Source organism: Acomys minous, assembly GCF_964271855.1.
Source record: "Acomys minous genome assembly, chromosome: 2".
NCBI lineage: Eukaryota > Metazoa > Chordata > Mammalia > Rodentia > Muridae > Acomys > Acomys minous.
In genome coordinates this window covers 22721907-23010264 of record NC_140484.1, presented here as the reverse complement: position 1 = coordinate 23010264, position 288358 = coordinate 22721907, and the positions used below count along the sequence as shown (strand labels likewise).

Here is a 288358-nt window from a genome sequence, read left to right as displayed (position 1 = left end):
GATGCGGGTTCTTTCATGTTGCAACTGTATAGTACATTTATTTGTGTCATCCGTCGATGCATGTTTTGCAAAGTACTGTAAATACACTGTAGTGCCGTGGCCTCCTTGTTTGTTGCCAGCATCTAGCGCTGCATTTGGTTGGCAGTAAGCTTTTAGTAAATACACAACAGAATGAAAGTGAAAGCTATATGTCTTCCCTAAAAGATAAGAAAGAGGCATTTTCCTCCCTCCCAAGCCTGGCATCAACGTTGCATTTCCCATTCCTTGGCCACAGGAAACACACTTCTCCTAAAGGGCTCCAGAAGCACAGCCGTTACTCATGGTCTTAATGCTGGAGAGTCCCAGGCTCTCGACAGGGTGGAGAGAGGACACAGGCAGTCTGCAGAAGCCTAGATAAGCTCTCTTCCCCATTTTTACGGCATGGGTTTTTAAGAGGAACTGCTTCTGTGGTTTTAATTGGCCGTCTTTCTTTTCCAACGTGGCCATTTCATTCAGGGTCTGATCCACACTTCTCAATTTCAAACTAGAGTTTTGTTGAAAGGTGTCAGTTTACAGAGAGAGAGAGAGAGAGAGAGAGAGAGAGAGAGAGAGAGAGAGAGGGAGAGGGAGAGAGAAAAGAGATACCCTTTGGGGGTGGCCCATTGCTACAATTTTACCATTTGGTAAGTGGAAGCAGGAAACCCAAATGTTTTTCAACAATTTCCGAAAGTAATTCACGAATTGCAGGGAATAGAGAGTGTGTTGGTGTAAAGTTTTAATTTTGCTTAGCCTCCAGGGGAAATCCACATTATGACACACTTTCCATTAATTGTAAATTAGACCAGGCTAATTCAATTAATGTTTAAAAATGTCCCCTGAGTATAGGTTCAGCTGTCCGGAGGAAGTGGTTTCTTAGACACCTGCCTCCCATAAAGGCTTATGGTACCGGGTGGAGGGGAATGAGGCAGCTATGACGCTGTGTGGTGGTGCTGAGTTAAACGAAGGTGAAATTGTTAGCCTCACCGAGCAATTACTTGATCTCATTAAGGCCTTTAAAGCTACTGGAACACCATGCTGCTGGAAGCAGCTGCTTGTTGTTTAAAATGTGATTTCAGGCATTAAGAAATAAACAATGTTAAAAAAGACACAAAGGAAAAAGAAAAAGGTAAGCCTACAATTCTTGGTATACACATTATATATTATTAACTATCCTATATGAACGTAGAGTACTAAAATACATTTTTATTCCCACAGTATTTTATTTTTTCAAGAAAATTTCTATTTGAAATACCACATTAACAAGTTATAGTTATGTATTCCCCCACCCCCACCCCATGTAGCCTTAGTTGTCCTGGACTCACTATGTAGACCAGGTTGGCCTCCACCTGCCTCTGCCTCCTGAGTGCTGGGATTAAAGGTGTGCGCCGCCACTGCCCAGCTGCTCACTAACGTCTTATGTAGCCGAGGATGAATTTTTTTCCCTCTACTTCCCAGTGCTGGGACGACACATGTGCAACGCCTCACTGGGCTCTTGTATTGGGGACTGAACCTTGGGCCACCTGCATTGTAGGCAGGTGTCTATCACCGAGCGACAGCCCATCCCTCATGCTACTTGAAGATTTATTTATGTATTATTATGTATACAGTGCTCTGCCTGCATATACACCTGCAGGTCAGAAGAGGGCATCAGATCACACTATAGATGGTTGTGAGCTACCATGTGGCTGCCGGGAATTGAACTTAGGACCTCTGGAAGAGCAGTCAGTGCTCTTAACCTCTGAGCCATCTCTCTAGCTCCCCTCATGCTACTTGAAAGAGTTTATCTAAGCAAAAAAACTGTACCCCAGAATTCATAAATCACACTTTTCACATTTTCTAACGAGACTCAATTTTTATTTAATGCTTTTATGAGCATATATTAATTATACATAATAATGGTTTCATGTTGACATACTTGTGCATAATGTATCTAATCATATTGAACTCCCATTCTGCTCTCTTCATTCCCTCGCATTCTCATCATCCACTTCTTTTGCCTCACTAGCCCCTCTTCTACTTTCATGCCCCCTCCCCCCACCCCCTCACCCCCCTACCCCACCCCCACCCCCACCCCTGGCCCCAAGGACCAATGAGTTTCATTTGGGTTACTTACAGAAGCACGTACTGCCAGGTGGTGGCGCGCACCTTTAATCCCAGCACTTGGGAGGCAGAGGCAAGAAGATCGCTGTGAGTTCGAAGCCAGCCTGGTCTACAAATGGAGTATAGGACAGCCAATGCTACACAGAGAAACCCTGTCTCGAAACCCCACCACCACCACCACCACACACACACACACAAGCACAGGTACCTTACCACAGGCTGCACTCATAAAAGCGTCATTCCCTTTCCCACCAATAACAAACTGGTACTAAGCCTCAGGGAAAAGTGAAGTCCCTCAAACCCTTACCCCTTCCATAACAGGATGCTGATAGGCTCAACCTGGAGAGGCCTTTGTGCAGGCAATCACAGCTGCAAAATGCAGTGTTCCCTGCAGCCCCTGGTGCATCCCGCTTCCCCACAACTCATACAGGTCTTGGAGGCTGAATCAGCTACATCCCCATTTCTACATCCTGGCAATGCTTGCTGCAGGGCTGTAGCACTGGGGGAAGAATGTCTCAGCTGTACCATTCACTTGCATCTTTCTCATGGGCTCCAAGGGGAGCCAATGCTGCTTTGAGCAAGATGTCCCCTCTGAGTCTCCAGCATTTAGATACTTAGTCAGTACCCAGTTGGTGAGTACTTGGAAAGCATTAGGAGGTATGGCCTTGTTCAAGGAGGTGTGTCACTAGGGACAGGATGGGCTTCGAGGTTCCAAAAGCCTCCTGCCAGCCCCAGTGTGTTCGCTGTCTGTCTCCTGCTTGTAGAGCAAGATTTGAGGTCTCAGCTGTTTCTTCTGCCAAAACTTTGCTCCTTCATGTGGGAAGCTAACTCTGTGAAATGTTCATTTTCTTTTGCTTTGTTGTTGTTGTTTTTGTAACTCTGGGTGTTCTGAAACTCACTATGTAGACCAAGCTGGTCTGGAACTCCTCACAGAGATGCATCTGCCACTGGGATCAAAGGTGGGTAGGCTCTACTACACTCTGAAATCTTTTTTTTTTTTTTTTGAGGGGGTCCCTCAAGACAGGGTTTCTCTGTGTAGCCCTGGCTGTCCTGGAACTCTCTTTGTAGACCAAGCTGGTCTCGAACTCACAGAGATCTGCCTGCCTCTGCCTCTGCCTCTGCCTCTGCCTCTGCCTCTGCCTTCCAAGCACTGGGATTAAAGGTGTGTGCCACCACATCCAGCTCCCCTCTGAAATCTTAAGCCTTTGTCAGGGTGTTTTTTACCACAGGAACGGAGAAGTAACTAGGAGGCAAGGTGTAGTGGCACACATGTTCGATCCCAGCACTAGGGAGGCAGAGGCAGAGGCAGAGGCAGAGGCAGAGGCAGACCTCTGCGATGAGTTGGAGGTCCGATTGGTATTCATAGAGAGTTCCAGAACAGCCAGAGCAACTGAAAGGCAAAAACAAAACAAGACGACTGCCCGCCCCCCACCTTAAAAAAATGAAAGGGAGAAAAAATGAAAAGAAAAGAAAAGAAAAGTAACTAAGACAGAGGCCAACAGGAAGAGATGGCAAACAGATGGGATTTCCTCTTGGCTCTCAATGGCTATAAAAACTGTGTATTTCTTTTTGTTGTTTTTGGGTTTCTTGAAACAAGGTTTCTCTTAGTAGTCCAGGCGGTGAAATATGTATTCTTTCTCTGTGTATGTGTCTTTAAAAAAAAGTGTGTGTGTGTGTGTGTGTGTGTGTGTGTGTGTGTGTGTGTGTTTAGTGAATAACTTGTAGGAATTTTCTCCCTCTACCATGAGTTCCAGGAATCAATCAACTTAGCCATATCAACAAAACAGGTCAAGTGACGGTAGAGGAGGCTGGCTGGTTGGGAGACTCAGGAAAATATCCCAGGTTGTCAAGCTTTCTAGAACCATTTGACAGGTTCCAAGACTCTGTCTCTTAAAAATAACAAAATAGACTAGATTCAGAGAGTGTGGAGTATGGAAAAGAAAGGATTGAGAGGTGAACTAAACATGAGAAATTTGGTCTATCTTCTCTTTGGGATAGCTACCTAGTACATTACCACCTTAAAGGCTTTCTACATCTTTAGAAGAGAGAGATACATTTAATCTCATCTAGCACAATATCTCTAAAGTTCGTTTAGTTATAGAAGTCTTTGCTTATGTACTATTTCTTTTAGAATTAATTTCCTCTGAAGACAGTTTGGGGAATAGAGGTATAGAATTATGGTGTTTTGTGTTCCCTGGGACTCTCCAGGCCTGTTGGGTCATAAGGCATTGCTCTAGGAAAACATTTTTTTTTCAGACAAGGTTTCTCTGTGTAGCCTTAGCTGTCCTGGACTCACTTTGTAGAGCAGGCTGGCATCGAACTCACAGTGATCCACCTGCCTCTGCCTCCCGAGTGCTGGGATTAAAGGCGTGTGCCACCACTGCCCAGCTGGAAAACATAATCTTTGGGGATAATATGAGAATCCCTGGAGATATTCCAAAGCCAAGGACCACCCTGGAGCCTGGCTGCTGGGTGACACTGATGGCCTTAGTCAGTAATCAGTGACTCTTCTTTTGTGCAGTGACTCTGAGGTGTAGACCCAAGCTGGTCCTGGAAGCACAAGCCTGACATGCCAACTGTTCGGAGGGCAGAGACAAGAGAATTAAAAACCCGAGGTCTGCCTGGACTGCAGAGTGAGTTCGATGTCAGCATGAATAACTCAGTAAAAGTCTATCTCAGAATTAAAAAACACACATGATGTTTTTGGATGTCCACTAACAGCAGGCGACAGTCTGACCCTTCATGATCTCAACATCTTTGGTCCCCAATAAAGACACTAAGGCCTGTGTGCTGCTGCTGCTGAGGACTTTGGGCACACACACACACACACACACACACACACACACACACACACACACACACACACACACCTGGGTCTTAGCAGGAGTGAGGGGAGGAGGGAGAGGCCCTTTAGATTAGTAAAATGCAATTATGAAACATTATGTCAAATTAAAATGTCTGTTAGTCTCTAGAACACCTCACTGGCTCTTCACTCTGATATGCCCTCCTGACTTGGTAACAAATCTCTTCCTGGTCACTAGTTACAAATGGCTTTGATGCTGTGGGTAGTGCTGACACTATAGGTGATGCTGCTATTAAGCAGCAGGGCTAGATGGGACCTTTTTTTTTTTTTTTAATGACCTCCTTTGTGGTTGGTAGTTATTCCTAAGCCTCTTATTAAAAACCTTTAACTTCTTGGACCTGGTCTGTGGGACTTTGGATGCCTGCCCGCCTTGCCCCAGTGGCATTGTCACCCCTTCAAACAGCCTTCCCTTCACATCTGTTGTTCCGGTTAGTTATCCAGAACAGGGACCAGAACAGCTTCCTGAGATTAGAGAGCTAGCTCTCCGAGCAGGGAAAATCTTCCTGAGATTAGGGAGCTAGCTCTCCGAGCAGGGAAAATCTCTGGTACACACTGACTGAACAGGTTTGCTAAATGTACTGCTTGTGCTGGTGAGTGTGTCATCTTTTGAGATGTCATCTGCAGAGACGGGATTCATGGGTGAGGGGTGTAGCCAGTTGGCAGCGCACCTGAAGCCCAGGTTCAGTCCCCAGCAGTGCATATCCATCCGTACCTGTAATTCTAGCAGTTGGGAAGTGCAAGCAAGATGATCAGAAGAAAAGGCAGAATTTGTTTGTTTGGTTTGGTTTTTTTCAACACAGGGTTTCTCTGTGTAGTCTTGGCTGTCCTAGACTCTCTCTGTAGACCAGGCTGGCCTCCAACTCACAGAGATCCACCTGCTTCTGCCTCCTGAGTGCTGGGATTACAGGTGTGTGCCACCGCACCCAGCAAAAACATAGGATTTTATTTTTAAAGATTTATTTGTATATTATTACGTACACAGTGCTCTGCCTGCATGTACACCTGCACATCAAAAGAGGGCATCAGATCACATTATAGATGGTTGTGAGCCACCATATGGTTGCTGGGAATTGAACTCAGGACCTCTGGAACTGAGGACTATGGACTCCAGCCATGTGCTAAGCCCAGGGCTTGCCAATACCTGGTCCTGGCCTGTCTCAAGTCACTTCCCTTCCAATGATCTTACATAACAGGTTGTCAGTAAATGGTCCCTGAACCTTGTCAGCTCAGCTGTCACTCAGATGAACTAAATGTCCCACTTTTCTTTTCCAATTTTTGGAATGCAGGCAATCAGCCAGGAGCGATAGCTTGTACTTGGGAAATGGAGGCAGGAAGGTCAGGAATTCGAGGGCACTCCTGGCTCCATAAGTGAGTTGAAGGCCAGGCTGAGGTTGTAGGAGACCCTATCTCAGACACGAACAAGTAAGCAACAAACAAAAGTTGCCAACAGCCAAGTGTGACAGTTTCTTGCCTAGGCTGCAAAATTACAAACTTTTCTGGAAAATAATAGCCAGTGTTCATCAGGCATTGTCTGCACACTAGGCACTGGCCCAAGCCTGTGAGTGTCACTGCCACTGAACTTTTAAGATATTCTATTTTATTTTATAGGTGTGAGTGTTTTGCCTAGTATCTGTTACCTGTGTACCACATGAGTGCAGTGCCAGCGGAGGCCGGAAGAGGGCACTGTATCCCTTATGACTAGAATTACAGATGGTGCTGGGAATCGAACTCACGTCTTCTAGAAGGACAGCCAGTGCTCTTAACAGCCGAGTCCTCTCTCCAGCTCCTCTGCCACTGAGCTTTGCAACAACCTTTAGAAGTAGTTACTTTATACAGTGAGAGATCTGAATCCCAGAGATGCTTTGTTGCTCTGCTGACATCACCCAGTGAGACCTTAACCCAGATAGCTCCCTGTAAGACGTGATGCCTCGATTGCTATAGATGTTATCCTTCTGTCAGCAGGGTTGGTGACGCTGAAAAGTGTTTGCTTTATAAAGATACCAATGAGGACTTCTTAATGCATCTGGCAGGAGAATCCTCCTTTGGATTAAGGGTGTTTAAGGGGCAGCTCTTTCTCTTATGGAGACTTAGCTACACTTAGGACTTAGGCATACACTGCCATAAAAACACATGAGCAAAGCTGGGCGGTGGTGGCGCACACCTTTAATCTCAGCACTTGGGAGGCAGAGGCAGGTGGATCTCTGTGAGTTCCAGGCCAGCCTGCTCTATACAGTGAGTTCCAGGACAGTGAGAGCTGTTACACAGAGAAACCCCATCTTGAAAAAAAAAAAATCAAGCACCAACCAACTAAGCAACCAAAGCAAGCAAACAAAAAACCCACATGAGCAGGACAGTCAATGCAGGCTATAAGAAGTGACTCACTAATCGGGCGTGCTCGTTCACGCTTTTAATCCCAGCACTCGGGAGGCAGAGGCAGGAGGATTGATGTGAGTTCGAGACCAGCTTGGTCTATAAAGCCAGTCCAGGGCAGCCAAGGCTACACAGAGAAACCCTGTCTCAAAAAACCAAAAAAAAAGAAAAGAAAAAAAGAGTGACTTCCTGGAAGAGGTGGCGTTTACAATCCCCTTGAATGTCAGATACTGTGCTCTGAGGAAAGATGAGAAAGGCAGTCCCCAGGTGCCAATGGAAATATGAGTGTTTTAAAACCTGAGGTCTCTCCCCTGCGGGCAATACAGCTTCATCTTTGGGTCCCAGTTCCCAAGCTGGGAGTCCTTACATGGGTCTGCCAAGGCAATGATGAGGGTAATGCTTTACTATTATTATTATTGTTGTTTTATTTTTTTTGGAGACAGTGTTCTGCTATGTTGCTGGCCCAGACCTCTTTATGTAGTCCAGGCTGGCTTCCAGCCCACAGGGGCTAATGCATCTGAAGAGCATGGCTGGGGGTGCGGTGGGGGGCTGCTGGCTGGTACACCACTCACTCGTGGGCTTCCAGAGTCACTTCTGGGGCCGCCATCCAGCACTTGTCTGGGGCGTCTGAGAAAGCAGCCTTGCCAGGGCTGCACTTCAGTCAAATGATTAAAAGGGGCTGAGCCACTTCAGCTCCCAGGACAGTTTGTAAAGGAAATGAGTTCTGAGGACGAACCTCAGCAGTGTGACAAGGGGCTACTGTAATTGAACAAATGGGTTGTTTATCAGCTTTCTATCTGGCCCTAACAAAACCATGTGAAATGAGGCATTAAACCTCTGGTGTTTTTTTAAAAAAAGATGACAAACACTAGCTAATTTACTGGAGTAGAACATACTGAGCCAAATGTTTAGTTTTGCATTAAATCTATATCTGGCATTTTCATTAAAAGGGGCAAAATGTAGACTTTATTGATGTTCCAGTGCCCATTTCAGATTAATGCCTAACGTTGAAAACGGGGCATGAAATCGCAAATGTATCTGCAAACACATCCAAAGGGGCAGCTAAGTGCTGTGTGCTTCCTCCCAGCCAACCTTGCTGAGGCTGTGGAGTGTTATTACCCGGCTTATTTGGCCGCACTTGCATCAGCCGGGCTAGGCAATATCCCTGATTGCTTAGTTAAATATCCTTCTAGATAAAGGGAAAACATGCAACAAACGATGAGTCCGTGTCACTTTTGTGTAACGAACAATTAAGTCATAATATACTTCTTGATTCATAATTGATATTTTCAGGACAATTAGGTCAGTACCCTCTTGAGGGACAGAACCTGAAACTAAAATGAAGCTCGTCCCATTACGAGATAAGAACTTTCATTTTTCATAACCTTAAATCTCAATTAACGTGTTCTTTGTCTTTGTTTTTTTTTTTAATTTTTTTAAAATTTAGTCTTGTTACATCTCAATGGTGTTCTTTGTCTTTGGATATTCAAATGGCTAAGAAGCTCTATTGTGTATCTTGCTGTTTAGAATTATGACGCTTGAATGACGTGTAAATGAAAAACGCTGCATCTGGGCATTAGGAAGCAGGCCAGGGCCATTTCTAGGGAAATGAGTTCTTGAGTCAGGTTCCTTGGGCTCAGACCCGAGCTCTGGTGAGTACTAGTAATTTCTGACCAGCAGATGTACATGAAATTGGAGCCCAAAAAGAGCTAGTTCTTCAGAAGAAGAAAGGTAGAGTCCCAAAAGAAAACAAGCAAAGGGATGGCAGGAGCAGGGAACGTTATACTTACAAGCCAACAGTTTGACTAAGCTAAGCTCCTCAGTGGTTCTTTAAACCTAAGCCGCCTTATTGATAAACATAGGTCAAAATATGCTCTTCTCCAAAACGTCAGCATTAATCTCACTTGCCGACCTCCCTCATTTCTCCACTGATAAGAAAAGCAAGTTGCCCCTCTCTGCCTTCTCTGACCAGCCTGCTGTGCTCCGCATCTCCTAGGATGCAGAGAGGTCTGTTCAGTAGGACTGCTCAAGTTGTACTTGCACTGGTTCTCAAACCTTCCCAATGCTGTGATGCTTTAATACAGTTCCTCGTGTTGTGGCGACCCCAACCATAAAATATGTCCTTTATAACTGTAATTTTGCTACTGTTATGAGTCGTAATGTAAATGCCTCTGTTTTCAGATGCTTTCTAGGAGACCCACAGGCTGAGAACCTCTGTGTTACTGACTTCCTGACCCAGAGCCCAATTGACACCAGCCAGGGAGAAAACTTGATGGGCATGAAAACTGTCTGACCTCAGGGAAAGTGGGATGGCTGGCAGTGGCTGTTTCCCTTGGCTAGAGGCCACCTGGCTTCTGCTTGCTTGCCCTCCCTCTGAAAAAGATAGGTGGCAGGACGGTACCAAAGCCTGGGTTTTTCCCCTCCTCCTCTTTGTGTGTGTGTGTGTGTGTGTGTGTGTGTGTGTGTGTATGTTTTGGTTGTTGTTGTTGTTTTCTTGTTTTGGTTTTTCAAGACAGGGTTTTTCTATGTAGCCTTAGCTTTCCTGGACTCACTTTGTAGACCAGGCTGGCCTCGAGCTCACAGCGATCCACCTGCCTCTGCCTCCTGAGTGCTGTAGGGCATTTTCTCTATTAGTGATCAGATTGGGGGGGGGGGGGAGGGAAGGTCCAGGATGTAGTGAATGGTACTATCCCTGGGCTGATAGTCCTGGGTTCTATAAGAAAGCAGGCTGAGCAAGCCATGTGAAGCAAGCCTCTTGAAGCAAGCCAGTAAGCAGCACTCCTTCATGGCCTCTGCCTCAGCACCTGCCTCCAGGACCCTGCCCTGTTTGAGTTCCTGCCCTGACTCCCTTTGGTGATGAACAAGAACATAAAAGTGTAACCTGAGTAAACCCTTTCCTCCCCAATTTGCTTTATGGTCATGGTGTTTTGTCATAGCAATAGAAACCCTAACTACCACAGATACTGCCTTAAAAAAACAAAACACAGAAAAACACCTGACACCTGACACTGACCTCTGGCTTCCATGGCTAAGTACATATAGGCGGGCTAATATCACAAATACACTCATCTCCAAACAAAACAAAATCTCAGTTTCCACCCTCCCCACAAAACAGAGTCGGACCATGAAATTAAGTTCAAAATGTTAATAGTAGTCAGTTTGGACTGAAGAGATGGCTCAGTTCATAAAGCGCTTACTTCACAATTCAGGTCAGGCCCTTGATTTTGATCCTCAGCACCCCCATAAAAGAATGTTCGTGAAGATCTGCACTTGTAATCCCACTGTTGGGGAGGTGGAGACAGCAGATCTCTGGGGTTTCTGGCCAGCCAGCCTAGCCTAACTGATGAGCTCTAGGAAAATGAGAGACTGATTCAAAGGAGGTTAATTGTGTTCCTGAAGATAACACTCAAAACTGCCTGTTGGCCTCCAGACACAGGCACATACATGCATTTGCACATACACGAACATGACACATGTAACAAAACAGTCAGTCTAGAAGCTGGCCGTGGTGATGCACGCCTTTAATCCCAGCGCTCAGGAGACAGATGCAGGTGGATCTCTGTGAGTTCAAGACCAGCCTGGCCTACAAAGCTAGATCCAGGACAGCCAGGGCTACACAGAGAAACCCTGTCTTGAAAAACAAAAGCAAAACACCCAAAACACAACTGGCAGTAAGAAAAGTCCTCTGATGCCCAGTATGTTTCAAACTTAACAAAGCTAAATGTTATTATTTTCAAACACTGGTTGGTCTGTTCATGTTAATCCTAATAGGAGTGATTTGGATCAAGATGGGAAAGCTTCTTTTTTATTCTTTCTTTCTTTCTTTCTTTCTTTCTTTCTTTCTTTCTTTCTTTTTCAAGACAGAGTTTCTCTGTGTAGCCTTGGCTGTCCTGGACTCACTTTGTAGACCAGGCTGGCCTTGAACTCACAGTGATCCGCCTGCCTCTACCTCCTGAGTGCTGGGATTAAAGGCATGCACCACCGTGGCCGGCTTAACCAGTTTTCTTAATAAGTTCATCTTTAAAGAGAACTTTACACAGTTACTACAAGTGAGAAACCAGTATGACTCATCATAAGTGAAAAATGAAACAGCATTCCTACACTTTAGCGGGATTCTTTGTGAAAATCTGTGTGGGCTGGGAGTAAGGGCATGTGCCTGGGGTCCTGGCTAATAGGGAGGCTGAGGTGGGAGAATTACATATTTTGTTTCCAGGAGTTTGAGATAAGTCTGGGTGGGTCTAGTGGAAGAACCATTGGGAGAGAGAAATGTTTCCTCTTTGTTTTATGCAGGTTGTAATGGGGTGCCAGATCAGCAGCACATACATAAACATCTGAACAATAAAAGTTGAGCACAGCCCTGCGCAAGAACGGCACGCCAATTTATCACATGGTCTCTCCTCTTTCTCTCTCTCTCTCTCTCTCTCTCTCTCTCTCTCTCTCTCTCTCTCTCTCTCTCTCTCTCTCCTCCCTCTCTATTTTTTGGGGTGGGGGCGGGGCGGTGGGTTTCGAGACAGGTCCTCTCTATATTTTTGATACGGGCTCTGGCCTTGAATCCCATATGTAGCTGCAGAGTACCTTTCATTCCTGATCTTTCTGCTTCTACATCATCTACTTGAGATTACAAGTGTGAGCCGCCATAATATCAACATTTGTTTTATTTATTTATTTGTGTGTGTGTGGGGGGGTTGTTTTTTGTTTTTTTTTGTTTTGAGAAAGAGTTTCTATGTGAAGCCTTGGCTGGCCTGGACCCCTTTTGTATACCAGGCTGTCCTTGAACTCACAGAGACCCACTTGCCTCTTCCTCCCAGGGATTAAAAGTGTGTGTCTCCACCTCCCTGCTTAATATCAAACATTTTAAAGTTGATCTAAAAATTTATGAGCACCAAACTCAGGTATTTTTCCATGACTTAACACAAAGGGACCAGAGCCCATGAGATAGCAAGCCCTTAATTGTATTTACTTATTTATTTATTTTTATTTTCTGGGCACTGGTGTTTTGCCTGCATGCATGCCTATGTGAGGGTGTTGGATTTCTTAGAACTGGAGTTACAGGCAGCCATGTGGGTGCTGGGAATTGAACCCGACTCCTCTGGAAGAACAGCCAGTGCTCTTCACCGCTGAGCCATCTCTCTAGCCCCAGAGATTTTTTTCCTTCTGTTTTTTTTTGGGAACAGGGTTTCTCTGTGTAGCCTTGGGTGTCCTGGAATCACACTGTAGACCATGCTGGCCTTGAACTCACAGCGATCCGACTGCCTCTGCCTCCTTGAGTGCTAGGATTAGAGGCTTATGCCACCACCTGCTGCTCCTTTAAAACATTTTTATTACATTATTGTGTGTGTGTGTGTGTGTGTGTGTGTGTGTGTGTGTGTGTGTGTATGAACAGGCACTCATATGTGAGCATGTGCATGCCACAGTTCATTGGGGAGGATAACCTTTGTGAGTGAGGTTTCCCCTTTCACCATCATGTGGGTTCCCAGGATTGAACTCAGTGGTCAGGCTTGATGTCAATTGCTTTTTACCAGCTAAGCCATCTCACTGATCCTGGAATTCTTGAGAAAGGCTCTCAACTATGCGGCCCAACTGGCCTGGAACTCATTATGTGAACCAGGCTGGCCTCGGACACACAAAGGTCTGCTGGTTTCTGCCTTGGGAGTGCTGAGACTAAAGGTCTGCACCACCATGCCGGGCATCTGTTCCGTTCTTAAGCCACCCTTCTCCCCCTTGCTGCACATCTTCAATGGTTCCTACAGATGTTGCCAAGCTGTCGCTCTCCTGAAACTCCTGATTAGGGGGTAGGCTTTATGCAATGCCATTGTGTTTGCTTGGGTCGTCTCAGCCCTGCATTAGCTACCAAAGTCAAGTAGTTTTGAGAGGGAATGTATTTGGAGAACACATCCTAGTGCCCCCCCCCTCCCCCAGCCTCCCTCCAATGCTCTCAGCTTCATGGAAAGTCCTTTTGATTTCCTCTCTTAGTTGACGTGAGTAGAGAGGCAGCTTCTAAGAAGGGCCATGACTTTACATCCTCCAGGGGCCTGAGTCCAGGACTATACACTCACATGGGAGAGTCAGTTCCTCTGCTCTGTGCCAGCCTTCCTTGCCTTGCACCCTAGATTCTTAGAAGCCAGGTTCCTCCTCTTAGAAAAGAGACACCTGGGAGAGTCATACAGTAAAGGGAGGCAAACATTCTTTTAAACAAATTTATCAGTGTAACACAGCGGCGTGGTGTTGAGTTACCAGAGACAACAGGCGGCAGCCGCATTCCTCTGTTGTTTGGTTGGTAAGATGTATTAACTGAGCCAAGAAAACCCTCTCTGCTTAATATCTTGATAAACTTTTTGTTATTGTTTTGGTGGGTTCTTTCTTCTTTCTTTCTTTCTGGTCTTTCTTTCTGCAGGGTTGGGGGCACCTCCAAAGCTCTTTTCATTTCATCTTCCTGGATGGCTGCTTGTTGGAGTGAAAGTGGGGACTTATCTAAAGGAACGTTAACTGGGAGGCTTCTGGACCTGGACTTTTATTGTGATGCCACACAGCCATCAGCTCACATAGCCACCGCTGTCCTTGGGTTTGCTTCCTTTCCCCGAGTGGAAGACACGAGGACATTGCCTATTACCAGGAACAGAAGAACCTACCACCACTGAAAACCCCTCCAGTGGGCAGTCAGCACCTTGGGATTTCCCACACCAGTGGCATTTGGGGCTGGACAGTGCTGTGGTAGGGAGCTGTCCTGTACAGGTAAGATGTCGGTTCTCTGCCCAGTGATGCCAGGAGCCTTTTCCCCACCTCCAAGCACAATTAGAGAAGACCTTGTAACTCGTTCTCTGGGGGGGCAAAGCCACCTCTAGTTGAGAACCGTATTCTAGAGGTACAATTGTGAATCTCAAATAACCAAGCATGGCCTTCGCTCTAGCTTTGTCCACGACGTCATTTAAGAGGACCGAGCACTGACGTCCTTCAGGGTCCCGTCCTCATGGATAGCTTTGCAATAAGATCTTTTGTTTGCACTGTCCCATCCTTAGCTTCTCTTTTCTCTTGCTTCTCCTCTTTTGTATTCAATTCACAGAACACTGTTCTGAGCAACCATTCAAGGGTAGCTTAACAATTAACCAGGGAATTATTTTTTCCCTGATGTCTGTGACACCTTGGACAAAATCCAGACAAAACTCTTCTAAATCACCCCAAAACAAACAAAATGAGTGCTTTGTTTGTTATCTGGGGTCCTACTGTACTGCCTAGGCTGGCCTTGAACTCCTGGCCTCAAGTCATCCTCATGCCTCAAACTCTAGAGTACTGGGACTGAAAACATGTGCTGTTACACCCACAGATGTAGTTTTTAATAGAAGCAAATCTAAGTGTGAGAAACTTATATGAGTGCTGAGAGACCCCATGAAGGAATGGCAGGGTCACTGAGGTCAGCCATAGCTCAGGTTACAGAGTGCATGGTACACTCCATCAGTGCCAGGGCACACTCTCATTCAGTTTGTGTTGTCTGTCACCTCTTTGTACATGAGGGCACAAAGCTTTAGGGAAGTGATTCGTTCAGGCCTCTAGACCCAAAGAGGCAGCAGGAACATTTAAGCTGAAAGCAGCAGCGTAACCCTTGGGTGGGCTTCGCCCCTGTTCGTTTCACTGTAGTTCTTAAAGGTCCTGAGACCCGAGACCAAGGGGAGGGGTGGCTTTTCAGGACTTGTAGGAACGCATTGGCTGAGCTCTGAGATCTCAGCTTTCAGGGTCTGGCTCTATGCAAATCACCAGGTGAATGTGGTCCCGTTCTGTTTCCATCTGTCTTAGTGAAACTGCGTCTGCTTAGCGGTGTGGAGTATTGCTTTCCCAGTATAGAAAGTTAATTTACTGAGGGCAGCTGAAGTGAAGAATATGGTTCAAGAGGGTGACCCGGCTAGCAGGTGTTGGAGGCAGAAGCGGGGGTAGAAAATGGGGGGTCACAGAACTGAGGAAAAGTTGAAACTTTGAGTACTCTTAGGAATATTGAGAAGGGGGAAAAAAAAGAGATGAGCAGGGAGTGGTCAGGGAACAATCCACAGCTTTGGTGGTACCCACACCTTAACTTTTCTAAATTCTGTTTAAGGCTCATTTTGTATTTTTCAATATAAAACCAGAAAATCACACACACACACACACACACACACACACACACACACACACACACACACACACAAACAAACCACACAGACTTGAAAGGGACCGTGCACCCTTTACCACTGCAAAAGTAAAGTGTGTGTCAGAAAAACAGAGAAATGAGGAAGAACCAAAATATAACCCGCAGTCCCACCACCAGCAAATCTGTTCAGTTACTGTGAACCTTACTCTTGCGGGCCACAGAGACAATCTTCACATAAGCTGCCACCCAATAATGAGTTTGAATACGACGAGAAAGAGGAAGGAGAAAAGTCATAGAACGAGTCACAAAGAACAGATTAACCTCGGTGCCGGATGCTGTCTAGGGCGTTCACGAAGCGGAATGCTACTTCCTAAAGATGGGGCTCTCACGAGGTCACTTCTTCACCACTGAGCAGAGGTTGTATCCACTCCCAAGCCCGGAGCAACCCCTCCAAAACCCCTGGAAAGCCCTGCATCCACCCTTGAGCTCCCTCCAGGAAGCGGTCACCTATGCAGGCCTGAACGCATTCCTAGACATTTGGTCATGGGCAGTGCCTCAAGAGCCGTGGTCTTCACAGACTCTCAAGACGCCAGCATTCTCTGGAATGCAACCTTCTTGGGCTTGTGAAGACAGAAGCAGGTTGAAGCCCAGCGATCCATAGGGAATATTGGTTTAGGCTGAAATATGTCAATGTGTCTACCTTCTATTTGACTGCTGTATAATGCAATGGTGTGTGTGTGCGTGTGCACACACACTATGAGAGAAGGAATTGTTTTTCTCTTACAATGATTTAAAAAAAAAAGTTTTTGCCGGGCGTGGTGGCGCACGCCTTTAATTCTAGCACTCGGGAGGCAGAGGCAGGCGGATCACTGTGAGTTCGAGGCCAGCCTGGTCTACAAAGCGAGTCCAGGACAGCCAGGGATACACAAAGAAACCCTGTCTCAAAAAACCAAAAAACCAAACCCCCCCCCAAAAAGTTTTTTATTTCAATAGAAAAATTCAACAACAGAACCCAAAATGCCTAAGGAAAAGACTGCAGTAGGGGAGAAAGTGGCCCTGGGTCATCCTAAGTGAAGGGCAAGTGGAGGCAGACTTCCTGCTTGAGAAAAAGCCCAAGAATGTGGCATCCAACGGGACATTAGTCCCCAAAGGAGCCACTTGCTGTGTCAAGTGGCTCACTCCATCTGGCTCTCCTCCCTGGCTGGCTGAGAGAGCCTCCTTGAGAGTCAGCAGTTATCCCTGGCTCGGGGCCACCAGGCAGCTATTCAGCCTCCCAAGCTGGCCCAGGAACTCAAGAGGCCAGAAGAGAAGCGACCCCAGTGAGAAGTCACCTGTGCTGCCACCAGGGTGTAGTACTGTCTCCACCTGGGAGGCCTGGAGGCTGGCACCTGCGCGAGGTGTGCCTCCCACCTGCCTGGCAGTGCTCTTCTGCCTACTGAGCCTGAAGCTGGGTTTCCCACTCCACCCTCAAGGGAAGGCCAGAGGTTAAAAACCCGGTTCACCGGGAGCCGAGCTCCACCGCTGCCTTCCCACTGGTTAGCTTGGAAGATGGAGGCACCCTGGCTAAGCTGGTGGAAGCTCTTTGAACCAGTACAACAGATGTGGTGTGGTGGCTCAGGCCTGTAACCCCAGCATTGGAGAAGCTGAGGCAGGAAAATTGTCATGAGCCCAAGGCCGGTCTGGGGGATGGAATGAAGACCCTGTGAAACGAACCAACAAACACCAAAGAATAAATTTAATACCAGATACAGTAAACTCTGCTGCCCCTGGGGAGGTGGAATGTGTCTAAAATCTGTGCCTTGTACTGCCTGGTGGGAAGGAGGTCAGGCTAAAGAGTATGCCACAGCTGAGTTATCTGGGCGCAAAAATAATCAAAATGATCCTTGACGACAAAGCACACACCGTGAAAATTAAGCCTCTCTCTAATCTTATCTAGTTTTCCAGTTCCCACACCCAGAGGCAGCTACTATATTGATTTCTTGTGTATCCTTGTAAAGAAATCCATTCCTAAGCAAACATGCCCCCTCAGGCTGTTCCCTGTGAGCAAAGAGCACTCTCTAATGGACGGCTGGGCCTGCCATTGCCCTGTGAGGCTTTTCAGCAGACTTGAGAACAAATGGAGTCCCCAAAGTGCTCCCCCCTTTCTCTCTGTGTGTTGGGTGGAGGCAAGTTGTTCCCCCATCCCCATACACACACTGTGCCATGGGCATGCCCCTCCCCAAACAGATACACAGGTAGAGAAATAAATGTAATAATTTAAAAATCGATTCAGCAATAATTATTAAGAACTTTATTTATCGGGCTTCAGTGAGAACTGGGAAATAACTCTGCGCCAAATCCATACCGCCCTGACCTTGTGATTCAAAGCCGAGCCTTGTGGAAGCCATTTTGTTTAAATATACTTTTGCCCCTTCAGCTGAAGTTGTGGATTTAGAATGCGAGAATACAGAGCGCTAATGCGGAGGACTCGCCTGAGCTGAAACCCAGCCGACTCCTTACTCACTACACTGTGGACACCAGAGCCTGGAGGAATGGGCTCCTGCCCTCTTCCCAGCTCCCCCTGCCATCCTGCCACACCCCAGGTGGGTGGGCGATGAAGGAGAAGCTCCTGGGGCCTTGAGGTTTTGATGCCGCTGAGAATGGAGAGACTGGTGCAGCGTAGGAAACATGCTTGACGGTTCAAGGCACAAGCTTTACAACGGTGCAGAGCGAGACTCGAGAGACTTCCTGCCCGTGCCTAACTGAAAACAATGGGAATTGGTGACCATTTCCAGCTGGCTCGTTTCTTAGACTTCATTTCTAGGGTTACGTTTAGTCAACTTACAGTGATGAAGAAAACACCACCACCTGTGTGGCCCTCAAAGAATAAACCCTGAAGATTTCCATATGAAACACACTCACTGTTTTCACTTTTGCATACAGAGTATTAATAGCTTCCCCCTGGTGAGTACGCATATGTGCAGGCGTTGTCCTGAGCCCTTCGCACAGATCGCTTTGTTCTGTTCCCTTCATAGCTCTATAAAGCAGGCACGTTTATTTCACTTTTATGCCGAGGGACACTGGCAGTTGGGTTACCCAAGGTCTTATAACAAGTGGTAAAAGTGGGCCTTGAACACTTGCCCGTTCATAGAACCATCATGTTTATGCATGTCTGGTTTGGATGGAAAGATGTGTTCAGCCAGGTATGTCTCCTGGCCCACAGCATAACTGTCAGGCTACTATTAAAACATCTCCACGCCGGGTGTGGTTAGAACATACTTGTAATTCTCAATACTAGACGTCGAGACAGGAGACTCACGGGTTTGAATTCAAGGTGAGTCTGTAGCACATAGTGAGACCTTGTCTCAAAGGGAGCAAAGGGGCGGGGCTGGGGATGTGACGTAGGTGGACCGCCTGTCTAGCTCTTTGGTTTGATCCTAGCACCAAGAAAACCTCGTTTTTAGTCTCCTCTAAGTTGGAATTGTTCTGTTTTCTTAAATGTCAGCTGCTCACATTATGTGCGATTGACAATCTTCCTTTTTTTTTTCTTACTAAGTAACCCATGACTCACAGTCATGTCACAAGCCCCAAACCAGTCATGGACTTTTATCTGTCAACCTTACTGGTCGGCAGAAATGCTAGCAGAAGAATATATTTTTTAAAAAATCTTAGAGGGCTGGTTGGTGTTGGCGCACACCTTTAGTCCCAGCTCTTGGGAGGCAGAGGCAGGCACACCTTTGTGAGTTCAAGGCCAGCCTGGTCTACAGAAAGAGTCCATGACAGTCAAGGGTACACACACAGAGAAACCCTGTCTCGGAAAAAAAAAGAAAAAAAAAGAAAATCTCAGAATGATTTTTCTATTTGCTCATCTCCTCACAGCTGTCCATAAGAAAGGGCAGTAATCAGAACAGACAAAAAGTGGATGTCATCGAATTTTGGAGGATCAAAGATACTCATTTTAGTAAGGAAGAGAGTAACACTCTGTAGAAAGTGGAGGCAGGAGTGTGGGCTTGGGGTTAAGGTTTGGATCTTATGTGTCCCCCAAAGGCCCATACACTAATGACGTGACTGCCTGTGGCATCACTGGGAAGTGGTGGGACCTTTAGGATGTGGGGCCTCATTGCAGGAAGGAAGGTAATTAGGGGTGCACCTCTTGGAGGCGCTGTTGGAATCCCAGTCCCTCCTTTTCTTTCCTTTATGGCCAATATGAAGTGAACAAATTTCCCCTGCCATATGCTTCTGGCCTCAGCATAACCCTGAAAGCTCTGAAACTATGAATCAAAATAATCTTTTTCTCCTTGTCATTTCTTTACTTCTGGTATCTTTGTTATAGTGACGGAAAACCAACAGAACACATTCTAATAGGCAATGGCTGCAGTCCAAAGATCACAAGTATAGCCAGGACCTCTTTTTCAATTTGGATTCAAGTAAAATAATGGTTTTGTAAAAAAAAAAAAAAAAAAAAAAAAAAAAAAAAAAAAAAAAAGTTTATAACTCTTAGCTAGCATTGTATTATTTTACCTTTTAATCTGAGGAGCCCGTGTTACCCCCCCCCCATTGCTTTTTATAAGACAAAATCACTGAACTCATAGCAATAAAACTCATATTTGTTTTGGACTTACCATGTACTATTTTAAGCATTTTATAGATGTTCTTTCATTTAATTTCACAGTCAGCCTGTGATGGAGGTCCTGCCATTACTGGCATTTTACAGGTAACAAGGTAGAGGCTCGCAAAGGGTACAAAGTTACAGTTACACTCTAGAGAGCTAAGGCAGGGCATGAGAATTAGAGTTAGCAGTGCCCTATTGCATGCTGGGATTTTTCCCAAGGAGTAGATTTTCTTATTTATTTTTGACTCACAAACATATAATTTTAAATTGATACCTCATACAGGCAAATCAACAATAACAAATCAAAGAACAAGAGATTGGCATATCCTAACTGATTAAAAAAGAGTTTAACAAAAAACCCAATTAGTATAAAATGGAAGTTAAATTAAGATCATGTTAAGTGTGCACATGATGTATATTCTGCATTCTTGGAAACCAAATGAAAGTTAAATTTCTTATTAACTTATTCAGATTATACATCTCAACACGCACACACAGACAGCAACTATGAAACAATAGATACATTGATTTGTTTGACTGTAGTCATCATTTCATTAAGTACATTAAGAGACATATATCAAGACATCTCTCTGTGCACCTTAAAGAAAGGAAACAAGAGGGAGACAGGTAGGCTAATGGCAGACCTTCACCTCTCTCTCTCTCTCTCTCTCTCTCTCTCTCTCTCTCTCTCTCTCTCTCTGCTCCTCCAAATCCAGTCCCTCCATCTTATCCCTACTCTGTACCAGGCCACCCGCTGCAGCCTACGCCCCTCCCCTGCCGCCCACCCATCTCCAATGCATCACACAGATCTTCCCCTCCCAACTTCACTCCCCCCCCCCCCCCCCCCCCCCCCCCCCCCGCTTGTTGTTTTATCCCAGCCCGCAACTGTTGCAGGGGTTTCCTGGGACCACAAGCCGCTCAGGTCAGGGAAGCAGCTAGGCTAACTGTAGATCCTCACCTCTCCCTTGCTCTCCTCCAAATTCAATCTCCCGTCTACACCCTAGCTCTATCTACACCCTAGCTCTATAGCCGACCATCTGCTGCAGCTTTGCCTCCCTGCGGCCTCCATACCCAGCAGCGGAACACACAGTAGTTCTTCCCCTCGATCCTTGCTTGATCCCAGTCCCCCAGCTCCTGCAGGCGTTCCCTGGGAACTCCAGCCAGGAGGCAGGTAACCTTAGTGCACCTCCTCCCCTCCTCCTCCTCCTCTCCTCCCAATCCAGTTCCCCAGTCTCACCCCCATCTCTGTAGCTTCACCTCCTCTTTGCACCTATTTCCAGCTAGTCTCACAGATCCAACCACCCCCCTGGCCCCCCCCCCCCCCCCCCCCCGCCCCACTCGTCCTGTTATCCCAGCTGCCAACTCCAGTAGGCTATCTCTGGGAACCCACCGGCCAAGCCTGACAGAGAAGCAAGTAGGGCCAGGGAAGCAGGCAGGTGAGCTTCACTTTCTCTCTGCCCCTCTCTATTTCCAATGCCCTGGCTCATCCTCAGCTCTGTAGCAGACTCCCTGTTGTGGCCTCTGTCCCAGGGAGCTAAGGAGATGCTGATGGATCACCCTGCTTTCCTCCCTCCTGTGGGTGTCTCCAGCTTCCCCCAGCCCATCTCCATTCGGAAGTGTCAGCCCCTAATACTTAGAAACACATTTTACCTGGACCCCCCAGTGGCCACACCTATCAGGGTCTCAGAAGAATTTCTCACCAGGCAACACGCAGCCACCACACTCTCCTAAGAATCAGAGAGGGCAACAGAAACCAAGAAACAAAACCCACCCAACAAAGACAAGGCCAGAAATCAGCACCTAGAATTCCGGTCTTCCCAAACCTGGAAGCCTATACACCATAGTGAAAACACAACCAGTAACAGCTAGAACAGAATGTCTCAAACAGAACCCAGCTACCTTACCAACAGGCCCTGAGAACTGCAACACAGCTGAAACACAAGACAAAGACCTTAAGATATGATGGAGGTCCTTAGAAAGGAAAATAGTAAATCCCTTAAAGAAATCTATGAACACACACACACACACACACACACACACACACACACACTCTTAAACATGAAATGAATAAAACAATTCCAGATCTGAAAGTGGAAATAGAGTCAATAAAGAAAACCCAAACTGAGTAAAATCTGGAAATGAAAAATTAAGGAATTGAACAGGGACTCAGAGACAATCTTCACCAACAGAATGTGAAATGGAAGACAGAATCTTAGGCATTAAATGTAGGATATAAGAAAGAAATACCCCCATCAAAAATGTTATATCTAAAAAAAAATTTCTCTATAAACACCCAGGAAATCTGGGGCACTATGAAAAGGTCAAATCAGATAATAATAGGTATACAGGAAGGAGAAGAAACCCAGGTCAAAGGCACAGAAAACATTTTCAGCAAAATTACAGAAGAAAATTTCCCTAATCTAAAGAAGGAGGTGCCTATTAAAGTACAAGAAACATACAGAACACCAAATACACTGGACCAGAAAATAATTCCCCCCAGAATATAATAATCAAAATACTGAATGCACACAACAACAACAACAACAACAACAACAAAACATTAAAATCTTCAAGGGAAAAAAGACCAAGCAATATATAAAGGCAGACCTATTAGAATTACACCTGTCTTCTCAGTGAAGACTCTAAAAGCCAGAAGGGCCTGGAAAGATACTCTATAGACTCTAAGAGACCACAGGTGCCAGCCTGGGTTTCAGTCACAATAGATGGAGAAAATAAAATATTCATGATAAAACCAACATTTAGCAATATATATCTACAAATCCAGCCCTACAGAAGGCACTAGAAAAAAGAACCTTCCAATTTAAAAAGGTTAATCATCCCCAAGGAACAAATAATCCCAGACCGGTAAATCAAAAGAGGGGACCACCACAACCACCACCATCACAATCACCACCACCACCACCATCACCACCACCATCACCACCACCACCACCATCACCACCACCACAACCACCACCATCACAATCACCACCACCACCACCATCACCACCACCACCACCATCACCATCATCACAATCACCATCATCATCATCATCACCACCACCACCACCATCACCACCATCACAATCACCATCATCATCATCACCATCACCACCACCACCATCACCACCATCACAATCACCATCATCATTATCATCACCACCACCACCACCATCACCACCATCACAATCACCATCATCATCATCATCACCACCACCACCACCACCATCACCACCATCACAATCACAATCATCACCACCATCACCACCACCACAGCAACAACAACAACAACAAAATAAGGAATCAACAAACAATGCCCATTGACCTCTCTCAACATCTGTAGTATCAAATCTCCAATAAAAAGATAACGGACTAACAGAATGGTTGTGAAAACGGGATCCATCCTGCTGGCTGCAGCCAAGAAATGTTGGAGCTAACTGACTTTAAAAATCAAATGGACCTAACAAATATTTACAGAATATTTTACCCAAACACAAAAGATATACCTTCTCTGCACTTCATGCAGCTTTCTTCAAAATTTGCCACATACTTGAACATAAAGCAAATTCAGGCAGGTGTTGGTGGTGCATACCTTTAACCCCAGCACTCAGGAGGCAGAGGCAGGCAGATATCTGAGTTTGAGGCCAGCCTGCTACAGAGCGAGTTCCAGGACAGCCATGGGTGCATGGAGAAACTCTGTCTCAAAAAACAAACAAACAAACAAACAAACAAAAAAGCAAATCTCAACAGATACAAGAACATTGAAAAAATCTGACCACCACAGATTATAACAGGATTTCAACAACAACAGAAATCTTACAAACTCGTGGCAAGTGAACAATTCACTACTGAATGAAAAATGGGTCAAGACAGAAATTAAGAATTAAGAAAGAAATGAAAGATCTTTTATAATTGGATGGATATGAATACCCACCAGCAACATGTTTTCTTTCTACAGCATAGACTTTTTTCTGTTTTTGTTTTGTTTTGTTTTTTGAGATAGGGTTTCTCTGTGTAGTCTTGGCTGTCCTGGACTCACTTTGTAGACCAGGCTGGCCTTGAACTCACAGAGATCTGCCTGCCTCTGCCTCCCTAGTGCTGGGATTAAAGATGTGTGCCACCACGCCCAGCCAATAGAGAGTGGTTGAGTTTTCCACCCTGAGAATGGATTTTCACCAACCTTACATCTGGAAAAGGGCGGATATTCAAATTACATAAAGAACTCAGGAAATCAAACACCACCAAAACAAATAATCCAATTTTAAAAATAGGGTCAAAGCTGGGCACGGTGTTGGTGGTGCATACCTTTAATCCCAGCACTGAGGAGGCAGAGGCAGGCAGATTGATGTGAGTTCAAGGGCAGCCAAAGCTAACAGAGAAAACCTGTCTAAAAAAAAAGGGGTGGGGTGGGGTGGGGTCCAGAGCTAAACAGAATTCTCAACAGAGGAATATCAAATGGACTTAAAGAAATGTTCAACATTCTTAGTCATCATGCAAATGCAAATCAAAACCACTCTGAGATTCCACCTTACACTTATTAGAATGGCTAAGATAAAAAATTCAAGTGACAGCACATGCTGGTGGGGATGTGGAGAAGGGGGAACGCTCCTCCATTGCTAGTGGTAGTGCAAACTTGTACAACACTTTGGAAATCAATCTAGTGCTATCTCAGAAAATTGGGACTAGTACTACCTTAGGACCTGGCTATATACTATTCCTGGGCATATACCTGAAAGATGCTCCCTCATACAACAAGGACATTTGCTCAACTATGTTCATAGCAGCTTTATTCATAATATCCAGAATCTATAAACAACCTAGATGTCCCTCAACCAAAGAATGGATAAAGAAGCTGTGGTACATTTACACAATGGAATACTATTCAGCTATCAAAAACAAGGAAATCTTGACATTTGCAGGTAAATGGATGGAACTAGAAAAGATCATCCTGAGTGAGGTAACCCAGACCCAGAAAGATACACATGGCATATATTTACTTATAAGTGGATATTAGCCCAAAACAGAGGTCATCTGAGAAACTCCACCCAGTGAGGGATTGCGACAGATATTGGGGCTTGTAGCTGGACTATGGGCAGAGAACTAAGTTGTTTGGAAGAGTTGAGGGGGGGAATGGAAGAACCCAGAGGGGTCAGGAGCTCCACAGGGAGACTACCAAAGCCAGCGGATCTAGACCCGGGGGGACCTACACAAACTGATGCACCAATCAAGGACAATGCATGCAGCGTATCTAGACCCCCTGTTCAGATGTAGGTGATGGACAGCTCATCTGAGGAGGGGGCAGAGAGGGGACTGCCTCTGACATGAACTCTGCTGTCTGTGATTTGATCACTGCCCCTTGGCTAGGCGGCCTTGAGGGCACACAGAGGAAGAGGATGTAGGCTACCCAGATGTGAGACCTGATAGAATGTGATCAGACAGTGGGGGAGGAGGCCCCTCCCCACCAATCAGAAGTCTAGGGGAGGGGAATAGTGTGGAAGAGGGAGGGACGGTGGGACCAGGAAGATAAATGCAAGGGGATAACAACCAGGGTGTAATGTGAATAAATTATGATAAATAAGTTAATAAAAAACAAAATGCTTATGTGTTCTACAAAGCTTTGTCTGGCAAAATTATCCACCCTATCCTCTTCCCCGGCAAGACAGAGAATAGAGCTGGCCCCCACTGGAATTCCTGGCACGTAGGAGTTGGCTAATATATGTTTGATAACCGAGTTAATCAAGGCAATGACACCAGTTGAAAACCAGTTCCTCTCATGAAGGCATGTCCTGTTTTCTATCGTCTTTGCTTCATCCTTCATCAGCGCTTGTGTATGTTAACAAATGTATCATTTCCTTGCTGAGAAAAATCTCTCTCCTCATAAATTATTGCACCTCTCTTTTTAGAGGGTGTGGCTCTTGGAACTCAACCAAGAACTTTTCATACAACTAAGGAAGAACCCTACCACTGGGCTTTGCCCAGGGCCATTCCTTGTACACTTAACTAAAAATAATAATTACTATCATTATTATGGGAGGGAGGGAGAGAGAGAGAGAGAGAGAGAGAGAGAGAGAGAGGGAGGGAGAGCATCAGAGGATAAGTTTGTGAAGTCAGCTCTCTCCTTGCACCTTTAGGTGAGTTCTAGGCACAGAACTCAGGTCATGAGGTTTGCATGACAAGGGCTTTACTGAACATCTCGCTGGCCCTATTCTCTTGCATTCTGAATTCTTGTTATATTGCTCTCTGACTTCCTAGCTCACAGCATCATTGACTGATGGAGAGTCTCACGTGTTCTCTTCCTAGCTGAACAAATACCTGCATGCAGGATGGGAAGGAAATCACACAATCAAAGAGAAACATCTCCTGGCAGCATGTCTCCCCCCCCCCCCCCCCCCCCCCGCAGAGACAGGGTTTCCCTGTGTAGCCTTGGCTGTCCTGGACTCACTTTGTAGACCTCGAACTCACATTGATCTGCCTGCCTCTGCCTCCCGAGTGCTGGGATTAAAGGCGTGTGCCACCACGCCCGGCCTGGCAGCATGTCTTAAACACACTAGCAAGCCTCCTGGTGAATGACTTTCCTGAAAGGGGATCCTTAAGACAAACTGTGAACAGGAACAGGAACAATATTTCAAGGCGCTTGTGCACACACACAGAGTCTGTATCTTTGTACTCAAAAAAATCCAAGTTTGAGAAATGATCATTTCCTTGTAGGCTTCTGAGATGAACCAGAGTTTGGAATTGAGTTGGTCTATTTGCCTGAGGCAGCAATACAGTAGACACTCACAACTGGCCCGCTTTGCTCACAGACAGAGATCCGGTTGCACTCACTGCTGTACACACCCTTTTAAGAACAAGCGTCTCACTGAACCTCTTAAATCTGGAATGTTCACAGTCCAGGCCTGGTCAGTGAGAGATAAGTGTAAGTTTCCTGAGTGGGAAGCTTCCAGGAAAGCCATTGTTTTCTTAACAAAAGGACGAGTGCAATTGGCACATGCGTCCTGTCCTTTACACTTCCGCTTCTTCCTGCCTGGAAACGTGGGCCCCGTGAGGGGGGGGGGGCGGCACCCAGCTGTTGAGGAAGAAGGTCAGGCACCAAGAGTGACAGGGAAAGACGCTTCAGGGGAGGATGAGGCCTCTTCCTTAGACAGCCCCTTGAGTCGGATCTCAAGACTTTAGTCACAAGAGAAAAACTAAAGTACCTCTCAATGAAGTCTGGACCAGTCACTTGCAGTTCAGTGGAATCCTAGCTCACAAAAGCAGAAGAGACAGGAGGCTACGAAAACTTTGGGCTTCAAGAAAAACTTAACACATCTTGAAGCTGTTGGGAATCAACTGCGCATGTCACAAATACCACGAAGCTTTGGACTGTCTAGATTCTTTCAGCGGCTATTTAATTATTTTCCACTTTCCCTGCTATTCTTTTTCTCTCTTCTCCTTGCCTGCTCTCTCCTTCCTTCCTTCCAAATTTTGTTAAGCAGCTCCTGTGATATCCATATGCCATAAGCACACAGCCATTCTTTCTGCCATCAAATAATTATATATATTCCTTATTGTCCTGGATAGTTTTATGTCAACTTGACACAAGCTAGGGTCATCAGAGAGGAGGGAGCCTCAATTAAGAAAATGTCTTCATAAGATCAAGTTGTAAGCAACCCTGTTGGGCTTTTCTGAATTAGTGACTGATGGGGGAGGGGCCATTCCTGAGCTGGCAGTCCTGGGTCCCGGGATGTATAAAAGCAAGCAGGCTGAGCAAGCCATGTGGAGCAAGGCGGTAGGTACCGCTCCTCCGTGTCCTCTGCATCAACTCTTGCCTCCAGGTTCCTGTCCTGTTTGAGTTCCTATCATCCTGACTTCCTCTGATGATGAACAGCAATGTGGAAGTGTAACCCAAATAAACCCTTTCTTCCTCAAGTTGCTTTGGTCATGCAGTTTCACCACAACAATGATAACCCTAATTAAGACACTTACGTATACTTATGAAATCAGGCCAATGGAAGGAAGTGGAGAGGGCCGTAAGAGAACGAGCGAGCCTGGCAGGCAAGGCCTGGTCTGGGGAGGTTGTTGTTTCATATTTGGAGCTGAGGTTTGAGCTGAGACTCAAGAAGGATGCGCAGGAGTTTGTCTTGGCAGAGGCAGGAGATTGAGGGAGAGGCGGGAATGGCAAGTGTGGGGCCTCGTGGCTATAAAGCACAGTGCTTTTAGGGAACCGAAAACTGTCCCCTGTGACTGAGACACTGAGAGCAAAGAAGTAGCCCAGAATAGGTCTGCTGAGGCAAACGGGGTCAGCTTGTATTAACTATTTGTGCCTCTATCCCAAGAGATAGTGGGGAGCACCTCAAGATTGTAACCCTCTAGAGGTGATCCGACTATAGTTGAGTTAAAGGATGAACCCAAGGGCCATTCTAACTACACAGTCATGTTAGTTGAAGGACATGTAAGTAACATACGGAAACACACGTAAGACGGTCTTTATTGTGGATGAGTGGAGGATGGGCTTTGAGGTGGACAGACCGACTGGGACAAAGGGTTTTGAAGGCTGAAAACCAAGTTACATAAGGGGACTTCAGGATTTTGAGGCCACATGGATCTAAGGAGGGCAGTGATGAAAAGGTGAGTGCAGTTTGACTGAGGAGGGTTCCCAGAGGGAACGAGGAAAGGCAGTAAATGGGGTGAGGGGACTGCAGAGAAGACTATTGTGGTTTCACAAGTGGGGTGCACAGGACAGGGCACATGCTGCAGGCAGGAGACCAAACAGGGGCCTGCGATGGCTTAGTCAAGATTAGCTGAGCTTCAGTGACGAGCCACTCAGCTAATTAGTGTAAGTGAAGAGGAGGCATATTCGGCCTTATGGTATGCAACCCTCCAGTCCACTTGGTCCACACGAGACACGGCTATGAGGCTGTCTCTGCTCTTCTCTTCCGGGAGGCCCACACACAGTTTCTTGCTTTTCTTCTTCCAGCATATCGGCTTGCTCCGTGAGGCCTCTGCTTGTGGTTTCTGCTTGCTATTCATCAAGGTTTGTGGGAGGTTTGGGGAATGAGAATGACCCTCACAGGCTCATATGTTAGGATATTTGCTCTCTCAGTTGGTGGAACTATTTGGGAAGGACTAGGGGGTGTGGTCTTCTTGGAGGAGGTGGGTCACTGGGGGTGGATGCGTGCCATTCCTGTGCCTCTGCCTCCTATTTGTGGACCAAGATGTAAGTTCTCAGGTGTTCCTGCCACCTTTGCTCTGCCAATATGGGGCTCTAATCCTTTAAACTAGACGCCCCAAATTAAACACTTTCTTTTTTATAAATTGTCTTGGTCATGATGTTTTATCACAGCAGCAGAAAAATAACTAAGACACCATGGTACCCACTGACCTGAATACATGGCCGTTGCAGCTCCAGAGCCCATCACCACGGGCAGTTACTTTGCTTATCATAACAAAAAGTCACCCTGCTTTTTGGTGACAAAGTAACCCGATATCATTTTTTCTAGTCACAACTAATAACAGTGACACAACACATCTCACCCTCTATCTGTTGGGGGGAAGTCCTAACATTTTGCGTTGTGATACTAAGATCAAATATAGCAGGTCATAAATCCTGCTAAGCCTTAAACCACAGAGATTTTTGTTAGCGTTTATTTAATTATTTTCGTTGTCTTGCCATTTCCCTTTTTCCCCCTCAATTTCTTCCCTCCCTGCTTTCTTCTTCCTTTCAAAATTGGTTTCATGTTATGTCTACATTTGTTCAGTAACAGGTTATTATCTGTCGCTGAAACAAGAACAAGGACCGTGTCTATCTCTCACCGTGTCTATTCCTGTATAATAAATGACCTCGGAATTTGGTGGCTTAAAACAACACCAGACGACTCCAGCCAAAGAAGCAGACCTGTGCCTTCATCACAGAAGCTTCCTCCTGCAGCAGCTACAGATACAGAGACCCACGGTCAGACTTATGTAGAGAGTGAGAGACTTTGGAACACTCAGCTCTAAATGGTGTATCTCAAAACACAAATCAAAACAAACAAAACCCTTCCCTCAGGGAATCCCTTGAAGAGGGGAAAGAGGCCATAGAGGGTACCAAGCGAACGGCTCTCTAAATCAACATGAGAAAAGCCCATATGAACTCACAGAGACTGACTCATCATGCACAGGCTGGGATGACAGGCATGCGCCACCATGCCTGGCTGTTACGTTTTTTAAAACATATTTTTATTACTATTCATTTACACGTACATGTTTACATATATGGATATGTGCATGTCTCTGAGGTTAGGAGCATCCCTTGGAGTTGGAGTTATAGGCAGTTGTAAGGTGCCTGATATAGGTGCTGGGAGTTGAACTTGTGTCCTCTGTAAGAACCAGCTTCAGCTTAGTGGGTTTTTTTTGTTTTTTTTTTAAGGAATTCCTGACTGTGAGATTGAGTGGGTCTGATTCTTGGGCCTTCTCTTGGGCTCTTTTCATTCTGGTTCTTTTTTTTTTTTTTTTTTGTCCAACTCTAATGTGTTAGGGTTTTGTTTTTTTTTTTCCGAGACAGGGTCTCTCTGTATAGCCTTGGCTGTCCTGGAGTCACTTTGTATACCAGGTTGGCCTCGAATTCACAGTGATCTGCCTACCTCTATCTCCCAAGTGCTGGGATTAAAGGCATGCACCACCATGCCCGGCTAAATGTGTTAGTTTGCTTTTTAAAAAGGTTTTTTATTTATTTTAATGTATACAGTGCTCTGCCTGCATGTATGCTGACATGCCAGAAGAGGGCATTAGAGCACATTGTAGATGGTTGTGAGCCACCATGTGGTTGCTGGGACTTGAACTCTGAACCTCTGGAAGAGTAGTTAGTCAGTGCTCTTAACCTCTGAGCCAACTCTCCAGCCCCAATGTGTTAGTTTTTATGTTATTATATTTTATTAAGAAAACAACAGATACTTAGTAATCTCTATGGCCTGGGAATTCGGTAGTTGGCCTGAGTGGCTGTGGCTTTGGGGTCTGTCATGAAGGCAGTCAAGATGTTGACTGAGACTGCAGGCATCTGAAGGGTTTCCAAGATGGCGTACTCTTAAGCTGTTGTATTACCACATGTGCGTGAAAACAAGGCTGCTTGAGTATCCTCACAATATGGCAGCTGGTTTCCTTAGAGCAAGTGCTCCATCAATGAGAAAGGAGGGAAATGGATGCCTTGCCTTTTATGATCTATTCTCAGAAGTCAAACATGGCTCTTGCTACATCTACTTGTCATGGGTGAGTCATTAAGTTTGGCCACATTGAAAGGAAGGGCAATTAGGCTCAGTTATTTGAAGAAATGATTGTAAAATCATCTGTAGATGTTTTTAGAAACTGTTACAATTGTTCTGATCTCAGCACCAGGTACAGCACCTGCCAGCTACTGGGCGTTTTGCTTGTAAAATAATATTATTCTCTCTCTCTTAGATTTGAGCACTAGTAATAAATAAATACATCTTTAAAAAAAAAGTTGCTTGGCACAGCCAGGCGTGGTGGCGCACGCCTTTAATCCCAGCACTCGGGATGCAGAGGCAGGCAGATATCTGTGAGTTCGAGGCCAGCCTGGTCTACAAAATGAGTCCAGGACAGCCAAGGCTACACAGAGAAACCCCATTTCGAAAAACTGAAAGAAGAAGGAGAAGGAGGAGGAGGAGGAGGAGGAGGAGGAGAAGGAGAAGAAGTTTCTTGGTTGGCCAGGCACAAATGTGAACTTGATATAAACCTGATATAAGACCTTGGGAGGACTCACAGGGTCTTAAGAATCGAAAAACTAGCAAGTCAGAATTCCACCTCCATATTTACAACATGCATATCTAATTATTATTTTGAGGCACATATGTTACATATCTACTTTACATATCTCTGGAGGCTTACGATCTTTTGATCAAACAGATCCAGGTTACTGCTGATGTCATGGCAGGCATGCTGTAGCAAGGAGATGGAAGAACAGGATGCCCGAGATAACCCTCCCCTCTCTTTTCCTTCTTTTTAATTCTAACATCTCCCGCAGCTTGTTTTCCGACTGGTGGTGGTGGTCCACAGCTGTAAGCCAAGAACTTGGGTGGAAGAGGCAGAAGAAGCACCAGCAGTTCAAGGCCACTCACAGCCACATGAAACCCTTTCTCAGAACACAAGCAACCTTACTCTTTCAGTAGCCATGTGCCCTCACCAAGTAGTTGCATAGGGCTAACATGATGACATTCGCCCATATCCCCTGCTACTCAGGAGGCTTGAATCAGGAGTTCAAGGTCGGCTTGGGTAGCCTAGGGAGACTATGCCAAGGAAGAAGGGAGGGAGGGAAAGGACATATCACAGCATTCCAATTTTAACTTAACTCTCCTTACCTTCCACGAAGTTTTTGCAAAAACTTCGTCTTTCTTCCTCCTATCCACCTGGCTTCCACTTCTCCTCTATTACAGAGTCTTCTTCTCAAGGCCACCAATGACCCCATTGCTTGACCAGAGCCATTTTTTTTCTTGGTCTCAAAGCATCTGACATATCAGCTATGACCTTTGAAGCTTTTGTTTCTGACTTAGTGTCATCATATTTTTTTCTGACTTAAAAAAAAAATACTTATTTATTTATTAACTATAACAGTGTTTTGCCTGCATGTGCACCTGCATGCCAGAAGAAGGCACCAGACTGATGTCAGTATAGATGGCTGTGAGCCACCATGTGGTTGCTGGGCACTCAAGACCTTTAGAAGAACAGGCTGTGTTCTTAACCTCTGAGCCATCTCTCCAGCCCTTTTCTGGCTTTCTTGAGATGACATAACTGAAGGTCAGAATAGGGAGACCAATGGGACAGCGCTGTGGGTTCTGTGGCTTGTAAAAGCATCACGCTGACCTCTGACCTCCAAAGATGTTCTCCCCGAGTGCTTGCCTCTGGTCCAGTTTTCTCCTTATAAGGATACCAGTCAGAGAAGATTAACCCTTTCCTGTGAGCTTTATCTTAGCTGATTGATTTCCAAGTAAATTCATGTTCTGACGTTCTGAACCATTATCTACCAACTCTCTAGACTTTGCTCTCCCTCAGTCCTGTCTTTGGCCTCTGTTGAGAAAACGTAACCTTCATATCACCTTACAACTGAGGATACCCAAAGGCCTTTGCTGTGAAATTTGGATCCAGCAACCCAGTTGATAATGTTTAGATGTTTAGAGGTCCCTTTAAATTTATAATGTCTAAACAGGATATTTCTTTTCCTCAGAACTGCTGTTCCTCATGGGTTTTTCAGTCTTAAGCTGGCTCCATGGTCCATTTGGTTAATAGCGGGTTTAGCTCACTAGCACCACCTCCTCCTCTTCCTCTTCCTCTTCCTCTTCCTTCTCACCAAATTCGACTAATTACACTGGTTCAATAGCCACCACTTAGCTCTCTTTTTCTTTTTTCTCTGCTGTTACTTTGTACATTTATTTTGCATCTCTTTTAGCTCGAATGTATTTATTGTTGTTGTTGTTGTTGTTGTTGTTGTTGTTGTTCTTGATTTTATACAGCATTTTACGATGTAGCCTGAGCTGGACTCAGACTCACAACCTCCCTGTCTTAGCCTCCTGTGTTTCACCATACCTTGAATTACTATGACCAACATGATAATAACAGCCAGTCTTTATTGGGAACCTAGTGAGCAACGTGTCTTTACACGAGATGCTTTTTGCTTCTGCCCTCTTCCGTACATCTTGCTTGTATGGACAACACAGGCCTCTTGTCCTACTTTGATTGTGATAGAACACTGACCAAAAACGACTTGGGGAGGAAAGGGTTAGTTTGGTTTACAGGTTGCACACGGTCCATTATGAAGGGAAGCTAGGACAGGGACTCAAGGGAGGGACTGATGCAGACCATGGAAGAACACTGCTCACCAGCTTGCTTCACCTGCTTGTGTTTATCCAGCTCTCTTACCCAGGTCCACCCAGGACCACCTGCCCAGGGGTGGCACTGCCCATTGTCAGCTGGGCCTTTCTTCATCAATTAGCAATCAAGGAAATGCCCTGCAGGCCAACCTGGTGGTGACAGTTCTTCAACTGCTGACCCCTATTGCCAGGTGTGTCAAGTTGACAACCAGTATCAGCCATCGCATCCCCCAAATTCAGTTGATCAAGAAAAATATAAATCTCTAATTTTCTCTATTATTAAATTAATGATTGGTTAAAACGTTTATTTCATCTGATGACAGAAAATGTAACTTTATATAATTTTGAGTAAACAAATTCTGGCCTGAGATTTTTAATTTATTAAGATAAATTATACATCTATAACTTTTTGTGTTATAATAATTGCAACTGTCAGTATTTTTGTGGCAGTACAGTATTGCAATATATGAACTTTTGGCCAATTCATTATTTATGAATTCTTAAAACAGCTTTTTTCATCCAGCCTGTGTGAGAGATTCTTGCATGAATGTGTCAAACCATACATCCCCACACAGAAATCATGAACAGCAAGTACTTTATAAAGTTTGATAGAAGAGGCTGATGAGATGGTTAGGAGTGAAGACTACAGGGTCCTCTTACTGAAGGACCAGGGCTGGGTTCTCAGCACCCACAAGACAGCTCACAACTGCCTGTGACTCCAGGATCTAATGCCCTCTTCTGCCCTCCATGGGCACTGCACACGTGTGGTGCACAGACATACATGCAGGCAAAATTACCCCTATACATTAAAAAAAAGAAACCCTCAAACAACTTTAAAGTTTGATGGTTACCAGTCAAGTTGTCTTTTAAAGAGTTTGTGCCAATGTGTGCTCTCACAAGTGGCATTCTAAAATGCCTATTCCCCCACATCAGCACCAACAGGGATGACATCAAACTTAATGTTTCCTCTATCTTGTCTCTGCTGCACTTCTTTAGGTATGGATAAGAAGATCCTTCTAAAATTATATTAGGTTGTATTATAATAGTATCTTGACTTTTATTCTCACCTATTCAATTTAATGGGAATATTTTCCTTTTCTTTCTTTCTTTCTTTTTTTTTTTTTTGAGACAGGGTTTTCTTTGTGTAGCAGAGCCCTGGCTGTCTTGGCTGTCCTTGAACTCATAAGGACCCACCTGCCTTTGCCTCTAGCATGCTGGGATTAAAAACAAACAAACAAACAACTCTTAACATTAAGTCAAGCATGGTGGCGCAGGCCTTTAATTCCAGCACTCGGGAGGCAGAGGCAGGTGGATCAATGTGAGTTCAAGGCTGTCCTGGACTCACTTTGTAGACCAGGTTGGCCTTGAATTTACATTGATCCACCTGCCTCTGCCTCAAGAGTGCTGGGATTAAAGGTGTGTGCCACCATGCCTGGCCTTTCTTTCTACGTTTTGGCATGTTTGTGTGTGTGGTGTGTGCATGTGAGTGTGCAGGTACAGACACCCCTGTGAGAGTGCTGAAAACAGAGAACAATGTCAGGTGCCTCCCGCCATCACTCTCCACCTTGCTGTTTTGAGACGAGGTCTTGTATTGAGCCAGAGGCTCAGTGTTTTAGCTTTATCCAGAACAGCCACTGAGGCCCTGGGATCTGCCCATCTTGCCCCGCCCCTCCACCCTCCTCCCACACCTCCAATTCTGGGCTTATAGGCACCCGCAGAGCCACAAACCTCCTCTGTTCTTTATGTGAGCACCAAGGATTCAAACTCAGGTCCTGTGCTTTCATAGTAAGAGTTCCCACCCACGGAGGTAACTCCCCAGCTCCTCCCCTTCTTTTCAACCTTCCGTCCCTATTTTGAGACAGGATCTTCTAACTTGGATGACCTTGAATTTTTGATCCTCCTGAGTGCACGCTGGCTTGTACGATGTGCTAAGGAACAAACCAGGACTTCTTTCTGCATGCTAAGCAAGCACTCTAACCACGGAACCACACCCCCAGCCAATTATTTCTTTTCTTTTGAGTTTTCTTAAGCCAGTGAGCATGTAACACCATCACATCTCAAATGCTCAACAGCCACATGTGGCAAAAGATGAGAAGTGGCAAAGACACTTGCTGTTGTTAAGACCCGGATAGATTAGCCTGGCACATAACAACTTGTGCATTTATTTTTTTTAAGGCAAAGTTCAGTGCCTTTGGAGAGAAGGTACTTAACCAAGGTTTGTTTTTCTAATGGAGTTATTTTCATTTTTTTTCCAGTTGAATGTTTCAGTACTTGTTCTGTGTAGATATGGCCAAAGTGCCTCCCTGTAGCCATGAATCACTTTGTTAGTCATGAAACAGAAAACAATTCATACAGTTTGCTTTGTTTTTCCAAAGGGAGAGATGTTTTAAGAATGTGTTTTTATAAGATTTGCCAAAATTTTTACGTTGCACAATGGGTTCGCCCTCCCCCCTCTCCTTCCTTTTGGAGAGTTGATGGGCGGATGAAGCTTGGAACAGAAGTGTTGACAGCGGTTGGGACAGCACAGCAAAATGATCTGAAGGAAAGCTTCAGGGAAGCGACGCTGCGGAATGCTTGGGGTCTAGCTGTAGGAAGTGTCTCGTCTTCAGAGGATGCTGTGATTTCTGTTAAGAGTGGGTGGAGTCTGGGGAGACTAACAGTCCTGCAGATGGTCATAGGCCATTTTATAACTATTCAAGGTCACATTTCCTAGGATCTGCTGCTCAAGGTTTGCCCCCAGAAATCATCTCTTAGGCAAATGTTAACCCCCCCACTTACCTTTCTCTGATTTTAATGCTCCCAAACTCATTAATTTAGGAAAGAAAAGGCATGTAAAGTATGTCATGTGTTTATTTATTTAGACTTTTCCCCCCCTCTTTTAGACAGAGTCTCACTATGTAGCTGTCTGTAGCTATCCTGGAACTCACTATATGTAGAACCGGCTGGCCTCGAACTCACAGAAATCTGCCTGCCTCTGCCTCCTAAGTGCAGGCATTTAAGGCATGTGACACCATGCCTGACTTCATTAAGGTTTTTTTGAGTTTTGCTAAGTAGCCTAGGTTGGCCTTGAACTTTCGATGGTGAAGATAAGCCCATATTCAGTCTGTAAGTGACTCATAACAAGATATAAAAGACTCCTTCCACAAAAATAATTCAGTTTGAACATGAAGGTGAAAATGTATTAGAAATATCTACAGAATGCCAGCTGGGAAAGCCCTTCAGACTGTCTGTCTCAACTGACTTTGCTCATCTTACACAAACAGGCAACAAGGTTGTTTACCATGACCACAGAAAGATCTAGAATTCAAACTTCCAATGGCTGTGTCAAGAATTCTCTTTTGTTAGAAGCAGGATCAGCATTTATCAAATTCTTGCTAAAGGTTACTGAATGTTAGGCATCAGGTTATAAACACTTTTCACAAATTTCAACAACCTAAAAAAAAAAATCCTCATAATAGAAAGTGTTTTAGGCTGAAAGGAAAAAGGATCACTCTTATGCATTTTCTCTCGACATTTCCTTTACTTTCTCAAACAGAAGTGGCTAACACACAAAACATTTTCCCATTTCAAAGTGTGCAAAGGGCTCTTTGAGGTCTTTGCTGGGCTGTGTTTTGAAAGCTAAATAAATATCAACTCACAACAAAAACTTGAGGGATTGTAGTTAAGGTTTGGAAAGCCCAGCTTCCCTAGCCTTCTCTTCTTAGTTTTTGTTCATTATTTTTCTTTTCTATTTTATCCCCTGTCTCTTTCCCTCTCTCATTCTCATCTCATTTCTTTTCTTTTTTCCCTGAACTCCTGCCTTGCCCTTTTGTCTTTAGAAAGTGTGGTATTAAAAGGAATTTCTTTTAGCTGGGTGTGGTGGGCACACCTGTAATCCCAGCACTCGGGAGGCAGAGGCAGGAGGATCTCTGTGAGTTCAAAGCCAGCCTGGTCTACAAAGTGAGTACAGAACAGCCAAAGCTACCCAGAATAACCCCGTCTCAAAAAACAAACAAATAAACAAGCAAACAAAAAAGAAAAGAAAAAAAGAAAAAAGAAAGAACGAACGAACTTGTATTGCGACTCCAAATGTTTTGATTTGTGGGCACTGGCCATGTAACGTCTGGCCAGCATCTAAAGCAGTCGTCCTCAATCTGTGGGTCACGACCTCTGGGGGGGTTGAATGTCTCTTTCACAGGGGTCACATATGAAATATCCTGCATATCATATGTTTACATCACGATTCATAGCAGTAGCAATAAAAATAATTTTGTGTTTTGGGGGTCACCGTAACATGAGGAACCGTTTTGAAGAGTGGCAGCGTCAGGAAGATTGAGAACCACGGCTCTGAAAGGAAGCAGAGGCCCAGACGGGTAAATGACTATGCCTAACGTCAACTGAATAAACTTCTGAGGTCAGAGAGCTGCTACAGGGGTCTGTGGAGATGGCTCAGTTGGTCAAGGGTTTGCCATGCAGGTGAGCGGATCTGAGGTCAATTCCCAGAAACAAGTGACAAGGCTGGGTATGGTAGTGCATGCAGGGAAGCAGAGACGGGAGTGTCTCCAGAACTTGGTCACCAGCCAGACTAATTATCAAGTTCTAGGCCAAGTGAAACAAACAAACAAACAAACAAACAAAACAGGATGAGCCGGGCAGTGGCACAAACCTGTAATCCCAGCACTCTGGGAAGCAGAGGCAGGCGAATCTCTGTGAGTTCGAGGCCAGCCTGGTCTTCAAAGCAAGTCCAGGACAGCCAAGGCTCTATAGAGAAACCTTGTCTCGAAAAACAAAAACATAAACAAAAACAAACAAACAACCAAAAACAAAAAACAAAAAAACAAAGAGATGGACAGTACTAAGGAATGACATGTATGTGCACACTTCCCAACACACACACACACACACACACACACACACACACAGGCGAAGCAACTGGAACACTGGAGCAGCAGTGTTAATGCCTGATGGCTTCTGTAGGTGTGAGGCCTTTGGGTTATTTTGTTTAGCCACAAATTCTTTAACCTCCCTTGAAGGTGTCCAGGGGCCCTTGGCAGGGTCTCAGAACAAGAAGAAAACCTCTATTCATGCCCAGCATTTCAGAATCCTTGAGGTGAGAGCCAGGTTGCCTAAGGGTCTCATGCAGAATAGGTTCTCAGGGGTGCAGGAGTCTTTTTTTCTTTTCTTTTCTTTTTCCTTCTGGCCTTCCATTATTTCCCTTGTAAAACGAGAGAGAATGAACTCATGTGACTACTAAAGTCCTATCTAGATGCAAGTACCCTGTGACTCTAGAATCACATTAAAATAATAAAATGACATGCCATCCAATTGCATAGTTTTTTTTTTCTTCCCTAGCCCTAATTTTATTCCCACTCTATTTAGAGGTTTAGCCAAAGAGACTGAACTTAGCGGAAAACTCTGGTGCCCTGGATTCCTGGAGGAATTTGATGTTAAAGGACATTAAAGCTCCTGCATGATTTTGGAGACTCAGCATCAGAAAGCTTAAAGAGCAGAACGCTGTGAGAGGTTAGCAGACTTAGATGTATCCAGGAAGGTGGCTCAACGGTAAAAGCCTTTGCCATGCAGGGTGAAGGCTGGAGTTTGGGTCCCCAGCACACATGCAAATGCTGCCAGTGAGATGGCCTGTCTGTCATCCTAGCACACAGGAGGCAGAGACAGGGGGGGTAAGGTGGCTAGCCACATGGGCTGAATTGGCAAGCTCCAGATTCAAGTGAGAACCCAGACTTCAGTGTACAACACGGAGAATGACCATGATTAAGGATGACACCCTATGTTGATTTCTGACCTCCACACACATGTGCCTGCATTTGTGTAAGGACATCAGAACACACACACACACACACACACACACACACACACACACACACACACACACACAACCAAGCATACATACACACCCCACACACATTGATCCCTCAAAGGAGTAGACTCTTTCCTGACTCAGAGCCTGCCTGCCATAGTTTTTCCCCCGGAGCTCTTTTTAATTTGCTCAGATGATTTGGGCCTCAGCATTGCATCATAGGCTAGGTGTTCGCTGACTCCCCAATCACAAGCAGGCTATTCCACCCTTTTCTCTTCAGGGCACCAAATAGTGTTTGGGTTATACATTTACTTGTGAATTCACTGTAATGTTTGTCTCCCTAGGTATGCTAGAAAATGAAAAGTTACGGGATTTTATTTTTTTTCTGTGTTTGCTAGTATTTCCTGGGGATTGCTGCATAGGGTCAGAGGAAAGCACTTAGTTAGTAAGCTGAATTTGATCTCCAGCACCCAAATCAAAGCACCAGATGTAGTGGCCTGTTCATACCAGCAATGGGGAGAGCCTTGGATTCCCCCTGGGCCTTATTGGACAGCTACTGGTGAGCCCCAGGCCACTGTGAGCCAAACCTTGTTTCCAAAAACAAGGTAGATGACATCTAAACAACACCTGAGGTTGACCTCTGGTGTTCATAGTCATGTACAAACATGTGTATGTACAGTTGTACACACATGTGCCCATGAACATGGATACACACATACACGTATGTACTGCACACATGAAAAAAGTACCACTACGGAAATAAAATTAAGTGAAAAAAACTGTTACATTCATGAGTGAGGGAATGAATGGATGTGTTATTCAGACAAGTCCCAACACACTCTACACTTACCGGTCGTTTTGTTGTTTTTGAGGCATGGTCTTGCCATGTGTCCTGGGCTGGCCTTGAACTTAGATCCTCCTGCTTTAGCCTGCAGAGACCTGGGAGTCTAGATGTGTGCCACCACACCTGGCCTGGTTGTTTATATATGACACAACCTACAAAATATTCAGTGAAACCGCCCCCTTTGACCCTATTTTGGCAGTGTGGAAACAGCTTAGACTCTAAGCAAGTTGGCATTTATTCCAACATGTGTTTGTTCAGACCGAATGGGCCTCTTTAGTGGCTCAGTTAAGAACACCACCTTGCCAGTTACTGCGGCCTCAGTTCTTCCTATCTGAATTCTTGTTATATCGCAGCGATATTTATTGGCCCAGCAAGTTACCTGAGACTCGGGGTTTTGATATCATTAAGAGAGAAATCTTGAGTGACTCTGCCTATAAATAAGCAAATCAAGTCACTCGGCTGTAAGCAGTTTTGTTTAGGTGTTGCCGGGACCACACTAAAAAAAGAAGTTATTTATTAAAGACAGAAAAGTTCCTTTTAAATTCTGGGGTGATCATGCCCCCTCCCTCCCGCTGTCCCTCCCTCCCTTTCTCTCTCTTTTTTCCCCTTCCAGTCCATGGAAAGTGTTATCTCAGGCAGCTCTGTGCAGGAAGTTGATTTATCACTTCCCCACAGTTGTAGTTTGTCCAGGACCTTAACTACACGCTATCAGATTACATCAAAATGTAGACCTTTGTGTGTTTAACTCATCAAAGGAGCTGTGGACCCTCAGGACTTGCTATCACGTCGCTGCATATGCAGCCATGTAGCAAAACAAAGCCCTATCTAAACAGGACATAACTCTGCTGTGCGGTGGCTTTGCAGGCTCTCTGCTTGCAGCAATGCTTGGGGCTCAGGTGTCTGCAGTGTTTCACTTCTTGTTTTTATATTTATCTCCTTTGAGAATTGCTGTCATTTGCCTGGCTGTGTTCAAGGAAGGAAAACCCAAAATATTAACTTACCAGGGAGGAGGCGCGATCGCTGCAATCCACAGCATCAGTTGGGGGTGGCGCAGCCTTTCCTTATGGGTAGGGTTCTTGGTTTTTCATTTGGGAGAATCAAATCTGTGAGTGCTATCAAGGCCTGTGGAGCCTGTCATCCTGGCTTTGAATCCTGGCTCCTCTATGTCAGTGGCCCACTTCTCGGGTCTTTTGTTTTCCCAATAATAACACCTGTGTCATAACTTATTTATGTGTTTGTGTGTGTGTGTGTGCATGCACGTGCACACGTGTGTGTTTAGCTAGGGTCTTATGTAGCTGAGACTGGACTGGAAAGCAGTATGTAGGTGAGGATGGCCTTGAATTTTTGATCCTCCCATCTCTGCTTTTTGAGTACTAGTGTTAGTTATGTTGCTTTTGGTTAAGCTCAGGCTGCCTTAAAACTGAGCATGCGTGTTCAAGTCCAGGCCTGCTGTCAGGATTACAGGGTGTGGCCAACATATCCAGCTCCCTAGCTCTCTGATACAGAATAAATCATACATGTCAATGAATATGTGAAAAGTACCCATGGAAAGTGCTCCCTCAGACGTGCTCTCACTGAGCATTCTAAAGCCTGAGGGTGCAGAACTCTGGTCCCAGGCTGGTTACACTCTCACCTTTGAGGATTCATTGCTATTTTCTTCTTTTATTTTTTGCTTTCTTGAGACAAGGTCTCACTCTGTAGCCAGCTGGCCTGGAACTTGTTATGTAGACCAAGCTGCTGGTGGAGAACTTGCAAAAATCCTCCCGCCTCAGCCTCCGTCATTAGAAGTGTGAGCCACCATGCTCAGGGTTATTTTCTTCCTTAGAGTTCCCTGTTCCTTGCCTTGGTGGCTGCCAGATGCTGTCTCTATTGGTAGCCACAGGAAGCTAATGCAACTGTGGAGTAATACTTCTGCCCCAGGCTGGCTCCACCCTGTTGACCAAGTTTTTTTTTTTTTTTAAGCTCTGCTCAGCCAACTCCTTTAATGCTTTGCCTAAAAAGGAGTTCTCACCCAGCCCTGCTGCAATGGGAAATGGCTGCCTGCCCTAGAGGTTCCGGACACAGGGCTTTCGGGGGACGGAAATGGTGGCACAAACTTTACACTTCAGGGGTTTGAGGGTTCCAAGTAGTAGCAACTGTCCAACATGCAGCTCATTTCCAAAAAGAAGATGTCAGAGGAAGAGCTTGCTTCTATAACAGATCCTCTAGCTGGCGTGATGAGGTGAGACAGTCTTAACAAGTATTTGCATGGAGGAAGTATGACAATTTTCATAGCCCTATGACCGGAAAGAAATTAAAGTTACACCTAAAAAACTGTATGCTTTAGGAAGGTAAAAAAATTTTTTTCTTTCAAAAACCTGAACCGTGCCAGGAGGTGGTGGCACACACCTTTAATCCCAGCACTCGGGAAGCAGAGGCAGGCATATGAGCCTAGGACAGCCAAAGCTACATAGAGAAACCCTGTCTCGAAAAAACAAAACAATAAAACAAAACAACAAAACAAAACCCCACCATCACCACCACCACCACCACCACCAACCAAACCTGAACCTATCTAAAATAGGATATTTAAACAAGCCCCATGCTTTGTTTCTTCTTCTTCTTCTTCTTCTTCTTCTTCTTCTTCTTCTTCTTCTTCTTCTTCTTCTTCTTCTTCTTCTTCTTCCTCTTCTTCTTTCAGTTGTTTTGGTTTGTGTTTGTTTATTTCTTGGGTCTTGTCCTAGAGCACAGGCTGGCTTAGAACTCGCTGTGTTGCCCAAACTGGACTTAAACTCTTGATAGTTTTCCTTCCTCAGCCTCCTGAGCAGTCAGATTACAGGCTGAAGCCAACACATCTGGTTTACTTTTGTTTTGTGAGTGTACAGCACATCTATGTACACAAGTTCAAATGCACGTAGGCATAGGTGTGTGTGTGTGTGTGTGTGTGTGTGTGTGTGTGTGTGTGTGCATTTGTCCATTTGTGCACATGCACGTGCATACACATGTGGAGGCCAGCACTGAACTGAAGCTTGTCATTTTGCCTAATTTGTTTATATTTTTTTAAACATGATTTTTTTTTTCCTATTAAAAAGCCAGTAGAGGGGCTGGAGAGATGGCTCAGAGGTTAAGAACATTGTCCTGCTCTTCCAAAGGACCTGGGTTCAATTCCGAGCACCCACATGGAAGCTCACAACTGTCTGTAATCCAGTTCCAAGGGATTTGATATCTTCATACCAACGCACATAAAATAAAAATGCAAAAAGCCAGTGGAGCCAGGCGTGGTGGTGCACGCCTTTAATCCCAGCACTTAGGGAGGCAGAGGCAGGTAAATTGCTGTGAGTTCGAGGCCAGGCTGGTCTACAAAGCAAGTCCAGGACAGCCAAGGCTACACAGAGAAACCCTGTCTCAAAAAAAAAAAAACCAAAACAACAACAACAACAAGCCAGTGGACTTCATTAGAATTTATAGTGACACCATCAAACCTGTGCTTTTCTTTTTTTCTTTTTTTTTAAATTTTTTTATTTATGTGCATAGGTGTGAGGGTGTTGGATTCTCTGAAACCAGAATTACAGACAGTTGTGAGCTGCCATGTGGTTGCTGGGAATTGAGCCCATGTCCCCTGGAAGAACAGCCCGTGCTCTTAACCGCTGAGCCACCTCTTCAGTCCCCGTGTTTTTCTTTTCTTTTTTTATTATTAAATTTTATTATTCAGATTACATTCCAATTGTTATCTAAACAGGATCTTTAATTCCTTTCTTTAAAAAGATTGCCTTTTTGGGGGTGGGGGAAGATTGTTTTTGCCAGGCGCATGCCTGTAATCCCAGCATTCTAGGAGGCAGAGGCAGGCAGATCTCTGAGTTCGAGGCCAGCCTGGTCTACAGAGTGAATTCCAGGACAGGCAGAGCTACTCAGAGAAACCCTGTCTCAAAAAGCCAAAAAAAAAAAGTTTTTATATTACAAATATGAGTATTTTGTGTGCACATATACATGTATATATTTATGTACGTATATGCACCACAGGTGTGTAGTGTGACCTTGGAGCCCAGCACTGGATCCGCTGGAGCTGGAGTGAAAAGCCGACTGTGAGCCACCCTGTGGGTGCTGGCGATGAACTCTGATCCTCATCCTTCACCGGAGGGCTCTGTCCAGTGAACCACCTCCCCAGCCCTACTTCCTACTTCCGCTGCTTCTTCATGCTACGGTTACTCACTGCAGGTTTACAATCTTCATGGCTTTCTGTCGGGATGTGGGGATATCTCCTCTGTTGAGAGGACCACCTCCAAACCGCCGATCGCCGCCGCCTAGCGCCAGCTGGCTCTGTGTGCCTGGTCCCCTCCGTTAGCTTTTGCATCTCTGCCTGGATCCTTGCGGTGAGCTCAGCTTTGGCCCTGCACGCTGATGCTCAGCGTCTCTAGGATGGCTACAGGGTGGGTCTCATCCTAATCTCAGACACCGCAGAGGATGGATTCCCATTGTCGGTGCAGAATCTGGTGCTCCTTTGTCTGGAAAGAGACTTGGGGCATTCGCCTGGCGCCTTCTTAGAGGAGTTGTAAATGCTGCTGCGTGCTGAGATCAGCACTTCCTGAAGACTGATACTCAAAGTCGACTTTTCTAAGTACAAAAGCAATAAATGTGTTTTATTAACACAGACACCTACCTAAGCACAGACATGTATAAATTCTAAAATTTATGTTGCAGTAGTGGTTCAACGGTAGAGAGCGTGCCCAGCATGCACAAGACCCTGGGTTTGGTTCTCAGCACAAGAAAAAAAAGGAAGGAGAGAGGGAGGGAAAGAGGGAGGAAGAAAAAAAAATAAAGTTCAAGGCTTTTATAGTGACATCAAACAACAGTTACTACATACTGTTCAAATACACATCAAAACCTTGTATTGATGCCGGGTGTGGTGGTGCATGCGTTTAATCCTAGCACTCGGGAAGCAGGGGCAGTTGGACATCTCTGAGTTCGAGCCCAGCCTGCTCTACAAAGCAAGTCCAGGACAGCCAAGGCTACACAGAGAAACCCTGTCTCAGAAAGCAAAACATAAAAACAAAAACAAAACAAAACAAAACAAAAACCAAGAACAAAAACTAAAGCAAAACAAAAAAAACCCAAACCATTGTACTGTTTTTAAAGAGCTAAAATAAAGGTAGGAAATGGTAGCACATGCCTTTAATTCCGGCACTCAGGAGGCAGAGGCAGAGGCAGAGGCAGGTGAATATCTGTGATTTCCAGGCCAGCTTGATTTACAGAGCAAGTTCCAGAACATCCATGGCTACAGAGAAATCCTGCTTGAAAAACAGACTAACAAACAAACAAGCAACAAGCTAAAATTGGGGTTAGAGAGATGGCTCAGTGGTTAAGAGCACTGACTGCTCTACCAGAGGACCAGGGTTCCCAGCACCCACATGGCAGCTCACAACTGTCTGTAACTCCAAGATCTGACACCTTCACACAGACACACATGCAGGCAAAACACCATGCACATGAAACGAAAATAGACAAATTATTTTTTAAAAAGCTAAAATGAATGACACATAGACTCTTCTGAAACATGCATGCCTTCCTTAGTGGTTATATCTTGGATAGATTAAGATGTCAGTATGGACATATTTATCCCACTATTTTGTGTTGCTCTAGCTTACAGAAGTTTCAAGGTATAATGTGCTATAAATTATTTACTTAGTTTTCTGTGTTAGACTTCAGACTGTCTCAGTTTCGGGTTTTCTCTGGGGGGATGTTGTTTTTGCCTTAACAAACAGTGCAGTATTGGACATCCCTGCGCAAACATCATTTTGCTCACGTGTCAGTATTTCTGTGGAATTGCCACTGTTGTTCCAGGTCGGCCAGGCCTACATACACTGAAAAACTCTGTCTCCAACAACAACAACAACAACAACAACAACAACAACAACAAAAATCAATCAATCAAAACCAAAAGAAAGCGTGTATATTTTAAATTTTAAGAAGCATTGCTAAGTTGGGTACCTATGTACCTTTTTATAATCCACCCAAAAGTACAAGAGCTCTTGTTTCCCCCAGACCCCTATCGACACTGATATTGTTAAATTTTATGGAGTTTAATTCATCTGTTTTTCTTTTGATGTTGGTGAAGTTGAGTGTCTTTAAAACCCATCTGAGGGCCAGGGAGATAGCTGGTTCAGAGGGTAAAGACGCCTGCTGTGAAGTCTGAGCGCCTGAGTTCAGTTCTTGGAAAACATGTTAGAAGCGGGATGCTGTCCTTCCCAGCGGCAGAAGCAAGAGAGACCTCACTCAAAAACACCGTGGAGGGAAGAGAAGCAACTTGGAAACAATTGTTCTGTAACCTTTACACACGCACCATGCACGACACACACATGCTTGTGCCCTTCACCCCCAACACACACTAAACAAACAACTACATCTTAGAAAAATGTTTTTTGTTACGCTGGGACAGGTGTAGCTGTCACCTCTGATCAAAGAAACTCCCGTTTGCAAGAAACCGGCCTCTACAGAAAGCCACAACTGGCTAAAACACAGAAACAAAACAAAACAAAACAAAACAAAACAAAACAAAACAAAAGCTTGGTCATGGGGTGCCCAGCCCCAGTGGATTGATCTCCAACACCACCTGGAGTTTAGGGAACATTACAGGCATGACAGGAGAGGCAACAGCAACATTGTAAAGGCCAAAGGGCCAGGCAACATTCTGTGAGATCTCACTCTCTTAGAAATGACAGGGCTACTTTAGCCGTGATAATACAGCAAATATGGGTGCTTAGGCCTGACCTGAACAAGGACACCACCAATAGAGTTAATTTGGAAGGAGGAAATTTCACCATGCCCCACCCTTAGACAAAGAACTACAGGCCGCTAAGGACTGTGGAAAGTGGGAGAAGTGGGTTTTCCCAGGGATGAACCCCTAATTGGCTATCCAATACCAAGTGGCCAGTACTTGAAATCGGGACTTTTCTACAGTCTCTTTGAATATAGATAGTTTATTATTAGTCTTCACTTACCTTAATGGAATGGCAACCTTCCAAGAGGACACAGCTGTGCAAGCAGCCAGCTTTATCAGGTTCAGCTTTTAGAATCTGCTCACCTCTGGGCGGGCCTTCTCAGATGGTGAAAAGCTGAGGTCATCGTACGTATGCATTTTCTCGTCCTTTATCTGCTGGACTCGCTGTTTGCTCTCATTCTTATCCTAGTTGACAGCTGAGACTCAGAGCATAGGCCTGGGATTGCAGCTACTACAGATGCTGAGGCAGGAGGATACACAAGCTCAAAGCCAGCCTGGGAAACTTCCTGAGACTGCGTCAAAATAAAAAGTAAAATGTGGCATGGGATGTACCTCAGTGTCGGAGCACTGGAGCGCTTGTTTAGGATGTGTGTTGCCTTGTATTATAGGCAGGGAGGGAGAGAGGGAGGGAGGAAGAGAGAGAGGGAGGGAGGGAGGGAGGGAAGGAAGGAGGGAGAGAGACAAGTAGACCAAACCAAAGAAACCTATGATGTTCTCTGGTGATCTAGTGGTGGGATTTGGTGCTTTCACCAGTGTAGCCTGTGGTCAAGCCTTTTTCTCCTCGGACAGCTGGAGATGTAGCTCAGTGTCTGACATGTACAAAACCCTGGGTTAAAGCCCAGCACTGAGGGAGGAGGGAGAGCAGGGGGGAGGGACAGAGAGAGAGAGAGAGGGAGAGAGACACACAGAGAGAGACATAGACAGAGAGACAGAGAGACAAAGAGACAGAGAGACAGACAGAGACAGACAGAGAGAGAGAGAGAGCTAATTGAAGTCCAGGCTTTCTTTCTTTATTCTGAGATTACCTGAAAACTGATTATTTTAAGAGTTTTAATCTTTTAATCAGTGTCTCCCTAATTTCCAAAGTATTTCTCTTCCAGGTTCAGGGTAAATCTGTCCTTCTTGGGGCTCTGACCACTGTAACTTTATTCCATTTCAGACTCACCCTTCAGACCCTGAGACTCGCCGGTGGACTATCTGTAAGCTGGTCCCTGACTTCTGCCAAGTGACTGTTCGCACCAGCTAGTGAGCTGCTGTCCTTTCTCATTTGCTTCTCCACTTCCTGCAACTTTGCATGTCCCTTATCTAGAAGCTTCTTCAGGGAGGATCACAGTTGTTTTCTGCTTCTGCCTCTCAGCTTTGTGCTCACCTTTGATTCTTTTTCTCAGTCGCGTGTACACTGGCTTTGCCTAAATATTTTATCCATAGCTCACTTATTCTTTGCAATTAACCTTTATTTCTCATGTATCTATTTTCAGGGTTACTTCCTTTTTCAGTCTAGCTCCTTTGCCACAGCAAAAAAGAGCTGCTATGCAATAACTTTTTAACTTTTATATTTCCTTTATGGAAATGGGCTTCTGAGATCCTTTAAATGCACTAGGATTTTGTTTATCGCATAAGGAATGCAGTTTTCACAGCTATTATGGAGGGAAGGCAGGGGCCTGGGACGGGACCTGGCATAGGAGGGCCACTCTCAAGGGCTGGGGTTAGCTGGTTATATATTGTTGCTTTCACTTTCCAGCTTGCTTTTGTAATTTTTTTCATATATTTTTAGATTTTTTTTTTTTTTTGAAGCAGGAACTTGCTTTACAGCTCAGGCTGGCCTGAAAAGCGTGAGTTTGCTATCGCAGCCCCACGCTGGGGTTCTGGGAGTGTTTGTATGAGCCACCCAACCCGTCTTTGCTTTTGCTATTTAGTTCTTTATAGCTTCTACATCTCATTCACTTTCCTTAAATCCTGTTTTGTTTTATTTTTTGATAGGTGGCAGGAGCATGGACTTGGGACTATCAGTAGAGTCAAGTTCCCACACCTACCTTCCCAGGTACTGGGCACGAGCTCTTAGGCAAGTCACATTTTTCAATCTCTCCTCCCAACAACTGAGCTTTAAAATAGAAACCATATTTACACTGCACAGTGCTTTCTAGAGACACCCAAGAAGTTTCTTTATTTTTTCCTTTACACCTGTGCCTCCCTCACGTTCTTTCTCCCGTCACTGCCCACTTGCAATTGGGTTTGGATGAACGGATCCGCTTAGGATTTTTGAAAGCTGCAGTTTCTTAGTTTCTTCCTTCTGTCTTCCCCATGTAAGGTCGTTGGTGTGCTGCATCTGTCCAAAACAATTCGTTTTTGAAATCTTAGAGTAAACGTTAATTCACCGGAGGGAATAACCATGTCTAGAAGCACAGTGTTAGAACCTGGAGGTATAGTTGAGGTCAGCTGCACACGAACTAATACTGCAAAGATAAGCGGTTTGGTCAGCCCCACGCTGGAGAGTGTGTAACCCCTAAGGGGTTTCCACGTTGCATGAAAATACTCTATATTTGTGTTCTTCCCTCCCTCCCTCCCTCCCTCCCTGTCTGTCTCTGTCTCTGTCTCTGTGTGTGTGTGTGTGTGTGTGTGTAGAGGTCGACATTGGGTGTTTCCCTTGACTGTTTCTCCACCTTACTTTTTGAGGCAGGGGTCTTTCACTGAACTGGAACTCACTGGTACAGCTAGACATAAGTCACCCCAGGGATCTTCCCAACCGGTTTCCAGAGTGCTGGCTTTACAGGCATGAGCCTGTGGGCCAGGCTTTTTATATGGTTACTGGTTACTGATGACCTAAATGCGTGTCCTCAAGAGTGGGCAGCAAATATTTTGTTGACTGAGCCATCTCTTCACGCCCAGGCAGTTCTGAATCGAGGCACAACTCATAACATAAAATGAACTACTTTTAACTGTACGGTATGTGGGGCGTCCTCATTGGCCTCGATCGCTCCGTGTGCGTGAAGCGTTCGCTTCCAGTCTCCCCTCACACCAGCTCCGGCTAGTCACTGGTCTACTTCCTGTCTTGATGGGTTTGCTTTCCTGGATAGCTCACGTCGAAGGAGTCATGCAACGTGTGTTCCTTTTCATTTAGCTCCTTCCTCTTAGCACAATGTTTTTGGTACTCAATAAAAATTAGTAATAAAGTGCAAGTATTACAGGAAAACAAAACGAAGAAAACAAAGCCTTCTGTGGTCCCACTCAGCCCCAGCGTGGCAGGTGTTGCTAACGCTGTTCATCTTAGTGTTCCATTTAATACTGCGTGGGCAACTTGCTTTGTTGATGCATCTCGGTGGCTTCCGTCTCTTCTGTGGAAATGTAGCCCAGGTGGTTTTGTTAAGCCTGTAGATGGGTGCCCTTTTCTATCTTCTCTCGCACGTGTTTGCTGAGAGATCCTGCTATTGGAGAAATAAATGGGAAAGGTTTGTGTTTCTAGAGCGTAGTGTTGTGTGGCAAGACTTTCCCCAGGGACACACACACACACACACACACACACACACACACACACACACACACACACACTACCTACTTACCTCAGGTAGATAACCTGCAACAGATCAAGTCACTGGTTCACAAGTTGGACTGCGGTGGTATCTGTATTTTGGTTTGCTCTACTATGTGACAGTGGTAGAGAGATGTGTATGCATGTGTCTCCCCAGGAAAAAGCCGGTCACTCCAGTTAAGGCTCAGTAAACCTTGAGGCTGTTTCTAGTTTGAGATTCATTTGTTATTGGAATCAAAACCAAAATCAAGGCCGTCTCAATTTTCTCCTCTTTCATCCAAGGCTGGATCTTGGGTGATCACATCCTGTTGGGATGTGATTTGCTTAGGGACCTGAATTTCTTCATCTTTGAAATAAGGGCGACGAGCTGGGTGGTCAGGGTGATGCTGAGCTTCAGTTGACAGCATCACTCATGTAACCATGATTTGATACTCTGTTTCACAGGGACTGGGTCTCTTGGAGTCTACTGTGGTCCAGCCCCTTCCTCTCTCAGTTATATCTGATTGACGCAGTAGTAGCCACTTGTGACAAGTCAAGTCTGTCAAAATCTTTCTCTAGGACTTTTGAATGTGAACCACAGAATGTAGGAACAGTTCCTCTCTTGTGGTGGGAGACTGTGAGAAGTGAAACTCGGTAGCCATTGGTAACCATATTATCAGTGTAGTGAGGTGTTAATGTGGATAGGACGAAGGCTGGGTTCCCTGCCCGATGGGGGAAGTAGTCACATAAATAGAGCAACCTTAAATACGATATTTGGATTGTATCCTGAAACAGAATCCAACATATCAGAGAAAAAAAAAAGAAGCTTGGGGCATTTCATGTGTCAACTTGACTACACTCAGGATACCAGGATGTTTGGCTAAGGATGTCTGTGAAGGTATTTCTGAATTAGACTAACACTTGAGTGGATACATAAGCAAAGCAGTTGGCCCTCCCCAGTGGGAGTTGAAGGCTCAGAGAGAACCAAAGGGACAGTTTTCTCTTGTTGCCACTTTAGAACTACAATGCTGGTCTCTCCATCCCTTCAGACTTGTTCACAGACCAGGAAGGCTCCCACTGGTCCTGCTGGGTCTCCAGGTGGCCCACTTTTCCAGACCCCGTAAGCATGACATTGCTTCTGCAATCCCATGTCTCTAAGTCCAGAACTCAAAGGCAGAGACGGGAGGATCACATGTTTGAGGTTGACCTGAGCTGTATAATGAGAGCCTGGCTCAGAGCCAAGGGCCTATAGCTCAGTAGTAGCACTTGCTCAGCATGCGTACAGTCTCAGGTTCTGTCCCCAAGACTTCCGGTCAAAGATGAAGGGCTATTGATGACTTTTGAGTCTTTGACACATGTTCTTCCTAGGTTTAACTTTTCCCCCTCTGTGCCACACCTTTAGTATAAGGAACAGTTTGGTTGTAATGTGTCACCAAATTAAAAAAATATGCAAAAAAAAATATGCAGTTTAAGCCAGGCAGTGGTGGCATACACTTTTAATCCCACCATTCAGGGAAGTAGAGGCAAGTGGAACTCTGTGAGTTTGAGGCCAGCCTGGTCTACAGAGTGAGCCCTGGACAACCAGGACAACGGAGAAGCCCTGTCTCAAAAAACAAAACAAAGCAAACAAACAAGCAACCAAACAAACTATATATATATATAGAGAGAGAGACTATAAAGAAGTTCATAAAGAAGACTGTACACCCTGAAGAACAGGCCTTCTCCTTCCTCCCCCCCCCTCCTCCTAGAACATTCTTTCATCTTTGAATGAGTATAGTGGACTTCCATTGACATAGTTGTGATAGGCAGTCTTGGTTGTCAACCTGACATACTTGCAAAGAGCGAACCTCATTTGAAGAACTGACCCCATCAGCTTGGCCTGGGAGGATTGTCTGTGGACCACTTTCTTGACTGACGGCTGATGTGGGAGGTTCCGGCTCATTGCGGGTGGTAGCAGCAATGGGCAGGCAGTCTGGGCACTATGGGGAGGCAGGCTGAGTATGTGCAGGGGGAGCAAGTCAGCGTTCCTTTATGGTTTCTGTTTCAGTTCCTGCCTTGAGCTCCTGCCTTGCCTTCTCTCAGTGATGGAGTGCGACCTGGAACACCCTTGCCCCTCTAGGCTGCTTTGAATCATGATGCTTGAGACAGCAACAGAGAAACAAACTAGGACAGACATTGGGACCTGGGATGTGAAGAACCTGACCATGGTGAGTTTTAGAGGATGGTGGATGGATTTCTGGGCTTTGGATTGGAAAAGTCATTGAGCTCTTAAGAGTCTAATTATTGTTTGGTAGAGCCTTGGCAGATGAAAGTGTTGACGGAGGCCTGACTTGTGACATTTCAGATGGAAGCAAAGGCTATCAGGGCCATTTGTATACTATTGAGTTGAGACTCTTTAGAAGTGAAACCTTTGCTTTGCTGAGACACTTGACGCTGGTTAGCTGGAGCTGAAAATTCAGTGACTAATGAGAGATCAGCATCACTGAGGTAAAACCTTCCAGGAAGTTACTTCCTCAAGATCAGCACACGGAAGCTGTGGTCCAGGGAGGCTAAGCCTACTATGTCCTATTTATGACATCTTGAGGATTGGACCAAGGTTCAGTGCATGGTCCTCATGCTTGTTAGGCAAGCACTCTTCCAATCAACCTACATCCTCAGCCCTCCAGTGGGTTTTCATAAGACTTTAAGAGATTTTGTATATGTGTGTTTATAAAACCAATTGCCACTCCAAACTTTATAACAAAGATTTCCATGTTTAAAAGATAACTCTTGGCTGGGCGTGGTGGCAGATTCCTTTAATCCCAGCACTCAAGAGACAGAGGCAGGTGGATCTCTATGAGTTCCAGGCCAGCCTGATCTACAAAGTGAGTTCCAGGGCAGCCAGTGATACACACAGAGAAACCTTGTCTTGAAAAACAAAACAAAAAACAAACAACCCCCCTAAAGCCCCCCAAAACAAAACCTACTGCCCCCAAACAGACAACCAAACCAAACCAAACAAACAAACAAAAAAAACCCCAACCCTCTTTTTTTTGTGGCTTTGTTTGTTTGTTTTTAGTTTTTAGTTGTTTCTGATCAGGGTTTTTCTGTGTAGCCTTGGCTGTCCTGGACTCCCTTTGTAGACCAGGCTGGCCTCGAACTCACAGAAACCCACCTGCCTCTGCCTCCTGAGTGCTGAGATTACAGGCATGTGCCACTGCTCCTGGCTCATTTTTGTGGCTTTGTAGGGGGAACAAAAACACTATTTAAAAATAAAAACTGGGCCAGTGAGATGGATCAGTGGGTAAGGGGACCTGTCTCCAAGTCTGATGATCTGAGTTCAGTCCCTAGAATACACATGATAAAAGGAGAGAGCTGGCTCCCACAAGGTTGTCCTCTGACCTCCACAAGAATACCATGGCACAATACTTCTCCTAAATAAATAAATGCATAAAATAAAAATAAAAGTTAAGCTGTGTGTGTGCGTGCCGTATTTGTGTGATCCCAGCACTTGGGAGGTAAAGGCAGGAGGATTAGGAATTTAAGGTCATCCTTGGCTACATAGTGAGTTAGAGGCTAGCTGGGACTATGTTAAACCTGTCTCAATACTCCAAACGAGCTGGGTGTGGTGGCCTATGCCTTTAATATTGGCACGTAGAGTCAGAGGCAGGTGGATCTCTGTGACTTCCAAGTTAGCAAGTTCCAGGCCTGCCAGGGCTAAATATTAAGACCTTGTCTCAAACGAACAAACAAAACCTCTAAACAATATAAACATATATGTACACTTTCCTTTAGTACACTAAACCTGGTGTGTCTTCTGAGCTTTGGCTCCTATTGGTTGCTCTGTTTGCAGCTGTCCTATGACACAGACCTATGGCTTGTTCCTCCATTTAGGTAAGCCTAGCACAGACCCTAGCCTCTGACAAGGACGAAGGTAACTGGGTAATCTGTGAGAGCGAGGGCAGAAGTACATTCGGGCCTTCATTTCTGCTGTTTCGCCTCATGTTTCTGTAAGGCTGGAGCACTGCAAACGAACAGTCCTCTGGCTGGCGGAGGGAGAGGGTTCCCAAAAGGACTTCTGTTGGGACCTGGGTCAAGTGGGGTACCTGCTAGCATGACCGCTTCCCTCTGGCTCTTTTCCTCTGACCTCTCCGCAGCCTTGGCGGCTCCCTTCTTTCCTCCTGATTCCTCCCCCACAGGACCCTTTAAGTGCTGCTGAACCTGCAACTGACCTCGCCACGCTTTCCTCAGTTCCTTGATTTAACGAGAACCTTTAAATGGAGGAACGGAGCCAAGAACAAAGGCACGAAGCACCTGTTTCCTGACCTTTCAGAAAGCTCAAGGAGGTGGCCTAAGAAGTTTCCCTACAATTAGCGAGGTCGGTCGAGGTCCGCTCTGGTCTGCAGTTGTGTGCTGTGGGATCCACCTCCTCAGCCTGCCGGCGTTCTTCCCCCATGAGATCGTGGACTCTCTTCTCACAGGATTTGAAATTTGGTCGCACTAATTTCTTCCCATGATATTTTATCTAGAAAAAAAAATTAAGCTTATATGAATTTTCTTTTGTGCCAGGATTACCAGATGGCTTTTAAATAATATTTGCCTTGAATTTGAAGGCATTTTTGGAGAATATGTAGTATATAATTATGATGTTTATTGATTTAAAGATTATATAAAATTTTATAATGTTGATACTGCCATTTATTCAGCAGTAGTAGGTGTTATGTCAAGAGTTTTTACATTATTCATGCCATAATCCTGTTACACAAACCATATTATTGATTAGCTCTTATTGTGTGACTGTTAACCTTCTAAACACTCCCCTTACACACACACACACACCCCACACACGATTTTATGTAATTTTCTCAATTACACACTCCTTTTTAAAGAAATCTTTCTCTCTGTCTGCCTCAGCTCTCCAGAAAGCTTCCTCTTGCTCTCAGGGTGTCACAAGTTAAAAGCAGGAGCAAGTGGCGCTGACTTTGCCCCTATAGACCTGCTCCCTGCTCCCTGCCTTCTATACCTGGTCAGGGTCCCCGGGAAGCTTGTGCACATGCGCCTTCCAAGGTCTCACTCTTGGCGGACCTCAAAATCTGTGTTTTAATAAGCGCTCTCCATTGCTAGTAATCATATTTGGTATCTCAGGGGACTGTTCACTGGTCTCGGTCCACCTGGTCTAGAAATATAAAGGAAAAGTTAGTCCTCTTTCACGTGGGGGTGCCTGCTAAGGGCCAGCCACTTGGGAAGAGCGAATCTAAAGCAGTGGTCCTCAGTCTTGCTAATGCTGCGACCCTTTAATTCAGCTCCTCATGTTGTGGTGACTCCCAACCATAAAACTATTTTGTTGCTACTTCATTAATTGTAATTTTGCTACTGTTATAAATCACAGCGCAAACGTCTGTGCTTTCTGATGGTCTTAAGGGACTTCTGTTTGGCTCACAGATTGAGAACCGCTGTTCTAGGCTGCATTCAAGGCAAACCCACACCTCACTTTGCATTAGGAAGGGCCACTGCAGGGGCCAACTTAGTTCGTTCACTAGTTCAGACACACTCGTGGTCAAGGAGAAAACTGGTTACAAGGAGCTGGTGGTGATCTCACACTGCTCCGCAGAGCACTGGCAGCAGCTGTTCTGGAGGCTTTAGAGAAAGCTCCAGCTCTCACACTAGGGCGGTTGAGCACAAGAACGCCTTAAACCTAGCACATTTACTGTCTTGGCTTTTTCAGACCCGGAATCCACTCTTCCTGAATGGAACTGCCAAGGGCGCCCTCTAGAGGTCTGTTTACTGGTTTTTTTTTTTTTTTTTTTTGGCTCTGCTTTTAGCAGGGACAACCTGCTCAATGGAGTCTACTGTATGTTGTGGGTGCAGCCTGGGCTTGCAATACTAAATTTTAACCGCGTCACAAGATTTGAAGTAGGCCTTTCCTGAGCCGGTGGTGTGCAAGGGAAATTAATGCCTTGTAGATACTGCTCACAATAGCGACATCCTCTCTGAAATACCCTGATTGGGAAGGCAGCACTTAGGAAAGGGCAGAGTTCGAGGCATCGTAAAAGAGAGATTAACACTTATTGTAGAGGTGCTAATCGCCGAGTGAAATAATCAAAGGCCAAACTACAAGGTGCTAACAAAAAAGATTAGAGAATTGGAGTGTGAATATTCAAAACTAGGGCTGGGGGACCTGGGAACACAAGCCAAGGCAGGAGAAGAGGACAAACAGAGGCGCTAGTTTCCCCGAAGCAGGGCTCAGGAGCCATCACTAAAACTGTTAAATGCCAAATGCTGGCCCAGCGCTTAGTTTGTATGTGGAACACAGTAAATATTAGATGCGGTCACCTCTTGTGTTCATTAAAGTTCTCTGTTTGGGATATTAAGAGGAAGAGAGAGAGAGAGAGAGAGAGAGAGAGAGAGAGAGAGAGAGAGAGAGAGAGAGAGAGAAGTGTCTTGTTTGTTTTTTAAGAAAGTAGAGGAGAGTCAGGGTATTTATTTATTTATTTATCTATCTATTTATATTTAAACATTGAGGAACAGTTTGCCTGAAGTTTTTGATCACTCTTGAGCCAGTAGTTTCCAGAACTTCTGCAATCAAGGACTGGGGTTTCTCAGGTTATTTTCGTTTTCTTTTTGGAACAAGTCAGAGAACCTAATAACCAAGGGCCCAGAACTTGAAAATGAAATTAGAGCACAGGAGGAAATGGTTTGATGTCCGAGTCACCAGGGCTTTATGAGGTGGGGTTTTCTAGGAAGCTGGTGTTTGCAGGAACACAAGAGGGTGGGGAGGAGGCTTCTCAGAGCACGGTGAGCTCTGGGAATGAAGTGTTACTCATCACCACCCTCCCGGGCCCCCCCTGTCCCCTACCCCCCCACTCCCCCCCTCATGCAGCACTGACTCCCTTTGTAGACCAGGCTGGCCTTGAACTCACAGAGATCCACCTGCCTCTGCCTCCTGAGTGTGGGATTAAAAGCGTGTGCCACCACCGCCTGGCCCAAAACAGAGGTTTTTAAAAAAGAAATGACTACTGTATTCAGCATAGTTAACACGGGGGAAAAGTCATTTAAATTGGCTAGAGCAGTTGACTGCTGATTGCTTGTCTTCCTTGGTGTTGAATTGAGGAAGAGGGCAGGGACTTTTGCTGGCCTCTTCCCTAGGGCTATTGAAGGGCAGGAGGGTAATTGCTGAAGACTGTAGGAGACACTTGTCTGGTCAAGGCTGAGAGAGCACTAATTTATGGGAATAAACCTAAACAGTTAGGAAACAGTTTAATAACATGTCCGCTTTGTAAGACAAGAGGAGAAGGTTCCCTCTAGGGCCTATGACCTTCCTAGACGTGGCTTTTGGTTGGGTTTATAGACCAAGCACGAATTCCCTCAGTAGAGCAGGCCTCAAATGCAATCCTAACCTCCATACCACTATTTTACCAGTGGCTACATTCTGCCTGGAAGGTCTGTGCTGTAGCTTTCAGGATTTGCTGTTAGACAGCACTGAGAGCGTCTCCCCAGCTGTCCATATAGTCTGTGAACACTAGCCAGCAGGGAGGTAGTTAGAAGGCATTTTGACCAGCTGGGTGGTGGTGGCGGTGCTCGCCTTTAATCCCAGCACTTGGGAGGCAGAGGCAGGTAGATCACTGTGAGTTCAAGCCCTGTGTGGTCTACAAAGTGAGTCCTGAACAGTCAAGGCTACACGGACCTCTTTGTCTTTACTCTCCTCCTTAGAAGTGGCTACTGCTATCACTGTAGTGTTCCTAGATTTGGTTGCCTGTTTTGTTTTTTGAGACAGGGTTTCTCTGTGTAGCCTTGGCTGTCCTGGACTCAATATATATATATATATATATGAATGATTATGGATATCCAGAAAGATAACTTTGATATTTCAAAACCAGTAAAGTCAGAGCTGGGGATGTAGCTCAGTGGGAGAGAGTTCACCTTGCATACTTAGGGTCTTAGGTTTCATTCCCAGTACCGCAGAGCAACAACAACAACAACAACAACAACAACAACAACAAGTCAGTGACATTTTTTTTAATCTGCCAAATTATGACTTTGTGGACAGATTTATCAGCCTCATTTTAAAAAACTGTCCTTAGCCTATTTAACCATTTCCCTATTGATGAAGATTTAGGATTTTTTTGTTTGTTTGTTTGTTTCATTTTGGTTTTTTGAGACAGGGTTTCTCTGTGTAGCCTTGGCTGTCCTGGAACTCACTCTGTAGACCAGGTTGGCCTCGAACTCAGAGATCCACCTGCCCCTGTCCCTGATTGCTGAGATAAAAGGTGTGCGCCATCATAGCCTGGCTGGGTGTTTTTTAATTTAGTGCCATTATTGTGAAAAAAACAAAAAAAGACTAAGAAAGTCTTTTTAAAAAAAATAGATTTTTTTGAGACAGGGTTTCTCTGTTGGCTGTCCTAGACTCACTTTGTAGACCAGGTGTTGAACTCACAGCAATCTGCCAGCCTCTGCCTCCTAGAGTGCTGGGATTAAAGGCGTGCACCACCACCGCCCGGCTCAGAAATTCTTTTTCTAATTATGAAAATCACAGTATTTTTAGAAAGGAGATGGCATACCTGTCAAAGTTCGGAAAAGTAAACAAGTGGTTCAAACCGCAGGATGAAGGACCAGCGCTGCCACCTCTTTGACGTCCTCTTATCTACACCAGGTCCGTAGGGGTCTCAAAGCAAGTCATTACAGGTTATTCTTTACTAGGGGGCATGCTAGCTTTTCGTGGACACAAAACTAGGGGAGACTGAATAGAAAAAAGACAGTTTTCTGTGGCTCAGGAAAGAGATAACAGAACGAGTGATGCTGACATGGGGGTGGAGCTTGGAGCTCTCTTGGTAGAATGCTTGCTGTTTGCCCAGCATGCTTGGAGCCTGAGTTCAGTCTCTGCGCTGATAAGCTGGGTAGAGTAGCCCATGCCAGTCATCTCAGTCCTCGGGGGAGGGGGTGGGGGTGGGGGTGGGGGTGGGGCGGTCGAAGCAGGATAATCACAAGTGCAACATCTGGCTACAGAGTGAGTTCGAGGCCAGCCTGGGCTACATGAGAATATGATGAGAAAGGGAGGAGAGAGAGGGAGAGGGAGAGAGAGAGGGAGAGGGAGAAAGAGAGAGAGAGAGAGAGAGAGAGAGAGAGAGAGAAATAATAATAATTAATAATACTTATTATAGCTATAGCTACTACTACTACTATGACTACTATACTACTACTACTACTACTACTACTACTACTACTACTACTACTACTACTACTATTATTATTATTATTATTATTATTATTATGGCTGTGCTTCATGCTGCAGACTTGCTCAGCACTTCAGTCCTCCTGGGGGAAAGCTATCTGATAGCTCCTATCCACCATATTAGTTCACTCTGGGTTACCATATTGAAATTATATCATTTTAGCTTAGAACGAGGTTATTTTTATCAGTGGTTCAGAAACCAGATCTCAATTTAGGACTGCCTGTTGCTTATGTGTTATAGTAGAAGTGTATGGTAGGGGGAAAGGAAAAAAATCCTGAAGTTATGAGCAAAGAAGCAAAGAGGAAGAGTGCCCGATTGCCATAACCCCCTGTGGGGGCACGCCCTCTTAGTAGGCCCCGCCTCTTAAAGGGCCGCAGCACGCCCCAGGGGCTATTCCAGTGCTCTAGCTTCACGTCTGTGATAAAGCACTCCAACCAAAACCAACTTGAATAGGAAAGTGTTTATTTGGCTTATGGTTTCTCTGTGTAGCCTTGGCTGTTCTGGAACTCACTCTGTAGACCAGGTTGGCCTCGAACCCAGAGATCCACCTGCCCCTGTCCCTGATTGCTGGGATAAAAGGTGTGCGCCGTCATAGCCTGGCTGGATGTTTTTTAATTTAGTGCCGTTATTGTTAAAAAAAAAAAAAACAGTCTAAGAAAGTCTTTTTTTTTTTTTAAAGATGCCAAGGCAGGAGCAAGAAGTGCTTACTATTTCACACAGCTAAACCCACAATTGGGGAACTCACTCACAACCAAGAAAGTGCAGCAGAAACCATGTAGGAATGCTGCTTGGGGGTCTGCTAGGGCACAGGCTCAGCTAGCTTCCATAAGGAGCCTGGGACCACCTACCTAGGGAATGGTGCCACCTGCAGTGGGCTGGGACTTTCTGTATGAGTTGGCAATCAAGACTACCCCCTCACATACTCAACAGACCAATCTGAGCTGGATAATCCCTTAGCTGAGACTCTCTTCTCAGGTACCACTAGGTTGTATCAAGTTGACAGTTAAAGTTATCTTAAGTACCCAGGGATCAAAGTATTAAGGCATGAACTTTTGGGGAGTCTAATCATATTGAAGCCATTGCAACCATTAATGACCATAGCCAACAGTCCTAATAATTGTAGGGAAGATCTGCACTTTAAAAACATGTTAGATTGATAATTCTCTATTCTCTCTGTCCATGCATTTAAAAACCATTTAATACACCCATTACCTGGGGCATTGAAATAGCTCAGTGAGTAAAAGTGCTTGCTGCACAAGTTTGAAGACCTGAGTTCAATTCCCATATCATGTGGTAGACGAATTAAACTTACTTCTGACTTCCATATGCACACCATGGCACCTGCATATGTACACACACACACACACACACACACACACACACAGAGAGAGAGAGAGAGAGAGAGAGAGAGAGAGAGAGAGACAAATGAGAGAGAGACAAATGAGAGAGAGAGAGCAAGAGAGAGAGAGAGAGAGAGAGAGAGAGAGAGAGAGAGAGAGAGAGAGAGAGGATGCCAAGATGAATTCAAGCTCATGGTGTCTGAGGATTATTCTAGAAGGTTTTACAAAACCCTTCTTTTCAGCTATTGTTCAGGGGTGACAGTAGTCATTGGAGTGCTAATGGCAGAAAACATTGTAAAAGGAGGCATTCCAGGGTCTACTTAATATAGTGCTTAAAGACAGTTCTAAGAAAAGTTTTACCGAAAAGGTGCAAGTCCACTTAAAGGTGATGAGAAATGAAACATATACATTTTCCTAAACCTTATCCCTAAGGTTTTAAAATTAAACAATTAGTATTTATTTATTTTTTTACTTTTTAAGATAAGGATTCATTCTGTTACCCAGGCTGGTCTCAAACTCATGATTCCCCTGCCTCCGCCTCCTGAGTGCCAAGATCACAGGTGTGCGCCACTGGGCCTGGCATTGGCCCTAGAATTAATTTCTTCCTTCTCTGCTGTTTCTGTCCTCTGTGGCCAATCCAGGCCATGGGGATTTTTCTTGTATTACAGCACAACTGCCTTTCATTTCAGCCCAGAAGCGAGCCCTGCACGGCAGAGGGAGGTGGTCCAGGGCATGGAGAACTAAGCCTCGTAGAGTGAGACTGCATCTTCTGTGTGAGGCAGGGCTCAAGCACAGCAGGGTGCCTGCCTGAGGACTAAAACTATGTGCAGGACAGATATAACAAAGTAGGCGGCGTGGGATCATACTACTCTAAGATATCTTGAAATAGATTAACCCATCTTCCTCTCCCATGTTGACCGGACGAGCCCAGCACCTACCCAGAATGCATTTTAAATGAGTGAGTCATTAGGCTGTGTTAAGAGGGCTAATCTTGTGTAAAGCTGCTCCCGCCGAGGAAACAAAAAGGCTTCCATGACCACAACTCATTTCAAGGAAAGAGTAAACATTTTAGTCAAGGCAGTGCCCTAATTCAGCAAATTTTCTTTATGTCCAAATGCAGGGGTATTGGCAATGAAGAGCAATTCAGAAGTCATAACCAAGAAGATCATTGTGCAGGGTCCTTAGAGTCCCCTATAAATTTCTGCTAGTGACCTAAGAGCCACTGCTTGACCACATAGCCAAATATTTGTATTAGGTGTTCCTGCGTTTAACACACTAATTAAAAAGATGGCATTCTTTGACTCCCTCTCAAATCATCTGACTTCTAATCTCTTTCTGGAAAAGGCTGCTGGGTAAGTGGAACGAAGACTGTGCTTTGTAAAGGGAGACTTTACTGTGTTGCAATAAATCCAGGGGCTGAGGACGTTAATGTACCTGAAGTGCTCTTAGGGGGCCCCTGGCAGGCATCATCCTCCAGGCCCCGCTGCCGAGAACTTTACCTTGAGGGTTATAAATCCTCCGATAAACGGACTATAAAGGGAAAAGTGTCACCAAAGGAAACATCAACTTCAAACATAGTTAAATGCCTTGGCCGGAGCGGAGGCTTCAGGACAGGTGGGGAGGCCATGGCACTTCGGGGGACAAACTCACAGCCGTTGTCTCTGCTGAGGTCGTAACGACTGGCTCTGAGATGTACACAGCGGGAAATAAGATACCAGTGGGACCCCCCTAGACACTGCATTTCTCTTTCTCTTTTCTGTTTATAATCCAGCACACGGTAGGGTCTAAGGAATAGAAAGCTCCTGTGCAGAGTGTGAATTCCGAGAGCTGGTGAGGAGTCCAGGCCGCAGAATCACATAAACTGGCCATGGTGACATAAGCCTGTAATCCAAGCCCATGGGGTGTAAAGAGGATCAGGAGTTCAAAATCATCCTTGGCTATGCTGTGAGTTTGAGACCAGCCTGGGCTACATGAGACCCTGGCTGAGGACTCCAAGCATGGTAAAACCAAGAAATCAAAGTAGACACCTGCAGGGCTAAGCTTATTCCTACCAGGATCTTTGGTAGTGGTGATGGGGGCGGGGAAGTTAGTGGGCTCAGAATTTGTATTTTAATTTTTTAAAAAAATTATTTACACTTTAAAACTATTTATTATTATTTGTTTAGCTTTAAAAATATTATGTTTTAAAATAGCAACAGTAAGATTATTACTTGTTAACACAGATATCTTGTGAAAACAGATATATTTTCCAAAATAACAAATAACTTGTGAGAGCAGTGGTGTCATGCATATGTTTTTTTGCAATTATCTTTAGTATCTGTGCTAACAAACAGCGGGTCACCTCTTGTCAGCTCTGCACTGACCTGCTGTGATAGGCTGTTTTGGTTGAAGTCCACTCCCAGACAAGTATGAAGTTAAGAAAAAGAAAATGTTGTTTTAATGGCATGTTTAGGCCATTGTGATTTTTGGGGAGATGTGTTTAATCAAAGCTGGGTAAGTTAGAAGTATTGAACAGGGTCACGACGCCCTGGAATCTGAAACCATACCATGGAGTTTACATACTGACCCATTAAAAGGCAGCCACCTTCCTGGGACCTGCATTTTTAAGGCTGGCTACTTACTGCTGCACTTACATAGAGTGGAGTTGCTTAAACTTTTCCCAACTGTCCAATGGACGGATGGGTCATTTCTCAGTATTGAGGCCACCATGGACTTTCTGGGGGCCTTATCTCAGTTCTCCCTACTGTATACTTTCTTACAGACTATCTTTTTAGTTTTCTTCCACACCTTATCTCTGTCTCAAATATCATTGGCTTTCACAATTAGATGTTATTCTTGTCCAATCACAGCCCCTCGAGTACTTGTTTCTGTCTTCTGTTGCTTCTTATTCCCTCCCCCGCACCCCGCCCCCAACTTTAATTGTGGATATTCCAGGGCATTGGACCTTGGACTAATTTCTTTATTTTCTGCCTGGTTTTACCTGAAACACTGTCACAGTACCAACCTTCACCTTCATGCTGATAACCCCCGGAATCCGTATCTCTAGCCCTGACCTCTCCCCTACGTTCCTGCCTCTTATCTCTGCCTGTCTCCATTGGAGATTTCTGCCTGGATTTCCCACCACCACACACCCAAAGCTGGCTTCCCAGACTCCTGCTTCTGAGGAAGGGGTATGTGTGTGTGTATGTGTGTGCATGTGACTGTGTGCATGTGTGTGTGCATGTGTGTGTGCGTGTGTGTGTGTGTGTGTGTGTGTGTGTGTGTGTGTATGAGACACTTGTTCTTACTTCCACTGAAAACACTACCACACACCCAGAGCTGGCTTCCCAGACCCCTGCCTAAGAGGAAGGTGTGTGTGCATGTGTGCTTGTGGGTGCTTATACAAGCTTGTGTGTGTCTGTGTGTGTGCATGTGTATGCATGCACACATTAGACTTGTTCTTCCATTGAAAACAGCAATGAGGGTGGTAGCTACGACACTGTCACTACCTCTTCCATGTCAGGCACTTGGTTAGAGGTGGAGACGCTAATTGCTATTGGCTGCACAGCTCTTTGTAACCACTGAAGCATGCACTGTAATTGGGTGAAGGACATGGTCTATGAATTACAGCTCAATAAAATGGCTAAGAAATTGTGAATCCCAAACATTCCACTCATCTTTGGCACGTGACTAATTCTTATCGATGACTTCGCCTCTCTTGCCTGGTTTGCTCCAGTGACAAATGGATGTTCTTAGGATGTCCTGGCTGAAGTGCCACCATCGGCCTCTGCCTGACCTTGTTAAACATTTAGTGGGCTTGCGGCCTTCTTTTGAGGTGCTTGAAGATTTGGGGGCTGTCTGCCTGCTGCTCCTTATGGTTTGGCCTCGCTCTTCAAGGGAGTGGTCACATCACCTTCCCTCTCCTCCTAACCCACAGACACTTGTAGGTGACAAGCAGGATGAGAGCATCACTAGGCATTGTGGGTAAAGCAGATTCAGGCCACAGCCTGGGACTCTTTGTGGTTGGGGGACATAGCACATAGATATAAAACCGAAAAAAAGGCATAAGGCAAGTTGGCTAAGTGTTTGAGTGTGCAGTTCTCACTTGGGTACTAACAGAATTTACAAAAGTGGAAGATCATTAGTCCAGATGTCTTCCAAACACAACTGGCCTTTGAGGGTTCTAAGGATTTTCTGTTAATGAGATGTGTAATCAAAGGCTAGAAATGGGCCCTCCTTCCTCCTGAAGCATATATTACATGTGGAGTGTTTTGTTTTGTTTTGTTTAAGCAGTATGATTGAGCCAGGTATGGTGATGTGTGCCTGTAATCCCAGCACTTGGGAAGTAGAGGCAGGTAGGTCTCTGAGTTCAAGGCCAGCCTGGACTATGTATTGAGTTCCAAGACAACCAGGCTTACAAAGTGAGACCCTGCCTAAAAACAAAACCCAGAAGATTACATCCAGCCCCTCAGGAGCTTACAGCTGTGGGAGGCTGGACACACAGAAAGTCCATGAATATTATGAAACTTGGATGAAGGCCTTTGCAAAGGACCACAGAGAGCTGATGTGTGCAGGGGAATTTCCCATCAGGAGGTGAGGCAGCTGGCAGCAGAAGCCAGCCTTGGTGCACACGGTGGGCCAAGGGCAGGTGGTTCTGGGCCCAGGGCAGTGGAGCTGAGAGCAGTGAGGCGAGTAAAGGCTTCATGGCCGTATTTTTGTGTTTCATATTGAGAAATGTGTGCTTTATGTGGGAGCGATCAAAGCTGGGTGTGGCCATCCCTTCCATTTCTCTCAGGCAAAACTGCCTAATTTCGGATCTATCTTGCTGCCTTCTCCAGAACACTAGCCGTCTTCCTGTACTTCCTTCACAAGGCCCCTTCTCGATTTGATGGAACTGTGAGGCTGGGTAAGCCATGTTGCCTTGAATCCTTGCCATGCACGTCCAGAAGGCAGGTAAACTTTCTCCCATGTATCACTCAGAGAAGGAAGCTGAGTGGCAGCTTCCCCTAACAGAGACCACCAAATCACAATCAATACCATTTAAGGCTGATCCCACGGATCAAACACATCGGTTGAATACCTCTCCAAATTTTCCTCTTAACTATAGCATTTTAAGACATGGCCCTATAAGTTGGGATGTAGTGCTTGCCAAGTATGCCGGAGGCTCTTGATTTGATCGTCAGCACCAAAAAACAACAAAGCAAGCAAACAAACAAACAAATAAAAAAATTTCAGATCTGAGTCCCCTAGCAAGTCCTTATAGTGTTTCCAAAGTAGATACACATCCACAGAATTTGTTTGTGTCCTGAAAGATTTAATGTGTCTTCCTGGGAAGGCATAAACCTCTTTGCAGGTCACTGAAAGAGCAGTAGAAATGTGTATGACATATTCAAATAGACTTGCATATTTTAAACTGAGTGCTATTGAGACAATTACTTCCACAATCTACGGGCACAAAACAGATTGTGGCTCCCCAACAAAAGGGCAAGTTCATTGGCCGAATTCATACTCCTTTATCATTCTTTTCTGTACTGTATTAGTATCTTTAACTGGCCAGTCAATCATAAAAAAAAAAAATTCAACTCTCAGCAAATCTTATCAGTACCACACAAATAATGGGATCTCTGTTTGCAAGCTGTCCATTGTAGTCGTCGGTCTTTGATAAAGACTACAGACAGTCAATAAACGCGGAGACATTTACATGGCCGGTAGGAGCCTAACTAAACTATCTAATCTTTGAAAAGACAGTCAACACAATGAACTCCAAACTTAATCCCTTCAAATACTAGAGAGACGGTTTGGTGCTTAAACTCAAACCACCCTGCACCGAAAGGAACCATTAAAGCTTTCCCCTTTAACTCCCAGAACAGAGTAGCGACTGCTGTTTATCCTCTGCAGTCAGGGCCTTTGTCATCCATGTTCAGTGATTTCTAGGAGCTGGCCTTGGGAAGGGTGGGGGATGCTTAAGTATTGCACGACTGTCCTCTACAGTGGTTGACACTTTAAAATTTGACAGGAACTTTGACAGAAATCTTTGATTTCACAAAACCCAAACACGTTACTTTCTGCTTTTAGTCCTCTGAATCAAGCAAGTAAACTTTCATTTGTCAGAATTCCTGTATATTAGTACTTTATTTATTGCTTGGAGATTCTTAAAAAAAAAAAGAGAGAGAGAGGCTGGAAAAAGAGACTATGAATTAACCCAATGGTCCCTATTATCCAACGAAGGAGAAAAGTTTAAAGAATTCTGAGATCCTGGCCAGACACTTTGAAGAAGGCAGGTTGTAAATACCTGGGTACATAGACGTCAATTTAGATACTAAAGAGAGTTTGAGTTTTCTGTGCTGAGAGAGAGACAGAGAAAAACAGAAAGAGAAATGCTCTTTTGGTCCTGCTGAGCTTTGGGGATGTCCATTGCACAATGCTGTTGGCTGGAGAAGGCTTGGCATCTGCTCAGTCCTTAAGCTGAGATGCTTGACTTGAGGCTGCTTTGTTCCTTTGAGTTCTCCCTCCATCCAGGTAAAAAAAAAAAAGGCTGGCTAAGGAGGTTTGGATTATTGCTCCAAACCCCTATCCAGGGTGTAAGGCAATGGCAACGGCTCGGCCTTGCTATCCACTGGACTCCCGAGATGCCAGGCCTGAGAGCAGAGCCACAGGGTGGGAAGCAGAGTGCCGATGTTGCGTTCTCCACAGGTAACGAGGATAATCTGGCAGGCCTGGCACTTAGCCATGCCAGGAAGCCTACAGGACTCTTGACTTTGTGGAGTAAGAAATGGCAGGAAGTTTATCAATGTCCTGAGTCCAGGAATATGACTTTACCCTTCAGGTCAGCAGTGGGAAGTCTTGAATGAAGAAGGCTGATGTGCGTGTTTTTTTAATACACTTTGAACTCACACTTACAGGCTATCGGTAAGGTGTAGATTTGGTATGGGGAAGGACTGCTCAGGGGACACATAACATATTTTAGACACTAACAACCTTTCGCCTTCAGCACCTCACATCCATTGACTCAGCTCTGTGGCCACAGTCACTGTCTGTTACTCTTTCCTTACGTAGCTCACATCGCTCCCTGGCTCTGTGACCCTGCCCACTTAGTTACATGATGCACAGCCTCTGCTCAGGCAGACCTCTCTGCCTGACTCCCAGATGAATAAAGCTGCAGCAGGACACACAGCCAAGCTGGCCTGGCTTTGTTCAAAGTTTTTCCTTTTGTTCTTTCTCTTTCTGTGTCTCTGTCTGTCTCTGCCTCTATCTCGGTCTCTCGTTTCTTCATTGACAGGGTCCCATGTAGGTGAGGCCAGCTTCAAACTCTATGCTTCTCCTGCCTCCATCTCCCACAGGCCAGCCTCACAGGCCCCGCCTCATTCTTCATCACTTATTTCTATGGGCCTTTCTGGTTCCCCACAAGGCATATTCCTCTAGGCCATTTTTTTTTCTTGTTCTCCCGAGAGGGACTTATTTTATATCTTTTTTTTTTTTCTTCCTCTCAAAACTTCACCCTCTTCCCACTTCATAGTCACAGTGACCTTGCTTCCTATGTTCTGAGGAAATAAAGCCAGCAGAAGGAAACTTCTGCAACCTCGTAGATTCACTGACCAGCATTTGGATTCATAGACTGCATGTTCTGTTCCCTCTGTCTCTGTCTCTGTCTGTCTCTGTCTCTCTGTGTCTCTCTGTCTGTCTGTCTGTCCCACTGTCTCTCTGTCTCTCTCTCTCTTGTATCCTCTTTTCCTGAAGTTTTAAACTACATATTTACTGTGCATGTGCGCATGTCTAGGCACACTTAGCCACAGCATAAGTGTGACAATCAGAAGACAACTTGATTCAGGCCCTGCCCCACCTAGCCAACCAAGCATGATGCTGCAGTTCCTCACCACTTTCTTGCATTGGCAGTTGTGGTGGTTTGGCCCCCAAGGATTCATGTGTTTGAATGCTTGGCCATAGGGAGTGGCCATAGGAAGTATGTCACTTTGGGAGGCGGAGACTTTGAGGTTATATATGCTCAAGCTCTGCTCAGTGTGGAACACCGTCTCCTTTTGCTGCTTGCAAATCAAGGTGTAGAACTCTTGGCTCCTTCGGCACCATGTCTGCCTGCGCGTTGCCATGCTTCCCTCCATGAAAATGGACTAAACCTCTGAAACTGTGAGCGAGCCCGATTAAGTGTTTTCCTTTATAAGACTTGCCACGGTCATGGTGCCTCTTGACAGCAATGGAAACCCTAACTAAGACACTAGCTTTTTGCCAATACCACACAAATATCTCTCACCATAAAAAACTGAGCATCACACACAACTCTCTTAACCCACTTTCTCCTCTAGCTTACCTCCCATTTCTCATTTTTTTCAGTAACATTTTTTAAAAGCCCCCCCCCCCTGCTTGTGCCTTGTTTTGTCTACTTTTACCCCCCTCATGTACAGAAAACTGTTCCAGTAAGACAGCCACAACAAAGGCGTTGGCCAACCGGTGGTCCTCAGACCAGAACACTCCCATCAGAATGCCTCAGTCCTTCTGTTTTTATAGCTTCGGCTGCTGCATCCTGAGATTTCCCGCCTACTAATCGCTTCTCATTGTTCTTGTCTGCTTTTCAGATCTCCTCCTTCTCTTCCTCCTCTTCTTCCTCCTTATTCTTGTCTCTCTCTTTTCTTTTTTGCCTTCTCTTTCTTCTTCTTCTTCTTCTTCTTCTTCTTCTTCTTCTTCTTCTTCTTCTTCTTCTTCTTCTTCTTCTTCTTCTGTGTGTGTGTGTGTGTGTGTGTTATTGGAGAAAGCTTCCACATAGTAAACATATGCTCTCCCACTGAGCTGCCCTCCCCTACAGCCTCTGGTCCTTTTTCTCTCCAAGTCACTCTAGGTTGGAGTGAGTGCGCTGAGATTCAGTTCTTTGCGGTTTTCTGCAATCAACCTACAGTCGCTTTGATGCCTCATCCAATCTAGTGTTTTCCACAGTATCTCTACATCGATGGCTTCTAAATATGTTTACTTCCAGCCTGTACCGTGCCTCTGTGTCCTAGACTCTATGTCCACCTTGTGCCCAAGGCCTCCACTTAGGACAATACACATTCCCAACCTGAACTAATTCTTCCCCTACTAATCTCGTCTTACAGAGGGTAGCTCCGGCCTCTCAGTGCTCAAGCAGGTGAACCGACTCCTGGTATCATCCTTGGTCTCCTTTTCTTTTCTATCCCAATCTATTAACAAGTCTGGTTGGCTTGCCCCTCAAAATGGAGTCAGAAAATGATCATTTTCAGCATCTCCATCCCCACCACCCTGGTCCGGTTCACCCTCTTACCTAATCTTCCTGTTTTGCTGCACATGGTAGGTACCAGACCTGGGATTCAAACCTTCCGCTCTTTTGTTTAGGCTTTTCTGTCCCTCCACTCTACTTTTGTCTTTTCAGCTGTATGTGTTGCCCCTGTTCTTTGCATTCTCTTTAGGTCAAATAAAGACACCTTTCCCATTTAGGTGTGATCAGGTGTCTAAGCCTTTCCCAAGGACATATGAGAAGCTACTGGCTGGAAAACTGTTAGCAGAGGCCCATGCAGTTGGTCTACATCCTTTCTGCACTTTCCTACTACCCTTCCTGCTATATGGACCAAAGGTTCCAGCTGGGTTCCAACAGCATATTTTTTTTCATCCTGAGGTAACCCTGAGATTTGAAGCCTCTGTTAGGATAGGAAGTAGAAAGGCAGATACAGCCTGGGTGTCTGATGGCTGGGGCGCCTCCACACAAGCCCTGGCCTGCATTAGCTATGTCTGGAATTGTTTATGTGAGAGTCTCCAACTAACCATATAATTTGTATTGAATAGAAAATTTGGTATAAAGTAACAAGGCTGAACTCATACATGTTCACGAAAGAAAAATGCCATAACATTAAGGTTCTGAGGATGACAACGCTGTTACTATGCTCGGTTTCATTTAATGAGACGACGTCTTCATCACTGTCATCACCATCATCATCATCGGACAAATTTCTGTGCAACACAAACTTCAGATCTCTACAAAGACTTTGTGAACCGTTACCAACTCTACTACTAGGGAAAGAGAATAAGAAGATTTTCCGTGGGCTGGAGAGACGGCTCAGTGGTTAAGAGCACTGTCTGCTCTTCCAGAGGGCCTGAGTTCAATTCCCAGCAACCATATGGTGGCTCACAACCATCTGTAATGTGATCTGATGCCCTCTTCTGGCCTGCAGGTATACATGCAGAAAGAGCACTGTATACATAATAAATAAATAAATCTTTAAAAAAAAAAAAAGAAGAAGAAGATTTTCCGAGGAATAAGAACTTGGCCTATGTAGCTGGGCACAGTGGTGCATGCCTGTAATCCCAGCACTTGGGGAGGCAGAGGCAGGCAGATCTCCGTGAGTTTGAGGGCAGCTGGTCTACAAAGCAAGTCCAGGACTGCCAAGGCTACAGAGAGAAACCCTGTTTTGAGGGGGGGGGGAAAAAAAAAAAGAATGTGACCAATGTGATGTTGACTTCAAAGTAAATGATGTATGTAAAGTCTTAATTTTTCTTATAATTGTATTTTTAGACTTAAAAAAAGATGTATTTATTTACTATGTATACAGTGTTCTGTCTGCATATAATGCCTGTACAGCAGAAGAGGGCACCAGATCTCATTATAGATGGTTGTAAGCCACCATGTGGTTGCTGGGAATTAAATTCAGGACCCCTGGAAAGGCAGCTGGTGCTCTTAACCTCTGAGCCATCTCTTCATCCCCTAGATTTATTTTTTAATTATGTGTAGGCATGCGTGGCTCTGTGGGTGTGCACATGAGTGCAGGTGCTCACAGAAGCCAGCAGAGGGCACTGGATCCCCTGGAGCTGGAATTAGAGGCTGATATGAGCTCCAATACAGGTGTTAAGAACTGAATTCAAAGGTTCTCTGCAAGAGTTGTATGTACTCTTTTTTTTTTTCTTTTTTGGTTTCCCAAGATAGGCTTTCTCTGTGTAGCCTTGGCTGTCCTAGACTCACTTTGTAGACCAGACTGGCCTTGAACTCACAGCAGTCCACCTGCCTCTGCCTCCCAAGTGCTGGGATTGCAGGCATGCACCACCAAGGAGTTGTATGTACTCTTAATGGCTGAGTCATTTCTCAGCCATGAAATACACAGTCTTAAACCTTAAATTTCACTTCCATCTCCAAAGCTATTAATTGTGAGTCTGGTTATGAAGAAAGAATAGTTAGAGGTGTAGAAAGTTGGTTGCATGATACTTGTTCTGTGAAATTCAGGCCATGTGGACGTGGCTCACCTCTAAGATGGCTTCTGATTGGTGGGAAGACCATCTTCCTTCAAGTGTTGCCGCTGATGCTAGTTTGAATAATTTGTATGCTTTTATGAATTATTTGAGAGTTTCATACAATGTATATTGATTATATTTATCCCAGCTTCTTAACTCCTTTCAAATCCCCTTTCTATAATCCCAAACTTTATGTCCTTATGTGTGTGTGTATGTGTGTGTGCGTGTGATTATTTATTTAATAATCCACCAACTCAAACATGTGCTGTTCGTATATCCTTCTGGGTGTGGGGCCGTTCATCGGTGTGTCAAATTTGTTTTTGGAAAGTCATTTTAACCCAGAGTTATTGACAGAAGAGGATACAATGGGCGGTGGGCATCGGGGTTGTTGAGATGAAAGGATAAGGAGTGTGCAACAGGCTTAGCACACATTTCACAAACGTTTTAGCATTTTGAAATGCGTTCACTTGCTGTGAAGATCACTGTCAAAACACCGCACTTCCTCCAGAGCCTCGGGATGCTTGCGCTTTAATTGTTTTAGGATGTGACCAACTTTTGTGGAGTTGAGCTCGTTGGCTTCATTATTCCCCTGCAACATTTCCTCCGCACCGGTCCGTTTCCATGGCTACATGATGATTGCTTCCTGAGAAACAAAGGAACACATGTGCTTTGCAGTACAAAGGAAGCATACAGATCACCTATTGAACTGCAGCCCCTGAAGAGCCCGGAATAAAGAGAAACTTTCCTCCAGTCATCGTGTGTTTGGAATGAAAGACCGTCACATCAGTCATCCTCTTAAGTTTCACTCTCCAGTTGTTGTCCTTGTAAGGGGACAGCCTGTGTTAGGGACTGGAAACCAAACTTACGGCCACAAGTTCTGTAGGACAGGCTGTTTGCAACAGCCACATTGCTGAGTTCTCCGCAATCCAGAGAAAATGACTGTAGCTGATGGGAAATCTGAGGAGACAGTGGGTAGTGAATCCTAGTGTGGCGAGGCATGTCTGTAATCCCAGCGTGCGTAGTGCTGACGCAAAAAGACCATATTCAAAACCAGCCTGAGCTATTGTGAGAGCTCTCAAAAAAGATATCAACCAAACAAGTACCCAGTTACCCAACCAACCAAGCAACTGACCCCAAAGACAAAAGAGTGGGTGCAGGAAGAGATAACTTACCTTTTAGACTGACTCTATTTTACTCTGTTAATTAATTAGTGATATCAACAAACATTCACAAAGACTTCCATGCATGCGTTCCCATACTAAATGCTTTGAGAACAAAGGTGAAAACACCCAGCAGAGAGAAAATTTAGCCAGGCGCAGTGCCACAGGCCTTTAATCCCAGCACTTGGGAGGCAGAGGCAGACAGATCTCTGTGAGTTTGAGGCCAGCCTGTGTGTGTGTGTGTGTGTGTGTGTGTGTGTGTGTGTGTGTGTGTGTGTGTAAAATTCTTAGTTTACTACTCTAGATAGAGCATCTGAGTCTTGTCCAATTTATATGCAGTTAATGGTTCATGGGGGAAGGAGAAACATTTTCTTTGTTTTGTTTTGTTTTGTTTTTGTTTTTCAAGACAGGGTTTCTCTGTGTAACAGCCCTGGGTGTCCTGGAACTCACTTTGTAGACCAGGCTGGACTTGAACTCACAGAGATTCACCTGCCTCTGCCTCCTGAGTGCTGGGATTAAATGCGTGCACCACCATGCCTGGCTGAGAAACATTTTCTAAAGTGCTGTAGCCACTCATAAGGGGTCCATGCTCCTGCAAGCAAATCCTTATCCACACTTCTATAAATAGTCCTAATGAAACAGATTGGGAGTGCCTGCGCGCACGCGCACACACACACACACACACACACACACACACACACACACACAGAGAGAGAGAGAGAGAGAGAGAGAGAGAGAGAGAGAGAGAGAGAGAGAGAGAGAGAGACATGAAAGTAGGAAGGGGCATAGCTGGTTGAGAAGAAAGATTGGATTAGTAAGAGTGGGAAAGGGACAACAGTGAGTAACGGAGAGGCGAACACAATCAAATATACACAGGTGTGAAGATGACAAAATGGAACCCACTATTATGTACAATGGCTGCGTGGTAATAAAAGCAGTTTTTGAAAGGATGCTTCCGAGCTGTAACCATCCCATGAGCCAGGGAAGCAGATCTTGTTACAGTAGTGACGGGCGGAGTCTCAGGCAGATCTGTGTTCAGATTCGGCTTCTGGGGTTTAGAGATGGATCCTTCAGCTAGTGTGAGTGTGTGGAGCCCTGATGTGGACTGCAGCCAAACCTCATCCTCTCCATCAATCTGAAACAAAGGAGACCTTTCTCTATTGACCTCTGGGCTTGTCAAGGGCTCGAAACACAGTGGAGTTTTCAATTATTTCTTATATTTTATTTTATTTTATTTTTTAAATATAGAGTCTTGCTGTGTAGTTACGGCTAGTCTTGAACTTGTGGTGATCCTTTCACCTTGGCCCTTGGAATTCTGGGAATAGAGGCATATACCACTCTACCTCTAAAGTCTTAAGTGTGTAGTTTTACTTCTAAAGATGAACGATTAAATGCACAAACTAGAGAACAGCACACAGGAAATAATTTTGTAAGCAGCCGAGTTTTGTAGTCTCCTAGTGTTTTTATGGGCAACTGTTTTTTAAAAAAATTCTAGCCATGAGGCTTTAAAGAAAGGCCCACGGTACTCATTTGAGAAAAAGCAAAGGAATGCTTCTATTCACCAGAACACACAAAAAAAATGCTCCTGGGTAAAGGGCTTGCCACTCGAACATGCACCCATGCACCCATGTAAAAAATGGGCTCAAGGATGTGCATCTAAAACCTCAGCGCTGGGAGTGAGTGTGTGTGTGTGTGCATGTGTATATGTGTGTATGTGTGTGTATGTGCATATGTGTGTGTATATATGTGTGTGTCTGGGTGTGTATGTGCGTGTAGGTATGTGTATGTGTGTATGTGTGTGTGTGTGTGTGTGTGTGTGTATGTGTGTGTAGGCAGGAGGGTCCCTGGAACTCATTGGCCAACCAGTCTAACTGAATTGATGAACTCCAGGTTCAGTGAGAGACTTTGTTTCAACAACTAGGGTGAAGGGCTCCGCAGGCAAACCTGCTTAAATCCAATTCTGGCAACTCATGTGGTAGAAGGGGAGAGCTTATTCCTGCAACTGTTGCTCTTTGATCTACACACACACAGCTCTCTTGATAAAGCTGTCTTCAGCCGGGTGTTGTGGCGTGCCCCTTTAATCCCAGCACTTGGGAGGCAGAGGCAGGTGGATAGCTGTGAGTTCGAGGCCAGCCTGGTCTACAAAGTAAGTCCAGGACAGCCAAGGCTACACAGAGAAACCCTGTCTCAAAAAAAAAAAAAAAGCTGTCTTTAATGGTGCATAGTGTTTGTTCATTAAACAAATGGTGCAAAACTAACATTTCTATGGTGTATTGCTTTTCCTGGTACTGATCTGAAGACTCTAGTTTTATTAGTTTGCTGAATCTCCCAAAAGACTTATGGTTTTGGAGCTTGTCTGGAATGTAGAAAAGGAAACTCCAAGTATAGATATATATACTTAAGCTGGGTGTGGTGGCACATGACTTTAATCCCAGTGCTTGGGAGGCAGAGGCAGGTGGATCGCTGTGAGTTCGAGGCCAGCCTGATCTACAAAGTCCAGGACAGCCAAGGCTACACAGAGAAACCCTGTCTCAGAAAACCAAAACCAAAACCAAACCAAACCAAACCAAAAAAACAAAAAAAACAAAATAAAAACCAATCTATCTATATATATATATGCTTAAATCCACATAGCCAATAAGTAGCAGAGGCAGGATTTGAACCTAGGCACTTCAACACCAAACAGTCATGATACACAGACTCTCTTGTTTGGGTGTGTTTACACTCACACATGCGTGCATATGCCTGTGTGTGTGTGGCCCAAACTGGCCTCAGACTTTCAGTTCTCCACCCTCTCCTCTTGGATGCTGAGACTGCAGGTGTGTGCCACCATGTCTGGCTGAGACGTCTACTCTGAGGCCGGTGCGGGCTGGCACACAGCTTCGCATCTGTACACTTTGCTTAGTGCCTAGGAGGAAGCCTGCGTTGTGCCTGTGAGATGAAACTTTCTCGGTGTGTATCTCCCAGGTGGGTGATAGACTTAGCTGTGTTTGCACTAAATCAGACAACAAGTCTGATACTTATTACGTAAGTCGAGCTCAGAGCCATACAAGGATCAGATGCACAGTCCTACTTCCTCAGCCCCCTGGACAGGTAACTACGTGTTCTTGTCACAGCCCCTCATTCAGAAGCTGGAAGAGCTCAGAGCCTGTGGGCCAGGCCCAAAGGGGAGCATTCAGGAACTCACAGACCCTGTCTGGCCTCTCTTGTCCTGTGGAGTTTTCTGAGGGGCACTTGTGTCGATAGTCTGTACCCTAAGAGGTCACACCAACTGTTTCTTCCTTCAGAGGTAATTGAGAAACAGCTAACGTGATTTGAAACCCTGGCGTGGTGGCTCACGCTTGTGTTCGCCGCACTTGGGAGGTGGAGGCAGGGGGACCAGGTGTCCAATATAAGCCTCAGTTATACAGTGGGCTTGAGGTCATCATGGATTATCAGAAGCTCTGATATATATATATATATATATATATATATATATATATATATATATATATATATATATATATATCTCAAAACTAAAATCTCCACAAATAAAAAATGATGGGAATTAAGCAGAGGGGCTATAGAAAAAGACTGGAAACATGGCTGCTATTTTGGTTGTGAGCCTAGCCTTTAATGGCTGAGCCATCTCTCCAGCCCTTGGCTGCTATTTTGAAGGAAACAAATTCAAAATGATAGTTTATAGTCAGTTATAGAATGTGATAATATACACAACATCTATCAGTCTATCTACATACCTATAGGACATAGGACATAGGAATAGATACATGGTATATTTAAAGTTCAGGGTGAGGTTGTAGTTGAATGGTAGCAAAAAGAAAAAAAAAAATCCTAAAAGAGTACTTCCTGATGTTATGCTCTCTGAATAAGGATATCTTATAATTAACTAACTTATTCAGTTATATTCAATATCACTTATGGAAGAAAAGAATTCCAAACACATAAAAATAAACCTGATTAGGCTTTGTCTTTTGATTAATGCTTTTTTCCCCCCACCCAACAGGAAAACATTTATTAACAAAAGTTTTGAGAACAATAAGGCAACTGGAGGTTATTAATATGAAAATGGTGTTGATTGTTTCTCCTGTTGAAATCTCCCTGGGCAGCCCATTTCCTGAAAAATGACTCAGCAAAACTGCCAAGAGTAGCGTTCAATACAATTGCTAGGCCAGGGCTTATTTCTTATCATAAAGTTGCCTTTTGATTGATGACTGTGCTTCTTTTCAATAAGGGGCTTTGGATGGAAACAGTCTCTATATGTAAACAAATGGCTTTGGTATTAAAAGCAAAACATTTCCGTTTGTTTGGTACAATTTCCTGACCCAATGCTCGAAACTCTATTTTTGATGGAATTGTTTGGTTTCAAAAGATGGGAAAGAAAAGGATTGTTTAGAAGAAAGTGTATAGAGGAGGGGTGCCGTGGCCCTGGGCAAGTGGCCCAAAGAAGCAGGTGTCCTGAGCAGTGGCCTCCACGCACAGGTCCCTCTGATCTTGTGAGAGGAAGGGAGGCTTTGGCACTTTGTGTTGTTATAGGGCTTGTAGCACGTCCTTAAGTTCCCAGCTCTGATGAGGAGATCCAACCTAGGCAAATGAAGGATAAGTGACACAGAGACCCATTGCTTAAGGCCAGGCAGGGGTGGCGCACTCCTTAAATCCCAGCACTCAGGAGGCAGAAGGAGGTGGATCACTGTGAGTTCGAGACTAGCCTGGTCTACAAAGTGAGCCAGGACAAACAAGGCTACACAGAGAAACCTTGTCTCGAAAACAATCACACACACACACACACACACACACACACACACACACACACACAATTAGAAAGGTTTGAAGTGATCTCTAGTGCTACTGCAAATGTAAACAATAAAATGAGTCAGGGCCACGGTGAGACGGTGAGACGTAGCTGTAATCCTAGTTTTGGGAGCCTGGGGAGGAGGAGTCTCCAAAATTCCAGGCTAGTCTCCGCTATATAACAAGTTCTGCCACTCTGTAATATGTGAGACTTGTTCTCAAATATAAATACATGTGGGCCCAGAGGGATGGCTCAGCCCTTGCTGCTCTTGCAGAGGACCCTCGTTTGATTCCCAGCACCCACGAGAGGGTTTATAGCTATACCCGGCTATAAAACTATTCTTGTTGCTACTTCATAACTAATTTTTCTACTGTTAAGAACCATAACCTAAGGGCAGGCATGGTGGCACACGCGTTTAATCCCAGCACTCGAGAGGCAGAGGCAGAGGCAGGTGGATCGCTGTGAGTTCGAGGCCGGCTTGGTCTACAAAGCAAGTCCAGGACAACCAAGGCTACACAGAGAAACCTTGTCTTGAAAAAAACCAAAAAAGAAAGAAAGAAAGAAGAGAGAAAGAGAGAGAGAACCATAACATAAAATCTATGTTTTCCAGTGACCTTAGGCAGAACACTCATAAAATAAACAAGACCATGAGCAAGATGAGCATGAGCTAGTTTTGAGAAGATGCTGATGCTGCTCTGGTTAAGGAACCACTGGAAGTTGATTGGGGTGGGGGTGGGGGAATAGGGGGATGGGGATGGCTGGAGGAGAGTCAGTTTCCTTCAGGGAGGATAGGGGAGGAATTCAAGGGTGGATTTGATAAAAACATATCATCGTTTCTCAACCTGTGGGTCGCTTCCCAAAAAGTAACTTGCAGAAACGTTTTAAAAAGTGCTGAAAGGTGACCACTAGGTGGTGCTGTAATCAAGCGCTGCGACCACAGACTTGTCTGCAGGCATTGGCAAGTTCAAAAGTGCAGGAGACCACCAAGGAGGGCTTGAAACTTTTCGAAAATAAACTGAACTGTATAAAGCTCGAGTATTTATTTGGTGATGCTATTTCTATCTCAAAATTACTTTCACTGAGAACTCAGATTGACGGAAGGATATCGCAAAGAAGATTTGTGCTGTGTTTAAAAAAAAAAAGTTTTATTAGCTGGACACTCTGGCCTATAATCCCAGCACTCAGGGAGGCAGAAGCAGGCAGATCTCTGTGAGTTCAAGGCCAGCCTGGTCTACAAAGTGAGTCCAGGAAAACCAGGGCTACACAGAGAAACCCTGTCTCGGAAAAAGAAGGGGGGGGGGTTGTATGTGTATACATGTCTGTGTGCATACACACACAGAGACACACACACAGAGAAAACACACACACACACAGATACTGTGTGTGCTCATGTGTATGTGTGCCTGTCCACAAAAAGGTTTTAGATCCCCTGGACCTTGGGTTACAAGTGTTTATAAACTATTTGCCATAAGTGCTGAGAACCAAACTCAGTCCTTGTCCTGGGCAACAGCAGTAAGTGCTTTTTCCCCCCACGCTGTGTAACAGCACTGGCTGTCCTGGAACTCACACACTGTAGACCAGACTAGGCTCTAACTCACAGAGATCTGCCTGCCTCTGCCTCCCGAGTGCTGGGTTAAACGTGTGCACCACCACTGCAGGCTGCAGTGAGCACTTTTACCCACCACACCATCTCTCCAGCCTTGAGTCATCTTTTAAAGAAACTCAAGACTTGCATGGAAATAGACAAGAGGAATAATCATAATTGATGTGGGTATTTCAAAATTTCCTGGTCAGATTAGAAAAAAAAATATCCGTTTGATTGAGGAGCAGACGCTACTCTTCTTACTTCTGAGGCGTTGCTGATGGTCATTCCTGCTCAGTCCTCCACCCAACAATTGTTCAGTGTATGGCTGCCGCGCACCCAGCATCACGCATGCGCTGTTCTCCGAACCCGAAGAAGTATTAGAACAGCTGACTAAGGAAGACAGCAACCAATGTCTCTGTGAAACACGAGGCTTTAACTGCCCCTAGAGATGCGTAAGGAGCCGGAGAGAAGAGATGGCTCAGCGCTCAGAGAGCTTTCTGCTACCCTAGAGGATCCAAGCTGTTTCCAGCACCCAGTCCGGCATCTCTAGTTCCAGGGAATACAATGGATGCCCTCTTCTGGCCTCCTCAGGCACTCCATCACACCCAGCACACACTCACACAGACACATAAATAAAAACGCCCCCCCCTTTTTTTTTTTAAAGAAGAGGAGATTAACAGCCGGCATCCGATGCCTACTATTACTCCATTATCTGACCCTGTCCTAGCTGACTCTCTAAATAAGTGTCTAAAAGCTGAGCCATCCTCACAGCTGTGAGGGGAAGGGTCTCTCCTTTTGGGGTACACATGTCCGATAGGAAAAGCTGGCTGGGAAAGGGGGGCTAGACAAAGGAAGCTACGTGTGTAAAGGCTCAGAGACACGCAAAACCATGACGTGCTGGGAGGAGCCGGCGGGCTGACCAGCAAGAACCTGAAACCCTGTGTCTCCCGCGATTTTATGAACAGAACAACCTGTGGGACTATGTCAGAAATTCAGACTAAAACTTTACGAAATTCTTGTTACTTAGACATTTCGTTTATTTTAACTGATATGTAAATTTGTATGCATTTTGGGGCACTATGTGATTATTTTTGAAGTATCTTATTCTTTAAAGAACTGTAGGCGTAAGCCGGGCGTGGTGGCACACGCCTTTAATCCCAGCACTCGGGAGGCAGAGGCAGGCAGATCACTGTGAGTTCGAGGCCAACCTGGTCTACAAAGTGAGTCTAGAACAGCCAAGGCTATACAGAGAAACCCTGTCTCGAAAAACCAAAAAAATAAAAAATTAAAAAAAGAACTGTAGGCATATACTAATTGAAAAAAAAAAAAAGATCTGTTGAACCATCACAAAACTCTTGTAGTGAAATGTTAAATGTTGAATTCTCTGAAGATTATAGACACACATACATATAACACACACACACACATACATATAACACACACACACAAACACACACACACACATACATATAACACACACACACATACATATAACACACACACACACACACACACAAACACACACACACTCTGTGCAAACTCGTATTTTTATGCCATAGCTCTTTGCTTAAAGGACAGACTTCCAAATATAAACCAAATAAAGAATCACATTTCCTAAAAGTAATAATGCTATGTGGGTTTTTTTAAAAACCCAATTAATATCTTGAAAGATCTCCTAATGTTGAAATCGTATCAGTACAATGCAGCTTTTAACTGTTTTATTTTAGATAGCCTCTGTAAGACAAACTGTGATATCACAGTTAAATATTCATTAGTAATCCATTACTTACAAAGCGCTGTGCTTCTATGTCAAGATTATTTATCGAACAAATATTTATTGAACACCTGACTTGTGCTAGTCACTGGGCTGATCGCTGAAACAGCACAACAGCAGGGCCGATCTCCATGGCCACCTGTGTCTCAGGCAAGCATCCCCATGGTTAATCTGAGGCCACATGTCCTCTTTCACTTTAAGGATCCCAGTGTCTGCCAGCTTCTCTGTATGTGACTTGTCTGTAAACCCCTGTAGTAGCCAAAAGAATCTATTCAGTAACTGGCAGGCCTAGCAGCCTGCCTTCTACACACATGCACACTCTCTGTCTCACTTGAACCCTCTGGGCACTAAAAAACCCAACCCCCTAATTAACCAATTCTGGGTGTGCTGTTCAGAGAGTGGACGAGTGCTGTCAAATGTTTTGCAACAGACCTCCAGAAGTTTTTCCTCTAGAAAAATCAAGCTTGTACCTGCATGAAACCCCTTCCTGTACCACCGTTTCCCCTCTTGCCCCGGGCACCTGCGGTCCTGCCTTCTGTTGCTCTGCATTTGCCTTTGGACGCCTCATCTCAGTGGGAAGGCACAGGACTTGCTCTTTTGTGACTACACATCTCACATCTCGTTTAGAATAATAACTCAGGGCTGGAGAGATGGCTCAGCCATGAAAGGCTGGGCTCACAACCAAAAATACAGAATACCACCCCAAAGAGCACTGCTTAGGAGGGATTCCGTCCTTTCTAAGGTTTTATTCCTTGTTTTTTAATGTTCCTTTCTCATCTTCAGTGGAAACCATCTGGATATATACTTTTCCACTTCTCATCTGTATGTCTCCTCGTTTAGCTATCCAACAAATATTTGCTGAAGGTCCCCTGTTTGCCAGGCACATGTGAACGTGGGTAGGTACTACAGGCACATCATCAGTGAATGAAGAAGAAACAACTCGTCGCCTTCATGTATCTGACACTCCGAGAGAGAAGGCAGATGAGATAATTTGGGTAAAGTCACTGTGCCCAAAGCTGAAGAGCTTCCCGTGATGAAGAGAAAGCCAGGGGGAGGAGAGTCACATTGAGGGTGACATGTTTGTGTCCAGGAAAGATGAGCTTGGAAGGAGTGAGCCGAGTGAACATCAGCTAGAAGCTTTGAGAAAGGGAGCAGAAGCCAGAGCCAGGAAGTGGAGCCAATCAGAAGCCAGAGCCAGGAAGTGGAGCCAATCAGAAGCCAGAGCCAGGAAGTGGAGCCAATCAGAAGCCAGAGCCAGGAAGTGGAGCAAGTCAGAGCCACATGAGAGCTAGGAGGCGAGGCAAAGGGGCCAAGGGACTAGAACAGCAGAGAAGAGTAGGCACCAAGGCTGGGGTAGGGGTAGGGGTGAGAGAGGGTAGGGGGTGAAGGTGGGGGTGGAGGCAGAAGATGGATTGGCCTGGGCAAGCAGCAGGGAGGTCTGCAATCATCCTGAAAAATGCCGTAGGCATTTCACCCAGAAATTCCACTTGAAAGAATATTTGAACAAATACTTGTCTCCTTTAATGCATTTGTATGTCATATCTCTCTTAAAGGGTGACACTAAGAAAACCCTGCCACGTTGAATTTTGCCAACCCGAAACATAATGGAGGCTGTGGCCTGACCTCTGAACTGCTTGCTGTTGTGGTTATTTTATTATTACTATTTTTTGAGACTAGGCTTCATGTACCCCAGGCTGTCCTTAAACTCTTTATGTGTGTGGCTCACGAATGAGCTTGACCTCCTGACCCTGCTGCCTCCACTTCCGAGGGCTGCGATGATGGATGTGTGTCACCACACTCAGTTTACCCAGTGCTGAGAATCGAACTCAGGACATGCGCACGCTAGACCCATCTACCAAGTGAGCCATACTCACAGTTGATTGGGTCTCACTCCGTAGGCCAGGCTGCTCTGGAACTCCTGTCAATCCTCCTGCCTCTGTCTCTCCAGAGCCAGGGTTACAGGTGTGAGCCCCACAGGGGTCTCTCTGTTCTATGCTGAATATGACTACAGTAGGGGAGTGGCGTTGCGGGCGTACGAGTTTCTTCCGGAAGCTTCTGGTTATGAGCTTTGCTCTGTGTCTCTCTATGTTCATGCTATTCTTTCTGTCTGTCCCTCTCCCTCCTTTACTCCCTGAGATGTCTGCTCTGCTCTGAGATGTTATTCCCTCTCCTATCTGCTCCCAAGGCCACCTAGGTGCCCCTCCTCTGAACTCCCAGAGAAGCAGCCGGGGAGGTCTCTTCACCACACTGAGCCTGTTCTACAAAACAATGTGGCTTCGGGACTGGATAGAAAGTTCTCAGGGGAAAAAGAGTCTATTAATATGTAACTGTCCCTGAGTAGGTATTTGATAATGGAAATAATGAGTGTTCTCAGGTTTTAGTTAAACTAAGGGACTTTGTATTTCTTCCTTCTAAACATTATTGGGTTAGAGTTTTCTTTTCTTTGTTAGCCATTATCCATGCGTCTGAGAGGTGACTTAAAATAGTGACTAAAACTATTTCTGACCCCATTTCTGCCACCTATAGACTTAGTAACCCAGGGCAAGTTACTCAGTTTCTCCTTGTTCACTATTTTAAATGCTTTAAAATGAAGTTAGTAGCATCTACCTCCTGGGCCTAGAGAGATGGCTCATCAATTAAGAGCACTTGTCGCTTTTGCAGAGAGCAAGGCTGGGTCCCCATTATTCACACGGTGGGTCACAAGCATCTGTAACTCCAGTTCCAGGGGCTCCAATGCCCTCTTTTGACCTCTAGGGGACCCGGTCATAGCACCAGGCACGCACATGGTGCACTTCCGTCCATGCAGAAAAACACTCATGCACACAAAATAAAGACATCTAAAAAATGTGTTTTACAAAGAATGCTCCTCCATTATTCGAAACAAGACAAAGTGGCCACCGCCACACAGCGCAAGAGGAGCAGAGGTCATCCAGAGGTCCAGGTGCCACTAACATGATCAGGTAAGTGGTGGAAAGATGGGAAAGAAAAGGAAACAGAAGAACAAGAAGGGCTAGAGCCTCCAGGATGGTGAGGAACAGCCTGACGTGAGCAGCCTGTGCTGCTACCCAAGGCCATGGTGAAGTCCCGGCCCAGCGCTGTCCCTGAGGACCATGTCCGGGTCAGTGGTATTAGAAGTTCAGATGTAGAGTTTTATGGGAATGAAATGGGGAACAACAGGGCACATGCTGAGCAGAGCTCTGTGTGACAGGGTACAGTGACAGAACAGCGGCTGATAGCCGAAGCATGACCTGACCCTTAAGCCTACACCACTCACCCACATACCAAATAAATCTAGGAAAGCAAGTCACAAGAGCTAAAGGTCATTCTAGAGCCAGGCCTCTAAGACCCTATGTATTCTAGGTTTTCTTGGACTTTTTCTTGCATGACGTGCCCTCACCTCAGTGCTGAAGTCTGCCTAGCTGGACCCAAATCCCTCATAGTGCCTTGTCACTTCTTACGGCTTTAGGATTCTGTGAGCTCTCCCAGTTATGATCCAGTCTTATTCCCAAGTATTTGATGTACTTTAATACTATTGTATATGGTATTGATTTTGTATTTCATCTCTCTTCCTTCCCCCGCCCCCCCCCACCCCCTTCCCTGACAGGTTTCTCTATGTAACAGCCCTGGCTGTCCTGGAACTCCCTATGTAGATGAGGCTGACCTCAAACTCACAGAGATTGGCCTATCTCTGCCTCCTGAGTGCTGAATTTAAAGGTATGAACCACTACCACATGGCTTTGTATTTCATGTCTCAATCATCACTAATATACAAACATATATTTAAAATTTACCTAAAAATCTTCCTGTATTCATTCATTATTTATACATCTGTTTTTTTAAATATAGAGAATGTATATTGTCCATATGCATTTTTTTCCTTACCATTCAACATAATTTGTTTCCTTCTTATATTGCAATGGAACAAACTCGAATAGAACTAGTAATTATTATTTTTGTGAACAGAGAAGCTAATGTTTGACATTTATTTGTTGTTTCAAGAAATGAAAATTGATTTTACCAATGAAAACTCAGGAGCCAAATGCTGGGGTGAAAAACCTGCTCACTCAGAGAGGCAGAGAAAGCACCCAGCTGGCCTTCCTACTCAGCTCACATGCTGAAGGAAAAAGCCAAAAACCAAAAGGCCAAGGCCAAAAGCTTGCTAGCTCAGCTGACAGCCCAGGAGGAAAAAGCCAAAAGCTAAAGGCCAAAAAGCTCCCTTTTCTTCTCCTCCATACTGTCTTAAATATCCTTCTCTCAATGCCCCCTGCCTTTATGTTTAATCCCTGTCGGCTGGTTTCTTGCTCGCCTCTTGCCCTAGGGTTAACTTTATTAAACCCTGTGTGCAGAAACTCTTGGATAAAAGGTGTGTGCTAGGGCGGAAGCACACCAAACAAGAAACCGGTTTTTACAGTTCACAATCTCAGGGTTCACAATGGCATCAAATATCCTGCAACATTTATTCAGTTGACACGTCAGCAGACGGGCTTTTGCATAGACTTTCCTTTGTAAAGTAGCTAAGTTTCTATTGTCTTTTATGACTACATGAAAACACCCAAAGGTCAGAATTACACAGAATGAAACTCAGACTCCACAAGACTGAGTAGAACTGAAATCCAGGTGATAGTTGCTAAAGCTGGGTCACCTTCTTTGAGAACCTTTCTTCTCCCATCTGGGTACACCACCCTTGCTTTGTCCCCAGCTCCTAGATATTCCCTTAAGACATCAAACCGAAGGTGGCAGGCCCCTGTGCCGTGAAACCCTGACAGCAGCTGGAGCCTTGTCCTGATGGGGTCACAGGGCCAGTGGGATTTTATTTGAAGAAGCCTTTTTTTTTTTTAAAGATCCAGAGGGCTGAGGGCTCCTAGCAGACTAACAAGACAGAGGTCTAGTTACAGAGAAGGAAGAAAAATTCCAAAGCAGCTTCAGGAACAGGCATGGGTCCAGAGTCTCCTGCCCTGATCATCAGACCACTTCAGCTTCCATTAGGTACCAGGCTTCCTCCTCAGAAGCCGTGAGTCTGATCTGTAGCTGGGAGAGGAGATCAAAGGTGGAGACAGAGTTTCACTGGGTGTACAAACCACACTTAAAGGCAGGCCCCATGCCCAGAGGTAGATGACCAAGGCAAAACAAGCTCAGTGGTATTTGTCTCATAATGTTTTGTCTGGGCGTTTTTTTTTTTACCCTTATAGACCTTTTACTTATATATTTTAAATGTAGAAACAGAATATTCCAGTCCCATGCCATTATTCTTAATGGATATCTTAGAAAATGGCTGCTGAAAAACTTTTCATTTTCTCCTTTTCTTTATTTGGTGAATTTGCTATCAGGGCATCACGCACATGGGAGGTTGTTTTTCTGGCTGGCTTGTGGGAGGAGAGCCTCTCCTATTGTTTTACACACACACACACACACACACACACACACACACACACACACACACACGCAGGAAGTGAACTCAGAAAGTCCTAAGTAAAAGGAAGATGCTGGCAGAGCTGGTGGAAACAGGAAGTTGTTGCTTGTGTCTTCCATCGAGTAGAGGAAAGTAAGAGGTGCTCCTCCCACTTACTTTATAAAGTGGGAGGAGCAGCCGAGAGTGGAGTGGGAGAGGAGGGATGGGGGGGGGGGAACTCGAGAGCAGAAGGTGGGAGCAAGCCAGCAGCTTACTAGACCTGGACTGTTTGGGTGGAGCTGGCTGTGCTGGAAGCGATCTGCAGCTCTGGGCAGCAGGCCCAGGGCTGCCCACAGTATAATTCAAAGCTGTAGTTGCTACTGTGTAGTGGTTTGCTAAATAATCCTTGACACATTGTTTTCCTAAGCCTCTATTTAAATCAATAGGATTTTGCTTCGAAGACTTAGCCCTGTGTGCTCAAATCCCCTCTAGTAAATGTAGTGACTTGTAGGAACCAACCGATGGACACATGGCTGTTCACGCTTCTTTGTAGGACTCTTCTTTAAATTTTTAGATAATTTTTTTTTTCAGACAAGGTCTTCCTATGTAGCCGAGCTGGCCTCAAACTTCTGCTTCTGCTTGCCAAGTGCTGGGAAAAAGGCCTGACTCATCATGGCTGGGCAAAACAAAAAATCCCGGCTCTGGTTGGAAGAAGCAATTTTTTTTTTTTTTTTAAGAAGAAGCAATTTTAAAACCGTGTGGTGTTTAGGACACAATCTGTCTTCTCAGGTGTATGGTTGTGGCATTATCCATGCATTTGTTCTTTGATTTTGGTGCATTATGTTCATGTATGTTAAGAATAGCTTCTCGTCATATGCATTTTTGGGTTTTAATAACTTTAATTTGAAGTTGTCAGATGCTTTCATCACTTAGACCAATGCTTCCCCACAGGACAAAAGTAACTTCTAGCTGTCACATTCATTTATTCATTGATTCATTCATCCACTCATTAATTCAATAGGCATTAAAAAAAAAGATTTATTTATTTATTATTATGTATATAGTGCTCTGTCTGCATATACACCTGCCTGCCAGAAGAGGGCACCAGATCACATTATAGATGGTTGTGAGTCACCTGTGGTTACTGGGAATTGAACTCAGGACTTGTGGAAGAGCAGTCAGTGCTCTTAACCACTGAACCATCTCTCCAGTCCCATTGATAGGCATTTCTTAAGCATCTATTATATAAAGGGTGTAAATAGCCTATAGGCTAATCTTTTTTTTTCTCCTTTATTAATTTATTCTTGTTACATCTCAATGGTTATCCCATCCCTTGTATCCTCCCATTCTTCCTTCCCTCCCGTTTTCCCCTTATTCCCCTCCCCTATGACTGTTCCTGAGGGGGATTACCTCCCCCTGTATATGTTCATAGGGTATCAAGTCTCTTCTTGGTAACCTGCTGTCCTTCCTCTGAGTGCCACCAGGTCTCCCCCTCCAGGGGACATGGTCAAAGGTGAGGCACCAGAGTATGTGAGAAAGTAATATCCCACTCTCCACTCTACTGTGGAGAGTGTCCTGTCCATTGTCTAGATCTGGGTAGGGGTTTAAGGTTTACCGCCTGTATTGTCCTTGGCTGGTGCTATAGGCTAATCTTAATAAAGGCATTTTCTCAATTGAGAGTCCCTCATTCCAAGTGACTCTAGCTGGTGCCACGTTGACATAAAACTAACCAGGGCTATTATTTTTCATGAGAAAGAACTTCAATTTTTCAGAGCAATTAAAAATATGACAAAACTTAAAACTAATAACTTCATATGAAAGAATGTCACTTTCTAACTCTTTTTATACCTGCCTTCTACAAGCCTGAGGAGAGACCCAGAGTTGGGAAGATCCAGTGGGAAGGCCGAGTTAGCCCTGCAGACCTATATCAGTTACACTTTCCATGGGTATTTTTGAATATCTACTTCCTGTGCTCTTTCATCCTTTCCGTGGCAACCAGCCTTCTAAAATCTTGGCATCTTCGTGTACTTTTTTCCCTCCTTATTAACATTAATTCTGCAAAAAGGATCTGTCCCACTCACCCACAGTGGGGAGTAAGCGTAGGAGGCTTAACATCTAAGCATGTCTAGAAGCATCTGCACTGGAACAGGAGGGGAAGGAACCGATACTTGTGGAAGGGAGACAATTAGCCTGTAGAGAGCAGAAGAGACAAAGACCACGAAACTATCCCAGAGACCTCAAAGTCATATTCTCTAGGTCATCGCGTTCTTCCTAGACAAGTTGCCTCTTGGGGCCCATCAGCAGGGCCAGAGTTCTCATGAATAGCCTAGAACATACGTTAACATAAATATTATTGCAAGTAGGGCCGGAGAGATGACTCAGTGGTTAAGAGCATTGATTGTTCTTCCAGAGGTTCAATCCCCAGCATCCACATGACAGCTCACAACTGTCTGTAACTCCACTTCCAGAGGATCTGACACCCTAACGCCAATACGCATGAAATAAAATTTAAAAATAATATTGCTGCAAACAATGGTCTCTATTAGCATAAATAATATTAAAACAGATGTCACACCAAAAACAGGTGCATCTCATTAATTTTATGGTGTCATGGCTCTGACTCCATCTCAGAGTTGCTGTCTGTGAGAAATAAGGGACTAAAGTGAGCAGGCAGCAGGCAGGAGCTCTCTGAACTGTGTCAAGGTTAATAATAAGTAAAATGTTGTAAGTAGAGACGAGGCAGGAACAGCTGTGCAGCATTCTTGGCAGCAAGGACATTGATAGCATGAGGACAGACCGTGAGCTTGCTTTTTGTTGCTTCTTTGGGTGGCCAGAGAAGAGTTATAACAATTGTAGGGGGAAACACCATTTATTGTATCAACTCTAGTCATTCCACGTAAAAGCAAATGTCTACAGCTGGGAAACCAGGAGCATTCGGTACCATGTTGGAAGAAGACGCGGAGCAAGCCTATGAGAACTTCCTGGCTGAGATACAGTCCTTTGAGCTGCCCATCGAAGCTACTTTAAGGTAGGATGCCTTTATATTTTGCGGTTTATTTATTTTTAGCTTCATTTATCTCCTTTTTGTTTTGCGTGTGTGTGTGTGTGTGTGTGTGTGTGTGTGTGTGTGTGTGTGTGTGTGTGTGTGTTCTGGGACAGTCTCACTCTGTAGCGCAAGCTGGCCTCAAGTTCACAGTTATCCTTCTGCCTCTGCCTCCTGAATGCTAGGATTCCAAACGTGCACAGCTCGGCTTTAAATTCTAGATTTTTCAGTGGCTCTAAGATGATGTGTGTGTATACCTTTCTTGTTTACTTTTTTCTTTCCTTTCTTCCTCTCCCTCTCCTCTCTTTCTCTCTCTTTGTTTGTCTTTCTTTCTTTTTCTTTTTTCTTTTTGGTGTTTGTTTTGTTTTTTTTGAGACAGGGTTTTTCTGTTCAACGGATCTGGCTGGCCTGGAACTCACAGAGATCCACCTGCCTCTGCCTCCCAAATGCTGGGATTAGATTATGTGTTGCTATGCCTGGTTTCTTGTATACCTTTAAAAAAATAACAGAATAGAAATATCTTTGAAAAATAATCATAGTTCTATACCTACTTAGTATTGAATTTTTCTTATCCCTTGAGTTATTCTAAGAATTACTCTACCTTTTTCCTGACCCATGATCACAAAGCTAAAAATGTGAGGCTCTTACGTGATAGTGATCAAAAGTGGCCCCATCTCATCTTTTAATAGATATCCCACTTCCATTGAATTGTTTTCTTTAAAATATCTCAGTGGAAAAAAACCAGAAAAATTAGACATATCATTGGAGCCAGTTCATATTTGGGTGGAATGTGAGTTACAGAGCAGCAAAGCAGCAGCTCATTCTGCATTGCTCCCTGGAGTGTCTGGTAGCCTCTTAGCCACACACTTTTAATTTTTATGTAAGACCTAAAAATAGCTCCTTTGGTAATGTGGGCATTCACTTGCACAGTTCAAACCTGGGGTGTCTCTGTGTTAAAAGGGTGGCTTTAAATGTCTTGTCATCTCTGACCATGCCTGTAGATGACACCAGTGTGGGAACAAGATGCCAGCTGATTCCTGTGATGGTGATAGTCAGTAAATATTTGTTGATTAATGTTTATAGAGCAAGTAGGGGAACATTTTTTGAAATGTCTTTTCTTTATTCTAAAAAAAAAATCTGTTGCTTAAACTTGCATACATTTCTGCTGTATGTTTAAATTATATTTTGTGCCACTCATTTGAAGAGTTCAGGGCAGTGTTGGGGCCAAAGAACGCTGCTGAATTTTACTGCTCAGTCCTTAGATGGGCAATACGAAGTTGCAAAGAACTCTCTGTGTGCGGATCATACTGTGTACTGCACCAGCCAGCGCCTTCCTAAATGCGTGCTTTTCTTCGGTGGATAGTTCAGAAGACATAAGGAGAGAAGTAAAACTATTTTAAAGTTAAAAACTGTAAGGGCTGAGAGGGAGGATTTAAATGGAAATAGATTGCTTGGAAGAGACAAAACGGTCTTGCAGTGAGGTCTTGGGATAGACGGTGAGGGCAGGCTTAGGAAACTGCAGTGATCGATGGTAACACCTCCCTGGGAGAAATCCCTGTGTGTGGGAGTTGAGGCAGGGAGAATATCTGAGCGTTCTCCTGTTCATTTTCCCGATCACAGGGTAGAGAAGGCACCTTCAGCAAACATGCTAACCGCTATCGCCATCTTCTCCCGGCATACCTCATTTTTCAGGCAGGAATTTGAGGCGGCCTATTGCAGAGCGGTGTTAAGGGCGCGGTGGGATTTGACTCTAGCGGGGTGAATTCAGAGATAGCAGCGGCTTGCAGCTCCTGCTTTCTACTAATGCCACTCAGTTGCTCAAACGTTTCTGGCACAGTCGTCTCCTCACCTCTTTGCCCCCACCCCACCCCTACCCCACCCCCCATCCCACCCCTACCCCACCCCCCATCCCACCCCTACCCCACCCCCCATCCCACCCCTACCCCACCCCCCATCCCACCCCTACCCCACCCCCCATCCCACCCCTACCCCACCCCCCATTATATGGCAGAACGAGTGTGGTCTATCTGGGAGGTCATGGGTGGGTCTTTGAGACCAGGAGACGTCACTGATGACCAACTATTCATTGCGCCCTGCCAAGTCTGTATTCGTCCAACTTCTCCTCCCCTGCCTGCTGCCCTCAGGGGACCCTTAGGCCAGCATCACATGATTCTGAGGCCCTAGGTTAAGTTCCATTCTCTGTGTGGAATATAGTACCATTGGCTGCTGTACTGTTTGAAGGAGAGTTGGAGGAGAGACCCGAGACACTGCACTTTGAGTTACCTGAGAAACAGCCACTAAAGTGGTACAGATGAGCTGGAAAGCTGGAAAGCGAAATTGCAGGCCGGGAAAGTAGAATCCAGCGTTAGCCATTGTGGTGGTTAGTTTAATTGTCAACCTGACACAATGGAGTGTCACCTGGGAAGACAGTCTCAGGAAGCGACTATCTAGACCCAGTGTGTGTGTGGGGGGGGGGGGGGGGGGGACGGGTCCTCTCTGTGGCCAAGTATCTTGGTTGCCTTAACTGACGTGGGATGTACCCAGCCTAAAAGTAAAGTATGTGGTTCCATTTCCTGGTTTGGTCCCTGGACTGTATAAGAGATAGCTAGCCGAGCGGGTTAAGCCCACATGCTTTCATTTCTCTTTGCTCTCCACTGTGGGCGTGGCTAGCTGCTTCAAACTCCTAACCCATCCAGTCTGTTAGACCGTAACTTGGAATGGTGAGCTAAAGCCCCTTTTTCCCAGAGTTGATTTTGCTAAGGTATTTTTTTAATCACTGCAACAGAAAAAAAAAACCCGTAAAAAATCAAAAACAGAAACAAAACAAATCAGAAAACAAGCTGGGCACCGTGGCACACGCCATTAATCTCAGCATTCGAGAGGCAGAGGTAGGTGTGGGTCACCTGTGAAGCCAGCCTGGTCTACAAAGCGAGTCCAGGACAGCCAAGGCTACACAGGGAAACCCTGTCTCGAAAAACCAAAATCAAACCAACAACAATCACAACAGCACAACCGTCACAGGGTTGGTGAGAGGTGGGAGGGAAAGCCTGCTGCTGCTCAGGCGTTATTCTAACACACATTAGCTTCCAGCATTGAGCCTCTCCTAGCCCAGAGGAATACTTGCCAGCGCGGTGTGCGGCTCACCACCCCGTGGGACCTCGAATTGGTTTTGCTGTCTGTGTCCTTTTGCTCTGGGCACAGTTTGTACCATGCTACAGCCAGACACTGACTAATTAACACAAGGTATTTTCATTCTCTCAGATTCCTTGATTTTTCACCCCGTCCTTTTATTTGGCTCGAAACCACCTGGTTCCACAACAGCTTCTCCCTCTAGGGGGATATGTCCCCTTGTCCCCAGAAGGCCTCCTGGCTGTCCTTGGGAGGCTTAATGTCTTAGCCATGTTAAGAAAACTTACTGCCTGTTTTTCTAAGCCTTAACAGCCTCCTTGAGGAAAGGACGTCAATAGATTTCAACTACCACATCCTTTGTGCCACCGGCTGCCCGAATCCTCATCTTGAGGATGATCCTCATAAACTAGTGAAGGCGGCTACGGTTTTAGGAGAGGGCAATCCCAGCTCACAGCATCTAGTTACCATCCATAGTCAACCCCAGAACGTCCTGACACTAGGCCTCACCCACTAGGCACCCCCTGCACAGACCAGGATGTTGCTCGGGGTTCCTTAAGCCTCCCACGGCCTTCCAGGTGTGTTCTTAGTTCTCTGGTAGAGGCTTTGGAAAATAGGGTCTGAGGCAACATGGTTCAGAAGTCAACCCGTGTTTTGTTGCTGGAAGAGAGCACCACTGATAAGAAAGTCGGTGGGAGCTGGAAGGGTGGAGGTGCAGGCAGAACCACAAAAGGGGCCTGCAGAAGGCTGGGGGAAAATAGGAGGAAAAGGGAATTGTACGGGATGACGCACCAGAAGAAAATTTTGTAATTGTTTTGTGATAACATAATTGTTTCACACTTGTGTTCACAGACTCCCTTGGGCACGGTTCCAAAAGCTGACCGTGAAGTTTTTTAACCCAGTTTGAGAGCAAACAGGATATCGTATTTCTTTGACTTTAATGTTTTTAGGAATAAAGATAACAAATATGATTTTAGAGAGAGAAAGAAGCTGTTTTTTTTTTAATTTAAAGCTTCAAGGTAAAAATATCCTCAAATCGTAACATAAAAAGTGAACTAAGTTCAACTTCAGAATGGGCTTGTTGTGTGCATTTTCAAAAATGTGAGATTTCTCCTTTATTTCATTCATTTAGTATGTTGACTTAATCTAGGGTTTAATCTGGACCGTATACACTCATTGCTTGTATGATTTTGGCTTTAATTTCTGAAACTGAGATGGGAAGTATTAAGCTACCTGTAGCAAGTGATTATCGACTACGGATCTTAGTGCAATGCCTGTTTGGCACATAGCAAATGCTTATTAAATGCTAGCATTACAATAATAGTGTACATCTAAGACATATATTCCAATATGTATTACATGTATAATATATGTACATGTATCTGTGTTTAACCTATACACCTTATTTTTAATATGTAACTTGGTGTCACAATAAACAAACACAGCATCTTGAAACTGAGTAGTTGGGAATTGAGCTCAGGATCTTTGGAAGAGCAGCCAGTGCTCTTAACCTCTGAGCCATCTCTTCAGCCCAATTTGCTGGGTTTATTTTGTTATCGTTATTGTTTTGGGGTTTCTCTGTGTAACCTTGGCTGTCCTGGACTCATTCTGTAGACCAGGTTGGCCTCGAACTCACAGAGATCCACCTGCTTCTGCCTCCCAGAGTGCTGGGATTACAAGTGTGCGCTACAGCCCCAGGTTGATAATTATTTATTTATGTGTGCACAAGTGTATCAGTGTATACAATGTGAGCAAGGGTACCGACAGGGGGCAAACAAAGCCATCAGGCATTGTAGAGCTGGGGCCACAGGTAGTTTGCGAGCTGCCTGATGTGAGTGTTAAGAACTGGTCTCAGTTCTGGAAGAGAGGCACACACTCTCAACTTCAGAGCCATCTTTTCAGCTTCGGAGTCATTATTTTAAAAGGAATTGTTGGGCTCAGAAGTTAAGAGCACTGGCTATTCTTCCAAAGGACCCAGGTTTAATTCCCAATATCCACACCATCTATGCGTCTAGGCCCACGGGATCCAACGTCTTCTGGCTTCTATGGATATCAAGCATGCACATGCTGCACAGATATACATGGAGACAAAACACTCATGCACATAAAAAAAAAGAAAAGAAAGGAAAAGAAGAAATCATTTCATTTATAGCTGGGCATCCCAGCACTAAGAGGCTTGCAGTTAATGAAAGTTTTATTTTGGGTACATAACATTCAAGGGAGAGAGGTGTCCTTTTTAAAAAATCATATTCACTAGCTGGGTATGGTGGCACATACCTTTAATCCCAGCACTCAGGAGGCAGAGGCAGGCAGATCGCTGTGAGTTCGAGGCCAGCCTGGTCTACAAAGTGAGTCTAGGACAGCCAAGGCTACACAGAGAAACCTTGTCTTGAAAAAAATAATCATATTCACTAATACTTAATATTTAGGACAATATTATCTCATTTATTTTCTAATCAGAGTTGCATATTATACTACATTTTGTGGGTATAAAATGGAATCCAGGAAAACTGGTCAGAAAAAAAAATGCCATAGGTCAGGGATATAGCTGAACAGTAGAGCTTGCTCAGTGTGCCTGAAGCCCTGCACTCTATTCCCAGCACTGAGGAAGGCTGGGGTGTGCTGAGGGATGCCTGACATATAATTGCTTTGCTATGTAATACGTTTGAGGACAATGTGGGGGAAGGTGAGGCTTTCTCTCTAAACAAACAAACAAACAAACAAACCTGAGGTACAGCTCAATGGTTTAGTGCTTGCAAGTATGGCCCTGGGTTCAATAAATAGAACTGTAATAAATAAGTAAGTAAATAAGCAAGCATTAGGAAGGAAGGAAGCCATTGTGACAGGTGTAAGGTGGAATCTCAGAGTCATTTTGATTTGCGTTTCCCTGATGACTAAGGGTGTTCAGCATTTCTTTAAGTGTTTCTCAGCCATTAGAGATTCCTCTGTTGAGAATTCCCTGTTTAGCTCTATACTCCATTTTTTAATTGGACTATTTGGTTTGTTGGTGTTTAATTCCCTGAGTTCTTTATATATTTTGGATAGTATCCCTCTGTAGGGATGTAGAGTTGGTGAAGATCTTCTCCCAGTCTGTAGGCTGCCGTATTGTTCTATTCATAGTGTCCTTTGCTTTGCAGAAGCTCTTCAGGTTCACGAGGTTCCGCTTATTAACTGTTGATCTTAGTGCCTGAGTTGTTGTCTCCTGTGGCAATGAGTTTATGGCTCTTCTTCACTTTAGTGTATTTGGTTTCATGTTGAGGCCTTTGGTCCACTTGGACTTGAGTTTTGTGCAGGGTGATAAATATGAATCTACTTGCATTCTTCTACATGCAGACATCCAGTTAGACCAGCACCATTTGTTGAAGATGCTATCTTTTTTTTTTTTTCCATTGTGTGGTTTTTGCTTCTTTGTCAGAAATCAAGTGTCCATAGGTGTGTGGGTTTATTTCTGGTTCTTCAATCCAGTTCCATTGATGAACTGTTTTTATGCCCAATTCCATGTGGTTTTTACTAATTTTGTAGTGGAAGAGTTGGGGGAAGGATAGAAGGATCCTGGGGGGGATAAGAACTCCACAAGAAGACCGACAGAGCCAACCAAGCTAAGGTCCATCCATGGGGTCTTAGGAAGACCGAAACACCAACCAAAGAGCAGGCATGGACTGAACCTAGCTCCCCCATACACACCCATATGTAACTGATGGGCAGCTTGGCTTCATGTTGGCCCCGCAGTAAGTGGAGCAGGAGCTCTCTCTGACATGGATTCAGTTGCCTGCTTTTAGATCACTTTCCCCTAGCTGACCTGCCTTGTGGAATAGGAAGTACTTAGTCTTGTTACCACTGATTTGCTGGGGTGGGTTGGTAAGGGGATGGAGCTCCCCTTTTCTGAGGAGAAGGGGAGGAGGGAAAGGAGGAAGAGGGCAGGAGGGTGGGACAGGGAGGAGAGGACAGCATAGGTTCGGGATATAAAGTAATAAAACCCAAAATGAACATGTCAATTAAGCATTCTCTCATTTCTTCTCCATTCCTCCTTGGGAGGGAAAAAAAGTGAAATAATGTAGTTTATTGCACTAAAAGAAGAAGGAGGAGGAGGAGGAAGAGGAAGAGGAGGAGGAGGAAGAGGAGGAGGAGGAGGAGGAGGAGGAGGAACAAGAGGCACTGGAAAGACGCTTGTACAGAGGCCCCAGGTTCACTGCCCCGTATTGACAGGGCAGCTCCCAACCGGCTGTAAATTCAGTTTCAGGGGATCTGGTGCCCTCTTCTGGCTGCCTTGGGCACCAGTCACACACGTGGGGAACAGACACTCAGGCAAAACACCTAGACACGTAACATCTTAAAACAATTTTTTAAAAAAGGAAGAGAGAGGGAAGGGAGAGAGAGAGAGAGAGAGAGAGAGAGAGAGAGAGAGAGAGAGAGAGAGAGAGAGAGAGAGAGAGAGAGAGAGATATGACAGTGCTGCATTTATAGTACCTTGGCGCAGTCTGGGGTCCTTGACTGAACTGTGTAGCCAATCATTGCTGTGTAGCTGCGGATGTGGCTCAGTGGTCAAGCACTCGCCCAACACTGCAGAAACCACAACAATAATAACAAAACCAATGCTATGAAAACAGCTGATGAATGAATCAAACTTGGGGCTGATTGCTTTTGAATTCCTTTGAGCACTGGCCCATATTTCACGAAAAACTGATTTTATTTGGCTGCAATACCAAATTTCCTGCTATTGTTCTCCACAGTGGGTTCCTGTGCAAGGGTTTGCCACAGGGATCCACCCTGCCCCCGGGGCTTTGTTTATTCTCCTGCACTTACAAGGCATGGTCACTTGGGGTCACTGCACTAAAAAAAACGTGGAAGCTGGATGCTCACCCTTGGGATGGGCTAACTGGAAGAAGCATCTAGAAGCGGGCTGGGATGTTGTTAGAACCAGTAGGGTTTACATTTTGTTATGGTTCTATTTCACAGCAAATCCCGAGGGCATAAAAGATCATAAACATCACGTGTCTATTAAAGGGCTCGCCATTGCAGGAAGGTTTTTTGGGGGTGGTGGTGTGGGGAGGCAGAAATATACCTACCTTCATAAAACAGGTTTTTACAACATTAAGCTTACTTGGATAGAGTTGCATCACCTACATAACAAATGTTGAGTGCATGCAAGCCCCTCCCTGCCTAGGCAGTGAGGGCTGACCTAGAACCTGATTTAGAAGCGTTGCCTAGAAGTGGAGACAGATGCCTTAATTTGTTGTTTATCACCACAGTATGTGCCTCAAGAGATGGGCACTGATGGAAAGGACAGGAATAGATGTGTGCCTACCTAATACTAGGGTCAGGGTGCCCGCTGAAGTGCTTCTGGAAGCACGAGTTTAAAACAAAGACACTTTCCATTTTCCTCCTCTGTGCTAGCAGAAAACCGATTTCATGTGGTTTCCACCAACTGACCTTTCCGAAATATCAAGGCTTGAGATTCGGGAGCCCTGATGCCTAACCACACTATTGTAGTAGTGGCTAGGAAAAAAAAAAAAAGAACAACTGTGGCTTGATTTTTATTTTATCAAAGAGGAAGTTAAACTGTTGTCCTACACAGTTTACTGAAAAATACCTGGTACGTTTAGTCTCCAGGGTCATTGTTGCTAGAACGCCAAGTGAAACATTGCACAGATTATTCTAATCCACACACGAGTTTGTGAGCTAGGGCTCTTTACTGTGCCCAATCCACACCTGAAGGGACTGGGCCTTGGACAAGTTAGGACCTCTCTGAATGGAACACCTAATAAGAAGTGACTTGGGATTTGACCTCAAGCAGCTAAACAGCCAGACTAGGCCACCTGCTTTCTGCATTCTCCTCCTAAAGGTGATGCTTTCTTAAGCCAGGCTATTAGTGCAGAGACAGGTGGTAACAGTGTAAGTTGTTAATGACAACACGGTTTCCAAGTCAAACGTATACCTTGCTCCTTAGGCAGAGAATGAGACCCCACCCTGACAGTCTTCATGGCTTTTTGATTTTCTCTTCCCTGAGGAGAAATTTTTTTTTGGGCAGGTCTCTGGCAGTTACTATGCATTGCCCAAATAACTCAGTGTGTTTGTAAAATCTGCCTGTGTGCCCTACCTTCCCCATCCCCCTCCACAGAGTAGACTAAAGAAACCAATTAAGTCTTAGGCTCCCCCACCCTTTGTGTGGTGTGTGTGTGTGTGTGTGTGTGTGTGTGTGTGTGTGTGTGTGTGTCTGTTTGTCTTGGTTTTTCGAGACAGGGTTTCTCTGTGTGGCCTTGACTGTCCTGGACTTGCTTTGTAGACCAGGTTGGCCTTAAACTCACAGAGATCTGCCTGCCTCTACCTCCCGAGTGCTGGGATTAAAGGCGTGCGCCACCACAGCCTGGCTCTTTCTTCTTCTTCTTCTTCTTCTTCTTCTTCTTCTTCTTCTTCTTCTTCTTCTTCTTCTTCTGTATTAAAATGTGCAGATAAGATAGCGGGCTGAAGATATAGCTCAGAGGTAGTGTTGCCAGACAATTCAGGTCTATAGATATAACTAGACTCTCAGGTTTATTAGTCATAGAAAAACATAATAGCTGTGTGAGGTCCTAGGTTTGCTCTCCAGAGATGGGAGGAAAAAAAAAAAAAGATCCTGGAGCTGTCTGAGGAGATGGCTAGGGGATAAAGTGTTTACTACACAAGCTTAAGGATCTAAGTTCAGCACCCCCACCCCCAATACAAAGCTGGGCCAAGGAGTGTGGCTCTGTACTCTCAGTGGTGAGATGGAGGTAGGGACAGGAGGAGCCCTGAAAGCTCACAAACCAGCTGACCTGGTGTGCACAGCAGTGAAAGACAAAGAGACAGTCTAAAAACAAGGTGAAAGGTGAGGACCAACACCCCAGGTTGTCCTGTGACTTCCACATGTGTGCAGCTGTGCTCATCTGAACTCACTCTCCCCCTCCCCCCCCCTCTCTCTCACACACACACAGAAGGAACCAGAAGAGACTGCAAATCAGTAAAAAGAAACTGGGTTTATTATAGTTTGGTCAAGCCAGGGAGAAAACAAAACCAAAACTTTCTAATTTCTCTCCAGCTTTCCCAGGCAGTCTTACAACTTACAGAAAAAGCGAAGCAGGGATTAGGAAGTACATAGACAGTCTGCCCGTGAGACGGGTTACTGGTCCCCTCTTGGGGGTTGAAGGGTGGGTGGGAGATGCTGCGCTTTTCCACGACCTCCATTTTCATCATGGAATGTCTGAATACCGACAAGAGTGTGACACTTGCCTAGCATGTTCAACCCCTCATTTAATAAAAACCAACCAATCAACCACCAACCAACCAAGCACAACCAAAACAAAACCAAAGGCAGAAAAGCTTAGTTATGAACACATTCAGTTTTAAATCCCTAGCAAGAAACTCTTTTAGAGCTGGGTGTGGTGGCGCACGCTTTTAATTCCAGCACTCTGGAGGCAGAGGCAGGTGGATTGCCATGAGTTCGAGGCCAGCCTGGTCTACAAAGTGAGTCCAGGACAGCCAAGGCTACACAGAGAAACCCTGTTTTGAAAAACCAAAAAGAAAAAAAAGAAAGAAAGAAAAAGAAACTCTTTTAGGTACTAACAGAAATGTCAGAAAGGAAACAACAAAAGCTGCTTTCGAAGGAGAAGTGGTGAGCCGACTAGCCCAGCACAGACGGACGGGGAGGCAGCCTCTCTAAGCAGGTGGCTGAGAAGGGTCCAGGAAGAGCCATCTTTAAGCAGCCCTAGCTTCTCCAGGGCAGCATTTGGAACTGAGTTCAGACAGATGGTATCAAGACTGTGAAAAGGAGGGAAAGAGTCTGTGTAGCCTGTGCTTAGGGGAAGAATACCCCAGCAAGAGACAGCTGCTAGCTGCACGCTGGCCTGCCCGACAAGCCTACTCTCACAGTCGTAACCTGGCTTTACTCTGCAGACCAATGAACTCAAGTTTCGCTTACTTTCTGAGCCAAAATGTCTGAAATTTACTGTAGAAGAAACTAGATTTTTACTTCTTTGAAGGAGAGAGAAAATTTGTACTCATTCTTTTGTGATTCATTTTTCAGGTTTCTTTTCCTTTCTCAAGAGCTGAACCTGCAAGCAGGGAGTCCTAATACCAGAAAGGGGACCTCAGTAGTCGGGAGAAGCAGTCAGCAGAGGAAAAGTCTAATTTATTTTTAATACAGACACATTTGTGTGAATAGCCATGAGATTTATGCCCTCTGACAGGAGTTCGTAAATACTGTTTCTCACATTGGAGCTCTTGATAGACATGGGCATGAGGGAACTGCAGTCTACACTGTGCCATTTTCTATCAAGGTCACTAAATATGACAGCATTATGGTATATTTAATGTCAACACACAAAGAGCAACTTTGGAAAAACTACTAATAACATCACACCTTACACTGAGTGTGGTGGCACATGGCACTGGACATGGTGGCTCATGCTTTTAATCCCAGCATTTATGGTGGCAGAGATAGTCAGTTATCTGAGAGTTCAAGGCTAGCCTGGTCTACGTAGTGAGTTGCTTGTGGGCTACCAAAGCTTCACAGTGAGAAAGCCACAGGCAAAGGATGTACTGGCACTTAGAAGCTGGAAAAACAAAGGGACACAGGGTGTGGTGGCACATGCCTTTAATTCAGCACTCAGGCTGGGCATGGTGGGGCTTGCCTTTAATCCCAGCACTTGGGAGGCAGAGGCAGGCAGATCACTGTGAGTTTGAGGCCAGCCTGGTCTACAAAGTGAGTCCAGGACAGCCAAGGCTACACAGAGAAACCCTGTCTCACACCCCCCTACCCCCAAAAATCCCAGCACTTGGAAGGCAGAGGGAGGTGGATCTCTGTGAGTTTGAGGACAGCCTGGTCTACAAATAGAGTCCAGGACAGCCAGGGCTACACAGAGAAACCCTGTCTCGAGGAAAAACAAGCAAACAAACACCCCCAAACCAGAAACAAAAACAATAGCAAACCAGAAAAAAGAAAAACAAAGCAACAAATTCTTTCCTAGAGTTTGGAAAGAAATGCAGAAGTCTAGGAGAAAACCCTTGAGTCATTTTAATCTCTAGTGTTTGTTGTAATTTGTTACAGAAATAAAAGAAATTAATAAACCATCAGATAGCAGTGCAAGGCAGATGCTGCAACTATTAGCATCTATAGATAGGGAAACTGAGGCAGAAAAGGATTAGGTTTAGCTTAGCATCACACGGCTGTGAGGTGCTTTCAATCAAGGAATGTGGTTTGGGATGCTTGTCTTTGGAGCTCATGCTCTTACTTGTTACTCAGTCCCATCTCCCAGGATTTCCTATGACCAGGAGGAAGGAGAAAGGCTGGTAGTAGAGGCCCAGGAAGGGAGTGAGTCCGGCAGCTGACTGCCTGACTCTGAGGAAAGTTTAAAGCTCCTGGATTAGTGGAGACCAGAAAATTACCTGTCCTTCAGGGTAGGTTTGAACACCACTGCTTTGATCATGACAAACTGGCTTACATGGTGTCCCAGATACAGGTTGTTGAGCAAGATTCTTTTTCTCAAGCCACCTGGCATTTCTTTCTACCTCTCTGTTTGCCATTCCTTCCCCCTTAAGAGTTCTATTCCCACCCCAGCCCAGGTGTCATTTACTTCCTGGGAACACTCGGGTTCTGTACAAAATCAAACATCGCCCTGGGCCTCTTTTGACAGCGAGTGCCTTAGTCTTGTTCTCATTTTCCCCCTGAGGTTTAATAGTTTATGTTCAATATGACTGACCTCGGTGAACTTGCATCAGGCAGGGGACACGATCTATTCAGAGCAGTCGCGGTACAGAATTTTTGTTTGTTCTTAAAATAAATCGTAAACGACCCACTCAGTTTTGATTTTCGCGAGAGTATTTGCCTTTCCCTGACTCCCCACTATTTAAAGCCCATCAGGTGCGCTGGTAGCTTCCATTTCAGAGTGCGTTTGACTGAGGGTTACCTTCGTCTTTGCTAGGGTACCTGTAGCGCGCAGCTGAGGCTCTAGCACTAGTCACTGTCTCTAGATAAGTAGGGGCCGGTGGCAAGGAAAGATGGAGGCGGTGGCGTGTTTCCCCGCCACCCCTACTCCGCAGACAGCCGGCGATACTCTCTCCCCAGCCCCACCCACTGGGCTCCACCCCGCCAGACCCCGCCCCTTCCCGCAAACCCCCGAGCCGCGCTTGCGCCACCTGCCGCTCGCTCCTGTGGACTGCGCGGCGGCGCGCCCGGCCGGTGCCTCCGCTTCCAGCCAAGAAAGATGGCGGAGGGCGGCGAGGCTCTGGGCACGGTCCCGGAGCATGAGCGGATCTTGCAGGAGATCGAAAGCACCGACACCGCCTGCGTAGGGCCCACCCTCCGGTAAAGCTCTCATAAGCCCAGGCTTTCGGGCCGCCCTGACCAGGGACTCCTTAGAAGCCGGGCGGGGCGTCCGCTGCCGGGTGCGCGCGCGTCGGCCCGACAGGTGGTGCGCGCGGAGGGCGGGCGCCCGTGGGCTGCTGGACCCGGGGGACCGGGGCACCTGTCGCCGCGCCGCCTGTGGGTGTGGCTGCTGGGGTGTCTCTGGCCCCGGGCGCCGCCCCAGCTTGGGCCCTTCAGGTGCCAAGGCCCTGACTGGTAGTGCGTTGTCCGCGGAGGCTGTCAGCTCTGTGGTGGGGACGAAGGTCACTTGCCGGCGGCCGGAGTGACTGACCCGGGTGCCAAGCTGAGCGCTGGTGGAAACCCAGGCACATTGACTGCTCCCGGCGTGGGAGAATTTAAATTGAGCGGGAGACGCCAGCACCCTTCTTCCCGATTGCAGCACCTTTCTCCCTCCTGCGAGACGCGAGCGTGGGCTGCAGGGGAGGGGCCGATGGCTGGGGTTCACGCTGGTGTGGCAATGCTCTTGGGACAGGAAACTGTTTACTTACTTACAGATATTTGGTTTTGCATTAAATTTTTTTTTTAATTTTAAAATAGATCCAAACCCATTCTCTTTAGGAATAATACCAGGTAATGAATACTCCACACCAGATGGAATTCTCGCTGCCTCCATAGCTGGCTGGTACCAGTATAGAATCATTAACACTAGGTTAGACACTCTACAAGGATTAAGATCTCATCTTTTGCTGATAGGATGAATGAACTTGTGGCTCATTTAGGGGTTTTGAGATGGATTGTGCTTTGTCAATCAATAGTCTTTCTACAGCATACACTTTCTGGAAATGGAACTCTTTCTTCTCTCTGCGTAAATGTAGATAAAGTGAAGTCAGTTCAGGGCGCAAATTCACTTTACCCCAGAGAGCCAGTTTATCTGGTGTGTTATTTGGTTTTTTCCCATTGACTTGCCACTGAGGGCTTTAAAAAAAAAAAACTTTAACCCCCTTGGCCTTGTTTTCATATTTCTAGAATGGAGAGGAGTGTTTAGATGCCCAGAAAGCCCAGGATGGTGAGAGGCCTTGCCTCTCTCGGCTCCAAACACTCAATAGGCAGGTTATATGTTTTTATTACATAAAGTTCCTGCTATAGTATGGGAAGGCCTCATTAGGACCTTTTCTTAATTCATTCATATTCTCTCTCTCTGTCTCTCTTTCCCTCTCTCTCTCTCTCTCTCTCTCTCTCTCTCTCTCTAGGGTTTGTCTCTCTCCAGGGTTTCTCTTTGTAGCTCTGTCTGTCCTGGAACTCACTTTGGAGACCATGCCGACCTCAAACTCACAGAGAGTTGTCTGCCTCTGTCTCGCAAGTGCTGGGATTAAAGACGTGTGCCACGAGTGCCTGGCTCCTTAATTTTCTTACATGAATCTTTTCATCAGCTTTTACGTATGTAGTAGTAAAATTGGAATCAGACTCAAAGAAAACTTTGTGACATCACGTTCCACCGAAGGACCTCCTCCAACCTCACCCGACACGCCATTCCTTAACTGGCTCCCGAAGCAGTTGATCTGTGATGTGGTACCACGTTGGTTTGCCACGGATTGGGAAACGCACTTTTGTTTTTGGTAGCTGTCCAGCCAATGAAGGTGAATAGAAAAGGAGTCTTTATGTTTGTATGTTACTTCTGGTCTTCAGGAGGCTGGCTGGAAACCAAGTCCCTTTGTTGGACCCTAGGAATGAGTCAGACGCCAGCTCTGCCCTTCCCCCCATCCCAGCAGCAGGTAGAGGTCAGCAGTTTAAAAAAAGGACATGGTGGCATATGCCTTTAATCCCAGCATTTGGGAGGCAGAGGCAGGCGGATTGCTGTGAGTTCGAGGCCAGCCTGGTCTACCAAGTGAGTCCAGGACAGCCAAGGTTGCACAGAGAAACCCTGTCTTGAAAAACAAAAAACAAAAAACAAAAATTTTTTTTTTTTGAGGCTGTCTGAGTTTATTGCCCTGGCTGGTCTGGAACTCACTGTGTAGACCAGGCTGGCCCAGCTTCTGCCTCAACTTGTTGGGATTAAAGGTCTCTGCCACCATTCCTGGTTAAGTTTTAAATTATATATTGTCTTAAGTGCAATTCATAATTTTTCTTTTTCTTTTTCTGGTTGATTTGAGACAAAGTAACTATGTATGTAACCTGGCTGTATTGAGCTTGCTAAGTAGACCAGGCTGGGCCTGGGTTTGTAGCATCTTTCTGCCTCTGTTTCCCCGGCTGCCTGGATTACAGGGTTGTACCACCATGGCCATTTTAGACTGAACTTAACATTAAAATATTGGCTGAATGTGGTAGCCTGTGGTCCTGACACTTGGGGAGTCTGAGACTCCTTATTTCAAAACAAATGAAAGTTCAGTGTGCTCTCCTCCTTTCCTACATTTCCTTGCGTGGGATGGTTGGGTGAGGTGGTTATACATCCTGATGTCAGTCCACTAGAGTATAATCTAAGGACTGTGCAGGCGTGTAGGTATAGCGTTAGTGGATGCCAGTGAGGAGCTATATTATAGGTAGAGCTGTGATTCCTGCTGTAGCCTTCCTCAGTTCTCTTCGCCTCACCAATATGTGTGCACCTCGTCTAATGATCTGAGCTGGCTTCTCATAGAAGGAAACAGCAAAGGAAAGGCGAATTCTCCTTCTCAGTTATTTTTATTTTATCATATGGGCATGAGTGGTTTTCCAGCATGTATGTCTGGACTATACGTGAGCCTGTTGCTGAGGGGATGGGGTCCTCGGGAGTTGCAGTAAGTGACCATGTGGGTATGGGAATTGAACCCTGGTCTTCTGAAGGGCAGCCAGTGCTCTCAAGTGCCGCGCCCTCTCTAGCCCCCGAGTTCTCTCTTTTTGTGCTGGAACATGCATCTTCTTCTGTCTTTGGATACTGGAACTCGTGGAATCCTTCTGTACTCTGGGACTTATGTGGGAACCCCCATGGTTCCCTGGCCTCTGGCCTTCTGGTTTCTACAGAATTGTATTCCTGGTCCTGGTTCTCCAGCTTGCACAGAGCCTGTCATGGCAGTTCTTACCTTCCAGAATAGAGCAAACGAATTCTACAGTGAGTCCTTTTTCTGTTTCATTTCATTTTATTTCCTTCCCTCCCTCCCTCCCTCCTTCCCTCCCTCCTTGCCTTTCCTCTTTCTTTTTCTTTGAGGATGGGGGTCTCACTGTGTCATGGAGAATGGTCTCCAACTATTGGGGCTCAAGTAATTCTTCTGTTTCAGCCTCCTGAATGCTGGGATTACGTGTGTGTTACCATATCCTGACATGGTTCTAGTGTTTTAAAATTTAAATGTTACTTAGTATGTTTGCATGTGTATGGTGTGCCCTCCCCCCATGTGTGAGTGTCTGAGTGTGTGTGTGTGTATGTGTGTGTGTGTGTGTATGTGTGTATGCACAGGCACGTGGAAGTCATAAAACCTTTTGCATTCCACTTTTATTGGATTCCGGAGATTGTTCTCAGGCTGCCAGGCTTGTGCAGCAAGAACTTTAACCTGCTGAGCTGTCTTGTTGGTCCTCAGTTTAAATTTTAATGCAGAGAGAGAGAGAGAGAGAGAGAGAGAGAGAGAGACACAGACAGACACAAGGAGAGAGCGAGAGAGAGCGTGCTGTAATCCACATAAGCAAAAGCTTTTTGGAATTTTCTGTAAGATATTAGAGTGTGATAGAGAACCAAAAAAAATTGAGAATTACTTTTTAACTTCCTTTTTCTGTCTTTTTTTTTTTTTTTTTTTGTGGGGCTCAAACTTATTATGTAGCCCAGACCAGCCTGGGATTCACTATCGTCTCTTCCATCAGCTTCCTCAGTGCTGAGAAAAGGTTGGCCACCAACTCTGGAAAAACCACTTTAAAAACACATAAAAACAGTTGTGCTCTCTTGTCACTATTTTTCCTACTATGATTTTAACTACTGGTTATAATTTCCACTCTCAGCCAATGGCTATGTTTCACATCAAAACTCCTGGGGCAGTACTAAATCAGACTGTTACAGCTGGCTCACCAGTACACAACCTCCTGTGGTTCCAACACCCTTTGCATAAACTGGAGAAATGAGCACACTTCCGTTAGTTCTCCTAGATATAAACACAGCCTCTGCAGGACGTATAGAAAGGAGAAGCAAAAGTACACAGTTTAGTTGCCCTCGGTGGTCAGTATTCTAGTACGGTTGTACTTAACAGTCGGATGACTGAATGATTATTAATTAACTGCCTGGGTTTTAAAGTTACCTGAAGATCTTGGTAGTTACTTTCAGACAGGTTAAACAGGGTCAGAATAATGATTCAGCTCATTTGAACACAAACTTGCCTTTTCATCATCTTAAATATTATCAAATAATGCTAACTTATTGGTCAGCAAGTACATGGTTAGGAAAATCTTAGTTGAATAAAATAATAAAAAACAAGAAAAAGCTGATTTTATTTTTAAAAAGTTATCAAACTGGGGTTATATGATAAAGTTCTACCTTGAGGAAACATTGCTGAGGTAATTTCTGTAGGAAGGCTTTTTTTTTTTTCCCTAGACAGGGTTTCTCTGTGTAGCCTTGGCTATCCTGAACTCACTTTGTAGACCAGGCTGGCCTCGAACTCACAGTGATCTGCTTGCCTCTGCCTCCCGAGTGCTGGGATTAAAGGCGTGGGCCACCATGCCTGGCCTACAGGAAGCTTTTTTTTTTTCCTTTTTCTTAAAACCAGCACATTTAATGTAGTGAAAGTTCAATTTCCTTATTTTGTGGAATTTTGACTAGTTTGATGTTACTTTTTGTTTGTTTGTTTGTTTGTTTTGAGACTAGTTCGGAATGTGTGCATTACCTCAGCCTCCTGCGTCCTGGGACTAACGGTGTGTACTGCAGCGCTTGTCTTTCCACTCCTTTTAATGCTTATTTATGTCAGTAAGTCAGCTGGGACAGTGCACCTTCAAATATAATATAATATAAGTTATCAGTGCTCTGTAGAGATAAGTAGTTCTATACACACAATGGGAGGTGAAAGCGGCTGATGATGCATTTGTTTTGGTAACTTCAGTCAAGAGATAGAGAGCTCACTGGTCCAGGGGGTGGAGAGACGGATGGCTCAGTGAAGCGCTTGCCCGATTGTTCAGCTTCAGGCTCAGGAGACATAGTCTCAAAAAATGAGGTGGAGACTACTTAAGGGGGACCCCTGATGTTGATGTCTGGCACCGACACAGGTGTATGTACACCTGCACAAGCACAGCAGTGTACATATTACTGCTCCCACCCCCCCCCACCCCCCCAGATGGAGCAAACAACAAAAACAGCTTACTGGTCCAGATACCAGACATAGGTCTTTGGTGAGTGTAACATCTTTAGCCAAATTCCTGAAAACTTTCTGCTCTTTCCTAGAAGGGACGATTGTTCTTTTCCTTTTATTGGCCAACCTATTTTCTTCACTTCTTTTACCTTTTGCGTCTCCTGACTCCAGTACACTGGATTTTCAAGTCTGTTTTCCATCTCCCCCCCCCCCCCCCCGCCCCGCCATCGCTCTCCCGAGGGAGCAACGAGCAATCGGTCCGGGCAGCGGGACTTTCGCTCTTCTGTTTCTGCACCCAGAGGGCGCAGATCTTGATCAAAAAAGGCGATCTCTTGTAGTTCTCGGTTGGTGCAGTTGGTTACCTCCATAACAGTGTGCCGCTGTTGTACCGTTGGGAACCTCTTGCCTGGCAGGCTGGCATTTTAGTTTGTAGAGTTCATACCTGGTAGAGAGCACCGGTGTCTTATCTTCCCCAGCAGTCTGCATAGCGTGTCCTGGCAGTGTAAAGCTAGCTGGCAGGGAGGAAGCGCCCAGCTCAGTTCCAGCTTGTAACTGTAAAGCTTACATCCAAGGCGTCTTCAGTAGCGGCGTCTTCTTGTCTAGTTTGGTGTGTAGTCAAGCGGAATGGCAGCAGACTTTCTTATTTTGGGGCCCTCTGGGACCTCCCTGACCATATAAAGAGGCACCCCGTATCTAGTACTGGAGTTTTTGTTTGATAAGCAGTGGGTTATAGGAACAGTGTTATCTAGCCATGCAGCTATCTCTCTTTAAGTTGTTTTTAAAATTGACCTACAAAGTAATGGGCTCCATGTGGCTTTTTCATGCGTCCTTCAGTTCACCTGAACCTCTCTTTCTGCTCCTTTCTCTCCTGTCTCCCAACCTCCATCCCTGACTGAACTTGTCCACCCTCAGCATTCCTCCTCTCTATTTTCAAATTACCTACGTTCTGCTGGCCACTCCCTCAACTCCTGGCACACACTGTGGGCTCTTTGTAGATGATGATGATGATGATTATTTAGCTTCTATAGGCACTTGAAGCTAAATACATAATACTAAATATTCAGAGCTTGAACCCATTTATCAGAGAGATCTGTGGATGTGTTCTCTTGGACTGGGTTACTTTCCTGGGGGAGCTTCACTGCTGTGGTTTAGCTAAATTGTCACGGCACCAAACTATAGTCCAAATATACTCAGAGACAAATGCTACCCTCATTGCTAACCAGAGAAGCTTCTCTGTGGTGACGGGTGGGGAATGGTGCGTGCTCATGCTGCATAGAATGCCTGATAGGTTAGTGGTCAGCCTTAACTAGGGTATATATCCTACCCTAACTAGGATGGATATATATATATATATATATATCTCATTATAAAGCTCAGGAAACACTGTGGAAGAGGAGTAGAAAGAATCTTAGCGCCTATAGATGAGGAGAACAGATGGGAAAGAGTTGAGGGAATGCCCTAGATACTGTAGACATGGTCTTAAAGCAGGCGTGGCTGCCCCGGACTGGGCCTGCACAGGGTTGGACCTATCAGTAGCCAGGCATGGATTGCGGAGGGCCTAAGGGACTCTGCTTTTCCCTACTGAGCTGTTGGCTACTGACAGAATCTGGGAGGACAGTTATTGCTTTCTGTTGTGTACCAAGTGGTGAGGCCCACCGGACACTCATGGGGAGTTCCAAACCTGTGGCCACAGGGACAGTACTGGGAAAAATCAGAGGGTCACAAAACAAAACAAAAAAGGCATGGGTGTGGGCAAGGGACCTGGAAGAAGGAGGGGCAATAACAGGGAAATAATAATGTATTAAGTACACACATGGGACTGGCAAAGAACAAATCTAAGAAATATAAAAAAGAAAACATAAACAAAACCCAAAAGCTTTTGTGTCATTGGTTGGGAATGTTTTTTGTTTTTTGTTTTGTTTTTGTTTTACTGTTTACCTATAGTTAATTCTTTTTTTCCCTCATGCAAAAGTTTTAGTTTTTTAATTTTCTTTTTTCCCTTCCCCCACCCCAGGTTTTAGTCTTAAATGAAATACAATCACTTTTTTTCTTTTTTCTTCTAGATTTTTGTCATGGTATAAAAGTCTGTGCTCTTGTAAGGGAATTTGCCTGTATTTTCTTTTGGTCTTTATATAGTTTTATTTTTACTTTTACATCTGATTCCTGTTACATATTCCTGAGATATGATGTAAGGAGTGGCTCAAGTTTATCCTTGTTTCTGTGGCAATCCAGATATCTTAATATTATTAAAAAGTAGATTCCCACATTAACTCCAGGTGCTGCCATTATCAGGTACTGATTTTTTGTACACAGTGGAACTGAGTCTGGTTTCTCTATTCTGTTAATGTTTTATGTCAGTTCGCATCTGTAACAAACTCTTTTATTTATGGAGGCTTTGTCATTTGTTTTATCTTATTGGGCTATCTCTACCTTGCTGCTCATTTTTTTAAAAGGGATTTCCTGATAATTCTAGTTTATTCTTCAAGTGAACTTTGTAGTCACTTGTCTAGGTTCTAAAAAAAAAAAAAAAAAAAAGGTAAGAGCCAGGTGGTGGAGGTGGCAGTGGTGCCTTTAATCCCCGCACTTCAGAGGCGGAGGCAGGTGGATCTCTGTGAGTCTGAGGCCAACCTGCTCTACAGAGCAAATTCCAAGACAGCAAAGGCTACACAGAGAAACCCTGTAGAGAAGCCAGAGAAACAAACTAAACCAAACCAAACAAAAGTATTTTATTGAGAGTGAGCTAAATTTATAGATTAGTTTGGGAGAACATACATCTTTGTGATTTATTTTTATTGTTTATTTTTAAATTTAAAACCTACTTAAAAATGAATTTATTTAATTATTGCTCTGTCTGCATGTATACCTGCAGGCCAAAAGAGGGCATCAGACCCCTTTATAGATGATCATGAGCCACCATGTGGTTGCGGAATTGAACTAAGGACCTCTGGAAGAGCAGCCACAGTGTTCTTAGTTTCCGAGCCATCTCACCAGCCACACCTTAGTGATTTTAAGATTGTCTATTCAAGAATATAATACAATTTGAAAGTTTTCTAGGAATAAATATTAGAGTCTTAAGATTGTGTAGTTGTAGTTGTGTGCCCTGTAGAGACATTTTGATCAATGAAAATTTTCATACATGATAGTGGTCCCATAAGGTTGTAATGGAGTTGAAAACTTTCTATTAGTTAGTGAAGGCATAGCACAGTGTATCAATGGCATATTTGTGATGAGGCTGTGGTAAAGAAATCTACTATGCTGCTGGTCTTATAAAAGTAAAGCTTGTACAATTTTCTGTCTTACAAGTGGCTGTTAGAGGTTTATTGTTTACACTTTTGAAACTTATTTTATTTAAAAATTAAGAAAAGTTATGTGGCTGGGCAGTGGTGGTGCACGCCTTTAATTCCAGCACTCGGGAGGCAGAGACAGGTGGGTCTCTGTGAGTTCGAGGCCAGCGTGGTCTACAGAGAGAGTCCAGGACAGCCAAGGTACACAGAGAAACCCTGTCTCGAAATAACAACAACAACAACAACAACACTTAAGTGTATGTGTGTGTGCCTGCCTGAGTTTAGTGTGCCATGTGAATGCAGGTACCTGCAGAAGACAGAAGAGGGTATTGGCTACCCAGGGGCTGGAGTTACACGCAGTGGTGAAACACCATGTGAGTGCTGGGACCTGAACCTGGATCCTCCGGATGAGCAATAAACACTCATAACCCATGATCCGCCTCTCTAGCCTCCAGGTCACCATTTTAGATTCTGCATTTCTATTTCAACTTAGCGGTAAGTCAGCTGTAGGGCCTGCAGGAGGTAAGGGCATTGCTGTCACAGCAGATGACAGCTCTGTGGGCGTTACTGCCCCTAAGGCCTCCAGTGGGACAGCTGTGGAGGCGAGAGACAGTGATACTGATGCTTCTAGGTAGGCCTCGGCTGTGTGCATGCTTTTTCGTTTTTTTCGTGTGTGATAACGGGTATTGAATCAAGGTCTGCTTGCTCAGCATGAGGTCTACCACTGAGTTATATCCTTAGCCCTGTGTCTTAGTTTTCGACCAAAAATTAGAACCATACATTAAAAACGGTGTATACGTATAGCTAGATGTGTAGGAGGCTGAGCCAACCTAGTGTTGTGTAAACGCACCCTGTAGTGTTCACTCAATGACAAACTCATTAACGACTCATTTCTTAGAACGTAGCCTGTGGATTGGGGGATAACTCGGTGATAGAGTGTTTGCTTAATATGCTTTGAAGCTCCGAGTTTGATTCCCTAGTACCATCAAAGAAGAAAAGAAAATGAAAATCAAACAAAAGGCAAGGAATGGAGGGAGGGAGAGAGGGCTAGAGAGATAAAACACAACCCCGTCATTGAGCAGCATTATGACTGTATGTATTTGATTTTCTGTTATTCTAATAGAATCTTTTCTTATGTTTTATAACTGGTTTTATACATACACAAATAAGCATATGTTGAGGTGGTTTAGCTTATTTGTTAAAGGCTTGTTTCCCTAGGGTGGCTCTACTGGAAAGTGGTGAAACCTTTAGGAGGGGGCGTGTTCCTTCTCTAGAAGAACAGAACTTACAGACATGTACATACACACACGCACGCACACACGCACGCACGCATGCACGCACGCACGCACACACACCCACACACCCCTAGTCCAACAGTGGTTCTCGACCGATAGGAGGCTCAAGAATCCAGTAGATTATTCAGTCCACAAGGCTGGACGTCTCCGCTGGTCTTCAGCATACGCTGGAATCCCAAAGAAGTGGGCTCTAATGCCAGTGAAGAACTGGACATGTCAGAGAGAGCAAGCAGGCAGAGACAGAGCTAGCTTCCATGTCCTTTATATAGGCTGCCAGCAGAAGGCGTGACTCCAATTTCAGGTGTGTCTTCCCACCTCAAAGATCTGGATTAGAAGTGGCTCTTCCCATTTTAAGTCATTTAATAATAATAATAAAAAAAGTCCCTCACAGGTGTGCTAGGCATTTGGGTTTTAGTTAATTCTGGATGTATTGTCAAGTTGGCAACCAAGAGTGGCCATCACATGGGAGGGAGTGGGAGGTACTTGGGTCACTGGAGACATGTCCTACAGGGGTGCTGTGGGACCCCACCGCCTCCTCTTTTGCTTTCTTGCCGATGAGGAGAGCAGATTTGCTCTGCCGTGCTTTCCACCACAGTGTGCTGCTTGCCACAAGGCCAAAGCAATGACCTCCCAGACTGACCCAAAATAAACCCTTCTTCTTTATGGTTAATTATTTTAGATACTTTTTATAGTGACAACTAAGTAATACACACATACACTCACACACACTGACATACATTCACACATTCACACTGACACCCACACTGACACACCCACCTACACTGTCTCTCTCTCTCACACACACACACTCATTCACACAACACTCAAAGACTGACACACTCATGCACACACACAACACCCACACACAATTACGTACACACAATTGCACACACACACACTCATTCACACAACACTCACAGACTGACACACTCATGCACACATACAACACCCACACACAATTACATACACACACAGACACACACAGACTGACACACTCATGCATACACAATCACGTACACACAATTGCACACACACACACACACACACACACCCCTCTACAAACACTGGTGGTTCTTGTGCTTTCGCGCCCTCACAGTCCCTGGTGCTGGAGGTTTAACCCAGGGCCTGGTGCAAAGTAGAGAAATACTCTGTCACTGAGCTACATCTCAGCCCCGGATGCCAGCTTTTGGCTATTACCTTATTTAGAGCTTTATCATTTGCACTAATTTTTTTTTCTTTATGTTTTTTGAGACAGGATTTCTCTGTGTAGCCTTGGCTGTCCTGGACTTGCTTTGTAGACCAGGCTGGCCTTGAACTCATAGTGATCCACCTGCCTCTGCCTCCATGAGTGCTGGGATTAAAGGTGTGATCCACCATGCCTGGGAATTGTTGGGTTTTGTATTGGTTTTTGTGTTCCTGTGATAAAATATGACCAAAATCAACGTAAGGAAGGAAGGCTTTATTTTAGCTTATGGTTCCTCATGGCAGGGAAGGATTGCTGCAAGAGCTGGAAGCTGGGTGATCCTATTTTACCCACACATAGAAACAAAATATATAGATTATATTCTATCTATCTATCTGTCATCCATCCATCCACCCATCCATCATCTGTCTATCTCATCTATCATCTATTTATCTATCTACCTACTTATCTATCATCCATCTATTTTATCTTTATCTATCTATCTGTCTATCTATCTATACATACCCCTTAAGTCCACCCCAGGGATGTACTTCCTACTTCCTCTAGCAAGGTAGCACCTCCTAAAGGGGAGGAAGAAAGGGAGGGAGGGGGGAGGGGGGGAGGGAGGGAGGGAGGGAGGGAGAGAGAGAGAGAGAGAGAGAGAGAGAGAGAGAGAGAGAGAGAGAGAGAGAGAGAGATTTGTGATGTTGTAGCCAAAGTAATGGAAACAATTAATGGGAGGAAAGCCTGGTTTTGGCTCATGGCTTATGAGGTTTTAGACCATGTGGCAGGGAACACAAGGCAGGGCTGCAGCAGGAGTGTGTAAAGGCTCCTCCCATCTCACAACACCAGAAAGTGAGGTGGGAACCAGGTGTCATCTTCAGAGACCCACTGCCATGACCTACTAGGTCCCGTCCTTATTAAAAGTCGCGTTTAGGCATTATTGTGTTTATGTGGGAGGTGGGACAGAGGACAACTGTGTGTAGTGGTGCTCTCCTCCCTCCTTTATTTAAATGGGCTCCTGGGATGGAACCCGGGCTGCCAGGCTTGTGTGCAAGTGCCTTACCCCACTAAGCTGGCTCACCAGCCCTCGGTTCCACCTCCAAGCGGTGCCATAGCCCCCAAAGGTGACAGACACTACCAGCTGGGGACCTCTCATCCAAAACATTGGCATGTGGGGGACAGTTCAGATTCAACCCATAATAAATAATAACACATTTAGAAAAACGTCGACTTCTTTTCATTTCTTACATCTTAGATCCCCCCCCCCCCCAATTTCTGGCTTAATACTCTAATGCACAGGTTGAGTACTTCTAACCTGAAAAATCAGATCTCCAAAATGTCCCCAAGTCTGAGACTCTCTGAGCACCGACATAATGCCACATGGGGAAATCCCACACTGTGGTTTATTTTATGTGCAGTTACCAAAAATAGTGCTGAATTATGGTTCAGCTCTGTGTAGGAGGTGTAAAGAAATCTAAATGCACTTCTCGGCCCCTTCTGTTAGATGTGTTGTCTTTTGCATGTGCACATTTCACAAAGTCTGAAGGAAGAAGATAGTGGACTCTTTGGATAACGAGCACTTTGGACTGGAGCTGCCTGATGTGCAGAGTCGGCATCCCTGCCTGACTGTCTTTTGACTGCTAGGGGAGCTTCTTCTGGTTTTTCTCTTGCTTCCACAGTGGCTGAACTGATACTGGATTTCCTGTTACTGAACCACTGCAGAACAGCTGCAGGGCGGTGGCGATCTGCCTGTTAAAAATGGTTTTTAGCAGTTGTTTATTCTAGAGAGCAAATAAATGTACGTGTTGGGTGCTTCCATTTCTCATCCTTTGCATTTTATCAGGTCATCCAAAAGTCAACAGGAAGAGGCACCTCTTTGGTCAGGAATGTAAAAACAGGAAGAAGGAAGTCTATTGCGAGTCTGTGCTGGCTGATTACCCCTTCAGCTCTGGAATAGAGGATGCTCACTACTGGGTGTGCTGCACCAGTAGCCAGCGTTACAGAGTGTGCTGAAGCTCTGGGTACAGGAAGTAATCTTAAGTAGTGGTAACTAACATTTCCTGTGCATGGGGATAGGATACTGTTAGTGAGAACAAATCACAGGAACCCTGCACTGAGGAACACAAGGCAAGTAATTCAAAATCAGAAATTTAGGAAAATACCCCTTCATATTTTGGTCTTTGCTTCTTCAGGGGGCCTAAGCAAGCCAGGTAACCCTTTATAATGTGTTTCCCTGTTCCAGTGTTACAGATGGATAAAACCAAAGGTCCCCAGCACCCCTTACCTTAAAGGGGGTAGATGGGGTATGTTAGCTCTGTTGTAGAAAAAAATTTAAATATTTCAAATTTCAACTGAACTTGCAGAAACAGGTGGCCATTATCTCATACAGCACTAGAATATTTTGTTAGATTTTTGTGTGTTTTGCCTGCCTGTATGTATGTGCACCATGTGCATGCTCCGTGCCACAGAGTTCAGAAAAGGCCCTCAGATTTCCTGGAACTGGAGTTACGGATAGTTTTGAGCCACCATGTGGGTGCTGGGAGCCAAACTTGGGTCCTCTGTAAGAGCAACAAGGCCTCTTAACCTCTGAGCTGTGTCTCTCTAGTCCCCTTACAAAGCATTTTAAGGACACATGAAGCAAACTAGATAAACTCTTTCGTGGGCAAATATACAAAGAATAAGTGTGTTGTAAACAAGAAATCTTTTCCAAGACTAACAAAAGGAATTGAATCTTGTGTTTATATAGCCCCTCCCACACGGTTCTTAGAAACTCCGGATTGTTCTGCAGCCAGAGGATAGCTCACTGGTTTGAATACCCTGCCACCTCTAGGGTACTTTGATCTTTATTACTCTTTTTGTTGCTGCTGTTGTAATAGTTGTTAGCAGTACCCTATGGCGGATGATTGGGAGGAGAAAGCGTGCACCAGCTCCATGGCATCATTGTCAGCACTGCAGTCCTGGGGTGACTAGTATAGTCTCCCCATTTCAGTGTGGCAGTAGAGCCTGACTTCTAGGTTATCATGTGCTGCTTCCTAGAAATTTCTATATAATTGCACAAATTGGCTTAGCTGGTAAAGGCACCTGCTGCCGAACCTGCTGACCTGAGTTCAGTCCCTGGAATCCATACGGTGGAAGGAGAGAACTAAGCCTCTCAAACTGTTCTCTGGCCTCTACGCATGCATCAAGGCACACGGATAAAATAGCTTTAAAGAGAAAAGGCTAGCCAGGGATGGCGCACACCTTTAATCTCAGCGCTTGGGAGGCAGAGGCAAGGCAGATCTATGTGAATTCAAGGTCAGCCTTGTCTGCATAGCGAGTTCTCGGACAGCCAGAATTACGTAGAGAGACTCTGTCTCAACAAAAGAAACAAACAAACCAAAACCAAAAGAAAGATGATATTTTTATCCTGGTTATATACTACTCATATATCAGTTAGACTTGGGTGCTGAGGGTTAACTTGCTGGTGAAGAGTGCCCTCTGGTGACTCATTCTGTTTTTTTTTTTTTTAAACTAAGATTTACTTTTCTTTTTACTTCATGCTTGTGAATTGAACATAAAGATCAAGCCATCATCAGTTCTCAAGAAACCAAGAAGATAAAAGTACACTGAACAAATTTGATGCGGTGTAGGAATAAAAAAAGATAGTATGTGCTTTGTGTGGAAGGCTTGGGAACGTTCTGTGTAATTGGAGGGTTTTCTGGCGTGACTATAAAACCCTGAGGGAGCTGTCTTGAGCTCAACTGGAAAGAAATGTAAGATAGATATTGAGGTGTATGTAGGATAAGGCATCCTTGGAATGGAATTTTTCACCAAAATTAAGTAGTTTCTTGAGCAAATGTCTTGCTCATTTAAGTTATATGGAATTTGATATTTGTTTAAAAGAAAATAATTTTAAGTTGTGTCATTTTAAAAAAATGAATAAAGAGCCTTTCTTCCCCATAGCATCTCTTCACTTTTTTCGACTAATGCTTTATCTCACCGTTTACTACATAGTCCTTCCTGAAAATCCAGAGGCTGAAGTTTATCTGAGAAGACTTGTAGGTTTCAGTTCCACCTCTGGCTCCGGCTACTGGGTCTCGGGTGAATTCTGAGCAGCTTCTGAAGAGGCTGCACACTGAAAGACTGAGTTATTCTCAAGCTATAATGACCGAGGATGCTCAGCTTATGATATTGATAACAGTGATATTCAGAACCTGGGAATTAAATGTAAATTTGAAATTACCTAAAGAGGAATGATAGAGTTATTTCATTAATATGAAATATTAAGTTTATATTAGAAATATGTGAAGAATTGGTAAGCTGGAAATGAGGAATGATTTGGCATCTGGAGAACTTGTGAGAAAGTAGCTAATGTGCCTGTGTTTGAGGGCTGAAGGATGTGAACACCATTTTTATTGCTAGAGATGCAAATTAAAATTAATATGTTACTTGAGGAATTGGCAAAAGTGCCCTTGAGGCTGATAGTCGAAGAGGTAGAAAAGGAAGTCACAGGCCTCAAGGGAGTCAGTGGCTTCTACAGTCTTGTCAGAGACAAAGTAGTGAAATGTTTTCTCAAAAAAGTTTTAGAAAGACTTGACTCCAACAGGTGAAAAGTAGGGTCATTGGTGCCCAGAGGTCCCTGAAAGAATTTCTTCAAGGTTTCTAGCATTTGAAGTCTTTTCCCTTGCTAGGCTCCTTTCTTGAAAGCAATTAAATTGTAATAAAGATGAATCTTTTGAGGTAGCCATCACGGTATCTGGACCAGCTCCCTCTTGGCTGTTCATCTTACATATTCTGTTAGAGAGTGAAGCATTCTGGGATAGAAGGAAGAAATGCTTACTTTTTCTTGTAAAAGAAATTACACTTATTTCAGTAAAAATGGGTAATTTGTGGAATCTAGAAGTAAATGCTTTGAGATTACATCTTTTTTTTTTTTTAAAGCTTAAATGGTGTTTTAGGAAAAATAATTGTTTTGGGAACAAGTATATTTTATTTTCTTCCCAGATACTGTGATGGACCTACTCTTTATAGGGAAGACACATCAAAAGAAAAAAATGTTGAAAGTAGTATAATGATGCATGATTTTTGATTTTAAAAAATCCTATTACTAGAGATGAAAAAGTCCTTTTTTACATTTCTTGTGAAAAAAATTTTTTATCAAACTTTTCTTTACCAAAATAAAACTGTAAATTGTTTGTAACTCATTTCATTTACAGAAGGTAGCATCTATCAGAACACTGAAGTGTCTCAGTTTATTAAGTTACAGTTGATAATAAAAGCATTAATTTTCACTTCACCCGTTTTAACATTTAGATGTTTATTTTCTTATTTTCAACCACTAGGTGGAGTCCTATACAAATAATTAAAAAAGGTGTCTGTGAAAGCTAATTCTCTTGTTTAAAATTCCAAAAGCCTCATAGCATTGAGACGACCAAATATTACAGAAGAGCTTAAATCTTAACACTCGGCTTTGGTGTGTGAGATATGAGAAGATGGAGATGGATTCTGTTTGTACTTAGAAAGTTACACTATGTTAAGAGTCAGTTTTTCTGTATCCCTAGTTGCTAAAATTAAAATATGGGAAAACAATCTTAAGTGTAGTATAAATCATGTTTATTTTCAAATCACAAGAAGTATAAGAATTTGAGTTTTGCCCCTGCATTTTTTTGGTGTGGCATAGAACCTTGCCAGAAGATACTATATTGCGTTAAGCATCTCGAAGGGTGACCGACTGGTATCTTGACATCATTGTTTGTGTATGGAGCGCTGAGGTGCCACCGTAGTGGGCTGGAGACATGGCTCAGAGGTTAAGAGCTCTGGCTGCTCTCCCAGGGACCCGGCTTCGGTTCCTAGCACTCACATGGCAGTCCTGGGGACCCTGACACCCAACGCCATGGACTCTGCATTTACATAGTGCACAAACATAAGTGCAAGCAAAACCCCTGTACACATAAAATTAGAGTAAATTGAAAGTTTTTAAAAGGTGCCGTCCCCTGGCGGATGTGGACTAGCGCGGCGTTCATCAGCATCCTCATGGTTTCTCTGGCTGGGCCTGTCCTATCTGTGACTATGGCTGTGTTTATAGGAGCTTGCTTAGGCTTCCCAGTAGATATTAGAAATCCTAGGCAACAACTTAAAAAAAAATAGTTTCATTAGACTGGTGTGGTGATGTACACCTTTAATCACAGCACTCAGGAGGCAAAGGCAGGCGGATCTTTGTAAGTTCAAGGCCAGCCTAGTCTACAAAGTGAGTTCCAGGGCAGCCAAGGCTGGAAACCCTGTCTGGAAAAACAGAACAAAGAAAGAAAGAAAGAAACACACAACCCCCAAAAAGTTTAATTAAAGCTGTATGCCATGCAGGGTGTAGCACACACCTTTAATCCCAGCACTTGGGAGGCAGAGGTAGGTGGGTCTCTGTGAGTTTGAGGACAGCCTGGTCTACAAAGGAAGTCCAGGACAGCCAAGGCCAAACAGAGAAACCAAAAAACGGGGGGGGGGGGGGGGGGGGGGCAGGGGGGGAAAGCTAGATGTCACTGAAAATTTTTAGAACAGTAGTGTATCTTACATTAACATAGTAAGCCAGTATGGTAATCAACTTTGGGCTAAAGAGTGGATAACACTGAGACTGTCTTTCCTGCACAGTGTTCAAGGACAGAAAGTGAAGTGGGTTTTTCAGAGAATGGGAGAGGAAACACAGTGTTTTCTCCTGGTACCCCGCTCTTCATGCGGTGTGTTTGTAACTTGATGCTGCCTAACAATTAGCCACGCCTCAGTTCCCAATCCTCTTTTCCTGCCCACTAGTTGATTTCACCTGATGGGTGCAGCCGTGCACTTCACAGATTCCCGACTGAGCCTTTCTCAATCTTTGGTCTTCAGAGTTGATCTGTGCGGCTCTGCTGGTGCTCCCTATTCCCCGCGCCATCGCGCTGATCACCATTGCTCTCCGGGAAAAGTCAGATGACGGGATAGACTTGGGATTAAGTCTTGGCTGTGCTTTTTATGTGACTGCATTTGAAAACTGGGCCGCTGGCAGAGTCGCTGCGGTAGAGGTGTAGTGAATATTTAATGAGGCCGTGCATGACAAGCACTGAATATGCGCTAAGTGCTCAGCTGGCTCCTGACTCCTTCCTGCACCAGCCACCCAGTGTTTTCCTTGGGTTCTGGGGACCCAGGCTCCAGCCCTTGTGCTTTCACAGCACGCATGGGCTTTAGCTGCTGAGCGGCTCCCCAGACCGCAGCATCTGAGTTGTGAGCGCTCCTACACGAGGCTGAGTGCAGTCACAGCCCTGGGCACAGATGCATCTCTCACAGCCCACAGACCTTGTGACTGTTTTGATTTGTTTGTACCGAAGGGGTTTCTTAGGATGTAAGATTTTCAGTTAAACCCAGGCCTGCCCTCAATAGACGCTGATGATCTCTCACCACTTCCCATTTCCTGTCCCATGTCCTGCTTTTCCTCTTTCCTCTCAGTTCTTTCCCTCTCTCCTCCAAAAAGAGGATCCAAGACCTGAAGGGGGTGAAGGAGATAGAACATGTGGGAACATAACATTTGCAAAGAATAGGTACATAATATATTAAAGAATTCACAAGGATGGGGCTGGAGAGATGGCTCAGTGGTTGAGAGCACTCTCTGCTCTTCCAGAGGTCCTGAGTTCAATTCCCAGCACCCATGTGGTGCCTCACAACCATCTATAAGGAGATCTAGTGCCCTCTTCTGGCATGTGCATGTATGTGCAGACAGAACACTCATAGGTAAAAAGATACATATGTAAATAATTTTTTGTTTTGTTTTGTTTTTTTCGAGACAGGGTTTCTCCGTATGTATCCCTGGCTGTCCTGGACTCCCTTTGTAGGCCAGGCTGGCCTTGAACTCACAGAGATCTGCCTGTCTTTGCTGGGATTAAAGGCCTGTACCTTTACAGTGTCAGTACATGCAAGTGTTCCCTGGCTGTTTTTTTAAAGGGGGAAAAAAAGAATTCACGATGAGGCCAATGTTGCTGGGACAGAATAAGTAAAATGAAGATCAAACGCAGCAAAATTATATTGGGCTTTGCAAGGCTCTTGCAAGAGAAAAACGATTTGTGAGATCTTTTATTTTAACGTGGTCATCCTCATTATACACTCGTATGGCTGCTGTGTTGAGAAGATACTAGAAGGTAGCAGCAAGGTAAAAATCACAGTTAGGATGCAGTTGGTGAGAATTTAAAGCAGAGCATGTTGCTGGCTTAGACTAAGGTGATGTCAGTGGAGGTGACAGGATTGCTGGGTCAGAGGTGGCTAACTTAAAAAAAAATTATTTACTTATATATGTGTACGTATGCATGCATGCATGCTGTGTGTGTGCATGTGTGTACGGTCAGAGGACATTTGGTGGGAACGGGTTCTAGCCTTGCGCCATTGGTTCTGGGGCTCCGACTCAAGCTGTCAATCTTGGCAGCAGGCGATTTTACCTGCTGAGCGGCTCCCCAGCCCACGGCAGCCTCTTGACACTGTGATAAGGCGGTGTTATTTACGGACGTGTTGGGCTGCATTCGTCACTGTCCTGGGCCGTAGATTGGATGCGCTTGGGCTGGATTGTTTGTGGTTAGAACAGGGAGAGAAATGGTCAGGCATGGCTTCAGGGGGTTTTGTCCGAAAAACTAGTTAAGCGGATGATTATAGATGTGGAAGATTATAGAAAATGCAGGTTTGGGGGAAGCAGGGCTAGGAGTTCACCTTTGAACAAACTGCAGATAAATGCTCATCAGACTTTCAGTTGGGGAGATATGATGGAAGTTTGAGGAGAGGTTAGGGAATGGAAATACAAGTTTGGAAGATGTTTGCATGTTTGTAGAATCAAGCAGAGATCATGATAAAGAAGACGGCCAAGACCAGAGTCTCATTCTAGCCACGCACCAAAGAGCCCAGGTTCTTAATCACCATCCTGTATCGTCTCTGCTGCTGGGAGGACTTAACTCCTTTCAGGCTGAGGCGTGACGCCGTGGTCAGAGGCTTTCATGTGTTTGGGAGACAAAATATACAGCATTTATATACTGACATATGTAAACACGTAAATCACAATACGAAGGAGCATATGGTTACATCTCGGAGTAACTATCAAGGACCACAACTTTATCTGTCCTACGGAGGAAAAGATTATGTCACCTAGGAATGGTTGACAAAGACCTGGTGGCAAAAGCAGAACTTGCACTGAACCTCAAACAAGAGGCAGCGGCCGGGCAGCAGCAGCCACCTTCAGGTTCAGAACTATGTGGGAACGACTGGCATATCCTGTCAGAGGTGCTGTTCACAGTTCTGCTTGGTGCAACAAACCAATACTTACTATAGTTAGCGGTGGGAAAGGCATATAGGGCAGGGTGGAAAAGAGGTCCAGGCATGAGCGTCCACTGTCTTTCCCCAGTGGCACTGTGTGGGCAGCCCTTCGCCATCATCAGTGGGGAAGTTCCCTCAAGCCCAGGGCTTTCTACTAGGGTACGCTCATGTGAATGGGGCTAACTGCCGATGTGGTTCTGGCTCACTGCCCACCTTGCTGGCCTTAGCCTCTAGAGAGCGAAGGCCCCCACTTTTATAAATCTTGCGGTTATGCCCCTCACGTAAACAGACAGGACATTATTATGTGTTCGTTCCCAGAGCCAAGGGCAAGCCTACTGCATAGAAAAGGGGCACATCACGCTTTCTGTGGAGTTAGCACGTGTTGAGCTTTGTACTACTTCCAAATGTGTGGTCGCCACAGTCTGACCCTGAACGTGAGGGTGTAACCTTTGCAACCAGGCCTCTGAGATGCATATCCCAGTCATCAGTCTTGAGTTGTAGAACTTATAGCAGTTACAATAATATTGTATCCAAAATGGTCATAGCGGCATCTATTTTATAGACCTGTTGTGAAGATGAAAGAGTTAATACATAGCTTTTAAAGAATATTCTGACACATATTAAATGCTATAAAAGTCATGCATTTTTTCATATATTTCTTACTGACTCCACTGATTCAGTTTTGAGCATTAATATCTTAAGGATTGACCCACATCTCCCAAGCCTTAGGACTTTTATTTCTGGACACAGAGGAACATATTTATAGGACTTCTGAGTCTTTGAATATTAGCATACTGTTATTAAAAAAGAAGTGAAATATTTTTCCTTAAAATGATTTCTGTGAAGATAATCATTGTCAGTTCATTTACTTGTTCAGGGACTGAATCTGCAGCTGTTAAAGAGATTGAGCTTACTGGGAAAAGCTCTTGGTGAACCGAGAAGTTAATTTTCATTTTCTTCTGCAAACAGGTCTGTGTACGATGATCAGCCAAACGCACACAAGAAGTTTATGGAAAAGCTAGATGCGTGCATCCGCAACCATGACAAGGAAATTGAAAAAATGTGTAACTTTCATCATCAGGGCTTTGTAGATGCCATTACAGAGCTCCTTAAAGTAAGGGCTGACGCAGAAAAACTGAAGGTAGGAGAACGTTCAGCTCCTCCTTAAATCACGTAAGACTACAGTGCGCGAACCACTGAGTGCACTTTCAGGAAGTAAATAGTACATGTTCTTGAGAATGTTCCTTGTGCTCCACCAACACAATTGTCAGCAGCCATGACAGGAATGCGTTTTATCAACAGACTGTCTTCACGTGCGGGAAATGCGCTAAACCATATAGACAATGAAGGGCCTATTTACAGTTTCAGAGATTTTTAAAGATGACAACACAGTGGTGCTAAAAAGCTATCCCAAAATGTCATGAGAATTTACTGTTCATGATTTCATGCTGTCATGTTATTTAATTATATTTGAAAATTTATTAAAGGGAGTTGCTCTACATATTTTGCCACGTCAGAAGCATTATCTATTAAACTAGGCCTGGGTTTATTCAGTCAGAATATTAAATATTTAATTATAGGAATTATCTCGTCCTTTCATTCAAAGTGCTTTTTCAGACAGAACGAGAAGACTGTGATTAGGAAAACCATCATATAAAGGATATTCAGATAACAAGAGACCAGACACGGCGTCATGAGGTCACGGAGCACCTCTGTCCTGCAGCTAATGAGATTTTTAATAAATGAGAATGCGCGTCCTCGTACGATGACCTAATGAGTCACTTAGTATGTGGGAAAATCCAAGTTGAGCTTTGGCTGCACCTGCGGCTTGAACATGTTACTGTGGATTGAGATTTCTGTGTTTGATGTTCATCAACCTCCCAGGGTTTGCATTCAGAAAGTATGAATGTTTAATTACCGTAAAATGCAATCACCGTTTCCTACAGACAATGAATGGCACATAGACCTCATTGAAGTTATCAAAAAGGGACCAGTGGTCAATTGGGTCAGTGATTTGAATTGTTTGACAGACTCAGAAAAGCAAGTAAAGTTCAAAAATCCTGAGTAAATTTGAGAAGTTTGCCACAGAATCTGTTAAAAAGAACTGTCATAACCAATTGAAGTTAACAAAAGCCCTTTTCAATCAAAAGTTCAAGTTCAAGCTGTAGAGTTAATTTGAATTTGCATTTCTTTGTTCTGAGCTTCTCATGAAGCATGATCTGATTACAAGGGTGAACAGCTGCATCAGGGCCGCTTCATGCATGTTTGTCTAACTAAGGTGAAATTATTTCTAAGGTGCAAGTTACTGAGACCAACCGAAGGCTTCAAGAAGCTGGAAAAGAGGTAAGAAAAGGGTGGAGGGAGGGGAGGAGGAAGCGAGAGAACTCAGTAAACATGGATGCCATTTAATGGTTCAAAATTGTCAATGCTTTTATTTTCTAAGGTGATGGTACAAACAGAAGATATTATTCGATGTAGAATTCAGCAGAGAAATATTACAACTGTAGTAGAGAAATTACAGTTATGCCTCCCAGGTGAGCCAGCCCTAGGTATCGTGTGATGCTTGCTGTCGTGAAATTAGGCCTTGCTGTTGCCAATAGTCACCTTTACTGTGGGAATTACAGATTGCTGTAATCGCTTCCCCATCACACCTGTGGTGGCCTTTTGTGTTTGTTCTGTTGTCTGGATTTCCATGAGTTTTAGAAAGTTAAGTGTTCCATGTCACTTCTGTTTCCTCTCTGCCTAGCTTGCCATCTGGGTCACTTCCCACCACAACCCACCTCCATGTTTGTTTGTCTTTTCCTCGGAATGCTTTCCCTCAGGGAGAGTATCTTTAAGTCACGTTTTCTGGCCTTTATCTAATTTCCTTATTTTTTTTTTTTTACCTCTAGTTTCCCCCATTGTCTTCTGTTTGTCACTTAACAGGCTGATTTTGCTTTGTTCACAATCTCATTTTGCCAATAAGGTAGGAAAACGTCAAAAATGCTAGGCCTTCCCCAACCCTTTGCCTGTTCTTCTGTAATTGGAAAGACTGTTTCTGCTCTGGCTCAGATGTTGTTGGGACATCACACACATCCTGAAGAACTAAACAGTGTTTTCTTTACCTGGACTTAATGGTTTAAGTTGGACACTTCCTGTTCAAACAAAACAAAGCAGGTATACGCCATTTCTTCTTCTCTACATTGTCAGTGAAATTCGTCTCACTGTCTAGCTTAACATCCTTTCTCCTTAGGAAGAACTATCCAGGGAAGGAGGGCACCCTGTACACTACTTATGTGATACACATTTATCTTAGAATATAAATGATATTGTCACCATTGTCAGCAGTTTGTATTAGTTAAGATAGATTTGTTATTGTTATGTGAGATTAGCTCTTCTTAGAACTCACAAAATCCCGCTCAGATGAGTATGCAGTGACCAGGGATTTGCATATTAATCCTGAATAAATAAGACACTAGTTTTTTTTTTTAAAAGGTATCAGGGTTGAAAAACACTTTGAGTGGGGTCTAATAGTACCCCCTGCCCCCATTAGTGACATTGGATGAGCCCTGAAAACAGCTTCTTCACTGAAGCCTTTGTCATTAGTCACTTTAGATAATAAGCCTAAAAGTGGGTCCTGGTGGAATGACAGAGAGCTGGATTCAGCACACGCCTTAGTGGGCCATATAACGGAAGTCTGACAGCAGTTCTGCGCACGCGTGAATGCTTCCTCTGCATTGCCACACCCAGAACTTCCTCCTTCCTCGGTCTGCCCCTTTGATGAACAACACAGATTTTCCCATCTGTCAGGCAGGGTGGGAGATACTGGAATTATATAGTTCAAAGTTTATTATCTTATTGAATAATTATATTTCTGGGGCTTTGAAAAGGGTTGAAATAAGTAAAGATTCTTTGCTGGATCTGGGTCTATTTCCCCTGTTGGTCTACTTGACTCTGCAGTTAACATTTGGCAGTTTTCTTTCTCTGTAGATTCAGTGTAAATTTCCTTGTGTAATTAGTTATATTACAGTTGTGCTCTTTATGTTGACTCAAATGAATATCATCACTGTCACTCAGTGTTCTTTCTCTAATTGCACTTCTGGAAAGAGATGCTAGTAGTTTCTGAGTAGAATGCTTTTACTGCTTCCTGTCTCTTGGGTGTCAGTACATGCAAGTGTTCCCGTTTTAATATGTAAGTGCATGAATGTTCACCATGTGCAAATGAAATCCCGCAACACATAGAACATTTTATTTGAAAACCTTAGCTCACCACCTCTTAGTGTAGAGAAGACAAATGAATTTGTCGAGTGTGCTTTTCTTACAAAGCTAAAATGTTGTTTTTAATGCAGTGCTGGAAATGTACAGCAAGCTGAAAGAACAGATGAGCGGGAAAAGGTGAGTTGGTGTCTCTGTTGTCTTAAATAAGAGCCCGTATTAGTAAGCACAGCTTGACTCGGTGCAAGGTACAGCGAATCTGAGTTTCGCTTTCCACCTTAACTCTAACCTTTCTCATGCAGTGTGCGCCCTGTTATCATTCAGTAAAGCAAACAGCAGGCATGCATTTATGAGTCCTTGTCCTTTAAACGTGGTGTAAAAGACCAGTAGTATTGATAGAGGATAAATTGGCCACTTGGAAGCAGTGTTTGTTAACTTCCTGGCATACTGTACTGTAATGAGGGGCTGATGCAGGGTGTGGGCTGAAGGTAGAGCTGACAGCAAAAAACAATCAATCTACCCCCCCCCCCCAACCCCAACTCCCGCCAAGGGTTCATGTTCCCTGCTTTTCATTGGCCAGTTCTCAGTTCTCTTCGAGGAGCAAAAGCTTTTACTCATTATCAGTCATTTTTGCATTTCCACCTTCAGTGTGAAAGTGTGTAAAGTTCTTCAGGTGACTGTTAACTGTTTGCCAGTTTAGGGTTTTGTCTCTTTTTTTTAAATAATATGATCTAATAGTTATAGTCAGATTTTCTCTATTCTGCCCCCCCCATATCATATTTTTTTTTCCTACTTGAAAAATTGGTTCCTCTGTGGTTTTTGGCCATTTTATTTATTAGTAAAAATCCAATAATTATTATTTTAGAGCAGGTCTCCCTTGTGGCTCAGGCTGGCCTGGAACTCACTTTGTAGCTTCAGACTGGCAGAGGTATTCCCCCCCCCCCCCCACCTTACGTCAGTGCGGGATCGCTGCTGTGCAGTTGCACTGACTACAGATTTGCATCTGTGGTATGTGCTATGATAATTGTTTAGAAATAGTTAAAGGTGCGGACCACAGAGATCACACCTCTAAGGACACTGCCCACCAGCTGTTTGTTCTCTGACTGGCATGAAAAGTCCAGGTTCGCTCTCACAGTGGTGCCCGGGGTCTCTGAGTGTCTGGGGTTGTCTCAGGAGTTCAGGAGTGCTATGCCCTTGCTTATACATTATGGCACTGGGGTCATCTTGGGCATGGTCTGCCCTTCTGCAAGGCCTGCATGGCACTGGACTGGTGGTCATCTCAGGCTAGCTTCCTGTCCAGGCCCCGTGGGCTCTGGCTTGCTCCTTGCCTGGCCACCCGATGGCTTGCAAGAGTCATCTGCCTCAGGCTCCCTCCTTCCTGGGGCTCCAGGTCCCAGGCGGGTTCTTCCAGTCTCTGGCTTGCTCCCCATCCTGGGAGCCCATCCAGGCCTGCCTGGCACCACGCTGGTGGTAGACTGGTGGTCGACACAGGCTCCCTTTTTTTAGGGAATGCTAGGCTTCTAATCATTCAGATGTTCACGGGTCAGAATACAGAGCGTAGACATGGCCTCTGTCCTCTCTGTACCTACTGACACACAGGTGACACAGCAGCCACACCTGCAGCGCCTCCAGGGGCAGGGAAAGCATTCATGGAATTGGAAGAACCACTCAAGTGATTTTCATCTGACTTTTGAGGCACTTAGTGATACTTCTAAGTAAATAATAGTATGAATTTTTCTTTTAAAAAAGCTAAATAAATTTTGCGTTTATGCCGGGCGTGGTGGTGCATGCCTTTAATCCCAGCACTCGGGAGGCAAAGGCAGGCGGATCGCTGTGAGTTCGAGGCCTGGTCTACAAAGTGAGTCCAGGACAGCCAAGGCTAACACAGAGAGAGACCCTGTCTCGAAAAACCAAAAAAAGAAAAAAAAAATTTTGCGTTTATGCCAGGCGTGGTGGTGCATACCTTTAATCCCAGCACTCTAGAGGCAGAGGCAGGTGGATTGCTGTGAGTTCAAGGCCAGCCTGGTCTACAAAGTGAGTCCAGGAGAGCCAAGGCTACACAGAGAAATCCTGTCTTGAAAAACAAAAAAACAAAAACAAACAAACAAACAAACAAACAAACCAAAAAACCCCAAAACGTTTATTTAGAATGAAATATGTGCTATACTTTTTTATGGTACCATTGTGTGGATGGATGTTGTGGTAGGAGAGATAGTAAGAAATTACATAGTGGATAATTAAGTATTACATTGTGATTTGGAAGTTTGTTTTCAGCTAAGATATTATAATGACTATGATAATGTTCCTCATGTTATAGATGTAGATGGAATTAAGTAAGCCATGAATATCCAGCTGGCAATGTGTGCATGGTGTATGTAGTGTGTTTAGTGATAGAGATAAGTGCTCATTTTACATCCTCCCAGGTGATGTGTATGGAACCCGGGGTCTGTGCATGCTGGGCGAATATTCCAGCACCAAGAGCCCAGCCCCCATCGCTCCTTTTTGAGGGGAGCGTCAGGCTGATTAATTATTTGGCCTTGTTTGTAAAGTTAATCAATATGAACTTTTTGTTTGTTTTTGTTTTTTGAGACAGGGTTTCTGTGTGTAGCCTTGGCTGTCCTGGACTCGCTTTGTAGACCAGGCTGGCCTCGAACAGAGATCCTCTGCCTCTGCCTCCCTGAGTGCTGGGCATACAGGCATGCACGCCACGCTGATAAGAACTTTTTCAGTTCCCCTTTAACCTCTCACAGGTATTACTCTGCGCTGAAAACAATGGAGCAGTTAGAGAACGTGTACTTTCCCCGAGTGAGCCAGTACCGCTTCTGTCAGCTAATGATAGACACACTGCCCAAACTCCGAGAAGACATCAAAGATATCTCCATGTCTGATCTCAAGGACTTTCTGGAAAGCATTCGAAAGCATTCTGATAGAATAGGTGAAACGGCCATGAAACAGGTGAGTTAATCTAGGATGTAAAATATGTCCAAGGTTTACCTCTTGGGATGCTTGCTTGTGTCTCAGCTTACCGTGTTCTTACCATCCCTGGTCCCCCTTTGAATGAATTCTGCCAGTATTTTCCTTTGGACTTACAGATATTTAAAAAATTTAAGTAAAGTCAGTTTAACTTGAATTCTTTAGTCCCTCGCCAGCTAAGCTCTTAGCAGTCTGCCCTTCCCCTCACACGGTTCTATACTACTGTGTTCTAGGCAAATCTGCCTTAAAATAAGTGTCAGCCACAGTTGGCAAGGGGCTTGCTGCTCAAGCACGAGGACCCGAGTTCGAGCCTCAGAACCCACATAAAAAGCCAGACATGGTGTGTTCTTGGAACCTCAGCCCTGGAGCAGCAGATATGGACAGACTATGGACAGAGCGCACTCAGGGTCACTTGGGTCCCAATGAGAGATTTCATAAAAAAAAAAAAAAAAAAAAATCAGGACTTCTGAGGAGTGGGGCTTGAGTTTGACCACACATGCCTTCTCCACCTCAGACACACATTAAAAAAAAGTTTATATAAGAAGGAATATGTTACAGTTTTTCAAAGCACTGTACATGGTGACACATAACTATAACCCTAGCACTTGGGAGGCTGAAGCGGGAAGATGGCAAGTTAGTGGGCAGCCTGAGATACGTAGTGAATTCCAGTTCCGCCTGGCTGTGTGGCAAGAGCCTGTGTCAATTCTGTAAGTAGGTAGTTAGGCAGGCGGATGAGTGGGTGACGGGTGGAGAGGTGGTACAGGCTGCATCAGTTTTGACTAGATCCAACTGTGAAGTAACATGAACCCTGTTCTCCCCGAAACAGGCGCAGCAGCAGAAAAGCTTCAGTGTTGCTCTGCAGAAGCAAAATAGTATGAGGTTTGGAAAGCACATGCGTGTGAATAATGACAGGGTTCTAGACGAGAAGAATGACATCATTCTGAAACGTTCACTTGAAGAGGAGACTGGGAGTGAAGAGGAGGTACCGGGGTTTTTTATTGCTTCATAAAGTACTACTGTGTTTTCCACGTACACATTGATTTATGTGCATCAGCCCTAGTGGACAGTGGAGGATGTGAAATAGCAGACTACGTAATGGTAGACAGACTGGATATACTACAGCTTATATTTTTACAGATAGGAGAGCCCAGCTGTTTGGTATGATTAGTAGTAAAACTAAATCCTCCCTCCCTCCCTCCCTCCCTCCCTCCCTCCCTCCCTCCCTCCCTCCGTCCTTCCGTTTCTCTCTCTCTGTAGTAACTGTATGTAAACTAGCCAAGACAAATTTATATTTCATAATTTTTTGACTCTAGACAGCCTACCATTTTATTTTCTATCATATTTTATTTCAGTGTATTATGCATGTGTGTAGTGTTGTGTGGTATATGTCTGTGTGAATGTACAGGTAGGTACATATGCATGTGTGTGCATGCTCATGTCGAGGCCAGAGGTGAACATCAGGTGTCTTCTCTAATCACTCTCCATCTTACTATTTTTTTAAAAAATGAAATTGTGTGTGTGTGTGTGTGTGCGTGCGCGTGTGTGCGCGCGCGCGCGTGCACGTCACAGTGAACGTATGGAGGTCAAAGGACAACGTAGTGGGGTCGTCATTCCTCCTCCTCCTCCCATCTCTTGTGTGGGTTCCTGGGACCAAACCCAAGTGGTCAGGCCTGCGTGCCCAGCACTGAGCCATCGCACTGATGCCATCTCAGTTTTTATGAGGCGGGGGTCTCACTGGACCTGGAGCTCTCTGATTGGCTAAACTGACTGGTGCGTGATTTCCAGAGACCCACTGTTTCCTCCACCCTTCAGAGCTGGGATTATAGCTGTATGCTGCCACCCCTCGGGTTTTATGTGGGTTCTGGGCATCCAAACTTAGTTCTTTATTCTTTATGCACTGGGCCATCTCCCCAACCCTCTGCCATTTTGTTTCAGTTTGTGTCAAGATACTACAAAATCATTTTGTGGTAGCTTCTGTTAAGCTTTTAAATTTTTAAAGTTAAATATTTGAGAATTTTATACAACGTGCTTTGAGTGTACCCGCCACCCCACTCCTCCCTTGACTCCCCTTCTAACCCTCCCACCTACCAACTTTGAGGTTACTTTTTCTTTTTTTTCTTTATTCTTCCTCCTCCTCTTCCTCTTCTTACTCCTCTTCTATCTTCTCTTCTTTGTTCTTTCTCCTTCCTCATTGAATTCAGTTTGTTGTCCAGCGGGTCCTGGGGATGGCTGCCCTGGCCTGTGGCTGACCTACCTACCGTCATTAATAAGACATGCAAACTGACTTCCTCCCTCAGCAGATGGATGTCTAGCCGTTAGCTAGTGTGGGCTCCCATGTCCACCTCCCCATTCCGCTGGGATTTTGTCTGGCTGAAGCGTGTGCTGCTGCCGTGCATCTCCCCTGTTACATCTGGAGAACACACTTTCCCTGAACTTACCACCTCTGGCCCTTACAGTCTTTCTGCCCTCTCTCTTCCACCAGGGTCCCTGGGCCTTGGCGTGAGAGGTGTGATATGGACGTCCAACTTAGGCCTGAGCATTCATTCCACAGCCTTCTGCTCTCTGCATGTTGAAAAGCTGGGGGGCTCTGTGATTACCTGTCACCTTAAAAAAATCATTTACAAGGCTGGGCGTGGTTGCGGCACACGCCTTTAATCCCAGCACTCTGGAGGCAGAGACAAGTAGATCTCTCTGAGTTTGAGGATAGCTTGGTCTGCAAAGTGAGTCCAGGACAGCCAGGACTAGAAGAGAAACCCTGTCTCAAAAAAAAAAAAAATTACTTTCTAAATTTATATGCATCTATGTTTTTGCTTACATGGTCTGTGTAAGGGTCTCGGATCCCCTAGAACTGCCATTACAGCAGTTGTGAGCTGCTATGTGGGTACTGGGAATTGAACCCATGTCCACCGGAAGAGCAGTCAGCACTCTTAACCACTGGGCCATCTTTCTAGCCCCATTATTTATTATCTTAGAAAAAAAAGTCCTAGATGTCTAGAAACCTTGAAATTATCATTAATTAAATTTTTTTCTATCCAAATTTATTTTTTCATCCTATTTTTAAAAAATTTTCTACCATGCCACAGAGTCATCTGTTGAGTCTGTCTTGTATTATTATTATTATTACTATTTTGAAATATTTACTTTATATATACTTATATATATATATATATATATATATATATATATATATATATATATATATATATATATACACTTTATATCTGTGTGTGGCTCTCTGTATGAGTGTGAATGCTCTGGGGCTGGAGATAGGGGCTGTGCACGCTGAGGTCTGAGGCTCATGACAGGGAGGACTTTTAGTCACTGAGGCAGGGCCTCTCAGTTGAACTCAGAACTGCTTAGCTGACTAGCTGGTTGGAGATCGCCTGTCCCCACAGTTTGAGAGGAGTGCTGGGAACGCCTCTCTGGCATTCACATGCGTCTGGGGATCTGAACTCTGGCCTTCACTCTTACTCTTAAGTGGCAAGGCAAGCAATTTAACCACAGCGCCATCTCTCCAGTTTCCATCCTTTATTTCAAGTCAGTGGTTTTAGAAGTAGAGCTAAGGACATATATAGCAGCTCAGTGATAAAGTACTTGTGGAAGGCCCTGCTAAAAATGTTTATTTTAAACACAGATGGACAGTCTGGGTTGCATTTCATTCTGATAAATCACTGAGTAGCTGAAGTTGCTTCCTATACAGGTTGTCCTTGGCGACAGCTATAAGTGGTTGTTTTAGATTGAATTTTGAGATAGTATGCAAATTGCAAGCACGGTTTGCATATGAGACATTTTCTAAAAGTGACATTTTTGTTCTTGATATTTAGAGGTTTTCTGTGTTCTTTTCTCCTTTGAAGTTGTGGATGGTAAAAACAGACCATTCCTAACTCCGTTTCCCCAGTCTGTCTTGCACACCTCTCGCTGTTGGCTCCGTTAGAATCGAATTGCTTAAAGAGCTTGGATTGCTTCCTGTTCTTTTGGATTTCTTTTACTATTTTTATATTTTGTTGTAATTTTCCCCTAATAAGTAAGAGTATTCAGGATTTATGAGAATAGAAATATGTTCCTTTTATAAAACAATTCATGAATTTCTCAAGTTTGAGAGACTCCAAACTATTTTTAGTTAATTCTAAGGAATGTATTTTTGCATTATACAAAGTTATAACATAATATTCTAGAAGTTGGCATGCATCTTAAAATTGATATCCTAATTTTAAATAGCTATGTGGTTTTTTGCTTTTTTGTTTTTAACTGGTCCATGGGATAATAGTGACAGTTTCTAATTTGAAGCAGTGATAGAAATCGTAAGATTTTGCTACTGCAGATGGAACTTTGTTTAAAGCCAGTAATTAATGAATTAACTTTAAACAAAGCAATAATGAATATGCAGTTATTACAGCATGTTCTGATACTCTACCAGGCGTGATCCAGCTGGGGAATAGCTCAGTGGTGGAGTGCTTGCCTACCGTGTGCAAGGCCCTGGGGTCTGTCCACAGTGTAGGGAAAGATGTATTTTGTTTTTGTTTTTCTTTTTGTAATCTATAACTGTCAACAACAATAGTAAACATATAAGGAATAGAGCTACAAAAACACCAAAGTGAAATGAAATAGGGTTGCATTTGTATTGTATGCCTTCTATGGGAGGATTGAGTAAGAATCATAACATGGTCTGTGAATTGCTATCTGTCTTTAACTTTGTATTATCTAAAAGTTTAACCTATCATTTTAATAAATAGATTTATTTTTTAGGTCTTAACTGTTCAGGACCTCGTTGATTTCTCCCCTGTGTACCGATGCTTACACATTTACTCTGCTTTGGTGAGTACTTTTGCCGATTCTGACCATGTTTGGGCCCAGGGTGACTTGCGTAGCGTAGTCTATCATCTAGGTCTGCATAAGTACACTCTGGGACGTCCACAGGCTGCAGCTTCAGCGCGTATCTCAGAACAGGCCCCCAGTCAGTAAGTGAAGGCGCTAACCCATTTGTAAATAATTGCTTTATGGAGACATAACAGCTAGGGATGTCACTCAGCTGTAGAGTGCCTTGGGAGCCTGTGGGAAGCCTGGATAAAAGACTTGGGTATGTTGCATTCAGACCGGTGCGTCTGTTGTTCTGGTGTGTGAGATCACTGTGTTGTATCTCGTGCAGTGGTAGGTGGGTGGTCAGGAGTTGCTTTTGTTTGTGCTTGTCTTGGAAGTTCCTGTTTCTCTCTCGGGTTTAAAAGATGCTGTTGCTGGATGTTGGGTGTTGGTTGACAGTTATTTACTCTCAGGGCTTGAAGTAGATTGCTCCACACGTCCTTGGCTTTTAGGTTTTTTTTTTTTTTTTAATTTTTTTTTCTGAGAACTCTGATGTAACTCTTGTGGGCTTGCTTTTGTAACTGAGTTGGCATTTTTCTCTGTGTCTGTCCATGTTCATTCTTAGTCTATTCTCAGCATTTTCCTATAATGCTACATGGATGGGTTCTTTTTTTGTCATGTCTGTTTCGGCCTTCGAGTGTCTCCCATGCTTGGGTACTCATATATTTTTCTAGATTTGGCATTCCTTTTGGCAGTAATCGCCTTTAAATGTTTCCTGTAGCTTTGGTTTGCAGTTCACTTCCTCCTTCACCAGGCCGGTTCTTCTGATCATGTCTTAGAACTCTTGAAAATTCTGGTCATACTATATTTTTTCTTTATTGCTATCTGAAGTTTCCTCGGCCTTATTTCAATGCCTATTGCTCTCTGTCCTGTCGCTCTAGTCTCTCCACCTAGAGACTAGGTGTAGGCTCACTTTCCACTGAGTTATTTCATTTACTGAGCTTTCTATTACTCCTGTTTATATTTGGTTCTTTTCCCAACTTTCTATTTCTTTAATGAATTTTTCATTCATACTGCTGATTTGTCAGTTCCAAGTTAACTGCATCCCTTCACTGTCTTCTTGTTTCAATATTCATTGAGGTCATTATTAAAAAAAACATTCTCATGAATCCTTCGGCATTTCATCCACGCAGATCATTAGATTTTTTTTTTCCCCTTGAGAAATTACGGACTTTAGGAGAAGTCATTCTGTTTCATAACATTTCTTAGGGATTTCTGTTCTGTGATTTGTGCAGTTGTTGGGATTTAAAAAAATTTTTTTTTCTCACCACTCTTACCTACCTTTCTTTCTTCCTTCCTTCCTTCCTTTTAAATTTATAGTCTCTAAACAACAGTGTAGAGTTTGAAGTGAGAAGGGTTTTTTGTTTTTGTTTCTTTGTTGTTGTTTTTTTTTAGTCTTAGATGAAGAGGAGACTGTGACTCCCAGCTTTTCTTTGGCTGAGCAGATTCTTACTAAGCCGGGAGGCGGCCCTGCCTGTCACATCACCTGTTTAGTTGTTGGGTGGTGCTGAGGAAGGGAAGTGTCAGTCGTTACAGAATAACTGGAAATAACACGTGTGGGGACACTAGGGAAAGCTTCCTTAAGGACTGACATCCAGGGGGACGCTGTAGAGATGCTGAGCTGGGACCTGCCCATCAGGAAGAGCATCTGTAAAAGCCTGAAAGAGGACAAGGGTAGCGTAGTGGATTCACAGACAGGGCATGGCCGGCATGGAGAAAGCGGCCTGCTGGCAGCTTGACAGCTGTTTTCCTTATTTAATGTCTCTCACTGAGATCCACATTTTAGTTTGGTCAGTGAAGGGCCTGCAGAGTTTAATTGGTAATTGTTTGAACTTTATTTTAGGTAACTTCCAAATAAAGTTGCTATTCTTGAGCTCCAGTGCCCACCCCTTTTTCTTGACCTTCAGTGTGAAATGCCACTCGTCATTTGCATTCCTGTGTGGAAAATTAACATAACTCCCAGAGGATGAAGGAGGCTCTCTGAGCCCGGAGGGCAGGGGAAGGAGGGAAGCTGGGTAGACGTGACCATCGTTCTCGTGACATTCTTTAGGGGGATGAAGAAACATTTGAAAACTATTACCGGAAGCAACGAAAGAAGCAAGCGCGCTTGGTTCTGCAGCCGCAGTCGAGTGTGGTGAGTGTGAGCTTCCTGTGCCGGGGACGCCGGCCCTCTCACAGTACCTGGCTTCAGTTTTCGGAGCGTGGCTCACTGCTCATTCACATATAAATATCTATTGAACACCTGCCATTTCTAGTCATTGATTTAGGTGCCAAGTGTACAGTAATGAGCAAAACCGGGCCAGTCTCTTCTCTCGTGAGTTTGCATTCTATTAGGAAGGATAGACATTGAATTCTAAAAGACAAGCAAAATGTCAGGGAGTGAAGATTTGTTTCCAACAATATGCTAAACTATGTGCTATGATTACCAACCCACTACCCTCCACCCCTCCCCCAAGACAAGGTCTCTGTGTGTAGCCCTGGCTGTCCTGGACTTGCTTTGTAGACCAGGCTGGCCTCGAACTCACAGAGCTCAGTCTGCCTCTGCCTCCCCAGTGCTGGGATCACAGGTGCCTATGATTCTTTGTCGCACTGAACAAAACAACTAAAGACAGTGGATAGCCGTTTTCTTCGTATTTTTATTTTTAATTATGTGTTGGTAACTGGGGTAGGTTTGTACATGTGACTAGGGGTACTGGAGAGGCTGGGAGAGCACATTAGATCCTCTGGAGCTGGAATTGTAGGAGGTTGTCAACCTCTTCATGGGTGCTGGGGACTGAACCCTGGTACTCTGGAACAGCAAGTAGTCTTAACCACTGAGAGCCATTTTTCTAGCATCAGGATAATTTTTAAAAAATTAGATTTTCCTTAAATGCACTGAGGATCTGGTAGAAAAATATAATTAAGCCGGAGACTTTGGCTGTGGGAACATTTACATAACTAAATGTGTTAGTAACTTAATGGACACTACACATGAAAAAGTACGTCAAAGCTGCTTCTCTCCAAGTGAACTTCAGAGTTCCTCCTCCCAGCCCTTGTGGCTCTTTTCTTATCCCATGGTGACTCTGCTCTTTCTTTGCCCTCCTGAACCCGTCCTCCTCCCAAGATCCTTCTGTCCCCAAAGCCCATGAACCTTAGCTTCGCCCTTCGCTTCTGCCCTGTCCAGGTGTAGGCCTTTTATTCAGCCAGTCATGGAGGCAAGGTTACACAGCCATGCTTGGGGTGTGTGAGTGTTTGCTCATAAAAGACGGCAAGCAGACCTCAGGGAGCAACCTAGTTAACAATCAAATGCAGAGCACCAGACCATGCTGCTCCAGGTAACTATACAGCACACACTTTTATCAGAGCTTAGTGACAAAGTGGCATGCAATTGAGTTCAGTCCCAAGTACCACACCAACAGGAAGGGGGCAAAATTAAATAGAGCTGAAAAGTTCTCAGAGGGACTAGATGTTTCCAAGAAGAATAGAATATCCTCAGGTCTGAGGGAAAGTTGCTCTCATCTTAGTGTTCAGTGTCTACTGAAAGAAAGGCAAGCAGATGTTTTCAAAGAAAACCGAACGGCATTTGCCACTGAGACACTTTTGCTTTTTAAAGGAAAAGACAGTGGGCTAGAGTGGTCGCTCAAAGGTTAAGAGTACTGGCTGCTCTTCCAGAGGGCCCGGTTCAGTTCCCAGCACCCACTTGGCAGGTCACAACTGTCTGTAACTCTGGTTCTAGGGCCCTGACTTCCACTCACCTATATATATGCAGGGAAACCATTCATGTATATGAGACACAGGTAAATTATTTAAAAAAGGCAGGGGAGGCAAAAGGAAAGCACTACCAACGAAATGGAAGAATAAGATGTAAGAAGGGACAAGAGCAAAGAATGTATAGATGTGTAGATAAATACATGCTGATTGTAGAACATGGCCACTGTGATGCTATGCCTCTTAAAATAAGACAGGATTAAAATATACAGCAGCAACACAGACATTGCAATGACATGCAAGTTACCCGTTCTACAGAGTTTTGTCTAGAGTAGCAGTAAAAACATTGACTGGGCGATGACTTAGGATGTACTGTGCGATTTGTAGAGTAACGTCTTGAAGAATAGAAACCATTCAGTGAGGTGAAAAGGCTAGAGCAGTGAAAACAAAATGTATATGTATTGTAGAGCTGATAAAGGATTACCACAGACCTAGAGGCATTTGAGAACGTGGAATCCATTCAGTGAGGTGGAAAGGCTAGAGTAGTGAAAATAAAATGGTAAAAATCTACGAGCATAATAGATGACTTATAAATCAGACAGGCCGGGGTCTAGTAAAGCATGCAGGATAAGCCTAATGGGCTTGATTTAGCAGATTAGAGAACCTTGTTTCTACAGTTGAAAAAAGCACACTTTACTCGAGCACATATGTAATGCTTGAAATTTTTTATTCATACTATGTTATATAGCAACTATCAGAAAATATGTAAAAAATGTGTTGCGTAGAGTACATTTTCTTTTTGCAGTGTTGGGGACTGACCCCAGCACCTCACAAACATTAAGCAATTAGTGCTCTGTCACTGAATACTAATCTTACCCCTTGGCATTTTTTATTACACACTAAAAAAGTTATTAACAGGGCCTGGAGAGATGGGTCAGTAGTTAAGAGCATTGGTTCATTTCACAGAGGACCCAGGTTCAGTTCTTAGCACCCACATGGTGGCTCATAATTCCTAGGGGATCTGACACCTTCTTATGTCTTTGGCAGCACAGCTATGTACTCAAGCAAACACTCGCACACATAAAATAAAAATATCCCCCCCATGTGTATATGAGTGCATGTGTGGAGGTCAGGGGACAACTTGAGGGAGTGGTCCTCCCCGTCATGTGATTCGTTGGTGATTGAAGTCACATTGTAGACTTAGTGGCAAGTGGCCTTTACCTGCATCTCCATCAGTCCTTATCGTGGTTTTAAAGTTAAAAACAAGGCAGGTGAAATGCCTCAGAGGATAAGGGCACCTGCTTTCAGTCCTGATGACCCCAGTTCAATGCCTGGGATCCACAAAGAACAGATTTCTGCAAGTTGTTTTCCAGTGTAATACAGTTAACAGAAAGTATTGATGACCCTTACTCCTGATGTTTGAAAATATTATCACAGTTCTAGCGCAAGCTTAGTTTCTTTTCTAGTTGCTGTGATAAAATAACCTGAAAACTAACCTGGGGCGGGGAGAGGTATGTCAGCTGGCAGGTCCAGGTTACTGTCCATTGAGGCAGGAGGTCACAGCATGAGGAGTGAGACAGGACTGGTCACGCCACATCCGCATGCAGAAGAGGAGACCCAGGCATGCTTGTGCTGCTTCTGCTCCTCCCTCTTTCTTTTAAAATGAACGAATGAATGAGTGTGTGAGCGAATGAATGGATGGAAGTCCAGGCCTCGGGTGCAGACAGTAGTGCTGCCCACTTTTGGAGCAGGTCTTCCCACAATGAAGCAATCAAGAGACATCCTCACAGGAGTGCCCACCCCCAACCTGATGTAGGTGGTCCCCTGTGGAGGCTTAGATCCTGTCAGTTAACAAGTAAAATGAGCCATCGTCTAGAACATAAAATAGTTCATATAGACAGATTTATGGATATAAACATATGCATATAAACAAACCAAATCAGATGATCAGAATTTTCCTCTATGCTTTGTTAAAATTATATTCAGCAGTTGTCCATTTTTTCATGTCTGTGAGTGATCATGTGTGAGTAGGTGCACATAGTGGGTGAATATGTGGCAGTTAGAGGACACTTTGACTGTTGTTCCTTAAGTGCTGTCCACATTGTATTTTAGAAAATATTTTTTAAAGTTAAGATATAATTGTATTACCTTTTTCCTCCTGTCAGCCCTTCCCACTCCCCATGCCTCCTTCTCAAATCAGTGGCCTCTTTTTCTTTGATTATTATTTTTAAAAAATATTTATTTATTTATTTATTGTGTATACAGTGCTCAGCCTCATGTACACCTGCAGGTTAGAAGAAGGCATTAGATCACATTACAGGTGGTCATGAGCCACCATGTGGTTGCTGGGAATTGAACTCAGAACCTCTGGAAGAGCAGTCAGTACTCTTAGCCACTGAGCCATCTTTCCAGGCCCCTGATTATTATTATTATTATTATTATTATTATTATTATTATTATTATTATTATTATTATTATTATTATTATATAAATGCAGCCTGCTGAGTTCATTTTTGTGATATATATATAAATAAGTTGGCTAAGTCGTCTAAGTGGCCATTGAGCTCCAGAGATCTACCTGCCTCTGCTCTCCTAGCACTGGGACTTTAAGTATGTGATACACTGCCTGCCTCTAGTTTGTTTGTTTTTAGACTTTATTTAATGTTTAATTACATCTATGTGTTTGTGTATGGGTATGTGACTGTGCATGCAGGTGCCCATGGAGGCCAGAAGAGGGCACCAGACCTCCTGGAGCTGGAATTTCAGGTGGTTGTGAGCTACTTGACATGGATGCTGGAAACCGAACTTGGGTGTTCTGCAAGAGCAGTGAGCGCTATTACTGCTATACCATCCCTCTAGCCCCAACACCTGGGACTTGAACTCATGTTCTCATGCTTGTAAAACAACCACTTTACCTGCTGACTTATCACCCTAGCCCATATTTATTCACATTTTTATGTGTAGGTATGTAGTTTCATGTAGGTATATGCATTTTTGCATGTTCGTGGGCATGTGTGTTTGTGTGTGCAGTTATGTACATGTACGTGTGCGCGTGTGCGTGTGTGTGTGTGCGTGTGTGCGTGTGTGCGTGTGTGTGTGTGTGTATGTGAATGCATGCATTTATGTCCTAGTATTTGTGGAGGTTAGAGGTTAATGTGGGGAAATCATCCTCAATCTCTCTTTCACTTTGTTCTTTGGCGGGGGGTGGGGGGGTGTGGGGGGGTGGGGGTGGGGTCTCTAATCAAACCCAAAGCTCACTGTTATAGCTAGTCTTGCTGGCTGGCTTACTCCAGGGATCCTCTTTCTCTTCCTCCTGAGGCCAGAATTAGTGCTCAGCTGCCACGTTCCCCAAGCATTTACATTAGTTCTGACCCTCACACTTGCCAAGCATCTCCTCAGCCCCACCCCAGCCCATTTTTAATGTATTTGACTTTGCTTGTAGATGATACAAAGTGTTATGGGTGGCACTTAAGAGGTTTTGTTAGAGCATAGAATGTTTGTGTAGCTATTTGAAACCTGTCACCTGATAGCTGTGTAAGAATAGCTCGTAGTGGGCAAGCCTAGACTCTGGGACTAGCTAGGATGCTGAGGTATTAGCTCAAGTGAAAGACAGTGTTGGCTTCAACTAGGCAGGAGTAGGGTCTGGATTCTGTTTACCTTTTACTTACTATCTTTCCTTCTGAATGTACCTTCCACGAGGGTCTGCAGGATGGCGCAGTGGGTACGGCTGTTCACCTGCTGGTCTGACTTTTGTTTGATTTTTGGGAGGAAATGGTGACTCCATAAAGTTGTCTTCTGACTTCCCCATGTATGCTACGGCAAGTGTGTCCACACAAATGTACGTCATATACTCATATACACAATAATAGATTTTTTTGAACGTACAATCCATGAGAGAAAGGGCTTTTTGTTATTTTCAGATATATCCCTGGTGCCTAATTAGTGAGTAGAACTTGGTAGGCTCTCAATAAATATTTATTAATCAAATTATAGTGACTTGAAACTTTATGTTGCTGTATTTATTGGTTTAAATTGATTTTTATTTTTCATTTTAAGCATGAAACAGTTGATGGCTATAGAAGATATTTCACTCAAATTGTAGGGTATGTATCTAATATGGAAGAAACTGTTACTAATTTTATTAAAGTTTGTTAAGTGTCAGAAATATTTATTTTCCCCTTGTGTTTTCTCCCTAAACGCATGCTATGTTGGTAATTGCCATTTTAGGTTCTTTGTGGTGGAAGATCACATTTTACATGTGACCCAAGGATTGGTAACCAGGGCATACACTGATGAACTCTGGAACATGGCCCTCTCAAAGATAATCGCTGTCCTTAGAGCTCACTCAGTAAGTTAGACCATTTTTGTGTTAATAATTATAATTTAATTTGATTTGTATAATGTGGAAAACTGCACCTTTATTACGCTGCACTTTTTGGTGATTGCTCAGATTTGTCAGTACTAGTATCAAGGTTTGTCAGTACTAGTTAGTATCCAGGTTTCTGTCTGGCTGTATCAGGCTCAGCTTTGTGGTGACTGGGGCTTCTCAAGATGCTTTTATTTGAGCTCTGCAGAAACTGAAGGCCTAGGCTGGTCTCATCAGTCTTTACCGACCTCTTCATTAGATCACCGAGGAGCTCTTGCAAGAAAGGGTTTTAATTACCCAGAGATTTTGTTTCCAAAGTCAACTCTGCCATTAAAACTCAGTAGAGCTCGTTGGAGAATGTTTATAGTTTTTAAAATTTGCAGCTTTTACAGTTTGAACTCATTTGAAATAATAAAACTTCATGTAATGAGAGATCATTTTTAATGGGCTAAAATTAAACGGTCAACTATTTTCTTAGTTTCAGTAGTTTGCTTTCAGTAAAGTAGACTTATACTTAAAATTTTGTAATGTTGCTATAATTGGCAATTAAGATTTAAAATAGGTGAAAGGGGGTTTATGATCTTTAGATTATGAATATACTATATTTATATTTATTAGGATTATAGATTTTTTAAAAAATATTTTAGTAAGTAAAATATTTTGGAAATGCTGGAATGAAATGTAGGGCCTCATATATGTTAGGAGGTACTTGGTTGCTGAGCAAGGCCCTGTCATGTGCGTCAGGTGGTACTCTGCCGCTGAGCGAGCCCCTGTCTTTTAATGATGCATTTTATCATGGTTTATATTGAAATCAGCTCCAAGTACATACAATTATGCCATATTTCCATTAAATCCATGACATTAAATATGAAATATAACAGTAAATATAATATCACATTCAAAAATCATAAGTGTTATTACTAGACTGAATTAAATGCTCTGTCCTTTTAAAAGTATTAATTTTCTTTTGGTTAATTACTAAGAAAAACTTAAATTGCCATTCTTATATGGAAAAGGTAATGCATTTCTTTTGTAAGATTGAGAATAGATAAATAACGAAGCTAAAAATGTATGGTGTATACGGAGACCACTTTTAGAATTTGTAACTAGTTTCTGAAATATCTAAAGATTGACGGAAATACAAACATCCTTTCCTTCTTTCCTTCTTATAGAGAGCTAGCTTTACATGTCACAGCATCTCCTGAAACATTTGTACTGCGGAGAGGAAAGCAGCCTTGGGTCTAACTCCCCCAGATTTTAATTTTATTCTCAGTCTCCCACGTGAAAGGATAGAGTTTCAGGGTCTTATGTCTTAATTTTAACCTCTGTTTCTGTTGTTCTGTGTGTCTCATTCGCCCCTGCCCACTTCCCGCAGTCTTACTGCGCTGACCCTGACCTTGTTCTGGAGTTGAAGAATCTCATCGTAGTCTTTGCAGATACTTTGCAGGTAGGTGATAGCCTAACGTTCAGCTGGTGGCGATTTTGTGTATGTAAAGACATTAAGAAATAGACTGTGATTTTTATCATATTGTAGATGAGTGGCAGTAGGTCAGCAGTAGATGCTCACTTACATGTTGGTACCCTGCCACCCGCAACATATGCAGCACCGCCTTCGCAGTTTTGAAGCTTGGACAGAGGTCAGGAGACACTAGCACCTTTTAAAATATGGGCCATTTCAGTAAGAATATAGTATTTTTGTAATTTAAAAAAAAGGAGGCCACAGCTGGGCGTGGTGGCATACACCTGTAATCCCAGCACTTGGGAGGCAGTGGCAGGCAGATCTCTGTGAGTTCAAGGCCAGCCTCGTCTAGAGTTAGTTTCAGAATAGCCAGGCACAGAGAAAGCATGACTCAAAAAACCAAACTCTCCCTGTCCTCCCACCCCCACCCAAAGGAGGCCAGACATGGCAGTGTGTATCTGTCGTCCCTTTAGCTGTATGAAGCGCTATAGCATAAAGATCATGAGTTTGAGACCAGCTTAGGCTTCATAGGGCGGTCTTGGGGTCGGGTTGGGTAATTACCAACTGAACCTAGGCTTGGTGAGATGGCTCAGCAGGTAAAGGCAACTGCTACCAAGCCTAATGCCCTGAGTTCTATCCCAGGGACCCACACTGTGGAAAGGAAAACTGTCTCCTTCAAGTTGTCCTCTGACCTCCATGTGTGTGTATGTCACATACAAGTAAATAAATGAATATTAAAAAAATTAAAGGCATAAATAGTTTAAAAATGTTTCAGAAATGTTAAATGAAATAAAATAGATTTCTCTGTCAGTGCCTTACTCAAATAAATATATACCATAAGGTTCCAAAGGGACCTGGTTATGCAGTGTTCCCCTGTATATGTGACTGTGCAATATTCCCCACTACATGCGACTGTTCAGTGTTCCCCAGTACATGTGACTGTGCAGTGTTCCCCTGTATATGTGACTGTGTGGTGTTCCTCTGTACATGTGACTGTGCAGTGTTCCCCTGTACATGTGACTGTGCAGTGTTCCCCAGTACATGTGAGTGTGCAGTGTTCCCCAATACATACGACTGTGCAGTGTTCCCCTGTATATGTGACTGTGCAGTGTTCCCCTGTACATGTGACTGTGCAGTGTTCCCCAGTACATGTGACTGTGCCGTGTTCCCCTGTACATGTGACTGCAGTATTTCCCAGTCATGTTCCTATGCAGCATTCTCAGTACATGTGACCTTTTGACCATTTTTCTTTCTCTTGGAACACTTTTTAAATCTGTAGTTTAAAAAATTACTCTGGAGGCTGGAGAGATCTGTCATCACTTGAATGTGTATTCTGCTCTGCTAGAGGGCATAAGTTTGGTTCACAGCACCCTTGTCAGGTGGCCACCCCCACCTGACTCCCTGTAAATCTGATTCCAGGGAACCTGGTGCCTCTGGAGTCTGTAGTACCTACACACATATGCTATACATGTACAGACATATACATAATTTTAAAAGATAAAAAATAGACTTTGAGAAATGCTGGTATGAGCTTAATAATAGTCTTTGTTTTCTTTCTTCATAGAGCTAAGGCCAATAGTCCATAAGCTTCTTTGTAAATTATTTTACTACTTTATGTATTTACTAATTTGATTGGTCCATCTGATGTTTAGAGTAATGTGGATTGTCTTGGTTGTTTTTTTCCCATAAATTTTGTCATATCTGTATCTACTATACTGATGACCTTTCATTAATAAGTTTTATTTTGGGCTTCCTTAATTTTAGGGGCCCTTTGTGAGCACTCAAAGAAGCTCTGCTTTCCTTAATGATTTGAAGCATGCCAGAGTTTGCTGTAGGGACCACAGTCCGTTGAGCTGTCATCAGTCTGTCAATTGCTTGTTAGGTTCATAACGAAATAGAGTGATGGGATCACTAAGCACAAGGTTAGCTCCGATGGCATCCTGCTGTAGTGTGCAAGATTTACTGCACACTAAGTAGGAGCCTGGGTTTATAGTCTAGTGCAAACCCCTCATCTCTTTGTGAGACCATCACAAACAGCTCTGGGGCCAATGTTTTGGAAATAATTGAATCTAGAGTATTTGATAGCTTCCAAGGAACTCTGTAGAGAATCAAATGAAAGTTAAAGGTGGCATTGAAGCAATGGAGACATTGGGGAACAAGAGTGTTGGTTATGTAAACCCTTGAAGCACACCCACTCTCCCTCCCTCCCTCCCTCCCTCCCTCCCTCCCTCCCTCCCTCCCTTCCTTCCTTCCTTCCTTCCTTCTCTCCATGAGGATGTATCTTGTTATATAGCCCAGGCTAGCCTAGCATTGCTGATTTCCTGCCTCCACCTCTTGAGTGCTGAGGCCTCAAGTGTTCCAGCTGCCTAGTTCTTCCTAGTTCCACCTGTTTTGAAATATGATGGGGGTTAGATACTAGTATTTTTGTTTGTTTTGTTTTGGGTTTTTTTGTTACTCAGAAGTCCTTCAATATTTTTGTTTTTCTGAAAACTGATAGATTTATTATTAGGTACATTTTATACTACATTAATGAAGAGTCAGGATATCTTCTTATAAAAAAAAGAATGTTTTATAATTTTTAGGTTTTTTTTTTAATTGACACTTTTACCACCTTAGGAGTTTTTACTTAAAAAAGTTATGAAAGGCATGAAAAAGCTAAGAGGTTAAGAGCACCTGTTGCTCTTGGAGAAGACCTGGGTTAGTCTCTCAGCACCCACATGACAGCTTAAAACCATTCATTAGTTCCAGGGACCTGATACCCTCTTCTGGCCTTTGCATGTGGTATACAGACATACATGCATACGAAACACATACATGTAAAAATAAAAATAAATACATCTTCAATTTTTAAGGAAAACGTTTAATGTTTTAATACACTTAAAAATTTTTTGGTGACTTTATGCATGAATATAATGTATTCAGATCACATCTGTGCCCAGCTTTCTCCTGGTTATCCCTTCTCCACCTCCTCCCACTTCATGTGGGGGTCACAAGGCATTGGCATCACCATGGCCATCCTCGTTCTCTTCTTCTATCCCCCCCCCACCCCCCACCCTCCCCATCCCCCAACCCGCTCCCTTCCTTTTCTGTGAGACAGTGTTTCACTGTGTAGCCCTGGGTGTCCTGGATTTCACTCTGTAGACCAGGCTGCCCTTGTACTCAGAGATCTGCCTGCCCCTCTACCTCCCAAGTACTGGGATTAAAAGCATGCACCACCAACGCCAGGCCCTCATCCTTTCTTTAAAAAGAAGAAACCAGTGTTTTATCATTTAAGACAAAGCTGGTAAAATAATATCATAAAAAACAACATCGGCACGTGTAATGTTGGTTTACCTCTCACCAAGTCAAAAGTAGGTGTTGGTTTTATGCATTAACACTTTCCTGGGCACCCAGCACATGCTAGAAGATAGCTGCTGTGTAAAATAGGAGGACAGATGTATGACGTGGTATAGACGAGAGCATAGCTGGCTTCCTGGATGGTGTGGAAAACTGTGGTATAGGAGTGTGAGTAAAGAGGTTCAAATGGGCCGGGTGTGGTGGCGCATGCTTTTAATCCTAGCTCCTGATAGGCAGAGGCAAGTTAGTTTTATTTAGGTTAGTGAATGTTTTAAACATACTTGACTTAACCCATATTTTTTTTTCCTTTCTATCTTAGGGTTATGGTTTTCCAGTCAACCGCCTTTTTGACCTTTTATTTGAAATAAGAGAGCAATACAATGAAACATTGCTTAAGAAATGGGCTGGTATCTTCAGGTGGGTCTAAGCTGAGGTGCCTTAGTATAATGAACGTTGTCAAACACTTAACCAATTCGTTTTGCATATAGTAATGCAGTCAGTTTCTATTGTGGTAAAAGGCACACAGCACGTTAAGCACAGTCACACTGTTGGGACCTTGAGGACCTCTCTCCAGAACCCTGGCATCCAAGCAGAAACTCCACCCATTGGACAATAACTCAGGCCCTCCTTCCTCCAGTCTCATGCAGCCACCGCCCTGCCTTCTCTCTAAATTTGCGTGCTCTAGAGTCTCACGTAAGGGGAACTGTGGGACATTTGCTTTGTGTGTTAGGATTGCTTCGTTTAGCATGCCATCGTGGCTCCTTTACACAGGCCACAACTGCATTCCCTTTTAAATCTAGGTCATATTACATGTTATGTGTCTGCCACGTTTTCTACTCATTTGTTGACGGAAGTTTAAGTTGTTTCATTGGCTATTTTATTTATTTATTTATTGGTTTTTCTAGACAGGGTCTCTCTGGGTAATAGCCCTGGCTCTCCTGGATTTACTCAGTAGACCAGGCTGGCCTCGAACTCAGAGATCTGCCTGCCTCTGCCTCATGAGTGCTGGGATTATAGACATGTGCCACCACACCCGGCTCATTGGCCATTTTAATAAGCACGAATATGCCTGTATCTGAGTACCTGTTTCAGATATTTTTGGGGCTTATACTCAGAAGTGGAATATTGTATCGTATGATGATTTTTTTTTTCATTTCCCTTTGCCTTTGACTCTCTGGAAACCACTGTTCTGTTCTTTGTCTCTGTGAGTTTGACTTTTCTATATTCCGTATGTTAAGTAAAGTCATGTCCTGTAGTATTTGTCTTCCAAGCCAGGCTTGCTTCAGTTAGCTCGATGTTCTCAAGGTTCTTCTGTGTTGGTGCAAATGACAGGATTATTATTTCTTCTTCTTCTTCTTCTTCTTCTTCTTCTTCTTCTTCTTCTTCTTCTTCTTCTTCTTCTTCTTCTTCTTCTTCTCCTCCTCCTCCTCCTCCTCCTCCTCCTCCTCCTCCTTCTTCTTCTTCTTCTTCTTCCTCTTCTTCTTCTTCCTCTTCTTCCTGTTCTTCCTCCTCTTGCTCCCACTCGTTCTTTCTTCTTCTTCCATTTATTCCTTCTCCTCTTCTTCCTCTTACTCCTCCTCCTTTTCTTCTTTCTTTGTTTTTTCAAGACAGGGTTTCTCTGTGTAGCCCTGGCTGTCCTGGACTTGACTTGTAGACTAGGCTGGCCTCAAACTCACAAAGACATGCCTGCCTCTGCCTCTCTGAGTGTTGGGGGTTACAGGCATGTGCCACTGCACTCAACTGAATTTCTTCATTTTTAAGGAAGAATAAACCATTATGTACACAGAACATATTTTCTTGATCAGTCCATCCAACCGAAGCTGAAGCTGACTCCCATATCTTAGCATACCTTAGTATTGCAGATAATGCAGCAGTGAACGTAGGAAGGTAGACATCTTGTCACTATACTAAGTTCATAGCCTCTGGACAGATGCTCAGTTGTGGCACTGCTGGCCCACATGGGTGCTCTGGTTTCAGTTCTCTTCATACTGTTCATCCTCTGCATTTGTTCTTATAGTGACAGTGTTGTTAATTTCTGCTTCCATCAAAGGAGCACAAGGATTTTCTTTCTCCACATCCTTATTAATGCATACATACCTTTCTTTTTCAAATGATAGCCGTTCTAATAGGCCTGAGATGGTCTCCCATTGTGTTCTAAATTTGCATATCTGTGGTGGTTCCTGATGTTGAGCAGCCCTCTCTTAATGCCTGCTTTTTTTTGGCGTTTGAGTGTCTTGGAAAATATTTATGTCCTTGCTCATTTTTAATCTGTGGATTTATTTTCTTGCTGTTGAGTTCTTTGCATTCCTTATGCTTTTATGTTAATCCCTTATCAGACATATCAACTGTATATTAGGGGTAAAATAGCAGGCATCAGGCTTGATAGCAAACAGCTGAACTGCTGAGCCATCTCGCTTGGCCCTACCCGTGTTTTATGCTCCTTGGCACTTACGTTTCCCTCCCCTCCCTTAAGCTTTATGCTTTTTCACAGTAATTTCCCCCTGTAATCTCATCAGAAATGTTTCTGTTCCCCTTTCAAGACCCTACAGCTTCCATAGCTTCTGTGTAAGACTTCCCATGAGATGATCTCCACCTGCTCTGATAGGTCCTTTACTGTATGTAGAACATACATCATCTAGAAGTGAAGAGTTTTCATTACAGGTCAGAGTTACCATATAGTAGATATTAATACATATCAGTAAATTGATGCTGGGCATGGTGGCTGGGCGCACACCTGTAATCCCAGCCCTAGGGAGGCAGAGGCAGGTGGATCTCTGTGAGTTTGAGGTCATCCTGGTCTACATAGTACTCACTATGTAGAGTACTAGGTCAGCCCGGGCTACACAGTGAAACCCTGCCTCAAAAAACAAACAAACAACTTCAGTAGATTGGAGAGCAGCATCCTTAGGACCGGACAGGCAGGTTATAATCCCCTTCCACAGCTCAGTGGGTGGAGGTTAGTTCATTTTCACACAGAAGTCAGAGATCGTAGCTACTTCATTTGTGATTACACATTTTGAACCTGTTGTCTTCAGGGAAAGTAAGGTTGTCACACAGTTGGCTCAGACATGCTGACATGCTTTTGACTCAGAGCAGTCTGCATCACTTCCATTATGAACGCAGTAGCTAAAACCATTTGGTCATGTGGCCCTGCCCAGGAGGTCTGCATAGGTGAGCACAGTGATGACTAGGAAGGGCTCCTTTCCAGTCACAGCATCTGACACTGAGGAATAGCACATTGTCTTGATCTTCAGAATGTACTACCTTGAGAGAGGTATCCTAGACAGGACAGTTAAGAGTGAGGCTCTTCGAGGACACTGGGCACGAGCAGTGAGGAACGAGACACACCTGATACTCAGGGTTAGGATTTAGGGTTAGGATTCTTGATGATGAGTGGTTTCCTGTTGTGACTTTTAATTGACAAAGCAAAAAAATTGTAGTAGCTGTTTTTGTTTTTTGTTTTTAAAATACTGTTCTACAGTAGTCTAATTCTGCAATACTCTAATGACACAGTTATACGATTTCAGTTTTCCTTGTTTAACAGGGACATTTTTGAAGAGGATAATTATAGCCCCATCCCCGTTGGCAGTGAAGAAGAATATAAAGTAATCATCAGTAAATTTCCCTTTCAGGATGCAGACCTTGAAAAGGTAACTGCTCGTTTTCCACTTAAGGATAAGGAAAAAACACCATTATATTAGTACTATAGGAAATTAACATAAAATTAACATTGTAAATTGAGAATGACTTCTTTTGGGGGGCAGTTTTTTGTTGTGTTTTGAGGCAAATTGATTGTATTATAACCTTTATATATTACGTGATTTTATTACTACTATTACTATTTTGATGAAGTTAAGTAGGGACTTTCTTGGGGACCTGGGGACACTAGAAACAGTTGTCCCAAATGTGAGGTAGATTCCCATTGATACTTGTGTTGTGTGCATTCCAGAGCAGGTGTGTTAGATGCTGTAGTAACAAGAGTGCTGTCTTAGGTTTCTATTGCAGTAATAAAACACTGTGACCATAATTCACGTATGTATCCACCTCACAGTCCATCATAGAAGGAAGTTGGGCAGGAACCCAAGTATGACAGGAACCTGCAGGCAGGAACTGGTGCTGTGGTCATAGAGGGGTGCTGCTTACTGGCTTGTTCCTCATGGCTTGTTCAGCCTGCTTATAGAACCCAGTCCACCAGTCCAGAAGTGGCAGCACCTCCAGTGATCTGGGCCCTCCCACGGTAATCTATCAATCAAGAAAATGCACTATAGACATGCCCACAGGGCCGTTTGATGGGGAGGTATTTTTTTCTATTGAGGTTTGCTCATCTAAAATGACTCTAGCTTGTGCCAAGTTAACATTAAAACTAGCCAGCACAAGTATGCTCTAGGGAGGGAATGTCTTTGACATGTTTGTCACTGTGAAAGGTCTGATTTTGTGGCTTAAAAAAGAAGTGAGTTGTATACAGTAGAAGGCTCAGTGGTGACGTGCTTGCAGCACAAACATGCATAGCTGTTTTTAGATCCCGTCTCCCATGGACAAGCCAAAGCTGCGCGGTACCACGGGTATTGGTAACCCCAGCACTGGAAGGCAAATGCAGCAGATCCCAGGGGCTCTCTTAGTAGCCAGGCTAGCTGAAACTGTTTCAGAAAAGAAGGTGGAAAGTAGTAGAGGAAGACACTTGACATTGACATCTGGCCTCCAGACACAAATGCACAGGAATGTGCACGTGCATACACACACTTGTACACCCACCCACACCCACACACCCCTCCCCGCCACGTTTTCTATAAAAGTTTATTTTGATTAAACGCAAGATACTTGAAGGTGGGAGCTGCTCATAGATTTCTTCTCAAAGAAAGAATATGCAGGTCAGAGTCAAAATAACAAATGTAAGCTACTGTGAAAAACATGTGAGTGCACATGTGTGTGCATGCATGCATCCATGTACACAAACATGCATAGTTACACATATCCATTATCTCTGAGTACAATCAGGTCTCAAAAGAAAAGAACATCATACTTTTCAAGAGAGGTGAAGGTGGAGATTGGCAGCCAAGGCTGTCCTTTGGACCTTAGCGCTCACACTGTGGAAGGCATTGCCCTCGTACTTTTGCAAACATGCACGCATATGAACATGTCCATATGTCTCACACACATACATACAAAATCCAAAAAGAATATCATATTTTATATAACAATCACTTTCTCAAATTTTATTTTTCTCTTATTTTTTCTTTGTTTTTCCAGCGCTTTGTGGTTTATTTTGGGACAGAGCTATAAGTCACAGCAATAATCAAAGAATGACTGAGTGTGAGGACTAGAGCAGGAAGAGAAACTGAAGGGAAGGCAGGGTTGGGCAGGAGGGAGGAGAGGTCACTGGAGGAGGAGGGGAAGGAGCAAGAAGAGGAGGAAGGGGAGGAAGGGGAGGGGCAACTGTACAGGGCCTTCGGAGAAGCTAGGTGCTGTGAAAAGTGGGATGCACCACTGGACTTGACCAGAGAGCTGGTGGTGGTCTAGTGAGGTATATGCACAGACACAGCAAGGTTGCAATTAATATGAAGGTAGAAGTGTAGTATAGGACTTTGGCTTTGGGGTAAAAATCTTGGAGGAATTTTCCTTTTTGGAGATTGAAAATGTTCTAGTGAATAGTTTAGAAGTAAATCATTGCTCCATGCCGTTACTTGTTGGTGAAGTGACCAGGAAATTTCTCTAAGAGATATTCGGAAACTTGGGATAAATCAGATGTTATCTTAATTGGACTCACACCTTCAATGAAGCATAAGTGAAGGGAATTTTGTTTGTTTGTTTGTTTGTTTTTTCGAGACAGGGTTTCTCTGTGTAACAGCCCTGGCTGTCCTGGAACTCTCTCTGTAGACCAGGCTGGCCTCGAACTCACAGAGATCCTCCTGCCTCTGCCTCCCAAGTGCTGGGATTAAAGGCGTGCACTACCACTGCCTGGCAAGTGAAGGGAAGCTTAATGTTACTGAAAGTCTGGGACAAAGAAATGGCTCAGTAGGTAACAGTGTTCGCTGCACAAACAAGAGGACCTGAATTTGCATGCCCAAGCACCCACATAAAAGCTGTGTGTGCCTGTAGCCCTGTGCTGTTGCAGTGCAGAGGCAGGAGGATTGCCAGCTGCCAGCCTCCCTTCAGGTTCAGTAGGAGAACCTTCCTCAAGGGAATACGGTGGAGAGTGATGGAGTGGGGTACTTGGTGTACTCCTTTGGCCTCTGTGTATGCAGGCACACCTGCACACGTATGCTGCACACACCACATGTACACACTCCACATCATATCAAAACAAAGTAAAACAAAACAGATGCCCCCTGAGTCAGGAAACTGGCCTATTCTTTTCATGGTCACCCAGCTGTTAATGAATAGAAAGAAACAAGCAGCTAAGCATCGTCTACGTAGTGTGTACACCATCAGAACACAGAGCGGTGTTGACATGTGCATTCTGTACTTGGCAGAGTCTGATATTATGATCTAAGCAAATGGCTCTGGGTTTTTTGTTTTTTGAGACAGGGTTTTTTCTGTATAGCCCTGGCTGTCCTGGACTTACTTGCCTCTGCCTCCTGAGCACTGCTGCCACCACCCGTCAATGGCTGTGCTTTAAAAAAAAAAAAAGAAAGAAAGAAAGAAAGAAAAAAAAGAAAAAGAAAAAGAAAAATTCTGAATTTGTCTAAAATTAAAAATAAGCTAAACATGGCAGCACATCCTAATCAGGAGCAAAATCAGGAGGACCAAAGATTTGAGGCTCACCAGGCCACATAGTGAGATCCTGCCTCACAACTGCTGACTAACTAACTAACTAGATGAATGTTAAAAAATAAAACAACATGTAAAATAACTTAGAAGTATAACCATAACATTTTATGCAATTATGCAATTATGATATCATCCTAATTTTTTTTTTTACCTTTATAAGAGACTGGAATGCCCTTTTCTTTAAAAAAATCAAATCTCACAAACAGTATCAACTTCTTCTTTTTACAGCAATCTTTCCCAAAGAAGTTTCCCATGTCCCAGTCAGTGCCTCTTATTTATATTCAAGTTAAGGAATTTATTTATGCCAGCCTTAAGTTTTCAGAGTCGCTACACCGAAGGTAAGCTCACTGACATGAAACCTGCCTTGTCATATGCTTTTAGGAAACATTAACACTTTATCGCCAGTTGGACTGTCATCTCACTGGAAAGGCTTTTGTGTGTGACTTGTGTTAAGGTTCGACTGCTGTAACTCTGTCTTATCTTTTTAACTGTACTGTTAGTGTTGAGATACACATGACGCAGATGATTTGCTGGGAAGGTTCTTTGCCCTCAGCATCTGGATGCAGCTGTAAGAAGAATCTTCCCGTAGATCCTTTGCCTGTTTGTTGTTATTGGTAGTATTTTATTCTGTGGGTTTGGATGTTTTGCCTGCATGTATGTCTGCATGTGTGCATGCCTGGTGCCTAAGAAGGCCAGAAGAGGGCATTGGGTCCCCTGGAACCAGAGTTACATCCAGTTGTGAGCCACCACGTGGGTGCTGGGAATGGAACTTGAGCCCCCTGAAGAGCAGATACTGATCTTAACTGCCGACCCAGTGCTCCAGCCCCTTTGTCTTTTTTTTTTTATTAAGACATTTGAAAGAAAATTTCAGAAATAATAAATGTTTAGCTCTCACTCCACCCTAGTGCTACCAATTACTGTTAAAACTACAGAGCTAAGTCTGAAACATTAATTGTTTTAGTATTTTATAAATTAGTATTTTATAAATTTATAAAATGTATACAATGTGAATGCTCTTAAAAATACTTGTGTGTAAGCTAAATGTTGATTCTTGAAATACATAAGTTCATACTCTATTAACACACTGTTAAATTTGGAGAAAGTATAATAATTTAGTATTTTGGAGTTAGCTCTTTTATAAAGGTTGGTAAAAATTTATTCTTACTTAAGGCAGGAGTTCTAATGGGATAACTTTGGTTTTTCCTTGCTGCCAACTATCCCCTACAGTTGGCAGTGCTTAGGGACATTTTTGGTTGTCACCGTTGTGGGTAGGAGTTCTGCTTGGAACTAGCAGGTAGAGACCAGAGGTGCCACAGAATGCAGCACATTCTGCTGCTCTGGCACGTGTGTATGTGGCCTCATACATGCCAGGAAAGCACTTTCCCGCTGAGCTACACTCCCAGTCCCTCAATTTGTATGTTAAAAGTAACTTTTAGCTCTGATTGAGTATGAAGTACCCTACAAAGTGACTGTTCTACAGCAGAATTCCAATAGTGCTTTGTACAAAGTATCTCATGATTTTTTTTAAAATCTTGATTGATTTGTTGCATTTTAATTATGTCATAAATGAACATTCTGTTTTATGGGAAATGATCCCTTTTAAAATAAAATTGATGTTTGTAGCTTAATTAGCTATTGCCATTTATAAAGGCAATATATGATTTATGGTTTATATATGATATAAAAGTAGGACTTAGAAAAAATTACTTTAGTAAGTTATATTACTTTATTGAGAGCATTAACTAATTATACTCTTGGCAAGTTTGATCAACACTAACATTTGTTTTTAGTTCAACAGAAATAGATGATATGCTTAGAAAATCAACAAATCTACTGCTGACCAGAATTCTGAGTAGCTGTTTACTGAACCTCATTAGAAAGCCTCACATAGGTTTGACAGAGGTAAGAAGAAATAATAACCAAACCTTTTACTATTTGAAAGAATTGGAGCTGAAGAGATGGCTCAGAGGACGAGCATATCCTGCTCTTGTGGAGGACCTAGGTTAGACTTCCAGCAGATACATGACATCGCACAGCCATCTGTACCTTCAGTTTCAGGGGGTCTGATACCTTCTTCTGTTGTCTGTGGGCCCCAGGAACACATGTGATGCACAGATACATGTGCAGGCAAAATACCCATACATGTAAACTAACAAAAAAATTTATAGGTTGTTGTGAACTATTATCCTGTAAAACTAACTTTGTATTTAAAATTTGTTAATGTAAGTAGAGGTTCAAAAAGTAAAAACATCAATTCAGTTCAGTAAATGTGGGGGAGGAGCTAGGAGGCCAAGAGCTCTTGCTGCTCTTGCAGAAGACCCAGGTTCATTGCCAGGCATCCATATGGCAGTTAAGAACATTGTGGCTCCAGATCCAGGTGATCTGAATACCCTCTTCTGGCCTCACGTTCCTCATGCACATGGTATATAAGCCTACATTGCAAACGAGACACACATATAAAATAAAGAGAATCTTTAATAATAGAAATATGAGGAAAATTTTACATAGGGAATAGTAGATGGTTGGAGGTCTGAAGGGCATGGACTTCAGACTTTATGTAGACAGCCACAACCCTCGTTTTGTACTTGGTTAGCATACAAGATCTACAGATTGCTGTGGAAAGTTATTTCAAGATAATTAGCTGTGGAATCTAGAATATACATATTTTAAAAACAGCATCAATGCTTATAATCAGTCTTCGGAAAACAGTTGTATCCTGTTTTGCTGAAATTATGCTTAAATAGTATAGCAGCAGGCTGGAAGTAACAGTTATATTTTTAAGATGCAGGTGGCCTTGCACAGGTGTGACCTGTGCTTACTGTGCCTCTCTTGTGTTTCAGACTCAGGTGGCCCTGTACAGGTGTGACCTGTGTTCACTGTGCCTCTCATGTGTTTTAGACTCAGGTGGCCTTGCACAGGTGTGACCTGTGCTCACTGTGACTGTCATGTGTTTTAGACTCAGGTGGCCCTGCACAGGTGTGACCTGTGTTCACTGTGACTGTCATGTGTTTTAGACTCAGGTGGCCCTGCACAGGTGTGACCTGTGTTCACTGTGCCTCTCTTGTGTTTTAGACTTAGGTGGCCTTGCACAGGTGTGACCTGTGCTCACTGTAGCTCTCATGCGTTTAGACTCAGGTGGCCTTGCAAAGGTGTGACCTGTGCTTACTCTGCCTCTCTTGTGTTTTAGCTGGTGCAGATCATTATAAACACAACTCACCTGGAACAAGCTTGCAGATACCTGGAGGACTTCATAACTAACATCACAAATATTTCTCAGGAAACTGTTCATACTACAAGGCTTTATGGACTTTCTACTTTTAAGGTATATAAAATCTGACCGCACGTTTTCGCTCAGTTATTGTAAGAAAACTTTAAGAAATTAAAGATAATTTTCATTTTATTCTGCGCATTGGGCATCAGCAGTAACCATGGCCATAATGATGGTCAGCTGTGAGTTCCTCTTGACAAGTTAAGCATCGTATTTAAGTATTTTTAAAGTGTCGATTTCTATCATGCAGTTTGTTCATGTTTTGACAACAAATGGTAGTACTGAATTAGACTAACTGAATTTCCATTATTGTTCCGTAGCTTAATAATTGTACATGATTCTGTATGTTTGGAAATTAAAAACGAAGTATGAGGTTTGCCTTCTAGTTCTGATCTGAAGAAAAATAATTGCAAGACTTCCTTTTGTTCCAGCGCAGGAGTTCTATGTGTTTGAGGCCGTAGAATGTGCTGAGAGATTTGTCAGTTAATGGTGTTTTAGGAAGGCTCCAGGTTTAAGTAATTTCACCTGTTTTTTTAAAAAAAATATATAGCCTGTTTTCCTACTCTATTATTAATCCTGAGTGAGACATTGGCAGCTTTCTGTTACTGTGACAGATCCCCGAGAGCCACTTAATGCAGCAAAGGCTAATGTTTGGCTTATAGCACCACAGGTCTCAGCCCAAGGTTCCTTGGCTTCGTTGATGGCTTACGATGAGGTCAGGCATCATGGCTGTGAGTACATGGTGATGTAGAATGGCTCACTCCAAGGCAGCCTGAGTTCTGTGCTGGCAGGATTCCTCCTCCTGCTGCCTTTGTCCCTTCTGACCCTCCAGGCTGTTGACAGTGCCACCCACCTACACTCAGGGCAGTTCTTTCCCCAACTCATTTGCTGTTCCATGCCAAGTGACATCACCAAGCATGCAGACCTGAGTTCAGAAGCCCAGAACCCACTTGAAGCTGGGTGCAGCAGTGCGTGTCTAACCCCAGCACTCCCACAGCGAGGGATAGGCGGATCCTCAGAAGCTCATGGGCTAGCCTGTCCTTTGAGACAAGGGACTGCTTTGTTGCTCTGAACACCAGGCTTGCTGTCTTTGCCTCTTGTATCAGTGTAGGAATTCTGGGATTGCAGATGCGTGCTGTAGCACCCACTCTATGTGGGCTCTGGGGACTTGAACTCAGATCCTCATGCATTTGGATCAAGTAGAGGCATTCTCCTGGCCTTTAAAATCCACAATTCCTTAGGTTGGCTCCTTTCTCTCTGTCCATCTCATTTTCACTTTCCTTCTCTCAGGACTGAATATTGGGACTTGTTGTGTTGTCTTAATCTATTTCCCGTCTTTAGCATAAGTGGTGTCATTAGATAATGAATTAAATGCTGTTTGCCATTCATTCTATTTAGGAAGCTCAGCATCCAGGTCATATGGCTTATTGGCGTAATTGTTTCTTGAGTCAGTGTAAAAACTAGCTAAGGAGGACTAGCTAAGGTTATGGTGTCCCAACCTTACCCTTACTTCTATTTTTAAGGTCTCCAAAAGGTTGTAGAACTGTTTCTTTTGCTCTAAACCAGCAGTTCTTAAATCGTGGGTCCTTTGGTGGTCGAATGACCGGTTCACAGAGGTCACATATTAGATATTTACATTAGCATTCATAGCAGTAGCAGTAGTAAAATTACAGCTATGAAGTAGCAATGAAAATATTTTTTGTTTGGGGGTCCCCACAATATGAGGAGCTGTATTAAAGGGTCATGGCATTAGGAAGGTTGAGAACTACGCTCTAAACAGTTAAAACTCATGTCACCTTTTTGTCCCTAAGTGCTCATAAAGTATTTGAAATGAGATACTTGTTTTAATAGTGATATTAGCAGGGGAAAAAAAAAAGACAAGAAAAACAACTCAAGCTTTATTAGACAATAATGGGTCTGGGTGTGCTAGCCTTACCTGTAGTTCTAACTGTGTGGGGCGCTGAGGCAGGAGGATACCTGAGCCCTAGAATTGAAGACTGACTTGGGCAACAAATCAAGGCCCATTTCTAAAAGATCAGAAAATTTACAATGGGAAGATTTTTTTTTGCCCAGTGTGACTGAAAGGTCCAGAGATAGGGCAGATCTCAGGGGAGGTTTAGTTGGCTGCTCTAGGGGTCCTCAGGGACCGAGGATCGCTTCCTCTGTTACCCTAATCTGTATAAGTTTGCTTCATCTCCACACTCTATATGATGACCAAGTATCTCCTCTAGGCTCTCTCCTCGTTAGCAGAATGGCCACTTGGCCACAGCTCCAAACCTATGCCCTAGCTCTTCTGGCTTCTCTGCTGGTCAGGTAGGAATTAGTGATCAGCTTGACCTCACCAGGATCCATCCTTGGAGCTAGTGCCAGGTCAGCCCTGTCTAAACCCATTGCTGTGGTTGGAGCCAGGATGATTTTCAAAACATACTTGGGGGCTTTTTAAAGAAGGAACAACAGATGCTAGAAAGTTGCAGGTGTTTACCAACATTGCTTAGCTTAGCTTTTACTCGGAGCCCGTGGGCTTACAGTCCAGAGCTGCAGGCTTTGTGTATGTTAAGCAGTTCCTCAGGCAGTTGAGAAGACTGATAATGGTAGGAGAGCGGTTTTTTTTTTTCTTTTTTTCTTTTCTTTTCTTTTCTTTTCTTTTTTTTTCCATAGCTTGGCACATTATGCTAGATTCATTTCTGCCCCTAGAGGGCACTATTTCTTTAACAAGCAGACTAGGAATACATTGTTTTATAAGGGGAATCTTTACATTTAACGAAGAGTGTACAGTAGTGTGTCATTGCATGCCAGGCCAACGGCACATGTACTTCCCACTGGCTTTATTTGTCTGGATTATAAGGTGCTGAGGCCCTGGTTGCTTAGAAAAGTCCTTTTAAGTGTTGTCCTTGCTGCTCCTGTCCAGAAGTGCTGGCTGACCTTTTTCCTACTCAGCACTCACTAGAGTTTTTACTTAGAGTTCTTTGCTTGCTGATGCAGTCTGTGAAAGGCATTAACAAACATCTTAAAATACGCTCGTCCCTTAATTTAAATGTCTTGAGAAAAGTTTGTTTAATCTAGGCAGTTTCTAAGAAAAACAGAAATGTTCAGTGTCATCCTAGAAAAGTATGTTAGTCATCAAAGTTGTTGATAGGAGCAGTGACAAAAATAATGAATTTTTATATTCTCTGCTTCATTTTTGCTTAGTGCCTTTCCAAAAAAAACCAAAGTGATAACAACAACCAATGTAATCTGGATCATTTGTTCTATGAACATTAAGTCTAGAAAAACACTGTTTTTATTTGAAACAAGATCTTACTTTGTAGCCCTGGCTGGCCTGGAAATCACTATGTAGATAAGTTGGCCTCTCAGATCTGCCTGCTTCTGTCTCCCCAGTGCTGGGACTAAAGGCGTGCACTGACATGCCCAGCCCCAGAAAACACATTTAATTACTTTTATCTGAGGAGAATGTAAGTGATTTTATTGTCACTTTATATTTTCTGTCTTCAGATTAAAACTTATATCTTCCCTCATGGCTTCAGAATATCTAGGTATTTGGTCCTTCAACTTTTGGTCAATATCTTAATCATCCCATATTTACAATTTTTTTTAAAGAGAATGTGAACCTTCTTTGTTTTATTTTCATAAAACTATATGGTGAAGAAATGAAAACCCAGCGTTAATTTTAAAGCTAGATTTAAAGTAGACTTAAAAATAGCATTTTAAATAATTTTTTTAGTTTGGAGGAGCCTCTTAGAACTGGGTCTTAAGTTTTTGTGGATGGCGTTACTGCTTAGTGGGTGATCTCTTGCGGTCAAGGATAAGAAAGCAAACTTTGCCAAGCATCTCTTGCCTGCATTGGGAGCAGCCCAGAGAAGCAAGGGCGGTCATGAGTAGGAGTGTAAGTGTGTGCACGGAGTGGAATAGAAGTCGGGAATCAAGTCTCTTGCGTTCCTTTGCCAGGGGCTAGCTGGAATCAGTGGAGAGCTAGTGAGGCCCCAAGTGCTAAGCTCAGGCGGTGCCCTGGCAATGCTGCCTCATAGTAGGTGTGTATTGTTGTATAATGTAGTTCTGACCTGTATTAATCCGCTTAGATCCAGTAAAGGTGATAAGACACGAAGGAAGGGGCCTGCTGCGAACACCAGGCAAAATGCAAAGTGATGAACATCTTTATGTTGCTCTGAGAAATTGACTTACAAGTGGGTATCATTAAGGTGTGCTATGGCATGGTTCTGTGGGCCACAAGCATGTGACAACCTCCCGTTCCCTAGTGTAGAAAGGAAGGTTAAAGGGTGTGTGTGTGTGTGTGTTACTGTGATGGCTAATACATATTAAACAAGACTGATCCGTCCGATTACTAGTGCTCCATTCCAAAAAATGTGAAGTCTACGTTTAGCCTTTAAGTTCATCTTTTTATGTCTTTAGGAAATAACATGTGGCCAGCTGTTGTTGAGCGGAGTGTTCTGCAGGTTTGTGCAGGGTCTGCTTGCTCTGTGTTGTTTATCGTCTCGTTCTTCCATTGGCTACTGAACCTTTCTAATGACTCCTTCTCACTTAATACATTTTAGTAATTGACTATTCATAGTTTCTATTTACTGAGGTGTTTTTCTCACTGAAAAAAATTTAAGGCTTCCTTTCGCTCTTTGCACACATTTTGAATAGTTGACGTCAAGTTTTGTCTCGTAAGTCTAGTAACTGGGCTTCCTCAAAGACTCTTCTATTGATTGCTTTTCCTTTCTTGTAGGCCATGTCATCCTCTCTATTGCATGCTTTGTAGTTTTTGTTGATAAACAGACATTTAAAATGATGGAATCTGGCAACTTGGGAAATGAGTATCGCATCCATCCTGGGTTTCTTGTTCTTCCCATTGGTGCTTTATTGTTTTCAAAGTTTTCCGGACTGGATTTGCAAAGTCTGTTTTCTTAGACACAGATTTCCCTGAAAGCCTAACATCATTAAATCCCTGCCTTTTACAAGAGAATCTGTGTGTATGCCGGGGCATGCCTTAAATATGAAACAGAAGTTAACAATGCTGCTTTAGCTCTCATTTCCTGCTTGTATGGGCTTCAAGGTTAGTCATAAAGGACAGCTTAGACCCTCTCGGGCCTTTCCTGAACATGTACATCACCCCAGAAATGCATATGGCTTTCTAGTTTTTCAAGAACATGTCAGAGGTTTTGTTGTTGTTGTTGTGTGTTTGTGTTGATTTTTTTTCTTCAGACAGGATCTCACTATGTACCCTTGGCAGCTTTGGAACTCATTATATAGATCAGGCTGATATCAAACTCACAGAGATATGTCTGTTCTGCCTCCTGAATGCTGGGAGTAAAAGTGTGGGCCACCAAATACAGCATATGTTTTAAAAAGATGTCTCTGGATATGTCATTTTCTAATATTTACTTTATCATTTTTTGGTTAACCATTTATGGGCCACAATTATGATCTACCACTGAAGGTATCCTTTAAAAAAAAGAAGAAGAAGAAGAAAAAGCTCCTAGTTTTTTTTTTGATAATATTCATGGGGAAAGGCATTTTTGCATCAGAGAAGCCCTAACTTAGGTCAAATAAGATATCTCTGAAACTGTGGCTGGACTTTATTTGCATATATTTACATTCTATTAGTCAATTTGCATACATTTACATTATATTGGGTGTTATAAATAATACAGAGATGACAAAGAATACAGGAGAATGTACATAAGTTGTAAGCAAATGTTATAATGTTTTATAAGGGACCTGAATTTACTATTTGTAATGGGAGGGAAATTCTGGAGCCAACCTTGGCTTTGTGGCTTCTGTTCTTCCCAAGGGTCCTTCCTGTAAACTGTTAGGAGAACAAGTCAGAGGTTCATATGTTATAAAATAGCTGGTCGGTCCTGTGATGGTTAGTATTGTCAGCTGGACAGAATCTAGGATCATCTGGGAGACGGATTGCTAGGCATGCCTGGGCCTTGTGAGGAAGGAGGGCAGTGTGGCTGGCACCTTTGTCTGGCTGCAATCTGAGATGGTGTAAGCAGAGAAAGGCTTCCCGGTTGTGGGTGAGATGTGGCCAGCTCCTGTCTTTGTGACTTCCCCACCATAACGAACTGTACCTTGAACTGTGAGCCAGTTCTCCCTTAAGTTGATCTGGTCAGGGTGTTCAGGAAAAGAAGCAGGAAAAGAAGACTAAGACAGGTCTCTTAAAGGCCAGAAGGTCAGTAGTAAAATCAGAAAGGAAAGCAGATGTGATAGCCAGTCAGGTCCGCCTTGCAGAGCCCACAGAAGCAACACCTTTTCTGCATTTTGAATGAATGATTATAATGTTAAACCAGTGAAAAACCTAAAGTTAAACCAGTGAAAAACCTAAAACACTTGCTTCTGTAATGGTTTCTTACAGCTCTTATTTTGTCCTCTCAGGATGCTCGGCATGCAGCAGAAGGAGAAATATATACCAAACTCAACCAAAAAATTGATGAATTTGTTCAGCTGGCTGATTATGACTGGACAATGACTGAGTCAGATGGGAGAGCAAGTGGTTATCTAATGGATCTTATTAATTTTTTGAGAAGCATCTTTCAAGTGTTTACTCATTTGCCAGTAAGTATAAACAATTTCAAAAATTGTAAGTTTGCTTTCTAAAATATATTTTAGCATTCAGTTTTTGGCTGCTTCCTTGTTTAAAACAATCTCTTGGTTGTCACATTTCCTTCTTCTATTATTATAAATCACTTGATAAAGAGTCTAGGTAAAAAAAAGAATCTAGCTGTAGTTTATTGAGGTTTTAATTCACTTTAAACTTTAATGGGTGCTTGTGTGAAAGTCAATATCATCAATGTTTTTTCTAGTTTACAAAGTCTCAAAAAACCATTAGATATTCGTTCATTCATTCATTTACTTGTTTTTTTGAAACAGGTTTTTGTGAATCCCCATCTGTCTCTCTGTAGACCAGGCTGGCCTCAAACTCAGAAATCTACCTGCCTCTGCCTCCCAAGTGCTGGGATTAAAGGCATGCATCACCATTACCTGGCTTTATATATATATATATATTTTTTTTTAATTTTTATTTTTTATTCTTAAGACAAGAGATTAAAAAGCAAAACAGGAACATTGCTTGATCCTAGCACATCCGCAGAGCACCCACATCTTCAGTTTCCATTGGTGAAATGCACTGGATATACTAAGGACATTGGAGTGGGAATTGACTGGCACACTGGGTTTTTCACTGGAGGACTGCAGAGGCCAGTGAACAGGGGGGTGCTCTTACTAAATATATCAAGATTACCATTAAAAAATGAGTTTTTAATGCAAATAGGATGAAATTTCTCAATCTTTTAAATTCTATGTCCTAGTTTGTTTTTATTGGTGTGATAAACACTACAGCCAAAAGCAACTTGGACATGAAAGGAAGTCAAGACAGGAACTCAAAGGCAGGAACTGAGGTGGAGGCCGTGGAGGAACACGGTTTACTGGCTTGCCTCTGATTTGTTCAAGTACCTTTCTTATACCGTGCAGTCCACGTGACAGAGCCTCCAGAGGGCTGGACCCCCACTCATGTCAGGCATTAAGACAATGACCCACACACTTGCATACAGAACAGTCTGATGGAGGCATTTTTTTTCCCACAGAGGTTGCTTCTTCCCAGATGTCTCAGGCTTGTGTCAAGTTGACAGAAAATTAATCTGCACGTCCCGTTATATAAGATACAGCTGAATTTAAATATGAAGCGTTTAATATGGAACCTAAGGGAATACTACTAGCCATTTCCTTTGTTTGAAATGAAAAGCAACAGCAACAAAACAGCCCCAGTATTTCCACTACCAGTTACTCTTCTGTCATGAGGATTTGCTCTCAAAAGGTGAATAGAATAGTTTAAGGAAGGTGTACAGGGAGGAAACAAAAACAACAGAAAGCTTTAAATTAGAACCCTTGTATAAAATAATGGGGTTCGTTATGACTTAGTTGTACATGTGTGTATGTCACGTGTTTAGATCATGCCCATCCCTCTTTCACCCAGCTCAGTCTCAGATAACACCCCTTCCAAGGTGGTGCCTGGCTGGAGCGCTGCTCTAGATACAGGGAGTGACAAAATGAATTTTGTCTCCAGTGCCAGCCTGCTGTGCTGTCACTGTCTTGCCACATCTCCCCAGCTCTTCAGCGGGCCATTGGGGTTCAGGCATGCAAGAGCTGTGACTTGTCCTGAGTGCAACACTAGAGTGCCTGATCACCTTGTCTTTTGGCTCTGGGTCCCTGTACCCGTAGAGCCAGGAGTGAGCTGCAGGCTCTTCTTACCCACTTTTCTTGGCAGAACCTTTGTGGTTCCCGTTTTTTCTCAGCTCCTTTGCTTCCCCTTTCATGATTCCTGATGCTTTTTGGTTTCTGTCTTTGGAATAACTTTGATCCTTGTAACCCTTGAGTCTTCTTTTTTACAAACTTCCAAAGAGAAAGCTTTTCCCCACACTGGAAATCCTGTAGTTTCTGGATTTTGTTGTTATTGTTTTGTTTTTCGCAAAGATGACTTGGAGAGTTGACATGGCTTTACTTTGTCACTCCCTATCAATACTGTGTGTGTGTGTGTGTGTGTGTGTGTGTGTGTGTGTGTGTGTGTGTTTACATGCGTTTACATGCATACATACACTTGCTAACCCTTTCCCCTGAGTAGGAATCTGACTGGGATACTTACATATACTGCATCTCTCAGGGTTCTCTTTAGCACAGGCTGGAATGAAGCCAGTTTTATGGTCTCATCTTTTTAGAGCCAATTTCTTTTATTTTTTAAAAGATTTTTTTTTTCTTAAACGTAGGTGTATATGTGTGTGTTCGTGTGTGTATGTGTGTGGGTACTCACAGAGGACAGAAGAGGGCTCTGATCTCCTGGAGGTGCAGTTTCAGGCAGTTGTAAACCAGCTAGTGTCGGAGCTAGGAACCAAACATGGGTTCTTCATAAGAGCAGCTAGTGACTTCACTGCTGGGCCATATGTCCAGCACCTGGAACCAGTGTCGTCTGCAGGTGACCTGCAGGGTTCCCCAGGCAGAAGGCTGTTGAATGAGATTTGATATGTGCTTACTAAGTTTTGAATAAAGGGCTGCATGCTTTCATCCTGCACTGACTCCACAATTACGTTATTTTCTCCCTTTCTTAGACCCCCCCCTTTCCTGGTCATCGCCTTCCTCCTCTTTTTCCTTCCTCCCTCCTTCTTTCTCCCTATATCTGAAGCATCAGCTCTCTGTAAATTGTTCCCCAGATATTTTTCCTGTTCCACTCTCTTTTCCGTTGCTCTCACACGTGCCCTCCCGGTGCCTGTTTAGCTGGCTGCCAGCCGCACTGCACTTCTCTGGGAGTCTGGGGTGGACAGTGGCCTTCCCTGCTCTACTCCATAGCTTTCTGTCTTCCAGGAAGCATTTCTGGATTTTCCCTGTCCATCTTTGTTTTTTCTGCTTTTGAATAATTTATCCTCTTATAAAGCAATTTGGTACTGTCTATTTTGCTTGTATATTAGGATGCAAAGCAAACCTGCTTTCTACCATCTTAATTTTTTTTAATGTGTATGAGTGTTTTGCCTGTATGTATGTAAGTGCATCACACCTGTGCAGCGCAGGCAGAGGCCAGCAAAGAGGGCAGGTGGCCCTGGAAATATATTACAAGCAGTCGTGAGTCACCGTGTGGATGCTGGGAAGCATCAGGCCTTTCTCTTCCTTTGGTTAGTTCAGTTTTTGTGAGTTACACCTCTTCTCTTGACTGAAAACTGTAGAGGGAACTTTAAAATCAAGAGTAGAACTGTTGGCTTTGATTATCTTTTCTTATATGTGACCAAAAAGGATTATATTAAAAATACAAGGTTATATCTTTACAGTTTAGTTTTCTTATTAATGCTAATTTTCAAATGAGGACTGCTAATGAATAATATCTGTTATCCATAGAATATAATTCATATAAAAGAAGGTTAATATCAGCTATGATGAAAGTAACACACACTGTATGACTTATAGTTTGTCTTGCTGTTGACTTACTTCTCTCAACAAAGTTACAAAATTTTAACTGTGTTTTGTCTTGAATTCTGTGGCTTTTATATATTTTCCATTATATCTATATATACTTTGAAATAATATGGAAAATAGTTCAGTGACAAAATATGATGGCATAATTACACTATCCAAAACAAAGTTTATTTCAAGTTAAGTCTGGGAGGGATTGAGTGGTTACCTAGGGTCAAGCCCAATCTATCTGAAGAGTTTCCCCCAGCACAGCTGTCAGCTCTCTATGTACAAGCTTCATTAGGTTATTTAGCCAAGGGGGTTGAGTTTGCCTGTATCTTGTACTTGTGTTATTTGATGAAAATGTCCAGTCTCGTTTCTACTAGAAGTTCAACTTCCACTAATAGACAAGGTCTCAGTGCTGCTGTTGTATTAACCTAAGTTTGAACCATGTTTCTGAGTCACTACCTTTCTCTGTTTTAAATGATATATAAATATTATGCATTTATTTTTGACATGTAAATGATGGTACATGCCCCCCAAGCACTCAGGGGGGATTGTAAGTTGGAGAACATTTATCTGATTATTATGTCATAGACTCTAGCACCAAAAGGAAAAAAATTAGAAAAACAAAGTAGGTAATTTAAAAAAATAAGCAGTATTTTAATTCAGTTCACTTATTTAAGAAATTGATGTTTTGTTGATTATTGATATTTTTTAAAAAGTTAGCAGATACTTATATGCAGTTAGATTGTGACCAGCAATTGGATTTTTACTTTGGCTTACTATCAACTTCTTAGGGAACAAGATATATTTAATTAGCTGTAAGATGTGAGCTTTCATTCCTTAAGAGTTGAGTTTAAGCTACATGAATTATGTTAGAACACGGTGATTTATCCTCTCAGAGCATCCTCAGAATCTCATATTCTCTGTAATGTTCTGTTATTCATAATGAAATAAACATTTTGTTTATTTATGAATTAGAATAATCTGTGGAAAGAGCTACTTGTTAAATGTTCAGGTCCAGTGCATTCTGTAGAACTAACTAATAACATTTCTGTAGCCTAACTCTATGTTTTTTACTTTGCTTAATTATTAATTATTATTGTTGCTTAAAGTTTGAGAACTTCTTCTCTAGAGCGAAGAACCCTGTTTAAAGAATTCATTTTTTTTTTTTTTTTTTTTTTTTTTTTGCTAAATTTGCCAGCTCAACGCATATTTAGTAACCATTAAAGCTCGGTATTGTAATGCTGACAGGTCAAATTCATTATATGTACAAAAGTTTGGAGAAAAACCTGTCTGATGAATGTGCGTGTAAAATCCACCTGCAAATCTGAAATAAAGCAGGCATCACATGCATGTGGGAACTGATGCCTTTTCGTTACAGCAACACACAGACTCTACTTGTTCCATTATGTATTTAGTTTTGTTGCCTTGATATTGCTTCTGTTGTAATTAGAATACATTTCCCTTTTTCATTTGATTGCCTTGCTTACTTCCTTCTCAGACTAAGGCAAACACCAGTGATTATGCAGCCATGTCGGTAAGTAGATACAAGCTAAAGTTAGCATGTAAATTAGAAAATGATGAACTTCCTGCAGGCTTATTTTTCCCAGAGAAAAATAAGTATTGAACTTATAATTACTTTGACATTGCCCTTGATATATTTGTCGTCTATGGAAACATGAAGTTTGAAAGTAATACTAACTGTTCTGGGGAGACAGGGGTTTCTAGAATTTATTATGAAAGGCAATAAGGAAAAATACATCTATGGCAGAGCTTTGGGAACCTCTCTGAGGTCTTTCCCTGTGAACTGATGCTAGTGAGAGTGTGCTTGACATGATTCTTCTGTGAGGATTGAATGAAATAGTACGCATGAGATGCTTAGAAGAATGCGTGGCATTTAATTGATTCTAAGAAAATATTAGTTGTTAAACCATCTACTTTGAAGACTTTATGCCTTTCCTGAATGCTCTTTTTCTTTGACAGTATACCGCACTACACTTCTGGGAACTAGCGCAGTGCATAAGCCAGAACAGTTAGCCTGGGATACATGAGCCCATGCTATTCCCGAGTCCATGTGAAGCGATTGGGAGTCCATGTGTTGTGTGACAAAGCTCTGCCTGGGGAGACGCGGTACACAATATCTGCTTACCCCAGATAGGGAGCCAACAATTCACCGAAGGATAGACTGTTGTGGCTCTGGGCCTGTTCGGAGATCCACTGGTCTGACCATGAATACGTTTTAACAAAGAAGAGGCTTTTCAGCCTGGCGCAGTGGCGCATGCCTGTAATCCCAGCTCTCAGGGAGGCAGAGGCAGGTGGAGTTCTGTGAGTTCGAGGCTAGCCTGGTCTACAGAGAGTCCAGGGCTACACAGAGAAGCCCTGTCTCAAAACAACAACAGCAATGAAGAGGAGGAGGAAGAGGAGGAAGCTTTAGTCATATACTGGTGCCAGGTCTACACATTGGTCTCAGTTCCCTAAGGCAGCACCTAGCCACCTCAGTCAGGGGTTTATGGAGGCAAAGAATGCAAAGTTACATTTGCTCTCTTGCAAGCAGAGGGTCTTCTGTGCCAAAGAAACTTTTATTTATAGAGGCAGAAACAGCAGGAAAAAAACCATTAAATGCAGCCATTTGGAAGTCTAATTTTGCTTTATACTTCTCTTTAAGCACAGAGATTTTAAAAACTTCTAAACGTAAAGTTAGTCATCAACATACCAACATTCCCTCCCTGGGTTATACTCGGCCTCAAATCCTTTAGTTTGTGGTGGGCATCTGTTCATATTGGGACTTAACTACCACCAGTTTCTAAACGTGAGCTTATGTATCTGGTTGCAGCATTTATAGTGCAAGGGGCCAACACTATGCCGCAGGTGCAGGAGGCTGCAGGTGACCAGGCTGACGGTAGAATTACTGGGCAGGAAGAGCCTGAGAATGAGGATGGGAACCATTCAGGGTTTTTGTCTTGTTTCACCTTCTCCCTTTCTGTGCATGTGTGTGTGCACGCGTGTGTTTTCAGAGCACAGCCAAGTTATCGCTAATGCTTTCTGAATGCTTTACATAAAAATGACTTTCCCCTAAAGCCGTACAGTGACCTCCTTGCTCTGTGTAAAGTGTGTCAAGCTTCAAGCTCCCTGTCATGTTGTAGGACTACCTCAGGGGATGAGTCGACCTGCTCTTATGATTTTGCAATTCTTTTCTCCTGCAAATAAGTCCTGAGTTGTTTGCTGTGCTTGTTGCCTCAAGAGTGGCTCCAGTGGTTCCCACCCCTGTGCTTATTATGAGGGTATGAAGAAGGGAGCTCCATGTTTTTCCCTGAGCATGGAGGCTGGAAGGGCCTGTGTCTGTGCATACCTGTGTTTTCTCCCTAGTAAACATACTTCTAGGGGAACAGGGATGCCAAGAGATGGAATTTGGGGGTTGATGTATCTGCCAAATAAGCAAGCAAGGGTGCAACCTGTCAGCACATGCAAACCAAACAGTTTCAACTGAGAGGTGCAGGAAGGAAGGCCCACCTGAAGTGGTGGCCAGGAGCTGTAAGACATTTCTGGCAAGTTGACATTTGCTGCTAAAGGGGGATCTAAACATGTATCCCATAAAGAACGGGAGGGAACATAGACAAAACGTTACTAGTCTACAACCCACTCAGTTGGCAGGCCTCGGTGACGGTCCACTTTTCTGCAGCTGGGTTGTCACCCCATGATGCACTTGATCTGGGAGTGAGGTATCCAGGTGCAGACGGTCTACCATGGCAGCAGTGGTAGTCAAGATGACGAGGCATGGTCCCTCCCAGTGCGGTCCTAATTTCCTTTGGATCTAGCATTCCTGCCTTTCGTTGAGGGCAAGGGGCGACATACTCTCTTCTGTACCTGTTCCTCAGCCAAAATCTGTCAAGGCCCATGAAGGCTGGAATACTAGGCAAAGGCCAAGAGGTCAGGAGTCAGGCAGTGGAGGTGGCGCATTCATCAGAAGCTCCTGGTTTGCTGACTCAGCTGAGGAGAGAGAGAGCTGCCTCTGCCTCCCAAGTGCTGGGATGAAAGGCCTGCACCCCCACGCCAGGCTGCAAAGCAAGTTCTTTTAAGTAGAGGAGTAATAGGAAGTTACACTGGAACCTGTTTGCCTTCTAACTAAGAGACCTAATAGCTCTAAGAAAAAAAAAAAGTTCTGATTTTCTTATATGAAATGCATTGACCAGGCATCTGCTGCTGAACTGATAAAGCTACAGTTAGCTATTAACACCATCAGAGAGGGATGAATTTGAGTATGAAGTATAAACCAGATGACCTCTGTATCAGTAAGACAATAGGGACCAGCTACCTGACTGCTACTGGGCAGTCTCAGTTTAGTGGCTTTAATCTTCAGTGGTCACACAAGGAGAACATTAACCTTGTTTTATGATTTTTCCTCCCTCACCTGTTATTCTCAGGACAATAATAACTAAACATAAAATCCATCCCAGTCCAAAATATCTTGGAGACCTGCTGTTAATTAAAAACATCCATTTCCTTTAAACAAGAATTGAATGTAAGTTGCACAAGCAAAATGCTGTGGTAAATTAAGATTACCTATGTATGTACCAACCATCAACCCCTCTTGCTATATGTTTAAGTTAACTTTTTACTAGATTTTACAGATTATTTAATGATAACCCAATAAGCTTACAAATTCTCGAGGTACAGAAAGTTTACATAATAGTCTTACAAATCTTGAGATAAGATTCATACCTTAGCAAAAGTTTTAGAATTAAAACAAAACTAAAAAGAGTATGAGCTAAGTAGCAATAGTCCCCACTGGGAACAGTCTGTCCTTTGTCTTGTTTTGCTCTCCTTTATCTGTTACATGGTCAGGTGGCCTGCCTGACATGGGACACAGTTTGGAGGAAACCTTTAAGCGCGCATGCTTGGGTGTAGAGGAGGAGGATCCATAACTCAACTCCAGAGCCAGCTTTTCATTGAAGTAGAACAGCATAAAATAACATTTTAATATCATCCATACTTAAAAGACACCTGAATCGAGTGACCGGGGTGGGGGGGGGGAGGGACCAGAGTAAACTGAGAACAAAGAATGTTTAGAGATAATATTTTGAGTCCTGGCTATTCACAGAGGATGCTTCAGAGGGAGCTGAGCTGCACCAGTGAGGGAGGAATGCTTGCTGATTCTGTGTATGCTGCAGCTGGCCTGCTCCTTTGCCCTTTCCCTCTCCTGCTCCCCACTCTGGTCTGGCTTCTGACTCCCATATGTGCAACAATATTATGGACACATCAGAAAGCACAGATACATCAAACTTAAAAAGACAAAATATTCACACAGTTGGGAAGACCAGACAAAAGCAAAAATTTGATGGCCACCTTGATGCATATACCCAACATCCAATTTCCATTTTGGCTTTGGCTTTTCCAGCAAGGGCCAGTGGCAACCAGGTGGTCCCTCTCTGATTTGGGATTTAACACTGCATCCAGATTGTCTATGGGTTCCACAGATGTGAGCTATAGATAAACAGAATCCTTACCTACACCTCTGGAGCTTTTGTTTTGTTTTGCTTTGCCTCTTTCTCACAATCTAGGTGTTGAGAACTTGCCGGTGTCTCCCACTAAAAGCTGGGCCTATCTCATTTCTCTGCTCCCAGTGCAGGGAACCCTCAGGGACTCAAGGCTCTTTTGTGAAATCTAGGAGTTAAAGATTGGTAGCGCCCTTCAAACTTTGGGCCTATCTGATTTCTTGGCTCCCAGTATGCAAGCCTCCAGTGTGTCCCAAGGATGGCCAGAAAAGATGGAGGATTTGGCTGAACAACCAAATCCTGGATGAACCCCCAGATGTTATGGGTCTGGGGCCATTCAGAGACCGTGAATGAATTTTAACAAAAGGCTTTTATTCACTGGCACCAAATTTACACTCAGGACTTGGGTTCCTAGCACCCAGCCACCTCACTCGGGGTATACAACAGTAAACAACACAAGGCTTCCTCCTGTTTAGGTACAAGTAGAAAGTCTTCTCATGAAAAACAGATGGAAAGTTTTGATCTTGGAGGAAACTGTTACACATACAACGTTCATCTCATTCCTTAGCTCTTATTTTTAAAGTTGGTGTTATTGAAGGTTTATTTACTTTTTACTGTGTTTGTCCTTTCTATCTCTAGTTGTGTGTCTTTGACAGCTAGAGTAAGAGTTAATACATGTTCGGATGCTGACATTTCTTCTTATGGGGGCAATCTAATTTAGCATATAACATGTAAGTATTTCTACCGTTTAGTCTCCCTTTTCTGCTGTCCCTGTCTCCTGATTGGTCTGCACCATCTCTCCTGCTTTACCTCTGTTTCTGCAACCCACAAGTGCATATTATGCTTTCTGAAGCATGGCCCAATCGTATTTTCTCTTCAAAACCTAAAGTTTTGTGCTGAATTAAAAAATTACACAGGCTAGCAAAAATAATCTTTCTTGATACATTTCTGAATATTGCTCCACTTCGTGTTCCACTTCAAACTGGCATATTTATTTTGTCCTGGACCTGTCTATCTTATCGTCATTTATAGCTATAAAATGCCTGGATCTTTCCCAGAGTTGTGCCTGACGCCACCTCCTTTACACAGCTTTTCCTGATTGCGCTTAACTGCATGAGGTCACTTTCCCTGTCTTTTCCTGCTTCCTTTTCATATTTTGTCTTAAACATGAGCTGTTTGTAAACTCTTCTTTCTCTTGTTAGATTTTATTCTCTTATGAGGAAATGTGTCTACTCATCCTTGTATTTTCTATAGTATTTAATGCAGAGTACTTGGTGAGCATTTTTAATAAACTGTAGGAGAAACAGTGAAGACATGGATCACACTGAGCCCCTCCTGCAGGCCGGCTGGGGCTAGAGTGGAACCCCGTGTCAAGAAAACAAACCAAAATAGAAAATGTATTTCAAAATCATGTACACTAAATGCACTTTCCTTTATGTGGGGGATATGAATGAGCCGCGTGCTGTTATTTAAAAGCTAAAGTATTTCACTGCCCGAGCTTGAAATATCTCAAGAGCACAGCGAATTATTTCCTTTTTAGAATGTGCTTTGCGTTTTATTATGTAAAAACTTTTATTTATTTATCTTTCTGCCTCTGTTTGTGCCTTTAGCATTTTTACTTTTCAATGATTTTCTGCACTTAATCCTGTCACAGACACACTTAGTACACGTGGGGCTACCATAGGCCCTGATGACTGCTTCTGTGCTTTAGACAATCTCATGGGGACTTTAGGACTTCTTACAACATGACCCCCTCACAGTCTGCCTGGGCACACACCTCATGCAGATTTTGGTGTTTTCCCAACCTTCTTGGTATAAAGGTAAACAATCCTAATACCAGGAACTCGAGACAGCCTAGCTTTGTTAGAGGCTGTGTTGTAGGAAAGTCAAATGCTGGCCCATGCTGAGTGCTGTGTACTGTCCCTGGAAGACACATAACAATTCTAAGCACACTTTTTTAAATACATAATTTATTTATCATTATGTATACATTATAGATGGTTGTGAGCCACCATGTGGTTACTGGGAATTGAACTCAGGACCTCTGGAAGAGCAGTCAGTACTCTTAACCACTGAGCCATCTCTCCAGCCCTCTAAGCACACTTTCAGTGTCTTCGCAAATGGTCAGTTGTCCACCTGTCTGTGGCTACAGTCTGCTTCTTGAGCTTCTGTCTCTGAGAGGGTTATTTTGTTGTTTTGTCATTTTTCAATGTTTGCTGAGGTTCATGGATGGTACAAGATGGACATGAAACCATTTCCATCTCAATTCCCCTGCATCTTCAGTGCTTCCTTAATATGTGAAGGATGCTCTTATATTTCCCTAGGGCTTGTGGCTCCTTCAACTTCTCATTCCTGTCTTGATGATGCTGGACCACTTTTGCCAAAATAGCATATTCTGAGAGTTTTTTTTTAAATATTTGTTTTGCTTAAAAAGAATACTTTTACATTCAGCTTTTTTTTTCATGTAGTCCAACAATGCTCTATTTTCTATTTCTTTATAAGTTTATCATGTATCAGTAAAGTTTTGTCAGTCGAAAACTCACATTGAGATCGTGAGCTCAGTATACGTTGATTGCAGCTAAATGCTAACTATTCTTGTTAGGAAGTTTTAAGTTGTGTCTATAACAGCATTCTCAACAGCTTATGAATTGCCCCTGGTCAAGACTTTATTCGAAGTAGTAGCAATAATGCAAAGATGTTTAGAATCAGATAACCATGGGAGCTTTTTAGGAAGCCAGTGGATTAGGCTAGGTCTTAAGACCTGGCTGTAAGTACTCAGGGGGAGGAGTGTAAGTGGGTATAAGGAGAACAGACTCTTGGTCTGTCGACTACTCTGCACATGCAGATGCTGTAGCACTCTGCAGTAAAATCCTTTTAGTTTCTCGTGTTTTGAGATAGGATGTTACTGTGTAGCACGGACTAACCTTGAACTTGGAGTTCCTGCCCTTCCTCTTGCTCTTCCTGCCTCCTGCAGGGCCCTGGGTTTAATCCATGCCAAAATAAAAGAGAGAGAGAAAGCTTTCTGGCTGGGAGTGGGACATGCCTGCGGTCTCAGCACTTGGGGGGTAGAGGAAGGACAATCTGGAGGTTAGGGACACGGGGACACACACACACACACACACACACACACACACACACACACACACACACACACACACACACACACACACTCCAGGCTAGCCTGGGCTATCTCTCATGGCACAAACAAATCACAAGCTTAGACCATGAGGTAACCCCTTCTTCACTGTCCTGTCTTTGTCCAGAAAGAATTAGGTGGTATAGGGAAATTGTTACATAGTTTTAACTCTTCAGTCTTTCATGAAAATTAGTGTCATAGACAGTAGCATTGAGGTTTAAAGCTTCTGTTGATGCTTCGGAAGAAAAAAAAAAAGGCAATTGGCAGATCTGCTGGATGTTTGTGAGGATTTACTCCTCCTCCTGAACATTGTTTTACATCGTGCTGAAGGCGCTTCTCCTAGGGGGAACAAAAGAAAATTAGCCTGATCACCCCACATGACTTGAGTGTGCACTGACACATTTATGTGTGAGAGTGTGTGTGTGTAAGTGTGTATGTGTATGTGGGAGGGTGTGTTTACTGGTGATTGAACTTAGGGTACTGCCAGTGCAAGACAAACACTCTGCTATTGGTTATTTGTTATAGTCTTGCAGACTTGCCCAGGCAGGCCTTGATTCTCCTGCTCGGCCTCCATATAGACAGGATTGTAGGCCTGTGCCACCAGGCCCAGGTTTCCTTGTTTGTTTTTAATGCATATTTACTTTTTTGATACATTTTACTTATTTATTTTTTAAGTGGGGGGTGCTTTGCCTGTGTATATGTCTGTGCCCCATATTTGCCCCTCATTTACTCTTTTAATACTTAATCTTAGGTGTCCAGATTTGCTCAGCTGCAAGTGACTAGCCCTACCCCCAACCTAGGGCTAGACTAATGCTATTACCTGTTTGGACACTGCCGTCACCTGGAATGAGCATGCGCCTGAACTTGGAGAATCCCCACTTTGAGGAGACCACTTATGCAATATAGGGTGGCTTTATTTTCTCCTAAAGGCAGGGTTTCTCTGTGTAGCCCTGGCTGTCCTGGAACCTGCTCTGTAGACTAGGCTTGAACTCAGAGGTCCAGCTGCCTCTGCCTCCCCGGTGCTGGGATTAAAGGCGTGTGCCACCACTGCCCAATAATATATATATATAATATATATAAAGAGTTAGGCAGATCTCTTTCAGTTCAAGGACAGCCTGGTCTACAAAGAGAGTTCCAGACATCCAGGGCTGTTACTCGGAGAAACCTTGTCTTTAAAACCATAAATAAATAAATACCAAAAAGAGAGAAATTGAGAGGAGTAGAGGGCAAGTCATAGGATCTTAGGGAAAAAGAAAAGAAGTTAAAAGGGAAGGGAAGGGAAGGGAAGGGAAGGGAAGGTTGAAACCTAAATATAAATCTTTAAATGAAAACCATGTGCCTTTTCTATTTTTTAAGACAGGGTTTCATGTCGCTCAGGCTTGTTTAGAGCCTGTGAGCTCACGAAGGAAGGTCTTGAGCTCCATACCACTCAGCGTCACCTTCAGGGAAGATTAAGTAAACCTTTACTTCTTTTGTTTTGTTGTTTTTGTTTTATTTTTTAATTTTTTTTTATTTTTCGATATTTTTGAGACAAGGTTTCTCTGTTTAGCCCTGGATGTCCTAGAACTCACTCTGTAGACCAGGCTGGCCCCAAACTCACAGAGATCCACCTGCCTCTGCCTCCCAAGTGCTGGGATTAAAGGCTGTGCCACCACCACCCAGCCTGTTTTTGTTTTTGTTTTTCTTGTATTTTAATATTTGCCAAATAGAAGAGCGTTAGGACCTTAGTAATTAATCAAGTTGCGTTTCCTATTTAAGGCTTGGCGTGGTTATACATAGACTCTTGGGAGGTAGACGATCAGGAGTCCAGACCCTCTTTTGATATGTACTGAGTCTCAGGCCAGCCAGGGCTCCAGATGACCTGATCTAAAAACAAGTAAATAAATAAAAATAAATAAATACAAACGAACACAAACCTTTCTCCATTTAAATATGTGTTTTGTAGTCTAGGAGTCCATAGCTTGAGAACAGGAGGAATGTCTTCTAAACCTTGACCTTTCAAGACTTAGTGCCTCCTTTTCTCTCTCTCTGGGATTGCCGATGACAGCAGCAAGGATGCCTGCCAGAAAGCTAAAAGTGTAGGTGTGACATGCCATTAAAGTCCACATTCCAAAGACTACTGAAAAAAAAAAAAGTATATTGCCAAAGTTAGATGAGCCATGACTGGGATGTAGAGGTTTTAAGGGAAATAGAAATGTGTGTGTGTTACAGATAATCACCTTGGGGAAATTTGTTTCTTTTACAGGGGTGTGTGTGGTGGTGGTTGGAGATAAGATTTCTCTGTGTAACCTTGGCTGTCCTGTAGACCAGGCTGGCCTTGAACTCACAGAGATCCACCTGCCTCTGCCTCCCTGAATGCTGGGATTACAGGCGTGTGCCATCACACCTGGCTTTGTTTCAATTTTAAGATAATCGTGTTCATTTTATTTATATGCCTCCCCACCCCCAAAGAGCAAGCGTTTATGCTACAGTCTCCAGTCTGTGTGAATGGTGAGTCTTAGAAGAGAAGTAAGCAAGTGTGTTAAAAGCCTGAAGAGAGAGAAGGAGAGCTTGTTATTGATGGTGGGCACTGCGCTAAGCAGTGTAACCAGTTCTTCCAGGGATAAAAATAGATGAAGACAGGAAGGGAGTGAGAGAGATCCAGAACTGTGCACGGGTTGAGGGTGCTGAGCATGTCAGAGTGGGTGTGCTTTGATGGACCGTGGGTGTTTTGGCACAATCTCAAGAATCTGTCTTCAAGGTGGTATTAAATTCATTATTGAAACTCACTAAAGAAAGAAAGTCATCTTGATTATTAAACCTTTACAACCTCCCCCCCCCCTTTCTGTGTTATTGGGAATTTGAGACATTTTAGTGTGTTCACTTAAGAAATGCACTAAAACCTATCTTGATGGCCAAAAGGACCTGTGTGGTGATGTCACCTTGAGAGAATTTTAATATTCTGTGATGTCTTAGGGCCTTTTCCTTTAATAACATTTTTACAGTTGAGCAAGATGTACTTTGATGTAGCAAAACTTGCCCGTAGTTCTTTCTTTTTGGTGGAGGACAGGGTTTCTTTGTGTAGCCTCGGCTACAAAACCTACTCATTTTGTAGACCAGGCTGGCCTTGAACTCAGAGATCTGCCTGCCTCTGCCTCCCGAGTGCTGGAATCACAGGCGTGTGCCACCGTGGTTCTTCATGGACAAACAGAAGGAAGAGTTACAGAGTTCTTGAAGTAAAATGTTTCCTTTTTAATGATCTCTTTGTATTTTAATTAAATTTTTATTTCTAATTCTAGTATTTAGTCCACATTTGATAAAAGACTTGATTCTTTCAGTTTGTATATTTTTAAAAGGTTATGTATTGTAGCTCTTTAGGATGCTGACCAGCTAGCTCATCAAAACATCTTTCCTTTCTTTTTGCATCTGAAAAGCTTATGTCACAGTCTTATAACTCAAGTTTCTGTAGCAAACTGAGATTTGTTGTTTGAACTTACGTGACTTTAAAGAGCAAGAGTGAAGCCTAGTGATGAGGGTCACTTAGCAGTGTTAGGTGTGGGAGTCAAAGCCACCGCTCTGTTTTCTTTTTTCTCCTTGCCTTTTAAAACAAAGCCTGATACTAATTTAAAGACTAACACAGTGTACCGTATATTTGCCTTGCTGTACTTTTTATGTAAGTTTAAAAAGTAGTTAATTCTTAACCCCTAAACAACTAAGCTTAGTTGAAAGACCAAACTATCTGGTCTTCAACCCCATCAGAGACTTGAGAAGGAATAAAATGGATTACCTGAGTACATGGGATTGCAGGCTAGTAGCTTCCAAATGAGAAGATGACAGAGACAGTTTGCTGCCTGAGCAGTCACCCAAAATTCTCTATAATGTTGGAACATCATCTTCAGCCTTCTGGTCCAATATATCTGACAGACATATTTGTTAAGATATTTTTAGGTCTAGATAGATGTTTTAAGTTGATAATCATGAGATATGATAGATATTGATTTACATTCAGAATTTTAGACTCAGTGGGTGTGGTGGTACACGCCTTTAATCCCAGCACTCGAGAGGCAGAGGCAGGCGGATTGCTGTGAGTTCGAGGCCAGCCTGGTCTACAAACCGAGTCCAGGACAGCCAAGGCTAACACAGAGAGATTCTGTCTCAAAAAGCAAAAACAAAACCAAAAGCCAAAAAACAACAAACAAACAAACAAACAAACAAACAAAAACAAACCCAGAATTTTAGACTCACCAAGATAGGAAAGATGTTTTCTTTAAGGCTGCCAAATTACAAATAGCCAAAACATTGTGTGTGTGTGTGTGTGTGTGTGTGTGTGTGTGTATGTATATATATATATATGCTTTCAGATTATTTCATGGTTATTCTTGCTGTAGGTAGTTTATTGTATATATGTTTAATAATATAAATGCACATCTAAAAATATTTAATAAAATTTTTAAAAGATCAATTAATACAAAAAAATAGTTAGTTCTTCAAGATTTCAAGTGGGTATTTTTACATTCTGTGTACTTGTGAGGATGAAAGTAGCTTTGAAAAATGCTTTTCAAATAATTACTGTTTAAATAAAAATTTTCTTACTAAATCAGTGAAATAAGAGACTGGTGAGACAAATATGAACATGAAATGAAAATTTAAAGTGCCAAATTAGTTTTTAAGTTTTCAGTATTTTGCCCACTGTATTAGACCTGTGAAAACATTACTTTGAAACCAAAACACTTTGAAGCATAATCTAATAAAATGTGTTGTATTTGTGTCGCTATGTTATTTTTCCAAAAAACACAGTATCTTTAGCCTAATCTACAATAGTAAATTATTTTGGAAATTTGGCTTGACATACAAACAGATGTGTTTTCTTGATTTCTTTCGACAGAGGTTGGTGGCTAGCGGCTTATTGTTCTGTGATTGGCATTGAAAGCCTTATTTCACAGCTTGCAGTAGGGAACTATTGGGTAAGGAGTGGTTGTGTTCCACAAACGAAATTCAGAAAGTGTCAATCAAGCTCTTACACAGGTTACTCGGAGAATGAGTCTTCTTACTGATTTCACTAAATGCCGCCTCATGCTGTCTTTGATTGGCACAGCCTGGCAGGGAGGATGGATGGATCTGTCACCGGCTAGTTAATTGTGTTGCTGGTCTCAGGCTGACATCAGGTCTTTGACTCTTAAATGGCTCAATACAAAACAAATTAGCAGATTGTAGTCATATTTCTCATTCTGTATGCTCTGACTTTGTTGAATGCAGTCCATAAATCATATTGACTGACACACAAGCAAATGATGAAAGCCGCTTTGGAGACGTATGTCCAGAAAGCTGCCCTGAGAAGGTGCATGGAAGGATGCATATGGCTGGCCCTGTGGGAATTTCCTAGGAGCCAAATGTCTCTCTGCCACAATTGTTCTTAGAAGAAAAGCTTTGGGGTAATGCAGAAAGGATCTACTATGTCAGCAGATTCTCTTTTACAAGTCCCTTTGAAATATAAGAAGTTTGTCTAAGGGTTTTCTCTCTTGGCAAGTTGTTTTTCAGGGGAAAAAAAATGTTCAAGCGGGGTGAAAAAACATAGTTACCTTTTTAAAAGTTTGGCAGGTGTTTTTACTTACTTATTGAACTTTGTGTTGTTGAAGAGAAAGAAAACCCTAGTAATGTTGCAAGCAGTTTTTCCGATGAGGGCAGGAAGTATGTTTGGTGGCTGAAAATGTACTACACATGCACTGTTTTGTGGATTATTTTGGCTGTGTTACCATGTTCAAGTCCATTAAGAGCTAGTTTTTAAAGACAAGTGTGAAAGTTACTGTTTTCATTTTAGGATGATACATTGGTATGAGAGCAATGTTCCTTGTTATAATAGAGCTCGGAGCTGGGTGTTTCGTTTATTAAAATAGTCCAGGAGTCTTAGGTAGCTTAGGTAGCAGTTACAAATACGTTTTGGGGTGTGTAAATATTGGAGACATTAAAAGTTTTCTGTTCAAAATAAGTAAGTGAAATTTAAGAATGGTTCTACACATTCTAAAATTAGGAAATGGACATCTAGAGAATAGTATATCATCTTATAAAATATAAGCTTTGTAAAATTTCAACAATCTGAACCTTTGATAGTATTAACTTAAAATTTGATGTATAAAAAGAGAACCTTACTTAAAATTTATAAAATTTTGTGTTCTTAAGTTTTTAAAACTTTTATCTTTGAGAACAATAAGCCTGTATTTAACATGCCTGATCAAAAGAAGTTTAATATTAAGATTTTACTGTTATAAATAATATTTAACTAAACAGCAAGTTTGCGTATGTATTTTCATTGCTTGCTTCTATTGGATTTATGGAATAGCTTATATTCTTGTCATCATTTTTGGCTCCAGTACTATTATGTAGTTATTCATGTCTGTGGACCTACATTAATAAAGCCACTTATGATGTAGGGCATGTTTATGAAAAAATGAATTAAATAATTTTTTGAAAATTTATTAAGCTAAAATGCACTAGTTGTTCCATTAAGCCAAAATAACATTTCCATGAAGTATTTGCAAGCCTATTAACGTTGACATTAAGTGCCATGCCATGGATTCCTCTTTTCCCAGCCTTTATCCCCCTCCATTCATATTGATAGCCTTCTGCTTGAAGAATGGAGCTGCATGTCTCTCAGACCGATTCCTCTCGGGCTCGGAGGCTTTTGAGCATGCTGGTTTTTTCATTGTTTGTTGCGTTCCTTTTTTTTTTTTTTTTTTTTTTGGCAATTCATCAGTATCTGTCAAATATATTGTTTGCTTTGGCTTTTATCTCTGAAGTTTTTGATTGAGAAGTTGACACTGCATGTCAGATACTTAGTTTTCTGCTATGCATAGTTCCTAGATGCCCAGCACCCATCCACAAGGAGTTTGGTTCTAAGGCCAGAATGTCTCAGATTAAAATTCTTAATGTGTAATCTAAAGAACAAATATTCTAATAGTTTATGAAATGTATTATTTTCCTTATGACCTTTCACAACAACTTTACATAAATGTTTTTGGAAGATGGGTTTTTATGGTTTTCTCTCCCTGTTTGCCTTTGTGATTCTGATTAGTAGGAAGCAAGAAAACATAGTTATCAAATACCACTGGGTAAATATTTGTTAATGGAAATGAGGCAAAACTCTGAAAGCCATCGTTTTCCTAAGCACAGTCCTAGATCTTTGACTTGCACCACGGGAGTCAGCCCTCACTTAATCATGTAATCGTTTGCAGGCAGCCTCCCTGGATCACTGGGGCACTGTGACCCAAGGGAGTTTATACTCTGTGAAACACTGCTTCAAATGCAAGTACTGCCTGAGCTATAGATGGGGGTGGTGGCACACACCACTTTAATCCCAATGTGCAGGAAGCAGAGACAGGCAGATCTCTGAGTGCTCAAGGCCAGCCTGGTCTACACAGTGAGTTCCAGGTCAGCCGGAGCTACATAATGATATCCTGTCTCCCCCCCTCCCCCCCCCAAAAAAAACCAAGCAAGTTATGTCAATTGTAATTCAGCTGTGGAATCTGTAGGACAAACATTAAAAATAAGGCTGTCAATGAAAGTGAATCATGCATCTCAGTGAAAGAGAAATAGGAGTGTTAGTTTCTATAGTTAAATGCTTCATGAATTTGACTGACTAGGAGTAAAGCTGACGTGAAAGTGACAGGCAAGCCTTTCCCCACCGGTGACTGAGCCTACACCACAGACTAATAAGCTGAGTAGGGAAGGCCTCTGCCGTGGGTGTTTTGCTATTTAGGTACAGAACAGCAGCAGTCTAAATTACACAGTTAACTTCCTTTGTGCTGTTGTAGTTAAACATACAAAGGAGAGTTTAGGGGCACGGTAGGAATGAACTGCTTTGCCAGTAGTGTGATTTACTGTAATAAATGCCATATTTTCATGTGCATTTAAATGTGTTACATTATTTCAAGAGATCTGAAGTAAGTTTCAACATTTGTAATTTTCCTTTGTGCAGTTAGCACTTGAATAATACTGTGACTTGAGAAAGGTGAACTTTAGTTTTAGGACACAGGAGCAGACAAGCCAACAATTATCACTGCACCAACAAAATGAGTGCCAGGTCAACAGTCCTGTGATGTTTTTATGATGCACTTCCATGCTTGCTTGTTTACGGCTTGGTGTGGCTGTTTGTTTTGCGTAGGGGAAAGTTGCCCAGACAGCTTGCATGTCAGCCTGCCAACACCTGTCAACGTCCTTGATGCAGATGCTACTGGACAGCGAGTTGAAACAGATCAGCATGGGAGCCGTGCAGCAGTTTAACTTAGACGTCATCCAGTGTGAGCGTAAGTACACACTGGCCATTGTGCGTGCTCTCTAGGAGCCTATATTTAAATATTATGCGAAATTGTATATAGAAGGACAGCTTGAAAAGAGGGAAGAAGGCCCAATTTCACTGAAAAAAAATTTTTTTTTTGGCAGCTTTAGAAGTAAAGCTAATTCCTTCCTAGGAAGAAATAAGTCTCTCAACTTCATGTTAACAGCCTCAGTGAGATTCACTGAAGTGGGGATCTAGATCAAGAAGTGAGTGATTGTCTCCCTCGGGCCATTCTTGCCACCTCTCTGGGACTCTCCCAGTGTCTTCTGTCAGTGAACAGAGCACCCCAGGCTGGATGTTTTCACTTTTCTGAGCATGTCGGTTGTTGCTGGAAGACACTGCATGCCAAGTGGTGTATCTTGCCCCTCTTGTCTTGTTCCTCGTTCCTGAAAGTGCTTTCCGGCCTTGATAGCTGCAGTTACTCTTCTGCATCGTTTTGTTTGGGTCACACGGTTTGCATCTTCTGTGGTCTAGTGTTGGCATTAGCTGATGAGCGTTAGGGCTCATGTCATCAGCATGTTACACATGCTTCAGAGACGGCTTTCATCACACCCCAGTCCTAACTGGCCAGCCAGAGAACTCCGAGTCGCTTTCAAGCAGCATCCTCAGATGAACACCTCCATGATTAAAGGAACGGGAATCACTGGTTGGCCCCTCCATTGACATTTGAGTCACTGGGCACCAGAAGGATTGCAAAAACATCTTCTTGGGGGAAAATTTACAGTCACATATTATTTGTAAGACTAAAAAAAAAAAAAAAAGTCAGCAGCCTTCAACTAAAACAGAAATAACATGGTTTTTCCCCCCTAGCAACAAATATAAAATATTTGTCTGCCCTCTGTGTATAGTATATTCTGCTAGGGGGGAAAGGTCTGCTTTTTCCTAGAAAGTAATTCTAGCTTTATTTTCCCAGAGAACTTTTTATTCTTATCAAAGTAAGATTCTCATTTGTGAAATATCTATCTTGTATTTATAAAAGTACTTGACCCAAAAATATACCTTTTAGGGGCTGAAGAGATGGCTCAACTGTTAAGGGCACTGGCTGCTCTTCCAGAGGACCTGGGTTTAATTCTCAGCACCCACATGCCAGCTCACGACTGTGTGAACTCCAATTCCAGAGGCTCTGACACCCTCGCACAGACATCCATGCAGGCAAAACACCAGTGCACATGAAATAAAAATAAAAATGCACCTTTCAATTTTTTTCTAAGATCACAGTAATGATTACCCTCTTTGTGCAGATTATTTTTATACCTCTCTCCATTCTCCCTTTTCTTTCCCCCTCTCTCTCTTCATACTCTCTCTCTCTCTCTTATTTTTTCTTTCTCTTATTTTTAATCTGACCTTAATTAGTACACAGAGTAGTAGATTTCCTTGCTGCATTCTCATGTAAACTGCGCTTCAGCAGACCACCCCTACATACCCTCCCTTTCTGCCTTCCCCCTTGGTTGGATCCTATTACCCCAGCATTACATTTCCACCCCCTTTTCTCGTGCTGGGATTGAGCCCAAGGTCTGGATCGATTCTAAACACACATCCTACCACTGAGCAACACCCCCCCCCCAAACTTAAACTGGTTTCTTAAAAAAAATGTAAGAAGTTGTGTTTTGGGGTTGTTGGATTGCTTATGTCAATATTTTACACAAATATTTCTTGAGTCATTTTGTATTATTTTGTCTTTTGTGCGGCTGCCAGCTAGCTGGTTGACTGTTACCCAGTCGCTTTCTGCCAAGCCTAAGCTCATTCCCAGAACCCACATGGTAGAAGAAAGCTAATGCTCACAAGTTGCTCTCTGACCTCTACGTGTGTGCGGTGGTGTGAGCACCTGCTCACCTTTGTATACGCACACAAAACAAATCAGTATAACTAAACGTTAATAATAACTGGTAGTTAACCCTCTCACTGGCTAGGTTGTTCTTGGTGACATGTGCTGCTGGATGTGACTGTCTGCTGTCCCTCTGGTTTCTGCAGAGAAGCAGGCGCTATGCCCCACCTCAGGCATCGCCTCCTGAGCCTCACTTCCCACTTGTACTCATTCCTTTGGTCAGTGATGAAAGGTACTTTTTAATCTCTCAGAGACATGGTAGGAAGAGACCACACCATTTCTGCTACCTTTAATGTTCTGCCTTTGATTAGTTTCTGCCCTTTAAAGCTTATCATGCATAACTACTGTGGTCATTACATGGTTTTCTTGGTTAAGTTTTTTTTTTTTTGTCCCTTTTGACATTTTTTTTGTAAAGTTGTGTGTGTGTGTGTACATTTGTGTGTGCATTCATGTGTGTGTATATTCATGTGTATGTGTGTACATTCATGTGTATATGCAGTTGTCATGGCATGCATGTGGCAACCAGAAAGCAACATGCAGGAGCTAATTCTCTCCTTCTGCCATGTTGGTTCCAGCAGTCGAACTCAGCACCTTTGCCTGCCAAGCCATCCCATGGAAGCCCTGTAATTATTACTTCTTAATACAGTCTCACATATTCAGTACTTTCTGAACAAATATAAATTATTTTGTGTTTATTTTACTGCCTCCAATGTTAAATATTCTTTTCCAAAAGGTATCTTTTAACTTTAAACAGTGAATTTATAAGTATAAACATAATGGTGAGTTCTCTCGTACTCTCTCTGGTACAAAAAAGTATACACTCTTACCCACTTGCCACTTTTAGTGATTGTTATGTGTATTAACTGTGTGAGATAAAACTTTCTCTAATATTATGAATATGGTAAGAGAATTCAAAAATTAGGTTTTAAATCATGTTTTAATTAGTCGCTTTTTAAGTCCTAGGGGAAAGTAATTTGTAAAGGTAAAGCTGATTTTTAATACTAATGCAGTGTATATATTGTTAACATGTTGGGACGGGAAAAGAGGAGTTGGCTAGATGAGAAAGGGGCAGCTGCCATGCTTAGTGAGGCTACGGCAGTCTAAGCACCATGCGTCCTCCTGGGATATGAAGAAGCAGTTACAGGCAGGTGTGTAAAGAATCACAGAAGCCGAGCAGCTTCTCTCTAAGTGAGCAGTTCTGCCGTCAGCCTGGAGGCACCACTAGTCTATACTGTGTCCTTTTGCAAAGGATGTTCTCACCAACAGGAAAACACCCAAGTGCTGTCTTCCTTATGTGGGTAGAGAAAGTTTGCCCTCTTCCAGGTGGACCCAGCTCCTTGCACAGCATGTGGCTGCTCAAGTGAAATGCAGACTAGATTTCAGTTGCCCGCACCCTCCTGCCCCTCAATTGGTCACTTGGGAGACTGACAACTTTCTGTGGCATGTGCTTACAGTCATGCATCAAAACCAAACCTTCACCCCCCCCCAAGTTAATTTGATGAAAACTGCTCTTTATCCTCTTAAGTGTTCTCCCCATTAATTTGACTTCCTTCTCTTCATAGCCACCATCTGATGCCCTGCCTTATAGCTTAAGGGTACTATTGTAATATGCACTTGGGCTGTCAAGCACAAAGTCCTATGTGTGTACTTTATTAACAAAGCCTAGACTAAAGGGCATGGTGGCACATACCTATAATCCTGCCATTTGGGAAGCTGAGGCAGGAGCATTGTCACAACTTTAAGATCAGCTTAGGCTACATAGTGAAACCTCCAATGTTTTAAAAAGAAACAACAAAACAAAGGTCAAACTATCTTTTCTTCTTAGCTAAGACATACTTTGAAATAATCAAAGCTATGACATTTTGAAATATATTTATGATGGGACTGGAGAGTTGGCACAGTCTACAAGCATGAGGACAGACCTGGGTTCTTACTGCCAGCACCCATGGGGAGAGGGGGAGAGCTGGGCACAGCAGCACGCATCTGCAGTCCCTGCCGCTCACTTTACAGCCAGACTAGCAGAGTCAGTGAGCTCCAAGTTCCTTGAAAACCATGTCTTGAAAAATAATGTGTGTGTGTGTGTGTTGTATGTGTGTGGAGGTCAAAGGAAAACTCAGGGGAGTTAGTTCTATCCTCCCTCCATGTGGGTCCCAGGGACCAGCCTCAGGTTGCCAGGCGTGGTGGCAAGTGCCTTTAACGCTGAGCCATCTTTCCAGCCTCACCGACGCTTTTAAATCAAGACTTGATGAAATCTGCATCATGAAAAGTTAACCTTAGTGTCACATGGAAATTAAACTGGACCGGGGGGGGGGGGGGCAGGTTGAAAGTGGGAGGACTTTTCCTTTTCCAAGATAAACGGAACTTGATATTCGGAAGGGAAAATAAAAACCTAAGAAAATTGATTGCAGACATTTTGGAAGAGGGAAATATATGAAATTAGTGAATTATTTGAATGTGATTAGATTAAGATGATTAGAGTTGAAACTCACAGTGAAAGAGACCTAGAGAATATATCCTGTAATCAGCAGAGGGTGCGAAGGGGGAAAAAAAAATGGAGGATTTAGCTGTTCAGGATAGATTAATTAAATTCTATTCCTCCCCTATGGAAATTTTAGGAAAGCTACACAGTGATGCACTCATAGTGAAAAGTGTATAAATGTTTATTTTTGTTGAGGAGAAAAACAAAGTGATGCACAGGAAGTTGGTATGACCTGTGCATCACTTTTGGGGTCCTGGCTTGTAGCCACCTGGTCCTTCTGCACTTCACATCGGACCATTTAACTCCGTGATGTAAATGTAGCTGATGAGGACTCCCCTTTGACCACTTAATATATTGCATAACTGCAGAGAAGTGACCTTTTATTGCTTGGAGCTAAACAGCCAGGATTTCTTTGTTTCCTTGTGAGATTAATTTTTCCTTCCCACTCTGTCAGTTTTTTTTTTTTTGAACTTGTTCTAGTTTTTTACTACTTTTTGTAGCAATACTGAGTCAAACTTGATTTTAAACTCTTTGGATGCAGGAACATGGAACGGTATGTGAACGTATGAAGAACTTCTGTGTGTTTGGAGGAATCCCTCCCTCTTTTCAGTGGTCTTACTGTGTAGCCCAGGCTGGCCTTACACTCATCCCTTTTCTCAGTGGTCTTTCTGTGTAGCCCAGGCTGGCTTCATACTCAGTTCCAGTTTGGACTTTGCCTCTGATCCAGTTATCAGGAGGCCTCAGGATCTCCCTAGAACACAGGGTTTAGAATTTAGGACTTCGCAGATAATCCTATTAAGAAGGAGAGGCCGTAAGTCTTAAGGAATATGAAGGGTGTGGAACGCTGAGGAGCATTGTGGGTATTACCTGCTCCCTCCATATCTGTAGGTACTTGGTATTTAGAAGACACAGTAGTAAACAAGACAGGTCTCATCCTTACCCTCTTGCAGTTAAAGCCCAGTGAGGAGTCAGGAACTTCATTAACAAATATTAAAAATTGCTGAATCCTGTAAAAGCAGTTGATAGTTTGAGAAAGTGGGCACACTCAGATATGAGATCTCATAGTGTCAGGCATGCCCAGCATATGACTGGAGTGGGTGTGCTTGCTCATCTCCATTATGACCCCAGCACTAGTGTGTTTAGAAACTACATGTTCAGAAAAAGGAAGGTAACTAGGCTTGTGTTGTTGGGAACTGCAGAGCTGAGCTCCTCTGAGAGCCACATTGGACATCTCAGCCTATTAATAAAATTCTTCTTGATTGAGGGTGATTTCCCATGCTTGTTATAGGCTAGTATTCTAAACCTGCACAGCTGGTTTGTTTTGTGCTTATTAATGTGTTATGCTTCAGTTGTAGGTACCTTGCAGATAGAAGTATGTTGAAAAAAAAAGATATATCCTCTTATTAAGTTGTTACAAAACTGTCTGAGAAAATTTTCACCTTCTGACAGAATACCTAGTATTTCCAAAGCATCGGGAAACCACGTTCTACCCCATAAAATATATGTAATCTAGATACATATTCATATTTTCATGTATTCTACACACCTATCTTTGGAACTTATGATCGCTAAATTCATATCTGCCGTTCATAGGGATTAGAAAAGCAGTGTATCAATCTGGGCAGTGGTGGTGCACACCTTTAATCCCAGCACTTGGGAGGTAGAGATAGGTGGATCTCTGCGCTCAAGGCCAGCCTGGTCTACAGAGAGAGTCCCAAGACATCCAGTGCTCCACAGAGCAACTCTGTCTTGAAAAACTAAAATTAAAAAAAAAAAAGAAAGAAAGAAAGGAAAGAGGGAGGGAGGGAGGAAGAGAGGGAGGGAGAGGGAGGGTCAAAGAAAAGAAAAGCTTTATCAAAGTGTGCTGGCAGTTACTTTTCTGTCCTGGCCATTGAACCCAGGGCCTTGTGCCTGGTCAACAAGTGCTCTACCACTGAGCTACATCCCTGGCCTTTTCTGCTTTGAGACAGAGTCTCACTACATCGTCAGGCTGGCCTCAGAGTTGTGGCTAGGACTACAGGTGTGCCAACAGAGTGCCCAGACTGACATCTGTTATGATGGTTAGTCATTGGGCATGAATAACTCTCAAGTAGTTCATCACTCTGGATAAAGACTTAACACATAAAAGCTAAAGAGAACAAAGCAAGCAAACAAAGCCCGCTAGTGGCAGAAATCTTTATTCTTCTTGTTGCTGGTGAAAATCATGATCTCACCTCTTTTTAGCCTGGGTGCAGATCCTTGTCCCCAAATAAGAAGATTGAGAGGAAGTCATGGGAATGGAGTAAGAAGACTGTCAGTGTCATGTTTACAAGGCGGTGAATGTTGCTACTTGTTTGGATCAGATTTATTCCACATTTAAAAGCGCTCCAGCTGTTGATTGAGGGTACTGCACTGAGGGTTCTTTCCAGGAAATGGAGAGGACTAGTTTTTACTCTGTGTCAAAACGGGATGGTAAATATTCTTCAGGCTTCGGTTGCTCTGCTGCCAACCACTAGGAATCTAATACAAATCAGAGGCAAGAGTGCTGACTCCTGACAACCCAGAGCAGCGCCTCTGTATCAGGGAAACCACTAGATGGCACCGTTCATCATTCCTTCTTATGACTCATCCACACAGGTACTTAGCCTACCCAAAGTTTGAGTTCCAAGTAGCTATTTTAATTTCAGCCTTACCAAGAATTATACATCTGTACATGCACATGTGTGCAAACACACAAATAAGCAAGTAAAATGTAAAAAGAAATTTTCTTAAAATTTGACATGTTTTGGTTTTGTTTTTTGTTTAAAGAGGAAGGGAGAAGAAACTGGAGTTGACAAGTTGACCTGCAAATTGTCCTCTGGTTTATATACATGCACATGCATCACACATGCATGCACACAGACACACACATGTACTCACAATGAATGTAAAAATAAAGTCAACGTAGAGACAACAAAGATTATGTTTGGGTTTTGTTTGTTTGTTGAGACAGGGTTTCATTGTATAGCCCTGGCTGTCCTGGAATTTACTCTGTAGACCAGGCTGGCCTTGAACTCCAAGATCCTAAGTGCTGAGATTAAAGGGGTATGCCACCACCATCTGGTTTAAGATTATGAAATAAGAGATATTTAGAATTGCCTTCTTAGGGCCTGGAGAGATGGTTCAGCGGTTAAGAGCACTGGCTGTTTTTCCAAAGGACCCAGGTTCAATTCCCAGCACTCACATGGCAGCTCACAACTGTCTGTAGCTCCAATTCCAGGGGAATCTGGCACCTTCACAGACACACATGCAGACAAAACATCAGTGCACATAAAATAAAATGAATAAATCTTTAAAAAAAAAGAATAACCTTCTTAAAAATTTTAAAGCTTAGAAACTATATTAAAGTATTTTTGGAGGATCGTATTTATTACATGTCTTTTAAAAATACACTTGAAGGCATAACTGACAAAGATGATACTATAGCAGGGAAGTACGCGCTTACTGTTTTTATTATTAAATGATTGCCTGAGGGAGAACAAGGAAATCCTAAAATATGACACTCTGGATGAACCAAGGAGTTTGAATACATCAGGGGATTTCAAAATACAGCCACCAGTGTATAAAAGATACTGTCCTTCATAGGGTCATGAGTCAGTATTGATGGCAAACAATTGTCTATGACTGTGTATTCCCCCATCCAGCATACACTTGTTTAGTATTTCCTGTACACCAGACACAGGATATATAAAGGTAAAAGAAACCTCCGCTTCCCAGGAACTTTCTGTTCAGTGGACGAGCTCAAAATTTCAGTTTTTTTGAAGAATGCATTAGAAATATTCTCACGCAGTCATTCTGATGTAAATACCCTGAGTATGACAGGACATTGTGCCTACACTGCCCAATAGCCACCTGTGGCTGTTAAGTTTAAATTGCTATAGAACAAAAGTATCTATTCTTTAGTGCATTTAAAGACCGTTTCCATCATCCCTCGAGGCTCTGTTGGACCACAGTCATCCTAACCAACAAGCTAGATAAAATGTTAACTACAGACTGGGCCTCCTGTGGAGTTTATTGCTTGTTTCTTTTCTCTCTGTGCTCTTATGAAACTGTTGTTGCACGTTTATTATTTTATAGGAATTAGGAATGAAAATATGATTCTTACCATTAGGGAGTTCATGGTTTTAGGAGAAAACGTAGACACAGTTAGAAGGCAGCAGAACGGGCACTGTGGCAGGATTCCTACAGGAAGTTACAGAGGAAACAGCTTACAGTCTCCAGGGATAATGGCAGTCTTCCACAGAAGGTGATGATTGAATTGAAGGGTAAGTAAGAGTTGCACAGGTGGAAGGGGAGAAGAATGCTCCAGGCAAGAGGATCAAAGGCTTTATGAAAAGAGACTGGTGTGCACAAGGAAGGCTGGGCATCCTTGTTTGGAAAGAGTTTAAGGAAAGTATTAAGAGATCAGGCCAGAGAGGGAGACGAAGGCCACTTGTAAAAGACCTTAGTCTTGTTTTACTGTGAGAGTGATGGGGAACCATTAAAGGAGGCTAAACTTTGAAATGCCCAAGTAACAATTACATCTGACATAAATCACGCTGGAAGAAGAGGAAAGAGAAGCAGCCAAGAGAGCAGATGGGAGTGTTTAGTAATCCAGGCAAGAAATGATGATAGCTTGAGCTAAGAGCAAGATAGTGGAGACTCGGGGGAGGTTGTAGTGTTTACTGGATTTAAGTTTTAAAGAAACGAAGGGAAAAGTGTGAAGCTGCCAATCAAGCTGAGTAGCCTGTTATTACAACTGTTGTCTGTGTTGCATGATTTGAGATTGCTAAACCACCTTCTGTCCCTAAAAAAATATTTGAGAAAGAGCCCTGAGAGTTATAAACTGCCTGCATGTTGGTTAGCAAGAAGCTGAATTCTTAGTTGGATTTGGGGCCAATGGATCAAGTGCCAGGATGCCCAATTTAGCTGTGTGGTCCTGGGCGAGTCATTTTACTTTTAATTTTTCGATGCTATAAAACAAAGAAATGGACCTGACTGTGGGGAGGCTCAAAGTGGGTGTATCTCTTTGCTTCGAAGATTTTATAAGCTAACATCCATGTGCCCTCTTTGCCAAAGGAAGTTGTTATAATGATCAAAGCAGATGGCATATGAGACAGTGTTTTATGAGCTGTAAAATGCTGTACAAATTTATGATATTATAATTTTGACACTAAATTCTTGGGTTTAATGCCAGGCCAATGAACTTTTAAGTGTTGTCTCTTAAACAAGAATTGAGGGGGAAGAAAAATAACAGATTCATTCTTTTTCTTTTCCTCTTTTTAACTTGTGGTGCCAGGAATCTTATCAGGACCTTGTACACTCCTGAAAACTGTTCCACCACGGGTCTAATTCTCCTGTCCAGATTGTTTTCAGCATAGAAAAAATATGAAGCTGGAGATGGTAGCACACACCCTTGATACCCACATCTGGGAGGCTGAGGCAGAAGGACCATAAGTCTGAGAATTAACTTTTTATATTTGCAATTGCAAGCATAATTGAAATTGAGCTGCTTTCTGTGCCTTATAGGAAGGCCTTATGTGATCCCAAGTAGTTTTTAAATTAAAAGATGCTCATTTTAAAAATATTTTTATTTTGGGAGGTATGTATAAGTATTTTGTCTGTCTGTCTGTGTGCACCATGTATATGCCTGTTTCCATGGAGATCAGAAAAGGTGGTCAGTTCCTAGAATTGGAGTTACAGATGGCTGTGAGATACCATGTAGGTGCTGGGAACGGAACCTTGGTCCTCTGTAAAATCAACAGTGCTCCTAACCTGTGGGCTATCTCTTTACACTCTTAAGAAGACCATTATTTTTAACAGGCTATTATATAATTTTTTTGTTTTTTATTATTTTTCTTTTCTTACATATACATTTATATTATTACTCATATATACTATAAACTACCTACAGCAAGAAGAACCACAAAACAATCAGAAATTATATAAATGTTACATTCATAGTATTTTGGCTATTTGTATTTGGCAACCTTGAAGAAAACATCTTCCCAACTTTGTGACTCTAAAATTCTGAATGTAAATCAATGTCTATTATATTTCATGTTTATCAACTCAAAACATGTATCCAGACCTAAAAACATATTAACCCCTAAACAACTAAGCTTAATTGTAAAACTAAACTATCTGGTTTTTAACTTCATCAGACACTTGAGAAGGAATAGAACTAATTATCCGAGTAAACAGGAAGGGCGGTTAGCAGCTTCTAAAATGAGAAGATGACAGAGACAGTTTGCTGCCTGAGCAGTCACCCAAAACCCTCTATAACGTTGGAGCATCATCTTTAGCCTTCCGGTCCAATATACCTGACAAATGTAGTTGTGAGGCAGGAATATTGAGGACTTGCTTATCCTGTCTTGGTAGAGTTTGGCCGTCAACTCTGCCTGTATCTAAGCTTGCCCATTTTTAGGCAGAATTCTGTCTGTGGCAGAAATGAGGATATTTTGCCCAGTGGCTGGTTTGCCACATTTGAAGCCATCTCCATAAGGAGGTTCATTGATGCTGATTATCTTCTTTGAGGTAGGCTGGGTGTTGCCAGGAGTTAACCCTGTCTTATTGTCAAAGAATCTTTTAATTAATAAAAACATCTTTAAATGCCATATTCTGTAGATCTTTGAGGTTTTTTTGGTTGTTGTTGTTTGTTTGTTTTTCAAGACAGTGTTTCTTTGTGTAGCCTTGGTTGGTCTGGACTCTCTTTTTAGACCAAGCTGGCCTTGAACTCACAGAGATCTGCCTGCCTCTGCCTCCCGAGTAGGTCTCTAAGCTTTTTGAAGACTTTATATAACTATTTTAACTTATATAGAATCATATATATATGTTAAATCTAGGATGTATATTATTGTGATAAAAATAGACTCCTAGTTGTCATGACCATGATTTGATCAACTAACAACTAACTTGTATTACCTAATTATCCTAAGCAGCCTGCAATAGCATCTTCAAAGTATTGAAAGCAAATCTTGTGTTATAGTTGAGTTGTATGGGTACAATACTTCATATCAGAGTAGAAAATATACAGTGTGTGTGAAGAATAATCTTAAATTTGAATTCTATACTAATATATAAAAATTAAACTTATTTTGCATCAATGTATGAAATTCCATACCAGTGAATAAAAATAACCTTGTGAGTAACAAATAAGTCATTAAGTTGAGAAGTAGATTTACTAATCTACTTTTTGTCCTGTCATCCCTACATATTATTATTCTTCAACTAAAGTCTAGTAGGAGTAGAGAAAATCAGTTATCTGGGACATAGTAAGGAGTTGTCCCACTGTATGATGCATGCCACTTTTTACTGTGCAGGGTAGCATGGATGAGAGTAAAGTATGCTAGCAAGCGAAAAGTGCTAGGTCTCCTTACTAAAAACTGGTCTTGCGGTACTAGAGGGCCCAAGAAAGGTGGCTTGATCATCTGTTCCATGTCTTCACCTAGACCCTAGCAGAGGGCCAGGAAGTATGTTTGTAGGGGGGAGTGATGGCACCTCTTGGTTAGTTATATTCAAAAGGTGCATATCAAAGGGATTTCGTGCCCGTTAACTAGCCAGGCCCATCTGTACTGCAGTACACCTAGTTGCTTGGGAGGATGAGGCTGGAGGATCGTGTATCTCACAGATTGAGCCCCAGTATGACAATATATGATAGCATTATCCAGAAAAAAAGAGGGATGGGGGAGGGGGAGACAGAGAGACAGACAAAGAGACAGGCTGACTGACATCGGGAGGCATGATCCGTGGGAGGGGCCTTTGCCAGTACCCGTACTTGTCTGCTCTTACTGTGAGCCTGGCTCCTGTAGTTGGTCACCAGCTCAAGAGCTAAGGAGTAATATTAACAAGAGAGATGAGCACAGAGTGAGAACTGATGTGCAAACTACAAGAGAGAATGCAGAAAAATCTAGAAAAGCTAGACAGAACAAATACATGACAATTCTCAAAGAATTTGAGTTTTTTTAAATACAAAAGGAAAAAAGATTTTAGTGGAGGTCAGAGAATTATGAAAAAAAAAAACCCCTCAGTAGTAGTTTATTTTTTTTTAAAGACATACATTCCACAAAATGCTGAAAATGAGAGAAATTTCATACTTAAGGTAAAGTTATTATTATCTCAAGAGCAGCAGGAACTTACTTTGATCTTTTTATTCCCCAAAGATGCCAAGTAGATTAGGCTGTGCTAGGCTTTCTTTGTTGGTTTTAATTATTTAATGTTGAGCCTTTCTAAACTATTATTTTATTTTTAAATTCCGCTAAACTTAAGACTTAATTTTGGCATTCTGCGACCCACATAGGCAGAATTATAAGTAGCTTTTAGAGTACTGGCTTGGTTAAGTTCTCATGTGGGCATTCTACAGTGTTGCTAAGAAAATGGAGATATTAGTGTGAGGGAGATCACAGAAAGGTGGGGTTGGCAGGCGAGCTGGCAGGGAAAGGCAGTTGCCGCCACCCCAGACAGCCTGCCTTCTGTTCCTGGGACTCATTGGTGGAAGGGAGGGAGGGTGGACTCTGGAAGCTGTCCTGACTTCCACATGTAGGCCATGGCATGTATGTGTAAACACACGCACATGCAAAAGTTTTCATGGCGGCACTGGGGACGTGGATCAGTAGCTAGAACACAGGCTGTTCTTGGGAGGACCTGGACTCAGTTGCCAGCACCCATATGGTGCCTCCGAACTGTTTGTAACTCCAGTTCCAGGGCACTGACACTCTCTTCTGGCCTCTGTGGGCACAAGGCACACACATGGTGCACAGAGATACATTGGTTAAAAAAAAAAAAATTGGAGCTGGGAGACAACTCAGTAAAGAAAGTGTTAGCCATACAGGTTCAGTGTAAATCCCCATCGCTCCCCCTAAATAAGCCAAGCTTGGCAACCGAGCCTGCTGTCCTGAGGCTTTCTGGTCTGGCACTCTTGCCAAGTGATGATCTCTGGCCTCACCAGCAGACCCTGTCTCAGAAAGAAGTGTAGTGCGGTTGAAGAAGACGCTCAATACTGACCTCTGGTTTCCGTGTGCACACATATGCACACCAGCTCATCCACACTCATATAATACTTGTGCGTGCGCACACTTACAGTGAAGTTTTTTAAAAAATGAACTAATCATCTTTCATTTAAAACAAAGTAGAACTCAAATGCAGTTCTTATGTTTTTGTTTTTTTGGGTTGTTGTTTGTTTGTCTGTGGGGGTTGGTACTGGAATTTAACTGAGGGCATTGCCTTTGCTGGAAAAGCACCCTACCCCTGAGCTATGCCAGCCCCTGTTTTTATTGAATTTGAGACAGGGTCTCCCTAGGTTGTCTAAGCTGATTCTGAACTCATTAAGGCCTTGAATTATCATCAGTTTTCCTGCTTCAGCCCCCTAAGCAGTTTATTAGGATTAAAATTATTAAAGCACAAAAATTACTGAAAAATATCTTGCATTAAAAAAAAATCTTATCTTAGGGTGTTCTTTCATTTTGAAGAAAAAAACTGACTACGTGACATGAACAGACATTCTTGACTTCATCCTGACTTTGCCCCTTAAACATTTTGCGTGTAGTCTGCATGCAAAGCTGACTTCTCACCTTGGTGTCGGCCTCTTGTTAGCTAGAGGTGAGATGTTTATGTGTGTGCTGTGTAGCTGAGCAGCTGTTTTGAATTGCATCGACAGCCGTGGAACTGACAGTTTCAAAGTGCTTCTGTAATCATTCACCTAAGGCCAAAAGAGAGTCCAAAAACTTTACTTTGATTGAAGTGTACGATAACCCTTGTATCTTTTATTGTGATTAAAGGTTACAGATTAAGTGGCAGGTTAGAAGTTTAGAACTAGTAAAGTAGTTGCAGTAGTTCGTACAGAGAGCATATTCACTAGAAATTGAAGGTTGTAAGTGCTCTTTGAAGTGGTTGTATGTAAACACTGCGATGCTTTTGTAATGAGAAGAAATGTAGCAATTACGTTTTTGTGTATTTTTTCAATCTTGTTCTAATTCCTTTCTATTTTCTAAAATTTGAAATGTTAACTAGTGTTTGCCAGCTCCGAGCCTGTTCCGGGATTCCAAGGGGACACCCTGCAGCTGGCGTTCCTTGAGCTCAGACAGGTAAGAGGTAGTAATGCTCTCTGTTTACTAATATCTCTTGCCATAGTCTTTATTCTTAATGGTACCAGAATGCTTGTTTGCCCCGGGAAAACACGTTTGTAGAAGATGCTTTTTTTGATTGTTGTGTACTTGGCAGATGTCAAAACTTTTGCTCATTTGGTTTCATAACTCTATGGAGGATTCCCACAATAAGAATATTATTTGTTTATTTTTGGTAATTTTGTGGCCACATATAAAAATCAGTAACAATAGTAACATTATTGTTAGAACTCAAATTAAATGCAAATTAATTATTACTGGAAAGTCACCCCTTGTTTGAAATTTTATAAATGTTAGCTTTTACAAAATTTTGTATGCCTCTAGAAAAAGGGTTAAAACTAGATTTTAAAAAATTAATTATTCATTCTTACATATTTTTCTCTGTTAAAAATGTTCTAGGTCTAGTGCCAAAGTGAGCTCTTCTTCCTGCCTTTGTTTTCTTTCTGATTTTGACATTTCTGGTCTGTTGTAGTCTTTATTTTCTTTCCCTTTTCTGTCTCCTTTATTTTTTCTTCTTAGTCCTTTCTTCCTCTTTCTTCTCCTTTTTCTTTTTCTTTCTTAATCCTAGGATTAAGGGGTTTAGTAAAGCTGGGGAGTCAGAGGGTGTGGAGGCAGGGGGACTCCTTAGAGGGTTCAGGAGTGCGGGGTTGACAGTGAGAGTGACTGCTGTCCTTGGCAGGGGACCATATGGAGACTGAATTAGAACAAAGGAACTGTGACCAGCCTGGGTTACGATGCCCATTCCCTCTGGGCATGGAGGCAGCCCTTGGTGAAGCGCCATCCAGGCTCTGAGCAGAACCTTATGGCACTGAGGTTTGCAGAAAGACCTGTTTGAACATTTACGGTTCCAATTTCAATAAATGTTTGCAGTTACAGCTCCTTTTGCTGTTCATGTGCAGGCCGAATAGAGGCAGTGCTTATTGGTGCCTGTGTATTCATTACTTGGTGAGGAAGTGTAATTGATGTAGATACCAAATAGCATAAGGTAGCTTCATGCTGTGGAGTTTCAAGGTCCTTTGGAGGAGACAGGAATCTAAGACCCTGAGTCCTGGGGACGTGAGCACTACATTTCAAGTCTGGCTTAACCTTTGCTGCTTACAATCATTAGTTAGGTCATATTTGAACAAGGACCATCTTCTTTCTGGCCTGTGCTAAGTTGGGAAGGGTAGCAGAAAACCAGGAAGTCAGACGCAGCTTCTGTTTCGCGTACCTGGGGAGACTCTATTGCAGCAGGTCCTTTCGAAGGACTTCCATTGGTTCCATCTGTTCAGAGGAAGATGACCTGATAACGGAAGCTGAGGCTGCAGTGAGTTGGGACTAGCTTTCACTGTGTGTTTCTCAGGTGGGTTCAGACCACATGTGTACTGGGTCAGCTTCTGTGTTGGAAGGACATAGATGTTTTCCAACCCAGAGGAGATGACCGGGGTATGTCTCCACATGAGAGTAATCTGTTCAGGAGACTTTCTGATCCATCTGAATTTAGATGGTGCTCACTAGCTTATATATTACCTGGTATGTAGTCTGTAGGGTTACGAATAAGACCACATAGCTTATGGAATTGCAGGCGTGTTGTCCCTCAGGGGCCGACTATGAAGCTTACCTGACAGAGCATGTCCTAGCATACCTGAGGTCTTAGGTTTAAGAAGCAAACAACAACAAACAGGCAAGGCACGGAGGCGATACACTTCTGTAATCTTAGCAAGAGCCTGCCTCAACAACCCCTCCACAGACAAAACCACTACTAGCAAAAAGCAGGCCTCTCCCGCCCTCTGCATTTTATTAAGCAAACTTTGCTTTCTGTTTAAAAAAAAAAAAATCTGTTCTTTCATTTGTGTAGATATGTTTGACCCCAGTTACCTTCTTTCAAAGGCTCATTTTTGACAGCATGGAAGGCCACTTTATGAGACATGCTGCTCCCTAGGGGATTATTTATTAAAGTACACTTATAAACGTTAACATCTTGAGTCATAATTGAATATACTTTTAAAATATGTACACTTAAAAGGTGTTAAGTCCTGGTTAGCTTTCCCTTTAAATCAAAGCTGTTTGAGAGACAGTCAAGTGGATGTGAGATACCTACTATGAATATGCATAGCCATGGAACCTGTATGCATAGGGAATTGCTAAAGTGCCCACCGGACAGGGATAGCTGTGGAAGCATTAAACCCCACTGTACCGTATGGTGGTCAGTATGCAGTAGAACAGATGAGTGGAGAGAAAACTCCCATCAGTTAGTTTATTGTGTTAATTTTTTGTAGTCTTAAAAGGGACTTAAATTTTGTTCTTTTTGTTTGTTTGTTTGTGTTTTTTTTTTCTGAGACGGGTTTCCCCCTGGACTCCCTTTGTAGACCAGGCTGGCCTCGAACTCACAGTGATCCCCACCTGCCTCTGCCTCCCAAGCACTGGGATTAAAGGCCTGCGCCACCACACCCCGCTTAATTTTGTTCTTTCTTAATATTGAAATTCCTATATTTTTATACTCTAAAATGAAAAGAAACAACACATTCACCATCAGTTAAATTTTATGAGTTTGGTGGTTTAGATTTAATCATTTCAAAAAAGTAGCTATATTTAACTGTATTTGCTTTTAAAATTAATTTTCAGTAACATAAAATGTACAGTATGAGAAATGTCAAAAAATAAAATTGATCTTGGAAACAAAAGCCTCACATGAGGTGATCCAAATTCATTCTGTCCGATGTTACTGATTATTTAAATATAGATGCCTTAAAGTTTTGAAAGTGCTTTTATGTCTGACTTCATAAATGGATATTATACTCTTTCACATTTTTGTGAAGGAGTTTATAGCCAAACATAAAGGGGTACAAGCACTTCTATTTACATTTTAGTTGAGTTTCTGCACTTTTCCTTCTCCCCGCAACCCCTGGTCTGTGATCCATTTCTGTCTTAATAGAGTGGCTGACAGTTCTTTTCAAGTGTACTTAGAAAGGCAAGGGGCTCTTTTCATAGTATGTCTAAAGGGTCGTGCTTCTGGTTTTTAGCTTGAATTTGATACTGCCTCATGAATTGCTGGGTATGAAAGATTAGGAAGTCGGTCCGGTGGTCAGATTTTACCTGCCCACCCGGGCTTTGCCCTGAGGTCAAACTCCTGATATTTGCTGTGCTGAATAGAGGAGCTGATGACAAGTATGAGTTGATACAAAAGGAAAGTTAGAACCATATCAAAGCTGACGGCAAGAGAATTGGGACTCAATAAGAGACTGTAGTTAAAAGATAGATCATCAGGAATGCCCTCCTCTAAAGAAAAGGAAATAGCTGACCTGTGAGTGAAAAGACTTTATCATCCTGCCAGTCACAGACTTGCTAATGGAAGCCAGTTATCTCAACAACATCTTAAGACCCACGAGCCTAACAGACAATGTGGAGGATTAGCTGTCCTGGTGTTGCTATGGGGGTGCGCTGCCCCAGTCAGTTTAAACAAGCCCTTTAAACACAATTTGTACGTGTAAAGTTTTCTTACAAATGAAAGTTGTCATCTTCCCGTCTGAAATTAAGACACAAAATGATGGTATTTTATACACTTACAGTCTCACCTTTATTTAAAAAACAAAAACAGAAACAAAAACCTCAAAGTCCACTTTTTAAAAACAATCAAGTGAGCTTAACTTGTGACATTCTTTTGACAATATACAAACCCTTTAAGCTGTGAAAGCTCTTTCATGATATGGCTGTGTCTACAATATTCTATTAAGAGGTGGCCCCATTCCTAGCGTAGTAGCAGTATTTCACTGAGTAGCACTGGAAACATGAAATACCCAGTACAAGTGCATTTCCTGGGTAGCTAAGACTGTATTTTAATCACAAAAACTTTAGAATGTTGTCACCTTGATGAAAAAGCTGAAAATGCCCCTTCTGTGTAGCTTCTGAACACACTTCTCCCAGCTGAACCCCCTGGTTTCTTGGTCCTGGCACTGAATCTTCTTTAATGGGTGTCGTATAGCTTTGTGGTAAGTTACTTCAGCTGGCACAGAGCAGCTTCATTTGATGTTTGATTCTCCTCTGGGTAATATGTAGAGTTTTAAATTGGTTGAATGGTAGCAAACAAAACAGTCTCTTACCTCAAAAAATGTTGGCTGAGTTCTGTCACGGCCTCTCTGCAGGATTTCCTGAAGTGTCTTTCTGGAAACATTGATTTCTCTCAATGAAAAGTGTTTCTTCAAAAAAAAAGGTTTTCAAGGGCTAGAGAGATGGTTCAGAGGTTAAGTGCACTGGCTGCTCTTCTAGAGGTCCGGAGTTCAATTCCCAGCAACCACCTAGTGGCTCACAATCATCTATAATGGTATCTCATGCCCTCTTCTGGCTTGCAGGTGCACATGCAGGCAGAGCACTCACATTAAATAAATAAATAAATCTCAAAATAAAAAAAGAAAGAAAGAAAGGAAGAAAAAAAAAAAAGGTTTTCAATCTGGGAGTAGAGCTCAAATGTAAAATACTTGCCTAGGATGGGTGAGGCCCTGGCTGAGTACCACTACTGCGAAAGAGAAAGATTTCCAACCCACATAAGCTTGAGAGACACAAGAAACAGTTTGTCCTTTACTTACTCCTTTAGAGACTAACTCGGTACATTAGAATTTTAAAGATAAAAATTCTGCAGCAGCCTAGCATTTTCTAAGATGGTCATGAAACTTCTACCTTGCTCATTTTGTTGTATGACATAAAGCATCCGTGGGAAACGCCGTCTGAGGGATGACTCTATAGATGTTTGCCTCTGATTGGGACCAATTTATTGTTTCACAAAGCTAGACGAGTTACTAAGATGACAAACTCAAAGCCTCTCAGAAGTTTAGAGGCCCCAGAACAATGCAGGTTGTTGTCACGGTTTCTCGTTGCCCACCAGAGCTGGATGGTAAGAGCCTCTTGTTGTGTGTGCAGCACCACACACTTTGGTTACAGGACACAGAGAAATCAAGCTGGAACTGAGCTGGAAACCTCGCTGCTGGCTACCTTCATACGCAGCGCCTGAAGGTGTTGGGCCTGTTGGCTGTTAGAGAAAAGTTCCCGATTGTCTCTCGCTGAGCTATGGACCCTGTGAACTACAACACCAGCCTTCCAGGCAAGATGTGACCACTGGTGCAGCAGTTGGCAAGACCATAGGTGGCTAACTACTGTCTGATTGGACTTTTGGCTGCTTCTCCAGAGGACCTGGGTTCAATTCCCAGCACTTAACATGGCTGCTCAGAACCACCTGTAACTCCCCTTTCCAGAGTCTGGTGTCCTCTTTTGGCCTTTGCGCATAGCTAAGAATCCTATTTTAATTACAAAAAACTTTAAAATTTGGGCATTTTAAGACTTTCCAGCCTGTCTGGCTTCTGAGCACACTTCTTGCAGTAAATTGAAGGTCTGTAGCTCACCCCTGTGCACCAGAAGAGGGCTTTGGACCCCTGAAACTTTTTATTATTTAAAAAAAATAGTCTTCTTCTTCATCATCATCATCATCATCATCATCATCATCATCAAATGTGTGATTCTTTACTATTAGTCACATACATCTCTTCTTCTCTAAATACATTCTAGGCCATAATAATTAGGATTTTCGTTATCTCTTCTAGGATTAGGTCCTGATTTCAAACACTTGGTTTGGGGCAACAAGAGAACTGGCCAGTCCGCTGAACAATATGGATTGTGTAAAATATATTTAGATTTCTTAGCATCTTTCTTCTTATTTTTACTAGTATTATATTAGTATTGGTGTTTTGACTGCATATATGTATGTGTTCCACAAGTATGCTTGATGTCCATAGATGCCAGAGAGGGTTCTGAACCCCTGAAATGGGACTTAAGATGGTTGTGAGCTGCCATGTAGGTTCTGGGACACAAACCCAGGTCTCTGAAGAGCAGCCAATGCTTTTACCCCCTGAGCCATCTCATCTGACCCTAAGAACAGCTTTTCAAATGTATACTGTAAGTTGCCTTAGCTAGGGTCCCTGTTACTGCGATAGAGCACCATGACCAAAGCCCTTGTGGATCTGTGAGTTCAAGGCCAGCCTGCTCTACAGTCTACAAAGTGAGTTACAGGGCAGACAGGACCACACAGAGAAACTCTGTCTCAAAAACCAAAACATAACAAACAGAAAGCCTGATTAAACTAGGAACAGATGGACCATACCTCACTATAAAAAGGGCTATATGTGATAAGCTGGCACCCAACCTTGTACTAAATGGGGGGGTGGGGTGGGGAAACTTGGTGTATGCATGTCTCTAAACATTTAAATTAAAATTTCCCTAAAATCAAACTCTCCTAAAAAAGATGCCACTCTTTTCTACTCATTCAACTTCGGCTTGAAGTTTTAGCCAGAATGATAGGACAAGAGGAAAAAATAAAAGGAAGAAACCGTTACCTTTGTTTGCAGGTAACATTAGTCTATACTTAGAAAACACTAAAGGCTTCATCAGAAAACTCTTAGACCTGATAAATACTTTCAATGAAGTAGCAAAATATAAAATCGACATATGGAAATCAGTAGCTTTTAAGTAGCTTTTTTCATATCCCAATAGTGAGCTTGCCCGACCAAAAAAATCAGAAGAAAGGAGGCAGGGAAACAATCCACACACCTTAAGAATAAACTACTAAAGAGGTGACAGACTCCTTCGGTGAGAATGTAACACCCCAAAGAAAGAAAATGAAGAAGGGATAGAGAGACACTCCATACTCATGGATAGGCGGAATTAATTTTATGAAAATATTCCCAAAAATGGATTACAGATTCAGTGCAGTCCCCATCAGAATACCAGTGATGTTCTTAACAGAAGTAGAGGCCAAGTCTAACATCATATGGAAGCACCAAAAAATATCCCCCGAACAGCCAGGGTAATCCTTAGCAGAAAGTGGAGTACCAGAGGTATGCTAATACCTAATCTCAAGTCATATCACAGAGACACAGTAACAGCATAGCACTGGCACAGAAATTAGACATGTAGACCTGTGGAATAGGAAAGAGATCTCAGGGTGGCTCAGTGGTTAAGTGGCTGGTTAAGAGGTTGCTCTTCCAGAGGTCCTGAGTTCAATTCCCAGCAACCACATGGTGGCTCACAACCATCTATAATGGGATCTGATGCCCTCTTCTGTCATGCAGGCACACTTGTAGATAGAGCACTCACATACATAAATAAATAAATCTTTTTTTAAAAAAGGGGAATTCAGAAGTAAGCTTACATAGCCACAGACACCTAAATTTCCACAAAGGTCAAAAGCAAACTCCGAGAAGGTAGCTGCTTTAACAAATGGTGTTAGGAAAACTGCATTTCCTCTGTCTACCAGTTAACCCGATCCATGTAGCACACAAATTAATGTGCTATCAGAGACCTTGACGTGAGACAGAAATTTGGGGCTGCTAGAGGAGACCGTGGGTGGCTGCAAAGATGGAGACAGGGAAGGACTTTCTGAGGGCTCCAGAGAGGCCACGCTACAAGTGCAAGGCTTGACAAATGGGGTTGCAGGACAACAGGAAGCCTCTGCATAGCCCAGGAAATGACCACCACAACAAAGAGCTAGCTACATAATGGGGAAAATATTTGCCAATTACACATCAGTGAATTAATATGTAGAGTATATAAAGAACTCTAGAAATCAAGCACCAAGGGTGAAATGAACCAACAGGTGAAGGCACTTGCCGTAGGAGTGCATTGAGTTTCATCATTAGAAACGGTGTAAAAGTAAAAGGAGAGAGCCAGGTCTCCCCAGTTGTCCTGTGACCACCATGTTTGCTGTAGTGCACGCACATGCATACACACACACACACACACACACACACACACACACACACACATACACACAAACACTAGTGCACACAACTAAACACTCAAGTCATCCAATCAGTAAATTGGACGAATGACTTATAAATAGTTCTCAAGTAAAAAAAAAACATAACAAAACAAACATACAAACAAACAAACCAGATAGCCAGTAAATAGTTAAAACATTCCATATCCTTAGCCACTAGAGTAGCAGTTCTCAACCTTCTGATGTTGTGACACCTTGATACAGTTTCTCGTGTTGTGCTGTCCCCAGCCGTAAAATTATTTTTGTTGATACTTCAAAGCTGTAATTTTGCTGCTGTTTTGAAGCATAACGTGGATATCTGACACGTGGAAGGGCCGTTTGACACACACCCCTCAAAGGGCTTGTGGCCCACGGCTTCAGAACTGCTGCATTAGAACAATTGCAAATTAAAACTGCTTGAAGAACTCACTTGGCCCCTAACAGGGGCCTGTAGGGGCTCACAGGAGACTGAACTCAAGCAGGGAGCATGCCTGAGACTGACCCAGGTCCCCTGCACACATGTAACGGTTGTGCAGCTTGGTCTTCGTGTGGGACTACTAACAGCGGAAGCAGGGGCTGTCTTTATCCTTTCTCCCTACTGGCCTGCCTCTTCTAGCATCAACAGAAGATGTGCCCAGTCTTACTGCAGCTTGATATGCGAAGCCTGGATGGTACCCATAGGAGGCCTCCCCTTGGTGGGGAAGGACTGGGAGGGGAACCTGTGGTTGGGATATAAAGTTAATTTATTAATAATACATACCTTCAGAAACCCTGCTTGAAGATTTTTTTTTTTTTAAGGATTCTGTTATACCTCATTGAGAATGGCTGGCATTGAGAAAGCAAAGGGCAGTGAATGCTGACAGGAAGTTAGGTAAAGAGGAACCTTACACATTGCTGGTGGGAATGTAAGCTGACTGTGGAAATCTCTGTAGAAGTTTCTCCCACAAAACTGAATGTAGAACTACCATATGACTTACTCTGTGTTATACACAGAAGAACGCTTAAGCTCGGACACCACAGAGATGCTTGCACATCCATGCTGATTGCTGTACTGTCTACAGGAGCCAGGAAGTGGAGCCAGCCTAGGTGTCCATCAATAAATGCATAGATGAAGTATAGTACATCTGTACAAGGAGATGTTACATGCTCATAAATAAAAATAAAGTCAGATTTTCAAGGAAATAGAAGGAATTAGATATCCTATCAAGCAAAGTAAACTTATCTCTGAAAGATAAATACTGCATGCTTTCCTTCGTATGTATAGGAGTATGTGTTGGGGGCCAGTCATGGAACGATAAGGGGGTTAGATGGTGGCTGGGAGCAGAAGGAGGGTAATGGAACACGTGCGACTACAGCGGAAGGAAGGAAGCCAGCCAGAGGGAGCTAGGAGTAACAGTGGGGGAGGAGATGAAGTAGAAGAAAGTATAATGAGCCATATATATATATATATATATATATATATATATATATATCATAATTAATAAAACCATCACTTTGTATGGTAACCTGAAAAGGTTAATTTTTAAAAAGTGATGAGCAGTGACTGAATACCGAGTGAGTGTAAAGTGGCATTTCCTAGACTGTGGTTTGGGAAAATGAGTTACGAAAGAGGAGAATGGTGGCCAGGTTAGTACAGGAACCCTGGAGGCATGCTCCCGTTTGTTAGCATGGTGAAGGCTTGGGGAAGCTTACCTTGCTCTCTGCCGACCTCGACTGCATGCAGATTTCTTAATATGCTGCAAAGCAAGAGTTTTGTGTGGCACCGTTTGAAAGCCGACTTACCTAGACCACTGTTACATTCTGTACAGGTCTGCAGACTGTGTGTGAAGTCTCTTACCACTGAGGGCTACAGCGCTGGGCGTCGTGGTGCACACCTTTTCATTCCTACACTCTGAGGTAGAGCAGGCAGATCTCTGTGTGTTCAAGGCCAGCCTAATATATAGTGAGTTCCAGGACAGCCAGAGTTAGGTTAAAAAAAAAAACCCTGTCTTAAACAAAACAGAAAAGAAACAAAACCAAAAAGTCCAAACAGTTACAATTGTAACTAGATATGCTTTTAAATTGATAGGTGAACTCTTTAAGTATTAAAATGTAAACAATACAAAAATGATGAAAATGGTTTTCAAAAACAATTTGTTGAACTTCCTTTTTTTAAGCATTCAGCCGACTTTGTGAAAGATGATAATTGCCAGGGGATTAATGCTGCTTAGGGGCAGCAAACCAGGCAGGCGGTTACACAGAATAACTTGTTTTTAAGAAGCATGAAATGGCAACACAGGATTGCTTGTGAAGAATGAAGAGATTTAAGCGGGAAATTAAAATCGTAATTCATGTAGCCTTCAAATCCCAACAAATGTCAGATCCCTCACTGAATCAGCATAGACTGTGGTTGTTAAACTGCATTATGCACACGTTCATTGTATGGGTTTTTTTCTTACTGACATTGTTCACACATTATAAAGGAAAAGGAAAAATGGATCATTTTTCTAAAATGATCAAGGTGATTTTTTTATTGTTTTCATTGTTAGAAAGAATGTCTTATATGGTTAAAAAGGAAATAGTTTGAAATGACTTTTTTAGTGTAATTGCATATTTCCTTGACAGACTGTCTAATAATTGCCAAATTTAGATCCTTAAAGCAGACCCAGAATGTCAGAAAGAAATAGCACTGCTGTATAAGGGTATCATACAGAAGATTAAAAGGCAGTTAGACTTTCTTTAGAACTTACAGAATGTCTTGGCCCAGCTGCCTTCTTCTGCATGTTAACTTAGCTGTAGACACTTGTGGATGGAGCAAGAAGAGACATGGAGCTCTGTTAGCAGATCTCTTTACTATCCCAGCTCCTCCTGCCGTATGTCAGCAAGCAACCCTCTCAAAATCCACCAAAAAACAAAAAAACAAAAAACAAAATAACTTCAGTATGATATAGCCATTCCATACACAGGCAGTCAATCCAAGGGTTCTTCCTCACTTCATAGATTTGTGTTATTCACATGTCAACAGTGTACATACAGTTTTGTTTTTTTTCAAGGCAGCATTTCTCTGTGTAACCTTGGCCGACCTGGAATTTGCTCTGTAGACCAGGCTGGCCTCGAACTCACACTGCCTCTGTGTGTATCACCATTGCCAGGCCAGGTTTTGTTTTGTTTTGTTCCTCTTGTAAAATTATAAGTCTGGACTTCTCAGAATACTTCATAAAGATGAAGCAACTGTTAGCCACAGCCATTGTTTATTTGTATATTCACTTATCTCCTTAAATTTCTGTTGTTCTTTGAGATTGTCTGGTCATGTAGGGTAGGCTGTCTTGGAACTTGCTGTGTTGCCTGTGTTGAAAGTTTTGGGATTATGGTCATGTACCACCATGCCAGAGGCTTCACTCATCTGATCACTCTATCTTACTGCTTTACCACAAATCTAGTCAGGTTTTGGGGATTTCTACTGTTTTATTTTCTATAGCTTTTATCTCATGGAGAAAAATCACATTACAGAATTCTTTGCATGAGTTTTGATCATGGATTCTACCCTGGAAACGATGAGTTGCTCTTAGTGGGTCATACAGAGTTTTGTGAGTGTCTTCTTTCTGAGAGGAAAGCATAGTGTTGTCATTTCAGAGGCAACATGTTTGACCTAAAAGTTGTTACTAAGCACCATTACTCTAGTGGTGGTTCTCAAACTTTAGGTCTCGACCCTTTGAAGTTGAACAAACCTTTCACATGGGGCCGCATATCAAATATCTTGCAAATCAGATATTTACGTTGTTATTCATGACACCAGCAAGACTATAGTTATAAAAAATTACAAGGGGGATAATTTATTGATGGGGGTTACCACAACATGTGGAACTGATTTAAAAGGTCTCAGCATTAGGAAGGTTGAGAACCGCTGCTCTAGAGGGACTAAAAGCTGGTCAGATGAATCCAGATCACCAAGAGCGACTCTAACCTCAGATGCTCTTCATGTGTGTACAGACAGGTGTTTGAGCACATGCTCTGGCGCTGCTTACGTGCTGGGAAAACCCATGGTGACTGAGACAGGCAGAATGCTGTTCTCACAGTTTCACTGCGATTTTCAGAATTACATGTTAGAAGGAGAATCCACAACAGACAGTGATGATTTCAGGTAGCTTCAGATGGAACTTCAAAGAGCTGCCAGACGGTGGGAGGAAAGGAAAACATGCATGTTGTGGTGACAAAGTGAAGCAGCCATTTCAGACTTACTGGTCAGGAACTCCTCTTTGAGGAAGTAAAGGTACCGGAATGAGCTGGAAAGATGTGCAAATGTAGAAAGTGAAGAGTCTTAAAATGTGCCAAAAGACCAAAAAATGATAATGGTTCTGGCTGTTATGCAGTGAGCCAGGGGAAGAGACGAAGATGGCCCAGGAGGATTAGCAGCACAGAGTATCCATGCAGGACCTTGAGAAGGAGTTTGGGATAGTAGACGTGATGGGGGATTAACCAAGATGTCTGAAAGGCCATCTTGTTCTAGCTTACACTTTGAAAGGTTATTCTGATTGCCTTAAGGAGAGTAGATACTTAAAAATAGAATCAGAAATATCAATAAGATTACTTTAGTATTCTCAGAGAAAGACGATTGGGTTGACATTGCATATTGGTAATGTGATTGACACAGCGCTGTCATCATATAGACTCAGGATTTTTAAGTATTAACATATGGTTGAGCTTGTCCTGAACAGCTGGTTTGCTTTTATCCTGGCGCTGCTGTGCTTTCTGATTAGCCCTGTTTTTGAGCTAGAAAGCCCAGGGGTGTGGTACAGCATCATTTTCATTCTGAGCATCCTATCATCTTCTCTCCCATGCTCGCGTTCCCCTGGCCCTGGACTTTCCTTGTTACTTCGTTGTGTTGATTTTGCACTTATCTTGGTAAGTTTCCATAAAGCCCTTTGGAACAATGTGGTTTATAAATAAACATTTCTTTAGGGGAATCCTAAAATATTTTACAGTCAGAAGTACTATATATAGATGTATTTTCTTTACCTGTTTACTGAGTAAATCTTGCTTGATCCCCTCAAACAGTAAAGAAGTCCAAGTAGACAGTGGTGGGTGCCTGTAACCAAGAGGTGGCCTGGAAGGTGGTGAGTTTGAGGCCAGCCTGGGATGTACTCTCAGGCCCTGCTTCACCAGACAAACAAAGAACAGACTGAGAGATGGGTTAGTTGGAATCAGTGAAGACAGTGTTATCTTGGCTAAAGGACAGAAGCTTGAAGAGTGTGACTAGGAAGCCTCAAGGTCTGCTAGTGAGACCTGTGTTGAACAGGACAGCAGAGACTGCATGGGCTCCTACCTCACCTGATAAGTATAGTGTGACCTTGGAAAACAGTTTACCCAACTGTGTCACAAGTTTATTTTAACAGGAAACACTGTATGGTTTACTTCTGGAAGGGATTTCTTTCCTGACATGGTTAATTGTCATTGGTAAAGTTGGTGACTTGTGTGACACTTAAGGGACCGATCAATTGGATTGGGTGACTGGCTGCCATCATCCTGTACCTAGCGTATTTCATTAGAACGGGGGCAGGATGGTGGCCCCAGTGAAAATAATAGTGAACTACTTGGAGCTGGTATTTTCTTCCACCAGGGCTTGAGAAAGGAAGCACCTTGGACATCCACCTTCTTGTCCTTTGCATCCCCCAACCTACTTTCTCCTACCTTTCTATATTCACACTCCCAAATAATTACAGGGTACAAATTTTAGGGAAGAGGTTCTGTCAATCATCATAGAAAAACAGGAGACCCCTGTAAGCTTGCAGGACTCAAATTGCACGTGACTCGAACAACCTTGGATTCTGTCCTGAGACATGCACAAGTCTTAGAAGTTATGAAGGAAGTATTTGGCCACAATTCTTGCTGTGGAGACTGGGTGTCTGCCAAGACTTTACTTTGAAATTTCTGTCTTTTGTTTCTAGTCTTAAGGCATCATAACATACAATTCTTCTGCCGTTAGTCTATTTTATTCTTTTATGAAGAAGTCACTTTTAAATAACAATTATTTCCACTGTAATTAGACAAATCTTCTTTTGTTTGCATCATTTTTGTTACCATATTGTATATACACCCTGCTTGCTCAAACCTGCCCGTGTAACTCCTTCTCGGGAACTCTCTTCAGGAGTTTCAAAGTCTTCAACTTCTTAAGGTATTAATGAGATTTGCCAAAGTTGTAGTATCTGAACACTTGACTAGATAGAGCAGCAGGACCATATGCTTGTCCACACAGCTCCTCCAGTAAGCTCTTTCTTCTTCAGACAATGCTAAATTCATCTCAAGTGCCAGAGACTTAAAGGAAGATGTATTTGGGTTTACTGATGAATACAGCAAGACCAGACATCTCACAGACTCTACTGTAAGGTCCAGACAAGAGAAGACTACGCTGCCCCTTGGGAACAGTTAGATTATGAAGGATTCGTCTGAAGCTAAATAGCGTTGTCTTTCTCTTCTTTGTGCTTCAGGGCCATAACTGTAGAAGGTTGTGGTTTATGTTTAAATATGTACAACCTTCGGTTGTTAATACACATTTTGAACTCAGGTTTTTAACTGTTATTTTAAGAATTAAGTTTAAGGTGATTTATGGTGTGGGAAGTTATTCTTTAAAATGAAGGATTTCCTTTTTTGTCTCTCTGCTGAAGACTGCATGCGCCAAGGGCTTTGTATGTACTGGGCATGTACTTTACTACTGAACTATGTCTCAGCCCAGTTTCTCACTTTAAAATAATCACACACCCATAAGAAGTTACAAGCAGGTCCCTAGGATACCTCACCTGGCTTTATAGCTACAGTATGATTATCATGACCAGCAAAGTGTTTGAAACGTATCAAACAAAGAAGCCTTCATTTTTCCCCCTTCTCTTCAGTCCTTTAGAGTAACCCTTAGAGTAACTGCTTCCTTTAAAACCTTTGTAATTCACACATATATATGAATACACAAGAGCTTGCACAGTTGTGCTTTGTTTTGAGATACAGTCTCACTGTACGTAGCTCAAGCTGGCCTTGGATATGACCTTCCTACCTCAGAGCCCCGAGTGTTGAGATTGTAGCCATGTGCCATCACACCTGGCTTACTCATTTTCTTTTTTGCAGAATGAGTGACTAGAGTGATTTATGTTATACAATAACCAACATTTAAAATACAACATACTGCCATTTTATGTTGATTAATATGGATCTACTTTACTCTCTGATTTATTCATGCTGTTCTGTACTATGAACAGACTATAATTTATTGAAGCACATGTCCTTGTTAGACATTATATAATCGTAAGATTTCTACTATAAGTAATACCACAGTTAATATCCTTATATAGTGAGCAATAGTTGGCTTTTAGAAGTGATATTTCTATATACTGTCAAAAGTATACCAATCATTTTAAAAAGAGTTACTAAGCAACATGACAATAAAATGAACAGATATGTGGAAAAACATAGACCATGTAAGTGTATAGTTAGCAGACCTAGGCTTTTCTTATTCATGATGGAAGCATTAGCAGTCTTCGTTTTTGCAGGAGTTTTTTTTGTTGTTTGTTTGTTTTTTGTTTTGTTTTGTGTGGTAGAGGAAACAGTGCTGAGGATCAAATGCAGGCATGCGAGGCAAGCACCCTACCACCTAACCACATTCCCTAGATGGTTTGATTGACGTTAAGAGAAATTTTCAACACGCCTCCGTAGACTGAAAATTATAAGCCAGCACGTAAAGTATAGTCTCAGATGTAAGCGTTCCTAAGGTCACCAGTATTCTTACTGCTTTTTTTCACTGAAATAAAGAGGCTAAAGGTCCTAGGGCAGCCTGCCACAGTCAGGGGTAGAGGTATCCTGGACTTCGGTGAGAATTATACATGCAATCATATTTATGAAATATCAACCCAGTGGTGACAGTATTTAACAAGGAACTTTTGTTTGTTTGTTTTGTTTTTCAAAACAAGGATTCTCCATCCTGGAACTCACTCTGTAGACCAATCTGGGATTGGTGGTCCTCCTGTCTCTGCCTCTCCGTGCTGGGATTAAAGGTGTGCACCACCACTATCCTGCGGGGAAACTCTTTTAGAAATGAACTCATTTTGGGGCCAAAATTCGTAGCATTCATTTATAAGTACCTATGAGGGCCAGTGAGGTGACCACTGTCTTCCAGTTTGGATGCCTCAAAGAAGTATTCATAGTCTGCTAGCGTTTTTTGTTTTGTTTTGTTTGAGACAGGATCTCACTGTGTAGCCCTGGCTGGCCTGCAACTTGATCTGAAGACCAGGCTGGTCTCAAACTCCCAGAGCTCTGTTTGCCTCTGCCTCCCGAGTAGTGCTGGGATTAAAGGTGTGCCCCACTCACTATTCCTGGCCCAGTGCTAACACTTAAGGGAATGCATTCCTTCTCATCTGTATTGGTGTGTGCGTGTATGTGTGTGTGTGTGTGTGTGTGTGTGTGTGTGTGTGTGTGTGTGTGTGTGTACATTTTTGAAAGAGCTTTTGATTAATGATGATGGTTGGGGAGTGAGGCAAAGGCCAGGCTGACTTCAAACACAGCAATCCTCCTGCCTTGGCATTTTCAGACACACACACACACACACACACACACACACACACACACACACACACTAGGTGTGCATCCCTCACCCTGGCTGACTGAAGTACCTGATTACTCAGGGTAAGTGGTTTCTCTTCTAGCTCTGGTTCTCTGCTGCTCTTCACCTCCTGGATCTTTTTCTTGTTTCACCCTCATTGTGTGTAGTATATATTATTTCCTTTCATTTTGTCCTTTCATCTTGCCATTTGAGATTCTCCGGTCTGATGTAAAATGGCCCTAGCCGTCAGCTGTTTGGCAGACATATTTCTTTGCCTGCTCTTCCTATTGTTCTGGGGGCCCCTAACCTGCACCGTCTAGTATATAGTGCATTCTTTTTCCAGCTGCTCTCTCTCTCTCTCTCTCTCTCTCTCTCTCTCTCTCTCTCTCTCTCTGTTGTGGAACTCCAGGTGATGGTGCTGGGCCTTTTGTTCGTCTAGTGTGCTCTATAAGTTCTCCAGCCTGCTTTTTCTTGTAAGGTTTTAATATGTCCTTGTGTTCATATAGTCCCGGTTTACTTTGATCAGTTTATAGGTGGGGGTCCCTTTATTTCCAGTTCATTCCTTGTGGGCAGCAGCGCTGAGCAGGCCGTGGTGCCTACGTGGCCGGCAAGGTGTGAGTCACCCTTCTGCATTTCTCCTCAGAGTGAGGTTAAATGTGAAATAGAGTCACGCAGGGCAAGGCACGGCTGAAAGTTACTGCTCTATGCCGTGTGGAGTAATGTAGAGCAGGGCGCAGTCTCCTCCCCACAGGTTCCACCCAAGATAGTTCCTCAGGTCTTTTCTTCCAAGCGCCACCACCTGGCAAATCCTCAGTTCTTAAGCGTTATCTACTATGCCACGGCACTGTTGATGTAATGAGCATCTGGCTAGCAGTTATGGCTGTGTGACTGTCTTTTCCATTACACTTACATTTTCTTGACTACAATAAATAGGTCCTCATCATAGTGCCAAATGTAGTACTTGTCATGATCCCTTTATTACAGAAGAGGAAGTTGAGACCCAAGTTATAACTCCTTTAAATTGTGAATTCAAAATGCGGCTAGCTTTGTTTCTTACAACTTCGGTTGGATGGAAATGTAGTAAGGCATAAACCTTGGGAGACAATATGGGTGCCTATTATGGAATGTGCCCAGAGGTATGAGAATATTTATTTATTTTGGTTTTTTTTGAGATAGAGTTTCTCTGTGTAGCCTTGGCTGTCCTGGAATTCGCCCTGCAGACCAGGCTGGCCTCAAACTCATCGGGATCCACCTGCCTCTGCCTCCCAGTGCTGAGATTAAAGGCTGCGCCACCACCACGCCCAGCAACACCTTAGTTCTTAAGCATTCTCTTACTCAAGTGAAATGTCAGATTGTTAGTGGTCAGGGGACAGAGACGCGGCCCTGTGCTGTCACCCTCAGCAGTCTGAAGAGCTCCTCAGACCTCACTGGGATCTATGGCTTTGATGTGGAGAAGAATTTCAAGATTCTCCAGTCTGATGGGGCAGAGTTAAAGATTATTATCCAAGGCATTTTTATTTTTAATATAGATGTGAGAGTGAGGGTTAGGAGAGAAAGAGGCACTCAGAAAGAGCGAGGTGGCCAAGCGTGGGTATAGGCTTCCCAGAGAAGAGTAGAAGAAAGTAAGGCGCCCTGAGCTGTGGGTGTGGCTCCTCAGAGAGTAGCAATCAGCTGCCTGAATAGTAGCCATATATACCATTTTGGTGGCTCAAGTTAACATCTCAAAAAGAATCCCAGCACTCGGGGAGGCAGAGGCAGGCGGATCACTGTGAGTTCAAGGCCAGCCTGGTCTACAAAGATAGTCCAGGACAGCCAAGGCTAACACAAAGAGACCCTGTCTCGAAAAAACAAAAAACAAAAACAAAACGAAAAAGTTAAAAAAAAAAAAAAACCTTTGAGTTTTTAGTCTTTTTCTCACTTCCCATAAGCAAGACTCTAGGGTGGCCCTGGAGATCGTTGGATAAAACTGTAATCTTACAGGGTGAAACTAGGAGCCACTAGGCTTACACAAGGGCCACCAGGGTGCACATCTTCCCTTTAAAGGGGTTTCTGGTGGGAACCCTAGAATATTGTTTATAACTAGGGAGCGAGGAGAAAGGCCTTGTGCTGGCATTCTTTTTTTCCTCTGCTAGCTGAGGGGCTCCTTTCTGCTTCTCATGTCCCCTAATTTCCCTCTTTCTATTTCGCCTCAAGATAAGTAAGAGTTTTATTGCATAAGAAAATGGAGGGCTTGATTTTTTTCTAAAAACGTATCTAATTTCTAACATTTTAATGCACCATAATTAAATTTAAGATACTTAACTATTATTCCTTTAAAAAAATGCTGGCTTGTTGTAAGCTGTAATGTTCATCAAGTCTTTCCTTAAATCATAGTCTCTTAATTCTCCCAGATTCTTGCCAAGAAGTTTAATATTTTATGGAAAAATTTCAGCCAGTCTGTAAAATACTTAAAAGATAACTTCCAACTTCCTTCTTGTTTTTTCCCTTCTTTCTTTTGTACTTTGTTCTCCTCTTAATTATCATGAATCAGGCTTCCCCTCCTCACCTATGCTGAGGGTGCTGGGCCAGGCTTCACCTCCTCACCTATGCTGAGGGCGCTGGGCCAGGCTTCACCTCCTCACCTATGCTGAGGGTGCTGGGGCAGGCTTTACCTCCTCACCTATGCTGAGGGTGCTGGGCCAGGCTTCACCTCCTCACCTATGCTGAGGGCGCTGCGCCAGGCTTCACCTCCTCACCTATGCTGAAGGCGCTGGGCCAGGCTTTACCACCTCACCTATGCTGAAGGCGCTGGGCCAGGCTTTGTTTCTGTTCTTACAAAAGAGACTAGGGCTTGAGTTTTGTTTCTGTTTTTTTTTTTTTTTTTTTCTGATGGCCTAGTGTGAGCTGTTTATGCAAGGTATCAATGGAAACAATTATCCTAACAGGATGACACAGCCTATTAGGCTTAGAATGGCCTGATTTCCTGTTCAGGTTATCCGGAGGTCAGATGCAGGTCCCTTTACTCACCCGGCAGTCTAGGTGGTAGACTGTGTAGGACTTGGATCACACTCCATTGATCATTTATCCTCCCGGGAAGATAAGCCGGTCCTCTTTGCTGTGTGATATGTTATAACTACAACCCTTAGTAAGGGTGGGATGCTTCCTAACCCAGCTGTGTCTTCAAGTACACTTGTCACAAGGTTGCAGAGTTGTCACTTAATTTCTCTGGAATCTGTTACTAAGCACTGGCCCAGCATAAGCCTTGCCAACAGGCTGTGAACCCCTGCCTTCCGGAGTTAGCCTCAGTAGTTTGCTATCTGCCTTTTTACCCCTTGTATTTAGTTATGCTCGAGGGCATAGGAAGACATTTCTGTTTAAAACAGATTAGGCGTCAAGTGTTCGGACATGTTTTTTCTGACAAATTATTATACTCGACAAAAGATAATTACATATACAATCAGATCTGGAAGCAAATGGTTAATTAAAGTGCCTTTTCCATTCAAGAAAAGTAAATACATATTTTAAATTGCTTGAGTAAAGATTTAAAAAAAAAAATCTATTGCCGAAAGGAAAAAATAACTGAGGAGACAGATAAAACAGCAGCATATTCATTTGTGTGCGTGCCTGTGCCGTACCACGGTGCCTCAGCCCCAACCATAATTCTCTTTCTGTTAAGCAGGCCCCATGCGGTGCCCACTGTGTCAACGACCATCACACTACCTTTGCTAATCCAGTTCACTTTGCGTTACTTACGGACTCCATGGCAAATGGTGAAGTCTGGCCCGTGCACCTGAGCCCTGATCTCTAAAGCACCGTGGATGGGCAGTCTGAGCTCTGCCTTTCCGCTGAGGAGCTCTTCCGAGGGTCAGAGCTTGAGTCTCCCACAACAGAGGCGCACCCTCTTCTTTGGGATTTGTCTTACTTAGTGTCTATTGTAAATGCCTTGAGTTCCATTTTTTGTTTGTTTTGCTTTTTGCTTTTTAAGACAGGGCCTCATAGCCCAGACTTGTCTCAGAGTTGCTGCGTAGTTGAGGGTGGCCTGGCCCCCTTGCCCTTCAGCATCTACCTCCCCTGTGCTGGGATAATAATAGGCAGGTGGCACCATGCCTGGGCTCAGAGTTCCATTTTAAATAAGGAAATGACAAGGTGCCGTTCAGATACTATAGTAAAGTATTTAGTTTTCGTTTAGCTTAGTTTATTCCCTTAAGCCAGAACCAGCATTCATATGACAAATTATACATTTTATTAGACTTAAGAGTAGAACATATATGACTAATTTTACTGGAGATTAAATTAGCCCAGGTATTAAATTCTCTACATTTTCTTGTACTTTATTTTAAATCACAGCCGTTATCTCACGTGGGGAGTGGGGTTTAATGGGACATCCACTTAGATTCTCTTAGATGTGAAAAAATAGTTACTCCCTTCCTGCTTGCTTCTCAGCAGTCTCCATCTTAGCCCGTCCTTGAGCTCGGAGACATCAGCAGTTCCCCTCCTCAGCTAATCTAGATTGTCGTATTTACGGCTTGAGTTCTCCCAAACTCAGTTCACACAAGTCTATCATATTTCTTCAGTGCTCTAATGAGGCAAAATGACTCATCAGAAAGAATCTCAAGTCTAGGAAGCGCCTCCTGAGGATCAAGGTTTGACCCCTCATGCTGGGAGCCTGGGTGCTTCACATAGCTGACTTACATAAGTGCAGCAGCTGATGTAATGAATCCAGACAGAACATCCAGTGTATGACTGGCAATGTTTATTTGGTGCGTTAGGTGGTGCCATTGTGGGTTTACAGAAGGAACCCTCAGAAGCAGAGCTTTGGTTTCTAAATGTTCTGTACATCTATGGCACATGTTAAACATCACCTAGTGCAGCCCAGCCTTCAGAATAATGCATACTACTAAAATGTCAGAGGCATGTTAACTATTTTGCATGCGTTTCCCCCCCCCTCTCTGTGTGTGTGTGTCTGTCTGTCTGTCTGTCTGTCTCTGTGTCTGTCTGTCTGTCTGTCTGTCTGTCTGTCTATCTCTCTGGTGTATGTGTGTGTTATAATTCATCAACAACAAGCAGGAAGTACTAATAGTCTACAGTGTGGTGAACCTTGAGAGAATATACTAAGTGAAAAAGCCAGTTATAAAAGAACATGTTAGAGGATTGCCATTTGGGCAATGACTGCTGATAGCTTATGGGGGCTGGGCAGCAAACTAAAATGGATTGAAATGGTGTCAAACGTTGTGAACATACTGAAAATCATTGATTTGAAGTGGGTGAATTGTACATTACACCTCAAAACTATTTTATCTTACTTACTTTTTGTTTTTTCAAGACAGGGTCTCTCTGTGTAGCTCTGGCTGTCCTGGAACTCACTCTGTGGACCAGGCTGGCTTCAAACTCACAGAGATCATTCTGCCTCTGCCTCTCGAGTGCTGGGATAAAAGGTGTGCACCACCAATGCCTAGCTTCAAAACTATTTTTTAAAAACCTTTATAATGATGTAACTTGAATTGTATTAAGGTTATAAAAGTGAAAAGAGAAAATTTGTGAAATAGCTGTTATAAACAGGAATGTCATTTAAGTAAGATAAACTCTTTATGTGGTAACAGTATATATCCAAAATTAGAAAGCACAAGCCTATTGAACAAATATGGGCAGCCACCAAACTAGATGGGAGTTAGTGTTGTTCTTCTGAGAGTGGGAGAGGGGGGCAGTGAGTTCTTCATTCTATGACACACTCCATCTGATTATTTGCTATGTATTATTTTGAAAAAAATTAATTTTAATAAATTAACATACAAACCTATACATGTTTGTGTATGCTCCTGTAGCCACGAAAGCTGCAGGAGTTCTGGCAAATGTAGATGTATATAAATCTGACTATCTTTGCTGTCATTTTTTGCTTCTTTCTTTGAAGTTCCAAACTCGCCTAGCACTGTCACATAGCAATAGCTCAGCACTGCAGATGCTCTAAGGAAGGCTGGTGAGGGTTTGTGGGCTTTTTATCCTAGCACTCAGGAGGCCGAGGCATGCAGGTCTCTTTGAGTTTGAGGTCAGCCGGGTCTACATAGAGAGTTCCAGGCCAGCCAGGGCTATATAGTAAAACCCTAGCTCAAAATAGAAAAAGAAGGAAAGAAGGAAAATTGAAATACTTTTTTAAAAGAAGGAGAAAGAAAATACACTTAAAGAACGTTTTACTTCCACAGTGAAGTGACATAAAGACTAAAGCCTATAAATGTCTGTAGCACACAGCACCCTGAGCTTCCCTACAGAGGGCGAGCAGAACGTCCCCAAGGAGGAAAGAGGCTTGGAAAATGGGCATTTAAAGAGAGAAGGCTTGGGTGGAGACAGCTTCAAGGCCTTTAACAATGGGAGACAAGAGAAAGAAGAGGCTAAAGGAAAAATTTTGTTTGGCGTTTTGAAACAGGGTCGTTTGTAGTCTAGGCTGGCTCTAACTCCTGCCTGTCTCTACTACTGTTCATGTGTTGGGATTGCAGGTTGCACCGCCATGACAGGGTTTCTGGGATGCTGAGGGCTGAGTCTAAAGCCTCAAGTATGCTGGGCCAGCACTCCAGTGGCTACTAGCCTTGCGTAGCCCCCTGTATGGATTGTGACTAAGTTCATAGCAGCTCTATCTAAAAATCTCTCCTAAGCTTCATCTAGAGTTTTGTAATGTGGTATTTTCACAGAAAAGGATCCATCTGGCGCTTTAGAAAGCAGGTGGCGCTCATTTGACACCATCATCCAGACAAGTATTTTCCCAGCATGTCTTTTCCAAGACCTCTCTTCTTCAATACCCAGTAGCCAATTACTAAAGATTTGTTTGAAGCGCAAGTGTCCATCCTTGGTGTTGACTGGGGTTAGGAGTTTTAAGTCTCTGAAGCACTCTAGGAACCCTGCATCGGCTTTGTTTCCTGAAGGTGAAGGAAAAAACAAACAACAACAAAAACAATCTTCTGGGTTATTTTTGGAATTTGCAAAGCGTCTTCGAGGTCCCAGGTGGATTTAATGTTTGGAAAAGGGAACTCGGGGGCCTAACGCTGGCCCTGAGCCCCTAGGTCAATGTTCATATTTACAAAAGCAAACCTGGTGTCCCCAGTTGCTTTTTCTCTACTCTTATTTATCTTATGTCTTGGGTCACTGCCCCTGAAGTGCTTCAAAAGGAAAATCCAAAAGACCCAAAACAAAGAAAACTAAACCAGATTCAAGGGGAAAAAAAAATGTCCTGGCACTGTGGATTCGGTTTTACAAAGGCAAAGGGCACTCTGAGGAGTTCTGTAGAATGGTTTTAAGTTTTCCTACATTAACTGTGTCATTTGCACAAAGTGGTCTCAACTGGTTTGAGACCCCAAGAATCTACAGGTTGGGGACCAGTCTGTAGGATGGGAAGCTGTCAGCCAGCTAAATGGATCCACCGGCACGAAGGAATTCCTCAGTGATTCAGCTATTTTGAACATATAAATGGGACCACCCATGCAACCATTTCATTCCTTAAGCTTTTTTTGTTTGCTGGACACACAGGAAGCACTAAGGAAGTGATACTTAGAACTCACAGCTATTGGCATAAATCCACTTGATGTGCTACAATTGTTCTGGCGGTAACTTTGAGTCCTTACTGAAAAGGGTTATTAGTTGCCAGTGATCTTTAGACCCGATGAGATGGAACTGAAACCCGCTGTTTTGCTGTGTGGTTTTATGGGATCCATACCTCATTACTTCCCCGAAAGACTTGAAGACTTGTTTTACTTGGCTACTGGAACAGACTCGCTCACAGAACTTAATGCCAGTCCTCATTGTCATGTGCCCCCCTTTATCCTTTAATGAGCACTTGCAGAGTTGCTTTTGGATACTGTGGTGATGCTCTGTTTTTGTTCATGTTCGATCTACATCTTTGAACTCCACATACCCGTGATAACTAATAAATTCACCTGTTGAGACCAGGTCTTATGATTTTTCTTTTCCCAAGACTAAAGGATTTTATGTGATTACTATAAATGTATTATTGTTTGTTGACTGGTATCTGAAGGAAGCAAAGCTTGAACTAGAGTGATATGTTTTCTGTAATGGGGGCTTTAACATTCAAAACGCAGCATCCTGTGAAATCTGGACGGCCCAGAGAGGCAATCCTCAGGGCAGGGCTGAGGATGGTGTTTCCTGTCAGTACCCCCTCCTCTTCCCATCTCTTCCTGACAGTGGGGCAGTTATGTTCTTTCTAGGCCATCCCCAACAAATGAGGGGTCATGCTGTTCCTGCCAGACCCAGACTGTGTAGAAACCTATGTGTGTCACAGACATGAGGACAAGCCGTACAGGCTTTGCTTGACAAAGTTCCAGAGACCTCCGACTGCCCAGCACGTGGAAAGGAGAAATTTGAATGTGAAGATGAAGCTCTAACATGCTTCCTGTCTCCATTCTCCCTGCTTACTCACACCCACTACCCTGTAGGACACAGACACTGAGCAGCAGGCAGGAGAGTGGCAGGCGCTTGCGGTTTGCGACATTCTACACAGTAAGCTGATGATAGCTTCCTCCTGGTTAATAGAGTTTAGATTGCTAGGATTTGTGTAAATAATCTTTTAAAAATTTTTTTCTTTGTTAGCATCAAAATATAACTTACTTCTTTGTTAATTTATCACCACTTCTTAATAATGTACACTCCTTGAGAAGAGGGACAGGGTTTCTCTGTGTAGCCCTGGCTGTCCTGGAACTTACTATATAGACCAGGCTGTCCTGGAACTTACTATATAGACCAGGCTGGCCTGCAACTTACCATATAGACCAGGCTGGCCTGGAACTTAGAGATCCACCTGCCTCTGCCTCCCAAGGGCTGGGATTAAAGGCGTGTGCTGTCGCGCCCTCCCGCCGGCAGGAACGATGCGGACACCAGGATTCTTCTCAATCGCGCTTTATTGGGAGCGCCCTTGAAGCCGAAGCGAAAGACCCCAAATGCCCGTGAGCACGCCATTTAAATACAGTCCGTACGTGGCGTGTCAAAGTCTCATAGGCTGTAGTTGGATGCCTCATTAGCATACCTGCAGTGGAGAGGGCCGCACCTGAGTACTTCATTTGCATGTCCCTGTTCGGGAGGGGTGCATTGAGAGGGCTTACGTCCGCGCATGCACGGGAGCGATATAGCTGTTGCCACCATCATTGAGTGCGGCCACGCCTTACAGTGTGCTACCACCAACTGGCTGTAAATGTTATTTTGAACTCTAGCGCTAATGCATGTCCAGTGTAGAATATTATAATAGTAAAGTTACTTGTAACTCCCCATTTAAGTAATCATTCTTAACACATCAAGTTTTCTTTCATTTGTGGTGTTTTCTGTAACTAGGTGCATCCTAAGCATCTAATTCCAGGTAGATGATTTTCTTAGGCATGTGATAGTCACTGTAAAGTTCTTCCACACTGTTTTACCACGTTGTCTTTTTTTTTTTCCCCCTTGTAGTACTGCTGGGCATTGAACGTAGAATGCACACTAAGCACCAGATTCTTTTATTGTTTTAATTTAAGTAATTTATTCAGATTACATCTTATTTGCTATCCCCTCACTTGTATCTTCCCATTTCCCCTCCCTCTCTCTTTCATCTTATTCCCCTCCCCTAGGTCTCTGGCAGAAGGAGACCTTGTTCCCCACTGTAAGATCACAGCCTATCAGGCCTCTTCCTGGTAGCCTACTTACTCTTCCTCTGAGTGTCACCAGGCCTCCCCACCAAGGGGAAGTGGTCTGTGGAGAATGTGCTGTCCATTGGCTAGATCTGGACAGGGGTTTTGGGTTTACTGCATGGATTGTCCTTGGTACTGTAGTTTGAGCTGACCCGCTTGGGTTCAGATCTGCCAGCCTTAATGGTCTTCTTGTAGGTTTCTAGAACCCTCTGGATCCTTCTATTTCCCCATTCTTCCTTACCTCTCTCACCTAGAGTCCCAGTAGGAAGTCCCAGTAGCCATCCCAGTCTCCGGCTAAGTGAAGACTTCCCTGGGACATCTCTCTTGGGTTAGTCTCCAATTATAAGTGAGTATATGCCGTGTTCCTCATTCTAGGTCTGACTAAGCACCAGATTCTTGATAGTGACATTTAGACTTTTAATTTTGTTTGTTATATAAGAAAACATTAGAGATTACTGTCTCTGTGCCAACTTTTTTCCCCACCTTTATTATTTTTCTTATTTATTTTCTTATTTTCCTCTCCTGTATGTCGTGTATGTGTTCTTGTTTACTGATCCAAAGAGAATGACTATTCTGTGGTTCCTACACTCATTGCAGAATGGTAGCCTGTCAGCCACAGCACCACCACCTGAGTATATGAAATTAATGTTCCATGGGGAAGATATGTTACCAAACAACAGTAAAAAAGGATGCGTATATTCTCTTTCCATTTCCAGACAGTATCCTTTTTATATTGTTTCACTAGAATTTCTGTAACAGTGTTTCAACTTTTGCTATGGCCTAGAATGTTTTCTTATCTGAAAATAAATAGTGATCGTTAGTTGCTAATACTTTCATTATCTCCGGGCTGTAAAGTGGGCTCAGTGGTTAAGAGAGTATGATTTGCAAAGGACCCAGGTTCTGTTCCCAGCACCAACACTGAGGCTCAGCAACTCCTCCAGCACCAGGCACATATGTGGTGCCTGTGGCCAGACATATATACAAGCAAAACACTCGTTTATTTAGTTGTTAGTTTATTTATTTGTTTGTTTATTTGTCTTTCTTTTCTAGACAGGGTTTCTCTGTGTAGCTCTGGCTGTCCTGGACTCACTTTGTAGACCAGGCTGGCTTAGAACTCACAGCAGTCTGCCTCTGCCTCTCCAAATGCTGGGATTAAAGGCAAGCACCCAGCTGGCAAAACACTCTTACACATAAAATAATAAAAATAAATATTTAAAATAAAAAATACATATTATTGCATTTTCTAGCTTTTACAGGGGTCTGTATGTATAACAGTTACAAATTAATGGTGAAAAAAAGAGTTAAACAAGTCCTGACCTTCCCCCCCTAAAATGAGTTTCTCCTAATCTTTCTTTTGGTGACTTTAATTACCTTAAAAGTTTTTATTCCGCTTAGAGCTACTGGGTCCACACACATATCCTGTGGATGAATATAAGCACTTCCTTCATGTGAGAGCAAAACCAATAGATCCCTTCTTTATAAACTATGTTTTTTGAAAAAGAACATAAAAACTCAGGAGATAGTAAGTAAAGCATCAGGCTTTCTGCAGCAACTCAGGTGGGGAAGGATAGGAAGTTGGCTTTTTAAAGGGCTTAAAGGGTTAGGGCTTAACGGTGGATAAGGACTTTGATGCTCTCGGCTGGCCTCGCATGGCTTTTAAAAGATTATAACAATATTTGACAATGATTCTAAGTGGAGTTTATAAAGCGGATGGTCGGGTTTGAGACACTACGGAAAACAGATGTCTTTTGTTGTTGTTGTTTGTTTATACAGAATAATTAGCAAGAGCTAACAGACAGAGTCCTGAAGCCTGGTGTTTCATCATGATAGCAGTCCATCCCAGAGGAGAACCCAGCAAGGGCGTTTAATGCCCTTAATTGAGATTATCTGAGCTTTTGCTTTAAATTACTTTAGGAAAGTCTGGCTGCAAACAGCTTCCCAGAAAGGTAAACATGCCTCTGAGGAAAAAAAAGGCACTTTCCTGTTCTGCATACAGGTGGCACAAGCCTCACCTGAGCCCCAGGTAGTGTACAAAGATCAGGCAGGTGTTGATGGGACTGCTAGAGGGTTTCATTACAGCTGTGTGGAAAATGCCAGAAAGTGTGACCACTGAAAAATTTAGCAAAAAAAAAAAAAAATACTATTTTGGTTGTGAAGTACACCGGTTATGCTCTTTATTTTATTGTAAAGAAAAAGAAAATCATGTGGAAATGAACAAGAAGCATATTCTTGATTTTGAATAAATGTTGAAAAACTGACATGATGTTTCCACTCTCTTGCTCAGCTCCTCGACTTGTTTATGGTTTGGGACTGGTCCACTTACCTAGCTGACTATGGACGGCCAGCTTCCAAGTACCTCCGAGTGAACCCACACTCGGCCCTCACTCTCTTGGAGAAGTGAGTATGTTCTCAAAACCATATTCGTGTGTTCTTATTCTGGATAGCATTCTACACAAGTTCTGGTTCGGCGGTAAGGAACTAGAAATGTCTCTAAAAAGACAAATGTCAGCCGGGCGTGGTGGCGTACGCCTTTAATCCCAGCACTCGGGAGGCAGAGGTAGGCGGATTGCTGTGAGTTCGAGGCCAGCCTGGTCTACAAAGAGAGTCCAGGACGGCCAAGGCTACACAGAGAGACCCTGTCTCGAAAAACCAAAAAAAAAAAAAAAAAAGACAAATGTCTAGATGGAGTTTTAAAGCCAGATAGGATGACATGTGCCAATAATCCCAGCCCTGAAGCAGGAGGATTGAGTTTGAGGGAGCTAAGGCTATATTGTGAGATTGAAAACATGGAAGGAAGGCGGGAGGGGAAGAGAGAGATTCAGTCCGTTTTGATGAACCGAAGAGAAGTCTCTTTCTTTCCAAGTTGTTTTGATTATATATGTGAGGAAAATGTTTTTTCCTAATGTACCCTGAAAATCTCAGGCTCAGTTTGCCTTACAAATATGTTAGCAGAAGCCTGGAATGCAAAGCGCAATGCTAGGCCCTGAGCCCATCCCCCAACAGGAGAGAGAGAAAAGTGTTTGTGTTTGCTTGGAGGTACAAGAATTGGAGGTACTTAAAAATAAAACAAAATAGAGCCAAGAAATGGAATGGTAGCTAAATCTTGCATTTTTTGCAGGTAGGGAAATATCTGGTTTGAAAAAACTATATTGTGAAAATGAGAAACTAGGGTTTACTGGTGCACCTAAGCAGTGTGTTCCTTTTCCCTCATTGCATGGCAGATTTTTTCTTCAATTGGTCATATTTTGTTTAAAATAGTAACTGTTAAAATGTACAGTTTTATGTTAAAATTGTATATTGTTTTTCCAAACTTGAAGATACCTGTGGGTTTTTTTATTTAAAAAAAAGTAAGAAACTATTCACAATTTATATAAATTTATTTTATGATGGCCTAAAATACTTTTAAGGCAAAACCATTACATCTTAAAACTGTTCCCATTTTCATGTTCCCATCACTTTGCTGTGTTACAGCCATGTAAGATAGCCTGACAAACTTTATGGCTTGATATTAGGAAATAACACGGCATCAGGCAGCGCACTCTTAGATCTGCTAGTGCAAGGCTGTCACTTTCTCACTGTCTATGTGGCTTCTGTCTCAGGAAGTTTGGTAGTACTGCTTTTCATTTCAAGCACAGAGTTAGTGGTGGACAATTCAGAGCATGTTGAAAGAAAGAAGGAAAAAAAAAGGAAAGAAGGAAGGAAGGGAGGGAGGAAGGAAGGAAAGAAAGAAATCAATCCATCAATCCATCAATCCCAGAGGCATCAGTTTTACGTCTGTATGTGTTTGTAGGATGAAGGACTCCAACAAGAAGAATAACATATTTGCCCAGTTCCGGAAGAACGACCGAGACAGAGAAAAGCTGATAGAGACGGTGGTGAAACAACTCAGAGGCCTGGTGACTGGTATGTCCCAGCACATGTAGGCAGGTCACACTCATGGCCAAGTGCTTCTCAGTGGCCAGCACTGGTCATGAGACAATATTTTGTTTACAGAACCCAAAATCTACAGCAGAAGAAATACACTGATGAGGGCTTAAACAAGTAATGGTAACAAACATCATTTGTATGGATTTTTAAGTAATTGAATACTGCTATTTTATATATAAACATGTAACATTAAGTTTTTTCAATTTTAGAGGAAAGGTCAAAAGTGTAATATATAAACCCAATAAATTGTATATGAAACAGATTGCAAATATTAGAAAAATGTATGTCTCTGCTTGTAAGTATTCTATTTAAACTTGAAGGAGCTTTGTGTCAGTTATAGTTTGGGATGGAGCCACTGCTGATAAGGGAATATTTATTTTGCTGTCATTGTTGGAATTTTAGCTTTTATTTTCACCTCAATGTGACTTACATGACCTAAAAGTTTTAGTTCTGCCTATTCTGAGGAGGAAATACAAAAAACTTGAAAGTTCCTGAGATTCAAACTCAGCTCACCAGTGGTGAAGAATCATTTGTTATTTGGATAGCTTCTGAAAATGAAGAAAGAGTGTAGACTTTCTGAAGTGTTGGTTTTGTTCATTGAAGTTAATATTTCTGTCTGTATTTCTTGTAGCTGACCCGTTTTTTAAAGTTCTAGTTTGGTTTAAGTTAAAAGAGAAGGCATTGGAAGGGCCTTGTATGTCCAGAGTAGGTTGTCCTAGGTTAGCCATGTTCTTTCAGCATAATGAAGTTACAGCTGGTGCAGGTTAACGCTCTTCAGAGACTAGATGGACGCTGTCTACTGTGGGGACAAGCCAGAGCCACTGAACTCTGGAACCTGCAGCAAATGTACATTTTCTTTTGGGCAAATCACGGTGACACAAACGTCGATGTAAACCTGACCTTTGTTTTTTTTCTCCATTGTAATTATGCTGAAGTAACCCCCTTTGCACTTTCCGGACTTACGCCTGTAAGATTACCTGACTCTGTAAAATAAGTGTGAGGAGCTATGCTTAATGCCTGGATTTTGTGATAAAATATTAAAAAGGTTGAGAGTTGTTCAAGATGCTGTTTCAACTATTCAGAGCTTCTCCTTTCAAACAGCCTCCTTCAGGCCAATTATCCAAATGGGTACAACACAAAACAGAATATATTAGTTCTCTTGACAAAATACTGAAAGTAACTTCACTGTTCAAAATTATTACATGAAGAAATACAATAATTCTTAAGACAGTGCATTCTGGACGTTAGGAGCAGTGCTCAGCAGCTCTGAGGACGTTGGAATGTGACTGGCCCCCACTCTCTGTGTTCTTGGGAACACTCCTAGTTTTGGCTCAGGCATCCGGGCATTTGGAAAGAGGATCTGCCATATCGCCTGGAGCAGGCACCCTTTGGGCTCCTCTGTACTCTTTCCAAAAAAACAGGCACCCCACCTGCGCTTCCCCTCCCATCTCCCCACATTTCCAGATTGCTTTGTTAGCTATTGGGTAGGCAGAAAGGCATTGCAGCCCAGAACGGGGCACAAAAGCCCAAGATGCAAGCTGCTAGGTCCCCGGGGGGCCAGGGCAGGATCTGGCCTACTCCTGAGATGGGCACTGAAAAGGAAGCAAGAACTTGATTTGGTCCTGAGACTAGAGCTGTGTCCTGGCTACAGGATTCTGAAGGGTTTTGGGGTACCCCTGTGAAGCTTAGGGGCAGTGAAATTACCATCTCCCAAAGGCTCCCTTGAAGTGGCAGATTGGAGAACCGAGTGAGCCCCAGCTATCCGCCATCGGAAAGCTAGTGCCACAACCCACTTTTTCTGAAAGAGACTGAGCAAAGGGGAAGTTACCCCGACCTTTTGGCCTTGATGTGGTGAACAATAGAGGTCTTGAGGCTCATGGGTGGGGAACTAGAGGGGCTTGGAGACGGGAGAGCCTAAAGTATAGCCAGGCGCGGAGCTACAGCCTCATGTGGGCCTCTTACACTGGTGGTACTCGGTGGTGCGTGCACAGGGAGCACCGAAGTTGCACTGCGAAACCGAATGCCCCGCCTGAGCATACTCTTGGGGCTCAGTCCCCGCCCAGATGCCACTCCCTGTTTGGATCGCAAGGTGAGCCCGCCGCTGCCCACTGCTCCCAATCATTACACTTGAGTGGGACGACACGTCACGTTATATGACCCAAGACCAGTCCGTAGGGAGAGAGACAATATAAACGTGTCCGAGGGGGAGGCGGAGAAGGGTTAACCGAGTGAAGGAGAAAAGTGGGCAGGGGTCTGCAGCCAGCCCCCAGAATCGCAGCAGTGGCTGGCTGCACTGGTGAGTTGCTTCTCTCAGCCTCGGGTCTCCTCCGGCTGCTCTGCTCCGAGGAGGTGGGAACATTCCGGAGGCAAATGCCCACCATGGAGGGATGGCACTTTTTGACTTAAGTCAGGGGAAATGTCCTGGGACTCCAGCCTCCAGAAAGGCAAATTCTCTAAGCACTCAGAGTCACTGCCGCCTTCCGCTGACAGTCTTGTTTTAAGAGTAGCAGTTTTGTCTGAATTTACTAATCTCTGGCTTGGTTCCTAACCTGGGGCCTTTTCTGGACTGGAGAGGTGAGCTCTGCACAGTTTTCGAGCAGTCTGCCTTCCCAGTGGCCTGGCCCTCTCCCTGATCCTCCCCTCCCCCACCCCCAGTCTTGTCATGCTTTCCTGGGGCCTGAGCTGTTTGTCCACGCTGGGGGCTGCGGCCACTGCACTCGTGTGTGCAGGTCTGCTGCTTGGCCTGGCCCAACAACTCTGGACGCTCCGCTGGACTCTGAGCCGGGATCCAGCCTCTACACTGCCCCTACCCAAGGGCTCCATGGGCTGGCCTTTCTTGGGTGAAACGCTTCACTGGTTGGTTCAGGTGAGTAGTTTTATTGAGCAATGCCCCGTTTTCTGCATCTCCCGTTGGACGCTCTTAGTTCTCAGGGCACCTCACAGAAATCCTTACCCAGGATTCGGGGGGGATTACTCAACCCCTCCCCATTGCCTAACTACTCAGTTTCTTCTATGAAACCCTGTGTCACCGAAATTCTAAATTAGGAGCATAGAGGATTTGAGAAATGTGGTACCCACGTCTTGCAAGCATAGACTGAAAAGCTAAGCCACATCACAGCCAGGCATCCTTGGACACTCACATTCCCAAAGCCTGAGTCTCACCTCACCAGTGGGCGTCTACGTAGCTGAGGGGCCTGTTAAGGAAGAGGCAGTTGAGATGTCTGGGACAGGTCTGCAGCCCTGCAGACCCAGAGGCCCCTCAAGCTCCGCCTTGCTTGCAGGGCTCCAGTTTCCACAGTTCCCGCCGCGAGCGCTACGGGACGGTGTTTAAGACGCACCTTCTGGGCAGGCCAGTGATCCGCGTGAGCGGTGCGGAGAATGTGCGCACCATCCTGCTGGGCGAGCACCGCCTGGTGCGTAGCCAGTGGCCGAGGAGCACGCACATTCTGCTAGGTTCACATACACTCCTCGGTGCGGTTGGCGAGCCCCATCGGCAACGGCGTAAGGTGAGGGGGAAAGCAAAGGAACTTAAGATCCATGGTTCCTGGGTGCCTGCGGTGCTCTGTATACTAAGAACTTGACCAGGGTCCTCAATAAACGAACAGGTGGGCCGGGGTAAGTCTCCTTATATTTCCGGGTTTTGAGTTTTAAAGCTATGGGCAGGGTTACAAGCCCTTTATTCTAGATCTTCTGTGTCAGATGCCTACAGCTACGGAGATTCAGATTTAAGAGGATTCAGGGAAGACTTTGTGGGGCAGCTAGCATTTGGAGCCTAGGTGGATGGGAGGGACTCCGTAAATCAAAGTGGAAGAATTCAAGCCAGCAAGTTTAGGCCTGTGTGGCTCAGAAGAGGAAGAAGGGGACTGGACGTCGCCTTCAGGCTCCCGGAGTCTCAGCGCAGAAGAGGCTAGCTTTCCTTGAGCTGATCCGCGCGCTCCCTACAGGTCCTAGCGCGCGTGTTCAGCCGCTCCGCTCTGGAGCGATTCGTGCCACGGCTGCAGGGGGCGCTGCGGCGAGAGGTGCGCTCCTGGTGTACCACCCGAGGATCGGTAGCTGTTTACCAAGCGGCCAAAGCGCTCACCTTCCGCATGGCCGTGCGTATCCTACTGGGTCTGCAGCTGGACGAAGCGCAGTGCACCAGGTTGGCCCAGACCTTTGAGCAGCTGGTGGAGAACCTCTTCTCACTGCCTTTGGATGTACCCTTCAGCGGCCTGCGCAAGGTAATGCCTCCCCAGATGTGGTACCCTGGACCAAGCACGGGGCCCAGTCTGCGATGGGGTGGTGGTTGGTAGGGACCAAGGCTGCTCTCTGTGTGACCCGGGGAGAGTCACACACCCTTTATGGGATGCTCCTGACTCACGCGCTCAGCCAGGGTAGCCTTCTTGAGTTTGGGTCTTTGTAGCCGGCTTCAAGGCAGGCAGGCAGGCGGCCTGTCCTTTCTCAACGTAGTGCCTTCAACACCCTTTGGAAGGTTGACATTGTGGGAGCGCGCAGGGTCCGGAGGGCTACAGATAAAGCTGACGGACGGGTAAAGCTCAGATCTAGAGGTGTAGGCTCCCAGCTGGTTTCAGAATCAGAGAAGGAAGGTTTTTTTTTTGTTTGTTTGTTTGCTTTTTCATGGGCGGGGCCTCAGAGCTTAAGGGAGCTAGGTCCTGCCTTCTTTCTCCCTTTGCCCTGGAGCGTTCAGTCGCTTGAATAAATGTGATACACCTGAAAAAAAAAAAGAATCTTGAATCTTGTGCGCTGGGCACTTTGCATACATTTTCTGGTTTAGTCCTTGCAACCTGCAAAATGATATTTTCATTTTTATTGACAAGCAGGCCTCCTTGAAGTCACAGAACACAGTCCAGAGGTGAATGGCTACAAAACTTACCATGTTCTGTTTCAGTGCTTCCCCCAGCGGGATGTTTTGGCTGGACTTGCTTCCTGAACTCTGGAGAGTCATCCCTGCCCCCTTTGCCCAACTCCTGACAGAGGCTAATGTTTAGAACATGCAGTAGTGTCCTTAGCACTGATGCTCACCACCTTGTCTGAATCTAGTTCAGGGGATTCAAGGCCATGGCAAACTGCACCTCTACGGTTCTGTGCCTGGTACCTGCACTGGCAGCTGTATGAGGAACCAAGTGCTTGGCCCCTCAGAGCTCTCTGTTCTGCCCTCTAGGTGACAGTAACTTGTCTTGCCAGAGAGGACTGGTGATGTTATCAAGACAGTGATGTTTGTAGACAATAAACACACATATGACTACGTATTGAGCCATACTTACCACATGCTAGGTGTGTAGTTAAGCTAACACCAGGCTTTGCCAGTGGTTCTTAACCTTCCTAATGCTGCGATCCTTTAATACAGAGCTCCTCATGTTGTAGTGACCCCAATCATGAAACTATTTTTGTTGCTACTCTGTACCGTTATGAATTGTAATATAAGTATCTGTGCTTTCTGATGGTCTTAGGAGACCTCCCCCTCCCTCCGGGGTCGGGACCCGGAGGTTGAGAAACACCGATCTAGGCAGCTCTAGGTAGACAAGCCTGGCCCCTGAGCCTCCCTACCGCTGTCTGCCCTCTCTCCCTGTACACCAGGGCATCCGGGCCAGGGACCAGTTGTATCAGCACCTGGATGAGGCCATTGCTGAGAAGCTTCATGAGGAGAAACAGGCAGCAGAGCCAGGGGATGCGCTGCACCTGATCATTAGCAGTGCTAGGGAGCTCGGCCAGGAGCTCTCTATGCAGGAGTTGAAGGTAGGTGATGGGAGGTCACTCCTCCCCCCCCCTTGACTCTCCTTCCTCAGCGATCCCTCCACACACGACCCATACCCAGTCATATCCGGTTTAACACCCTTTTGAGGCACGGATATTACCTCAGGGTGGAATGTTCCAGTCATGACTGCCACATCTGCCAGCTGTTGAAGCCTTGGACTGTAGCCTTGCTTCCAGTAGCATCAAATCCTAAGTCTGTCCCTAGATGACCTCATCCTTTGCCCCCCCCCCCACTCTACCGCTTGCTGCATGCCTTTGCCACCCTCCGACCTATGAGACATGTCTGCCTCCTCTTCTGAATTCTGAAGCTGGTGATCAAGCTCCCCATCCTCAGAGCTGCATTTTCCCTTGCCAAGTCAACACTCCCCCGCCCCCTTTTATAAGCTACCTTGGCACCTGGCACCTGCTACAAAGTCTCCTGTAGAATTAGGACCCTTGCCCATAGAGGTTAGAGCATGTGTAATGGCAGGCAGGATGGGTCTGCTTCAGAGGTCAAGAAGCAGTGAAGCTAGCTGTGCTCTGTTCCAAGCCCTAGAGTGGGTGGTATATATTCACGCTGTGGTCACTGCAAACAGCTTACAAGCACAGACACTGGTGCTACCCTGATGGATGATACTGAAGGGGGGGCTGTGGAATGCCCTTCAGCAAAGCAGGGCAGGAAGGGTAAGCAAGAATCTGCTGGCACTGGAGCAAGGCTGGTGCTGGGCTGCAGGTGCCTCTGCCCTGCCCGACGCATCGCAGGAAAGGAGGGGGAGGGGGGAGAGAGAAGGAGGGAGGGGGGAGGAATACCCAGTCCCACGGCTGGAAGGGACTTGAAGCGCCTTCCAGAACCTCCGTTTCCAACCTCGTAAAATAGGAGCAGTGACTGCTCCCGACGGGGTGAAAGTGAGAATCTAACGACTTAACATATTTAAAGCAGTAAGAATAACGCACAGAATAATATCCCTGTATTGCCTCTGAGAACTCGTCCAAAGCAGGTGTATATAGATGTTGGTTCTGCCTACCACTCAACAAGACTTTCACAAGTGATAGACCTGAGTTTTGACCGATTTCAGAGCCCTGAGTATAGCCGCCAGGGTAGGCTATCAAGGCGCTAGTCTGAGCCCAAGAGATTAAGTTTAGATGCTTTACACCTTCAGGGTAGGTTCAGAACCTCCTGGCTGTCTTGCAGGAGTCGGCCGTGGAGCTTCTCTTCGCGGCCTTTTTCACCACAGCGAGCGCCAGCACATCACTCATCCTGCTGCTTCTGCAGCACCCAGAGGCTATCGCCAAAATCCAGCAGGAGCTGTCAGCACAGGGGCTGGGGCGCGCCTGCGGCTGCGTACCCCGGACCACAGGGTCTGCCCTGGACTGCAGCTGTGAGCCGGACCTTAGCCTAGCGGTGCTGGGCCGTCTGCGCTATGTGGACTGCGTAGTCAAAGAGGTTCTGCGCCTCCTACCGCCGGTGTCTGGGGGTTACCGCACTGCGCTGCGCACCTTTGAGCTGGACGTAAGTGCCCCGCACCATGGGCCGCTGGATGCTTGCGGCGGTGCTGGGGTGGGAAGGGGGCAAGGGGTTTGGAACAGAGATCTCTTTTCCCTGCCAGGGCCTCAGCGTTCCCTCCTGTAAAGTAGTCTGAGCCCTCTTCTATTCCCCAGACTCTCTTTCCTCCGACCCCAGTAGACAGATGCAAAGCCGGGTGCCTGAAGAGCTGGCAAGGTTAGAAATTTTATATGCTTGAGTTTTTATCAGCGATCTAGCTAGATCAACTCAATTAGAACCGAGTTTTAGAGCGCAAGCATTTTTCTCTGAGCTGCGCTACTAAGGAGCCAGTCAGTGTATGTGGCTGGGAAGCAAAGGCGGTGCCCTACTTCTCCGGTTCCCCCACAAGACTTAAGTAGCTAGTCACTGTTACCTGTCCGAGGCCTGGACTTAGGGCATGTTCCTGGGAAATGCAACAGCCTAAATACAAAGAACAAAATCTTATGGCTCCACTGGGTTGCCCTTGGCTGGACAAGGTAAAGAACCAGGCCCAATTACATCGCAGAATAATCTTGGGCAGTTCTCCCTTTACTGTGGGTCTCAGTTTACCTTTTGGGAGGAAGTTAGTTTGTTTATTTTTTTTTTTCAGCTCTTGATACTCCATGCCAGGCTGTGGGTGTTTGGTGGATTGGTAGGATTGGGGTTTGAGGAATTCACAGTGCAGAACTTGAGGGCCCTCTGCCTGAATAGCTTTGCTGCAATACCCTGAGCAAAAAGGGCTGGTGTGTGCGTGTGTGTGTGTGTGTGTGTGTGTGTGTGTGTGTGTGTGTGTGTGATGTCATTGAAGAGACAGATTCCACCCACCAGGAGCTCCGTGCAGAAAAGGAGGGAGATCTTTAGTGTTGGATAATTCCAGGAAAAAAAGGGGGGGGGGCTAAACTGCCGAGAGCAGAAGCTGCCCAGCCAAAGGCTGTACTGAGAAGCGACTTGGGTGCTTATACTTGATGCTGCCGTCAGTGGCTGGTGTGCCCAGGAGAACAGGAAGAGGAACGGAGGAGCCACCAGCTTCCAGAGCAGCGAGTGGAGCGCAGGGAAGGCCCTGCTCACCCCCTTCAGCTGTACCTGTGGAGAAACTGGGGGCTAGAGAGGAAAGAGCCTTCCTTTGGGCGATTCCAACACGTTTCCCCCCTAGTGAGAACTTGAATAGTAATGAGCCTCCACAGGCTCCGGAAAAGTGCACTCTTTTGAGGGACAGGTGGCATTGTAGCTCAAGGACTGGGAGACGCAGGAACAAGCCTAACAGGCTGAGAATGTAGGTCAGTAGCTGGAGCACTTTCCTAGCGGGAATGAGGTATCCTCCACTTCCCCCCACCCCAGAGTTGGCAATAGCCAGCAGGGGGTAAGGGGGCAGGGTGGTTAAAAGAGCTGAGGGTGGGGGTGGGCAAGGAGGTGTGCATCCTCTTAAAAGCACACCCACAAGGTAGTATTGTTCTCTGAGCGGGAAGGCGGGGAAGTCTTCAGTTAAATGCAAAGAAGAGTTTTATAATTGAACGGTCCCAGAGCAGGGACGGTGCCTTGTTATTTGGCCTGTACCAGCTCAGACAGCTGGTAGATACATTCTTACAAGTGTCCCGTGTCAGAAGAGAACAGGCAAAGAGAGGCAACAAACTCATAAGAAATATTCGATTTCATGGGCACTCATGTGCTCCAGCCTCCTTTTGAAATTCTCTCAACAACATGAACATCTTTTTTTTTTTTTTTTAATTCTTACTTTCCCAACTAAGAAATGGTGGTGGGAGGAAGCAGTCTGGGATCTTATGGCTCGCTAGTGAAGGCGCTGAGCTTGCAATGCAGACCTTCTGGCTTCAGGGTTAATTAATCACAGGCCCCTGGAGGCTTATTTGGCGCTTCTGCGGGGGAGGGGGGTGGGATTGGCTCCTGCCATTTCCCCCGGTGCTTTTCGATCAAGACGGCCCCCTCACTTCGTAGGGCTACCAGATCCCCAAAGGCTGGAGCGTGATGTATAGCATCCGAGACACGCACGAGACAGCCGCAGTGTACCGTAGCCCGCCCGAGAGCTTCGATCCCGAGCGCTTTGGCGTGGAGAGTGAAGATGCGCCGGGCTCTTGCGGCCGCTTCCATTACCTCCCGTTCGGCGGCGGCGCGCGCAGCTGCTTGGGCCAGGAGCTAGCGCGGGCGGTGCTGCAGCTGCTCGCAGTGGAGCTGGTGCGCACCGCGCGCTGGGAGCTAGCTACACCTGCCTTCCCGGTCATGCAGACGGTGCCCATCGTGCACCCGGTGGACGGGCTCCTGCTGTTTTTCCACCCTCTCACGACTTTGGGTGCGGGGGATGGGCTACACCTCTGACTCGCTGCTTCTCTAGCCTTGGCTTGCCCAGTGGCTGCTGCGCACACGCAGCCAGCGCTGCCCATCTTCAGCTCCCAAGGTCCTTGTCGCGGGCACATTCACCGAGTCACGGGTCTAACAAATGCTTATGGGACAACTCTGCTAGACTTGGAAGTAATAGAATGAACTACAGACACCCGCAGTGGAGAAGCGGCTGGTCTTGGGTAAGGAGAGTAGCAGGCGCGCCTCACGCGGTAGGCACTTCCCAAGATCTCAAAGCAGCCGGCGGTAGAAAGAACCTATCTCACTAAATGAAACCTGGCTTCACTTTCAGGTGGCAAGTCCGACAGGGAGCTTAGATTTGGGGCCCAGGCGGTGGCGGCAGTGGTGGCGGCAGTTAAGTGTGTACATATCAAACTAGAAGAGAATTTGCAACTTTTAAAAATGTTGTTCAGGATACCAGGATGGATACCAGACCGACCTGTTGTTTGTCCAAGAGATATACCAAAAGGGCCCCAGGGCTCCTACTGGCCCAACACCAGCAGATTTCTGCTAGAGACTTCTGAAAAGAAAAATTCCAACTTCAAGAATGTATTTAATATCCTCATTTATATAGAAGATCATATGTTCTCTGAAGATGTCTCTAAATCAGTCTGGTTCATGTGGGGTTGAGACATAATCCCTTCATGGGAGAGTTGAGATAAACAAGAGATATTTGTATCAAAACAGGAAGGCCAAGAAATAACATTCCCTGTCAGTGGTTGAATAAGGATGCTGTGGCTCAGTTGGGCAGCTGGTCTCCTGGTGTGAGGGCCAAGAGTGAAAAGGATGGAGTACAGAGACTTAACTGAAGGACATACCTGTAGCCTATACCCAGAGAGTCTAGATGCTGGACAGCCTCTGTCCCATGCCTCCCTCTGGACCCTGCACCTGGAGCCACATCTGGACCATGCACCTGGATTTGGAGCATCTCTGCAGCATCTGCCCACAGAGTTCTTCTGCTTACTGCTTCACTCTCCTCACTAGCACCAAGGAAAAACTGAGAACCTACGAGACCACTGCTGTCCTGCGTCCCCTTCTCCATCACCCAACCTTCCTGACTCCACCTCTGAGCCAATGCCACATAGAACTCAGCCCTTTTGCTTTTTTTGCAGCCATCTCTACTCTGTCTGAAGGTCTGCTGGCTTTTCCAGCCCAGAGGTTCCCACCACTGCTTAAATCAAAGCCACTGTCATCCTGTCATCATTCCCCAAAGCCCACTTCAACCTGCCACCCATGTTCTCACACTCCTGGGCAAGAGGACAAGGAAGCTGTAACTGGCCTGGGCTGACCCTGTAGGAGGAAATAGGTGGCCTCCTGACCTTATACTTAAAGTGGATCTTGGGGCCTGAAGGCAAGTTGGGCATAATCAGGTACTTGAAGGCTAACAGCTGTTAGAGTTAGCCCCCCTATAACCCTTACAGGACAGTTAACCACCCACTGGTCAGAGTAGAGGCCAGGCCCTGAGCTTGGGCAGGCACCAGAGGGAGCAAAGGTGTGGTGTAGGCCCACCACTTTGAGCATCTGAGAAGCCTGAATCTGGATGAGGAGGCCAAAAGAGCCTGCTTCAAGGTTGATTCTGATTTAGGGAGAAAAAACTAGAGAGGTGCCTTTCAGAAGCCAGGGCAAAATGGTTCAAAGAGACTTGACTACTTTTGGGGAGGGGGGGTCTGTACCAGCTATAAGCCCATGGAAGTTACTCTGGTTTTCCTCATTTCCCATGGCTGCATCATATCATTGGCATTCAAAAATGTGTAGGCTCCTGGTTTAGTAACTCCAAGTTTGTAGAGAAAGAGTAGATATAGTTCTTTCCCCTTGGACTTCTGATGTCACATAAAGAGGCAGACAATTAATAAACCAGCAAACCCAAAACAAACAAACAAACAAACAAACACACTAAGTGATGAAAAGCATAGAGAAACAAACAAAACCAAGCAAAACCAACCAACCAACCAACCAACCAACCAACCAACCACCAACAAAACCAGTCCTTTAACAGAGTGTCCCCTGTCTAGGTTCCAACAGTTGGACAAGGGACCCTGTCTGAGGTGATATTGTCAAGAGTCGGTTGCTTTGGCCTGGATCCCCAGCCAAAACTGGGAACAGCTGCAGGGAATAGACCCATGAGACTGGAGGGAAAGCTAGCTGGGGCCGAAGGGAAAGCCCAGAGGTTGTGCTGGCCATCTGATTTCTGCCACCCCTGTCCACTAGCAAAAACAAAACAGCACAAACAGCCACCACCTGAAACCTGACCCTGAACCCATAGCAATAGGAAAAAACGGTTTGGCAAACATTTTGTTTCCCAGCGAGCCAACCCCCCTCCCTCCCCCAACCCCCACCACTCAATAAACTTGGGTGAAGTTTCTAGATCAAAGTTCTTATTGGGCTGGTAATTTGTTGATCCTGCTCACCCTTCAAGAGCTTTTTAAATGATCATGCACTCCAACATTTAATGTTTTCCTGCCAAGCTCTCTGCAGATCTTGATGGCCAGTTAGAGTCTTATTTATTTTTTAAGTTTAGTTTTTCCCCTGTGGCCATTTCTAGCGTGCTAGCCGGGCTCATCTTGTGACCTGGCGCACGCTGAACTTGGTAGGGTGGCCCAGCAGAGTTCACTGGGATGTCACGGTCCGGCCTGCAGGGGTCACAGGCGGGTCAGGCTAAAGGGTTGGGAATGGGCCCCAGGTCACGCCCCCGCTGGCTGGCTTTGCACACCGGCTGGAGGCGCTCTCCAAAAAGGGGCGGACCGAGATTTCTGAGAATTACCTCCAGCACAATTCGTACGGGTTCCTGCGGGTGCCAGAAGTTCGCGTTCTTTACGCGAACCAAATCATTACAAGATATGACAGCGGCAGCTGTCATACAACCCATGGACATTCCTCTTTAGACAGTTGCTAGGTTTGTGGGGGTCCTTCCGGCATTTGAATATTTTGTTACTAACCTCCGGGGGAGGAGGGCGTTTAGAGACCACCGCTGGAAAGACATATTGAACAACTTTCAGAAGGCAAGCACCATCTCCTATGGACTCTTCCCAAGGGGTGTGGGTGTGCTTTTGCTAGAACCCATGTTCAGTTCTAAACAAACACACGTCATTGTTTGTTTTCCGCGCCACTGGTGCGTTTAGTGCCCAAACCAAGGCAGTGTGTGGCACTGGCTGGCCGAAGCGGTGTAACTGGAGGATGTGGGGGAAATGCTGTGTGTGTGTGTGTGTGTGTGTGTGTGTGTGTGTGTGTGTGTGTGTGTAGTACGTGCATGTGCACGCGTCCCGCAGTTCCCATGTGCTCGGAATTGGCTGCTCGAGCTCCTAGGTATGGATTCCCTTAACATTCCCAGTGACTGGTGGCAGAAGCATAGGGCCAAACTGCCCTCTTGCCAGGCTCCTGGCTTTACTTTGGGGAGATCGAAGAGGCTAGAGGAAGATTCTAGAGCCCTGAGGCCAGACCACATTGGTGTAGCTTAGTGTACTATTTGGAAGCAGAAGCCCTCTTTGGGAACTCACAGCTGCTTTGAGGTGTAGACAGAGTGGAGACTGGTAGAGTCCATCCTAAGAAAAGGAAACAGACAGGAAGAAGCCTGGTGGTTCATCCAAGATTGAGGCAAGCCGAGGTGGAAAGGGACCCCTGGGTTTCCTTCCTGTCTTCCCCATATATTCCTGGGCTGGGGCCCTCTTCTCTTCAGCCTGGCTGGGGTTGCAAGCTCCAGAGCTATAGGAATTGGGTCGCTTTGGCGACATTACCACAAATGGGCGTTGATTTTTGGAGCCACTGGTCTCTTTATTACGCCGCCTCTGCCGCCTCCGCCGCCAGAGCTTAAAGCTTGTGCAAAGCTGCACCTAGGGTCCAAGAGACCTGGAGGCTTACTTGCATTGAACTCTAAAGCAGGACTTTCCAAGACTTCACGCACTAGCTCACTTTGGGACAATGGAGAGCTAGGACCCACGATCCGCCAGTCATACTTGACCTCCGAGACTCTGGCTTGGACCCTAGCCCTGGTATCTTCTTGGGATCTTCACAGATCAGGAAGCGTTTGGGGGTCTCATTTACCCAACCTGTGGGTCAAGTCCACTGAATGGTGATTCTTGAAAGCGCTTTCCAAGCATATGGAAAAGAGCCGGTGGCAAAGCGCCTGTAAATGGAGAGCCAGGAAAGCAGCTTCGGGGTCGGGCAGCCGTTCTGACCCGGCGAGAGGGACAAAAGACAGCTAGGGAAACCCAGCATTCCAAATTCCCGCTTCTCGTAACCCTGATCCACAACCCACTACCCACGCCCCCAACCGCGCCCTGCTAACTCGGAGCTCAGCACACCTAAAACTGGGAAGGCGGTGTTCCTAGCCCCGCACCGCAGGAGGCGCGCTCGGAGGGAAGCCGCCAGAGCGCCGCCTCTGCCTCGGTGCGGAACAAACGGTTAAAGATTTTGGGCAGCGCCTCGAGGGGGGAGGAGCTAGGGGCCCGATCCGCAATTAAAGATGAACTTTGGGTGAACTAATTTGTCTGACCAAGGTAACGTGGGCAGTAACCTGGGCGGCCTATAAAGAGGGCGCGCGGCGGGGTTCAGAGAGAGGGCGGCGGCGGCAGGTGGCGCGGGAGGCTGCTGCGTGCCATGGGGCTCCCGGCTCTGCTGGCCAGTGCTCTCTGCACCTTCGTGCTGCCGCTGCTGCTCTTCCTGGCGGCGCTCAAGCTCTGGGACCTGTACTGTGTGAGCAGCCGCGACCGTAGCTGCGCCCTCCCCTTGCCCCCTGGGACCATGGGCTTCCCATTCTTTGGGGAAACTTTACAGATGGTGCTGCAGGTAAGGGAGCTCGGGAAGGGGCTTGACGCTTCCCCAGAGTCCGCCTCAGCTCCGGGCGTGGGCCGAAGCCGGGATTAGTGTCCTCGCGAGGGAGGCGACTAAGGCTAGAAGAAGGGCTAGACGGAGGCTAGATGCTCCCCGGCGCCCCCTCACGCGAGTTTACGGGTCTCTCTCCTCCACCTCCCTCTCAGCGGAGGAAGTTTCTGCAGATGAAACGCAGGAAATACGGTTTCATCTACAAGACGCATCTGTTTGGGCGGCCCACGGTGCGGGTGATGGGCGCGGATAACGTACGGCGCATCTTGCTGGGAGAGCACCGGTTGGTGTCGGTGCACTGGCCTGCGTCGGTGCGCACCATCCTGGGCGCCGGCTGTCTCTCCAACTTGCATGATTCCTCGCACAAGCAGCGAAAGAAGGTGAGGGCGAGGTGGCAACTCCTTAGCTAACATTCTTTGGCTTTGCTCCGCAAATAGATGGAGGGGAAGGGCGAGCCCTGTGAAGTAAGGACTAGGATCCTCTCTGAGATCCGCTTTAGCTTTCCCCGCCAGCACGTGAGCGCGTTAGTTCTGGAGGCACTGGGGATTCCTGAAAGGGAACTCAGGAAGGGGATGTGGGGTTTGAGGCAGTGGAGGATTGTAACGATCTCTGCTCCTGGGGGGGCTCAGGTGATTATGCAGGCCTTCAGCCGCGAGGCTCTCCAGTGCTACGTACCAGTGATCGCTGAGGAGGTGAGCAGTTGTCTGGAGCAGTGGCTAAGCTGTGGCGAGCGGGGCCTCCTGGTCTACCCCGAGGTGAAGCGCCTCATGTTCCGAATCGCCATGTGCATTCTGCTGGGCTGCGAGCCGGGTCCGGCGAGCAGCGGGGAAGACGAGCAACAGCTGGTGGAGGCCTTCGAGGAGATGACCCGCAATCTCTTCTCTCTCCCCATTGACGTGCCCTTCAGCGGGCTGTACCGGGTAAGAGCGGGTTGCGAAGTCGGAGCTAGAGGCTCGCAAGGCAAGGCTTCCGCTCACTGTCACTCTTTCTCTGCGCTCAGGGCGTGAAGGCGCGGAACCTTATTCACGCGCGCATCGAGGAAAACATTCGCGCCAAGATCCGCCGGCTTCGGGCCGCAGAGCCAGACCGGGTTTGCAAGGATGCACTGCAGCTCCTGATTGAGCACTCATGGGAGAGGGGAGAAAGGCTGGATATGCAGGTGAAAGGCAATTTTAAATGGTGCCAAGACTCAGGGATGTCTCTGGCTTTCCAGATACATTTTCTGGGGGTCTCCAAAGCGCTGTCAGGGACCTAGCTTTTTCCGGGTGGGCACACTGTCTAAACTCCACTGGTAGACCCTGATGGTTGACGCTGGGTCTAGAGCAGCGGTTCTCAAACTAATGGGTCGCAACCCCTTCAGAGTCCGAACGACTTTTCAGAAGGGTCGTCTAAGAGCATCCTACATATCAGATATTTACATTATGGTTCACAACAGTAACAAAATTCCTGTTATGAAGTGGCAACGAAAAATACTTTTATAGTTGGTGTCACCCTACATGAGGAATTATGTTAAAGGGTTGCAGCATTAGAAAGCCTGAGAACCGCTGGTCTAGAGAGCTGTGGAAGAGGGTGGCTGTGCAGCTGAGAAGGTTCCAAGGTTCAAAGGGAAAAGTCTCCTTTGCAAAGACTAAAGGAGCGTTGGGAGGTATTAATAAAACCAAGGCTAAAGCCTGGGACTCAGGAGGTCGCAGAAGAGTAGGATTAAGGGAGTTCTGCATTTTTGTTTGCATTCTTTGGCCTTCTACGAGCAAAACATTTACCTTTGTAGTCGTCCGTGCAGTATACTCAGTTGGGTTCTTTGTAACGGTGCTGTAAGACTTCACGCAGATCTGTATAAACCCTCTGTTTTTATTCCTAGGCTCTAAAAGAATCGTCAACAGAGCTCCTCTTTGGTGGCCATGAAACTACAGCCAGTGCTGCTACATCACTGATCACTTACCTAGGACTCTATCCACATGTCCTCCAGAAAGTTCGGGAAGAGATAAAGAGCAAGGTAGTAGCTTCCCTGTTTACCTAGGACTTTCTTCTACTGACACGCCCCTCTGCCCCCCCCCCCATCTTCCTCCCCCCCCCCCTTCCAGTAGTTTGCTCCTTTTATCAGGTATTATGAAAGTGAAGGACCAAGGGCTAGGTGGGACTGTGGGAGAGAGACTCAGGCCTTGTGAATTTAAAAAGGCGTGTCTTAGTGCTAAGATCTCTCTTGGGCAGTTTGGCCTTTTATTCTTTCTCCTCCTCCTCCTCCTCCTCCTCCTCCTCCTCCTCCACCACCACCACCACCACCACCACCACCACCACCACCACCTTTTGGAGAACTGTAGAGATTGCCAGGTTCTCTTTTTGTGGATTTTTGCCCGTTCAAGAACATAAATAATGTGGCTAGTGCGTAGGCAGAGTAGGCAGTGTTAGTGAGCGGGCGGGGTATGACCCTTCTACCTGGTGAGCAATATTCCCTGGCTAAAAAGAGATGATCCGTTTGGTCTGAGGAAGTGTGGAAGTGGCTTCTCATTAGCTTTATTTCTCCCTTACCCTCTCCTACCCAGAAGCCTTTGGGCTTAGTTAACAAGTTGAGTCCTGTTGACACCAGCTGGGCTGATTTTATTGGGGTGCCCAAGAATCATTCGCGTCTGTATCTGTTTTGATAGGGCTTGCTTTGCAAGAGCAACCAAGACAACAAGTTAGACATGGAAACGCTGGAGCAGCTTAAATACACTGGATGCGTTATTAAGGAGACCCTGCGACTGAACCCACCAGTTCCAGGAGGGTTCCGGGTTGCTCTGAAGACTTTTGAGTTGAATGTGAGCTCTCCTCCCACCCCCCATCCCACCCCCCCACCCTGTCCTCTCTGCTCTGGTTTTGAGCCCCCCCCCCCCAGTAGTGGCTCTGGGAGCCTTTGCTATTGTCCTGCCTCAGTTGCTAATAGAAACCAATCCCTCCCATCTGCCCTCCTCTCTTAACCCCACCCATATCGGTGCCAACCTCTTGTCGTTGCAAGTTCAAGTCCGAATTGTTTGGTGGTTCTTAGGACTTTTTTTTTTTTTTTTTTTTGTCTAACAGGGTTACCAGATTCCCAAGGGCTGGAATGTGATTTACAGTATCTGCGACACCCATGATGTGGCAGATCTCTTCACCAACAAGGAGGAGTTTAATCCTGACCGCTTTCTACCACCTCATCCAGAGGATGTGTCCAGGTTCAGCTTCATCCCGTTTGGAGGAGGCCTTCGGAGCTGTGTGGGCAAAGAGTTTGCAAAAATGCTCCTTAAGATATTTACGGTAGAGTTGGCCAGGCGCTGTGACTGGCAGCTTCTAAATGGACCGCCTACAATGAAAACAAGCCCCACTGTGTACCCTGTGGACAATCTCCCTGCAAAATTCACCCACTTCCGGGGAGATATCTGATAGCTACTTCAACTCTTGGACTAATTTGAAGTGTACATTTTTTTTTTAAAAAAATAGTGTCATATCGCCTTTATTTAATTTCTAAATGTATAGTATAATATTTATGTGTCTCTACTACAGCCCCCATGGTCTTTAAATATTAAAATAATGAATTTGTATGGTTTCCAAATAAAGTAAAATTAAAAAGTGTTTTTCTTGCTTTTAAGATTCTTGTTGGCAAGCTGGCCATGGTGGTACACACTGTAATCCTAGCACTTGAAAGGTGGAGGCAGGAAAAAACGGGCATTCAAGGCCAGCTTGGGCTACAGAGATCCTGGCTCAAAAGAGCAAAATACAACAACAGAAATTCTTGTTAAGGAAAATTGACCGGTTCAATGTTTGTACTTCCTGTACTTAAAATGATTTAGAATGAAACCATATTTTCCTCCCTCCATGTGAGAAAATATGTATTATGTATGTGCTGGTCCAAAAGTATTTTTTTGCAACTTCTTCTAAGGTACTTGAGATTTCATATTTTGAAGGTTTCTCGAGGCTAGTTAAATTAAATTGATTTATGTTTTTATGGTGCTGGGATTGGGCCGAAGGCCTCACACATGTAGGGCAGGGCTTTTATCATCAAGGAAAGGTCCCAGCTCTTCAATCCTGGCCCAAAGTTAATTCTAGATCCTTTTCCTTTTGTGTTTTTGGGAGTTGAACCCAGGAAGATTTTAACGATCTGGTGCTGGTCATTGGTTTTAGAGAGAAGTGATTCTGGGAAGGCAATGCTGCTGGTACAAGGGGCAGCATCCCTCTATAGCAACGGGGTCAGCCTATCCAACATCTAAGTCAGCAGAGTTAATCCGTGTCATATAGAGGCAGAACCTGTCTCTGAAGTTGATGTTTTAGATAAAACAGAGCCAGTCACTCTGACTATGGACAATTCTTGACCAAAATGAAATAAAAAAATAAAACCGCTATCGAGTCACCTTTACTTAGAAGGCTCTTCAGAAAGCAGTGCTCGGGAAGGCGAGGCTGCTCCAGATAAGCTGAGCGCATGCATTCTTTATTCAAGATGAGGCAGCAGGAGCAGATTTAGCCGACTGACAGATAAAGTTTTTTATCTATCTCTGGCAATAGGGTGTGAGCCTGACATGACTGATAAAATGGCCCAGTCATGACCCTGTGAACCTTGGCTAACCTCCTGGAAAGCGCAGTTTTGTCACAGTTCTGACCCTGGCATGGCCACGTTCTGAACCGAAGGCCGGACTCAATCCAGAAAGGTTAGCCACGGTGACTTGCTTATGCAAGCACATTCTCCCGTTTTGAAATGGCACAACCTGCTTACTGAACCTCTGATGGCTTGTAGGTTTTGGACTTTAACATTTTCATTACAATATGAGGATTTGGCAATGCCACAGAACCTGGGTGGTCTGAACTTAGGTGTTTGAACAGCGGTCTGTCGACAATCAGACTTGCATATTCTACCTGACCTTAGGGTTTGGGGAAAATGTGGGTTGTACTTATTGTTGGTATTGTTGGATTCTTCTGATATTTAGAGGGCTTATTGAATAACTCACAATGTCCTTTAGTGCAACATAAAGAAAAACGAGAAGACTCCAAAGCTTCAGTATTCTATACTGTGAAAGCTGTCCCCTGCTTCTTCATAGCATTTGCCCTGGGTCTTTGCAGATAGATTGAGCTAGCCTGAGGACATCAATGATTACAGATAATTTATACAAGGCTGTTTGGGACAGTTTCAACCCTTGTCATTTTACTGGAGAGTGCTCTGCCTTTAACAATGTCTTTGGTGACTAGACATTGTGAATCCCCATGTGAGTTCTGTGAGAAACTCGTGCCATCTTAACATGTAATATAACTCCTTAAAAGCCACCTAAATGTTTTAATCTGGAGCGCTTTGAGGAAGATGCTTGTAGTTTCTCAAGGCTACCTGATTTCTTTAGCTCAGTTATTTCATCCAGAACCCACCTCACAAACGCATCTCCAGTGCAGTGTCTGATAATGCCGTGGCTGAGCTGAGCTGAGTGAGGCAGCTCCAGTGTATGGTATGAGGCTGACTGGATGCTTGGGCAGGGGGGCTGTTGTAAGGGACATAAAGTGAGCCTGGGCCACACTTATCTGGGACAAGCATGTTTATGGTACAAGGACGTATGGGTCAGTGCTCACGGGATGGAGAAATGATGTAGAGTTGGCCAAAACCGTGGAAAGAGGGCAATAGCTATTGGAACTAGCCCCTGGAGCTCCCAGGGCTCCATACAGCGGAAGGTTGCCATCATGGTGGTTGCAAGTGGGCTCACCACATGGGGGGCTGGAGCCTCTGCCTCCTTCTGGTGGTGTTTGTCATTTCCTGTGCTTTCAGTCCTGTGTCCTCAGTTAGAGGTGTGGCAGGGATGTGAAGAGGGAGGGCTCCCACGTCCTGTAAGACCATAGTCTTAGCACATTCTAAAGACCCAGAGGAGACGACACATCAAGAGTTTGAGAATCAGAAAAGACTTCCCGGTGCCTCTTCTGCCCACCCCTACCATTTCCTGACAGTTATTAACACTTGCCTATTATCTTGCCAATTTTCTGTAGCTAACTGAGGAATCACTATCTCTCAACTTCTTTTATCTTTCCTGTATCCTGCTTGCTACTCCTTCCGTCCCTGCCACACAGTACAAGTCTTTCACAAGCCACAGGTGAATTGGAGCTACAAGAAACAAGTCGGCTCCTTGTCCCCTCTCCCCACCCCCCAACGGTTTCAAGGCTTTTGCACCTTGCAAAACCCCAGAGTTCCACAAGGGGGCGGGCTTCCCCCTTCTATGCCAAGCTCGGGGCTCTGTGGCTTTTCCACCAGTGTTCATGAAATCCAAAGGGGACACATTCTGGTTCATGGCTGCTTGGAACCCTAGATAGTGAGATGCTGAAGAGCATTCAATAACTTAGTAAGTTCTCCACAACAGGCCTGGCCCTTCTGGGAGGGATCACATACTCCAGGTTCCCTTAGACCATCACTAAGTTCCAGAGGTGCCCACCAACAACCTGTGGACTCTGGATTCCAGGGATCCCCATACTGCCTATATTTGGATCTATGCTTTGCTACCCCAGTTTTCCAAGAATATGAGCAGCCTGATCAGTGTGTTAGATGGCCTGAACTTGATTCTGGGATCACCCCTTGAGAAAAAGCACCGTCGGGGCTGGAGAGATGGCTAAGTCCTTAAGAGCATTTTCTGCTCTTGCAGAGGACCTGAGTATGGTTTCCAGCACCCACACTGGGAAGCTCACAACTGTCTGTAGCTCCAGCTCCAGGGGATCTAATGCCCTCTTCTGGCCTCCATGGGTACCTGCGTGCACGCACACAAGCACATAGATAGATAGATAGATAGATAGATAGATAGATAGATAGATAGATAAATCTGTTTGTTTGTTTTGAAACAAGGTCTCACATGTAGCCCCGGCTGGCCTAGAGCTCACTTTGCAGACCAGGCTGGCTCCAACTCAGAGATCTGCCTGCCTCTGCCTCTGGAGTGTGGGCACCACCACACCTGGGCAAAATAAAATGAAATCTTAAGAAGAAAGAGAGAGCACTGTGGCTGACAGAGAAGTTGTGGTAGCTCCTGCAAATGACAAGTCAAAACTATAAATACAGGCTCAGACCTGTTCTGAACAGAGAGCATTTGCTTAGGGGCTTAGCCGGAGGGGGAGGGAGCACTGTGTGAAGGAGCAGCTGGTCCTCTGGTGATAAAACCTGTGATCTGGCGAGGGAGCAAGTGCCCCATCAGCAGGGGCATTCAAACATGAGCTGAGTGGTGATGTTGGGTTAAACGGTTCTCCCGCACTTCCAAAGCGAAACAGTTGTGAAGCTCTGAAATGTCATCCTGTTAGTTCAGTTCCTCGGACGCCTCCTAGCCTTTGAAATACGCATTCACCATCCAGGCAGACAGGTTCCCTTTCCCTACTCTTCCAGCTTATTCTACAGTCCTTGCCTTACAAGCAGATAAGACGGGGGTGGGGTTGGGGGGGGTGTGCAGAGGGCTGGGTACCCTGTGATCTGTTGCTTCCACCTGTCATTTCTGTGTCTGCCCCAATAGCCAACCTCTCCCAGCTGTCCCACGCTGACCGTTTGGTTCACTATACCTCAGAGGTGTGGCGTCCTTCTCTTTCGCCGGTATTCCTACAGGGCCAGGCACTGACACAGGACTCTGTCCGCCCCACCATTCCCTTCTCACTACCTCCTGAAAAGCTACTCAAACTTAGGAAGTGTTGTTCATCATTCCAACCATCTACATGTGGTCCATCCGCATCATTTCTTGTCCTCCTCCAGAATCTTTTCACACATAGTAGGTGTTCTTTGGGAGAGAACGCTTTGGGACACCATATATGTTGTGTTTCTTCGACTTACACGGTGCCGTGTTTTTCTTTGAAAAGCAAACCTTTCATCCTTGGAAAATCTCCGTGGCCGCAAGCTTACACGGCGTGGTTTAGCAGCATGTCATATTCCTGAAACCAATGCTCCACGGGTATTTGGCCAAACAAGCTTTCTTTTCTTTGAAGTAGAGTCAACTCCAGTTAGAACCCTGGGCCAGGGTTGGAGGCTTAGCTCTGGACTGCTCGGTGGGTTTTCTGGGTGAGACTTATCATGTTGCAGTATTTGTAACCACATCGCTTCGGTACAAAAACTGCCCCACTCTGTACGATTTCTCCCGGCTGCCAAACTCTTAGTCCATAGAGGGGTTAGAAGTCTCTGTTTGCTTAGTAACAGTAGATACTTCCAGACTGTTACCTTGAAGTTACTAGCAGACTCATCTGAATTGGGGAAGGAGGATAAGATGTGCTGACAAAATAAAATCAGCACAGACAGCCAATGAGTTTATTAAGTACAGCCATGCCACCCGCTGCAACAGGGACCTATTTCATAGTAAACGAGGGAACCTGGTATGCTGAAATGGAAAATTCATTTAATATCACTGACTTTTACGGCTGGGAGAAGGACCGTGGGTGCATTGTCGGAGCACCTTGGGCTACAGCTGGGCAATCCAGGGTTCCAAGAACCCTTAGGTTACAACAGAGTATTGTAAGACTTGCACTCAATATTAACAACAACAACAACAACAACAACAACAACAACAACACAACAACAACAACGAACAAAACCCAGCATATAGGTTATTTGTGTCCTTGTCATTCAGAAGGTAGGGGAGGAGACTCTTTCTGACTGAACTGTGCGCCAGATCTTGCTCCTTACAGACCTCAGAGAGAGACCCATGACGATGCTGTGAGAACCTGGGGTTTTGCAGCCACGGTGAATTTTACACAAAGCCTCGCAGAAGGTACAGTTTTCTGGCCTTTCGGGTGAGGCTAATGGCTGAATCGGCTCATTGGTAGAGCTGTACCCTCACACAGCTTGGAGCTGGGTGTGGCGGTTTGAATGAGAGCGGCTCCCTTAGGCTTATGTATTTGAATGGTTGGTCCCCATTTGGTGGACCTGTTTGGGAAGGATTAGAAGGGTGGCCTTGTGGACAGGAGGTGTGTCACTGGGGAGGAGCTTTCATGTTCCAAAAGCCCACGCCATTCCAGTTGGCTTTTGCTCTGCCTTGCGGTTGTTGTCTCAACAGGCAATGTCTCAGCTACTCCTGCACCTCCACGCCTGCTGCCATGCACCCTGCTATGGGGATCATGAACGCACCCTCTGAAACAGTAAGCATGCCCCCCCCCGCCCCCAGGAAACCCTTTCTTCTATAAGTTGCCTTGGTCAAGGTGTCTCTTCATGACGATGGAGAAGTAACCAAGACACTGAGGCAGGAAGCCTGGCTTGTGGGATGTTAGTGGACAGCAAGATGCGTGCCCGGATGGCTTTGTTGAAATACAAATTGATTGCAGCCTAGGTTTTCAGCATCAACTCAAGAATTTTCATGTGTAGCTAGTCCCTGGGTGATGCTGATGTTGGTGGTCCAGGGATCACACCGAGCATTACCACGGAAAACATTTCTGATCTGTGACTGCAAACTTAGCAGGGCCAGCAAGTGATATGATGTACCCAGACCCTAGTGGTTGGTGTGCAGGCATGGAAAGCACAGGTGGTACCGTCTAGAGCAGGCAGTTGTGGCTTGGCCCTGATCCATTTTTTTATCTGAAGGCATGAAGACCTCAGTGTCTAAAGCTCTTACAATTATCTGAGGTGTTGGGCATCCTGATTTGCTTTTAGATATTAGAGACTTTTAATTTTTTTTTTAAATGTGTGCGCAAAATGAAACTTGTCTGTGGCCTTATTGCCTGCTACAATTTCTTAGGCCTTTGGTCTTGAGGGAGTTTTTAGAGGGCTCTCTCAAGAGTTCATCTGAGATTCTGGAGAGATGGCTCAGTGGTTAAAAGCACAAGGCTGCTCTTCCAGAGGACCCCGGTTCAATTCGTAACACCAAAATGGCAGCTCTCAACTCTTTCTGACTTTAGTCCCAGGAGCCCTAATACCCTCTTCTCACCACTGAGGGCACCAGACACTCAGGTGGTGTGTTACATATGCAAACAGAACACCCATACATATAAAGTAAATAAAAGTGAAATTTTAAATTATATTTAAAAAAAATAAAAGAGTTAATTTGAGTGGTTCTGTTGGTTCCGGTTGTCCAGAATGAAGTTACCCAAAGCCTTGAGTAGAGCTACAAAGGTCTGCCTCCGAGATGACACACACACACACATGGTTGTTGACAGGAAGACTTTTGCCCCTCAATATGAGAATCTCCACAGAGTGACTTGAGTAGCTCTGACACATGTCAGCTGGCTTCGCTCAGAACAAGTGTCTTTTGTCACCTAGCTTTGAGAATCATGTTTTATTATGTCGACAGTGTTCTACTGATGACACAACCAAGCTGTCTCCTCAGGTGATTGCTGGAACTGAGCTTCCTGTAACTGTAACTATTAGGGCCATTTGGAGGGTGGCTACCACAGTGTTGACAGATGAAGGCAATGATGCGTTTCCTGTTTTCTCTTCGGAGTGGTGCTTGTTTGCTTGTTTGTTGTCTTGTGTCTGAGGAATCCTTTATTTCCAGGATCTTTATCATCTTCCATCACCCACGGCTGCTGCTGACATTAAGGAAAGCCCTCTTCTGGACAGAGTCTCAGGAGTCATATGGTCCAGGGTTGCAAATTGGAGAATCCTGGGTGAAGCCTGAAAGTCAATGCTTAAACTCTTCAGCCTGTCAATGTTTCCAACAAGCCAGTTTTATTCAATTATGTCTTCAGGCCTCTGCGTCACTGGGCGCTGATGTAGCTGGTCCAATCTTGGTGGAGTTGAGCTGTCCTGGTTTGTCTAGGACTTAGGGATTTCTTGGTTCTTAAGACTGTCAGTGCTGACACTTGGGCAATCCTAAATGTTTGTTCAAACAGAGGTAAAATGATCAATCCCTTCTTTTTTTTTTTTTTTTAAAAAGTATTTTATTTTATTTTATTGTTGTGTGTGGTATATGCTTGCTACAGTACGTGTGTGTGTGTGTGTGTGTGTGTGTGTGTGTGTGTGTGTAAGACAGAGGACACAGCTCTCACCTTCCACTGTTATGTGGGTTCTAAGGACTGAACTCATGTCTTCAGCCTTAAGCAGGAAGTGCTTTTTCCTAATGAACCATCCCAAAGGCACGGATCACAACCCTTTTTGGAGTCTATGCTGGGGCTCAGCGTCTTCTGCTTCATTTGGTCACTTGTTGGTGCTGCAGCCCAGACTTGATGAATCAGCATGTGTTTAGCAGGAGTCCAAGGCAAGCCGATGCACCTGGAGGCTTCGGGATTTCTAGGTATAAGCAAACCAGCTTTGCTGGTTGCGTGGGTAAACGCCGACCCGCTCATGAGCTTTGCTGGTAGCGTGGGTAAACGATGATCCGCTCATGCTCCGGCTCCCGTGGCCTTGATTCGCCTCGTAGTTTTAGTTCCTGCTTCACTTCTAGCACCAAAGGAAACGCAGCTAAAATGTCACAGTTGGAAGGAACCTGAAAGTCCCAGCTCTCACCTGAACTTGAGTAGTGGCTTTTCACAAAGTGCCTTTTAAAAACCGTTGAAATCCCCAGCCCCCTCACAGAATGCCATAAGCAACAGAGATAAGGGCAGATGGCCGAGCATTTAGGTTGTTTCCAGTTTCAGACACTCTGAGCATTGTGTTCTCAAGTATCTTTGACCACACAGCCTTATGGAGAAATCAACGCTTCATTTCTGAAGGCTTGTTTCAGAGAAATGAGTGTTCCATGCCAACAAAGATGCTTGTTTGAGACTGTAGGGGATATCCAAAGACGTGCCTGTCCAAAGGGCGTTTGGGAAAAAAAAATACTATCGCATTGATTTTATGGAAAATGGTAGCGCGTTAGTAGGGTGAGTGCAGACACATCTGCTCACTTGGAAGGATGGCTTTGACAGTCTGTTTTATAAGGAGAATGGGCTGCAGAAGGACCCAGCTAAGTCGTGCGAGAATGCCTAGCAAAGACATTATTCACACCTCCAGAATTCATTCCAGATGTTTCTTCTGGTTGTAAAGCATATGTACTGATTTTGTAATTAAGAATTTGAGGGTCTGGGGGCTGTAGAGCAGTTGAAGTAGGCAAGTTTATGCTTGCCCAGGATGCATAAAGCCCTGGGTCTGATACCTAGAGCCCAGGGTGGGGGACGTGGGTCTCGGTCAGTGTTCCATTGCTGTGCAGAGGCACCATGACCATGGCAACTCTTATAAAGGAAAGCATTTCATTGGAGCTGGCTTGCAGTTTCAGAGGTTTAGTCCCTTGTCATCATGGCAGGGAGCATGGCAGCATGCAGGCAGACATGGTGCCGGAGAGGGAGCTGAGAATCCTACATCTGGATCCACAGGCAGCGGGAAGAGACAGAGACACATCAGGCCTGGTTTAAGCTTCTGAGACTTCAAAACCCGTCCCTAGTGACACACTTCCTCTCAAACAGTGCCTCCCTGGTGACCAAGCTTTCAAATTGATGAGCCTGGGGCGAGGAGGGTCACATTCTCAGGCAAATCACCACAGGGTGGGTCAGGCAGATTTAAACCCCAGGCGCTGTGGTTGGTTGAAACTCCAGCGGAGCTGTCCCTTGAGCCCGCCCTTCCTATCTCAGCCTTCTACTTCCAGCCTTGCTCTGTTTCCAAAGGCTGACGGCATTCGTGTCGCCACGTGTCAGCCCTGGATTGGCTGATCCCGGGTCACGTGTTCACTCTATGACAGCCAACTGTGAGAAAAGGAATGCTTGACGCCCTGTCCAAGGAGCACGCGTCTCATGGTAGTGTAGACAGCTGCCGCCTTGCCGGTTGGGGTGTGATGGGTTTTGGCCCTTAGGCCAACAACTAAAATAGAAAAATCCTATAGCTCTACTCTTTGAAAATCTGATTTGTTTGCTGACCCAGGTTTGAGTTAGTCCACTTTAACTTTGTGGCATTCTAGGAAAACAGCTAAAATGTTCTGAGTGGCTGCTCCAAGTGACATTTCAGGCTGCCTCACTTCTGACGCCTCATAGTACCCGTGACGCAGGTACCATTACCTAATTTCTGAGTCAGAGTCTTCCTGTGTTGCCCAGGCCGGTCTTGAAATAGTGCATTCCAACGACTCTCCTGTCTAATCCTGATCCATAGTGCTTGGCTCTGGATTTTTTTTCCAAAGATTTATTTTTAAAAATTATGTATTTCAGTGTGTCTGTGTGGAGGTATGTGCATATGACTGTAGGTGTCCTAAGAGAGGCCAGAAGCGTTCAGATGGAGCTACAGGTGCTTGTGAGCTGCCAGATGTGTATTCTGGGAATTATATTCAGGTCCTCTGTCCTTTTTTTTTTCTAACTTAATATTATTTTTGTTTTATTATGTGTATTACACATGTATTGAGAGACAGTCTCATTGGCGCAGCTCAGACTAACCTAGAACTCTTTTTTGGCATATACATTTATATTATTACACATAAATAAAATAAACTATATTAGCAAGAAGAACCACGAAACAATCAGGAATTACATAAATGTTACATTCATGGTGTTTTGGCTAATTGTATTTGGCAACCTTGAAGCAAACATCTTTCCTATCTTGGTGAGTCTTAAATTCTGAAGATTGAAGCTGATGTTCCAACGTTATAGAGAATTTCAGATGGCTGTTTAGGGAGCAAACTGTCTCTGGTCATTTTTTCATTCTGGAAGCTTCTAACCTGCACTTCCAGTTTACTCAGGTAATTAAGTTTTATTCCTTCTCAAGTCTCTGATGGGGTTGAAGACCAGATAGTTTAGTTTTCCAACTAAGCTTAGTTGTTTAGGGGATAAGGATGTTTTTAGGTCTAGATAGATGTTTTAAGTTGATAGAGATGAGATATGGTAGATATTGACTTACATTCAAGTCCTCTGTTCTTAGCCACTGAGCCATCTCTCTAGACCCACCAGGGGTTGTTTTTATTTTTAATTTCATTATCTTAAAAACATGTCATCAGTCCTTTAAAGTTAAGAAAATCATTATATGTGTATGTGTGTTTTGTCTACATGTATGTTTGTCCATCACATACATGCCTGGTGCCCTTAAAGGCCAAAAGAGGGTGTCAGATCCCCTCGGTCTGCAATTATAGACAACTGTGAGCTACCATATGAATGCTAGGAATCAAACCTGGGTCCTCTGGAGTAGTAGCCTGTGCCCCTGACTGCTGAGCCATCTCTCCAGCACCACCCAGGCACAGCTTCTAATGCTGGTTTTACAAATGAAGATTTAAAGCACACAGCAGTTAAGCCACCTTACTAGTCACATGCTAAATAAACGCTGGAGCCAAGATTTGAGCCAAGGCTATCCAAATATAAGATTTGAAGTTGGCTGTGGCATTACAAGCCTTTAATCCCAGCACTTGGGAGGCAGAGGCATGCAGAGCTCTCCGAGTTCGAGACCAGCCTGGTCTACAGAGTGAGGTCCAGGACAGCCAGTGCTACATAGAGGAGCCCTGTCTTGAAAAACCAGAAAGACAGAGAAAAAGATTTGAATCATTTGTTATGTGGTATTTCCTAGGGGTATATGAATGGACATCTATAAACGTCAGAAAGGGCATCAACAACAGACCCAAGAAACAAATCCACTCAGCCCAGGATGCTGGATCGTTTTATGTCAGCTTGATTCAAGCCAGAGTGGGGGGAACCTCAATTGAGAAAATGCCTCTATAACATCTGGCTATAACACATTTTCTTAATTAGTGAATGGTGGGGAAAAGCCCCGCCCACTCCATGTAGTGCTATCCCTGGGCTGGTTCAGGATGAGCAAGGCATGAAAAGCAAGCCAGTAAACAGCACCCCACTGTGGCCTTTGCATCTGCCTCAGATTCCAGGTTGTGGTCCTCTTTAAGTTCCTGTCCTGACTTCCTTCAATGATGGTCCATGATGTGGAAGTGTAAACCCAGTAAACCGTTTCCTTTCCCATCTTGTTTTTCATCACAGCAATGGAAACCCTAACTAAGGCACCCAGCTAGATAAAGCAGACCTTAATTACTTACAAAGTGAGAGGATACTTCCTAGGAACTTACAGGCTGCTCTACCATGAGACAAATGTCACCCCTGCAACTGTTAAGTGCTTATGTGTCTCCAGGGAGGAGATGCTGTCTCTTGGGTATTTTGTGGGCCAGGGGCATCTCCAGAGTGACAAGGTGTGCTTCCTGTCTCAGCAACTGTTAACTGACTGCGTATCTTCAGGAGCGCTGTCTCCTATAAGATACATTAATTATGAGTCTTTTCTACCAAATACCATAACACTTGTGTTTATGATAAGGAATTTAAGTCTTTTTGATTTCTCTTATTTTGTAAGACTTTCATGCAAATGTTTTAATGCACCCTTGACCAATCTGCTACCTTCTTGGATTAAAACGATTGACCCTTCCCCTTTCATTTTCTCTCCAATGGGTCTTTTTGTTGTTGTTGTTGTTGTTGTTGTTGTTGTTGTTGTTGTTGTTTGAGGCAGGGGTTCTCTGTGTAACCTTAGCTGTCCTGCACTCGGTTTGTAGACCAGGCTGGCCTCGAACTCACAGAAATCCGCTTTGCCTCCCTGAGTGCTGGGATTACAGGTGCCCAGCTCCAACAAGTCTTTTAAAACTAGCCAATCAAATAAAAGCGTGAGGTGAATCCGCAGTCGATGAGGAAAAGAACAGTCACCACTTGTACTAGAGTAAAGCACGCGCACTTCTGTCTGTGTGTTTGGTTTGCTCAGTGTACCCTCTTGATCAGGAGTGAAGTTTTGCCCTGTCCAGACCAGACACTTCAACTAGAGTGTCTCTATCTATCTATATAGCCCTGGCTGTCCTGGGACCCACTATGTAGACCGGGCTGGCTTCAAAGTCACAGTGATCCACCTGCCTCTACCTCCCCAGCGACGCCATTAAGGGCATGCACCACCAGGCCCTGCTGGAGTGGTGGTGGTATCTTTCTTTGAGAAATGGAGCTTATTTCTACCCCAATCTGTCTCATGAACCTTGTGAGCGCCCTGTCCTGCTCAGGCCAAGTCTTCTGTCTTGTGCAGTTAATCATAGCAGCTCCAATTTCAAAATGGCAGTGGCTGCATTCCACCCAGAGCACAGAGTTTCCCAGGCTCATTGTATTTGGGTGGGATGCTAGTTCTCCTCAAAATAATAATGACTTCTACTTTTAGGACTTTAGTGGTTACCAATGAGTGTCCTCATCCATTTCCATGAATTGATTCACTGACTCTACACAACAACATCAAATCAGAAAATGGAGCCTAGAGACAAAAACTGCCCAGCCAGGGGCACCTCCCCTGGTGAGGGACAGAACAGCCATGGTTCATACTCAGGTTTACACCCAGACAGACCTGTTCACCCAGTTGTGTCTCCTGGTAAAGGATGGAACAGCCATGGTTCACCCCAGACAGAGCCCAATCACCAAACATGGACTTTCCAGAAACATCTGCCACTTACAAACCCAGAGGAGTTCTCTGTTGATCCCAGCTGCTCCTGTGGGAGATCTGGAAATCCAGACATTCTGATAAGGCAGCTGCAGTTGCAGACCAGATTTCAGCTTTCTGGTTTACTTTGATGCTGGTGCTCTGGACCTGAGCTGGTGTCAGATAAAATAATTTAAATTTAACCTGACCTCTGTCATTGGTGGAATTTGGTTAGGAAAAATTTAAAGAGACAGAGGAAGTGTGTGTGTGAGAGGGTGTTTGAGGATGTGTGTGTGTGTGTGTGTGTGTGTGTGTGTGTGTGTGTATGTGAGAGAGAGAGAGAGAGAGAGAGAGAGAATGTGAGTGTATGTGTGTCTGTGAGAGAGAGAGAGAGTGAGTCTGTGTGAGTGTATGTGAATCCTTGTGAGTGTATGTGTAAGAGAGTGTGAGTGTGTAAGAGTGTATAAAAGAGCGTAAGTATGTTTGAGTGTCAGTATGTGAATAGATGTGAGTGTGAGTATGTGTGTAAGAGAGTGTGAGTGTGAAAGAGAGTGTGTGAGAGTGCAAATATGTGAATGTGTGTGAGTGTATGAATGCATGTGAAAGAGAGAAAAGTGAGTATGTGAGAGACTGAGTGTGTGTGAGGATGCATGTATGTAGGGGGCTTTATTGCTCTAAACTTGTTTTACTAGAGATTCTGGGAGGAATAAGTTGGAAAAGACATCAATAGCATTTTCCTATTCACATCCAAAGTAAGAAATTGAGACTCTTTAGCAAGGAAAGTATTTTTAAAAGGTGTTCCATTGCTGGAGAAAATGTGCTTTTCTAAGTGAAAAACTCAAGTTGAGCTGGGTGGTAGTGGCACACACCTTTAATCCCAGCACTCGGGAGGCAGAGGGAGGCGGATCTCTGTGTGGTCGAGGCCAGCCTGGTCTACAAAGTGAGTCCAGGACAGCCAGGACTACACAGAGAGAAATCCTGTCTGAAAAACCAAACCACACCAAACGGAACCAAACAAAAAGCCCCCCCCACCCTCAATTTGAATTGCAAATCCTCTCAAACGCAGAGTGGAAAGAGAGAGATGGGCAGGAATGAGTTCTTTCTGCTGTTTCCTAAAGATTTCCTGAGACAAGCTTCAAAATCATCATCATTCTTTATGTTACAATTGTAGGCCTTCCTCCATCACCTCCTGATCCCTCCCCTCCTTCATGCTCTTCCCTTCCCTCCTCTAGGCATTAGAAAGGGGAGACCTCCTCCCCTCTAGATATATGATTTAAGTTAATAGAGATGAGATATGATAGATATTGATTTTCATTCAGAATTTTAGATTCAACAAGATAGGAAAGATGTTTACTTCAAGTTTGCCAAAGACAAATAGTCAAATCACTATGAATTAATATTTATATAATTCCTGATTGTTTTGTAGTTCTCCTGCTGCATGTAGTTTATTTTACTTTTCTGTAATAATATCAATCTGTATGTTAAAAACACATAATAAAAATGGAAAAAAACTTTAAAAAAACATCATCATCATCAACAACAACAGAACCCCATTTAAAAAAAAATGTGGTATCTTACCAATATGAATACTTTAGGTAAATTAAAACAACCAGATAATTTTATACAATATCAACTTGGTTTAAGATGAAACAACCCAAAATGCCCATTACCGTTGTTGCTGTGGATTTTTGGAAGCAGAAAATTGCAGGGTGTGTTTGGCAAGCTGTGACTCTAAGAGCCAGCGTTGTCCCTGGAAGGTAAAGCAGCTGGCGAGGAAGAGAGATGAGAACTGGGACAGGACAGTCACGTACGCCTGTGTGGCATGGCCTGAGCCCTGTGCCCAGGAGCTGCAAGGATTGAAGTCTTCACGCCTGGTGCAGCAAGCAACATTCTACCTAGTTTTCAGCTGAGAGTCACCAATGCTCAAGAAAGTAAAGTGGCTTGGCCCATGTTCCCAGCCGGTACCGTGAGAGCAAGCCTGGAAAAGTGAGGGCATGATTGGGTGTGTCAAGGAGGAGACATGGCGGCAGATGTCTGAGACTCCATTGTATTAGATCCTTTAGAACTTAGAGAACCCATCTGATGGAAGAGCGACGAATGGGGGGCGGACACCCAGTTTTGAAGCTGGGATGATCAGGCACTGGGCAAGCCCTGGAAGGACCGGGGAGTGGTGCGGGGCAGAGGCTAGGAAGGATACGGAGGTCTCTGCAGACCTGGGTGGAGGGGGCACCCAGGGCAGGAAGTGGGAGGGTGCGGGTCGGTCTGCCTAGCTTCTGGGGATGAGGTGGATAGAATAAGTGATGTTCAGATGTCACTGGCCGAGGAGTGTGAAAGGGAGGAGAGTAGAGGCTCCAGGAGATGCGGACAAGGCCAGAACGGAAGTGGCTGAGTGCAGAGGTTGGGATCACAGAGGACAAGGGAGGAGAGGGACTTTTGTAGCTCTGTCTTTTTTAGGGTTCTTCAGGAAGTACCCTGAGAGAGCGTGAAGTTGTTGTATGTTAGAGAGAACAAGGGGAGAAGAGGGAGAAGAAAGGGGGGTGGCGGGCGATGGGGAGGGAGATTGTGAGCTACTTATGTGTGCCCGAGAGAGACAGAACAATAGAATGAAGCTGGGAAACACACACATACGTACAGAAACACATACCACAAACACACACATCACATACACACACACCATACCACACAGGTCACACACACGCCACTCATGCACACATACCACAGACATCAAACACATACACCACACACATGCACCCACCCACCCACCCACCACATGTACTCACGTATAAGCATAAAACACATACACTCACATACACACACCACACACTCACGTATACACATATACCACACACACAACACATAGACTACAAACACGACATAAATAATGCACACACCACACATGCATAACACACACATATACACATGGGACATAGCACAGCTTCTCTTCCCCCACCATCCCCCCAACACACAACATAAGAATTTTGAGAAAGTTTGCTGTCATAATTAAAGTACTAAACTAAGATCTGCTTTCCAATCTGTGTTTCCTTTTGACAAATACGGGCCTTCTCATGTGAGTGAAAAAAAAACATGTGGTGAATGGGTGCTTCAAAAGCAGGAAGTAGGCAGTGGGTCAGGTAGATTTAAAAAAAAAAAAAAAGAAGGGGATGAGGAGCTCTGTGTAAATTGGCGTGATAGGAACTGATTGTCAGGAGGCCTGGCCCAGCACTTCCCAGGATCCTGTCTGGCACTTACCTCACATCACAGCAGGAGTGCCTTGGAGGAAGGGCAGGGAGCTGGTTACCCTTGGCCAGGCTGGGCCTCTGTCATCAAAGGTGCCCATTTGCCCCCGGTAGGGTGGTGGGGGTGGTGGGGGTGGTGGGAAAGGGGAGGGGGCTTCCTCTACAGCTGGAAGGCCGCAGACACATGGAGGTTGAGTTCTGGCATGGATTCGGTCAGCTCTCTGATCCTGGTAGGTAGGAGTCAGGGGCTGGGAGCTGTGTGGGTTTTGAGGCTCCTCAAAGAACCTCCACACTCACACCTCGTGACGTTGGTGGCCACTGTCGCTGTGGAGGGCCGAGATGGACTTCAATATCTTCTTCAAATGCTGTCCTGGAGCTTATTACTTGACTAAACTGGGTGGCCAGTGGGATCCACCTGTCACCCCCAAACCCCTGCCAGTGATGGGACTAGAGGTATATACTTCACTGATGTACCCAGCTTTTATGTGGGTGCACTCCACTCCTGGATGAGTGGGTGACCCTGGCCTCTGTCGTATGCAGCTCCTTGGCATATCCCAATGGGACTGTACTTTCATCCCTCCATTCCTTTCTACCCACACAGGTGAGCACTTTGTTTCTGTACTCAACCCCTTACCCTCACATTTGTACATGCACAGTTCCTGGTGCAGGCAGAGTCCTACAGCAACCCTGATGGTTCGCATGGCCAACTCATCCATCTCTTACAGTCCTGTACTTGATCACCAGACTGATTCGGCCTATGGCAGGCTCTCCCTCTCACGACAGATTGCGTTACGTGAACGGAGGAATCTCATAGCTAAATCAGAGTTATTCAAAGGGGAGAGTATCCTGAGTGGGCCCAGCTCAGTGAAGGTTGCAGAGCCAGGACTGGAGGGTAACCCGTAGGTGCTGAGAGGAACCCTAGAGACCATAGACGTCCTAAGAGGGCTGAGTCATGACAGCAACCTGAGTGACCAGGAAAAAGATCTAAATTCCACTTGAGGACCTAGCCCAGCAGACACCTTGAAGTCTGTCTTCTGAGGTCATAAACAAAGACCCCAGGGACGATGGGCCTGGGCTATCTCACACCTAGCTATAGACACGGCTTCAGGCCACTGCTTCCATACAGGCTGTCATCTAACCCACTGTACCGTTTGGGTTAGGTGCCAGGGACAGAGCTGGAAACAGAACAGGCATGGCCTTTACCCTCAGAGCAGGCCTTTGGGTCACCAGGGCCCTCCAGAACTGAGCTAGTTTGTTCTGGGTTCAAATTCCAGGTCTGCCTTTTGTTGTTTTTGGCCTTTCTGGTACTCAGGATGGAAGGGTATCGTGGGAACTCAGAAGCCCAGGAAGTACACAGCTCTGACGGGAGAAGGTATCCCCAATGAAAGTGTTATAGCTCTGAAGAAAGGTCTCCTGGACTCAGGAGCTCAGGAGCTGCACAGCTCTGAGAGGAGGCCTCCTCGGCAGAGGCCTTGCAGCTCCCAGGGGATCTTCCTCAGGCAGGGGTCTAGCCAGTTTTCCACCTTGAGGACTTAACAAAGTTTACAAAGGGAGTCAGTCCACTGCAGGCTGGGAAGCCTCTCCCTGCAGCATCAATAAGCCTGCAGAGACCGGAGAGGAGGTGTTGCCCTCATCCTGTGATGGCGGCAGTAGGCTGAGGCAGGAAAGGTCACCATGGACAGCTCCTGCTGAGGCAGTGCTGCGGCTCTGACAGACTCCCCCATTTTGCCTGCTCCGGTTTCCACAGCCTGGGGAGAGAAGGGGAGCTCTGACAGACCTGAGGTAGGAAGGAGAGGCTGGCCGTGTACACCTCAAAGCTTTTGTGGTGTGCTGTTCAGAGGCTAAACAGAAGCTCTTTAGGGTCAGGGTGGGGGTCGGGGCAGCCCCCGACAGCAGCTTTGACCTCCGCTGCCGCCACAGAGGGACTAGGTTTCCCTCCAGTTCCCTTAGGCTGTCAACCAAGGACTAAAGAGACTCTGAGCATTAAGTGGAGTCAGCAGCCGAGGGACCGGGGACACTCCTCTCACACACTGTGTTCCCTTTCTTCACTGATAGCGACTGTTCAAAGGCATTTCTGAGAACTGTGTTTGTTTTGTGAGACATTCTTGCTGCCTGGCCTTGGCAGATCTGCGAATTGCAAGGAGCAACCCAAGTTCTGGGACTATGGGCATGTGCCAACCTTGGAGCCATTTCTGAGAGCGTTGGAGAGTGGAACATGGGTCTAGCACTTTGTTCCAGACGCCCTTCTACTCAATCTGGCTCCCGAGTACCTGCCGTTGGGTGTGCCATTTTCACTGGAAAAGGTTGGGCTGCCTGAAACCCCTAATTAGTGTCAATTTTATTATTCATGTGGCAGAATTCAAGCTGCCTGTAATCACTTGGATAAAAAAAAAATTCTTTGGCTTGCCTGTAATCCCGGCACTTAGAGGCAGAGACAACAGGTTCAGGAATTCAAGGTCGTTTTCAGTTACAAAGTGAATTTGAGGCCAGCCCAAGCCACATGAGACCCTGTCTCAAAATCTAAAAATACAAACACACAAAACCCTTTGCATTCTAGTGAAGACGAGGATGTAAGAAGTGTAATTTCACCTACTCCTGGCACTGTGTGTCAAAAAACCTTAAAATTATGGCTATGCTATGAACCAAAATTCCAATTTACCCTTGTACCCCAGATTAGTCAGGGAACTCACTATGCCTCAAAATGTTGAGCCTCCTGCCTCTTAACAGATCCGCCATGCTTGGGTGGAGTTTGCTCTTATTGGTACATATGCTTTGACCTCAGAGTTCCAAGCGTAGAGGTATCCTTTTCCCTCAGAATGTAACCTTTAAAATTGTTTTACCAAAACAAATTTGTTTTTTCATTGACAGTTTTACACATAAACACTCCAACCACTCTCACCACCACCAACCTCAATCTCCCAAGAACCCTGTCTGCCCGCCCTGCTTCCTACAGATCTTCCTCGTTTGCTAACTCGTTTTATTTTGTGATCCAGTAAGCTTAAGCCGAGCCAACTGTGTGATCATGAGTTTTGGAGTTGTTGAAGTCTGGCACACGGAGCAGTGAGTGAGTACACAACAGAAAGCGAGGCTCCTCCTTGCCCAGATCTATGGGATAGCTCAGCGGGAGGAAGTAGGCCCCTGGAGGCCCCTCCCTCTTCCATGGCTGATGGTGGATAGCATCTGTCTTGTTGCAGTCCAGTGTGTTAATCTCACTCGTTGTCAGTTCATGGCTGCAGGGGTTGTGTTGACTCTAACATTTTTTTCAGTTCCCATCCAATTTTCTGACTCTTTTTCTGTGCAGATCTGGCTGTCCCAGAACTCTCTCTCTCTCTCTGTCTGTAAACCAGGTTAGCTTTGAGCTCACAGAGATCCTCCTGACTCTGTCTCCCCAGTGCTGGAATTAAAAGTGTGTGCCACCACTGCCTGGCTTGTTTCTTGACTGTTAGATACCTCCTATGCCCTCTTCCACCATGTTTCTTAAGCCTCACAGGGTGAGGTGGTGTAGGTTATGATCAGCACCTAAACCAGACATTTAGAAAGCTGTATATTAGACAGAGCATTGCAGAAAGCATTGTAGACTACTGTTGTCTGATGGGGTTGAGGAAACCGGGATATCTCTGGATACCGGTAAGATCTCTGCAGTCATAAAAATAGGTGAAGGCCAGCTGAGGAGATCACTCAGTGGTTAAGAGCACTGGATGCTCTTGTAGAGGACTTGAACTCAATCCCCAGTACCCACAGGTTTACAGAGTGCAATTTCCACAAGTGTTTGCTTAGTGCATTTAGTTTTCTTTAGAAAGACAGTCACTGTTTCAGCAAAGATGTGTTACAGTGCTTTGCTTTCACAATCAACTGCATTTGTAGGAATACTGTGTAATTCACAATGCTTTCAGAAATGTAGGCTTCTAGAAGATTTCTTAGAAAAGAAAAGTAAGAAAACAACTTACTAAAATGAGTTTTCAGTGTATTCACTGTATTTGGAAGTATGCTCATTATCATTATTAAAGACATCTTAGAGTGATCTGATTTTGTGAACATAAACAATTTGAAAAGTTTTTTTTTTTTTAAACAAGTGACTGGGTTTAGAGGAACCAATTTTCTCCTAATTTTATAACAACAGGAAGTTGGCATTTACAAATAGCAGCTTCCATAAGTGTTTGTTTAGTGTATTCAGTATTCCTTAAAAATGGGGTCATTGCTAGCTGGGCGTGGTAGCGCACGCCTTTAACTCCAGCACTCGGGAGGCAGAGGCAGGCAGATCGTTGTGAGTTTGAGGCCAGCCTGGTCTACAAAGTGAGTCCAGGACAACCAAGGCTACACAAAGAGACCCTGTCTCGAAAACTAACCAACCAACCAACCAAACAAACAAAAATGGGATCATTGCTTTACCAAAGATGAGTTACATTGCATTGCTTTTAAAATCAAAAGCATTATTAGTAGTACTGTGTAATTCACAGTGTTTTCAGTTATAAATGTGTCTACAAGTTTTCTAAGTAATATAAGTTAAGAAAGAAACTTACTAAAGTGAGTGTTCAGTATATTCAGGCAACTCGCACCTATAACTCCAGTTCAAAGGAATCTGGCATTCTCACACGGACATACATGCATGCAGGCAAAATACGAATGTATGGGGGGGTGGGGATAAGTGAAGGCTAAGAATTGAGAAAGGGGGTCAGCAAAATGGCCTTGTGGGTAAAAGTTCATCCCATGAAAACCTGAGGTGTTGAATTCCTGGAAGATGAGATCTAACTCCACAGAGTTTTCTCTAACCTCCATGTGTGTGTACTGTGGCTTGTGTGCTGCCCTCCCATCACACACACACACACACACACACACACACACACACACACACACACTAATACAAAAATTAAAGAAAGGTATTTATAGACTATTTGGTTTCAAACATTAATAGTGAGAGTCATTGTGGCATGTCAGCCCCTATCATAAAATGTGTGAGTGACTTAGACAATGACATGAGCTCCTTTAAGCCCTAACTTCTGCATCTGTCTCGCGGGGCTAATAATCACATGGCCTCCCAGGGTTACTGAGAGCATTAGAGGAGATAATTCAGGTGGGTCCTTAGCATAAGTCAGTGTAGTATGAGCACTTAGGTAATTTGCACTCTGCACAACGGAAAAGGTGATAGACTGAGTGCAGGGCTTTTGTTGTTTGTTTGTTTGTTTGTTTGTTTGTTCTCAGAATGCCGGTTGAAGCCTCTGAGAACTTCAAGAACTGCTCTTAGGCCTTGATCTCGTTAGAGCCATCTGAAGTCAGGCCTGTGAGGAGAACTAATGATCTGCCCAGGGAATCTCAGTAGGGGCGGGGGAAAAAAACGTGTGTGTGTGTGTGTGTGTGTGTGTGTGTGTGTGTGTGTGTGTGTGTGTGTGTGTCTATGGGGAGTGAACACCTGAGTCTGGAAGAAGCCTGCAGAGTGGGCATCCTCAAGATACCTGGGGTGTGAAACCCCACCCCCCACCCCCCAGGAGATGCCTGGGGAGAGAGCACTCAGCAGAGCCCAGGAGACGGAAACTCCACTCAGCGATTAGTCAGGCTTTATCAGTGGAGTGCCAGGGAGAGTTCTTTTGTGTCTACCTCTTCCCCTTCCTTCCTTCCTTGGTCACAGGACAGTTCATTAGCACTTCTTTTTTGCTCGGTCACAGGACTGTTCATTAGCACTTGTGACAAATGTCTCCGAGGCAAACAGAAGAGCCAAGTGAAGACCAAACTGTTTCAATCTCCTGGGAGGGACAGCAGAGATGAATAGGTATATCTTTCCCAGAATGGAATGACAGCAGGGAGAGGGGGTTGGGCCAGGAAGATGCACACAGAGCCTGGAGCAGAAGGGAGGTTTCCGGTTCCCAGTCTCCAGTGTTGCTTGGGGATGGCTCATAAGTCTTGGGAAAGGCAGATAGAGACCCACACTTAGAGGGCCCGTGAGCAACAGTGCAAAGGGAGGAGCCAGAGGTTTCTCTTTTCAGAGGCTGTAGGGCATTGAACTGGAGCCACCAGGCTGGCCTCAAACTGACAGAGATCCACCTGCCCCTGCCTCCCCAGTGCTAGCAGCACTCCTACAGTCTGGATAAGTTATAGAGGAAGCAGGTGGGTTGGTTGGGTCTGTGACTTTCACATGAGGTTGAAAGCCATTGTCCGGCAATGGTCTTACTGGCAGCCTAGGGTGTCCATTGGCATTAGCCATCCATTTGTTATTAGTGACATGAATGGGTTAACCAAGCTGCAGGTAGAGTCATGATCAATAATAGTTATGTTTCTATTACTGTGATAAAACACTTGACCAAGGCAACTGATAGAAGGAAGGGTTTATTTGGGGCAGTGCAGTGCGGGGGGTGGGGGGGTGGGGGGGTGGGGGAGGGGGGGTGGAAAAGAAAGGCTCATTTGGGGCTTCTGGGCCCAGGGAAACCAGAGTTCATCACCAGCATGGCAGATAAGCCTAGCAGCAGGCAGGTACAGTGACTGGAGCTGGCAGCTGAGAGCTGAGGACTCACATCTTGAACGGTAAGCAAGAAACAGGGTTCACTTGGAATGGCACAGGTTTGTAAAGTTTCCAGGTTTACTTCTAGTGATGCATTTCCTCCAACAACCCTAACTTGTCAGAGCCTGGTAGAACCATGCTTACCACCGTGTTCCCTAACATGTCGCGCCGTGACTTCTTTACAAATGGGACAACTTCAAAAAAGTCCAGTTTTATTTACTCACCTCTCATTTCTTGGAAACCCCTCTGTTTCAAGAAAGAAACATGCTGCTGTGCCTTTGTGAACCCGGCATAGAGGGAAAAGGCAGATATATAAGAAATAATTGCATGGGGGTGGGGGAAGAAGAGACAGAACCTCTAAAAGGTACCAAAGTGGCCCCAGGGAGAGGATTTATCAAGTCTGATAAAGAGGTCTGGCATCTGGAAGAATTTCTCAGGCGCTAGAAATAGAGATGCAAAAACCAAGTATGGTTTTACCAAGTACAAAAAGAGAAACCGGTGGGTACTGCTTCTCCAGAACAGAGCTGGCAGAGCACATGCAGTGACAGTCACAGAGGCTTTCTAGGTGAGCTCATGGGATTGGTGCTGAAGCCAGTTCTCCTGTCTCCCAGCTGGAGAGCCAAGGAAATGACAGCTATTTGGCTCAAAAGTGAGAAGCCTCAGGACACAGGGGACTAGTGAGACAGCGGGAAGATTTGAAAGTCTCCTAGAGAGCTGCTGCTGCTGGTGCAAGTGCCTGTGGGAAGCTGAGGACTCTGAATCTAATGCTCGTGGGTTAGAGAGACAACAAAATGACTGACTTGCTCAAGACTGCTCGAGAGTGCACGCACGAGCCTTCCCTCTCTCACTCTCTCATCCTATTTGGCCCCCAAATGTTTGGACGGTGCCATCCACATCAAAGGCAAGATTTTCCCCCCCACCCCCATCATTTTGTGGCGCCAACTACCAATCTTCTGTAGCGACATCCTCACAGACATACCCAAGAAATATGCTTTACCAGGTTTCCAGGCGTCCCTCAGTCCAGCAAAGCTACCTGCCGAAGCTCATGATGGTGCGGTGGCTTAAGATGAAGGAACCGGGGAGCAGGAGCAAGGCCATGCTGGATGGGACAGGCAGTGGGTGGCATGCAGTGAATAAACAGACAAGGCTGGAGCCAGGGTACTGTCTCTGGTTATTGAAAGTCGAATGCGCCTTGCCCAGTTTTAACTTTGGTAGATGGGGAGGAGGGAGCCATTGAACAGAAAACTTTAATGTGCTCATTAGGTAGGGAAGGCTGGACTGAGGGGAATGAGGCAAGAGGGTAGAGAAAGAAGAGCTGGGAGGAGAATTTGGTTGTCTTGTGGGGTGGGGGGGTGGGTGGGGGTGGAACAGAACGGTTTCTGTGATGTGCCAGGGAGAAGGGCAGCAGAGGCAGGCACTTCTGCAGAGGCTTTTGGACTGGATCTGAGACATGAGAGTGAAGGAGGTGTCTTGGCGTCCAGAAGTGAACGTAGCATCTACTAGGTAATGCAGGCCGTGGTCAGTGTCTCAGAAAGGGTAGATGAAGAGGTTGAGACGAGGGATGTGGAGTGTACGCAGGGAGGCGGGGTCTGGGAAGTTCAACTGGGGATGATCAAAAGCCAGCTGCAAATGTGGTCTGGTGTTCAGGGCAGATCCATCGGCGGATGGTGGGAGGTGCGTGACAGTTGTGGTTACACATGAGACTGACCAGGCCTAAACAAGTAGAGCCAGAATCGCGGCTTGGAAGTGGACAGAGGGGAAGGCATCCAAGGAGACAGCCAAGACTGCCAAGATTCTATGCAACAAGGCAACATCACTGTTTTTACTCATGTGTTAAACATCCCATTGGGCTCTGCCTGTTTCACCTAAGAGGACATTTCATGTAACTGAGTTACATGGAGCTTTTGTTCTGCGTCAATACAGGCTGCTATCTGCTTCTCAAAGCCCCAGGGTCATGTGACCTAACCCAGTGGATCACAACCCCTGCAGCAGTGCAAGGGAGGTAGAAGGGAAAGTCATCACACTGAGCTCCATCTGGGTCTTAGAGGTGGAGGCTCAGAGAAGGCGAACAGAAGCCAACGTTTCCTGAGGACCTACCATGCACCAGCTAGGCACTGGATAGGCCAGTTTTTGACAGTATTTGTCCTCCACATCCCAGTGGAGAAGTATGAAACCTGTTATCTCATTCTACAGAATGCACACGTGTGTGCACAAGTGTGTGTGTGTGAGAGAGGTGTGTGTGTATGTGTGTGTGTGTGTGTGTGTGTGTGTGTGTGAGAGAGAGAGAGAGAGAGAGAGAGAGAATACCTTAATAGCTCAGAATTTTTTAGTCTTTTTTTCTCCTTTCTGATATTTTCCTCTCATCTGACCAAGAAATCACCATGTGTTTCTTAGATCAAGGTGGTACTGATGCAAAGCTTCGTGGGTTTTTGCTTCTAAAAACTTTAACACGTGAATGAGAATATTTGAGCAGGAAAGGATCACACACACACACACAAACACACACACACACACCTCCTGTGTGTGGAGGTGAGAAAGCAGAGAGCTGTGTTTCCCAAGAGAGAAGAAAGCTTCAAGGGGGAGGATGCGTAGTGTTAAGAGAACAAGGACAGTGTTGAAGGGGAACGTGCTCTGAAGGTGGCTCAGAAAGAGACGGGGGACATTTGTCCACGCCTTGCAGACAGGGTTCAGGGTTATTGGACCTGTGTTGGTCCATGAACACCTGTAGACCATTTCTTTGGCCAAATTCCCCCTGCCCCTTTCTTTCTTCTTCTCATTTCAGCTTGAGTTGCACGCCCTGGGAAGGGGAGAGGGCTAGTAACCCGGGTCTCCAAAAACAAGACCACAAAATCACCCACTGATACTGCTTGCTGACCAGCCCCACCAAGGCGGATTTCAACCTGCCAGTGGGGCTTCAGTTGGGCAGCAATTCCCTGTTATAGATGGGTGCAGACTGCTTTTGCCAGCTAGACAAGTCAGCTCTGGCACACCACTGCAGTCTCCCGAAGCATCCTGACAAAAGACAAACTGCAATTTGCCAGCAAATAGAAAGGAGGTGAGTTGCAAAGGATGTGTTGTTTCCTTTTCCTTGACCACCAACCTGTGGACCGAGATGCCGAGAAAGCAACTGACAAAGAGCCTCGCTCCCTTTTTGACTGTTCTCAAGGCTGAGACCCCGTGGGAACGCTTGGCTTGTGCTGCCGTCTGGGACCCTGCCTCCAGCGGCCACTCCTGCCTTTCTGTGGTCCGGAGAAGGATGCCAGTAACTGCACACAGTAGCCAGGGTGTGCAGGCCTATACCCCACCTCTGTCTCCACTCCAATCCACATTTCTTTGGTAACCACTGTGTTAAGGGTCTAAATTTTACACTAAGATTCTGTATATAACCACTTTGGTTAACCGCCCAAGAGGTGAGAGCTGGTGAGGGTGGCAAAGGGAGGAGTTCTGTAGTAATTGTCTTGAGCCTGGCTCAGCCATTTGTGCTTGCAGTCCAAGAACAATGGCTTCACTCCTCACAGTGGCTGGTGAGTAATTTCTTCACCAGCAAAAAGGCAAACACACGACACTCATGTCACCATGTCCCTTGGCCGAGCCAGTGGTGGATATGGCCAACTTGCCTGAAGACTTTTTCTTCTGCTGAGTCTAAACCAGTCTCTGTGTGTCTGGAGGACACTTCCAGGGAGTTCCTGTTGAACACGCTGAAGGTGGCTGGACCAGGTGGATGCCTAAGTGTGCCTCTAATCTTAAAACTGGCCTTTCTTTGCTGCCTTGTGGCTGTAGGGCTGGGACTCTGGCTAGAGTGGAACAGCCAGGCTAGAGCGGAAGGGTGATGAAGTGGCTTACTCGTTCCTGTCTGTTTGTAGCTGGTGACGCACCATTGCCATGTAGCTCTTGTGTATTCTGCTAGCAGAAGTGTCTCTGGCAGCAAAAGTTGAATCCAACTGTAGCTTTTCTACCACCCGTAAAACCAGCCCCCATTGGGCCCAGAGTACTATCAGCCCTTTCTTCAGTGCTTTAGCTTAGTCTTTGTAAACCCCTACCCCACCCACTCTAAAGGTCTATGTCATAATAATTCCTTCCGGGTCAGTTGTGTGGTGTGGCTGATAGCTGGTACCTGCAGATGCCACTTTCCTGGTGTCCTTGGTTCTCTTTGTGTCTGTTGCTCTCCCAGTTAGTAACTCTTCAGCAATATAATAATAATAATAATAATAATAATAATAATAATAATAATAATAATAAGACCCTTCTCTTCCAAGAATGCATAAGCTTGTGTAAAAAAACTGAAAGTGGTTCTTTATGATTAAAAATACTCTGTCACCAAGTGTAAGTGCCCCTCCTCTAAATTTAAAAAATAAACTAAATGTAACAACGTGGCATAAAAGTGCATGTAGGAGCCGATGTAACTAACCAAGAGATTGCTGACTGTTCCTCAGCCTGTTTTTTCTAAAGCAGCGGCTGAGATAGTACTTCCTAAGGTGGGTCAGGGCAGGGCTTCCTCACACAGGCACCAGCTAATGTGGATAGATATAATGTATTATTTCAAGTATAGTACACTGGCCTCTTTTTTCCAACTGAAGCAAAGTCTTTTTTTTTTTTAATAGTACTATTCCTAGCATAAAACTCAACACCAATCAATGTGAGAGACTCTCGAGTGGCCCAAATCAGCATGTAGCATTTTCTCCTGTTACTACTCAAAGGGACAATTGAGGCTATTTCTTCCAGGGAGTTAGGGACTCTTCTGTCACCTCTTTCTAACCTTAGGAGAGGTCCCTTCTGGTGACTGAGCAGACAGGCTGGTCTCACACTCCCGATGACCCATCCATGGGGTCATGGAGTGGGGGGGGCTTATGGACCTGACCTCCAGGAGAAAGCACCCCCCCCCCAAGGCTATCACCCAGTCCAACTGGTTTATACCCAGTGATTTACTGAGCATTTTGGCCGCTGACATCTTTTATGTCCCTTCTTCTAGGCCAAAGAGACAAAGTTGGTGAAGAGGTGCCGGGAGCCCATCCCTGGGTCAGCTCCATGGACCTTTTTCATCATTGGCCGTATCTGTCCCTTTGCCCTGGGAAACAAAACCCAGGCCCCTTGACTTTGGGTTGCCCACTCTTTGCTACTACCTCTGACTCGATGGTCTAAATTTACGACACCATTAGTGAAAGCTCAGCCTTCTTTCCCAGCCGCTGAACTTCACATGGTTCAGAGTAAATCACTGTAACGGCCGCTGCGTCAGCATTGTTGTGGGGATGTTTTACACCTGTGCTGTCAGTTAAACCTGGGCTGTCAGTTATTTGGGGGTGGTTAAGATGGATTGCCTAGTGTTGAGTTACAGTTGTTACTTTTCTTTGCCTTGTGCATAACTAGGAAGCACCACAACAGCCGAAGGTAGCTAGGTTCTCAAAGGAGGGCAAAAATCAATACAGGGCCATGTGTGGGACACACGAAGCGACAAAAAAAGATGAAGAGGTGGCTTGGGCTGTCGTGTGGCCCCTAGACTTGCTGCCCCGATAGGAGGACTGTGTGTCAAGGATCCCTCAGGTAGCCACGAAGGGAGCCCTACCTACCTGGCTCTGGGTTCCTGGTGTGCGAAAGCGGAGCCAAGACAAGCTAAAACCAGAACTTGCCTAAACGCCTCTCCATTGCTGTCTATATGCGCGTTGGCAATGAAGGAACTGTGCTGAAGAAGACAGCTGTTTTACACGTGAGTCCTGGGAGGCCTCAGGAAGAGCCTCTGCCAGAATGGCAAGTCCCAAGTGGGCATCGCTCATAAGCTCGTCAACTTCCTCTCGGTCCTATGAAACACTATCTGGAACATTTTTTGGGTCAGGGAGATTCAGTCGGTGGCTTGTTCCTCTGGAGATGGAAGCTCAGGGAGGTCAGAGGGCAGGGGAAGCAGGGGATGTAGTGTCAGGGTCCTCTTCCCAGTTGGGGTGGCCTCATCCCCTTCTCCTGCTCCCCGAGATGCTGCAATGCCCTTTCTCGGGGCTTCCGTCCTTCACGTCATTTTTTAAATTCACTACTTTATTGTTACAAAGTAAGCACAGAACAAATATGCTTTCACAGACAAATTCTAGATGTCCCCTTTCCTTCTCAGACCCCTATGCTCATTCTCCAGGTCCCACAAGTGGAAGCCATTAGAGTGTGTGTGTGCATGTGCGTGTATGTGTGTGTGTGTGTGTGTGTGTGTGTGTGTGTGTGTTGAATGTACATTTTTGCTTTGTTTGCATGAAGGTGTTCGGGGAGGGTAGGCTCCTGACTTGCCCCTGGCTCTTGACTGTGGAACACCAGAAACAAGTCTGTAAGCCTCTAAGGGCTGGAAGAGGCCTTTCAAAAAGCAGAGGATGGGGGTGTGACCCACAGGCCACACGCAGTGAATTGTCACTTCAGAATCGCAGAGGGGTCTGGAGTTCAAGGATATGGTGTGCTGGCTAGCCAAGGAAGTGGGCAGACAAATCAGAGTCACGGTAAAACACAGGGGCAATGATGACAGTTCAGAGGGAGCAGAGGGCAACTGGAGAATAACTTTGTAGTGATGGATTGCTGGGGAAAGGATTTCTGAAAGTGGTGATGTCTGGGCTGGGGCCTGAGGCATCAGTCTGCTTAACTGGGCCCATAGGAGAGCTGGTGGGGGGGTCGGGGTGAGGGGAGGGAGGGGGAGGGCGGGGAACCCTTCTTGCAAGGTTGGTACAGGTAAATTGTAGACAAGTTGGCATTGGTGAGTCTGAAGTGTGTGTGTATGTGTGTGTGCGCGCATTCTGCCCCCAACAACCGACTGTTTGCATAGACAGGCAGAATTTCCTAATGTCTAACAGCAACTTACACAATTATTATTCATACCTGTGAGCACTTCTGTCTTCCACCAAACCTAAGCCAAGCATCTGTGCATGATAACAACACAGAAAGCAGATTCTTGTGACCCCTGGTGTTTCATGGAGCATTCTAAAACACGGTGCTGGAGAAAGCTTAAGGCTGTTGACAGTACCATTTGAATTAATAAAGGCAGGTCTAGTTGAATTGGTATACCTAACAACTGAGGGAGAGAAACCAGGCAGGATGTCTCAGGAAAGCGCCGAAGAGATGGAGAAACTCCTTTAGTGTTTTTGTGAGAGTGACTGTTTTGTGATTGTACTACTGAATAAAATGTGGGGGGCTGGAGAGGTGGCTCGGTGGTTAAGAACATTTGCTGCTCTTGCAGAGGACCTGAGTTCTAATCTCAGGTAACTCGAGCTCCAGGGATCCCACAGATTCTTCTAGACTCTGAGGTCACCTGCACTCACACATAATTGAAATTAAAAATAAGCATATAAAATCTTTTAAACTGTGAAGTAAGGTGGGCACAGGGCTGCGGGGTTCGAAAGATGAGGTCGTCAATGCATTCTGAGGAGGATGACTGTGTTCCAGAGCTACACAGAAATGTTCACCCCAGAGAGCAGCCTGATTGGGAGGAAATACTTAGCGCATTGTATTAGAAATACCCAAGCCCAGATCATCCAAGATGGCGTCGATTGCATAAAGCGTCTGGTCCGCGGAACAGCAGTGACTGCACAGCCACCAAAGGACCACACTGAGAGCTCCAAAACACAGTGCTGATGTTTCTCAGAAAGAAGGAAATCCTGTTAAGTGGATTGTCCATGTCCTCCTGCTGCAGGACCATAGGACCATGCTCCAGTGAGCAACCAGGGGCACAGGCGCTGCCACTGCTTTTCAAGTTGTGGCCTGATGGGGTGCGGGTCAAGGAGAGGTGTTCGAGGAGGGGGTGCTGTTCGAGTCGAGCCCAAGCGAGAACTACACCTGCCCACACCACAGATCTCACGGGCTTCCTCTTACAGTGCTGAGAGCTGGATGGTGCAGAGGTGGATACTAAGGGCAGCACCAAGGTGGGGGCCCATGGTGGATGGAGACTCAGGAGGCTCAAATCAACAGAGCCACAAGTTCCACACAACAGGAAGGTGAGCTGGGCCAACACCAATGGTTTTTGGGAGCAATTCAATGAGGACTTTGAGGGGCCTCTACTTGCCACCCATAAGATCCAGTACCCACAGGAGTAGGAGGCCTTCCAGGCCTTGACAGCCAGCAACAGTCTGGAGAATTGAATGGGAGCAGAAGAGCCGGCCCTGAGGACACAAGAGCAGGAGAGCTGGCCCTGAGGACACAGGAGCAGGTGAGCCATCCCTGGGGACATGGGAGCCAGAGAGCCAGCCCTGCCCTGAGGACAGGGGAGTGGGAAAGCCAGTCCTGCCATGATGACATGAGAGCAAGAGTGCGAGCCCTGCCCTGAGGACAAGGGAGTGGGCCCTGATCCAGGGCTCTGAATCGACTTCACCCCAACATCTACCCCATGTATGACCTGCTAGAACGCATGAAGGGGCTGGGGATGGGGAAGGGAAGGAAAGAAAGAAAGAAAAGAAAAAAGAAAGAAAAAAAAAGTGAAGTAAAAGCTATTGGTATTGTACTTGTTCATATGTTATGTGATATTGGTAGAAAACTTATACCAAATACCCTGAACCTTACTTTGAATTAAGAATTAAAGTATGTTTCCAATTTCTCTAATTGTAAGATGAAATAAAGCATATTTTCATCTGCTGTTGTTTCCTCCTTCCCCCTTCTTCCTTCCTCCTCATTCTCCTTCCTCCCCCCCATCCTTTCCCTTCCTTCCTTATATTCCCTGTCTTCCCTTCTCCCTCTCTCTTCTCCTATTCCTCCTCCTTCATCTTCTCCTATTTTTTTTTTCTTTTTCTTTTTGGACAGGGTCTATAAACCCTAGGTTGGCCTTGAACTCAGGATCCTCCTGCCTCAGCCTTCTTAGTTCTGGGATTACAGATGTGTGCCACCATCCTTGGCTGAATTGCTTCACTAAAACCAGCAAACCTATCATGTTGCGTAGATTTTTGTCACTACTTATTATGTCCCTTCCCCCCACCCCCCACCCCCACATTTTCAGGTTTGGTTTAGAGGTTTCACTGAATATGGGAACCAAGTGAGTTGTTACGTGTACAGCGCCTACAACAGTGGATGACATTTATACTAAGTATGGTACCATTTTAGTCATTGTTGTTTGCCATACTTATCCAGCGCTGGATACAAGGGCAGCATGTTTAACTCGGGATCTTGACAATGACCACTATGGCTCTTTGCATACTATTTACCAGACACACTACACATACGATTTCATCTGGTTCTCCCAATCTCTCTTTTAGCCTCACTATGGTAAAGAAAACTGAAGACAATAGCCAACTCTGAGCCTCACAGGGGGTGCAGGAAAAGCAGGAGCCAAAGCCTACCATCTCCTTTCACTTGCTCTGCTTCCTCCCTCCCTCCCCTTGACATTTTCGTTATAAACCTCCAAACATACACAACAAAGCAAGATGAACTGGCCTTTTCAAGTTCAACACGGTCATCTTGGGACATCTTCCATTTTACCCCAAGAGCCATGGGGTTCTTTTAGAAAACCTAAAATTGGGTCATTTCAGTAAAATGTCACTGCTTACCGAGGTATCGAGTAAGTATAGCCACAGTGCTATACCTAAAAGAAAATTAAATTACAACGTTAACCAACATCCCCAGACTTTTTGACACTTTTCATATTATCTCATGAATTTAAACATTGACTCCTCCCACATCGCACACAGTGCACAAGTTCCTCAGACCCCCCTCTTCACCTGTAGCCCCCTTTTCTGTTACAGCTCCATCTAAGACTTACTGAAGGAACCGATGCTTTTGCCGTTTACGTCCTGACCACCCCTCCGCGCTTCATTGCAGAGCTAGAGATCACGCCCAGGACCTCGCCCATGCAAAGCAAGCACTCCACCCACCAACCATCTTTCCAGCCATTGCCTTTAAGTTTTCTTCAGTTTGGACTTTGATAATTTCACCTCCATTGTGCTATTTAGATGTTCCTCTGGGAAGTGGTTATTTTTGAACAAATTTTTGTTGTATTCCTACTGTGCTCAGGTGGTGGTGGGGACTCCTACACAGGGCTCATGTCCTAGGGAACATGAACAAAAAGGTAATAAGTAATATGTGAAGTGTGTGTGTGTGTGTGTGTGTGTGTGTGTGTATGTGTGTGTGTGTGTGTGTGTGTGTGTGTGTGTGAATGTTCATGTATGTGGCTGCACAGGTGCATGTTTACACATGTGTATATGTGTATGGAGACCAGAGGACAATGTCAGGTGTCATTCCTCAGGTGCTGTTCACCTTGTTTTGTTTTGTTTTGTTTTTTGAGACAGAATATCTCATTGGCCTGGAGCTTGCTGATTAGGCTGGGCTGGTTGGTCAGGGGACCCTAGATGTCCACCTGTCTTCAGCTCCTCAGCACTGGGAACACTGGGCAGACAAGTGTAAGCCTCCATTCTTGGCTTTAAAAAAAAATGAGTTCTGAAGTGTAAACTAGGTGCTCATTCTTGCTCTCTCCCCAGCCCTAAACATATGAGCTTCATGTTACACTTACATGAAGTGTACATGTGGATTGACTATGGTCTTCATAAAAGTGTAAAGTATAAGTTGTGTATTTAAAAATATTTAAATTGTGTGTCTATGGGGTGGGGGGTGTACATGTATGTGGGTGCCTGTGGACAGAAGTGGCGATGGGTCCTGTGAAGCTGGGGTTATAGGCAGCTGGTAGTTTCCCAAAATGGGTTCTGGGAATGAACTCAAGTCCTCTGGATGAAAGAAGAGGTCTGTTAACCTCTGAGCCATCTCTCCAGCCCTGAGTTGTGCAATAGTGTATCAAAGATGCCATTGTGATGGCAGAGAACCAGCCAGGATGCTAGTCTTCTCTTTCTCTTGCACAATTTATTTAATTTTATTTTCACTGGGGACTGAGCCCAGAGGTTTAAGCAGGTGCTGTACCATTGAGCAACCTTTTTAGGCCAGGTCTTCAATTATATCCACTATGTGTGACCTTTGGGGAGAGCGTGTTCCTTGCTTTTGCTGGACTTTGGTGTCCTCATTTTTAAAATGATGGATTCTGACCAAACGAGTGGTTTTTGAGGCTTCCTAAGCCATGAAGTCCTCATCTTACCCCACAAAAACTCTGATGTATGAGACCGATAGCAAGGGAGCTGCCCTGTGAAGCAGAGGACCGCCCACTCTCACTTACCTCACTTTATCTCCTGGTTTTCATGCCCCCGCCCCCAACCTCTGGATAGCCAATGAGATGTATCCTTAGAACTGCATCTGTAATTCCAGCACTCCAGGAGGCAGAGGCAGGCAGATCTCTGTGAGTTTGAAGCCAGCCTGTTCTACGAAGCAAATTACAGGATAGTCAGGGCTACACAGAGAAACCCTGTCTGAAAAAACAAACAACAAAACCCAAACCAAACAAAAACAAAACCAACCAACTAAACAAACAAACAAACAAACAAAAACTCCACCAACCAACCAACCAACCAACCAAGAAAATCATTGGTAATGTTTGGTATTTTTGTGAGTGTCATCCAACTGAGAGACCTGTTTGAGGGATGCCTCAGTTACCACAGTAGCGTTAGAGTTCTCTCTATATCATTCGTGTGTGTGTGTGTGTGTGTGTGTGTGTGTGTGTGTGTGTGTGTGTGTACGTTTGTTGATGGAAGAATGAAATGTCAGGATAGACATACTCTTAACTTTCTTTGGTTGATATTTTCCCTTTTCTAAATGACAGACTTCAGCTCACACTAGCCTGGCTGCTTTGCTGTCACTTTAAGAGAATAAGTTCCACACCAGGGAGAGAGAGAGAGAGAGAGAGAGAGAGAGAGAGAGAGAGAGAGAGAGAGAGAGAGAGAGAGAGAGAGAGAGAATCCACGCTCTATCTGATGTCAGCATTATTATGTTGGCCTTGGATACCAGGTCACATGCTTTCTTCTCTGGCAGATGTTCCTTAGGTTGTGATTCACTTGGCCATTAGTAGGTCTTGGGTGACATCCTATAAGCCTAGGAACCTTTCCTGTGAGAGTTCCTACAAAACTCCCTTATACTTGACCTTACTGTCCGGGTATAGACCACCTGCTTATCTTTAAGCCAGTCCCCATGCCCAGGGGAAGCCAGAACACTAATTGAACATCTTAGGCTGTCTGAGCTGTAGGGAGCATGGGGTTGCTCAGGGACTAGTGAGGTGATAACACCAACAGAATGGGAGCTATCCTCAAAAGGGGTACACTGTCCTTAAAACAACTATGTAACTTATCAGGACTGAGATGCTTCAGGGAGTCAAAGGGGGAAACCATTAAAAGTTAGTGAGGTGGCAGATGGAAAAGGATGCCACTCTGGGCAAACTCGGGTACAAGATGCTCTTAACAGAACGTTCTTCGGGGACATTAAATGACTTTGTCAAGTTTCCCAGACTTCTGAGTCAGAGACCTAGGTGATAGACAATATAGAGAAAGTCATTCCAGATTTTCTACCAAAAGGTTATGCTCAGCCATCAAAGCTTGTCTCTGCAGCAGTCCATAGAGTGCTACAGGATAGGATAGGTACAAAGTACAAACTGATGAGGAAAAGGACCTCTGATATCAGAGCCAAGTGAGGGATCATTTGTAGGGGCCATTCAGTGACCATCTGAAACCGTCTCTGATCTGGTCGGAAAACCTGCAGTAGTCATACATCACCTCAGAATGGTGTGCATAGTCGATGGTTAAAACGTGTGTGTCTGCAGGAGTGGGCAGCTGAGTCAGTGGGGAAAGTGCATGCTACACAAGCACGAGGCCTGAACTCAGAGCCCCGGCACCCATGAAGAAAAGTGGACGCAGCAATGTGTGCTTGTAATCCTAGTTCTAGGACGAAGCCAATGGAGTTGCTGGGCAGCCCCAGGTTCAGTAAGGTTCTTTGTCTCCAAACTGAAGATGGAAAACACTACAAGAAGACACTTGACATCAGCCTCTGGCCTCTACATGTGCATACAAGGGTGCATGCATGACCCCTGAATGCATATATAGACATACAAGGCTGGGCATGGTGGTGCATGTCTTTAATCCCAGCACTAGGGAGGCAGAGGCAGGTGGATCACTGTGAGTTCAAGGCCAACCTGGTCTACAAAGCAAGTCCAGGACAGCCAAGGCTAACATAGAGAGACTCTGTCTTGAAAACAAAACAAAACAAAACAAAAACAAACAAACAAAAAACCCAACAACCAAAAAACAAAAACCAAAAAACCCCAAAAAACAAAAAGCAAACAAACTAACTAACATACAAGATACCATTCCTGCACACCCACACCATCAACACCCCCTCACCAGATATCACAGATATTAAAATAAGTTAAAAGCAAAACGTCAGAAGGGTTTTAACCTTATCTTATAACTTATGAGACCTTTGACATTAGGCAAATTACTTAATTTTTCTCAATCTATTTCATTGCCTATAAGATTGAGACTAATTATGGTGCCCCCTTCAGAAGCTTGTTGCAAGGATAAAGTGAGATTCTCCTTGGTAAGTATTGTGCTGGAATACGGCAGTTATCTATAAATAAGCTATGCTATTGGTTCAATTATCAACATGCATATAGAAACTTATACGTGTCTGGCTTGTGTGTGAGAGACTCAACACTGTGTGACTGGCTGTGTGAGTTGGCTCTTCTCGGGCCAGGTGTTTCTCTGCTGTGGCCAGTGCTTCTGCCAGGATCAGGTGACTTGCAAGCACAGCCTTGTATCTGGTCACCTGGTCATCAGTCGCAGTGTGTGGCACCAACTCTGTACTGAAAGTGCTGGTAAAGGCACAAGAGGGTTTTTTTTTTGTTTGTTTGTTTTGTTTTGTTTTAAAATAGCCTCTCTGGGGAATGTTAAACTAGCTGGGGGAGGGAAAAAAAAAACCCAAAAAACCAAAAACCAAAAACCAAACAAACAAAAACCACAAACTTTGGAATGCCACCATTGCTAGGTCCCGGTAGCTCATGCTGCCTCTTTTCAAATCAAGAAGGAAAAAAGCGAGGCAAATATTTGCAGGAACATCTTTAGCCTCAAACACCTGGTCGGGGAAACACACTTGCCTCCTGTGCTGCATTAACCCTTCGGAAAACGCAGGAAGGAAATACAGTGCGTGAGGCCAGAAAAGGGGGGAGCGCCTGGCTTCCTCAGGTCAAACAGCAGGCTGTAAACGACTCTTTTCAAAACACATTGCTTCCCAAGATTGTGGCCTGACACAAAAGAAGGTATACACAGCAGCCGTTCCCAGCAAGGATTATACTATATGGGCTATTAGGGGCAACAGAAGCAGCCTGATTCTCACCAATGACAGGAAATGAGGTCAAGTAAAGATAACAGGTCTTTGAATTAAGGAGCCTTTAAACACACATCCTGGCTTCACAGCTTTCGTAAGTAAATGAGAATTATGGAATGAAGCCTTTAAGCTACACACTCCGCGTGGGCGGGGCACACGCTAGCTTCCTCAGACCTCTGGCTCTTTCCTCACGTTGAATCACCAGTAAGATCTGGGCTGGGGTTGGCCCGTCAGTTAAGACTCTTGCGAGTAACCTATTTGATAGCCTTGGACACACACACACACACCTTTAGTTTGTGGGACTACATTGCCTTTGGTGGCCCAGGAAGGGAGTTTGCAAGCCCTAACAGATTTGGGCCACTACGTTTCTAGCTTGTCCTGGTTTTCACGGACAAACTATTTGGGCAGGCCTGATCAAATTCAATGAGCCAGAGAATTAATTCAGAGAGAAGAAGGAAAACAAAACAAAACAAAAAAACAACCAAACCCCAAGCCCAAGCCCACACATCAAAATGTTGCTGGTCACTAGCCGAGCACCTGGTTGTAGACCCGGCCTCCTGCTCTGCTGCACCATTGGCACCATCACATGCACAAACTTGTCTTGCCCCTTCTTTGGAAAGGAGAAGTGTAAATTCAGAAACTTAATGTGGTTAAGTCAGTTAGCTGGCTGACTCTTTACACACAACCAACTGGTTGACCGGACACAGCAGGGCTGCTCTTTGTTTTGTTTGTTTGTTTGTTTCTTAATTTTATTTTTAAGGCAGGGTTTCACTATGTAACCTTGGCTGTCCAGAACTCATTATGTAGCCCACGCTGGCCTCGAACTCACAGAGATCCACCTGCCTCTGGCTCCCTGTGCTGGGATTACAGGTGTGTGTGCTCAACACTGTTTCATTGCTTGCATTCGTTTTGGGGCATGTGGCTGTAAACCTGGGTTAACTTTTTTTTTCCCCCCATCACGACTGAAAAAAGACTATGATCCTTCTTGTTTTAACATTGTTTTCTGACTATTAAAGTAGGGGGGGAAAAACCCTTGATTTTGACAGATAAGCCCAGGTATAACTGTAATTCATAAAGGCTGTTGAAAGATTAAATCATTCCTGGAATCCTAGCACGAGGAGGCAGGGGCATGTGGATCTCTGTGAGTTCGATGCCAGCCTGGTCTACAAAGTGAGTCCAGGACAACCAAGGCTGCACAGAGAGACCCTGCCTCAAAAAAAAAAATTAAATTAAAAAATGAATGAGATAATTTTCGTGAAACACTAACACAGAGAAAGGAAGCATTCTGGAATAGCAACTGTGATATATTTATTTATTAATGTTTATTTATTTGTTCGACAGAGTTTCTCTTAGGGTTTCTATGGCTGTGATGAAACATCATGCCCAGGCCATGGTGCGCACCTTTGATCCCTGCACTTAGGAGGCAGAGGCAGGTGGGTCACTATGAGGCTGAGGCCTGCCTGGTCTACATAGTGAGTTTCGGGACAGCCAGGGCTATATAGAGAGACCCTGTCTCAAATAAAATAAAACAAAAACACCACAACTAAAAGCTACTTGGGGAGGAAAGGGTTTGCTTCATCTTACATTTCCATATCATCAAAGGAAGTCAGGGCAGGAATTCAAGGTCGGGACCTTGAGGCAGGAACTAACGCAGAGGCTATGGAGCAATGCTTCTTACTGGCTTTCTCCCCAGAGTTTGCTCAGCCTGCTCTCTTAGGCCATCCAGGAACACCCACCACCCACGCATATCAGTCTCTAATTGTTGGGGGGGGGGCATTTTCTCAAGTGTGGGTCGTTTCTCCCAAATGACTCTAACCTGGGTGAGGTTGACATTAAACAGCACAGGGTCTCACTACCTAGCCTTGGCTGGCCTTGAACTTGCTATATAAACCAGGCTGGCCTCAGACTCACTTGTCTCTGCTGGGATTAAAGGCGGGTACCGCCATGCCCTGCTGTGAGCTGAACTCTGTAGCTCAGAGATGCCCTGGTTTGATCATCTATGGAGGTTTGTACATTCCCAACTGACAATGATGTTTCTGTTATGTAGATGATCTGAATTCCCGCTGTTTCCTCAACAGATAGCTATTTAGTTCTTTGAGTTTTGCCTGCATTATACACCCAGCCATCGGCTCCTATAGCCAAAAGATGTCTAAAGATTTTAAAATACATATAGAATAGATGGTTTGGTTTTTTTGTTTGTTTGGTTTTTTTGTTTTTTTTTTTTAACAGTGCAGTCCACCTGCATGGCTCTTTTAAAAGTAGATAAATGAAAAAAAAAAGTAGATGAATGTTTGCAAAACGAAGAAAATAATCAGTAGTTCTGCCGTTCAGAGATTGCCATGCCCACATTTTATGGAAATTCTACATGTTTCGTGACTTTTCATCTAATTATATAACAAACCACATCATTAACTACTCTTCAACGTCTTTTGTTTAATGGCACCGAAGGGCTCTATCCGTGAGCACCTCATTTATTTAAGTGTGGATGGCTTCTATCATAGACATTCAGATGTTTCCAATTTTCTACTATCTGCTAACATCATTGTCAAGAGAACTTAAAAACAGGGTTCCAAGACACATTTCCATGGCATGGTGTCACCTCGGTGGAAGACTGCAGGCTCTTCAGAAAGAAGTTCCCTACATCCAGAGCAGGCCCCAAAAACACCCCCTTCAAAGGTTAGATGCTAAATTCCTGCCTCATTCCCAGCCAGAAGAGGCAAAATTAGGGTCATTTTCATGACGGCTATTACTGTGTGTGTGAGGTGCTCCAAACAGACACTCCCACCCTTTCCCCTAATCATAGGCAATTTCCTCAGGCAGCGTCAACCTCACCTTTCATGGGGATGTCAAATGGGCCATCCAAATAGATGGTTCCCCAGACAAGGGGAGAGTTCACAACCCCCCAGTGCTTCCATGCAATGTCTCACCTTCTGCTGCTTAAGGAAAGTCTTTTTTCTGTTAACTGAGAGTTGGGCTCATTTGAGGGGTATTTATATGCCTCCTGGTGAGGCTGAAGGGAGGTCATTTTTCCAAGAGTCATTGCAGAGGCTTTGGAAGTACAAGGCAGACTGTTACACGGAAAGAAAGGCTGGGCGTGGTGGCGCACGCATTAATCCCAGCACTCTGAGGCAGAGGCAGGCGGATTGCTGTGAGTTCGAGGACAGCCTGGTCTACAAAGTGAGACCAGGACAGCCAAGGCTACACAGAAAAACCCTGTCTCAAAAAACAAAACAAAACAAAAATAAAAACAACAACAACAACAACAACAACAACAACAACAACAACAACAAAAAGACTCCAGCAGAGCCTACGAGAGGTCCACAGGAAAGTGGCTTGGCTTTCCCAGCCTAACATATAGCCTAGGCTAGCTCTGGGCATGGCTATTAGTAAATGAAAGTTGTCCTCTGGGCCTTCCATACTGATTCACTGCCTTCGAGCACTTAGGAGCATCACGGACTTCATGAGGGAACCTCAGGTTCCCAATGAACAAGTTTACCATGACCAGTTTTTAGGGACAGCCCTGGCCTAGGCTAGAAGTAGGCTCAGACCTTTGTCTCTAGGAGGGGGAAGG

General features: G+C 44.3%; 3 protein-coding genes across 8 annotated transcripts; all 3 read left to right on the top strand.

Annotated features, from left to right (window-relative positions):
• The first annotated feature begins 90031 nt into the window (after positions 1–90031).
• EXOC6 (exocyst complex component 6) lies at positions 90032–231264 on the top strand. 6 transcript variants are annotated; one of them, XM_084773032.1, is made up of 23 exons: positions 90034–90287; positions 125063–125234; positions 126389–126436; positions 126537–126627; positions 128422–128467; positions 131038–131242; positions 132087–132242; positions 136007–136075; positions 138168–138251; positions 143861–143907; positions 144032–144152; positions 145546–145617; positions 149285–149382; positions 152510–152615; positions 155962–156071; positions 157524–157635; positions 158921–159055; positions 165380–165559; positions 170442–170477; positions 185706–185847; positions 200189–200262; positions 228561–228673; positions 230067–231264. In XM_084773032.1, the coding sequence occupies exons 1-23, from the start codon at positions 90166–90168 to the stop codon at positions 230197–230199; spliced, it is 2472 nt and encodes an 823-aa protein (XP_084629158.1). In that variant the 5' UTR covers positions 90034–90165; the 3' UTR covers positions 230200–231264. The 6 variants fall into 6 exon arrangements, 5 of the variants coding, with proteins under 5 accessions (XP_084629158.1, XP_084629160.1, XP_084629159.1 ...); XM_084773033.1 differs by lacking the exon at positions 90034–90287 and adding an exon at positions 103586–103746; XM_084773036.1 differs by lacking the exon at positions 90034–90287 and adding an exon at positions 105091–105383.
• A 1601-nt stretch (positions 231265–232865) lies between these two features.
• On the top strand, positions 232866–239913 carry CYP26C1 (cytochrome P450 family 26 subfamily C member 1; the record flags this gene model as incomplete). Its single annotated transcript, XM_084762538.1, has 6 exons — positions 232866–233069; positions 233485–233709; positions 234148–234423; positions 235781–235939; positions 237129–237446; positions 239409–239913. The coding sequence occupies 6 exons, from the start codon at positions 232866–232868 to the stop codon at positions 239784–239786; spliced, it is 1560 nt and encodes a 519-aa protein (XP_084618664.1). The 3' UTR covers positions 239787–239913.
• Positions 239914–244312: 4399 nt separating this feature from the next.
• On the top strand, positions 244313–248064 carry CYP26A1 (cytochrome P450 family 26 subfamily A member 1). Its single transcript, XM_084773726.1, has 7 exons — positions 244313–244589; positions 244781–245005; positions 245255–245545; positions 245626–245784; positions 246484–246618; positions 247268–247420; positions 247680–248064. The coding sequence occupies exons 1-7, from the start codon at positions 244401–244403 to the stop codon at positions 248019–248021; spliced, it is 1494 nt and encodes a 497-aa protein (XP_084629852.1). The 5' UTR covers positions 244313–244400; the 3' UTR covers positions 248022–248064.
• Positions 248065–288358: the final 40294 nt, after the last annotated feature.

Coding starts and splice junctions, on each gene's coding strand:
- EXOC6 (XM_084773032.1), top strand. CDS start 90,166: ATGTCTACAGCTGGGAAACCAGGAGCATTCGGTACCATGTTGGAAGAA. Junction 136,076..138,167: donor TACACATTTACTCTGCTTTG/GTGAGTACTTTT, acceptor GACATTCTTTAG/GGGGATGAAGAAACATTTGA. Junction 170,478..185,705: donor GTGATTATGCAGCCATGTCG/GTAAGTAGATAC, acceptor TGTTTTGCGTAG/GGGAAAGTTGCCCAGACAGC.
- CYP26A1 (XM_084773726.1), top strand. CDS start 244,401: ATGGGGCTCCCGGCTCTGCTGGCCAGTGCTCTCTGCACCTTCGTGCTG. Junction 245,546..245,625: donor CCTTCAGCGGGCTGTACCGG/GTAAGAGCGGGT, acceptor CTCTGCGCTCAG/GGCGTGAAGGCGCGGAACCT. Junction 245,785..246,483: donor GAGAAAGGCTGGATATGCAG/GTGAAAGGCAAT, acceptor TTTTATTCCTAG/GCTCTAAAAGAATCGTCAAC.